The sequence below is a fragment of the Lampetra fluviatilis genome, chromosome 25 (genome assembly GCF_964198595.1).
Source record: "Lampetra fluviatilis chromosome 25, kcLamFluv1.1, whole genome shotgun sequence".
Classification (NCBI taxonomy): domain Eukaryota; kingdom Metazoa; phylum Chordata; class Hyperoartia; order Petromyzontiformes; family Petromyzontidae; genus Lampetra; species Lampetra fluviatilis.
Genome location: NC_136299.1, coordinates 2,370,142 through 2,645,485, shown reverse-complemented (window position 1 = coordinate 2,645,485; position 275,344 = coordinate 2,370,142). Strand labels below are relative to the sequence as shown.

The 275,344-nt window shown below is 49.3% G+C and overlaps 4 protein-coding genes across 6 annotated transcripts; 2 read left to right on the top strand and 2 right to left on the bottom strand.

Moving 5' to 3' along the window:
* The first annotated feature begins 55,450 nt into the window (after window positions 1–55,450).
* Window positions 55,451–89,817, top strand: LOC144941658 (phospholysine phosphohistidine inorganic pyrophosphate phosphatase-like). The gene is made up of 7 exons (XM_078868016.1): window positions 55,451–55,619; window positions 75,668–75,855; window positions 81,378–81,531; window positions 84,163–84,226; window positions 87,012–87,104; window positions 87,501–87,592; window positions 88,339–89,817. The coding sequence occupies exons 1-7, from the start codon at window positions 55,474–55,476 to the stop codon at window positions 88,436–88,438; spliced, it is 837 nt and encodes a 278-aa protein (XP_078724142.1). The 5' UTR covers window positions 55,451–55,473; the 3' UTR covers window positions 88,439–89,817.
* Window positions 89,818–131,628: 41,811 nt separating this feature from the next.
* Window positions 131,629–185,850, top strand: LOC144941860 (ATP-binding cassette sub-family C member 2-like). The gene is made up of 32 exons (XM_078868351.1): window positions 131,629–131,670; window positions 135,913–136,086; window positions 139,509–139,643; window positions 140,994–141,131; window positions 144,356–144,478; window positions 144,766–144,827; window positions 145,726–145,936; window positions 147,728–147,915; window positions 148,673–148,850; window positions 150,962–151,216; window positions 151,949–152,014; window positions 152,358–152,495; window positions 154,083–154,229; window positions 156,248–156,332; window positions 158,006–158,072; window positions 160,753–160,879; window positions 161,536–161,712; window positions 163,058–163,225; window positions 164,014–164,212; window positions 166,991–167,126; window positions 168,513–168,633; window positions 169,407–169,617; window positions 171,453–171,607; window positions 172,619–172,774; window positions 174,191–174,390; window positions 176,148–176,274; window positions 177,135–177,236; window positions 178,556–178,699; window positions 180,966–181,124; window positions 183,330–183,496; window positions 184,132–184,326; window positions 185,684–185,850. The coding sequence occupies exons 1-32, from the start codon at window positions 131,629–131,631 to the stop codon at window positions 185,811–185,813; spliced, it is 4,683 nt and encodes a 1,560-aa protein (XP_078724477.1). The 3' UTR covers window positions 185,814–185,850.
* A 7,289-nt stretch (window positions 185,851–193,139) lies between these two features.
* On the bottom strand, window positions 193,140–201,147 carry LOC144941656 (proton-coupled zinc antiporter SLC30A1-like). Its single transcript, XM_078868014.1, has 2 exons — window positions 200,700–201,147; window positions 193,140–194,680 (listed from the first exon to the last, which is right to left on the bottom strand). Exons 1-2 carry the CDS (start codon window positions 201,145–201,147, stop codon window positions 193,938–193,940), a joined length of 1,191 nt encoding a protein of 396 aa, XP_078724140.1. The 3' UTR covers window positions 193,140–193,937.
* SHTN1 (shootin 1) lies at window positions 194,571–260,082 on the bottom strand. Of its 3 annotated transcripts, XM_078868011.1 has the most exons (16): window positions 259,858–260,082; window positions 248,464–248,516; window positions 238,814–238,874; window positions 237,008–237,102; window positions 235,726–235,981; window positions 234,515–234,652; window positions 232,822–232,916; window positions 230,482–230,628; window positions 229,824–229,977; window positions 226,320–226,416; window positions 223,312–223,391; window positions 221,452–221,552; window positions 219,568–219,645; window positions 217,336–217,471; window positions 215,212–215,339; window positions 194,571–194,656 (listed from the first exon to the last, which is right to left on the bottom strand). In XM_078868011.1, the coding sequence occupies exons 1-15, from the start codon at window positions 259,919–259,921 to the stop codon at window positions 215,248–215,250; spliced, it is 1,647 nt and encodes a 548-aa protein (XP_078724137.1). In that variant the 5' UTR covers window positions 259,922–260,082; the 3' UTR covers window positions 194,571–194,656; window positions 215,212–215,247. The 3 variants fall into 3 exon arrangements, with proteins under 3 accessions (XP_078724137.1, XP_078724136.1, XP_078724138.1); XM_078868010.1 differs by lacking the exon at window positions 194,571–194,656 and having other exon boundaries at window positions 214,996–215,339; XM_078868012.1 differs by lacking the exon at window positions 194,571–194,656 and having other exon boundaries at window positions 214,996–215,339; window positions 217,342–217,471.
* Window positions 260,083–275,344: the final 15,262 nt, after the last annotated feature.

The window sequence follows — 275,344 nt, the reverse complement described above, 5'->3', positions numbered from 1 at the left end:
ACTATTACTGTACCCACTGATGAGACGTATGTTATGAAATGTTAACAATGAATGAATGAACGTGCGTTCATATTATGCTCTATCACGTTGAGCAGTGGTTCTCAACGGGGGGGGGGGGGGGGGGTGGTGGAGGGGGGGGGGGGTACGTAGACCCCTGGCAATGTCCCAGCGGGTACTCGAGGTGGTTTATAAATGTGTGAAATTAAATCATCCGTGAGAGCCATTGGTGAATAATCATGTCGTATGAATCTGCCAATATAAAACACCTACGATAACATTCAAATCCATATGGTAACCTGGAACAATACAGAACCATGTTGGGTTAGGCAGGGGGGGGGATTACTCGGTTGAAACGAGGGGTAAAGTAGCCAAAACAAGAGGATTGAGAACCACTGACAAACCTGTTAACCCCTTGTCAGTGCCCTACGTGATAACAGACTAATTCAGACCTTATTGGTCACTCTGCCCCTTATAAATCTCAACGTTCATCCTACAAAGTCCCATCACAAGGGAGAAACACAAACAAATAGACGTATTGTTTTGTACAAGAACACGGGGTAAACACGTATGGGTTTGACACGGTATGCACTGACGAAGGAAAATATCTCGGATCGTGGCGCTCTCCCACCCCACCCAGTGGGGAGCTGCCCCCGCACCGCACGCGGTGACTCGTTGCGCCTCGCTCGGCGATGGCCAATGCCAGTGGGTACAATTTCACCCAACTCACAGTTGTGGGGGACAGCACAACTCATTCTATATTTGAAGTTTTCGTGACTGCAACGGTCCATACTCTTTGTTTTTTTTTCGGTAAAGTCACGTAGGTAAAAAATAAAATTTAAATAAATTAAATCACGACGTTTCGGAGGCAACACAAGCTTCCGTCTTCAGGTGGCACCGTCACAGCAAAATTACCATATCAAGTTGAAGACGGAGGCTTGTGTTTTTTTACCTACGTGACTTTACCGGAAAAAAAACAAAGAGTACAGCACAACTCCTTCCCTGTGCGAGTTGGTGGAGAAGGTGGTAGTGGTGATGGTGGTGGGGGGGGAAGCTCTCTGAGATGGAGCGAGAAGATCTTCGCTCGACTCGTTGGCGTGCCATCTTTTGACGCGCGGACTGAGGGCAACCAGTTCATTTCAAAACGGGATCTTGCCAGGATAGTCTTGATCCGTGAGAACGACGCGTTGGGGGGGAGGAGTGCGTCACTACTCAGCCCTGGCGAAGAAAAGCTCTCGAGGCGGTTCACTGCAGAGAGTGGGCGAGCAAAAAAAAAATCTTCCAGCTCATCCAACACCTGGAGCAACAACAGCAACAGCATCGAGCTGAACAGTCCACCCAGCCTGGAAGTGCAGTTAACCTGCAAGTTCATTTAAAAAAAAATCTGAATATACAGATATCCCTCAACAACCGCGTTTTTTGCATCTGCGGTACTTACGTACCCACGGTTTTCCTTCAGCATACCAATCTTCTAACCCCGTGGGTATGGAGTTTTTTTTGTAACCGCGGATTAGCACGGCGATCGGCGCTTGTAATTTCAAATCGCCCGCATCTGACCGTTTTCGTGTGTAGACGTTGTCGTATTGCTACGCATTATTCGGCGTTTTCTTGACCTTCCATTATTGTTTATTGTGCACGCATTTTGACCTCAATCATGGCCCCTAAGTGCGCAACCAATTCGACCCCCCTCCCCCTTCCTTCTGTAGCGACCAATGTGGTTAGCAGTCGTGAATCCAAGCGACAGAAGATAGATCGGGGGTGGTGGTGCCGGGGTGAGAGTGAGCTCGACACAATTATTGCCGGTTTCCAAACAATGGCAACAGCAGGGAGGGGTAGGAGGCTTGGAGCTGGCTGGGGGGGGGGGGGTTATCGAGTACAAAAAGGGGGGTGCACAAGCAAAAGGACGAGGAGACGATGGGGGGGAACACAACCGGGACGGAGAGGGAGACGCGGCAGCGAGCGGACATCCAACGTCCCAGCTGTACAGCGAGCGCTCTTCAAGTCCGTGCTGTGTTCGGAGCTGCTCCCTGAAGAGATGCGCCCCGGGAAGAGACTGTAACAGGACCGTGCGCTGTTGGATACAGCTGCGCTTGAAGCGGACGTTGTTTCAGTGGTCGCACGTGGGACCAGTTCCTGGTGAAGGGGACTTTGTGGTGCTCTGGAGGGGAGGTTACGGGGCTCAAGAGCCCTTCGTATCCGTCTGGGGTCGCTGCACTTCTAACAAGGCTGAAGTTGCTTCCTCTTTGGAGACGGCCACGATCCTCAGGCGAGCTCTCGAGCCTCATCTACCCAGGATGGGTCAGCCAGGAAGCTCAGGAGGCATGGCAGAGCTTCCAATGGGGGAGGGGGCGAATCCTCCTCCCTTTGTCCACCTCCGTTGTTGGAGAGTGCTTCCCCCCCCCCCCTCCCACTGGGGAACTTAAGCCCCTGCGCAAAAGGATCATCGCGGTCTTGAAGCTGGTCGCCCCGCATCTCGTAGTTGTACCGGCGAAGGGCAAGTGAAGAAGGGCAACAGCAGGAATCCTTCCCCCTTTTCGTCTTTTGAGCCATCAGCCTCCGCCGAGCTGCCCCTTGACCAACGCGTGGTCGAGACGATTCACAGTGAGCGGGCCAAGCTGGCTAACGGGTTCACGGTCCCCAAGTCGGCGAGTCGGTGCAAAGCAACCCCCGAGATAAGACGGAGCATCTTCGAGCAGTGTACCAAACGGATTCGCTGATCGCACGGTGCATTATCCCCGATGAGCACTCCCCCCTCGAAGAGACAGTCCCTTGTCCACCGTCCGTTCCGTGCCACAAAAGCCACGGGCCTTCTTTCGCGCCAGGAGGGAGGGGTATCCCACGAGTACAACATTTGCCGAGCGGCAGTTTGGAGCTCCTCCGCACACGTGTTCACGTGTTCCCAAGCACTATAAGGCTCCGACACGCTTTCACAGAAGGGGCTTTTTGGGAAAGCGGTACTTTCGGCGGCTGTCCCACACGAGGGGTTGCTTCCCGTCCCCCCCCCCCCGACATCTTACTTTTTGTGTTTCCCTCTGCCTCGGTCAAGCTCTGTCATTGTGACTCCAGGCTTGGCGCGTGGCGGTAACCGCCAGATGAATAATAAGTATAACCCGTAAAAACAAAGTTTTTCACTATAAATCCTTTATATGCGTGGCAGCGAACTTAATATAAAGGATTTAAAAATATATTCGCCTGTGGAGGACGCGGGGATCGATCCAGCGACCTTTGGCATGGGAAGCGAGGGCGCTACCAACTGCGCTACTCCGCCACGGCCTGTGGAGGGGTTACGCTCTGGGCTCTTACACTCTGACGTTCAGCCAAAGCCATGAATGCGTTCTATTTGAATATATGTAAAATCAATTTTTTTTGCCTAAAAAGTGTAAAATTTTGGGAATTTTTTTTCACGAACAATAATTGTCTGGCACAACGAGTCTGTGTGGAAAATGTCAGCTCGATTGGATCACGGGAAGTGGGTTAAAAAACGACCGAAAGATTTGCACGGTCCTAAGCAAGCAAGCACGCAAGCAAGCAAGCAAACACGCGAACTTAATATAAAGGATTTAAAAACGGGGCTTTAGGAGACGTTGGTTTCAGAGTCGGTCACCGCTCCCCATCCCCAAAGACAAGGGTGGGGTGGGATGAGGTTCAGCCTCTTTATTTTACCCAGTGCCGGGAGAGTTGTGTTCCTCATCACTGGCTTACGAGTGGCTGGGGCACAAGTAATAAGTATAACCAGTAAAAACAAAGTTTTTCACTATAAATCCTTTATATGCGTGGTGGCTAGAGTCCTCTCGTCCTCTGGCTTGAGATGGCTGCCACCTATGGGTTAGATGATTGCATTGCACCATTAAGCAATTGGTAATTAAATATAATATTTTTGTCCTAAAAAGTGTAACATTTTGGGAAAAAAATTTCACGAACATTAATTGTCAAGCACAACGAGTCTGTGTGGAAAATGTCAGCTCGATTGGATCACGGGAAGTGGGTTAAAAAACGACCGAAAGATTTGCACGGTCCTAAGCAAGCAAGCGAACTTAATATAAAGGATTTAAAAAGGGATCCCCCCCACCCACCCATCCTCTCCCCCCCAGGGTCAGGGTACCACCAGCTGTCAAACACAAACGTGTAGACTTAAACTTCATGACGACGATGGACTTCGAACGTGGAAGGTGGCTGCCTCTGAAAACCGAGCTCAACAAATCTACTCAATCTCTGGACGAGGAGTTTATGGAGCACGGATTGAGTCTAAAAATAGCCATCGAGGCAATTGCAATTGGGGTCATACCCATGCTTGAACCCAAGCACCGTGCACAAACCCAAGCTGCTTAAACTCCAACCCACGCTCTAACCCTTGGAAGTCTGTGCCATCGCGTGCTACGGTTAAACACTTGAGATTATCCCGAGGAGTGACGCTTTCGCCTTTCGGCCGCTTCATGGAGTGCTGGTGCATCTTTGGGATATTGTTCTCACACTGGTTTCTTGCCAGGGGAACGCCGTGTACAGGTGTTTATATGCCCAGCATTGATACAATTCTGAGTCAACCTCGCCACCATTTGAACCTGTGACCTCACGGTTATACAATGCTAACACCTCGGGTCTCAACAAATGCTCGAAATCCTGGCCAAGGTATTCGGTCAGACTGACAACAATTTTAAGATGTTAATCCTTTTATTTACCCAGGAGGGATAAACTTCTAAGTCGACCCTCACCACCATTTGAACCTGTGACCTCACGCTTATACAATGCTGCACCTCGGGTCTCAACAAATGCTCTATATCCTGGCCAAGGTATTAGGCAAGGCTGACAAACATTTTACACGATTATACGTGAAAAAAGTCATTGTATATAGGCACATGCAATTTGCAATACGTTTAATGCATAGGCTGAAGGAGAACCGGCCATGTACAGATATATCATCACGGATATATCGTAACGGCTTGCATAAATGTTGTGTATTCTCAGAAATTGTTCCTTTAGCATTTAAACGTTGTTTGTGTTTGTTTGGAAACCACTTCATGATTAAGAATGATTGTTTATATTATACGTGGCTATATACCCTCATAAATATTACCTTATTTTTTGCTTTTTAAATACAGTTCAACAATGAATGAAATGTGCTTTATAAGTTTAAAGGGTCGCTGACAGGCGAGCCTGGTTTAATTCATTATATCCAACACCGCATACAGCACAAACTGGCAGCCTCAATGTTGCAACGGGTACGGTCATATCCTATTGGGTAGCTGTCAGGCCGGCACGTTCAAACTCGAGCATCGACTCTCATGATTGGCTGCTCCGCTCGCGCTCACTGGACTGGTGGGTTGCGAGCGGGAGGGCACAGATTGGCCAAACAAGTTCAATAAGTCGGTGTCAGTTAAAGACCCACTGAGGTAATAAGGTTGGATTGGCGTAAGGGGCTATCCATTTAGTACGTACGCAAAAATATGTCAAAACTTGACCCGCCCCCCCCTCCCTGTACGCACGCGTACTTTTTACACCCCCCCCCCCACCTGCGTATGTACGCTTGACGCACCCCCCCCCCCGATTCCTATAGAACGGCCGATATTTAATCCACGCAGAAACGATCAAGGATGAATAATATTGATGTGTTTAAGCAAACAGATAGTCCACCGCCGGTCTATCTAACTCATTTGAAGGCCAATGTAGACAAATTATTATTATCAGTAGACCCCCCATACGCAAGCGTACGCATTCGGGTTAACCCCCCTCCCCCCTCCATGCGTACGCACTAAATGGATGGCCCCTAACGACATGAAGCAGTAGAGATGGTTCCATGAAGGGGGAGTCATCTCCATATATAGTCCCAAGTCTCACCTTAGACTCTACTCCATACGCAGTGTGAATGGCAATAAACTGTTCCCAATTAACTACACGGTTCAAAGGTATGCATTTGGCTTCGAGAATGGGTTCGTGGGTTCAAGCATGTGTTGGGGCATGTGTTGGGGCGTGGGTTTGTCCACAGGTTCGAGCTTGAGGGTGGGTTGGAGCTGGTGTGTAGATATGGGTTTCGAGCACGGGTTTGGATGTGCAAAGCAGTTCTAGGCTGGGTTCCAGCATAGCTTCGAGCATGCATTCCAAGCGTTGTGATTATTTGTAATGGATACGATGATTGGCATGCGTAAATTTGTGGAGGCTTTAAACTTGCCGTTAATTTCCCACCATTGTTTGCCAATGGCGAGATTTCCCCCACATGTTTGCATGACACGTTCATAATTAGTCATCTTACATGATTGTGTCACAGCGTGCGAGTTGCAGAATTGAACCGAGGCTCTTCTCTCCGTGAGGCAGAGGTCGCAAACGGGTTTTGATTCCTTACCCGTACCCGGCCGCACGAGGGTCGCAAACGGGTACCCGTACCCGTAACCGGCCGTACCCGTACCCTACCCGTACCCGGGCGGGTACGGGTAGGGTACGGGTATCGGGTACCCGATTGCGACCTCTGGGATGAAGCCATGTTGCAGGCGCGGGTGGGTTGATTCTAGGAACTTGAATTGTGAGAAGAGACAAGACGTTGGGAAATGAGTGACAAACAGTTACTCACCAGTGACTCACGGTCTACCCGTACCCGTACCCGGCCGCACCAGGGTCGCAAACGGGTACCCGTACCCATACCCGGCCGGGTACGGGTAGCCGGTTATCGGGTAGGGTACGGGTATCGGGTACCCGGTTGCGACCTCTGCCGTGAGGCGCAAGTGTTACTCCTGAACCATAGCCCCATTGATGAGATATGTGTTACGTTGTTGTTGTTGGAACCAGCACCATCACCATTAATTAAGGTAAGAATTTGTCTGCTTTGCTCAAGGGGTAGTGTCAGAATACATAAAGGGGAAATTAATGTTTAACCCGTAGGAGGCTTTTGCAACCAATATTATCCATACGTTTTTTAAAATAAATGTGTCGTTAAACCCGCCGCCACCCGACATAGCCAATTAGTAAGGTTTGTCACGTAAACAATGCCAATTTGTTACTAGTTCAAAGCTAATTTGCTGTGTCGGGTGGTGGCGGGTTTAACGGCACATTTATATGTACGCGATCTAACCCAAAAAAACCTCTATTAGGGGAGATAAAATGCCAACATTCTAAGTTTAGACTTTGAAATAAGATATAAAAACATTTGATACTTCCTTGATGTATTCAGATTATTTCCAATATTCAGATTGTTTGTAAAATATACTCGCAATTTTTTCAAGTTAATTATTCACACTGCCCTGTCACGCTAGTCAACGTTCAGAACTCACGACTACACCAATCCCTGGCACTCAATGTTACCACGACTCGCGTCTTAACGACTGGAACTCACCACTGACATATTCGCCACTTGACGCCAACACCAAAACACCATCGGGCACAAATTACCGTCGCCACTACAGCACTCGCCACTTACACACACACCACACATGATCACGTGCATCTCAGCTGTGCAGCAGCCAGTGCAAGTCATCCCTACACATGCCACCGCCACCACCACCACCCTCCTGCCCTCCTATTCACTTGATGTCCCCCTCTTCCACTTTGCTAACACCTCTCTGGCGGATTGTAGGGACGTCCAGAGTTACTGGCGGCCGTTCAGCAATGTGTAATTCCAAATGTCACATTCTCATCTCCAGTTATCGGCCAAGAGAAGGAATTGCAGGGTATGCAATGACAAGTGATTTAATACATTAAAATGCATTGCCTGCCTTTTAAAACGTGGCTTGACCGTGCCTTAATATCCTATTTTAAATAGCATTTAACTTGAAGACAGGCTGGAGCCTATTTTTGATCGTGGGCCTCGAGTTTCTGGCCGAGCTATTTCTCAGAGTTCAGCTTCAACTCATGGCTGTTGTTATATGGCTCTGGAAGGTTGAGCAATGTACAGAAAAAGCTTGGATTGCGAGCATAATTCGTTCCGGAAACGTGTTTGTAATCCAAAGCACTTCGTATATCAAAGCACTCGTGTATCAGTTGTGATCACGTGACGCTCGGCAGACAAAGCGTATACACGTACTACTCGTATTGCAAGACTTCGCTCGTTAATCAAATTAATATTTACTTAAAATTTTTGCTCGTCTTGCAAAACACTCGCAGACCAAGTTATTCGCAATCCAAGCTTTTACTGTGTCGATGTTTAACGTGTGCGATGTGACACACACACGCACTTTGGCTCCTTTGTACCCTCTTTGATGATTATGTTGACACCGAGTGAGGTCTTTAGCCGACTTGATTTTTCTTTTCTTGCTCAGATGGCTTCTTAACCACGGACGGCAGAGACTGGGAATATTTCATGTTCCCATTTCCGCCATCTGCAAACGCACAATATGCTTGGTTTTAAGCATGGAAGGGGGAAGGCCGGGTAAATGTGTCGTGGAGAAAATAATAAAATAATCGAATTGCGCTTTTTAGCATGAGAGCAATTACCAGCATAAACAAACAAACACAATTTTGCAGGAGAGAAAACCAAAACAAAATAAAAACACGCGAACGTGATTTTGAAAAGCGGTGGCAGACGGAGAGACAACATTCGACGATTTTGATGATGCAGTGAAACTCTCGAATCGACGGCGATTCGGGAAAGGGGCGGGGGGCTGTTTGCGGACAATAGGATCGATTTGCCGTTGCTTCTGGGCGAGGTGGTCTTATCCACAAAGCGGTTGCAGGTTACTGGAATCAAGATGTAACCCGTGGGGACACCGTCTGAGTGCTGCCTAGCCACGGACAAAACAGTGGAAAATAGTCAGTTTGCTGCACAAGTGTGGTTGGTATGCCGAGTCGTGGACATCACCATCATCATCCAATTGTCTACCCACTGCCGGATGATGGTCTGCCCCACACCGTCAACATCCCTACTAACACTCCCACGATAACAAAACGACACCACTTCTCACGACTGTGCATGAATGGATCGAACGAGATCGTCGGAATCATCGAACGGTGCGGAGGAGGAGGGGAGGCGGTGCGGGCTGTGTGGACAATTCTTTCAATTATCGCTGCTCCATCGAGTTTTCTCAACGGGTGATTTGGATCGCCGAGGCAAGCAGTGAAAAAAATTCAACAACATAAAATACACTGGCCTAAAATGCCTGTTCACGATACTGATATATATGTCATGAGACCCAAATGAGTTTCCACATTTAACTGTAGCACAAAAATTATTTTGGCTACGACTGCATAAAATGATCAGTTATTTCATCGATATTTTTTTTCAACTTACTGCCACGTCGGTCGTGGGGGTTGTTTGACCATATTTCACCACGCTGGTGCAAGTTTCAAGTTTTCAAGTTTTCATTTATTAGGCATAGCCCTGTGAGCCATGCGGCTCTTGAGTCGGGTGCAACCGCAACAAACAAAATATGAACAGAGAACATCTTAACAAGCGACGACGCGCAACAGAAACATCCTGGTCAGCGTGCGTTGGCGAAGTGGACATCTGTGAAAAAGAGCTTTGAGGCTCATCAGATTCCTCCAGTGCAAATAAATATTCTGATACTGAAGTGGGTGGTGCGCCCACAACCACCGCAGGTATGACTCGCCACTCCGTTAGCCGTGGCCGAGAATCCACCTTGGGTGGCACGCAACAGGGGAGTGATTGTGTGTGGGTGTGGAGGGGGGTGATTGTGTGTGTGTGGAGGGGAGTGATTGTGTGTGTGTGTGGAGGGGAGATGATTGTGTGTGTGTGTGTGGAGGGGGGTGATTTTGTGTGTGTGTGGAGGAGGGTGATTGTGTGTGTGTGGAGGAGGGTGATTGTGTGTGTGTGTGGAGGGGGGTGATTGATTGTGTGTGTGTGGAGGAGGGTGATTGTGTGTGTGGAGGGGGGTGATTGTGTGTGTGTGTAGGGCGGGATTGTGTGTGTGTGGAGGGGGGTGATTGTGTGTGTGTGTAGGGCGGGATTGTGTGTGTGTGGAGGGGGGTGATTGTGTGTGTGTGTAGGGTGGTGATTGTGTGTATGTGGAGGGGGGTGATTGTGTGTGTGTGGAGGAGGGTGATTGTGTGTGTGTGTGGAGGGGGGTGATTGTGTGTGTGTGTAGGGGGGTGATTGTGTGTGTGTGTGAAGGGGGGTGATTGTGTGTGTGTGGAGGGGGGTGATTGTGTGTGTGTGGAGGGGGGTGATTGTGTGTGTGTGTGTGGAGGGGGGTGATTGTGTGTGTGTGTGGAGGGGGGTGATTGTGTGTGTGTGTGGAGGGGGGTGATTGTGTGTGTATGTGGAGGGGAGTGATTGTGTGTGTGTGGAGGGGGGTGATTGTGTGTGTGGATGGGGGTGATTGTGTGTGTGTGGAGGGGGTGATTGTGTGTGTGGAGGGGGGTGATTGTGTGTGTGTGTAGGAGGGTGATTGTGTGTGTGTGTAGGGGGGTGATTGTGTGTGTGGAGGGGGGTGATTGTGTGTGTGTGGAGGGGGGTGATTGTGTGTGTGTGGAGGGGAGTGATTGTGTGTGTGTGGAGGGGAGTGATTGTGTGTGTGTGGAGGGGGGTGATTGTGTGTGTGTGTGTGTAGGGGGGTGATTGTGTGTGTGTGTGGAGGGGGGTGATTGTGTGTGTGTGTAGGGGGGTGATTGTGTGTGTGTGGAGGGGAGTGATTGTGTGTGTGTGGAGGGGAGTGATTGTGTGTGTGTGTGTGGAGGAGAGTGATTGTGTGTGTAGGGGGGTGATTGTGTGTGTGTGGAGGGGAGTGATTGTGTGTGTGTGTGGAGGGGAGTGATTGTGTGTGTAGGGGGGTGATTGTGTGTGTGTGGAGGGGAGTGATTGTGTGTGTGTGTGGAGGGGAGTGATTGTGTGTGTGTGGAGGGGAGTGATTGTGTGTGTGTGTGTGGAGGGGGGTGATTGTGTGTGTGTGTGGAGGGGAGTGATTGTGTGTGTGTGTAGGGGGGTGATTGTGTGTGTGTGGAGGGGGGTGATTGTGTGTGTGTGTAGAGGGGGTGATTGTGTGTGTGTGGAGGGGGGTGATTGTATGTGTGTGTAGGGGGGTGATTGTGTGTGTGTGTAGGGGGGTGATTGTGTGTGTGTGTAGGGGGGTGATTGTGTGTGTGTGGAGGGGAGTGATTGTGTGTGTGTGTGGAGGGGAGTGATTGTGTGTGTGTGGAGGGGGGTGATTGTGTGTGTGTGGAGGGGGGTGATTGTGTGTGTGTGGAGGGGAGTGATTGTGTGTGTGTGTGGAGGGGAGATGATTGTGTGTGTGTGTTTAGGGGGGTGATTTTGTGTGTGTGTGGAGGAGGGTGATTGTGTGTGTGTGGAGGAGGGTGATTGTGTGTGTGTGTGGAGGGGGGTGATTGATTGTGTGTGTGTGGAGGAGGGTGATTGTGTGTGTGGAGGGGGGTGATTGTGTGTGTGTGTAGGGCGGGATTGTGTGTGTGTGGAGGGGGGTGATTGTGTGTGTGTGGAGGAGGGTGATTGTGTGTGTGTGGAGGGGGGTGATTGATTGTGTGTGTGTGGAGGAGGGGGATTGTGTGTGTGGAGGGGGGTGATTGTGTGTGTGTGTAGGGCGGGATTGTGTGTGTGTGGAGGGGGGTGATTGTGTGTGTGTGTAGGGCGGGATTGTGTGTGTGTGGAGGGGGGTGATTGTGTGTATGTGTGGAGGGGGGTGATTGTGCGTGTGTGTGGAGGGGGTGATTGTGTGTGTGTGTGTGGAGGGGGGTGATTGTGTGTGTGTGTAGGGGGGTGATTGTGTGTAGGGGGGGGGATTGTGTGTGTGTGGAGGGGGGTGATTGTGTGTAGGGGGGGGGATTGTGTGTGTATAAAGGGGGGTGATTGTGTGTGTGTGGAGGGGGGTGATTGTGTGTGTGTGTGGAGGCCTGGAGGGGGGTGATTGTGTGTGTGTGGAGGGGAGTGATTGTGTGTGGGTGTGGAGGGGGGTGATTGTGTGTGTGTGGAGGGGAGTGATTGTGTGTGTGTGTAGAGGGGAGATGATTGTGTGTGTGTGTGTGGAGGGGGGTGATTTTGTGTGTGTGTGGAGGAGGGTGATTGTGTGTGTGTGGAGGAGGGTGATTGTGTGTGTGTGTGGAGGGGGGTGATTGATTGTGTGTGTGTGGAGGAGGGTGATTGTGTGTGTGGAGGGGGGTGATTGTGTGTGTGTGTAGGGCGGGATTGTGTGTGTGTGGAGGGGGGTGATTGTGTGTGTGTGTAGGGCGGGATTGTGTGTGTGTGGAGGGGGGTGATTGTGTGTGTGTGTAGGGGGGTGATTGTGTGTATGTGGAGGGGGGTGATTGTGTGTGTGTGGAGGAGGGTGATTGTGTGTGTGTGTGGAGGGGGGTGATTGTGTGTGTGTGTGTGTGTGGAGGGGGGTGATTGTGTGTGTATGTGGAGGGGAGTGATTGTGTGTGAGTGTGGAGGGGGGTGATTGTGTGTGTGGATGGGGGTGATTGTGTGTGTGTGGAGGGGGTGATTGTGTGTGTGGAGGGGGGTGATTGTGTGTGTGTGTAGGAGGGTGATTGTGTGTGTGTGTAGGGGGGTGATTGTGTGTGTGGAGGGGGGTGATTGTGTGTGTGTGGAGGGGGGTGATTGTGTGTGTGTGGAGGGGAGTGATTGTGTGTGTGTGGAGGGGAGTGATTGTGTGTGTGTGGAGGGGAGTGATTGTGTGTGTGTGTGGAGGAGAGTGATTGTGTGTGTAGGGGGGTGATTGTGTGTGTGTGGAGGGGAGTGATTGTGTGTGTGTGTGGAGGGGAGTGATTGTGTGTGTAGGGGGGTGATTGTGTGTGTGTGGAGGGGAGTGATTGTGTGTGTGTGGAGGGGAGTGATTGTGTGTGTGTGGAGGGGAGTGATTGTGTGTGTGTGTGTGGAGGGGGGTGATTGTGTGTGTGTGCGGAGGGGAGTGATTGTGTGTGTGTGTAGGGGGGTGATTGTGTGTGTGTGGAGGGGGGTGATTGTGTGTGTGTGTAGGGGGGTGATTGTGTGTGTGTGGAGGGGGGTGATTGTGTGTGTGTGTAGGGGGGTGATTGTGTGTGTGTGCAGGGGGGTGATTGTGTGTGTGTGTAGGGGGGTGATTGTGTGTGTGTGGAGGGGAGTGATTGTGTGTGTGTGTGGAGGGGAGTGATTGTGTGTGTGTGGAGGGGGGTGATTGTGTGTGTGTGGAGGGGGGTGATTGTGTGTGTGTGGAGGGGAGTGATTGTGTGTGTGTGTGTGTGGAGGGGAGTGATTGTGTGTGTGTGTGTGGAGGGGAGTGATTGTGTGTGTGTGTGGAGGGGAGTGATTGTGTGTGTGTGTAGGGGGGTGATTGTGTGTGTGTGGAGGGGGGTGATTGTGTGTGTGTGGAGGGGGGTGATTGTGTGTGTGTGTGTGGAGGGGGGTGATTGTGTGTGTGTGGAGGGGGGTGATTGTGTGTGTGTGGAGGGGGTGATTGTGTGTGTGTGGAGGGGAGTGATTGTGTGTGTGTGTAGGGGGGTGATTATGTGTGTGGAGGGGGGTGATTGTGTGTGTGTAGGGGGGGGGATTGTGTGTGTGTGTAGGGGGGTGATTGTGTGTGTGTAGGGGGGTGATTGTGTGTGTGTAGGGGGGGGATTGTGTGTGTGTGTGTAGGGGGGTGATTGTGTGTGTGTGTAGGGGGGGGGGATTGTGTGTGTGAAGGGGGGTGATTGTGTGTGTGTGTGGAGGAGGGTGATTATGTGTGTGTGGAGGGGGGTGATTGTGTGTGTGTGGAGGGGGGGATTGTGTGTGTGTGTGGAGGGGGGTGATTGTGTGTGTGTGGAGGGGGGTGATTGTGTGTGTGTGTAGGGGGGTGATTGTGTGTGTGTGGAGGGGAGTGATTGTGTGTGTGTGTGGAGGGGAGTGATTGTGTGTGTGTGGAGGGGAGTGATTGTGTGTGTGTGTGGAGGGGGGTGATTGTGTGTGTGTGTGGAGGGGAGTGATTGTGTGTGTGTGTAGGGGGGTGATTGTGTGTGTGTGGAGGGGGGTGATTGTGTGTGTGTGTAGGGGGGTGATTGTGTGTGTGTGGAGGGGGGTGATTGTATGTGTGTGTAGGGGGGTGATTGTGTGTGTGTGTAGGGGGGTGATTGTGTGTGTGTGTAGGGGGGTGATTGTGTGTGTGTGGAGGGGAGTGATTGTGTGTGTGTGTGTGGAGGGGAGTGATTGTGTGTGTGTGGAGGGGGGTGATTGTGTGTGTGTGGAGGGGGGTGATTGTGTGTGTGTGGAGGGGAGTGATTGTGTGTGTGTGTGGAGGGGAGATGATTGTGTGTGTGTGTTTAGGGGGGTGATTTTGTGTGTGTGTGGAGGAGGGTGATTGTGTGTGTGTGGAGGAGGGTGATTGTGTGTGTGTGTGGAGGGGGGTGATTGATTGTGTGTGTGTGGAGGAGGGTGATTGTGTGTGTGGAGGGGGGTGATTGTGTGTGTGTGTAGGGCGGGATTGTGTGTGTGTGGAGGAGGGTGATTGTGTGTGTGTGTGGAGGGGGGTGATTGATTGTGTGTGTGTGGAGGAGGGGGATTGTGTGTGTGGAGGGGGGTGATTGTGTGTGTGTGTAGGGCGGGATTGTGTGTGTGTGGAGGGGGGTGATTGTGTGTGTGTGTAGGGCGGGATTGTGTGTGTGTGGAGGGGGGTGATTGTGTGTATGTGTGGAGGGGGGTGATTGTGCGTGTGTGTGGAGGGGGTGATTGTGTGTGTGTGTGTGGAGGGGGGTGATTGTGTGTGTGTGTAGGGGGGTGATTGTGTGTAGGGGGGGGGATTGTGTGTGTGTGGAGGGGGGTGATTGTGTGTAGGGGGGGGGATTGTGTGTGTATAAGAGGGGTGATTGTGTGTGTGTGGAGGGGGGTGATTGTGTGTGTGTGTGGAGGCCTGGAGGGGGGTGATTGTGTGTGTGTGGAGGGGAGTGATTGTGTGTGGGTGTGGAGGGGGGTGATTGTGTGTGTGTGGAGGGGAGTGATTGTGTGTGTGTGTAGAGGGGAGATGATTGTGTGTGTGTGTGTGGAGGGGGGTGATTTTGTGTGTGTGTGGAGGAGGGTGATTGTGTGTGTGTGGAGGAGGGTGATTGTGTGTGTGTGTGGAGGGGGGTGATTGATTGTGTGTGTGTGGAGGAGGGTGATTGTGTGTGTGGAGGGGGGTGATTGTGTGTGTGTGTAGGGCGGGATTGTGTGTGTGTGGAGGGGGGTGATTGTGTGTGTGTGTAGGGCGGGATTGTGTGTGTGTGGAGGAGGGTGATTGTGTGTGTGTGTGGAGGGGGGTGATTGATTGTGTGTGTGTGGAGGAGGGTGATTGTGTGTGTGGAGGGGGGTGATTGTGTGTGTGTGTAGGGCGGGATTGTGTGTGTGTGGAGGGGGGTGATTGTGTGTGTGTGTAGGGCGGGATTGTGTGTGTGTGGAGGGGGGTGATTGTGTGTGTAGGGGGGTGATTGTGTGTATGTGGAGGGGGGTGATTGTGTGTGTGTGGAGGAGGGTGATTGTGTGTGTGTGTGGAGGGGGGTGATTGTGTGTGTGTGTGTGTGTGGAGGGGGGTGATTGTGTGTGTATGTGGAGGGGAGTGATTGTGTGTGTGTGTGGAGGGGGGTGATTGTGTGTGTGGATGGGGGTGATTGTGTGTGTGTGGAGGGGGTGATTGTGTGTGTGGAGGGGGGTGATTGTGTGTGTGTGTAGGAGGGTGATTGTGTGTGTGTGTAGGGGGGTGATTGTGTGTGTGGAGGGGGGTGATTGTGTGTGTGTGGAGGGGGGTGATTGTGTGTGTGTGGAGGGGAGTGATTGTGTGTGTGTGGAGGGGAGTGATTGTGTGTGTGTGGAGGGGAGTGATTGTGTGTGTGTGTGGAGGAGAGTGATTGTGTGTGTAGGGGGGTGATTGTGTGTGTGTGGAGGGGAGTGATTGTGTGTGTGTGTGGAGGGGAGTGATTGTGTGTGTAGGGGGGTGATTGTGTGTGTGTGGAGGGGAGTGATTGTGTGTGTGTGGAGGGGAGTGATTGTGTGTGTGTGGAGGGGAGTGATTGTGTGTGTGTGTGTGGAGGGGGGTGATTGTGTGTGTGTGTGGAGGGGAGTGATTGTGTGTGTGTGTAGGGGGGTGATTGTGTGTGTGTGGAGGGGGGTGATTGTGTGTGTGTGTAGGGGGGTGAGTGTGTGTGTGTGGAGGGGGGGTGATTGTGTGTGTGTGTAGGGGGGTGATTGTGTGTGTGTGCAGGGGGGTGATTGTGTGTGTGTGTAGGGGGGTGATTGTGTGTGTGTGGAGGGGAGTGATTGTGTGTGTGTGTGTGGAGGGGAGTGATTGTGTGTGTGTGGAGGGGGGTGATTGTGTGTGTGTGGAGGGGGGTGATTGTGTGTGTGTGGAGGGGAGTGATTGTGTGTGTGTGTGTGTGGAGGGGAATGATTGTGTGTGTGTGTGTGGAGGGGAGTGATTGTGTGTGTGTGTGGAGGGGAGTGATTGTGTGTGTGTGTAGGGGGGTGATTGTGTGTGTGTGGAGGGGGGTGATTGTGTGTGTGTGGAGGGGGGTGATTGTGTGTGTGTGTGTGGAGGGGGGTGATTGTGTGTGTGTGGAGGGGGGTGATTGTGTGTGTGTGGAGGGGGTGATTGTGTGTGTGTGGAGGGGAGTGATTGTGTGTGTGTGTAGGGGGGTGATTATGTGTGTGGAGGGGGGTGATTGTGTGTGTGTAGGGGGGGGATTGTGTGTGTGTGTAGGGGGGTGATTGTGTGTGAGTAAGGGGGTGATTGTGTGTGTGTAGGGGGGGGATTGTGTGTGTGTGTGTAGGGGGGTGATTGTGTGTGTGTGTAGGGGGGGGGGATTGTGTGTGTGAAGGGGGGTGATTGTGTGTGTGTGTGGAGGAGGGTGATTATGTGTGTGTGGAGGGGGGTGATTGTGTGTGTGTGGAGGGGGGGATTGTGTGTGTGTGTGGAGGGGGGTGATTGTGTGTGTGTGGAGGGGGGTGATTGTGTGTGTGTGTAGGGGGGTGATTGTGTGTGTGTGGAGGGGAGTGATTGTGTGTGTGTGTGGAGGGGAGTGATTGTGTGTGTGTGGAGGGGAGTGATTGTGTGTGTGTGTGGAGGGGGGTGATTGTGTGTGTGTGTGGAGGGGAGTGATTGTGTGTGTGTGTAGGGGGGTGATTGTGTGTGTGTGGAGGGGGGTGATTGTGTGTGTGTGTAGGGGGGTGATTGTGTGTGTGTGGAGGGGGGTGATTGTATGTGTGTGTAGGGGGGTGATTGTGTGTGTGTGTAGGGGGGTGATTGTGTGTGTGTGTAGGGGGGTGATTGTGTGTGTGTGGAGGGGAGTGATTGTGTGTGTGTGTGTGGAGGGGAGTGATTGTGTGTGTGTGGAGGGGGGTGATTGTGTGTGTGTGGAGGGGGGTGATTGTGTGTGTGTGGAGGGGAGTGATTGTGTGTGTGTGTGGAGGGGAGATGATTGTGTGTGTGTGTTTAGGGGGGTGATTTTGTGTGTGTGTGGAGGAGGGTGATTGTGTGTGTGTGGAGGAGGGTGATTGTGTGTGTGTGTGGAGGGGGGTGATTGATTGTGTGTGTGTGGAGGAGGGTGATTGTGTGTGTGGAGGGGGGTGATTGTGTGTGTGTGTAGGGCGGGATTGTGTGTGTGTGGAGGAGGGTGATTGTGTGTGTGTGTGGAGGGGGGTGATTGATTGTGTGTGTGTGGAGGAGGGGGATTGTGTGTGTGGAGGGGGGTGATTGTGTGTGTGTGTAGGGCGGGATTGTGTGTGTGTGGAGGGGGGTGATTGTGTGTGTGTGTAGGGCGGGATTGTGTGTGTGTGGAGGGGGGTGATTGTGTGTATGTGTGGAGGGGGGTGATTGTGCGTGTGTGTGGAGGGGGTGATTGTGTGTGTGTGTGTGTGGAGGGGGGTGATTGTGTGTGTGTGTAGGGGGGTGATTGTGTGTAGGGGGGGGGATTGTGTGTGTGTGGAGGGGGGTGATTGTGTGTAGGGGGGGGGATTGTGTGTGTATAAAGGGGGGTGATTGTGTGTGTGTGGAGGGGGGTGATTGTGTGTGTGTGTGGAGGCCTGGAGGGGGGTGATTGTGTGTGTGTGGAGGGGAGTGATTGTGTGTGGGTGTGGAGGGGGGTGATTGTGTGTGTGTGGAGGGGAGTGATTGTGTGTGTGTGTAGAGGGGAGATGATTGTGTGTGTGTGTGTGGAGGGGGGTGATTTTGTGTGTGTGTGGAGGAGGGTGATTGTGTGTGTGTGGAGGAGGGTGATTGTGTGTGTGTGTGGAGGGGGGTGATTGATTGTGTGTGTGTGGAGGAGGGTGATTGTGTGTGTGGAGGGGGGTGATTGTGTGTGTGTGTAGGGCGGGATTGTGTGTGTGTGGAGGGGGGTGATTGTGTGTGTGTGTAGGGCGGGATTGTGTGTGTGTGGAGGGGGGTGATTGTGTGTGTGTGTAGGGGGGTGATTGTGTGTATGTGGAGGGGGGTGATTGTGTGTGTGTGGAGGAGGGTGATTGTGTGTGTGTGTGGAGGGGGGTGATTGTGTGTGTGTGTGTGGAGGGGGGTGATTGTGTGTGTATGTGGAGGGGAGTGATTGTGTGTGTGTGTGGAGGGGGGTGATTGTGTGTGTGGATGGGGGTGATTGTGTGTGTGTGGAGGGGGTGATTGTGTGTGTGGAGGGGGGTGATTGTGTGTGTGTGTAGGAGGGTGATTGTGTGTGTGTGTAGGGGGGTGATTGTGTGTGTGGAGGGGGGTGATTGTGTGTGTGTGGAGGGGGGTGATTGTGTGTGTGTGGAGGGGAGTGATTGTGTGTGTGTGGAGGGGAGTGATTGTGTGTGTGTGGAGGGGAGTGATTGTGTGTGTGTGTGGAGGAGAGTGATTGTGTGTGTAGGGGGGTGATTGTGTGTGTGTGGAGGGGAGTGATTGTGTGTGTGTGTGGAGGGGAGTGATTGTGTGTGTAGGGGGGTGATTGTGTGTGTGTGGAGGGGAGTGATTGTGTGTGTGTGGAGGGGAGTGATTGTGTGTGTGTGGAGGGGAGTGATTGTGTGTGTGTGTGTGGAGGGGGGTGATTGTGTGTGTGTGTGGAGGGGAGTGATTGTGTGTGTGTGTAGGGGGGTGATTGTGTGTGTGTGGAGGGGGGTGATTGTGTGTGTGTGTAGGGGGGTGATTGTGTGTGTGTGGAGGGGGGTGATTGTGTGTGTGTGTAGGGGGGTGATTGTGTGTGTGTGCAGGGGGGTGATTGTGTGTGTGTGTAGGGGGGTGATTGTGTGTGTGTGGAGGGGAGTGATTGTGTGTGTGTGTGTGGAGGGGAGTGATTGTGTGTGTGTGGAGGGGGGTGATTGTGTGTGTGTGGAGGGTGTGTGGAGGGGAGTGATTGTGTGTGTGTGTGTGTGGAGGGGAGTGATTGTGTGTGTGTGTGTGGAGGAGAGTGATTGTGTGTGTGTGTGGAGGGGAGTGATTGTGTGTGTGTGTAGGGGGGTGATTGTGTGTGTGTGGAGGGGGGTGATTGTGTGTGTGTGGAGGGGGGTGATTGTGTGTGTGTGTGTGGAGGGGGGTGATTGTGTGTGTGTGGAGGGGGGTGATTGTGTGTGTGTGGAGGGGGTGATTGTGTGTGTGTGGAGTGGAGTGATTGTGTGTGTGTGTAGGGGGGTGATTATGTGTGTGGAGGGGGGTGATTGTGTGTGTGTAGGGGGGGGGATTGTGTGTGTGTGTAGGGGGGTGATTGTGTGTGTGTAGGGGGGTGATTGTGTGTGTGTAGGGGGGGGATTGTGTGTGTGTGTGTAGGGGGGTGATTGTGTGTGTGTGTAGGGGGGGGGGGGATTGTGTGTGTGAAGGGGGGTGATTGTGTGTGGAGGAGGGTGATTATGTGTGTGTGGAGGGGGGTGATTGTGTGTGTGTGGAGGGGGGGATTGTGTGTGTGTGTGGAGGGGGGTGATTGTGTGTGTGTGTGGAGGGGGGTGATTGTGTGTGTGTGTGTGGAGGGGGGTGATTGTGTGTGTGTAGGGGGGTGATTGTGTGTGTGTGGAGGGGGGTGATTGTGTGTGTGTGTGTGGAGGGGGGTGATTGTGTGTGTGTGTGTGGAGGGGGGTGATTGTGTGTGTGTGTAGGGGGGTGATTGTGTGTGTGTGGAGGGGGGTGATTGTGTGTGTGTGGAGGGGGGTGATTGTGTGTGTGTGTGGCGAGGGGTGATTGTGTGTGTGTGTGGAGGGGGGGATTGTGTGTGTGTGTGGAGGGGGGTGATTGTGTGTGTGTGTGGAGGGGGGTGATTGTGTGTGTGTGTGGAGGGGGGTGATTGTGTGTGTGTGGAGGGGGGTGATTGTGTGTGTGTGTAGGGGGGTGATTGTGTGTGTGTAGGGGGGTGATTGTGTCTGTGTGGAGGGGGGTGATTGTGTGTGTGTGGAGGGGGGGTGATTGTGTGTGTGTGTAGGGGGGTGATTGTGTGTGTGTGGAGGGGGGTGATTGTGTGTGTGTGGAGGGGGGTGATTGTGTGTGTGTGTGTGTGGAGGGGGGTGATTGTGTGTATGTGGCGAGGGGTGATTGTGTGTGTGTGTGGAGGGGGGGTGATTGTGTGTGTGTGTGGAGGGGGGTGATTGTGTGTGTGTGGAGGGGGGTGATTGTGTGTGTGTGGAGGGGGGTGATTGTGTGTTTGTGGAGGGGGGTGATTGTGTGTGTGTGTGGAGGGGAGTGATTGTGTGTGTGTGTAGGGGGGTGATTGTGTGTGTGTGGAGGGGGGTGATTGTGTGTGTGTGTAGGGGGGTGATTGTGTGTGTGTGGAGGGGGGTGATTGTGTGTGTGTGTAGGGGGGGTGATTGTGTGTGTGTGCAGGGGGGTGATTGTGTGTGTGTGTAGGGGGGTGATTGTGTGTGTGTGGAGGGGTGTGATTGTGTGTGTGTGTGTGGAGGGGAGTGATTGTGTGTGTGTGGAGGGGGGTGATTGTGTGTGTGTGGAGGGGGGTGATTGTGTGTGTGTGGAGGGGAGTGATTGTGTGTGTGTGTGTGTGGAGGGGAGTGATTGTGTGTGTGTGTGTGGAGGGGAGTGATTGTGTGTGTGTGTGGAGGGGAGTGATTGTGTGTGTGTGTAGGGGGGTGATTGTGTGTGTGTGGAGGGGGGTGATTGTGTGTGTGTGGAGGGGGGTGATTGTGTGTGTGTGTGTGGAGGGGGGTGATTGTGTGTGTGTGGAGGGGGGGTGATTGTGTGTGTGTGGAGGGGGTGATTGTGTGTGTGTGGAGTGGAGTGATTGTGTGTGTGTGTAGGGGGGTGATTATGTGTGTGGAGGGGGGTGATTGTGTGTGTGTAGGGGGGGGGATTGTGTGTGTGTGTAGGGGGGTGATTGTGTGTGTGTAGGGGGGTGATTGTGTGTGTGTAGGGGGGGGATTGTGTGTGTGTGTGTAGGGGGGTGATTGTGTGTGTGTGTAGGGGGGGGGGGGATTGTGTGTGTGAAGGGGGGTGATTGTGTGTGGAGGAGGGTGATTATGTGTGTGTGGAGGGGGGTGATTGTGTGTGTGTGGAGGGGGGATTGTGTGTGTGTGTGGAGGGGGGTGATTGTGTGTGTGTGTGGAGGGGGGTGATTGTGTGTGTGTGTGTGGAGGGGGGTGATTGTGTGTGTGTGGAGGGGGGTGATTGTGTGTGTGTGTGTAGGGGGGTGATTGTGTGTGTGTAGGGGGGTGATTGTGTGTGTGTGGAGGGGGGTGATTGTGTGTGTGTGTGTGGAGTTGGGTGATTGTGTGTGTGTGTAGGGGGGTGATTGTGTGTGTGTGGAGGGGGGTGATTGTGTGTGTGTGGAGGGGGGTGATTGTGTGTGTGTGTGGAGGGGGGTGATTGTGTGTATGTGGCGAGGGGTGATTGTGTGTGTGTGTGGAGGGGGGGATTGTGTGTGTGTGTGGAGGGGGGTGATTGTGTGTGTGTGTGGAGGGGGGTGATTGTGTGTGTGTGTGGAAGGGGGTGATTGTGTGTGTGTGGAGGGGGGTGATTGTGTGTGTGTGTAGGGGGGTGATTGTGTGTGTGTAGGGGGGTGATTGTGTCTGTGTGGAGGGGGGTGATTGTGTGTGTGTGGAGGGGGGTGATTGTGTGTGTGTGTAGGGGGGTGATTGTGTGTGTGTGGAGGGGGGGTGATTGTGTGTGTGTGGAGGGGGGTGATTGTGTGTGTGTGTGTGTGGAGGGGGGTGATTGTGTGTATGTGGCGAGGGGTGATTGTGTGTGTGTGTGGAGGGGGGTGATTGTGTGTGTGTGTGGAGGGGGGTGATTGTGTGTGTGTGGAGGGGGGTGATTGTGTGTGTGTGGAGGGGGGTGATTGTGTGTTTGTGGAGGGGGGTGATTGTGTGTGTGTGTGGAGGGGGGTGATTGTGTGTGTGTGGAGGGGGGTGATTGTGTGTGTGTGTGTGGAGGGGGGTGATTTTGTGTGTGTGTGTGGAGGGGGGTGATTGTGTGTGTGTGTGTAGGGGGGTGATTGTGTGTGTGTGGAGGGGGGTGATTGTGTGTATGTGGAGGGGGGTGATTGTGTGTGTGTGTAGAGGGGGGTGATTTTGTGTGTGTGTGTGGAGGGGGGTGATTGTGTGTGTGTGGAGGGGGGTGATTATGTGTGTGGAGGGGGGTGATTGTGTGTGTAGGGGGGGGGGATTGTGTGTGTGTGTAGGGGGTGATTGTGTGTGTGTGGAGGGGGGTGATTGTGTGTGTGTGTAGGGGGGTGATTGTGTGTGTGTGGAGGGGGGTGATTGTGTGTGTGTGTCTGGAGGGGGGTGATTATGTGTGTGGAGGGGGGTGATTGTGTGTGTGTAGGGGGGTGATTGTGTGTGTGTGGAGGGGGGTGATTGTGTGTGTGTGTGTGGAGGGGGGTGATTATGTGTGTGGAGGGGGGTGATTGTGTGTGTGTAGGGGGGGGATTGTGTGTGTAGGGGGGTGATTGTGTGTGTGTGTAGGGGGTGATTGTGTGTGTGTGTAGGGGGGTGATTGTGTGTGTGGAGGGGGGTGATTGTGTGTTTGTGGAGGGCGGATTGTGTGTTTGTGGAGGGCGGATTGTGTGTGTGTGGAGGGGGATGTGTGGATGGTGGCAGTCGGTAATGCTGCCGTGGCTGAGCAATGTGCCATTGGGTGAAGGCCGACTCCAATCAGCTATTCCCCTCATGGCTCTCGTAGCCACGGCAGCGGCAAACGGGGGCTCTGGACGACCGAATATCAAACTAAGCTTTTGCTGGAGGCCCCGGGGGGGGGGTGGGGGGGGGGACAGGTGTCTTCATTAACTTACCTATTTTACCAGGTAAGGTCTACTGAGCCATATAGCTCTTTTTCATAAGCGACCTGGCCACAATTGATAGCTCAGTGAAGTAGCTTATCGTGTTGGAATTTATGAGTTTCGACGCATTTTTCTAAATGTGGAAGGAAAAACCAGTGGGCCCAGAGAAAAATCCATTCAACCGTGGGGAGAACATGCACATTCAAAATATACAGGCGTCAGGGTTGTGATCGAACCGACGACCCTCCAGGATACCAGGCGAGGTAGCGAACATCTCGCCACTCCATGACGAGTGGTCACGTGGAATGTTTGAATGCTCACTTCGGAGGAGAGGCTGCCACTTCGCTATCGGGAGGTGGACCGGTACTGAGTGGATTTCTGTGGTATTCAAGAGGTCTGGTGGACTGGTTCTGGCTCCAGTCACTATGAGGGGGTAGACAGTCCTCTCCTCGGGGCAGGAAACTTCCAAACAACAGGGAGTGGCTCTTCTTATGAACAAGATGAAGGGGGCGTGGGAGCGTGGTGGTCTTCTTCTGTCGTATAACTGTTGTGGATGCAGAGCAACAACTACAATTTCACATTCAGGTGGTCAAGCCAGACAATCGCGTCAAGAGCAGAGGATTGTATCCCTGTAACGTATACTTCGTCTTTGTGGATTGGGCATTGCGTCGTTTCTGTATTATGGCCTGTTCTGGGTGACCACAGGCGCACACTGGAGTTTTACATTTTCCATGTGTGCATCAGTCAGAGGTTCTGCTGGTTGGGACTCAGCAAAAACATTTCTGGTAGGAACAGGTGTGGCAATCGCAGACTCCAGGATTCAGTTTTTGACTCATCTAAAGAGCCTTGGCACCATATTCGACCAAAATACGTCGTTTAATCACCGCGTACAAAATATAGTCAGGTCCTGCAATTTTCATATCAGGACTCTACGATACATTCGACCACGACGGTGGTGTGTAGCCTAGTATCGAGAAGGCTCGATTATTGCAACTCACTACTCTTCGGGACGTCTGGCAAAAACATTAGCAAGCTGCAGCATGCATGGAATTATTTGGCACATGTTGTGATGGGTACTGCAAGAACCGACCTGCATTGGCTTCTGGTTGCTGAACGAATGCATGATAAGGTCACACTCATGATGAAAATAATACAAATTTAGAATGCGCATTCCATCCGAGGATCCCAATGCGCAAAAAGTCCAAAATACCTTGCTGATGTGGGTGATGATGGGCCAAGTTTGGGAGTATTTTTTGGGAGTATGCATGAAGTGTGCTCCCACTTTGATCCTTGAAAACGATGGCGAGATCCACGCTGTAGTCACTTTGCCAGCGAGAAAGAGTGGAAAGTTGCTTCTTGCTTGGCACCGAAAACCAGGTGCAGATCTTCAGCGGACATCCAGTCAGTGAGGTCTTCGAAGTCGGCCTGATTTGGGGGCCATCCATTTAGTACGTACGCATGGAGGGGGAAGGGAGGGGTTAACCCAAATGCGTATGCTTGCGTATGGGGGTTCTACTGACAATGTACGTACGCATAGGAAACGGGGGGGGGGGGGGTGAAGCCTCGATAATAATGTGTACATTGGCCTTCAAATGAATTAGATAGTTCGGTGGTGGACTATCTGTTTGCTTAAACACGTTATTATTATTAATCCTTAAATATATCGGCCATTATGATTCGTGGTGGGGGGGTGCGTCAAGCGTACGTATGCAGGTAGGGGGGGGGGTGTAAAAAGTACGCGTGCGTACAGGGAGGGGTCAGATTTTGACAGATTTTTGCGTACGTACTAAATGGATGGCCCCTTACTGTATAGCCCCACATAGTTGGTGGCTGTTACATGTAGGAACAACAGGTTCCACACTGCCCACCAGGGATTATTTGTCTGTCTGTCGTGCATATTTGTCTGTCGTGCACGAATGCGCTGTCCAACCAAGTTCCTACCTGCCCACTCCGAAGGAACGTGTTAAAGTTAACAACATATCGGGCTGGGATTGGTGCACTTGGGAGCGTTGGCTTTAGTAAATTAGAATTATGGGATTTGTACACGTTGGTGACGTGCAGTTTCCCTATCTCGATGCTGGTGGTGTAGGTAGCTTTTTTCGGTTGGTGGGAAGGTGTATAACTCTTGTGATGGTGTTCTTCACGTATATGGCCAAGCCATATTTCAGGTGGTATCGGCTCGTCGTGAGGGTGTATCCATGGATGTGGTAGCAACTGGCACGTAGGGCATCCAAGACCTGGGTTTCTTGGAGCGTCAGGACATCGATGTTACAAGATACCCGCAATTCGCCCGGGAGAGCCCCTCAATGTTGAGATGGAGGATCCTTGTCCCAAGGCCTATCTGGCATGTTCTTTGGCCCTAAAGAGGGCCATTGGCGTGGCTTGCTATGTTGCTCTGGAGACCGGGAGATCGATGATCAATGTTCGGTCGCTGCGCTGATAGCATTATTCATCGTGATTTCTCACTTAACAAAGTGGCCCGCGTGAAGGTTGCCATCTGTCCACGCCAGCGTGGCGGTGAGGTGTGGGAAGCTGTAAGTCTCACTGAAAATGAACATCAGTGGAGGGATGCAGGCAAGGCCGATGAGTCAGATGCCTTCTACGACCTCCCTTCACAGGTGCTAGCTAGTGAGCCCTCGCGATAAGTCATCCTGTTGGGTGACTTTAATGCCCGAGTGGGAATGACGCATTCACTTGGGCTGGAGCGATTGGAAGGTTTGGCCTAGATCAGCTTAATAACAACAGTAGGAGGCTGCTAGACTTCTGTGCATCCGATGGGCATGTAATTACCAAAACGCTTTTCCGGCATCTGCACATTCACACAACATCATCGATGCATACCCGGTCCAAGCAAGAACATCTGCTGGACTATATAGTGATGTTTCGATTTAAAGCTTTCGTGACTGCAGGGATTCATCTTCTTGGTTCTTTCGGTAAAGTCACGTAGAAGGGAAGTAATAAAATAATAAAAATAGTGATGGTTGTTGTGTATGGAGAGGGGTGATCGTGTGTGTGTGTGTGGAGGAGGTAATTGTGTGTGTAAAGGGGGGTAATTTTGTGTTAGTGCCAAGCACGTTGTACATGTACTATATTCTCTGAATGTGAATGGCACTGTGTATGTACTAATTGTGGACTAGCCACTGTACGTACTGTTGTCCAATCCCTGACCGTGTGTGTGCTCTTGAATGATACTGTGTGTATGTATTATGCTGCTTGATACAGTGAATGTATCCTAGTGTCTGACCCCTGGAGCTGTGTGTGGGCTTGTGAATGTCACCGTGTACGTGCTCGTGCTTTTGTAGTGGCCCACCCTGTGGTTCCCTGTGAACAACACTAAGTGCGCTACTGCCTCAGTATGTTTGGAACTCACTGTGTGTGCCTGACTGTGTGCAGTTGGGCCTGAGGGGAGCGGTGGCGCAGTGGTTAGCGCGCTACGCTACGAACCTGGATACCCGGGTCCGATTCCCGCTCACGGCCAACACCAAGTGACGATTATCTGAACCCGTCCTGGGCCTCCCCTAGGTCGATTCAGCCTCAAATGAGTACCTGGTGCGGTGTGTAAATATCGCCACTGGGGAGACAAAGGCGGCCGGGCCTGGTGTTGGCCACCCACCCACTCGTGTGCCGTGCCGGCCTTCATAGGTGCTCGCTAGCAGCACTTGCCCCTACAGTCTGTTAAGGCTATACGGGGGTTCTTCGTCTTTGTTTGGTTGGGCCTGACAACGTGAACGTGTGCTTGACACATGACGGTGTTTCTGTGCCGAGCACTGTGCCTCTGCGCTTGAATCCAACGTGTTCCTGCCAACGTGTGTGTGTGCCTGCCAGTGTGTGTGCCTGCCAGTGTGTGTGTGTGCCAACGTGTGTGTGTGTGTGTGCTAGTGCTCTACGTGCTGTGCTTGTAACAATACGGTACTGTGTGTGTGTGCCAGTGTGTGTGTGTGCCTGCCAGTGTGTGTGTGCCAGTGTGTGTGTGTGTGTGTGCCAGTGTGTGTGTGCCAGTGTGTGTGTGTGCCAGTGTGTGTGTGCCAGTGTGTGTGTGTGTGCCAGTGTGTGTGTGTGCCTGCCAGTGTGTGTGTGTGTGTCAGTGTGTGTGTGTGCCAGTGTGTGTGTGTGTGTGTGCCAGTGTGTGTGTGCTGGTGCTCTACATGCTGTGCTTGTGTAATAAACGACTGGACCACGATGTCTGGCTCAGTGTCCTTTATTATTCGGTTCGTGCTGTACACCCACACGGCTGTCTTTACTCTGTAGCTTCTCCACGGTGCTGACTCCAATGTCGGCCCGATCCACAACAGCAGCTCCGCTGCTGTTTCTCTCACACAGCCCCCCTTGGCTGTACTCGCTGCTGCTCTTCTCCCTCCGCAGCTCTCACAGCTTCTTGCTCTCTCTCTCTCTCTCCGCAGCTCCTCCTGGCAGCCACACCGCTGCCTCTAACAAGCAGCCCCCTCTCTCTCTCTCTCCGCAGCTCCTCCTGGCAGCCACACCGCTGCCCCTAACACGCAGCCCTCCTGGCTGTCTCCTCCCCAGCTGCACACCACTCCGCAGCTTCCTCTTATCTTCGGGGTTGGCTCCCGATGGCCGTCGGCGCCCCCCCCTCTCCACACTTGCCCGCGTGGCCTCACTCTTTTCCGCTCACACCCCGACTGCCTTCCCCTTCCGGTTTACCCGCTTAAGGCCCCCGAACCTTCCCCCCACGTCACATGACTCCACCCCCCGTGACGTCACCTCCGGAAGGTCGCTTACGCCCGCATTACACCACCCTCCCCCATAGAAAAATCCCAGCCGACCTCGGCTGACCAATAGCAAATCGTAATGCGGCGAACCGAGCTTCCCCCCCTAAAGGACACTAAGCATATAATGTAACAGCAAGAACAACAACAACGCAATTAACATCAACGAACGTACAAAAGCATGCAATAAATACAACTGTAAGAAAAAAAAAATAACAAGACAGCAACAATCAACGAAACGTAAGCGATTTGGAACGTGTGCGGGTCGCCGGCCCGTCCCGGACGGTCGGCGGCCCACTCGCAGAACGGGAACGCGATGAAAGTCGAGGAATGACAGGGGGTAATCCCCCCGTCGCATCTGGAAGTCCACCGACGTCCCGTGTCCCTAAAGAGTTAGTCTTGGGCTTGTCCTGTGACCGTGCCCGCAGCTGGGTCGGAAGGGCTGCAGGGCTCGAAGGTCCCGCAGACCTGGCAGGCGTCCTCCGAGCAGGGCCCCTCGTCCCCCGCAATGTCACGGCCGGCCTGTCTGGAACAGGTACGACAGGCGCTCTAGCGAGATCAATGGACGCAGGCAGGGGAGAGTCAGCAGCAACAGACCCCGGCAAGGCAACATTGGGGGATGACGCATCATGTAAGGGAGCAACATATGGTTTCAAGCGCGACGTATGCACAACCCAGCGACGAGACCCAATCTGGACGCGTGCTGACTGTGGGTTGGGAACCGCAATGAGGCGTACGGGACCATGCCAGGGTTTGTGCAATTTCGGCGAGGTCCCCGGACGTACCTGTGGACAATGAAGCCAGGCTAGGTCCCCAACCTTCCAAGGGCACTCCCCCTCAGACCGTCGCGCATATCGCTCGTTCCGGGCCTGGGCTTTGGCCGTAGCCACGCGGGCATTCTCCCGCGCCTCCGTGACTCGGCGAACCGTGTCCTGAATGTATTCAGGAAGTGGTTTACGAGGTCCCTTCACCCCAGTTCCCAATTGCACATCCACCGGCGGCACGTTTTCCCGACCATACATAAGGTAAAACGGCGAATATCCTGTAGCCGCATGAGGCGTCATCCTGTACGCCGAAAGCACCCCGGGGATGTGCAGATCCCAATCTGATTGTTGTTCACTCACGGTGTGGCAAAGCATGGCAGACAATGTCCTGTTCAGCCGTTCAACCATACCATCCGTCTGCGGATGGTATGGGGATGTCCGTACTTTCTTAGTCCCAAGGCCCGCGCACACTTCCGCCAATAATTTAGAAGAGAAATTCCTGCCCTGGTCCGTGAGGAGTCTCTCAGGCGCCCCCTTATCCATAATATACCCAAACAAAAAGGCGTCGGTAATGGCCGCGGCCGACTGATCGGGCAACGGCCAGGCCATCGGCCAACGGGAGAGGTACTCAACCCCTACCAGCAAATATTTATTACCCCTCGCCGATGGTGGAAAAGGTCCCAATATGTCCAGCGCCACCAATTCATTGACCCGAGACACCTGAATCGACTGGAGAGGCGGCACGTAAGGATGTTTCGGCGGCTTACGTTGTGCACACGCAGGGCACGCGCGCACGTGCCCTACGACATCTGTCGCCATGCCGTGCCAAAAATAATGACGTTGCAACGTCAACAAGGTCTTCTGCACCCCTAAATGTAAGAGAGTGTCACAATGGAGGGTTCTAATCAACTCGAACCGCAAGGACGTTGGTACCACCAGGCGCCAACGTTCCTGGAACCCCTCCCGCCACATAAGCAGACCATCTCGGAGAGCGGTTTGCGGCCCCACAGCCGTACTCGGACTCCCATTGTCCTTAGCAGACCGCTTCCGCAAGGACACCAATGACTCATCCATCATCTGTTCCCGGATCCAGACAGACCGCGGCAGATTCAAAACCCCGTCAGCCGGTCCCGGTTCCATCGGAGCGTCCGACTTCTCGACGGCCAACGTGAGCGGCTGAGGGGGGTTTGGAATCGGCGAACACCTATGCGTCCCCGACTCACATTTACAAGGGGCGCGCCGCGGTAATCTGGAAAGTGCGTCAGCGTTCGCATGGCGCACTCCCTTCCGATGTTGAATTTGGAAGGAAAATTCCTGTAGCGTGTCCAACCAACGTGCCAACTGTCCGGATGGCTGGTCAATTTTAAGGGCATATTGCAAGGCCGCATGATCCGTACGCACAATAAAAGAACGACCATAAAGGTATGGTCGAAATTGCCGTAGGAAAAAAACAACCGCCAATAGTTCTCTGCGAGTGACACAGTAGCGGGTTTCCGCAGGAGACAAGACTCGGCTACCATACGCCACGACACGCTCTACACCCCCTTTAGACTGTGATAACACCGCCCCAATACCTGTGTCACTCGCGTCCGTATCAAGAATGAATGGGTGATCGAAATCGGGATAATCCAATGTTGGGGCCGTGGCCAATAGATCACGCAGACTCCAAAAGGCCGCCTCCTCCGGCTGTCCCCAAACAAACTTCCGTCCTTTACCCGTAAGGAGATGCAAAGGCCTCGCAATCGTCGCAAAACCCGGCACGAATCTTCGGTAATACGAGGCAAATCCCAAAAACCGCCGAACATCCCCCACGGTGGCCGGAGTCGGCCAATCCCGGACGCACGCCGTCTTTTCCGGATCCGTGGACACTCCCTCAGCGCTCACAATGTGCCCCAAATAGCGGACGGACCGTTGCAGTAGGTGACATTTCTTTGGTTTGAATTTCAATTTGGCAGAACGCATCCTCGTGAACACTGTCTCCAGCCGCGTCAAATGCTCATCAAATGTGCGGCTGAAGACAATGATATCGTCCAAATATATAAGACATGTCTCCCACTGCAACCCCGTCAAAACGAGCTCCATCAATCTTTGAAATGTAGCAGGGGCCGCATTCAATCCCATCGGGAGACAGTTGAATTGAAATAACCCCTGCGGCGTACGGAATGCGGTTTTCTCCCGTGAGGACTCGTCAAGGGGAAGCTGCCAAAATCCCGAAGAGAGGTCCAGTGTGGAAAAGAACTTAGCCCCCGACAATGCGTCGAGGGAGTCATCCATACGCGGCAGGGGGTACGCATCTGCCACCGATATCTTATTCAATTTGCGGAAATCAACACAAAATCGCAATTTGCCATCCTTCTTCTTAACCAAGACGACTGGAGCGCCCCATGGGCTGTTAGATGGCGATATAATGTCCGCAGCCAACATGTCTTCCACTGCCCCCCGTACGTGTTCTCGCTCCGCAGGACTCATCCGATGCGAATTTAATCGAATAGGGGCAGCATCGCCCGTCTCAATGTGATGGTAAAGCAAGGAAGTGCGGCCCAAATCCAAATCATCGGAGCTGAACACATCGGAATATGTCAACAACAATTTACGCAGCGCACCACGTTGCTCCATGGACAGGGAAGAATTTTCGTCACATAAATGAGCAACCCAACGATCATCCGAACTCCTTGGCTCGGAAACCCCAGCAACAACTCCCCGGCTATGTGGACAATCATGGGTCGCAAACGCCGTAGTGGCATGTGCCACAACCGTACCGGCCGGGACACGGACGTTTTCCCCCCCCGCATTAAGCACCTGTAAAAATGGTAATTGATCCGGCCGGACGATGGTCTGTGCCCCCACTAACGCCAACCCGGTTGTTATCGTGGCGGACGGTGACAACAAGACCCCTACTGCTCCTAGCCGATCAGGCAGAGGCTTCCGATACCGCAAGGGTATAAGCATCTGTGTACCAGGTGGGATGTCCACAGATGCGACGGACAGCGCCTGCACTTGTACGGCCGAAGCAGGTCGCCCCCAGGGCGACGGCAGAAACGAGATTTGACGGCCCCCCGGCAGTTCAATACAATTCTCATTGATTTTGATCAAAATGGGCATCTTAGCCAAAAAATCGGTGCCTAACAAACAAGGAACCGCCAAAGATCTCGATATCAACACAACACCCGAGGCCGACACATCCCCAATAGATATCTTAGCATCCACCTGACCCACGATACCCATGCTACCCCCGTTCGCAGCGACGCACGACCCATAAACCGGACGCACAGCCCCCGACGGAATGCCCAACAGATGGAAAATGACATCCGATATAATAGTCGCAGACGCCCCCGAGTCAACCAAAATGCGCACGTCCACACCTTGTATGGACCCCGGTACAGTGGACGAACCCGTAGCGGCCGCGACAACTCTCCGTGCCAATTTGCGCCACTGCGTAACTGAATGAAAAGGCCCCGTCGATGGCCTTTCTTTAACAACAACAATAGGATCGCGCAACACAGGTGGTGGGTGAGGTGGAAAGCCTTGCCGAGTGTCTGGTGCGTGCCGACAAGCCTGTTTCGGAGGATCTTTAGCCGACTTGACCGGTGCCGAGGCCTCCTGCTGCGGCGGAGCCGGGAAGCGGGCCCAGCAGTCTCTGGCGTAGTGGCCCCTACGCCCGCAGCGGAAACATTCGGCCTCGTTGCGCCGAAGCGCAGGCCTCGCCTCCTGACGGCCCCGTTCTGGTAGCACCGCGCGCGGTCTCGGCCCGCCGCGTCCCGTCCATGGAGCGGAGGCGGCCGTCAGTTGTTGAGGGCCCCGGTCATCCGGAACATAGACGGCCTGCGCAGGGTTCCACCCCAGCGCCTCCCCTTCTTTGACGGGCCCCCCCGTCCACGCCGTCACTTGTTTCCAGCGACGGAGGTTGAATTGCGCATCGAGACACTTAGCAGCCATCCGGGAAGTTAGCTTCTCATGCCCACACACAGGCATGGGGATCCCTAGATCCCGAGACAGCTCCAACATTTTCCCTAATATGAGAGGCTCAAGCAGGTCCTGTGGCGTCTCAGGATAAGCTGCCATGGCCAGCTCCAGCACCGCACCCCTGAACGCCACGGGCGACTCCTCTGGTGCTCGTTGTCGTTGAGCGAATCGCCGATGCGCATCATCTGGTGGCTCATAAGCATCGGCCATTTCTTGAAAAACACCACATAAAGTTGCCTTCTTATCGGTCGCTATGGAACGGAAGAATCGGACAGATTCGTCGTCCAGGAGAGTCGGCAACACCTCCAAAGCCTCCGCATCGGTCCATCTCGCTGTGCGTACCGCCGCCAAGAAGCGGCAGGCGAACGCGCTCCAGTCCCCACCGACGGAAAATTCTTTAACCGTTGTAAGGTGGCGACTCCGACTCCTCTTCCCGCCGTCTTCCAATGGTGGTGGTTGTGATGGCAAATTCAAAATGGCGTCGGCCCGCGGCGTGGCCAAGATGGCGGTTTGGCGCCACGGAGCGCGCAAAATGGCGGCCTCTTGCCGCGTGGGCAATGGCGGCGGCAGGACAGGCAACGTGGCGGCCCGCGGAGCACCACTTGCATCATCCATCGTCCCTGGCGCGACGAGATGGCATAGATGCGCCAGGACGTCCTTAAGTGCCTCCAGTTGTACCGCCATCGCTTGCCATCGTTGATCCGCGTCTGATGATGTGGACGGACCCGCCACCGCGCCAACATCCTCCACTCCTGTTCCCGTGGTCGCCTCAGCCGGGCTCTCCTCCACCACCCCAACAGGATCCGTGGTTGGAGGGAGTTCGTCGTCGTCGGACGAAGAAGCCGATGCAGGCGCCGGAGTAACTTTCTTCCTCACTTGTTTCGACATGCCGTTGCACTTCCGACACCAGTGTAATAAACGACTGGACCACGATGTCTGGCTCAGTGTCCTTTATTATTCGGTTCGTGCTGTACACCCACACGGCTGTCTTTACTCTGTAGCTTCTCCACGGTGCTGACTCCAATGTCGGCCCGATCCACAACAGCAGCTCCGCTGCTGTTTCTCTCACACAGCCCCCCTTGGCTGTACTCGCTGCTGCTCTTCTCCCTCCGCAGCTCTCACAGCTTCTTGCTCTCTCTCTCTCTCTCCGCAGCTCCTCCTGGCAGCCACACCGCTGCCTCTAACAAGCAGCCCCCTCTCTCTCTCTCTCCGCAGCTCCTCCTGGCAGCCACACCGCTGCCCCTAACACGCAGCCCTCCTGGCTGTCTCCTCCCCAGCTGCACACCACTCCGCAGCTTCCTCTTATCTTCGGGGTTGGCTCCCGATGGCCGTCGGCGCCCCCCCCTCTCCACACTTGCCCGCGTGGCCTCACTCTTTTCCGCTCACACCCCGACTGCCTTCCCCTTCCGGTTTACCCGCTTAAGGCCCCCGAACCTTCCCCCCACGTCACATGACTCCACCCCCCGTGACGTCACCTCCGGAAGGTCGCTTACGCCCGCATTACACTTGTAACAATACGGAACTGTGTGTCTGTGTGCCAGTGTGTTTGTGCCTGCCAGTGTGTGTGTGCCAGTGTGTGTGTGTGCCTGCCAGTGTGTGTGTGTGCCTGCCAGTGTGTGTGTGTACCAACGTGTGTGTGTGTGCTCTACATGCTGTGCTTGTTACAATACGGAACGGTGTGTGTGTGCCAGTGTGTGTGTGTGCCAGTGTGTGTGTGTGTGCCAGTGTGTGTGTGTGCCAGTGTGTGTGTGTGCGTGTGCCAATGTGTGTGCCAGTGTGTGTGTGCCAGTGTGTGTGTGTGTGCCAGTGTGTGTGTGTGCGTGTGCCAGTGTGTGTGCCAGTGTGTGTGCCAGTGTGTGCCTGTGTGTGTGTGCCAGTGTGTGTGCCAGTGTGTGTGTGCCAGTGTGTGTGTGCGTGTGCCAGTGTGTGTGCCAGTGTGCGTGCCAGTGTGTGTGTGTGTGCCAGTGTGTGTGTATAGCGCGCCGCGCTTCGAACCTGGCGACCCGCGTTCGATTCCCGCTCACAGCCAACCCCAGTGACGATTATCTGAACCGGTCCTGGGCCTCTCCTAGGTTGACTCAGCCTCAAATGAGCACCTGGTGTAGTGCGTCAACATCGCCACTTGGGAGACAAAGGCTGCCGGTCGTGGTGCTGGCCACCCACCCCCTCCGGCGTTCACAGGTGCTCACTAACAGCACTTACCCCAACAGTCTGTTAAGGCTATACAGGGGGGGCCATTGTCTTTGTCTGTTCCTTCCAGTGTGTGTGTCTTTGCCTGCCAGTGTCTTTGTGCCCGTCACTGTGTGTGGTTGTAACCAATGCAATGCAGTGTGTGTGTGCCAGTGTGTGTGTGCCAGTGTGTGTGTGCGCATGCCACTAAAGGGCAACCCAATCTGAAGGACGCCTACTCCTCCTCCTCCCCCTCCTCTCAGCGTCATTCCTGAGTCCCAGTGAGAGGGGCAAGTCCCTCTCCAGCCTCCCGGGGGAGACTCCCGAGACAAGCAGAAGGAGGGAGGAGAGTGGGGGATGGACGAGGAGAAAAAGAGAGAGCTGAATCCACCCCGGACACACACAACAACAACAACCGCCATTCGCCACTAAGTGGCGACGCTTGTGCCAGGCCATGTGCACCTTGAGGCCACGTGAAGTGTCGAACGCCCGCTGGCAGGTCACGGGGCAGACCCAGATTCCACAGGTCGACTGACTGGCTGATGCACCACCTGTGCCCCCTGCTGTGTCAACTCTCTGTGCTTTAGCCACCCGGCACTCCGCTCGTTGTTATGAACGTCGCTCCTCCGCCCTCAGTTGTTGCTGGAGGACGACTGCCTCCAACTGCCCAGTAGCGTCCTTCACGAGCCTCCTCCACAAAAGCCGATCTTGACACCGCTGGTACCAGTCATTGGCAAGTTCACTCAGCTGCACATCCTCCTGTACCACATCACTCTATCGCTTCTCTAGCCCGTGCCGTGCCCATCTAGTCCCCTCGATCCGGCCGAACAAAAGCTGTTTAGGCATGCGGTGGCTGGGCATGCGGGCTATATGGCCCAGCCAACGCAACCTTGCCTGCCGGAGGAACTCACCGATGGGACTTTGTCCAGATCTTTCAAGGATTTGTGAGCTCCTCACACAATCCAGCCTGGTTAAACCCAGGATGGATCGTAGGCAGGACAGCCTAAATGTTTCTAACCAGCGAAGATGTTCCATTAGGGGAGTCCACGTTTCGCAAGCATAGAGAAAGGAGGGAATGACTGTGGCTGAGAAGACCTAAAGCTTCATGCGGAGCGACAGACCAGGTAGCTTCCACACAGCGTTACGCAACCGATGAAAAGATAATGCTGCTCGACTGATTCGGAGTGAGACCTCTGCTGTTAAACCGGAGCACGTCATGAGCACACTGCCCAGGTCTGGGAAACTCTCCACTCTCTCCACAACTGCCCCATCACCAATTGGGAGTTGTGGGGGTGGAGTGTCTGATGGTACAAAACACCCAGGCAGGTGCTTAGTTTTGGTGGGGCTGATGGTAATGCCCCACCTCTTAGTGGCAAGCTCCAGGTTAAGCAGCAGCGCCTCCAACTCCTCCTCTGAGTGAGCAGCAATTACCAGATCATCGGCATACATAACATGGTTGAGCAATAGGGAGCCATCCCTTGACCGCACCCGGGCATCGATCAGCCTCCCATTGTATCTGTACCAGATGGAAATTCCTCCGGTACAGCTATTGAAGGCTTCACGAACTACGTGGTCAAAATAGATGTTAAATAATGTGGGAGCAAGAGGACATCCCTGTCGCACCCCAAGGTGTACAGGGAAAGGCTCTGACTCCCGTCCACGTAGTTTTACCCAGGCCCGCTCACCATCATGAAGGTCCTTAATGATCATGAGCAGAGAGTTATGGACTCCGAAAGCACGAAGAACAACCCAGAGCCCAGGCCTACTGATGGTATCATAAGCCTTGACCAGGTCAATAAAGCAGAGATGTAGGTCTCGTTGGAATTACCTACACCTCGGCTGTAGCAGACGGACAGAAAATATAGCATCTGTGCACGACCGCCATTTCCTGAAAACGCATTGGGGCTCCGCAAGCCTCTCAGTGTGCCTAGCAAAGCGATGTTGAATAATCCTTGCCAGGACCTTTCCCGGCACACTGAGGAGTGAGATGCCCCTGTAGTTGTTACAGTCTGTGCGGTCCCCCTTCTTAAAGAGGGGGACCACCAGGGCATCCTTCCAGTCCTGCGGAACCCGTCCAGTGGTCCAGACTGTTGTTATGATGTGCACAAACGCCACCCTCCCTCAGCATTTCACTTGGGAGATCATCTCTGCCCGGTGCCTTTCCTGGTCTCAGAGTCTTGATTGCCTTCAGTACTTCCTCAACAGATGGCACCTCAGCCAGCCATTCACAGGGGGTGACTTCTTCTTCCAATATTTGAGGCACCGCAGCCTTGGCAGGATCATCCCCACTCTGTCCCACGTTGTTTTCCTGTCTGAGGGATTTCCCCTCCCCCAGGACCTCACATAAATGTTCAGCAAATCTGCAAACCTGTTCCTGGGGGGGTCGGAGATTGGATCACCGTTCTTTCCCCTAATGATGGTAATAGGTGTGGTGCTGCAGGTTACTTTTTTGATGGAATTAAAGAGTGATTTGTGATTGCGGGCCATTGAGGCAGACTTCCATCTCCTCAGCAACCCGCGACCACCACCCATCCTTGCAGCGCCTCACGGCTCTCCGAACCTCCGAGCGAAGGCTGCGGTAAGCCTCCTCATTCTCCGACATAGGATGCTGTAGCCGATGAGAGTGGGCTTGTCGCTTTTTCTCAGCCAGCTTGAACACCTCCTCTGTCAGCGAGGGTCTCTGGGGAGGTCTGGACCGCGTACCCAAAGCAGCCATTGCAGCTGCATGAGCCACAGTCCTAAACCTCGCCTATTTCCCCTCGACATCAGGAGCAGTGGGGAGCGATTCCAAACCAAGCCGCAAGCGATGATGAAAATCTCGCTTGCAACTTTCATCAGCTAGCTGAGACCATGAAACTAAGGGTTTGAATGGGGTCCTGGGTGTACACCCACCACCATAGTGGAAGAATGGCAGGCGCATCTTACAGATGACAAGTCCATGGTCAGTGGGCAGATCAGCTTCACGGTAGATCCTGATGTCAAGGACATGGGCCCGCATCCGCTGTTCTGTCACTATGTAGTCCAGCAGATGTTTTTGCTTGGACCCGGCATGCATCCATGATGTGGTGTGGATGCGCTGATGTCGGAACAGCGTGTTGGTAATTACAAGCTCATAGGCTGCACAAAAATCTAGCAGCCTCCTGCCGTTGATATTCAGCTGATCTGGCCCATGCCTTCCAATCACTCCAGACCAGGTGCCAGCATCATGACCAACTCGGGCATTGAAGTCACCCAACAAGATGACTCTATCCCGAGGGGCCACTTTAGCTAGCACCTGTGACAGGAGGTCATAGAAGGCATCTGACTCATCGGCCTTGCCTGCATCCCTCCACGGATGTTCATCTTCAGTGGGGGCATAAGTAACCACGACCACCACTTCTCGCCTCTGGTTGATGCGAAGGCGAGCCCAAAGTAGCCTGGGTCTTACAGCTTCCCACACCTCACTGCCACTCTCCCACGCCCCCTTCATTATTTTATTCAGAAGAAGAGCCACACCCTGTTGTTTGGCAGTCTCCTGCCCCGAGTAGAGGACTGCCAACCCCTCATGGTGGCAGGAGCCAGAGTCGGTCCACCGGACCTCCTGAATACCACAGAGATCCAGGCAGTACCGGTCCAGCTCCCGACAGAGGAGTGGCAGCCTCTGCTCCGCAGTGAGCATTCGAACATTCCATGTGGCCACACATAGTGTTTTTTGTTGTTTCTGGAGGAGCCCCGAGGGTAAGGATTCAGTCTCCTGGCTCTGCCAAATGGGGTTTGGCCAGGAGACGTCATAGACGCCTGTACCCCCGGGGCCTCCGGCACAAGCTTATTTATTAAAATGTATCGTCGTGGTTTAGTGGTAATTAATTGAAGGTGGAGGGGTTACCAGCCCCTTGCACCCGTCCAGAGCCCCCATTTGGCCACTGTGGTGGTTACAAACGCCATGAGGGGAAAGACCAGTCGGAATTGGCCCTCCCCCCACAGCACTGCCCACGACAGCGTTGCCCGTCCGGCACCACGAGGTAGGGGGTTGTTTTGCCGGACACACACACACGCGTTCACCGTGTATCCCCAAAGATACACATGCAGCCCCTATACCACAAGCTTCTGCACACACTCGTCACACTCGCTCGCTCACTCACTCTCACGAACCCGTGTGTCTATATTTACACCTCCACACTCAACACGGCAGTCTATAACACGGGCCACACACATCATGGCAGGCGTGAGGGGAGACGGGCAACTCGAGTATAATTAACATAACTAAAACAGACCAGAGTTTTGTTTGTATGGAAGGATAGCTCTGGTAAAAGGGGGTAGGCGTGTTTAATGTTTGCGCATTTATTTGTGTTAGATTTTCCACAGCGACGCCAAAATGATTCCTGTACTTTCGGGATATAATTCGTGGCATGCGAGGCGTCAGCTGGCACTGGGCACATGCGGGGTGGTAAGGGCGGAATTGTTTTAAAAGTTACACGAGGGTAGAACCCGTTTGCTCTGCAATGGAAGAAATAAAATCCAGCTGTCATTGTCATACTATTCTCACAACCCCGTACAAAGTAATCTGCTTTATTTTACGCAATAAAACGCAAAAGATAATACGTATTGTGAGGGTTTTTGATATTCTCTGAGATATAAAGAATATTCTGTTCATGATGACGACCGCTTGTGTTGCAATCGAAACGTCGTGATATTTTATTATATTTGTATTCACTTTATTTTCATTTTTATTATTTTATTGTTATTATGTTTCTATCTACGTGACTTTACCGAAAGACCCATTGAATATAATATTCTGGCAAAAGAAATTACATTCATCGGAGGACATTTAAAAGTTTGTGCGATTTTTTAAAATAACCTTGTCAGTCTTCTGTATGTTATCACTTTTTTCAAATGTTCTTGCTGTGGTTTTCACACCTGATGACGATTGTTTGTGTTGCAATTGAGACGTCGTGATAATTTTATTGTTTTATTTTCATTATTTTATTGTTTTATTTTTATTTTTTTAATTTTATTATTTTATTGTTTGTTTCCCTTCTACGTGACTTTACCGAAAGAACCAAGACTATGAATCCCTGAGGTCACGAAAGCTTTAAATCGAAACATCACTATATAGTCCAGCAGATGTTCTTGCTTGGACCGGGCATGCATCGATGATGTTGTGTGGATGTGCAGATGCCGGAAAAGGCTGGGTGGGTAGGGTGGGGAGGGGCTGGGTGGGGAGGGGAGGGTGGAGAGGGGCTGGGTGGGTAGGGTGGGGCTGGGTGGGGGGTGGGAGGGGTGGGGCTGGGTGGGGAGGGGCTGCTCACCCCGTGGTGCCCTTATAAAACTCAACGTTTAACCTACTCACGCCGGCTTGTGCCCGCCCTCATAGTCGGGCATGTTTGCGGAATACACCACGCCGCCGTTGACCCTGGCCATTGACCGAGCAACCCAACACGTTCCTACACCAGCTCCCTCCGCAGCAGGAATGTGTTTGTTGGGGTGGAAAGGCGCACAGCCAGCAGCCAGCCAGGGAATTTTACTACAATGTTGTATTTGTTCTCATCCAGGTAATAAAAAACTCCTCATTCAGCGTTCGACCTCTCGTTAATTATTTTTTTTAAATCCCGGATAAGAAAGGTTTAATTCATCCTATTTGCAAATATACCACGCGGGTCGGCGTGTTTTGGGTTTCGGGTGATTGACGATGGTGTTTTGTTTACATAACGCGGTGTTTTAGGAGTGTCTAACGGTATTATAGATGTCTGTCAAGAGTTTGGGTGTTCCCCGGTGTTTGCGGTGTTTAAACGGTGTTAATATCGGACCTAAATAGTAGCACACACGCGCACTGGAAGGCCGGCATCACACACACACACTGGCAGTAGCTAGTCAGGCTGACTGCACACACACACATAGTCACACACCACACACACACACACATAGTCACACACCACACACACACACAGTCACTCACCACACACCACACACACACAGTCACCACACACACTACACACCACACACACAGAGTCACACACCACACACACAGAGTCACACACCACACACACACACACAGTCACTCACCACACCACACACACAGTCACTCACCACACACCACACACACAGTCACTCACCACACACCACACATACACAGTAACCACACACACCACACACACACATAGTCACACACCACACACACACAGTCACTCACCACACACCACACACACACAGTCACTCACCACACACCACACACACACAGTCACCACACACACTACACACCACACACACAGAGTCACTCACCACACACCACACACACACAGTCACTCACCACACACACAGTCACTCACCACACACCACGCACACACAGTCACTCACCACACACCACACACACACACTGGTAGTAGCTAGTCAGGCTGACTGCACACACAGTCACACACCACACACCACACACACCACACAGTCACTCACCACACACCACACACAGTCACTCACCACACACCACACACATACAGTCACTCACCACACACCACACACAGTCACTCACCACACAGTCACTCACCACACACCACACACACACAGTCACTCACCACACACACACAGTCACTCACCACACACCACACACATACAATCACCACACACACCACACAGTCACTCACCACACACCACACACACACAGTCACCACACACACCACAGAGTCACTCACCACACACCACACACAGTCACTCACCACACACCACACACACACAGTCACTCACCACGCACCACACACACAGTCACACACCACACACACACACTCAGTCACTCACCACACACCACACAGTCACTCACCACACACCACACAGTCACTCACCACACACCACACACACACAGTCACTCACCACACACCACACAGTCACTCACCACACTCCACACACACACACAGTCACTCACCACACACACACACAGTCACTGACCACACACCACACACACCCAGTCACTCAACAACAACAACAACCGCCATTCGCCACTAAGTGGCGGTGACGTCACCACGACGCTTGTGCCAGGCCATGTGCACCTTGAGGCCACGTGAAGTGTCGAACGCCCGCTGGCAGGAGGTCACGGGGCAGACCCAGGTGCCACGGGTCGACTGACCGAGATGACCGAGATGACTGGCTGATGCACCACCTGTGCCCCCTACTGTACCAACTTGCTGTGCTTTAGCCACCCGGCGCTCCGCTCGTTGTTGTGAGCGTCGCTCCTCCGCTCTCCGTTGTTGTTGGAGGGCGACTGCCTCCAACTGCCCAGTAGCGTCCTTCACGAGCCTCCTCCACTGAGGCCGATCTTGACACCGCTGGTACCAGTCATCGGCAAGTCCACTCAGCTCCACGTCCTCCTGTACCACATCACTCCATCTCTTCTCTAGCCCGTGCCGCGCCCGTTTAGCCCCCTCGATCCGGCCGAACAAAAGCTGTTTAGGCATGCGGTGGCTGGGCATGCGGGCTACATGACCCAGCCAACGCAGCCTTGCCTGCCGGAGGAGCTCACTGATGGGACTTTGCCCAGATCTTTCAAGGACTTGTGAGCTCCTCACACAATCCAGCCTGGTTAAACCCAGGATGGATCGTAGGCAGGCCAGCCTAAATGTTTCCAACCGGCGAAGATGCTCCACTAGGGGGGTCCACGTTTCGCAAGCGTAGAGAAGGGAGGGAATGACCGTGGCCGAGAAGACCTGAAGCTTCGTGCGGAGCGACAGACCAGGTAGCTTCCACACAGCGTTACGCAACCGATGAAAAGATATTGCCGCTCGACTGATTCGGAGTGAGACCTCTGCTGATAAACTGGAGCCGGTCATAAGCACACTGCCCAGGTATGGGAAACTCTCCACTCTCTCCACAACTGCCCCATCACCAATTGGGAGTTGTGGGGGTGGAGTGTCCGATGGTACAAAATACCCAGGCAGGTGCTTAGTTTTGGTGGGGCTGATGGTAAGGCCCCACCTCTTAGTGGCACGCTCCAGTCTCAGCAGCAGCGTCTCCAACTCCTCTTCCGAATGAGCAGCTATTACCAAATCATCGGCATACATAACGTGGTTGACCAATAGGGAGCCATCCCTTGATCGCACCCGGGCGTCGATCAGCCTCCCATTATATCTGTACCAAATGGAAATTCCCCCGGTACAGCTATTGAAGGCTTCACGAACTACGCAGTCGAAATAGATGTTAAATATTGTGGGAGCCAGAGGACATCCCTGTCGCACCCCAAGGTGTACAGGGAAAGGCTCCGACTCCCGGCCACGTAGTTTTACCCGGGCCCGCTCACCATCATGAAGGTCCTTAATGATCGTGAGCAGAGGGTCAGGGACTCCGAAAGCACGAAGAACAACCCAGAGCCCAGTCCTACTGATGGTATCATAGGCCTTGACCAGGTCAATAAAGCAGAGATGTAGGTCTTTTTGGAATTCCCTACACCTCTGCTGTAGCAGACGGACAGAAAATATGGCATCCGTGCAGGACCGCCCTTTCCTGAAACCGCATTGGGGCTCCGCAAGCCTCTCCTCAGCGTGCCTAGCAAGGCGATGTTGAATAATCCTTGCCAGGACCTTACCCGGCACACTGAGGAGTGAGATGCCCCTGTAGTTGTTACAATCGGTACGGTCCCCCTTCTTAAAGAGGGGGACCACCAGGGCATCCTTCCAGTCCTGCGGAACCCGTCCAGTGGTCCAGACTGTTGTTATGATGTCATATAGGGCAGTCTGTGCACAAACGCCACCCTCCCTCAGCATTTCGCTTGGGAGATCATCTCTGCCCGGTGCCTTCCCTGGTCTCAGACTCCGGATCGCCCTCAGTACTTCCTCAACAGCTGGCACCTCAGCCAGCCACTCACAGGGGGTGACCTCTTCCAATATTTGAGGCATCGCAGCCTCAGCAGGGTTATCCCCACTTTGTGCCATGATGTTTTCCTGGCTGAGAGATTTTCCCTCCCCCAGGACCTCACAGAAATGCTCAGCAAATCTGCAAACCTGTTCCTGGGGGTCGGAGATTGGATCACCGTTTTTTCCTCTAATGATGGTAATAGGTGTGGCGCTGCAGGTTACTTTTTTGATGGAGTTAAATAGTGATTTGTGATCGCGGGCCACTGAGGCAGACTCCATCTCCTCAGCAACCCGCGACCACCACCCATCCTTACAGCGCCTTACGGCTCTCCGAACCTCCGAGCGAAGGCTGCGGTAAACCTCCTCATTCTCTGACGTGGGATGCTGTAGGCGATGAGAGTGGGCCTGTCGCTTTTTCTCAATTAACCTGAACACCTCCTCTGTCAGCCAGGGTTTCTGGGGAGGTCTGGACCGCGTACCCAAAGCAGCCATTGCAGCTGCATGAGTCACAGTCTTAAACCTCGCCCATTTACCCTCGACATCAGGTGGAGTGGGGGACGATGCCAACCCCAGCTGCAAGCGATGATGAAATTCTCGCTTGCAACTTTCATCAGCTAACTGAGACCAGGCCACTTTTGGTTGGAATGGGATCCTGGGTGTACACCCACCACCGGAGTGGAAGAATGGCAGGCGCATCTTACAGATGACTAGTCGATGGTCAGAGGGCAGATCAGCTCCACGGTAGGTCCTGGTGTCAAGGACATGGGCTCGCATCCGCTGGTCCGTCACTATGTAGTCCAGCAGATGTTCTTGCTTGGACCCGGCATGTATCCATGATGTTGTGTGGATGCGCCGATGCCGGAAGAGCGTGTTGGTAATTACAAGCCCATGGGCTGCACAAAAATCTAGCAGCCTCCTACCGTTATTATTGAGCTGATCTGGCCCATGCCTTCCAATAACTCCAGATTAGGTACCAGCATCATGACCAACTCGGGCATTGAAGTCACCCAACAAGATGACTCTGTCCCGAGTGGCCACTTTAGCCAGCACCTGTGACAGGAGGTCATAGAAAGCGTCTGACTCATCGGCTTTGCCTGCATCCCTCCACGGATGTTCGTCTTCGGTGGGGGCATAAGTAACCACGACCACCACTCCTCGCCTCTGATTGATGGGAAGGCGAGCCCAAAGTATCCTGGGGCTTACAGCTTCCCACACCTCACCGCCACGCTCCCACGCCCCCTTCATTCTTTTGTTCAGAAGAAGAGCCACACCCTGTTGTTTGGCAGTCTCCTGCCCCGAGTAGAGGACTGTCCACCCCTCATGGTGGCAGGATCCAGAACCGGTCCACCGGACCTCCTGAATGCCACAGAGATCCAGGCGGTACCGGTCCAGCTCCCGACAGAGGAGTGGCAGCCTCTCCTCCGCAGTGAGCGTTCGAACATTCCACGTAGCCATCCGCAATGGTTTTTCGTTGTTTCTGGAGGAGCCCCGAGGGTGAAAATTCAATCTCCTGGCTCCGCCAAATGGGGTTTGGCCAGGAGACGTCATAAAAGCCTGACCCCCCGGGGCCTCCGGCACAAGCTTATTAGTTACAGGTTTAATTCGTAGTTTAGTGGTGGTTAATTGAAGGTGGAGGGGTTACCAGCCCCTCGCACCCGTCCAGAGCCCCCGTTTAGCCACTGTGGTGGTCACAGACGCCATGAGGGGAGAGGCCAATGGGCATTGGCCCTCCCCCCACAGCACTGCCCACGACAGTGTTGCCCGTCCGGCACCGCGAGGAGGTAGGAGGTTGTTTTGCCGGACACCCAGTCACTCACCACGCACCACACACACACAGTCACTCACCACACACCACACACACACACAGTCACTCACCACACACACACAGTCACTCACCACACACACACACAGTCACTCACCACACACACACACACACAGTCACTCACCACACACACACCACGCACACACCCCCCACACACACACAGTCACTCACCACACACCACACACACACAGTCACTCACCACACACCACACACCACACACACACAGTCACTCACCACACACCACACACACACACACAGTCACTAACCACACACCACACACACACACAGTCACTCACCACACACAACACACACACAGTCACTCACCACACACCACACACAGTCACTCACCACACACACACAGTCACTCACCACACACACACACAGTCACTCACCACACACAGTCACTCACCACACACACAGTCACTCACCACACACCACACACACACAGTCACTCACCACACACCACACACACACAGTCACTCACCACACACCACGCACACACACACAGTCACTCACCACACACCACACAGTCACTCACCACACACCACACACACACAGTCACTCACCACACACACACACAGTCACTGACCACACACCACACACACCCAGTCACTCACCACACACCACACACACACAGTCACTCACCACACACCACACACACACACAGTCACTCACCACACACACACACAGTCACTCACCACACACACACACAGTCACTCACCACACACACACACACACAGTCACTCACCACACACCACACACACACAGTCACTCACCACACACCACACACCACACACACACAGTCACTCACCACACACCACACACACACACACAGTCACTCACCACACACCACACACACACACAGTCACTCACCACACACAACACACACACAGTCACTCACCACACACCACACACAGTCACTCACCACACACACACAGTCACTCACCACACACACACACAGTCACTCACCACACACACAGTCACTCACCACACACACAGTCACTCACCACACACCACACAAACACACACAGTCACTCACCACACACCACACAGTCACTCACCACACACCACACACACACAGTCACTCACCACACACCACACACACACACACAGTCACTCACCACACACACACACAGTCACTCACCACACACACACACAGTCACTCACCACACACACACACACAGTCACTCACCACACACCACACACACACAGTCACTCACCACACACCACACACACACAGTCACTCACCACACACCACACACACACACACAGTCACTCACCACACACCACACACACACACAGTCACTCACCACACACAACACACACAGTCACTCACCACACACCACACACAGTCACTCACCACACACACACAGTCACTCACCACACACACACACAGTCACTCACCACACACACAGTCACTCACCACACACACAGTCACTCACCACACACCACGCACACACACACAGTCACTCACCACACACCACACACACACAGTCACTCACCACACAAACACACACAGTCACTCACCACACACCACACAGTCACTCACCACACACCACACACACAGTCACTCACCACACACCACACACACACACATTTACTCACCACACACCACACACACAGTCACTCTTCACACACACACACAGTCACTCACCACACACACACACAGTCACTCACCACACACACACACCACGCACACACCCCACACACACAGTCACTCACCACACACCACACACACACAGTCACTCACCACACACCACACACACAGTCACTCACCACACACCACACACACACACAGTCACTCACCACACACCACACACACACACAGTCACTCCCCACACACCACACACACACAGTCACTCACCACACACCACACACACAGTCACTCACCACACACCACACACACATATTTACTCACCACACACTACACACACAGTCACACAACACACACCACACACACAGTCACTCACCACACACACACAGTCACTCACCACACACCACACACACAGTCACTCACCAGGCACCACGCACGCCTCCATCGCGATGTCCCGTGCCCGGTGTACGTGCCGAGCGAAGCTGCTGCTCCTGCTGCTGCTCCTCACTGCTGCTCCTGCTGCTGCTGCTTCTACTGCTGCATGTCCTCACGTCTTTTGTGCTTCTTCGCTGGGCCCGTTGCCGCAGGCGCGCGTCTCACGCTGCACACACACGCGGCACTGCGCCCGGCCCTGGCGATGACCCCACGCGGTGTCCCGCGACCCACAGCCATCTGTGGGGGGCACCCCCCCCCCCTGCACACACCCCCTGCACACACCCCCCTGCACCCCCCCTGCACCCACCCCCCTACATCCCCCCTGCACCCACCCATACACCTCCCCCCTGCACCCCCCACTGCACCCCCCCTTGCACCCCCCCCCCCTACATCCCCCCCCTGCACCCCCCCCCCTGCACCCCCCCTTGCACTCTCCCCCCTTGCACCCCCCCTGCACCCCCCCCCTTGCACCCCCCCTGCACCCCCCCCGCACACCCACCCATACACCCCCCCTGCACCCCCCACCCTTGCACCCCCCCTTCCACCCCCCCTTGCACCCCCACTGCACCCCCCCTGCACCCACCCATACACCCCCCCCTGCACCCCCCCTACACTCCCCCCTGCACCCCCCCTGCACCCCCCCTTGCACCCCCCCTACACCCCCCCCTGCACCCCCCCTGCAACCACCCATACACCCCCCCCTGCACCCCCCCTTGCACCCCCCCCTGCACCCCCCCTGCACCCCCCCCTGCACTCCCCACTGCACCCCCTCCTGCACCCCTCCCCCCTGCACCCCCCCCTACACCCCCCCTGCACCCCCCCCCCTGCACCCCCCCCTGCACTCCCCCCTGCACCCCCCTTGCACCCCCCCCTGCACCCCACCTGCACCTCCCCCTGCACCCCCACCTGCAACCCCCCTGCACCCCCCCCTGCACCTTCCCCTACACACCCCCCTGCACCTTCCCCTACACCCCCCCCTGCACCCCCCCCTGCACCCCCCCCCCCCCAGGGGGAAGCCGAGGAATTCCCCTCCGATCGTGCCGCGTGCGAGATGTCCCTCCGCCAGGGGGAGCGGTGCCGCAGCGGTTAGCGCCACTGCGCTCGATGAAAGCCGGCGGCGGTGGCAGTGGGTGGTGGTGGTGAGGTTGTTGGTGTGAGCCGAGTTCAGTCCCAGCAGCTCACGAGCGAATAAAACAGTGGCGGGGCGGGAGGCGCGAATTCGTTCGACTTGGTCGTGCGCCCAGGGTCATTTCGGCGTCCAAATGAGTAGCCTTGGGGCGTTGTGTAAACGTCAACACCGGGGATACAAAGACGGCCGACGGGCGTTGCATCCTCATCCTCTCTTGCCGCCCTGCCGGCCTTAATGTCGGTGTTGTACCAACAGCGGCCAAAAGCTGCAGATATGGGGGGGTCTCTGTGTTTAATCTTTGCTCTGCCACTGGGGGGCGCTGCCGAGCTGCTGAGCTGCTGAGCCTGGCAGCTTGGAGTCGATCGATGCGCGTTGATTCCAAATGCAGGATAGAGGGAGAGAGAACACCCACAAACACACAAATACAACAACAACAACCGCCATTCGCCACTAAGAGGCGGTGACGTCACCACGACGCTTGTGCCAGGCCAAGTGCACCTTGAGGCCACGTCAAGTGTCGAACGCCCGCTGGTAGGTCACGGGGCAGACCCAGGTGCCACGGGTCGACTGACCGAGATGACCAAGATGACTGGCTGATGCACCACCTGTGCCCCCTACTGTACCAACTTGCTGTGCTTTAGCCACCCGGCGCTCCGCTCGTTGTTGTGAGCGTCGCTCCTCCGCCCTCCGTTGTTGTTGGAGGGCGACTGCCTCCAACTGCCCAGTAGCGTCCTTCACGAGCCTCCTCCACAGATGCCGATCTTGACACCGCTGGTACCAGTCATCGGCAAGTCCACTCAGCTCCACGTTCTCCTGTACCACATCACTCCATCTCTTCTCTAGCCCGTGCCGCGCCCGTTTAGCCCCCTCAATCCGGCCGAACAAAAGCTGTTTAGGGATGCGGTGGCTGGGCATGCGGGCTACGTGACCCAGCCAACGCAGCCTTGCCTGCCGGAGGAGCTCACCGATGGGACTTTGCCCAGATCTTTCAAGAATTTGTAAGCTCCTCACACAATCCAGCCTGGTTCAACCGAGGATGGATCGTAGGCTGGCCAGCCTAAATGTTTCCAATCGGCGAAGATGCTCCCTTAGGGGGGTCCACGTTTCGCAAGCGTAGAGAAGGGATGGAATGACTGTGGCCGAGAAGACCTGAAGCTTCGTGTGGAGCGACAGACCAGGTAGCTTCCACACAGCGTTACGCAACCGATGAAAAGATATTGCCGCTCTACTGATTCGGAGTGAGACCTCTGCTGTTAAACTGGAGCCGGTCATAAGCACACTGCCCAGGTATGGGAAACTCTCCACTCTCTCCACTACTGCCCCATCACCGATTGGGAGTTGTGGGGGTGGAATGTCCGATGGTACAAAATACCCAGGCAGGTGCTTAGTTTTGGTGGGGCTGATGGTAAGGCCCCACCTCTTAGTGGCACGCTCCAGTCTCAGCAGCAGCGTCTCCAACTCCTCCTCTGAATGAGCAGCTATTACCAAATCATCGGCATACATAACGTGGTTGACCAATAGGGAGCCATCCCTTGATCGCACCCCGGCATCGATCAGCCTCCCATTATATCTGTACCAAATGGAAATTCCCCCGGTACAGCTATTGAAGGCTTCATGAACTACGCGGTCAAAATAGATGTTAAATAATGTGGGAGCCAGAGCACATCCCTGCCGCACCCCAAGGTGTAGAGGGAAAGGCTCTGACTCCCGCCCACGTAGTTTTACCCGGGCCCGCTCACCATCATGAAGGTCCTTAATGATCGTGAGCAGAGGGTCAGGGACTCCCAAAGCACGAAGAACAACCCAGAGCCCAGGCCTACTGATGGTATCATAGGCCTTGACCAGGTTAATAAAGCAGAGATATAGGTCTTGTTGGAATTCCCTACATCTCTACCTCCTCGCGGTGCCGGACGGGCAACACTGTCGTGGACAGTGCTGTGGGAGGAGAGCCAATGCCTCATTGGCCTCTCCCCTCATGGCGTCTGTGACCACCACAGTGGCTAAACGGGGGCTCTGGACGGGTGCGAGGGGCTGGTAACCCCTCCACCTTCAATTAATTACCACGAAACCACGACTTAAACATAAATACACAAACACACACACAAATATACACACACAAATACAACAACAACAACAACAACCGCCATTCGCCACTAAGTGGCGGTGACGTCACCACGACGCTTGTGCCAGGCCATGTGCACCTTGAGGCCACGTGAAGTGTCGAACGCCCACTGGCAGGAGGTCACGGGGCAGACCCAGGTGCCACGGGTCGACTGACCGAGATGACCGAGATGACTGGCTGATGCACCACCTGTGCCCCCTACTGTACCAACTTGCTGTGCTTTAGCCACCCGGCGCTCCGCTCGTTGTTGTGAGCGTCGCTCCTCCGCCCTCCGTTGTTGTTGGAGGGCGACTGCCTCCAACTGCCCAGTAGCGTCCTTCACGAGCCTCCTCCACTGAGGCCGATCTTGACACCGCTGGTACCAGTCATCGGCAAGTCCACTCAGCTCCACGTCCTCCTGTACCACATCACTCCATCTCTTCTCTAGCCCGTGCCGCGCCCGTTTAGCCCCCTCGATCCGGCCGAACAAAAGCTGTTTAGGCATGCGGTGGCTGGGCATGCGGGCTACATGACCCAGCCAACGCAGCCTTGCCTGCCGGAGGAGCTCACTGATGGGACTTTGCCCAGATCTTTCAAAGAGTTGTGAGCTCCTCACACAATCCAACCTGGTTAAACCCAGGATGGATCGTAGGCAGGCCAGCCTAAATGTTTCCAACCGGCGAAGATGCTCCACTAGGGGGGTCCACGTTTCGCAAGCGTAGAGAAGGGAGGGAATGACCGTGGCCGAGAAAACCTGAAGCTTCGTGCGGAGCGACAGACCAGGTAGCTTCCACACAGCGTTACGCAACCGATGAAAAGATATTGCCGCTCGACTGATTCGGAGTGAGACCTCTGCTGATAAACTGGAGCCGGTCATAAGCACACTGCCCAGGTATGGGAAACTCTCCACTCTCTCCACAACTGCTCCATCACCAATTGGGAGTTGTGGGGGTGGAGTGTCCGATGGTACAAAATACCCAGGCAGGTGCTTAGTTTTGGTGGGGCTGATGGTAAGGCCCCACCTCTTAGTGGCACGCTCCAGTCTCAGCAGCAGCGTCTCCAACTCCTCTTCTGAATGAGCAGCTATTACCAAATCATCGGCATACATAACGTGGTTGACCAATAGGGAGCCATCCCTTGATCGCACCCGGGCGTCGATCAGCCTCCCATTATATCTGTACCAAATGGAAATTCCCCCGGTACAGCTATTGAAGGCTTCACGAACTACGCAGTCGAAATAGATGTTAAATAATGTGGGAGCCAGAGGACATCCCTGTCGCACCCCAAGGTGTACAGGGAAAGGCTCCGACTCCCGGCCACGTAGTTTTACCCGGGCCCGCTCACCATCATGAAGGTCCTTAATGATCGTGAGCAGAGGGTCAGGGACTCCGAAAGCACGAAGAACAACCCAGAGCCCAGTCCTACTGATGGTATCATAGGCCTTGACCAGGTCAATAAAGCAGAGATGTAGGTTTTTTTGGAATTCCCTACACCTCTGCTGTAGCAGACGGACAGAAAATATGGCATCTGTGCAGGACCGCCCTTTCCTGAAACCGCATTGGGGCTCCGCAAGCCTCTCCTCAGCGTGCCTAGCAAGGCGATGTTGAATAATCCTTGCCAGGACCTTACCCGGAACACTGAGGAGTGAGATGCCCCTGTAGTTATTACAGTCGGTACGGTCCCCCTTCTTAAAGAGGGGGACCACCAGGGCATCCTTCCAGTCCTGCGGAACCCGTCCAGTGGTCCAGACTGTTGTTATGATGTCATATAGGGCAGTCTGTGCACAAACGCCACCCTCCCTCAGCATTTCGCTTGGGAGATCATCTCTGCCCGGTGCCTTCCCTGGTCTCAGACTCCGGATCGCCCTCAGTACTTCCTCAACAGCTGGCACCTCAGCCAGCCACTCACAGGGGGTGACCTCTTCCAATATTTGAGGCACCGCAGCCTCAGCAGGGTTATCCCCACTTTGTGCCATGATGTTTTCCTGGCTGAGAGATTTTCCCTCCCCCAGGACATCACAGAAATGCTCAGCAAATCTGCAAACCTGTTCCTGGGGGTCGGAGATTGGATCACCGTTTTTTCCTCTAATGATGGTAATAGGTGTGGCGCTGCAGGTTACTTTTTTGATGGAGTTAAATAGTGATTTGTGATCGCGGGCCACTGAGGCAGACTCCATCTCCTCAGCAACCCGCGACCACCACCCATCCTTACAGCACCTTACGGCTCTCCGAACCTCAGAGCGAAGGCTGCGGTAAACCTCCTCATTCTCTGACGTGGGATGCTGTAGGCGATGAGAGTGGGCCTGTCGCTTTTTCTCAATTAACCTGAACACCTCCTCTGTCAGCCAGGGTTTCTGGGGAGGTCTGGACCGCGTACCCAAAGCAGCCATTGCAGCTGCATGAGTCACAGTTTTAAACCTCGCCCATTTACCCTCGACATCAGGTGGAGTGGGGGACGATGCCAACCCCAGCTGCAAGCGATGATGAAATTCTCGCTTGCAACTTTCATCAGCTAACTGAGACCAGGCCACTTTTGGTTGGAATGGGATCCTGGGTGTACACCCACCACCGGAGTGGAAGAATGGCAGGCGCATCTTACAGATGACTAGTCGATGGTCAGAGGGCAGATCAGCTCCACGGTAGGTCCTGGTGTCAAGGACATGGGCTCGCATCCGCTGGTCCGTCACTATGTAGTCCAGCAGATGTTCTTGCTTGGACCCGGCATGTATCCATGATGTTGTGTGGATGCGCCGATGCCGGAAGAGCGTGTTGGTAATTACAAGCCCATGGGCTGCACAAAAATCTAGCAGCCTCCTACCGTTATTATTGAGCTGATCTGGCCCATGCCTTCCAATCACTCCAGACCAGGTGTCAGCATCATGACCAACTCGGGCATTGAAGTTACCCAACAAGATGACTCTGTCCCGAGTGGCCACTTTAGCCAGCACCTGTGACAGGAGGTCATAGAAAGCGTCTGACTCATCGGCTTTGCCTGCATCCCTCCACGGATGTTCGTCTTCGGTGGGGGCATAAGTAACCACGACCACCATTCCTCGCCTCTGATTGATGGGAAGGCGAGCCCAAAGTATCCTGGGGCTTACAGCTTCCCACACCTCACCGCCACGCTCCCACGCCCCCTTCATTCTTTTGTTCAGAAGAAGAGCCACACCCTGTTGTTTGGCAGTCTCCTGCCCCGAGTAGAGGACTGTCCACCCCTCATGGTGGCAGGATCCAGAACCAGTCCACCGGACCTCCTGAATGCCACAGAGATCCAGACGGTACCGGTCTAGCTCCCGACAGAGGAGTGGCAGCCTCTCCTCCGCAGTGAGCGTTCGAACATTCCACGTGGCCATCCGCAATGGTTTTTCGTTGTTTCTGGAGGAGCCCCGAGGGTGAAAATTCAATCTCCTGGCTCCGCCAAATGGGGTTTGGCCAGGAGACGTCATAAAAGCCTGACCCCCCGGAGCCTCCGGCACAAGCTTATTAGTTACAGGTCTATGTTTACTTCGTAGTTTAGTGGTGGTTAATTGAAGGTGGAGGGGTTACCAGCCCCTCGCACCCGTCCAGAGCCCCCGTTTAGCCACTGTGGTGGCCACAGACGCCATGAGGGGAGAGGCCAATGGGCATTGGACCTCCCCCCACAGCACTGCCCACGACAGTGTTGCCCGTCCGGCACCTCGAGGAGGTAGGAGGTTGTTTTGCCGGACACACAAATACACACACAAATACACACACACAAATACACACACAAACACACCCACACAAACACACACAAATACACACACACACACAAATAAACACACACACAAATACACACACAAATACACACACACACAAACACACAAATACACACACACAAACACACACAGACACACACAAACACACAACAACCGTCATTCGCCACTGAGTGGCAGTGACGTCACCACGACGCTTGTGCCAGGCCATGTGCACCTTGAGGCCACGTGAAGTGTCGAACGCCCGCTGGCAGGAGGTCATGAGGCAGACCCAGCAGGTGCCACAGGTCGACTGACCGAGATGAACACAAACACACACACAACTCCAGAGGTGACACACACACAATGACGTCACGCACCTAGGGGGGCAGGGGTCAGACATTTGTGACGAGGGGGAGGGGGGTTTGAGAAATGTGACGTCACATTACAATGCGGAACTTTAAATAAATATAGACAACACGTTCTACTTAATTAAATAGACTTTTAAATAAATGTTTTCCCCTACAACATCAAAGTGCAGCGGCACATTAAATACGCACTACAATGACAATAGTTTAAAGCGATTTGAAGCATGTTTTATTTGGGGGGGGCAGAGCTTTGTGACGTCATATTTGAGGGGGGGTCTGACTTTTTGTGACGCCGTGTGACGAAGGGAGGGGGGGGTCAAAAATCGTCCAAAATCGCGTGACGTCATTTATGGACGGCCCCAGCGAGACACAGAGAGATGAAATAGAGACAGAGCTGAGATAGCCAGAGAGATGAGAGAGACTAAAAGATGACAAAGACGAGAGAGACAGATAGAGACAGAGAGAGATGAGAGATCACAACATCCCAAATCCACAGGTGGCCTCTAAGAGAGCGAGGATTTCCCTCTGTGATCTGGCAAGCAGTGCCCGCTTCTCGGTGTTCACACCCTCTTTACCCCTACCCCTCCTACCCCCATTTACCCCTCCCCCTACCCCTCCTACCCCCCTTTACCCCTACCCCCACCCCCGCTACCCCCCTCCTACCCCCCTTTACCCCTCCCCTCCTACCCTCACCCCCCTACCCCCTCCCCCTCCTACCCCCCTTTACCCCTCCCCCTACCCTCCTACTCCCCTTTACCCCTCCCCCTCCTACCCCCACCCACCCCCCGCTACCCCCCTTTACCCCTCCCCCCACCCCCCGCTACCCCCACCCCCCGCCACCAATGGCGGTCCCCGCGCCTCTGTGGGCTCGCGGCGCGCCGCCTGCGGGGCTGCTGCTCGACATCAACGGGGTCCTCTACGACGGCGGCGGCGGCGCGGGAGGAGGAGGAGGCACGGCCATCGCCGGCTCCGTGGACGCCGTCTCCAGGTGGAGAGGGAAGGGGGTCACTGTGGTGGAGAGAGAAGGGGGGCACTGTGGTGGAGAGAGAAGGGGGGCACTGTGGTGGTGGAGAAGGGGGGCACTGTGGTGGAGAGAGAAGGGGGGCACTGTGGTGGAGAGAGAAGGGGGGCACTGTGGTGCAGAGAGAAGGGGGGCACTGCGGTGGAGAAGGGGGGCACTGTGGTGGTGGAGAAGGGGGGCACTGTGGTGGAGAGAGAAGGGGGGCACTGGTGGAGAGAGAAGGGGGGCACTGTGGTGGAGAGAGAAGGAGGGCACTGGTGGAGAGAGAAGGGGGGCACTGTGGTGCAGAGAGAAGGGGGGCACTGCGGTGGAGATGGGGGGCACTGTGGTGGAGAGAGAATGGGGGCACTGTGGTGGAGAGAGAAGGGGGGCACTGTGGTGGAGAGAGAAGGGGGGCACTGCGGTGGAGAAGGGGGCACTGTGGTGGAGAGAGAAGGGGGGCACTGTGGTGCAGAGAGAATGGGGGCACTGTGGTGGAGAGAGAAGGGGGGCACTGTGGTGGAGAGAGAAGGGGGGCACTGTGGTGGAGAGAGAAGGGGGGCACTGTGGTGCAGAGAGAAGGGGGGCACTGCGGTGGAGAAGGGGGGCACTGTGGTGGAGAGAGAAGGGGGGCACTGTGGTGGAGAGAGAAGGGGGGCACTGTGGTGCAGAGAGAAGGGGGGCACTGCGGTGGAGAAGGGGGGCACTGCGGTGGAGAAGGTGGGCACTGTGGTGGTGGAGAAGGGGGGCACTGTGGTGGAGAGAGAAGGGGGGCACTGGTGGAGAAGGGGGGCACTGTGGTGGAGAGAGAAGGGGGGCACTGTGGTGGAGAGAGAAGGGGGGCACTGTGGTGGAGAGAGAAGGGGGGCACTGTGGTGGAGAGAGAAGGGGGGCACTGTGGTGGAGAGAGAAGGGGGGCACTGTGGTGGAGAGAGAAGGGGGGCACTGTGGTGCAGAGCGAAGGGGGGCACTGCGGTGGAGAAGGGGGGCACTGTGGTGGAGAGAGAAGGGGGGCACTGTGGTGGAGAGAGAAGGGGGGCACTGTGGTGCAGAGAGAAGGGGGGCACTGCGGTGGAGAAGGGGGCACTGCGGTGGAGAAGGGGGGCACTGTGGTGGAGAAGGGGGGCACTGCAGTGGAGAAGGGGGGCACTGTGGTGGTGGAGAAGGGGGGCACTGTGGTGGAGAGAGAAGGGGGGCACTGTGGTGGAGAGAGAAGGGGGGCACTGTGGTGGAGAGAGAAGGGGGGCACTGTGGTGGAGAGAGAAGGGGGGCACTGTGGTGGAGAGAGAAGGGGGGCACTGTGGTGGAGAGAGAAGGAGGGCACTGGTGGAGAGAGAAGGGGGGCACTGTGGTGCAGAGAGAAGGGGGGCACTGCGGTGGAGATGGGGGGCACTGTGGTGGAGAGAGAATGGGGGCACTGTGGTGGAGAGAGAAGGGGGGCACTGCGGTGGAGAAGGGGGGCACTGTGGTGGAGAGAGAAGGGGGGCACTGTGGTGCAGAGAGAATGGGGGCACTGTGGTGGAGAGAGAAGGGGGGCACTGTGGTGGAGAGAGAAGGGGGGCACTGTGGTGGAGAGAGAAGGGGGGCACTGTGGTGGAGAGAGAAGGGGGGCACTGTGGTGCAGAGAGAAGGGGGGCACTGCGGTGGAGAAGGGGGGCACTGTGGTGGAGAGAGAAGGGGGGCACTGTGGTGGAGAGAGAAGGGGGGCACTGTGGTGCAGAGAGAAGGGGGGCACTGCGGTGGAGAAGGGGGGCACTGCGGTGGAGAAGGTGGGCACTGTGGTGGTGGAGAAGGGGGGCACTGTGGTGGAGAGAGAAGGGGGGCACTGGTGGAGAAGGGGGGCACTGTGGTGGAGAGAGAAGGGGGGCACTGTGGTGGAGAGAGAAGGGGGGCACTGTGGTGGAGAGAGAAGGAGGGCACTGGTGGAGAGAGAAGGGGGGCACTGTGGTGCAGAGAGAAGGGGGGCACTGCGGTGGAGATGGGGGGCACTGTGGTGGAGAGAGAATGGGGGCACTGTGGTGGAGAGAGAAGGGGGGCACTGCGGTGGAGAAAGGGGCACTGTGGTGGAGAGAGAAGGGGGGCACTGTGGTGCAGAGAGAATGGGGGCACTGTGGTGGAGAGAGAAGGGGGGCACTGTGGTGGAGAGAGAAGGGGGGCACTGTGGTGGAGAGAGAAGGGGGGCACTGTGGTGGAGAGAGAAGGGGGGCACTGTGGTGCAGAGAGAAGGGGGGCACTGCGGTGGAGAAGGGGGGCACTGTGGTGGAGAGAGAAGGGGGGCACTGTGGTGGAGAGAGAAGGGGGGCACTGTGGTGCAGAGAGAAGGGGGGCACTGCGGTGGAGAAGGGGGGCACTGCGGTGGAGAAGGTGGGCACTGTGGTGGTGGAGAAGGGGGGCACTGTGGTGGAGAGAGAAGGGGGGCACTGGTGGAGAAGGGGGGCACTGTGGTGGAGAGAGAAGGGGGGCACTGTGGTGGAGAGAGAAGGGGGGCACTGTGGTGGAGAGAGAAGGGGGGCACTGTGGTGGAGAGAGAAGGGGGGCACTGTGGTGGAGAGAGAAGGGGGGCACTGTGGTGGAGAGAGAAGGGGGGCACTGTGGTGCAGAGCGAAGGGGGGCACTGCGGTGGAGAAGGGGGGCACTGTGGTGGAGAGAGAAGGGGGGCACTGTGGTGGAGAGAGAAGGGGGGCACTGTGGTGCAGAGAGAAGGGGGGCACTGCGGTGGAGAAGGGGGCACTGCGGTGGAGAAGGGGGGCACTGTGGTGGAGAAGGGGGGCACTGCAGTGGAGAAGGGGGGCACTGTGGTGGTGGAGAAGGGGGGCACTGTGGTGGAGAGAGAAGGGGGGCACTGTGGTGGAGAGAGAAGGGGGGCACTGTGGTGGAGAGAGAAGGGGGGCACTGTGGTGGAGAGAGAAGGGGGGCACTGTGGTGGAGAGAGAAGGGGGGCACTGTGGTGGAGAGAGAAGGAGGGCACTGGTGGAGAGAGAAGGGGGGCACTGTGGTGCAGAGAGAAGGGGGGCACTGCGGTGGAGATGGGGGGCACTGTGGTGGAGAGAGAATGGGGGCACTGTGGTGGAGAGAGAAGGGGGGCACTGCGGTGGAGAAGGGGGGCACTGTGGTGGAGAGAGAAGGGGGGCACTGTGGTGCAGAGAGAATGGGGGCACTGTGGTGGAGAGAGAAGGGGGGCACTGTGGTGGAGAGAGAAGGGGGGCACTGTGGTGGAGAGAGAAGGGGGGCACTGTGGTGGAGAGAGAAGGGGGGCACTGTGGTGCAGAGAGAAGGGGGGCACTGCGGTGGAGAAGGGGGGCACTGTGGTGGAGAGAGAAGGGGGGCACTGTGGTGGAGAGAGAAGGGGGGCACTGTGGTGCAGAGAGAAGGGGGGCACTGCGGTGGAGAAGGGGGGCACTGCGGTGGAGAAGGTGGGCACTGTGGTGGTGGAGAAGGGGGGCACTGTGGTGGAGAGAGAAGGGGGGCACTGGTGGAGAAGGGGGGCACTGTGGTGGAGAGAGAAGGGGGGCACTGTGGTGGAGAGAGAAGGGGGGCACTGTGGTGGAGAGAGAAGGGGGGCACTGTGGTGGAGAGAGAAGGGGGGCACTGTGGTGGAGAGAGAAGGGGGGCACTGTGGTGCAGAGCGAAGGGGGGCACTGCGGTGGAGAAGGGGGGCACTGTGGTGGAGAGAGAAGGGGGGCACTGTGGTGCAGAGAGAAGGGGGGCACTGCGGTGGAGAAGGGGGCACTGCGGTGGAGAAGGGGGGCACTGTGGTGGAGAAGGGGGGCATTGTGGTGGAGAGAGAAGGGGGGCACTGTGGTGGAGAGAGAAGGGGGGCACTGTGGTGGAGAAGGGGGGCACTGTGGTGGAGAGAGAAGGGGGGCACTGTGGTGGAGAGAGAAGGGGGGCACTGTGGTGGAGAGAGAAGGGGGGCACTTTGGTGGAGAGAGAAGGGGGGCACTGTGGTGGAGAGAGAAGGGGGGCACTGGTGGAGAGAGAAGGGGGGCACTGTGGTGGAGAGAGAAGGGGGGCACTGTGGTGGTGGAGAAGGGGGGCACTGTGGTGGAGAGAGAAGGGGGGCACTGTGGTGGAGAGAGAAGGGGGGCACTGTGGTGCAGAGAGAAGGGGGGCACTGCGGTGGAGAAGGGGGGCACTGTGGTGGTGGAGAAGGGGGGCACTGTGGTGGAGAGAGAAGGGGGGCACTGGTGGAGAGAGAAGGGGGGCACTGTGGTGGAGAGAGAAGGAGGGCACTGGTGGAGAGAGAAGGGGGGCACTGTGGTGCAGAGAGAAGGGGGGCACTGCGGTGGAGATGGGGGGCACTGTGGTGGAGAGAGAATGGGGGCACTGTGGTGGAGAGAGAAGGGGGGCACTGCGGTGGAGAAGGGGGCACTGTGGTGGAGAGAGAAGGGGGGCACTGTGGTGCAGAGAGAATGGGGGCACTGTGGTGGAGAGAGAAGGGGGGCACTGTGGTGGAGAGAGAAGGGGGGCACTGTGGTGGAGAGAGAAGGGGGGCACTGTGGTGCAGAGAGAAGGGGGGCACTGCGGTGGAGAAGGGGGGCACTGTGGTGGAGAGAGAAGGGGGGCACTGGTGGAGAGAGAAGGGGGGCACTGTGGTGCAGAGAGAAGGGGGGCACTGCGGTGGAGAAGGGGGGCACTGTGGTGGAGAGAGAAGGGGGGCACTGTGGTGGAGAGAGAAGGGGGGCACTGTGGTGCAGAGAGAAGGGGGGCACTGCGGTGGAGAAGGGGGGCACTGCGGTGGAGAAGGTGGGCACTGTGGTGGTGGAGAAGGGGGGCACTGTGGTGGAGAGAGAAGGGGGGCACTGGTGGAGAAGGGGGGCACTGTGGTGGAGAGAGAAGGGGGGCACTGTGGTGGAGAGAGAAGGGGGGCACTGTGGTGGAGAGAGAAGTGGGGCACTGTGGTGGAGAGAGAAGGGGGGCACTGTGGTGGAGAGAGAAGGGGGGCACTGTGGTGCAGAGCGAAGGGGGGCACTGCGGTGGAGAAGGGGGGCACTGTGGTGGAGAGAGAAGGGGGGCACTGTGGTGCAGAGAGAAGGGGGGCACTGCGGTGGAGAAGGGGGCACTGCGGTGGAGAAGGGGGGCACTGTGGTGGAGAAGGGGGGCATTGTGGTGGAGAGAGAAGGGGGGCACTGTGGTGGAGAGAGAAGGGGGGCACTGTGGTGGAGAAGGGGGGCACTGTGGTGGAGAGAGAAGGGGGGCACTGTGGTGGAGAGAGAAGGGGGGCACTGTGGTGGAGAGAGAAGGGGGGCACTTTGGTGGAGAGAGAAGGGGGGCACTGTGGTGGAGAGAGAAGGGGGGCACTGGTGGAGAGAGAAGGGGGGCACTGTGGTGGAGAGAGAAGGGGGGCACTGTGGTGGAGAGAGAAGGGGGGCACTGTGGTGCAGAGAGAAGAGGAGCACTGTGGTGGAGAGAGAAGGGGGGCACTGTGGTGGTGGAGAAGGGGGGCACTGTGGTGGAGAAGGGGGGCACTGGTGGAGAGAGAAGGGGGGCACTGTGGTGGAGAGAGAAGGGGGGCACTGTGGTGGTGCAGAAGGGGGCACTGTGGTGGAGAGAGAAGGGGGGCACTGTGGTGGAGAGAGAAGGGGGGCACTGTGGTGGTGCAGAAGGGGGCACTGTGGTGGAGAGAGAAGGGGGGCACTGTGGTGGAGAGAGAAGGGGGTGGGGCACTGTGATGGAGAGGGAAGGGGGGCACTGTGGTGGAGAGAGAAGGGGGGCACTGTGGTGGTGGAGAAGGAAGGGGGGCACTGTGGTGGAGAGAGAAGGGGGGCGCTGTGGTGGAGAGGGAAGGGGGGCACTGTGGTGGAGAGAGAAGGGGGGCACTGTGGTGGAGAGGGAAGGGGGGGGGGGCACTGTGGTGGAGAGAGAAGGGGGACACTGTGGTGGAGAGAGAAGGGGGGGGGGCACTGTGGTGCAGGTGACCGCAATACAACTCCACGCAACAATGCCGACAACTGCAGCAGATCCTGAGCGACTGCACTAAATCAACTCCTGCCAACCCCGACACACACAAATACTGATTTCACTATGTAACACGACTTTTTGTTCATGGGTAGTAAGTGTTATTTTGTAATTGCTTATACCTTAGAAGTATAGAAAATGGATTTTATTCCCCCAAAAACGTTGCTTTTGTGACCAGGCACTTTATGTGAATGACACAAATGCACACCACATTTTAAATTTCAAAATATCACGGTCCTGGTCACAAAAGCCAAGTTTTTGGGTGAATAACAGCCGTTTTCTGTACCTTTGAGGCATAAGCAATTAGCAAACAACACTTACTACCCAGGAACAAGTAAAATATATTTATTGTTACACTGTTTCCTTCCGGCTGTACCGGGTCAAATCCTACGTGACTTTACCGAAAGAACCTAAGAGTATGAATCCTTGCAGTCACGAACGCTTGCGTATGCGGGGGGGGGGGGGGGTCTACTGACAATGTACGTACGCATAGGAAACGTAGGAGGGGGGGGGTGGTGAAGCCTCAATAATAATTTGTCTACATTGGCCTTCAAATGAGCCACAGTTCAGTGTCTCCAGCTGTCAGACCAAGTACTATGGGAGAAGTGGGACTGTGGGAGAGGTGTCACTTCGTGTGCCACCGTGCCCCTGACTGGAGCTATCACGCAGCTCAGCAAAATAAGTGGCCAAGGTACGCAACGTAATTCTTTAATGCAGCCGTCGGTGGACTACCTGTTTGCTTAAATACGTTACTATTATTAATCCTTGATCATTTCTGCGTGGATTAAATATCGGCCGTTTTATGGGTTTCGGGGGGGGTCAAGTTTAGATAGGTTTTTGCGTACTTACTAAATGGATGGCCTCTTATCCTTGCAACCAAGTTGCGTGCGAGCAGTTGCGGGCAACCCCTGTCAAAAGTGTCGACAGTTGGGGGGACAGCGCAATCGATGGGGGTTTGTGGCTACACTTTCCCTCTGCTATTGAGACACGAGTCTCGTCTGGAAGTTCAGCATTACTGGTTCGTGTCAGCCTCGCCACTGCCGATGAAACCCTGAATGTCAAAACCCGCCAAAAGTGTCGCTTGCATTGAAGCAATGGCTCAGATAACCCTAACCGCTCATGAGACAGTGAATGTGAAAACCGGGCCAAAGTTTCTCTTGTATTGAGGCAATGGTTCAGGTAGACCTGACTGCTGTTGAGACGCGGAATGTCGAAACCGGACCAAACAATGTTGCTGGAGTTATCTATTTACAGAAGGGCGTGTGGCTTGCAGGATGTGCAGAAGTACTTCAATTTTTTATGGAAAGGGCCAGATATGTGGAGGAAACATTGTTTATTCTTTGGGTCTTTCGGTAAAGTCACGTAGATAGGTTCAAAATGAATACAAATATACAAAAAAAACATGACGTTTCGATCACAACACAAGCGATCGTCTTCAGGTGGAAAAAAGGGGGGAAAAGCTTCCAAAGGAAAGCTGTTTTTAAAGGTTTAAGATGGGCGTAGCCAAGTGTCAACTTACAGTGTGCCCAACGACGTGGGCGGGGCACAAGGGCCCTGGGGCCAGCACAAGTGGAGATGGTTATGTTAATGTGGGAAATTAACAACTTTTTGTACTTGTAGTATGCCCAACTTCAAGCGGAGATGGTTATTTTAAATATGAAATCGGAGAATCAAGAGAAGGGTAAGCGCATGAGCCCTGGAGAAATTGGTGAAATAAAATAAAACTAACATCGAAAGGTGACGAGATGAAAACATCACAGCCAGTTATGACTTAAACTGGTTGATGACATCCTTCAAATGATTGCTGAGTTTGTACCCATCCTCATGGTGGAAATTGTGTCTGTGTCTACATATATGGATGGCTTCATGAATGAATCTTTGTTGATAGCCAGTGGGCTTGCAAAGTACCTTCGTCTTAGAGAAATCAATTTCGTGTGAGCCAACCGCATTCAGACAATGATCAGCCACGGCTGAAGTGTTGCTCCTCCTGTGTTTCAAATCTACCTTATGCTCACGAACACGGGCAGAGACATGCCGCTTAGTTTCCCCAATGTAACTACTGCCACAGACACAGATTAGTTTGTAGACGCCGGGGTATTGCATGTCAGGGATCCTATGCTTCACAGATGGGATTAGATCACAAATTTTATGCACTGTGTTAAATCGAACCTGGATCTTGTGTTTGCTCATGATATTGGAAATCTTTTTGGTGACAACTGCTATGTATGGCAAGATGATGGTTTTGATTGGGTCCTCAGATGGTTCTTTCCCAACGGTTGGGGTGATAGCTTTAGGGATTGTGTAGTCAGAATATTCAATCGTCTTGAGAGCTTGGTGCACGTGTTTCACTTCACTGGCTAGGTGATGATGGACGGAGATACATCGAGCTCTATGGTGTAGAGTTTTGATGAGGGAATTCTTCTGGGATGGATGGTGGTGGAAGTCCGGTTTTAGGTAGGCATCAGTATGGGTTGCTTTCCTGTAGACAGAGTGGCCCATTGAGCCATCTGGTCTCATTTCGATGAGAACATCCAATAATGGTAGCTTTCCATCCTTTTCCACCTCCATGGTGAATTTGATGGCTGGGTATATGGAATTCATGCGGTTGAGGAATTGGTTCAGAGCTGGTCGGCCATGTGGCCAGATGACGAACGTGTCATCAACGTATCTCTTCCACAAGGACGGGCGTAGAGTGGATGCCTGGATGTCGTCTGTCTCAAAAATGTTCATGAAAACATTGGCTACAACCGGACATAAGGGAGAACCCATTGGAGTACCTTCAACTTGTTTGTAGAATGTTCCATTCCAGGTGAAGTATGTGTTGGTGAGGCAATGTCTCACCAGGGCCGGTACATAAACATTCAATCCTTGTTGGACCAATCTTCAATGATAGCAATGGTTCATATTCTTAGGTTTTTTTTCGGTAAAGTCACGTAGGTAAAACATCAAAATTAATGAAAATAAAATAAAATAAAACAAAAATCACGACGTTTCGGAGGCAACACAAGTCTCCGTCATCAGGTGGGACCGTCACAGCCGAATTAGCTGCATCAAGTGATGCAGCTAATTCGGCTCTGATGACGGAGACTTGTGTTGCCTCCGAAACGTCGTGATTTTTGTTTTATTTTATTTTATTTTCATTAATTTTGATGTTTTACCTACGTTACTTTACCGAAAAAACCTAAGAATATGAATCCTTGCAGTCACGAAAGCTTCAAATCTAAAGATAGCAATGGTGTTGGGCACAGTAACTTTGGTGAACAAAGAAACTACATCGAAATAACGAGCAAATCACCTAAAAATAGTGATATGTCCTTAATTAACGATACCAAGTGATCTAAGTTAAGTACAGATTAGGTGGTCTTACCAGTGAATGGTTGCAAGGTCCCAGACAGAAATCGGGCCAGTTTGTAGGTGGGTAAGTCAATGGTGGAGACGATGGGACGAAGGGGTGTACCTTACAGCTTGCCTTTGGGAGCTTTTCCCCTCTTTTTCAACGGTTTATTTAACTTCACTTGTGTTTGTCGTGGTCAAATCTTGTAATCAAAAGTTAGTCTACTTCCTGTTGTCCAATCAATTAAAAAATTTGTACACGCACTCATATCCGAAAACAATGCATGCCTGTATCAAAATCGGCATCAAATCATCAATTAATTTCCTCCTTTCAAGCAATTAAAATTTTTGTATGGACGGCTTATTAATTATATATTTTTGCGTAGGTCAAAAACACCACGGTCCCTTCACACTGGCCATAGTCCTTTCAGAAGAGGTGGAAGTTACCCCACACTTTACCCCACAAGATGTGACCTGCCAATTGACCAACTGTGGTGTACCCATTTATGCTGCTCGGTGGACAGAGGTGGGGGTGGGGTTAAAAAAAGAAGCACCTTTAAAACTAAACTTACACTTTTAATTTGACAAGGTAAGGCCCACTGAGCGATATAGCTCTTTTTTGAGAAACGATGGGCCACAAATGATAGCTCAAAAAAGTGGCTTATCACGTGGAAATTTATAGCAGCCGATTTTATAGCAGCACCGTTGTTTCAGCTGCCACGCCTGGAGATCGAACCGGAAACCTCTTGGATTGCCTTCTAATCCTGCGTTGTAATTGTTACATCACGACAGCATCATACTCGAGGATCATCTCATTGTGTGATTTGATTGAGAAATTTTATGTTTTAAAGTACAATTGCAGTCGTTTGTAAGAGATCTCAAAATGGGGGGCTTCCTTACCTGTGAAGATGGAGAGACGAAATGAATCTCAAATTGTACTGAACATCCTGTCAATAAAAACTAGGACCCTTAAAGAATGGAAAATTTCTAATTGGATCTTAATTGTTGTTTGAATCTCGATGGTAAACGGAGCATGACAAAAGCCACGGTATTTTCTCCGAAATGTGATTAACAGTCCTTGGCACAGCCACCCCGTGTCTTCGTTTGCAAAAGGCACCATGTAAATGCCTTGTATTTGAACATTAACTAAATTAAATATAGCTCAAGATCTCTCTCTCGCTCTGTGCCATGTCCCTTGTCAAAGATGTCGGCGATCATGAATTTCCTTTTAGTTATTTCTGTTCATGATTATTTCACTAGAAATGTGCACGAGATACTTCCTGCCAGTTGCATCCAATTGTTCAATTTGCTCATGGTGTAACTGTAATTGTACGAGTCAAAGCATTATTTTCAGTCTCCTGGTATTTCCTCATTACATGTCCAAGAAATCTAACATTGCCTTTCTGTAATTATTATTATTATTCATGTTCTTGTTGTGTACCCTGATGCTATCCCTAAATACATTTGTTCTCATGTCTGTCCGTGAAAAGTTTCACATCCTTCATCTTAACAAAACACATTTCTGTTGATATTCGTTGGGTGTTTCGGTAAAGTCACGTAGATAGGTTCAAACAAAATAACAAAAAACTATTAACGTTTCGAACGCAACACAAGCGGTCGTTTTTTTTCTTCCTGATGACGACCGCTTGTGTTGCGATCGAAATGTAGTTTTTTGTTATTTTGTTATTTTCTTTGAACCTATCTACGTGACTTTACTGAAAGACCTAACGAATATGAATTCCTGCAGTCACGAAAGCTTGAAGTTAAGACATTTCTGTTGCTTAGCTTGCAGCAATGTTTTCCATTTCAGACCCGTTAGTAGGACTGTAATAAGGAAAGTAATATTTTCAGACTTACCGGTATTAACCCTTTCCCATTCCGATGATGTACACGTACGTCATCGAAATTGGACGTAAAAGGCCTTGCGTGAGGGCGCGTGGCACAGTTTGGCGCCGGCTATCATAGAGTGCGGGTGTGTCGCAGCAGTTCTCTGCTGTGAGTACAATGTCTTTAAAAACAGCGGTACTACGCCTCTAAATAAAATTAGCGCTAACCGCTTGCACGCTCGGAGATTCAGTGGTGAATGGGACCCCCACCATGCAACTTGCGGACGTCTCGGAACAGGAAAGGGTTAAGTGTAGCATACTGCATAAAACACTGTTGGTGAAAAAGTAGGAGGCATTTTGTACGAGAAAAATGTGTACTGCCTTAAGTTCGCCTGCTCATTGTCCCTCTGAGAGCTGCTCTGAATAATGTATTGTGTGGCTCAAAGAAATGCACGCATGCGAGTGGGAAATTCTCTATCCCATACACACAGCACGGGTGGAATCCACATTTTTTTCTTTACTGGTTTCTCCTGGCAAGCCAGGGTATGGCACCTCTTCAATGCCCACGGGAAGGGAGTTTCGCAACATTTATACGATCAACGAAGCACCAACCCTCGCTGACTCGACAGTGCTGGATTCGAGTTTTGCGCCACCACCAACCCGGCTAAACTATGCCTGTTTAAAGATACAATTGTCGGCATTGGTCACGACGAAATGGACGTTTGGATTTGTTGCGTCTTATTCTGGTTGTGTCCGCCACAGAGCAGAGCTGGTAATATTCCCGAAGAGTACAAGGAGCCCATTTATTTAGACACAATACTTGCCCTTTGAAACTGGCATTCCACACTTGTTTTCTTGACTCTATCCATCGCCATAAAGGAAAGAACGATTGCAAGAAGACACTAGCCCACTGTTGAACAAGAAACTTGTGAGGATAATTGAGTGATACGTGAGATTTGCCGTGCCATGGCATGTGCACGTGGGTGTTTGTGTGGCTCCGCGTGCACATTTGCGCGTTGGATGTTTTCTGTGCGTACGTGCGTTTGTTTACGAGTGTGTGCAATTGTGCATGCCGTCGACGCACCCGCGCCTACCACTGCACCACCTGAGTTCAGTTTCCCGCCACGGTTAACATCGGTGGCACCTGCTCCGAGCCTCCACCAGGTAAATTCGGCATGAAATGGGTGTCTGGTGCAGTCGGTCGCCAAAAGAAAGGGGGGCTTAGTGGAAGTGTGGGGGTCGGTGGCTTATCACCATCATGAGCTGCAGTAACAGCGTCATAATTAGCATTATAATCATCAACATTTCGTTTTATTTAGCCCTAAACCGTCATCATTGGTATTTTTAGAAGTAAACTGGTGTTTATCTAATATGCTAATTCATATGTTGGAGACCAGCCATATGAATGATTGCACTTTGTCAGAAATGTGTGTGCTGTAGACCTTGTTAATGCACAATTGACATGTTACCATTCCCTGCCTCGGTGCAACTTTGAGAAGCCCATAGCTTGGCTGTAATCTCCTTGTCTTGGGCTTGAATTTCGGGTCTGTGGCTCATCACTGTACTGCCCCATGTTTTTCCTTTGAGGCCTGTCGACCAAAGGGTCGAACTCGATTGGCGACTAAATATATTCCAGTCTGGTCTTGAATTCCTGTCCGTGTGTGACCCGGCCAATCAGCTCTCCACAGTCGATATCATAGCGAGCACTTTGTGGGAAATCAACAGTGGCAGTTCTGTGGAGGGCCTGGATCTCACTTTCAGTGTGGCCAATGCATATTTGAGCATGGAAACACTGACCTTGATAAAATACGTAAAAACATGTCAATATTGTAATAAAGGACTCGACCGCTTGTATCTGTCTCCGTGTCCTTTATTTGGGTTCGTATACTTTTCCCACACGGCTCTCCCCTTGAGACTCTCCGCTTGGCAGCCCCAGGCTGCTGTCGCTCTCGTAGCCTCCTTCTATCTCGTAGCAGTCCCGCTGCTGAACCCTTCGTGCAGACTCCCGCTGCCGATCTTCCCTTGCAGACCCCTGGCTGCTCTCTGCAGCCTCCTCGCTGCTCCCGCTTCCCCGGGGTCGGTCACCGCTGGCCGACGGTGCCCAACCTTTCTCTATGTATGTGGCGATCTCGCCACTCTCTCACCCTCCGCCCTACGTGGCCTTTCTCTATCCCAGTCCCCGACAACTCCCCTTCCTCTTCCGGTTTCTCCCCTTTTAGACTTGAACCCTCTCCCCCACGTGACGTAACTCCTCCCCCCATGACGTCACATCCGGAAGGTCGTTTAAAGCTTGCATTACACCACCCTCCCGCGTAGAGAAAATCCAGCCGACCTCGGCTGAACAACAACTCCAACAAGTAATGCGAGCGAACACGACCGAACACGTTAAAGGACACGAAGCATACAATAATATAACAGTAAGAACAAGAACACAACACAACAGTCAACGAAATGTGAGGGATTTTGAGCGGGTGCAGGTCGCCGGCCCGTCCCGGACGGTCGGCGGCCCTCCCGCCGAGCGGGAACGTGACAGGGTTTTAGGAGCGACAGGATAAAGTTCATCTGTCGCTATTGGAGGCCCGCCAACGTCCCGGTCCCGTATTCCCGAAGGCCCAGCGTCAGAGGTGTCCCGCAATCGCGTCTGCGGCGGGGTCGGAAGGGCTGCGGGTCTCAGAGTTTTCGCAGCCGTAGTAGGCACACCCCGAGCAGAGCCTCCTCTCTCCTGCGGCGTCACGGCCGGCTTGTTTGTAAAAGGCACGACAGGCGCTCTTGCAAGGTCAACAGGCACAGGCAAGGGCGAGTCGGCAGCAACAGACCCCGGCAAGGCAACATCAGGAGATGACGCATCAGGTCGAGGGGCCACGTATGGTTTCAAGCGAGATGTGTGAACGAATCAACGCCGAGATCCAAACCGAACACGCGCCGACTGTGGGTTGGGAACCTCGATGAGGCGAACCGGCCCTTGCCATGGTTTATGTAATTTAGGAGAGGTACCTGGCCGCACTTGTGGGCAATGGAGCCAGGCCAGGCCCCCCACTTTCCAGGGGCACTCCCCCTTAGAGCGTCGAGCACACCGCTCGTTCCGGGCCTGGGCTTTGGCCGTAGCCATGCGGGCCCCTTACCGCGCCACAGTAACACGGCGAACGGTGTCCTGAATATAATCAGGAAGAGGCTTAACAGGTCCCCTCACTCCAGTTCCCAACTGTACATTAATCGGCAGCACGTTTTCACGACCGTACATAAGAAAAAACGGCGAATATCCTGTAGCCGCATGCGGCGTCATCCGGTACGCTGAAAGTACCCCAGGGATATGCAAATCCCAATTTGATTGTTTTTCACTCACCGTGTGACACAACATGGCGGACAAGGTCCGATTTAGCCGTTCAACTATACCATCCGTTTGTGGGTGGTAGGGAGATGTCCGTATTTTCTTAGTTCCGAGAGCCGCACACACTTCCCCCAGCAATTTAGAAGAAAAATTTTGGCCCTGATCCGTGAGGAGCCTCTCCGGCGTCCCCTTGTCCATAACGTACCCAAATAGAAAGGCGTCTGTAATGGACGCCGCTGACTGGTCGGGCAAGGGCCAGGCCATCGGCCAGCGGGAGAGGTACTCCACGCCAACTAGCAAGTATTTATTTCCTTTAGCGGATGGCGGAAAGGGTCCCAAAATATCTAACGCCACCAATTCATTAACTCGAGACACCTGAATAGACTGTATCGGCGGCACATATGGATGTTTAGGTGGCTTCCGGCGGGCACAATCGGGACATGCGCGTACGTGACCGACGACGTCTGTCGTCATGCCGTACCAATAGTAATCTCGCTGCAGCGTCAATAGGGTCTTCTGCACCCCCAGATGTAAAAGCGTGTCGCAATGCAGAGTCCTAATCAATTTGTACCGCAAAGATGCCGGTACAACCAGACGCCAGCGTTCCTGTATCCCTTCCCTCCACATCAGCAGACCATCACGGAGAGCGGTTTCCGGCACACCCCCCGTACCCGGTCCCCCACCCTCCTTCACAGGCCGCTTACGTAACGTCACCAATGAATTGTCCAACATTTGTTCCCGAATCCACACAGACCTCGGGAGATGCAAAATCCCATCAGCCGGTCCCCCATCAGCCGGCCCCGGCTCATTCGGAGCTTCAGGCACTTCGACCGCCAGCGCGACAGGCTGAGGGGGGTGCTGAATCGGGCCACATCTGTGCGTTCCAGACGCGCATGCGCAAGGGGTTCGCTGTGGCAACCTGGAAAGCGCGTCCGCATTGGCGTGACGCACCCCCTTCCGATGGTGAATTTGGAAGGAAAATTCTTGCAGCGTGTCCAACCACCGCGCCAGCTGGCCGGATGGCTGGTCCATCTTAAGAGCATACTGCAAGGCCGCATGATCCGTGCGTACAATAAACGAACGACCATACAGATACGGTCGAAATTGGCGGAGAAAAAAAACAATAGCCAACAGTTCCCTGCGAGTGACGCAGTAGCGGGTTTCCGCGGGAGACAAAACCCGGCTACCGTACGCCACCACGCGTTCCACACCACCTTTGGACTGAGACAACACCGCCCCAATGCCCGTGTCGCTCGCGTCCGTATCCAGAATGAAAGGATGTTCAAAATCTGGATAATCCAACGTCGGCGCCGTAGCCAATAGATCGCGCAGGCCCAGAAATGCCGCCTCTTCTGGCGGTCCCCAAGCAAATTTGCGTCCTTTACCCGTAAGGAGGTGCAAGGGCCTCGCGATCGTCGCAAAATTCGGAACAAACCTCCGATAATATGAGGCAAACCCCAAAAACCGACGCACATCCCCCACCGTGGCCGGGGTTGGCCAGTCACGGACGCACACTGTTTTTTCCGGATCCGTGGCCACCCCGTCCGCACTAACGATGTGCCCCAAGTAACGCACGGAGTGTTGCAGTAGGTGACATTTCTTAGGCTTAAATTTCAAATTAGCGGAACGCATCCTGGTGAACACAGCCTCCAACCGCAGTAAATGCTCGTCAAATGTGCGGCTGAAGACGATAATATCGTCTAAATATATCAGACATGTCTCCCACTGCAACCCCGTTAATACCAACTCCATCAACCTTTGAAAAGTGGCAGGGGCCGCATTCAACCCCATCGGAAGACAGTTAAATTGGAATAACCCCTGCGGCGTATGGAAAGCAGTCTTCTCCCGCGAGGACTCGTCAAGGGGAAGCTGCCAGAAGCCCGAAGAGAGATCCAGCGTTGAAAAGAACTTTGCCCCCGACAAGGCATCGAGAGAGTCGTCCATACGCGGCAGGGGGTACGCATCTGCCACCGACACTTTATTTAATTTGCGGAAATCTACACAAAATCGCAATTTGCCGTCCTTCTTAACCAAAACAACAGGCGCGCCCCATGGGCTGTTAGATGGAGATATTATGTCCGCAGCCAACATGTCATCCACTGCCCCTCCAACGTGCTCTCACTCAGCCGGACTCATCCGATGCGAGTTTAACCGAATAGGGGCATCGTCCCCTGTGTCAATATGATGGTAAAGCAACGAGGTGCGTCCCAAGTCCAAATCGTCGGAGCTAAACACATCAGAATAACTCAATAATAATTTACGAATCGCACAACGTTGTTCCCCGGAAAGGGCAGAATTCTCCCCACACAATTCGGCAATCCAGCGATTATCTGCAGCCTCAGGGCCTGAAACACCACCAACCATAACCTGGCTGGCCAGATAATCATGAGCCGTAAACGCAGTAGTGGCATGTGCCACAACCGTACCAGCCGGTACACACACACTTTCGGTACTTGCGTTAAGCACCTGCAAAAATGGCTGCTGGTCCGGCCGGACAATAGTTTGCGCCCCAACGAGCGCCGATCCGCCCGTGATGGTGGCGGACGGCGACAACAAAACCCCAATAGCTCCTTGACGACCAGGCACAGGCTTCCGATATCGCAAGGGAATGAGCATCTGTGAGCCTGGTGGAATATCAACAGATACTTCGGACAGCGCCTGCACCTGGGCGACAGGAGCAGGTCGCCCCCAGGGCGACGGCAGAAATGTAATTTTACGCCCCTCCGGTAATTCAATGCAGTTTTCATTAATTCTAATTAGAATGGGCATCTTGGCCAGAAAATCAGTTCCCAACAAACAAGGAACCGCAAGGGACCTCGAAATTAACACGATTCCCGAGGCCGACACTCCCCCGATAGATATTTTAGCGTCCACCTGGCCCACAATGCCCATGCTACCCCCGTTTGCAGCGACGCAGGAAGCGTAAGCCGGACTCACGGCCTCTGGTGGGATGTTCAACAGATGGAATATTACATCTGATATAATGGTCGCGGACGCTCCGGAATCCACCAAAATACGTACGTCCACCCCTTGTATTGACCCAGGTACAGTGGACGAACCGGTAGCGGCCGCGACAACCCGCCGAGCCAACTTACGCCACTGCGTTACCGAGCGACATGGCCCAGTCAATGGCCTCCCATTATTAACAACACCCGGATCGCATGACAACGGTGATGAGTGAGGTGTCAAGCCTTGCCGGGTGTCTGGTGCGCACCGACTTGCCTGTGCTGGAGGATCCTTCCGTGGTGCGTCCGCTGTCGAGGCCTCCTGCTGGGGCGGACCTGGGACGCGGGCCCAGCAGTCCCTGGCGTAATGGCCCTTACGCCCGCAGCGGAAGCAGTCGACGTCGTTGCGCCGCGCCGCGGGCACCCCGTCCCGACGCGGCCGCGTCGGCGGCGCAGCCTGCGGCCCCGGCCCACTGCGGACCGGCCACGGAGCAGAGGCGGCTGACAGCTCCTGCGGGCCCCTCTCGTCAGGCACATACACCGCCTTTGTGGGATCCCAACCCACGGCTCCTCCTGCGACGATGGGCCCCCCCGTCCACGCCGTGACTTGTTTCCACCGGCGCACGTTAAACTGGGCACCCAGACATTTAGCCGCAGCCCGGGATGTCAGCTTTTCATGGCCACACACCGGCATAGGAATGCCCAGATCCCGGGACAGCTCGAGCATCTTACCCAAGATGAGAGGTTCCAGCAGGTCAGGCTCCGTCTCCGGGTATGCGGCCATAGCCAGCTCCAGTACCGCACCCCTATATGCCACCGGCGACTCCTCGGGTGCTCGCTGTCGTTGAACAAACCGGCGATGAGCATCATCCGGCGGCTCGTAAGCATCTGCCATTTCGTCGAACACTCCTCTCAATGTTTTCTTCTTCGCGGCCTTTATAGAGCGAAAGAATCTGACCGACTCGTCATCGAGAAGAGTCGGCAGAACTTCCAATGCCTCAGCGTCAGTCCACCTTGCAGAGCGTACCGCCGCCAAAAATCTGCAGGCAAAAGCACTCCAATCGCCCCCGATGGAGAATTCTTTAACAGTTGTAAGATGCCGACTGCGACTCCTTGGCGCGCCGTCTTCAGCCGATGAATCATCTGGTGGCATGTTCAACATGGCGTCGCATCGTGGCGTGGTCAAGATGGCGGCCTCTCGCCACGGAGAGCGCAAAATGGCGGCTTCCCGCCTTTCTTCGCCTGCCACGCCCAAGATGGCGTCTTCGTGCCGCGTGGCCGATAGCGTCGACAGCGAAGGCAGAGCGGCGACCTGCGGACCACCATCGGCTCTCCCCGACGCCGTCCTCGGCGTGACGAGCTCACACAACTGCGCCAGTACGTTTTTCAGTGTCTCAAGCTGCTCCGCCATCTGTCCCCATCGTAAATCCGCGGCATTTGGTGCAGACGGGTCCGCCGACGCGGCGACATCTTGGACCCCCGGCTCTGCGCTCGTTCCAGCACGGATCTCCTCCTCCATCGTAGTCAGGTCCCCCGCTGGAGGAAGGTCGTCGTTGTCGGATGATGAAGCAGATGCTGGCGACGGAATATTCTTTTTTCTTAGTTGTTTTGCCATGCCGTTACACTTCAGACACCAGTGTAATAAAGGACTCGACCGCTTGTATCTGTCTCCGTGTCCTTTATTTGGGTTCGTATACTTTTCCCACACGGCTCTCCCCTTGAGACTCTCCGCTTGGCAGCCCAAGGCTGCTGTCGCTCTCGTAGCCTCCTTCTATCTCGTAGCAGTCCCGCTGCTGAACCCTTCGTGCAGATTCCCGCTGCCGATCTTCCCTTGCAGACCCCCGGCTGCTCTCTGCAGCCTCCTCGCTGCTCCCGCTTCCCCGGGGTCGGTCACCGCTGGCCGACGGTGCCCAACCTTTCTCTATGTATGTGGCGATCTCGCCACTCTCTCACCCTCCGCCCTACGTGGCCTTTCTCTATCCCAGTCCCCGACAACTCCCCTTCCTCTTCCGGTTTCTCCCCTTTTAGACTTGAACCCTCTTCCCCACGTGACGTAACTCCTCCCCCCATGACGTCACATCCGTAAGGTCGTTTACGCCCGCATTACAATATGTAAAGACTTAGTTGAACCAACAACTGGGTTCGGGTACATTTTTGTGTGCAGTATATCGTGCTCATCTTAAAATTAGCATTTGCCTATTATCATCATGGTGTTGAGATGTTAACTCCCTCGCCTGGCATGCAGGAGGTCATGGGTTTGATCCCGACCCTGACGCCTGCTGTATATTTGGAGTTTGCATGTTCTGCCTGTGGTCGCTTGGGTTTTTCTGCAGATCCAGTATTTCCCTCAACATTTAGAAACATGCATTTAAAATATTTGGCTGCTATAAATTTACACGTGATAAGCCACTTCATTGAGCTTTCATTTGTGGCCAGTCCGCTTCTGAAAAAGAGCTGTATAGCTCAGTGGGCCTTACCTGGTAAAATAAAATCGAATAGTTGAATATAGTGTAAAAAAAAAACCCCACGATTGTGTTGTATCTCTTGAGATGAAAACCTTGTTAAATATCACGCACAAGTGCATAATGTGGCCTGGCTGGCTTACCAAGACCCCCCCCTCCCCCCGGCGGCTCGGCTGTCTCACAGGATTAAGCAGTCGGGTTTGAAGCTGCGCTTCTGCACCAACGAGACGCAGGCGACGCGGGAGGGGCTGGCGCTCAAGCTGCAACGCCTGGGCTTCGCCGTGGACGCCGGCGAGATCGTGGCGCCCGCTCCCGCCGCCCGCCAGTTGCTCCAGCAGAGGGGCCTGCGTCCGCACCTGCTGCTGCATCGTGGTACGGGGAGTGGGAGGGTGGGGGGCCCGCGTGGTTCACGTGGGTCACAGCTCACGTCCATCGCAAAGTCCCAAAAAAAGTGTTTGCGCGTTGCGTTCAGGTTTGGGCCCGGCTGGAACCGCGGTGGATAAATTCCCCGATTCCTACTGCGCAGTGTGTGATGAGGGTAAATTGTGATTTTTGGTGATGCATTGCGGCATTGTTCCTTCCAGCAGCAGGCTGTAATGATGGCATTCTGTTATATTTGCGCGTATTGCGGCAATATCATCGGTAGATAAATGCCAATGCCGAGGTCTGGCCTGCCACGAGAGGGCTTTAAAAGAGAGGTCTTGTATGCTTGGTTCTTTCGGCAAAGTGACGTAGAAGGGAAATAATGATAAAATCCCTTCTACGTGACTTTACCGAAAGAACCAAGAATATGAATCCCTGCAGTCACGAAAGCTTTAAATCGAGAGTTCTCTTGTAGTTATTATATTCTTCCATTGAAGGAGAATAGATTGCAGTGGTTTAATGTAAGGTCCGTAGTTTGGGTTGAATGGCCACAATCACACGACTGTGGCCTGTCTTTCAATTGTCATTTATAAAGGAGATGTGCGCATCGGCCTGTGGATGTTGTGATGCAGAATCAGAATATTTATTTATACCGGAGGAATCCGATGAGCTCTAAAGCTATTTTTCACGGACGTCCAGTAGGGGCATGGGCAGAGGCGTAGCTAGGGGGAGGGGGGGTAGGGGGGTACACGTGTCCCCGGGCGCCAAGGTAAAGGGGCGCCAAAATTAGGCTTACAACGTTACATTATAACTTATTGCGGCGGGCGCGGCAGCCTGAAACTACTGCACAAATCTACACCTCAACCTAAAAGTTTATATATCCCGCCACACACAGCCTACATGTCACGTAATTACATTTTGGTATGTGATTAAACGGGGGGGGGCGCCAATTTTATAGTTCGTCCCCGGGCGCAAAATATCCTAGCTACGCCACTGGGCACGGGGTAGGAACGGCAAAACAACAAACAGTACAAAACACGATAGGAGTGCAAAGTACAAGAAAGGTAAACAAATCAGCCAAAAGCATACATATAATAAATAACCATCCCCATCGCACCAGTGTCTACGACCAAATGAAGTAATTATTGATTTGAGGCTTTCGTGACTGCAGGCATCCATACTCTTTGGTGCTTTCGGTAAAGTCACGTGGGTATATTTTATTTTGTACCTACGTGACTTTAACGAAAGATCCAAAGAGTATGACGGAATTATGTTTGCGAGATGGGTGTAACCTGCCAGTAGGTGGGAGGGTGGAAATGTTGCTGTGATGTTTTACCCAATTTAGGTGATCTGTGAATATTGTTTTGAATTTGTAACTGTCACACACGGCCTGCATTCTGTACGTGGGAAGAGCAGGCTCTTAATGGTGAACAGAATATAGCTGCAGACCTATGTGTTTCACACGCCGTGGAACGTGTTGCTATATGAGAAGCAGGGAATGTACCTGCTACTAATGTAGTTGTCATTTCACAACTCGGCAGTGTAATTGCGTGTTTGCCATGCCATGAGTTGTACCCGTTGTCTTGCTTTTTCAATATAAACCTTGTGACGAACATATTTTAAATTGGTTATGCAACACGTGTATGAATTTCAATAAGCTAAGCATCTCCAATTAGCACGGTTGGCTATGCAAGAAGTTCAACATACATTCATACAAAGAGCCATAGCTTGTCAAAAAAGAGACATCACATGGAATACAACAGGATAGGGTACACAGTAATAAGTATAACCCGTAAAAACAAAGTTTTTCGCTATAAATCCTTTATATGCGTGGCAGCGAACTTAATATAAAGGATTTAAAAATATATTCGCCTGTGGAGGACGCGGGGATCGATCCCGCGACCTTTGGCATGGGAAGCGAGGGCGCTACCAACTGCGCTACTCCGCAACGGCCTGTGGAGGGGTTACGCTCTGGGCTCTTACACTCTGACGTTCAGCCAAAGCCATGAATGCGTTCTATTTGAATATATGTAAAATAAATTTTTTTTGCCTAAAAAGTGTAAAATTTTGGGAATTTTTTTTCACGAACAATAATTGTCTGGCACAACGAGTCTGTGTGGAAAATGTCAGCTCGATTGGATCACGGGAAGTGGGTTAAACAACGACCGAAAGATTTGCACGGTCCTAAGCAAGCAAGCACGCAAGCAAGCAAGCACGCAAACTTAATATAAAGGATTTAAAAAGGGAAGGCTTTAACTATGATCAGCAAGAAGAAATCCATTTCAATTTTAAAGAGCAGCAGTGGAGTGACTTCCACTTGTTCACAGATTTATTATCAGTACTACTGTGCAGGAGCAAGTAGATATTTATTTGGAGTTGTGTAGACGTTTGCGGTACCCGTAGAATAATTCTGCTGTGCATAGTACAGGTTTGGTCCAATCAGAAGCCATTATCATTCCTCGAACTATGTTGCCGTAAGCATTGATAATTTCTGCCGGATATGGATGCTAGCTCCTCCCTCCTGCCTGTCCCTCTTCATTCAGTGATAAGTCTTCCATGCGACAGCAACGCTAATCACTGTGATGGAAAGAAGAAAACATATCTCAACACATTCCTCAATTACGATCCTATGTTATATTTATGTAGTGCCTTTATCCAACGCGATGAGGGTAGCTGAAGGTGATGCGGTGAATCGGGATGGGGTATGGGGAGGGAGGTTTAGAGGGTACCGGAATTATGGTGGGTGCCTAGGGATGGAGCGAAGGATGGGCGAGGGAGAAGAGGTGAGGGTCTTGAAGGAGGAGCGGAAACGAGACGGGGGGAGTGTGCTGCTTGCTTCATGTAGAGGAGAAGTTTGTTTTGGTGCAAGGGGGCGAGTAGAGAAAAGGAGCGGAAACTAGTCCGGGAGGGTGATTGCAGCCTTAAGAGATAACGAAAATAAGAGACTACGTTTTGAGCAGTGCCCCTTCATCATAGCATATACATACAGAAGCCAGAGTGATACCGTGGATATTAAAAGTTGTAAACTGCACTTTATAGTGTGAAATAATGCCTTTTGATGACCAGTTTTTAAATTGTTGCTTCATGAGGACCGTGAGATTATTCAAATGGATTTAAGAGGTGATCAGTCCAAAACATTTTGACAACCAATGCTCTCGTTTATTAGTGAGTGGAACGGATTGGCTGAAATTTTACCGTATTCTCCACATTATATGATGAACGGAACTTTGTTACCCAGTGTAAATAAAGTTAAAACAGATCTCGATTTAAAGCTTTCGTGACTGCAGCGATTCATATTCTTGGTTCTTTCGGTAACGTCACGTAGAAGGGAAATAATAAAAATAAAACATAATATTACGTTTTATTTTTAAAGAAGGGAAATACATTTTTATAGAAGGGAAATAATAAAATAAGTCAAACATATTATGTTTTATTTTAAACGTAAGATTATGTTTTCTTTTTATAATAAAACACAATAGTATGTTTTATTTTTTTTATTTTAAAATTTCCCTTCTACGTGACTTTACCGAAAGAACCAATAAAGTTAAACAGATCTGGCCACAAAGACGAAGACACGTGCACTTGTCAGATTACAAGATGCACCCCCAACCTTTTCTTTAACATCTCATGGACAAAAAGTCCATCTTATAATTCTGAGAATACATTAAGTCTGGACCATAGCAATGTGACATTCTGGGTACACTGATGATGGTGGGATATACTCGGCTTGTCAACAAAAGTTGACGGGAGATTCCCTTACACTCACATCGTAGCATTGCATTATTTAAATGATGGTTCAAAGCAGCCTTGACTTCAAAGCAACTTTGACTTCAAAGCTCAATTTTAGATACACGAGCGGAAACTGTTTTTTAGTGTAGTTGTAATATACCAATTAATGATTGAGCCATACTTACGGATGTTCATATATGAGGTAAATGTGGCTTATTTAATGTTTTAATGACGTGAAAACAAGAAGTGGTGACCATCGATTACTGTACTGATGTGCCCCACGAAGAACGAAACCGGCCTACAGTTGTATCTTTGTTTTCATTGCTGCCTGTCGGTTGATTACATATTCTCAACTTATTGATGGTGAGCGAAGACAAATTGACTACGATGCAGTTCTTCTGCACTAGTGGTTTCCTGTTTAAGGCTGAGAGCGCTGTTTGCACACACGGTGCATGTTTTTGTGTCATCAAAACTCGATTGACTATAAAGGTGAACACACATTCACGTTGAGAATTAACACGATCCTTCGGAGTGGGCAGGTAGGAACTTGGTTGGACAGCACGGCGTTCAGGGGGGGGGGTGCATGGGTGAGTGGGCATGTTTCGCGGCGTAGCTCGGTGTTCGGTGGGGAGGTGCATGGGTGGGCGGAATTCCGGATATGCACGACAGAGACAGACACATAATCCCTGTGAGCAGTGTGGAACCTATTGTTCCTACCTGTATTATTTCAGTTAATAATCATAATTATATATATATTTTTTTATTTTGTGCAATGTTGACACTTGGTAAACTGAGTTATTATTAATAGAGGTGACTGGATGGTCCAGGGTATTGAGGCCTTTGTCAGAGGCTTGAACCAACATTGTTGAGAGCTTGGTTTTAGGTAAAACTGTTAAGTTTATTTTAATTTTATTGCAAGAGTTTCAGTACTGCCATTACATATAATAATTCGCGCTGCTGTGGAGAATATAAGTAGCAATAAACAAAGAGATGATGAATGCCTCCTTCCAGAGGTGTGGACTCGAGTCATGTGACTTGGACTCGAGTCAGACTCGAGTCATGAATTTGATGACTTGCGACTCGACTTGGACTTGCATAACAATGACTTTGTCCCACCTATGAGATGTGGACTCGAGTCATGTGACTTGGACTCGAGTCAGACTCGAGTCATGAATTTGATGACTTGCGACTCGACTTGGACTTGCATAACAATGACTTTGTCCCACCTCTGCCTCCTTCACATATCCATCTCTCCACGTAAAGAAAAGTATTTCTAACACAACCCCATCAGCCGCACAGCCTTCTGGGAGTGCATAATTCCAGCAGCATTGATTTCAAGATGTGCAAACTTTGGATTGGTTTCAACAGCAGAGCCAGACTTGCCTGAATCGATGCTGGTGAACTGTAGCTATTTTTATTTTACCAAGTAAGGCCCACTGGGCTATGTTGCTCTTTTTCAAAAGCGACCAAGCCACAAATGATTGCTCAACAAAGTGGCTTATCCCGTTTAAATTTGTAGCAGCCCAATACTCTGAACGCATGTTTCTAAATATGGAGAAAAATCATCCACGCGACCACGAGGAGAACAGGAAAACTCCAAATATACAAGCGTCAGGGTCGGGATCAAACCCACGATCTCCTGTATACCCAGTGGGGCAGTTAACATCTCACCACCGTGACGCCCACTGCCGATCTTACAGTCAAGATCCCCTCTGCTATCTCATGTCGGGTCCATAAAAAGACTTTGGCGCGTGAAGTAAAAAAAGTGGCGTTCGGGTCTCCCCCTCCGAATGTGCTCGCAGACGTGTTGCCGGAGTTTGACGGCCTGGACGTGAGCAATCCGAACTGTGTGGTGCTGGGCGATGCGGCCGAGTTCTTCACGTACGACCGCCTCAACGAGGCGTTCCGCGTCCTCATAGGCCTCGAAACGCCCGTGCTGCTCTCCCTGGGCAGGGGGTCAGTGTTGCACACGATTGCCTCTCCAGGCAATGCTCTCCTCAAACTGTCTGCGAGGCTTTCCATAACTTTTGTTTACTCGGGTGAAATTATAATTTTTCAAAAGGGTGGAATTTGTATTTGGACGTATTGGCGGTATACCCGGCGCAGCATGACACACCGGTCCTCATAAAGCAGTCGAAAATTTAAATTTGAATAAGCACATTTGTTTTTATCAATCTTGAATTGACCCTGTCACCAAGTTTGACGCGATTCAGACGTTTATTCAGCCGTTTATTCAGCCTACTGAGATTTGATTTAAAAAAGGTCAACATTGACCGTTGATTTGGTTCCATTGAATCCAGGAACCGTCCGACCAAGTCTCGGGCACGAGAAGTCAAATCTGCCTTTGGAACACGGAGCAGCCAATCGTCACCAGGCTGGGTGCTGCTATACGGCAACGGACTGTGAAGCTTCGTGTTCAGTCGCTCGTGATGTTCGTCTTCCGTCTGAATCGACGTCACGAGAACTGATTTTGACGCACCCTGCAAGATTTTCTGAGCGGGGTTACGAATAAATTATTATTGGGGAATTTTTTTAAATCTATATACTGCGCGCCACCGGTGTACCGCCAATACGTTAATTTGAAAGGACGCTTAAATACCGCAGCATGTCAAAGTGTGCCCTGTATGTGTGTATGTAGGTTGGACTTATTTCGCACTGTATGTAGCCAACCGTGCTAATCTGATCTCAATCACTCCAATGTCCAGCTGCAGTTATTTCTATGTTTTAGCCTGCGGAACACAGTGGCGCAGCGGCCAGCCTGCAAGTGGCATTGGTCTCTCAAGAGGGGGTGGGTGATGTTGACCTCGATACATTTTTCAAATTTGTCCAAAATTGGCACCCTGACTCCGGCACGCATGGCCTGCTCGATTTGACGACGTCACAGGATCTTGAATGCCCACTCTGATGCGGGTGGCGTGTTCATTTGTGTGTGGCTGCAGTATTACCCAGGGCAGCTGGGGGGCATGAACTGCGAACCTCTGTCTACAAGAAGTGGCAATCGCACTACCGCACGGCCGTGTCTTGAACGTAATTTGACAGAGCTAAACTATAATACTCGACAGTTGATTTGATGTAGTATTGATGTGTATTTGTTGCATTCTTTTTTTATTGTTTCATCCCCTGAAACGCAGTTGCTGTTCTGCTTCGATTTAGTTTTATTTTCCTCGAGGTATTACTACGTTTGATTGATTTGTCATTCGGGTTATTTCAGGTCACTTTTGCAAACGGCACACTATATCCTGGTCTCTTTGAGTTTGCAGCCAGTTAAAGACAACAAAAACGAATTAAGGTAAACTAAGGCCATGGGGACATCTGCAGCAAATGAGGTTTCTATATCTTGAGCTGATGTGAGATCTGGAGCTATGTTCACCTGCCATTTTAACTGTGCTCCCGATCACAAACGTACATGCAGCAGTGGCCATGCAAGTACGTTTTTTTTTTATCAATCCTTAACCGCTTCACATTCTCGTGCGCTTGTCAATTAATGCATTGATGAAATGCCTCTGGTCTTTTTGAATCGGTTAAGTTAGGGGTACTTTTATCAGGGAAAGAGCCTATTTTACACGTTTTGTTTTAAGCAGTTGGCGATTTTAAAATTCAGAATTTTGGATGATGACTGGCTCGCAGCAGTAAACTCTTGAAAATCGCATCAAAGGTTATCCTTTATGCTTTTTTATCATCTCTGCGTGTCACGCTTCATAAAAATTGTTAATTATATTGTCGGTTCGCAACGCAGTAACCTGATGTACATCGACGAGTGAAGCCAGTTGGCACACTGCTTGTTGGCATTCGTTTGAGTTTAAGAAACAAAAATTGGAATCCTGGGCTTGGTACGCCACTTAGTCATGGAACAGAATAATAGAAGTACATCCGCTGCTCGCCCAGTGACACGGAACGTTTTCCCGCCCCTGTGCTGCACCCTAAGTTACACACGAGGGAGTGAAAGGGAATAGTTTCATGTCATCAACACACACTGGCTTGCCATTATTATTTGCGACGCAGAGACCCTGTCTTGCCCGCCGTAAATGCCACTGTTTTGTTAGTGCAGCGTTGCTACTCCTTCGTTCCACCAGTTTATCATAGTTTGCGATTCCTTTGGCAGTTCAGGAATCGGGAGTCTGTCAGTACTTTTAAATCCAGCTTGACAATTGATTTTTATTCATTGACTTTTCCTGTAGTTTGATTGGATTTACCGATACTGCAAGTCAAATGTTTTTATATTATTGCCTTTCATTGTATTTCTTCATGCTATATATGTCGTGCACAACATTGTGCGTCCACAACCGACGTTAAGGCCTAGTTTGTCGTGTAATACTGCTTAAGGACCCTGTATTTGCTCGTCGTATTATTGATGTGTTTGTCTTTTGTTGTTACTGTGCTCGCGCAACCACGGATATCCATTGTTAAATAGCCAGAAAACTGGCTGAACGGGATTATCCGTGTAACATGAACTCAAATTGTGATTCATATTTAAACGTAATAGTGGCGGCAACAACAATCCCAACTGATATTGCAGTCATAAACAAAGGGAAATGCTGTTATGTAATATTAAATGGAGATATTGTGTGCCTTGTAATTAAACCACAGGAGATACTACAAGGAGACCGATGGGCTCAAGTTGGATGTTGGGGCTTACATGAAAGCATTAGAGGTGAGTTTTTTTGCTTATTGCAAATAACATTCCTGTGGAGGGAGTTGGTAGGAACGTTGGGTTGCTCGGTCAATGGCCATGGTCAACGGCGGCATGGTGTATTCCGCAAATATGGCCGACTGTGAGGGCGGGCACAAGCCGTCGTGAGTAGGTTAAACGTTGAGTTGTATAAGGGCACCACGGGGTGACCAGCCCCTCCCCACCCAGCAACACCCCTCACACCCCCCCATCCAGCCCCACCCTCCCCACCCAGCCCCTCCCCACCCAGCCCCTCCCCACCCTCCCCACCCAGCCCCTCCCCACCCTCCCCTCTCCACCCAGCCCCACCCCTCCCATTTTTGGATGCAGGACGGACGGACACAATAATCCCCTGTGGGTTGGTGTAACCAGGAGGTTCCTACCAGTATAAATACGTTGTATAGGCTGCGACGAAATGACATATTGGTAAAAGTCCAAAACTCTAAATTTTTACTTAAAACTTTCGTGACTGCAGGAATTCATATTCTTGGTTCTGTCGGTAAAGTCACGTAGATAGAAAATAAAAATAAATTAAAAGTAAATAAAAATTAAAGCAAAAAACGCTAATTTTCATTTATTTTTAATTTTAGTGTCTATCTGTGTGACTTTACCGAAAGAACCAAGAATATCCAAAACTCTATTTTTGTGATGAAAGTAGAATTGGATTTCGATTTGTTTGCACTGGGTTGGATTACATCACGGCAAACCAGAGGATTTCAGTCGATCGTAGACTTGCTGCGTGACGGATGAAGGATGTCGTCAGAAAATGGGAATTATTATAAAAGATCAAGCTCTGTATCTTTATTAGGGGTGGAGCGGTGGCGCAGGGGTTAGTGGACCGCGGCGCGAACCCAGTAACAACATGAGTTCGATCTCCAGCTACGACGAACATCCAATGCGAGTGAAATCTGAACCTGTCCTGAGTTCTGTCCTTCACCGACCCACACTGACTAGCATGGTGAAGTATGGTCAAACAACCTCCGTGACCGACATGCAGGAGTGGACGGACACAAGACGGCAATTGATTTCATCGGCAAAGTTTATATCACTAATACAGCGTCCAAATGTGACAGCACCTCACATTTGTGGTGAACGTGTGCACTGGGCTATTATGAAGAACAAGATTTTATTTATTTTGACTTGTTTTTGCATAGGGGAGGTATTGAGGGTCGACTGCGATAAGGGCAGAAAGGGAAGTGAGAAAGAGCATGAGGAAGGTACAGTGAGGACACTTGATGGAGAAGAAGGTCGCGTGCACAGGAGTAGGGGTGGGAGTTGGGTATGAAATGGTTAGGCAATGAATCGCGATAAATTTTGCTTTGAGCAAACTGGCTTGTGGTTATCACTTGTACTGTAAACATCTTCAGCACAAACTACTTCAGTCGCTCAATCGAAGACTGGTGTGCGGCCTTGCCTCCGAGATCAAAGCCGTATAACCCTTCACTGCCCCCAAACACAAAGGCGGATGAAGTCACCCACATCTCACAGTGGTGAGACGGTTCCTGCAGATCTTAGGCACCCCCTGCCGACCCCGTCCGTGCATCCTACGCAAATGCGTGGGCAGTGCTGGTTTAGATTAAAACAAACAAATGTATGATTCTCAAAAGACTAATCAACCCATGACATACTATGTACATTCGATGAGCGTTAAGAAGTTAAAGTTGGTGTTTGGAATGTCCTCCGTTGAATTCTTAGACATTGCTTGCCTGTACAGATCACCATACATCGATGGTGATTAACTGTGAGAGGCCCATTTTTGAAACTATTTTTTAGGGCCAAAAACGGCAGAGGCCCACCTTTGAGACTGTTTTTGGGCCCAAGGGTCAGTAATGTACATATATAATGTACGTTGTGTTTGTTCAATGGCGGAGCCAGGATTTTCAGGTAGGGGGGGCAACCCATCCAGCAATTCAAAATGATAGAAGTTGTTACTAAGGACTTGTCCCTTGCTTTTTATTCGACGCGTGTGCGGCGATGGCGCAGCCATCGATCGAGGGTCGAATTCGAACCGTGTGTGATCGGCATCGCGCTCGCTGCCTTCAGGGAAGTCGTGTACTGTATGCGCAACTGCGCACATTTCTATGAGTCACTTATAACTGCTTTGCCGTTACTTATTGCCAATTATGGACTCAGACTATTGTTTTACCATCTCAGAGTCCCTGGCACGTAATAATAATTTGCTACACAGTGGCAGTGGGGGTCGCAAAATGCCGATTTATTACTAATAAACCCCAATGATCCGATCGAAATTAGGGACTTCGATCAGATCATTGGGGGGGCATGTGCCACCCCACCCCCCACTGGCTCTGCCAGTGTGTGTGTTGATTAACTGTGAATAATCCAACTAATAATAGAGATCCATTGTAATTGATATGACTACATTGACCCCCCGCCTCCTCTGGGCTTCACATCTGATTGGCTCACAGTGATGACATCACATCTATCCCTCTATTTAAGACCGAAACAGGAGGATTTCTTCACAACTCTTACTGTCCGCCTGATGATGCTGGCTGTAATTACCGGCGAAACGTCATAGTGAAATTGTAAATGTTGTGGGTTTACTCTCCAACACACCGGTGTGCTGAAAAAGTAACTAATTGGCACGTTCTGTTTACGTGACAAACATTACTAATTGGCTGTGTCGAGTGCTGGCAGGTTTAACGACACATTTATATTTATGGGATCTGAACGTGGAGGCATGCGTGCTGTGGCCACGTGTGTTCACGTGGTGCGTCTGTGTGTGCGTGGTGTGCATCCTGTCTTCTAGTACGCGTGTGACGTAGAGGCGGAGGTGGTTGGAAAGCCCTCAAAAGCCTTCTTCATGGCAGCTGTGAATGACATGGGACTCACTCCCAGCCAGGTAAGGAAATCGGTTCCTTAGCACTTAGGCTTTCGCGACCAATATTACGATTCACAATTGATTTTCGGGGCAGATCGTGGAGGTAAAATGCGTGTCGTACGCCCTCCAGCTGCCTGATGATGCTGGTTGTGACTACCGGCGAAACGTTCGTGCCCAGTTTTTTTAACGTATGCGGATCGCTGTGGTGCTGAAGCAGTAATACATTGACACGTTTGTTCACGCGACAGCTTTACTAATTGGCTTTGTCGAGTGGAGGAGGGTGTACGAAACACACGTTTTACTTACGCGATCAATCACAAAACCGAAATGCTCCGATGGCAATGGCGCCCAGTTATTCGGATGCTGTGCGCGCCTATGCGGGCTTTGAGTATTGCATTCCTGCGTGCTCTGGTGCAGGTGCTGATGATTGGCGATGACATTGTGAATGATGTCGGAGGCGCTCAGCTGTGTGGCATCTCCGCTCTGCAGGTCCGCACGGGAAAGTTCATGTAAGTAACTGAAGGATGTGAGAGATTTAAAAAATAGCTTACTGCTTCGGGGAGTTCCAGCAGTCTTCATTCAGTAATATCCTAAAGGTCGTGACTGACTGATGTGTACTTTTCCTTGGATTTAATGGATGGTAATGCTTAGGTGACCAATGGCCCTCTGGGCCCATGGTTTTCTTGCTTCACTGCAATGGATGTTATCAAACTAAAATTGCTTCTCTGCTAATGTGTGCATGACTCATTTGAATAGATTTTTCTTTCAGTTGGTAGAACACAATGTTACCTGATTTAAAATGTGATTATAATGGCTCATTTGTATTTAATTAAGCCCTTTAGGGCACTGCAAAATTTGATGGATGAATCTGCAGTGGAACACTCGAGCACAATTTCATTTGTGGATTAAATACTTTGCAGCTGCGGCAGCCAACATTTCGGAGCTGTGCCATACTTGGCAGCACTCGTGTGCAATACTGAGTGTCACGTGACAGTCCTGCTAATGGGGGGCACCCGTACATATTATCCCAAAAGGTACAAACTTAAAAAAAATAATTCTTACATCACAAGTCCAAGGCAGCTGAAGTGATTACTGCTGGAATGAGTCTCCAGGGTCAGTAAGACGAGCCCCCCCCCCTCCCCCCTGGTGAATTTGTATCCGTGGAGTGAAATTCACCATTGGTTGGCCTGTGAAGGAGATGTGACTGTATATCGTTGCTGTGAGTTACATTTGTTTTTCACGCGTGTCCGTGCAGGCCTTCGGATGAGCATCATCCCAGCGTGAAGGCCAATGGCGTGGTGGACGACCTGGCGAACGCGGTGGACCTACTGCTGAGCGAGTGGAAGAAGTCATGAAGCCGATATGAGGATAATAAATATGAGGACAGAGAGAGGACACGCACCGTAGAAAAGAAAATAATAGGAGTGTGGCAAGCTACGATTAAGCGGGTGAACTGGGTTCACACGAGATAACGAGGGGTGGCCCGCAGATAATTTGAAATGATTCGCGAGCCGTGTTTGTGTCGCCGTGTCGCGTCGCCTGGGGCCACCCAACGAAACGTAGCTTTGAGTATTCGTGACAATTTAACGATCGCCACGGGCTCACCTCAATCCTCACCATCGGTAGTGATGAGGTGAGCATTGCCACGGCCCGTTCCCGCGAGGCCCGTGTGTCATCGCACAGTGTGGTATTACTGGGGTTTTGGTCTTTTTTTTTCTATTGAACATGAGCCGATTGCAATGCACGGGCGATAGGAAGACAACCACTAGGCCAGCTGCTCACGGGGTGAGGGGAGGCAAGAGCGATTGGGTTTACTGCCCACCTACTCGTGAAGAGGAAGCGATGGGGAACGTGGTATTTTTAGGCGTAGTGCGGTATTGCTGTTATTGCGACACCACTCCACGAACGCACCTTCCCTACCCGGCCCATGAGAAGCCACGGTCAGTCAGATGGGATGTCCGTGGATCAAGGGAAAAGTGGTCTGTGTTGGGGCGTGCTCGTTGTTGTGGTTTGAGCGTTAGCAGCACCACGCTTGGCCATGTGGCCAGAGTTTATATGACAAGTACGACTGTTTTTTGTTGGTCTGCCTCCGCACCTCCGATTAGCATGGTTGGCTATGTTTGATGCGAAAGAAGTTCAGCATACAGGGACTCCTCCATTTACCAACGAGTTCGGTTCCAGAGATATGTTCGTATGTCAAACTTTACTCCTGTCGATTCCAAACATGTTAAGTTGTATAATATTCTTTAGATGTAGATGCCACTGGTTCTGCAGATGTAGATGCCACCACCGCCATGTATTGCGCGGAGGTTGAACTTACGACTCTTGGTTCGAACAGCCAATTGGACATACGGACCAGGGTTGTTCGTATCTCTGAAAGTGCGCAAGTCGAATGTTGTAGGTAGAGGAGTCCCTGTAAGCACAAATCTACGTGAGGTGTTCTCTCATTTGTCTGGAACTTCATTTTATTCTCACTATATAAGGAATTATCCTATAGTTGGGACTTTTCTGTAAAAAAAATGGTCTTGATAGCAAAAGGAGGTTTTTCTGGGGTAATTTAAATGGGTAAGAATTACATTAATTGTGGCTGTGTCGTGTGTGGAGGTGTTCATTCAGCTGTGGATTGAAAACGGTGAATTATCGTAATTACAGAATGTATGATACCTGAAAGTGAATATTGGATACTCTGGTTTTTTCAGTAAAGTCACGTAGGTAAAAAATAAAACAAATAATTAAATCACGACGTTTTGGAAGCAACACAAGCAACCGTCATCAGGTGTTGACTGTTCCAGCAAAATCACTGAGCCGTCTCTGCTGGAGCAGTCAACACCTGATGACGGTTGCTTGTGTTGCTTCCGAAACGTCGTGATTTAATTTATTTGTTTTATTTTTCACCTACGTGACTTTACCGAAAAAACCAAAGAGTATGGATCCTTGCAGTCACAAAAACTTCAAATCTAGAATGAATATTGGATCTCACATCTTGCATTTTTTTTCTCCTTTCAAAACAACGCACGTATCGAATACATCTGATGAAGAAGGAATGTGCATCATACTTGAATTAATATGTAGAATTAACATATTGAAAATTGCACAGTAATACATTATATATATAACTAATGTAAGCATTTTTGACATTACATGTAAGATGTTTTAACCTAAATGAATTGTGCGAATGCCGTTGGCAGGGATATTGATTGAATTGCTCGCTCTTAAGTGCAGTTCTATTTACTTTGATGAATTACATGCACTAACTTGGTTAAATAAAAATGCTGGTATCTCCAGTATCCAAGATGCTCAGTGGGGTTTGAGTTTATTTCTCAGTGCTCCGACTGCATACGATTCACGAACAATCAGGCAAATTATTCCAACCCAAACAAAACTCGTCTTTGACTTTTCCCCATGAAGATCGTGTATGTGTTCAACCGTGCATGCTTTCCACAGGAGCATGTCTTTGAACGGGTTTTCCTGTGATGTTTGAGTTATTTTCTGAAAAAACAAACCACTGCCATGTTTACGTTTCAGACTTCATCAGAGCCTGTGCACTTTGTTAACTATCCGACTTTAAAAGAACCAACTTTCGACAAATGGTAATCACAACTTGATGAGCTCTAATATTGTCACCAGTAGACCCAGTCCGAACAGATGTAATTCGCTCTGGTCGCATATATCTGCGTGATCAAAGATGTCGCTCTGCTCAAATAAGCATGGAGTCGAGCTCTTGACTTGGCAACCCTGAGTCGGCAATTGGATATTCACAATTTCTAAATATATTCGCATCCACGCACCCGACGCTGCAGGCACACAGAGAGATACAGGGAGACGGAGTCAGAGACGGAGACACAGACACACAGGGAGTCCGAGACACAGGGAGACAGACACGGGGAGATACCCAGGGACACAAGGAGACAGGGAGTCAGAGATACGGGGAGACACAGACACACGGAGTAAGAGACACATGGAGACAGAAACACAGGGGAACACACAAACACAGGGAACACACATACACAGATCTGGGCCAAAACGTTTCTCAAGTTGGTGAACCAACTCCGCCCAATTTCCCTGCATGGGTGCAGATAAAATGTTGATACTGTTAGAAACATCCTGGTCACACCAGCCCACAGGGGATTATTGTGTCCGTCGTGCAGGGAGGGGCTGGGTGGGGCTGGGTGGGAGGGGTGGGGCTGGTCACCCCGTGGTGCCCTTATAAAACTCAACGTTTCACCTACTCACGCCGGCTTGTGCCCGCCCTCACAGTCGGCCATATTTGCGGAATACACCACGCCGCCGTTGACCCTGGCCATTGACCGAGCAACCCAACGTTCCTACCAGCTCCCTCCGCAGGAATGTGTTTGAATTGGACGCTGTTCCATGCGCATGCAGCAAACAGCTGTTCCCGGGCCTTCGCCATAGTCCTTCCATTCATTCTTGGTAGGCCAGGGTGACATTCTTGGTAGGCCAGGGTGACATTCCTAGAGAAGGGCTGACACGGTTGGGATCCCTTGTCCCGTAAAACAAAAAAACTGCCCCTAATTTTTGCACGGCTCATTGCTCCCCCACCCCCCAGTTGCGTTGGGATCAATCCCACTTCTGACACCCAATTGTCACGGCTCACACTTGCAGACCCCGTTGGGGGCCTTCACCAAATGGTATGGTCCAGGAGCAGTGGTTCTCACCCGGGGGCTCTGCTGTGGCAATGTCCCAGGGGGGTCCATGAGGTCATTTTATGTCATACCTGGCAAAATTGTTTGAATTTGCCAATGTAAAATAACTACGATAACATTTAAAATCTCGAACGATATAAAAGGCATTTCTAAACTCACTGATCGTAAACTGCATGGCTTCGCAAGGGGCCGTCCATAAATGACATCTCGCACCTGGGGGGGGTCAGACATTTGTGACGAGGGGGGGGGGGTGAGAAATGTGACGTCACATCAAAATGCGCAATTTTAAATAAATATAGACAACACGTTCTACTTAATTAAATAGACTTTTTAATAAATGTTTTCTCCTACAACATCAGAGTGCAGCGCCACATTAAATACGCACTACAATGACAATAGTTTAAAGCGATTTGAAGCACTTTATTTTGTTTAGGGGGGGGGGTGGCAGAGTTTTGTGACGTCATATTTGAGGGGGGTCTGACTTTTTGTGACGATGGGGGGGGGGTCAAAAAATCGTCAAAAATCGCGTGACGTCATTTATGGACGGCCCCCAAGAGTACCGTACCCAGCGAGCGCGATTGAATTACGTGACGCACGCAGAGCGTCCGTTGAATTTTGTTTTCATTCGCTTGCAGTAACGACGCCTCACAAAATTGACCATTGGTTAGATATATCGATGTTCATGCATTCGTACATTTATTTCCCAGAACCACTCGGGCAAGGCAAGGGGGTTTTACTCGGTTGACACTAAATTCAACATGGGGTAGCCTAGAAAGGTTGAGAACCACTGGTCCCAGAGAGTATGCTTCCGACACGCTGCTAAGCAATGTCTTTTATAGTTGAAAATTTGTTGATTTCCCGCCTTAATTTTTAAGTTAAATATTTACTCTTGTTGGTTATACCGTACACGCAACGGAGACGATCAGGGAGGCTGACTAAGACAAAACACAGCCCACACACAGAGACAGACAACACAGATGGGGTTACACTCCATGGAGACCAACGAACAGGTAACGCGTGAGGGCCATTAGCGTTATGTTTTAAGCTCATGCAGTGTGCAATGGCGTACAGAGAATTCCACAATGGGAAAGGTGGCTGACTTCTCTGCAGAAAGAAAGTGCACCGAAAGAAAAGGGGGCCGTCCATAAATGACGTCACGTGATTTTGGACCCCCCCCCCCCCCGTTCGTCACACGGCGTCACAAAAAGTCAGACCCCCCCCCCTCAAATATGACGTCACAAAGCTCTGCCCCCCCCCCTCCAAAAAAAACACATGCTTCAAATCGCTTTAAACTATTGTCATTGTAGTGCGTATTTAATGTGGCGCTGCATTATGTTGTAGGAGAAAACATTTATTAAGAAGTAAATTTAATTAAGTAGAACGTGTTGTCTATATTTATTTTAAGTTGCGCATTTTTACGTGACGTCACATTTCTCAACCCCCTCCCCCCCATCGTCACACATCGTCACAAATGTCTGACCCCCCCCCCCCCTTAGGTGCGTGGCATCATATCACGGCAGAAGAGGTTAAAAACTGGATAACATCATAACAAATAAGGGACTACAGTTGTAAATTTGTTTCATTGGTGTGTGTGCCGATGGGGCTCTAGCCATGACCAGCAAATTAGGAGGGGTTCTGGCAAAAGTAAGAGAAGTTTCACCTACTGCCAAGTTCACGCACTGCAGTAGACAATATACATCGTGAGGCATTTGCAGCCAGAACAATGTTGGCCTGCCGACCTTAATGTCGTTCATCTTCTTGGTTCTTTCGGTAAAGTCACCGAAAGAACCAAGAAGATGAATCCCTGCAGTCACGAAAGCTTTAAATCGAAACTTAATGTCGTTGTAGATCGGGCAGTAAAAGGGTGGCCGATTTAACAAAAAAAGCACGGCCGCTCGATTCACGATCGTTTTCTTCTTCTGTGCAACGAATTGGGGAGCAGCGATGAAAAGCTTCTGCGTACGGCGGTGAGATGGAAAGGTGTTGACCCCCCCGTTAGTTGCAGAGGCGTAGCTAGGGGGGGGCAGGGGGGTACATATGTCCCCGGGCGCCAAGGTAAAGGGGCGCCAAAATGAGGCTTACAACGTTACATTATAACTTATTGCGGCGGGCGCGGCAGCCTGAAACTACTGCACAAATCTACACCTCAACCTAAAAGTTTATATAATGCGCTACACACAGCCTACATTTCATGTAATTACATTTTGGTACACGCGCCTATTAAGAACTTACATGGAAGAACGTCCCAAACAACAGACAGGCGCAGTCTTTCAGCCTTAGTCACTGGCCTGTTTTTTGGTGGCAGAAACTACGACGGCCTATTTTTAGTTCTTATTAGTGACACCACGCTCCAGGCGGCTGCAGCAGCCGGAGCAGCCCACGCACGTTCAATTACATCATCATGGTTTAAACGCCGACTAGCGAACGGAGAGGAAGTGAATCGTTCGTGGCTATTATATTCACCAATCAATAAAGCTGCTTACTGTTTTTGTTGTCTATTATTTACATCATTGAGTTCAAACTCACGAGCTTCGTTTGAGTTAACAAACGGTTTCAACAAGTGGAGAAAGCCAGAAAAACTAAATTCTCATGAAAACAATCCTAGCCACCGCACAGCTTTCACTGCATGGAAGGAAGCCGAACGAAGGATAATTGATGGTACTGGAATTGACGCAGTGGTTCAAGCTCAGATTCATTTGGAAAAACAACGTTGGCGAGATATATTGCAAAGAATACTCACCTGTATTAAGTTTCTGGTTTCACAAAATTAGGCACTACGTGGCCATGAGGAAAATTTGAATGCGGATGAGGATAAAAATGTTGGAAAAATAATCGCGCTGATCAAACTCGTTGCGCAGTATGACCCATTGTTAGCAAAACACGTACAGCACGCAGGAGAAAATCCGGGATCAGTTTCTTATTTGTCACCGGAAATCCAGAATGAATTTATCCACATACTTGCGTCGACTGTAAAGAACCAATTGTTGAGTGATATCAGGAAAAACAAGTACTACAGTATCTTACTTGACTCAACTCCTGATCTAGGACATCGGGAACAGCTTTCTCAGGTCATAAGATTTGTGGATGTAGATTTTCAAACTAAAAAAGTAACTATCAAATATTTTTTTTAGGTTATATCGATATACATGCAGAAGATGCAGCAAGCCTAGAAAGAGTCATCGTCGAAAGACTGAAATCTGACAATATACCTCTAGCCGACTGTCGGGCACAATGTTATGACAATGCTGCTGTGATGACTGGGCATATGTGACAAAAATCACAGAGCATTGTTTGTCAACTGTGACAACCACAGCTTAAACTTAGCAGGAGTACACTCAGCCAAACAGGATCCACATTTCGTCACATTTTTTGGAACAGTTGAAAGTATATATTTGTTTTTCTCTCGTTCAACAATTCGTTGGGAAGAGTTAAAAAAAGCTGTGCCCATCACAGTAAAGCGGGAGTCTGAAACATGCTGGAGTGCATGATCAGAAGCTGTTAAAGCTATCTATGAAGGACTGGATGAACTAGTAGGGCTGCTAGACAAATTATCGGAGGATGTAACTAGACGCCTGAAACCAGAAGCGATGCAAAACAGTTACAGGCATGCGTATTAAATTTTAACTTCATAATTTTATTACATTTCTAGAATGTCATTCTTGGAAAAATGTATCGTGTTCAGAAGCGCTTACAGGAATTTTTGGAAAACGGGGCATAGATACAACAGGATCCTACTATGAACTTCAAAGAAGCAGCAACTGATCTTGAATCTTTGGAGCATGAATTTGTCAAGCTTCGTGATGATTTGAGCCAAGTTGCTGTAGAAAACGCCAAAACAAGATGCACAGCCTGGGGGATAGATGTGTGGTGGTCAAGGTTGACACCAAGGTTGACACAGGTCACACAGGTCACACAAGCTAGGGGAGAGGTACGTACCGGTCTGGTCCGGTCCGGACCGGCAGGGACGAGAGGTGGTTGGAACCGCTCTGAGGGGAGGGGGCTGGCGAGAGCCAAGGCCCCGAGACACCCCCGCCCCTCAGAGAGAGGGGATATATAAGACGGCTCCCAGAGAGCGGAGGGGGTCCATCTCAGGAGAAGCTGAAGGAGGTGCGGCCGGAGATCCTGGACCCCAAGCCTCGAAGATGCCGCCCCGCTGGGAGTGAGTGGGCTGAGTAGCTGTAGGCTAGGGAAGGAGAGTAATTGAGTAGCTGTAGGCTAGGGAAGGAGAGTAATGAGAATAGAGCCGGAGGCTGTACCTCCCTAGGTTGTGTGGTTGGGCTGTTCCCCCCAGTGAGTCCGGAGGACTAGTGTTATTGGAATAAAAGCGTGTGGCCTCTACGACGTCTCTGTCTCATTCAAGAATACTACAGATGTGGACAGAAGAAGATGCCATGAAAACTGGCAAGAGATGCAGGACTTTCAGCAGAAGAAGAAATTGTGCGCGTTATGAAGAGCGTATTTTATCGACTTCAACAGGAGATGTCAACACGGTTTTAACGACTAAAAGACCTGAACACAAAATATGGATTTCTGCTGGACGTCAAAACTCTTCTATCCGACACAGATGTCGATGCAATTCGCCGAAATTGCAGATTTTGGAAATTTCTATGACACCGACATCAATGGCCACGAACTTTTCACAGAAATTGGAGATTGCACAATGCTGCTCAGTAACCGGAATGAAGTTCTACCAGAAACTTCTTTGGATCTTCTTAGTTTTATTGTGTTTTATGGAGACGACATTTCCGAATTTGCGAATTTCACTGCAAATTTTATTAACAATAGAAGTTTCAATTGCAAGCTGTGAGCGGTCGTTCAGCAAATTGAAACTTATTTGGTCGTATTTGCGTGCTTCAATGGGACAAGATCGTCTCAGCGATCTTGCTCTTCTTAGCGTTGAAAGAGAAACATTGGAAAAAACAGATTTTGATTACGTGATTGACCAATTTGCGACAGTGAAATCAAGAAAAATGTATCTTTTGTAGACTATGTCAACCAGTCTACGACAGTGACTGAGTGAGCCATGTAATATAATTTCTATAAATTTGCTTCTTTAAATACAATGTTTCATTAAAATTTAAATTGTTATTCCTTATTCGATGTAATAGGAAAATGTGATTAAACGGGGGGGGGGGGGGGGGGGCGCCAATTTTATAGTTCGTCCCCGGGCGCAAAATATCCTAGCTACGCCTCTGGTTAGTTGAAACTTCATTCAGATTGTTTTGGTTTCTTGGTGACTTTTGAGTTTTAGTTTTTCTGATTGTTTTCAACGGCTGCAGCTGCGGGTCGGCAATGCTTGCCTATTTGACAGACGTATTTACACGTATTAATTAAGTGAATGAGAGTCTGCAAGGCCTGAAAAACAATCCCTTTTTAGCGTTTATAACAAAACAAGACCATTTGTTTAAAAACAACAATAACAACAAATAGCTGCAGTTTATTTTGCTGGGAGTAGTGATGTTAAAGGGCACTGTCCTGGTCTGTTCTGAAATTCCAGTAATTATTAGAGACCCATTTTTACTGGAAAAATAATGTTTGCCACATAGGAAAGGGAGCAGAGAAGTGCCATATAACGGAGAGATCAGCTGGCGTTCAGGAGAAGACATCTCGGTGATTTTCGGCTCAGAAGAGACTGTCCCCAGATTTCGGAGAGGGCATTGACACTTTTGATTCAATTCTGCATCAACTTATTTGTGTGAAACTCGAAATTCATTCATGATTGTCGTAACAACAAAAAAAACAAATACAGGACAAAGCGAATCGTCGAACCAGGCCTCCTACTGAAATTAACCAAAATGTCAGCAGATATCCGACGTCTGTCAAGCCAGTTCACGCCCCCCATTAAAACACCCCCAAAATACTAAAATGTTCTCTGGAGGAGGTAAATATGTAACGTCCTTTTCCAGTTTACAGCAGTTTTTTTTCCACCACAACTGATACAACAACGTTTTATACATACTTCAGGTTTTGATGTTGTTTTAATACACAGTCTGTTATCTATGTGGATGTATCGTTTTCGATTGGTGGTACTATCTATCAGAGTTTGGCAGCCGCTACTTCCAGATGTCCTCACTTGATCCTTACACGAGTGAAAGAAGCCTCTGCTGGGACTCCCTTTGCCCACGAGGTTAGTCTTCGTTTCACGTCGCTCGCTTCCTCCCACAATTCCCCGAGCTCCGCCTTAAGCTCCCTCTTTTAACCTCACACTCCGTCTCCGCCAATCCTCACCTCTTTCTCCTCTCCTGATCTAACCCCCCCTCCCCCGTCACTCACTCGACTTTCCCCTTTGAACGTCCCAGCCAATTTCTCTTGCACCCGTGCCCTAACCCATCAGAGCGTGCAGTGTTGGCTCCACCCTTCTTGATTTAAAGCCCCACCCTCCCCAACCAGCCCCTCCCCACCCAGCCCTTCCCCACCCTCCCCTCCCCACCCAGCCCCTCCCCACCCTCCCCACCCAGCCCCTCCCCACCCTCCCCTCTCCACCCAGCCCCACCCCTCCCATTTTTGGATGTACGAGGGACGGACACAATAATCCCCTGTGGGCTGGTGTAACCAGGAGGTTCCTACCAGTATAAGTTCATACCTCGGTGGGCTTTGCCTGGTAGGATGAGGATGGTTTAGTGTTGTGTCTGTATGTGTGTGGGTAATTTGTTTACCTTTCTTGTACTTTGCGCTACTATCGTGTTTTGTACTGTTTGTTGGTGAAACGTTCTTACCCGCCTGACTGGACATCTCTGAAAAAGAGTTTTATAGCTCATCGGATTCCTCCAGTAGAAATAAATATTCTGATTGTAAAGTTTACACTCATTTGTGAACATACATTTATAGACACTCCTTGAGCAATGCGGTTTGACTAATTTCTTCAGACTAGTTCGAGAAATAAGGAACTTCTGCACCCAAAAAATTGTTCATTATTAATTTTCAAACGCACTATACAAATTCATGTTAAAAACAGACGGAATACAGAGAAATCTGGAAAAGGAGGGCAATTATGTGAAGAGAAACATCAGAGGGCACCACACAGAAGTTACAGAAGATACAATAAAAAAATGGCAGCATACAAGCATGACAAAAGAATATCGATTATTGGCTTTTTAAGTTTATTATGATCTGAATTCGAGCCGATGTTTGGTGCATCTTTAGATTATTTGATACATTTTAGAGGCCCCTTGAGCTGCTTTGTCTCCCTAAGCATTTTGCTTAGTTTGCTCCGCCTTTAGCACCAGAACTGGACAAAAGTATTGCATTAGATTTTTACTTTTAAACATACTAACATAAATCAGGATTGTCTTATGTTACTTTTGGAACCTCACTCGCAATAAATATACCAAAAAGTGCCCCACCCCCAAACGCTGCCAAAATTCATTTTAAATTCAAGATCAGAGATATGTTTTTGGAGCAGAACGAAAAGCAATGGAAGCATTCGAGTTTGTTATTCAGTTTCACACCTGGCAGTAGCAGTAGTAGGAGGAGGCTTTTGCGACCAATGTCATCCATAATAGAGGTTTTTCTGGGCGAGATCGCGTAAATATAAATGTGTCGTTTAATCCGCCACCACCACCAACACAGCCAATTAGTATGGGTTGTCACGTAAACAGAACGTGCCAATTAGTTAGTAGTTCAGCACACCGGTTGTGTGTTGGAGACTGAACCCACGACAACATTTACAATTCGAGTACTGTGACGTTTCGCCGGCAATTGCAACAACCAGCCTCATCAGGCGAGAGCCAGATATTGGCTGTCACTCTCCAACACACAACCAGTGTTGCTGTACTAGTGTAGTGGTGATACGCGCTGGGTGTATATGTCGTGTGCCAGCGCGTATGTACGGGTGTGTGTGTGGTGACGCGCGCTGACGGGGAGGAGCAGGCGTCAGTGCGCGGGTGGGGGTAGTGCTGCTGATTGGCTGTGTGCCGGTGACGCGCCCAGAGGGAGTGATCGGGTAGCAGCGCGGTGTGATTGGTCGGGGAGTGGAAACACGCGCTGAGCGGAACCGGATCGTAGGGATAGCGCGTGGGGATTGGGTAACTGAGGAGCGGTGCCGACGTTGAGGTCCGCATCCGCTCCGTCTCCCGGGAAGAAGGGGTATATAAGGTGATGCACAGAGGAGCAGGGGCAGAAGTGGAACCATCTAAGAATGAAGACGAAGGTGCAGAGATAGAGCCCGGAGAGGAGAGTAAGGGAGAGTAGAGGAGAGTAAGGTATAAGTGTGTAGCCAGCGAGAGAGAACGGTCTACACGACCTGAGTAATGTATAGTGTGTAGCCAGCGAGAGAGAATGGTCTACACGAGCTGAGTAATGTATAGTGTGTAGCCAGCGAGAGAGAACGGTCTACACGAGCTGAGTAATGTATAGTGTGTAGCCAGCGAGAGAGAACGGTCTACACGAGCTGAGTAATGTATAGTGTGTAGCCAGCGAGAGAGAACGGTCTACACGAGCTGAGTAATGTATAGTGTGTAGCCAGCGAGAGAGAACGGTCTACACGAGCCGAGTATGCATACGGTGTAGCCAGAGAGAGAGGAAGGTCTACACGAGCCGAGTATGCATACGGTGTAGCCAGAGAGAGAGATGCAACGTCTACACGAGGAGAGTGGAGAGTGTAGCAGAGGCGCAGAGTCTACACGAGGCGAGAGAGGAGTGTAGCCGAGGCGCGGAGTCTACACGAGGCACAGAGAGCCAGCAGCACAGAATCCAGAGTCAAGAGAAGCGCATTGTGAAGAAGAGAGGCCACGCGTTGTATTGTTACAAGTCAAGATTTAATAAAAGAAGTGTGTTCCCGTCAAGGAGTTTCCTGCCGTCATTTTCCAATACTTCATCTGGCGTCAGAAGTGAAACGGGCTTCCAAGTATGGAGACGAGGAAGACCCGTAGGACCCACGGGATTGACCGCGAGGAAGACCTGGACGACTCGGGGCCGCTGGTGGCGGGGGGTGAGGAAGAGGACTTGCCCACGCTGCAGGGTCCGTCGACGGCGCCGGCCGAGTGACCGGGGACAGACGCCGGGCTTCGTGAGGCGCACTCCCGACTGGCGGAGCTGCTGCTCGCCGCCGCGTCCATCTTGGCGGAGATCAGCTCGTCGGGAGGAGCGGGGACGGTGGAGGACATTTTACAAGGTCGCCCCGCAGATTCCCGCCAAAACGAATGGGGGATTCCCGCCATTGCGCCTGGGCCTACTTTTGGCGGGAACGGCGAGCGCCACGTGGTGGTGGGTTCCCAAGCGCGCGCATCGATGTCATCAGCGCGCGAGGGGGTCCGCCATCTTACGTCTGCTGCTGGAGCCGCCATTTTAGACACCGACGGACAGGCGGAGAGGAACCACGAGGCGGATGACTTCATTTTTCAGCAGCGCCTGCCCACGTTGTCAGCCTTCAAGGCGGAAGGCGGAGACTGGGGCCAATTTCAGCGAAGGTTTTTGGCACATCAAGAGATGTCAGCGTGGTCCGATGCTACGGCGCTGCGGGCATTGCCCGCCATGCTGGACGACGATGCGCTCGCGGCCTTCAGGGCTGCACGGAAGTCGGACCGCTCCACGCTGAAGGATGCGCTGGGTTTGTTGGCCAGGGTCTACGGGCCTCCCTCTACGTGCCGCCATCAGTTCTACGCAAGACGGAAAGCGGCCACGGAGACCGCGCTGGCCTATCGCACGGCGTTGCTGGCTCTTGCTGATGCTGCGTTCCCTCGGATGGACGAGGAGGGCCAAGACGCGATGGTTTTGGAGCAGCTGCTCAAGTTGGCGCAGGACCTGGGGGTCCCTATCAACACAGCTGACGAGATTGATATTTCTTCTTTGAGAGTCGCCACGAGTATTCAAGCGCACGAGGCCCTACAACGGAAGCAAGGCGTTGGTTGCAACGCTGCTGTCGTCGCAGCCCCGGGTTTGGTGGTCGCCGAACCCCAGGTCGTCAGCCCACGAGAGGAGGCGTTCGCCACGGGACGACCAGGGGACTGGAGGCCGGGGGCCCGGTCGCCTCTGCGATCGGGCCGAAAGTCGGAGCAACCAAGATCTACTCCGACCCTCGTCACGTGCTATAACTGCGGCCTCCGGGGCCACGTGGCATCCGGGTGCCGCGCTCCGCGGCAGCGCGCCATGGGAGCTCGGCTGGACGACGACCGAGAGCCCAAGTCATCTCTACAATCCCCGGCAAGTCGCGGCACCTCACACGCTCGGCCTGTTTATTCGGCACACATGGGACGCCGCGTTGCGGCGGAGGAGGGCCGGTTAAGGTTCGGGGATTCGGTTCGGCGAGGGGGGTTCGGCCGGGACCAGGGAGACATAGAATGGGCGGAATTGGAGCATAGAATTGTGGCTGCTTCGGCGGGTTCGTCCGTTGTTACGGGATCTATTGATGGGGTTGAGATTAGGGTGTTAGTGGACACGGGGGCATCGGCAACTATTATATCGGACCTCATTTATAATATTCTTCCGGTCCAATGTCGTCCGCTGCTTCCAGTGGATGTGCCATTTTACGCCGCTAACGGGGGATCGTTGGGCATTATCGGTCAGGTTAGGGCGTCCATTTGCATTGGAGATATCAAATTGTCGGGACCCGTTTTCGTTTCGTCTTCTTTGGCAGTTCCGTGTCTTTTGGGCACTGACTTTTTGGCTAAAATGCCCATTAAAATTCTTATCGATCAACGATGCATTGAACTGCCATCGGGTCGCCGGATTTCATTTTTGACGGGCCCTACTGACATTCGGACGGCGTGCGCTACGATACAAGCGGTGGCGACGCAGACAGTGCAAGTGCCCCCGGGTTCACAGATGTTGATTCCCCTCCGGTTGCGGAAACCATGGGTGAGGGAGGCTTCGGGACAGAGTATGCTTTTGGGTCCTTCTAACAAGGCTGTCGGGGGTCTTGATTTATCGGTGGCTCACACTTTGGTGCGGGCTGACAGGGATCCGTTTGTGATGGTTTTGAACGCGGGGTCGCGACCAGCTGTCATTCCGCAGGGCACCGTGCTGGCTCACGCGGCGCAGGTCCCTGGGGATGATGGGTTGGTTGCGCAGGTGGGCTCGAGCCCCGCGCGGAACGTTGAGCCAAGGGAAGACCTTGAGTGGGTCCATTCGTTATGTGCCGCCTCGGACGATTTGTCGGCGGCGCAGTTGGGTGCGCTGCGCGAGTTGCTCATTGAATTCTCTGATGTATTCAGTAAACATAAGTATGACATTGGGTGCACGGATTTGTTGCACCATCACATTGAAACGGGCGATGCGGCGCCGGTCAGGCTAAATCCCTTCCGACTGAGTCCCGTGGAGAAGGAACATGTTCAGTCGGCTGTTAACGATATGCTAGAAGCCGATATTATTTCGCCCTCCTCTAGCCCGTGGGGAGCGCCTATTGTGCTGGTTAAGAAGCAGGACGGGTCCCTGCGATTCTGCGTTGATTTCCGTCGCCTGAATAAGATCTCTGTGGCTGACGCGTATCCGCTCCCCAGGATGGATGAGTCCCTCGATGCATTGTCTGGTGCGCGATATTTTTCGACTCTTGATTTGTTATCGGGGTTTTGGCAGTTGCCGCTCGACGAAGAGTCGAAACCTAAGACAGCATTTCGGACTCCAGGGGGGCTGTTCCAGTTTAACCAGTTACCCATGGGACTTCACTCCTCTCCAGCGACGTTTCAGCGACTTATGGAGCTGGTTTTGTCGGGCTTGCAGTGGGATACATGCTTGATTTATATGGACGATGTCATTGTTTTCAGTAAAACGTTTGAGGAACACCTCCGCCGATTGAGAGGGGTGTTCTTGCGAATGCGATCGGCTAAGTTGAAATTTAAACCGGCCAAATGTCACCTCCTTCGTAGGTCCGTTAGATACTTGGGTCACATTGTCGATTCTTCGGGGATCTCCACCGATCCCGCGAAGACGGATTGTGTCGGTTCGTGGCCGACACCTACGTCCGTTTCCGACGTGCGTAGTTTCATCGGGTTTGCTTCTTATTATCGGCGGTTCGTTGAGCACTTCGCCACTATTGCAAAACCCTTGCACGCTCTAACGGCGAAGGGAGTGAAGTTCAAATGGGGACCGGAGGAGGAGGCCGCGTTTCGCTCCCTCCGGGACGCCTTGGTGGGTGCCCCACCCTTGTGTTATCCCGATTTTGCCAGTCCCTTTTTGCTGGACACGGATGCTAGCAACACGGGCATTGGGGGGGTGCTATCCCAAGTCGTTGGGGGTGTCGAAAGAGTTGTCGCCTACGGTAGTAGGGTGTTGTCTCCGGCGGAGCAGCGCTACTGTGTCACCCGTCGCGAGCTGCTTGCCATTGTTTTTTTTGTGCAGCAGTTTAGGCCATATCTTTATGGTCGTCACTTTACAGTCCGAACGGACCACGCGGCGCTACAGTATTCATTGAGGGTCGCCCAGCCCTCGGGCCAGTTGTCGCGTTGGTTGGAAGTCCTCCAGGACTATCAGTTTACGACTACGTACCGTAAGGGGTTGCGACACACGAATGCCGATTGCTTGTCGCGGTTGTTGCCTTGTGATGAATGCGCGTGTTTGTCGGGATCGGCGCGCTGTAAACCGACGCTTGCGGGGGAGATGGGGGCACTGGCTGCGACAGCGGGCGCACCGATCGGGGATGATTCCACTGCCTCTCAGGGTCGGGACTCGCTGCTCTCGCTGTCGCTCAGCGAATGGGGCCGCCTCCAGATGGCGGACAGCTCGCTGCTAGCATTGCGCCGCAAGGTTGGGGGTCCCGAGGGGGACCAGGAGCGTACCGGCTCCTATGTACTTGAGCAGGGCGTGTTATTGAAATGGGACAGTTTGTCCCGGCGGAACGCACTCGTGGTGCCTTCCGCTGTGAGGGGGAGGGTTGTCTTGGCGGCACACGAACGCCTCTTGCACTTGGGAGTTAACAAGACGCTTGCCCTGCTTCAGCGTGACTATTACTGGCCGGGAATGGGAAGTGATGTGGTGCATATTCTGAAGGGGTGCGTTGAGTGCGCCAGGCGTAAACCACCGGCCGTGGCAGCTAATCCACCGCTGCAATCTATTCAGGTCTCGCGTACCAACGAGCTCGTTGCACTCGATATTTTGGGGCCCTTCCCAGTCACGCCGAGAGGGAATAAATATTTGTTAGTGGGGGTCGAATACTTTACCCGATGGCCTATGGCGTGGCCTCTCGCTAACCAGTCGGCAGCGGCTGTGACGGATGCCTTCGTCCAGGGCTATGTCCTGGACAAGGGGGCTCCCGAACGCCTGCTGACCGACCAAGGTAAAAAATTTTCGAGTAAATTGTTGCAAGAGGTGTGCGATCTGTTGGGTACCAAGAAGGTGCGTACCTCCCCGTACCACCCGCAGACTGACGGGATGGTGGAGAGACTCCACAAAACCTTGACTTCCATGCTGTGCCAGCAGGTGTGCGAGGCACATGTAGATTGGGACCTGCAGGTCCCGGGTGTCCTTGCCGCGTATAGAATGGCCCCCCATGCAGCTACGGGGTTTTCCCCATTCTATTTGATGTACGGTCGGGAAGCTGACCCGCCAATAGAAACGCAACTTGGCCTGTCCGCTCCACGAACTAATTCTAATTTGGCAGAACATATTAAGTTTAATATTCACAAGCTGACAGAGGCGAGGGAGGCCGCACGGCTTAATTCGCGGGCTCGCCAAATTGCTAATGAACGGTTGCGGGCACGGAAGGTGTCCATGCACGAATGGAAACCAGGTGACAGGGCCTGGCTGCATTGCCCTCAGGCACCCTTGGCTACGTCGCCTAAATTGTTGAGACCGTGGAGGGGACCCGTGGAGGTCGTGCGCGTTGCACGGCCCCAGTGCGTTCAGATAAAGTGGGGAAAGCGCCGTTGGTACGTTCACCCCTCCCGACTGAAACCGTTCTCGCCTCCATATGGCCTCCCCTTGTGTCGTGATGGCCGGGCGTGTGACGTGACCGGCGACCCAGAGGGGGAAATGTCTCTGCCTGATCCACACGTATTTTCGCCTGATCTGCTCCCAGGTGTCTCGGAACTGACAGCTGCCGATCACCGGCGGCCGGATCTCCGCGGCGGGGCCGGCCCTTTCAGGCCCGTTCCGCGCCGTCTGGAGCAGCCGGAACCGCCGGACGGTCGTCAGTGTCCCGCCCCATACGATGGACCAGCCAGACGGACTCGCGCCAGGTCGTGCTACTTTGCATGACCTGCCTCGTGAGGAGTCGGGGCAGTTGGAGCGCCTCGTCACTGCGTATAGTCGCAGGGACGTGGGGCGCGTTCGTTTCGAATTTGCTCGTATCGTGTTATTGTTGACTTTTCGGGTTCATTGTCAATCTGTACATAGTTATTCTTGTTGTTGTTGTTGTGTTATGTTACGGGGCACACTCGGGGGGTTACGGGTTTTTTTTTTGTTGGTTGTCGTTTTATCGTCGCGGTTGGTTGTTGTTAGCAGCCGGGCCGGCTGCGAGCTATGTGGGAGGGGGTGATGTAGTGGTGATACGCGCTGGGTGTATATGTCGTGTGCCAGCGCGTATGTACGGGTGTGTGTGTGGTGACGCGCGCTGACGGGGAGGAGCAGGCGTCAGTGCGCGGGTGGGGGTAGTGCTGCTGATTGGCTGTGTGCCGGTGACGCGCCCAGAGGGAGTGATCGGGTAGCAGCGCGGTGTGATTGGTCGGGGAGTGGAAACACGCGCTGAGCGGAACCGGATCGTAGGGATAGCGCGTGGGGATTGGGTAACTGAGGAGCGGTGCCGACGTTGAGGTCCGCATCTGCTCCGTCTCCCGGGAAGAAGGGGTATATAAGGTGATGCACAGAGGAGCAGGGGCAGAAGTGGAACCATCTAAGAATGAAGACGAAGGTGCAGAGATAGAGCCCGGAGAGGAGAGTAAGGGAGAGTAGAGGAGAGTAAGGTATAAGTGTGTAGCCAGCGAGAGAGAACGGTCTACACGAGCTGAGTAATGTATAGTGTGTAGCCAGCGAGAGAGAACGGTCTACACGAGCTGAGTAATGTATAGTGTGTAGCCAGCGAGAGAGAACGGTCTACACGAGCTGAGTAATGTATAGTGTGTAGCCAGCGAGAGAGAACGGTCTACACGAGCTGAGTAATGTATAGTGTGTAGCCAGCGAGAGAGAACGGTCTACACGAGCTGAGTAATGTATAGTGTGTAGCCAGCGAGAGAGAACGGTCTACACGAGCCGAGTATGCATACGGTGTAGCCAGAGAGAGATGCAACGTCTACACGAGGAGAGTGGAGAGTGTAGCAGAGGCGCAGAGTCTACACGAGGCGAGAGAGGAGTGTAGCCGAGGCGCGGAGTCTACACGAGGCACAGAGAGCCAGCAGCACAGAATCCAGAGTCAAGAGAAGCGCATTGTGAAGAAGAGAGGCCACGCGTTGTATTGTTACAAGTCAAGATTTAATAAAAGAAGTGTGTTCCCGTCAAGGAGTTTCCTGCCGTCATTTTCCAATACTTCACTAGTAACGAATTGGCACGGTCTGATAACGTGACAAACCTTACTAATTGGCTGTGTTGGGCGGTGGCGGGTTTAACGACACATTTATATTTACGCGATCTGACCACCCAAAAACCCCTCTATAATGGACAAGTTGTTATTGTTCACAAAATGTGAGAGCCTCCTTGCTGCTTTCGGAAAAGAGACTGCCAACCCCAATTTTTTTTTTTACCAAAACCCACTTCCTCAAATCGGAGGGATTTTACTTTTGCATAATCTGACGGTGCCCATGTGTTTCCTCGTGTGATAAATTCCGAGAGGGGGACTGAGTAAGCTTTGGTAAACGCAGTCCCACCACCGCTTATGGCAAGGTAGGTTCGTTATTTTACATTGGGTTTGATATAAACTACAGCAGCAATATGCACCAACCTCTTGCTCGCTTACCAAGCTTACCGTTCGCATTTTGGCGTCCTCTGGTCTGACACTGGTGGTGAGACGAGGCCATCAAGAAAAAATGTGTCTGTTGTAGGCAAATCAGTTTCAAAGGCAATCCGTATATTATTATCAGAGTATCAATCTTGATTTGAAGCTTTCGTGACTGCAGGAATCCATACTCTTTGGTTCTTTCTGCTGATGCAGTAGGCCATGCTTTCCCACCTGATGACGGACGCTTGTGTTGCGCCCGAAACGTCGTTATTTATTTTATTTTATACCCTACGTGACTTCACCGAAAGAACCAGAGAGTACGATCAGAGGACGTTTGTTTGCATGTTCAGCACAAGTACGTGTGGTTAACGCACGCTTGATTCCTTGCAAAAGGTTTATACTTGGTGTTTCTTAACATCTTAACACCTGATTTAAAGCTTTCGTGACTGCAGGGATTCATATTATTGGTTGTTTCGGTAAAGTCACGTAGAAGGGAAATAATAAAATAATACAAATATAAAACTATACAAATTATCACGACGTTTCGACTGCAACACAAGCAATCATCATCTTGCTGTGGATTTCAGACCTGATGACGATTGCTTGTGTTGCATTCGAAACGTCGTGAGAATTTTTTATTGTTTTATTTTATTATCTCCCTTCTACGTGACTTTACCGAATAAACCAAGAATATATTAACACCTGTTTTATTGCCACGAAGGGTAAAACCTATTCTTATATTACATCTTACATGGCAAAAAGGTTCCATGATATAAATGTACATGTTGTTAGTCGGGAGAAAGCACGGTTTTGTATGCGCCTATGCTATAAACTATTTATGATAATTGTTTAACTAAATATATGTTTCTCACCTCCGATTAGCACGGTTGGCTTCGTAACAGTGCGAAAGAAGTTCAACGTACATACTCACATGCGTGTTGTAGAAGATGTTCTACAAGCATTTGCCTTACGTTGCTCATAAAACTCTGTCCGCTGCAGTGATGTAAACCGTCAGTTAATATTGTTACCTGAAGCAAATACCTTTTGCTGGGGGGAAAAATAAAATCTTCAAAATTGTCGTTTATAAGGTCGCCGGTTCGTTTTCCCGGCGCGGCAGTTAAAACAATGGGTGGAAAGTCTCTTAAATCTTCTCTGCCTCCCACCACCTCTGTCCACCCAGCAGTAATTAATGGGGGTAAAGTGTGGGTACTCACCTTTTACAAGGCGTCTGGCCCAGTGCCGCATAAAGCCAGTGCGGGGCCTGTAGCATCTGTTATAAAGGGGCCCTAAAAAAAAAACATGTAAATATTAAAACACAAACATTTGTAACTTTTATAGGAAGGTTATTTTTTTATTTGCTATACAGACAGATAATACGAAAAATCGCTAACATTAAACACCCAGTCGTTCATAAAAGTTGAAGGCGGCATAGTACTATAGTAATAGGGCAAGTGCAGAATCACTTTAACCGGAATTGATATCTTGAAAGCGTTTAGCGCGGGGGGCCCGTAGCATGTGTAGCAACTTTTGCTACGAGGATAATAATCCGGCACTGGTCTGGCCGGCATGGAAGAGTAGGCCAAAAATTCGAGAGCAGCGGTCGCAAACCTGCCGTTCTGGAGCAAGCACGCGATCGCTCTTTGGCTGCCCCCTCGCGGGCAGCCGTTTAAAAACCAAACTAACATCTTCGACACAATTACACGTAAAGACAGTCGATTCAATAATAGCAGGGAATAGGGGGCACTATGGGGCCGTCCATAAATGACGTCACGCACCTGGGGGGGGGGGGTCAGACATTTGTGACGATGTGTGACGAGGGGGGGGGGGTTGAGAAATGTGATGTCACATCAAAATGCGCAACTTTAAATAAATATAGACAACACGTTCTACTGAATTAAATGTACTTTTTTATAAATGTTTTTTACTGCAACATCAGAGTGCAGCGCCACATTAAATACGCACTACAATGACAATAGTTTAAAGCGATTTGAAGCATGGTTTATTTTTTGGGAGGGGGGCAGAGCTTTGTGACGTCATATTTGGCTTTTTGTGACGCCGTGTGACGAAGGGGGGTGGTCAAAAGTCGTCCAAAATCTCGTGACGTCATTTATGGACGGCCCCTATGGAATGTTTTTGGTGGTGACGACAACATGTACAACAGTCAAACTGTACTGTTAGGAAATAACTAAGGGTGCCGGGAAAACAAATGTAAACCGGCGCATTTGATTCCATCACCTATTATGTTCATCTCAGTCAGAATTAGTTTTTCATCTGCCGTATACCTGCCGCTGTGTTTGTGTACAAGTGGCCCTGCGTGTGATGCGGCTCTCGAACTATTGTTGGTCAAAGACAAAAACGGCTCTTCTCCTCTTTCTGTCAAAGGCTGCCAAACACCCCAGCTCAGTAATCTAAGTTGTCTTGTGGTTGTTGTGGTTTGACTTGCACCCCACTGGGATTTTTGCACACAGCGTTGGTGTACGGTGCTTTTTCTGGAAGACTTTGCAGTTTTTTCCTGGATTTTTCTGTTTGCGCATAGTCACTTTAAGATGTTTTCTTGTTCATGTTTTTTGTTTTGTTGCGGTTGCACCCGATTCAAGAGCCGAATGGCTCACAGGGCGATACCAAATAAACTGGAAACTGAAACTAAGAAGGGCCTCTCTGGGGGTCTCCCTCTAGTGGAGGAATCTAGCAGCAGAAGCGGGAGCAAGGGATTGCAGGGTGTTGAATCTCTGAACTTTTTATACTGTTATTATAGTCGGTGGCGAGATGTCCGAGCACGCCGCCAGTAAGTGGCGTGAACGGAGAGAGAAAGAGAGAGGCGTGCCGCGGATGGAAGCGGATCGTCAAGGCAGCGGGGGAAGCCAGGGAACTACCCAGAGAGAGGGAGAGAGCGCGGAGCTGTGCAGACATTCTGTTGAATTAAAGACACCAGTCAAGAGTCGTCGTGGCAGTCGTTTATTACACCTTATCAAAATCGGCATCAATTAATCAATTATTTGACTCGTTTAAAGCAATTCATATTTTGTATGGAAGCCTTATTGGACGAGTGGTTTGCGAACAGGTTTTGTGACAATTTTTTTAATACCAACGTAGGAGTCGAGAGTTCGAAACTCGCCCGGAACATTTTTCTTTTACTATTTTTTTGTACTTTTCCATTTTTAAGGTAAAGAGTCAAATGAAATGCTTCGGTGTCTTTACAAAAGTTTATTATGATGTAGTGCGTCGAATGGGACAATGCATGGATAGGGTCGGTGACGTCAGTTTTGCATTAACCCCATTTAAAGTGAACTTGTAACATTTATGTAGATATTTTATCCGTTAAATTTGTAAAAATAAGTTGGTTGTGGTGGACAAATCGGTTGAGTGTTGGCCTTTCGATCTAAAAGTCAAAAATGCAATTCTCGGGTATGATTTTTTTTGTACCTTATATAGAGGTTTCAACTGTACCATATTTAAGAGTGAGTTGGTTGTGGTTAATAAGTTGGTTGAGGTTTGGAAATTTGAGTTTTATACTTAAAAAATTCATCTCTCAGGTCATGAGTTCAAGCCCCAACTTATCAAAAATTGCCAGCCACTCGTTCACCCCACGTCAAGATGAGTACGTGCCGAGGACTGAATGGCATGAGGATGGTTAAAAATAACAGGTCCCTGCGGGGTGGGCTGGTAGGAACGAACAAATGAATGGCTATAATAAAATGAAATGGCGGGGGTACGATACGAAGGAAGAGTTTGAGGCCTAGTTCTAGGCTTTAGGCCTAGCTGTAGGCTTTAGGCCGCTGTGAGTTAATTTTGAATTGAAATGTTTTAATTAAAAACTATCTCAGGGAATTATAAGGGAATGTTACACTTGTTTAGCCAGGAAAGCCTCACTGAGTCTAAAGGTTTTTGTAGGGTCCTGCCAAGTGTTCGCAGTAGGGGGCGATGTTGCTACACCTAATCGGACATCGGACGGACGGACGATATAATCTATTGTAGGCTGGTTCACTTCGTTCCTACCAGTATCATGTCGCTAACGTACACTACCCAACGTCACGGTGAGTATGTGCCGAGGACTGAATGGCATGGGGGGTAGTAAAAAATGCCATGTCGCTAACGTAGCAGCCTCGGGTCACCGGGCACACCACGTTGTATAAGAGCCTACTTCTCTACAAGGACATCTTGGGGGGCGGACCGTTATTTGTCCTATACTCGTGGGAACAAAAATGGAAAACAACAAATCAAACAAAAATCAAGGAACTACGGTAACGACAAATGCTAAACAAACAACGGATCACGGGAACGGAAATCGAACAGAAACTGCAACGCAACGAAAGCAACGGTTAGAAAAGGCTCCGCAAAAGTACCAAGAAAAGCGTTCCAGACTTGAGAAACGACGTGATTGTTTGAATGATGAAACACCAGAAGCTCGTGATGCTCGATTGCAACGAGATCGTGAACACCACTCACAATCAAGAGATGGAGAAACACCAGCAGCACGAACGTCCTATTGCAACGAGACCGTGAACATCACGTACAATCAATAAATCAAGAAACACCAGAAGCTCGTGATGCTCGATTGCAATCTGTGCGTGAACACATGTCACAAGTAAGAGTTGCAGAAACACCTGAAGCACGTGATGTCATATTAAAGCGAAATCGTGAATATCAATCGCAACGTCTTCAAGCACTCAATGCTGACATGACAACATTTGACAATGCAATCAATACATTCTGCGATCGAATCTGTGAAGTCTGCACCAAACGTTGCTTTCCAAATCAGATTTACAGAGTACGACGTAATGAAAATGCATTGCACTATCTACCAACCGAATTGTCATTAAAGCAAACATTGCAAGTGAGTTCACGTTGCAAGACACACATCACCAGTAACAAAAGAGCTGCACCGCCAAAGGCTCGCTGGAATCATTTGGATCCTGGTGAAATTCCAGATGTCATTCGAGTCTTAACACAGCCAAAACCATGGGTGGAAAAAATAGATTTTTCCAGCGGCAGGCATCGGGTTTTTTCTTTCATACAATTAAACCCGATTTCGGGGAATTAAAACCTGGTTTGATGAATACGAAACTCTGATCCAAGGCTTAGGCTGCTTCCTCGTCGGTGCTGCTATCGTACTCGGGGCCATCGGGCACGGGGTAGTCGTAGAATGCGGCGGGCAGGTTGGTCTTGATGAACACGAGCTTCTCCACAATCGTGGGCGCCAGTGAAGTTCCTTAGTTTGGAATGGATGAAGGTCATCGTTGAGAAGTGCGGTTCTGCAATTAGAACCCATTAAACCTGATTTCTCCCAATCTCAGATGATCGGGTTTAATATAAAAAGACAATTAAACCCGATTGTAAAAAACCCGACTGTGCCACCCTTGGCCAGAACAACGTCTATTATCAAAAGTGATACCATTTGTGGAGATTATCAAATTCAGTGGAGTCTTCGGTCAATATGGCTTCCGTGGATAGGTAGTTGCTCTTTGCTATGGACATCTTTGAAGTTAGTGACACACTTCGACAAGCAATGGATAATATTGGAATGGTTGTCATCACAGAACATCTTGAGAATCTCAACATCACACGTGAATTCTCTATAAATCGTGAACGAGTTTACAATTCACTCAACTGGCTAATTCGAAACAAGCCACTTTATCGGGATGTAACAATCAATGAAGAAGCAAACATCACTGATGTACATTCAGTTGCTATTCCTGCGCAACAATCAGTGGAGCAAAATCAGCCGCAAGAACATGCAAATGCATACATGCCAATCAATGGAAAATGTAGAATTGTTCGCGCTGCATGGCATCAAGCAAATGAAGATGTGTTTACATGGGGCAATGCAGGTGTTCAATGTTGTGCAATGGTGTTGGCAAATATTCTAAGAGCTGCTCTACTGCCACCAAGCATATGGACCACAAACACGTTGAACGTGAACTTGATTGCGGGTGGTTAAATGTATGAAACCAATCGATTGGCCAAACTTGAGAATGTAGGATATCCAATGACAGAAAATGGATATCTGGAAGTCAAACATTTCGATGTCATAAGAAATGACTTCATTATGTTCAACAACTCAATCTCAATAGCCTATGATGAGCAAACATTACTAGTTGGAAGTCTACAAGACTCAGTCAATGAAGGCGATTCACAAGGAATGACTTTGGGCAATGCATTAAATGAATTGTTCACAAATCATCAGGCTGGCGTACTAATAACAAGATTAAAATAACTAGGAATTATGCATTACGATGACAAATACTACTTCACTGATTCACATTCATGTGGTCAGAAAGGTGCACCGGCAGGCAATGGCAGAGCATGCATAATTGAGTGTGACACAATTGAAGAACTTGAACGAATCTGCAGACAATCAACAGGATCAAGAAATGTTCAATTCACCATCAACTTCATTGATGGTCATCCGAAAAATGACATCGTCGATCCAGGAATGTGAGAAGAAGATTTATCACCACATCTGCGAGAGCCAATGCAAGAAAATATGGCAGCACAAGTTGAATCGATGCCTGTACAAACATCATTCATGGCTTCGACCGATTGTGATCAGCCAAATGTGGAGGATGAACACGAAGTCTTTGATAATACTCACGAAATAAGGCGTAAAACAACCAACAACATTGTGAATGAAGCACATGAATTGAAAGCTGAAGAGTTTGCATGGTTCTACCTCTTCCCAAAAGGAATCAATGGACTCAATGAAGTAAGACCTGTGAGAATCACTGCATTGGACTACTTCCAATTCAGAATGATGGGTAGTGATACACGATTTCAATGAAACGACTACCTCTTCTACGCATTATCAATGTTCGAGTATTGTCGCATCCAATCTAACATCTCAGCTTGTGGAAAGAAGGTTCAATGACAAGATGGTAGAGTAGAAGATCTTCACCTCTACCTTAAGAACATTCAAGGATCAGCTGCATCTTGGCAAACAGCGCTGAATGAATTGATCGGACAAATACGTTCAATAGGACCACCAATATACTTCGTGACATTCAGTTGGAATGATTTTAATTGGCTTGATATGCGTAAGGCACTCTTAATAGCTGATGGAAGACCCGATGAAGATCCAAATGAACTCAACGTATATGCCACGTATATGCCATATATTGATCAAACAGTATCCTGTCATAGTCACTCGACACTACATGATTCGATTGAACGCACTTATGAAATTCTTGAGAAATAATCATGAAGTGCTTGGTGGTCGATTGAAGGATTGCGAATCGAGTTCCAGAATCGTGGAAGTCCACATCTACACATGCTGGTGTGGATAGAAGATCATCCCTCATTCAATACACCTGAGGGAATCAATCATTTATGGACGGCCCCTTACTTGATACAGCAATCGTGCTGTGACGGTTCCACCTGAAGACGGAGGCTTGTGTTGCCTCCGAAACGTCGTGATTTTTATTTTATTTTTATTAATTTGAATTTTTTACCTACGTGACTTTACCGAAAAAACCTAAGAATATGAATCCTTGCAGTCACGAAAGCTTCAAATCTAGAACGGTATGGAACCTGTTGAACAAGGCGCGCAACCCGCGCGGTCACTCGAAGCCGGGGAAGACGAACCGATGGGACGGGCGACGAGGAAGCGGTTCTCACTGCGTCGGGTGGGACCGTTCGTCACGCCGAGCCTTCCCGATGACGAGCGGGCTCGTTGAGGGTCCTAGATTTGAAGCTTTAGTGACTGCAGGATTCATATTCTTACGTTTTTCGGTAAAGTCACGTAGATAAAAAAAAAATCAAATTAATAAAAGTAAAATAAAATAAAAATCACAACGTTTCGGAGGCAACACAAGCTTCCGTCTTTAGGTGGAACCGTCACAGCACGATAACTGTATCAAATAAGAGAAATTCCAAGAAAACAGTCCTTGTATATATACTGGTTGAGGGTGGGAGGAGCCAAGGTGGGCCCTGAATATTATTTTTGTGAGGTTCGGTGCGGCTGAAGCACGCTGTTAGGAATGAGCCTTTGTTGTGTAAACTAGGTGCGGCTGATGTAAAGGTGTGTGTAAATGGGACTGAGCCTTTTGTTATGTAGAGGTGGTGCGGCTGAAAACGCTGCTCGTTGAGGGTCGCCCGTGTCCAGCTGCAGATGGGGACTCGCTGTATTGGCCGTTGCCCGTCCCCACGACGAAAGCGAGGGTGGTGGTGGTGGGGGAGCGATATTGCTCAGCGCCAGCAGCCAAGGTGGTGGGGTGGCTCGCAGCGTATAGGACCCGTGACGGTGTGCGCGGTTGAATGCAGTTGGACCTCAACCAGCTTCGTGTGCAACGACCGACACCGCACCGGTGCTTGCGCCGCGATACTCAGCGGTTGAATAGCAGAGGGCGGTAGCAGCTGCTGTGCCAAGTATTTGTGAGCCTAGCACGCCGTGCAGGATGAGCTGCCCCAGTTTGCTGAGAAGGTTGTTTGTTCTTCGACCCGACTTTGGCTGCCGTCTTCTTCGAGTGGCTGTGGAACATCAGAGGCCTGTCCAATGTCGCGTAAAACCCAATGGTTTCAAATTGGCCAAATAAACTGCATGAGATGACGCCTGCAACGGAGCTTGATGAAAGCGGCGTCGAGTGGTGGCGAGATGTTAACTATCTCGCCTGGAATGCAGGAGGTTGTGGGTTCGACCCTGACACCTGTATATTTTGAGTTTTAGTTTTTTTCCCCCTTGGCCGCGTGGATTTCTTTCTCCGGGTCCTCCGGGTTTTCCCTCCACATTTAGAATCATCGCGCGTTTAGACTATTTGTCTGCTATAAATTTCCACATCATAAGCCCACTTTGTTGGGCTACCATTTGTGGCCAGTTCGCTTCTGAAAAAGAGCTATGCAGCTGAGTGGGCCTAACCTGGTAGACTGAAAATAGTTTAGAGTTTAGTTTCAGTGCATAGACATTCCTCGAAGTTACCAGTGTATCATCAACCGCATCCGAGCATCAACAGGCCAATGCGCAACATCTCCTTCATAATTGGAAAAGTAAAGACGAGCCACAGTAACAGTGTGGCCACGCAACACAAACTATGGACCATTTGGTAAACCGCTGTCGCTTGTGCTATTTCAATGTAAGAAAAGCGAAACTACACGAAACTCCCTCCTGAAGCCCTCCTGTGGCTAGGCAGACCTCAACATTGGCATTTCGCTGCTGAGCATATTGCCATGCGCAAAGAGTAGAATATAATTGTGGGTGTTCATGAAGGAGGTGGGTGTGGGGCAGTAGGTGTCAGGAAAAGTTTACGTGTCGCAACCGATTTGAGCCACGACGTGGCTGGGGAGGCAGCAAAGGGCTTGCGCGTGTAACCTGCTTGCCCAGACACTGTTTCTCTGCCGCTTCTTCTGTTGGGCCACGGTGGCGAGATGTTAACTGCCTCGCTGGGTATACAGGAGGTCGTGGGTTTCGATCCCGACCCTGACGTCTATTGTATATTTCGAGTTTGTGTGTTCTATCTCCCCATGGTCGCGGGTTTTCCATCCACATTTATAATCAACGTGCGTTTAGAGTATTTGGCTGATTTTAATGTCCACGCGATAAGCCACTTCGTTGAGCTATCATTTGTGGCCAGGTCGCTTCTGAAAAAGATCTGTATAGCTCAGTGGGCCTTACCTTGTCAAATGAAATTAATTTGTTCAGTTTATAGTTAAAGGCTGATTCATGACTTATAAATGAGAACAGGAAGTCGAATCTCGAGCTTCTCGACTTGTTAACTGGGGGTAGCGCATAGTAAGTTGGCTGTGTCGGAAACGCCGAAGATAGTCACCCCGGTCCGATAATCCATCACACATAAATGTGGTCTGTGTGACCTCATGCCGTTGGGCCGTCACCACTCCAGGGCCTGTCAAGGTTCTGCGGAATGTGAACGCGTGACACCATTTGGGGGTCGCCAACGATGCCAATAACTGGCAAAGCCTTTCACACTAATTGTTCATCCAGAGGAGACCCGGGAGGGGGGTGGTTTTGTTGCAGATTTGTGGACTTATTTGCGCAAAATTTCTGCCAATTTGGCTGGGTTTTGCGTACACTATTTGCGTCCCTCGTGTGTGTGTGTGATGCTAATGGGAGTGACGGGAGTGGGATGGGGTGGGGTTAGGGGTGGAAGGGAGTACAGGGAGGTGTCTCCGTGCCAGTTTAGAGCTCGTGCCCTAATTGTGTGTGAGCAAGTGCTCATGTAAACTCGACGATCCACGTGCCCTCCAAATGCACCTCGTTAGGCACAAAGCAAGATCCCAGTAAACGTGGCAACGTTGAGTCAAAGTCAATCAACGTTGGGCCAACGTTTTCTTGTTTACTGGCATGGGTGGCACCACGGGTCCCGTGGTGGTGGTGGTGGTGAATTGCGACGACTGTTAGTGGGGTGCTTTGCGTGTGGGAATTGTCGTCATGATGATGGAGATAATTATGTCGTCATGGCACACTCGCATAACGTTTTATCTGCACTTGGCTTGGACCTCAGCTCGGCTGATTCATCATAAAACAAATACCTGGTATAGTTGATAAAAAACCCACTGCCAGATAGGAATAGGCCAGGAATATTGGCTCCACCAGACCCTCATTTCCATGCTGTCCATAGTAAGTGCTCCATAACAGTCCCTGTCCGAGAACAAAAACATTGCTAAATATTCATCGTCATCAGACATGAAAAATCGACTGCTGGATGAAGGCCTCTCCAAGCTATCGCCATTCATCAAGGTTCTGGCTGAAATAAGGGGCTGTCCATAAATGACGTCACACGATTTTAGACGATTTTTGACGCCCCCCCCCCCTCGTCACACGGCGTCACAAAAAGTCAGACCCCCCCCCTCAAATATGACGTCACAAAGCTCTGCCCCCCCCCCAAAAATCGCTTTAAACTATTGTCATTGTAGTGCGTATTTAATGTGGCGCTGCACTCTGATGTTGTAGGAGAAAACATTTCATTAAAAGTCTATTTAATTAAGTAGAACGTGTTGTCTATATTTATTTCAAGTTGCGCATTTTTATGTGACGTCACATTTCTCAACCCCCCCCCTCCCCCTTGTCACAAATGTCTAGGTGCGTGACGTCATTTATGGACGGCCCCTAAAGTTTTGATCTGTGCCATTATTGTGTGTATCACGTGACAGCAGACCAATAAACATGTGGCTGGAACCGTCGGACCAACTTTGGCCCAACGTTCTATGTTTGCTGGGATCTTCCAGAGGTGTGGATAGCTTCAGTAGTTGCTTCGTTGAATTAACATGTGATTCGGGCAAGTGCGGATATGTGTGTATGTTGAACTTCTTTCGCACAGTACGTAGCCGACCGTGCTAATCGGAGGTGCAGGTGAGCAATGTGTCCATGACCCATCAACAGGGTGGGCTGTTTCAGTACAATGCAGAGGCTCTTCATCTTTTAAAAACTGCCACATCATCAGGAGCTGCATGGGGAGGAGCTGCTGTCTTCTATGCCTCTCAGCACTGTGTATACTAAAAACTATACAACTTGACAACTTTTTCTATTTTTCCCAGGTAAGGCCCCACTGAGCTATGTAGCTCTTTTTTCAGAAGCGACCTGGCCACAAATGATAGCGCAACGAAGTTGGCTCATCACGTGGGAATTTATAGCAGCCAAATACTCTGAACGCACGTTGATTATTATAAATGTGGATGGAAAAACCGGAGGATCCGGAGAAAAATCCACGCGACCACGGGGAGAGAGACACGCAAACTCGGAATATAAAGAAGGCGTCAGGGTCGGGATCTAACCCACGACCTTCTGTATACCAGGCGAGGTAGTTAACCATACATCTATCACATGACTCAGCATGACTTGACGCGTTCATATACTATCACTCTTACAAAACAGAGCAAAGTTCATCTCATGTAACCATTCAACAACTCACATGAGACCCTCCTATTTCCTATTCTTACCTCACGAGCATAGTCAAAACCATCTCCGGCAATACCATAAACATCATAACAAGCACAACAGCATCTGAATACATCAACGTTAACAAATCAGCAGTGATTCATTGTTTTTGCGTGGCAAGTGTCGGAAATATTTTAAGGGAAATGTGGATGAGCTCGCTAACAAACGTGAGGAAGCTTCTGCGCATTTCTTTTTAACCTTGTCCCATGAGTCACGGCGTTTAAGTTCAAAGTTAAACCTGATAACCAGTCAGTCTGCATAAAGCTCAGACTCAGTGCGCGTTGTTGAACATTCGAGTTTGTACCTTAACGGGACTCGACGTTTCCGACGATTTTAGATTGTTCGCTGGAGATAATCACGTTACATCAAGAAACGACTTTGTGCATCTTTACCGAAGCCTATATTCACGGTATGTATGAATGTACGTGTGTATAGCGGTGGTGTAGCGGTTAGCGCGCTGCGCTACGAACCTGGCGACCCGGGTTCTATTCCTGCTCATGGCCAACACCGGTGACGATTATCTGAAACGATATTGGGCCTCCCCTAGGTCGACTCAGCCTCAACTGAGTACCTGGTGCGACGTGTAAACATCGCCACTCGGGAGACAAAGGCGGCCGGGCGTGGTGTTGGCCACCCACCCTCTTGTGTGCCGTGCCGACCTTAATAGGTGCTCGCTAACAGCACTTGCTCCTACAGTCTGTTAATGCTATACGGTGGGTCTTTGTACATATTTTGTCAGGACTCGTACCTTTCTGAATGTGTGCACTCTGTTACACGTTATGTTAATTATTAGTGTGCAAGTTACTCTAGCGGTTATGTTGTGAAAGAGTTTTTGCAGCCAGCCTTTTAACATATTTTCAAGTATATTATTTCCAGTTTTTTAATTCAATACATGGCAAGTTGAAATATGTATTTGACCTGGTGTCCTAAACTTTTCATGAAAACATTGTTTTCACCATTTTCGAGTTGTCCATTTGTCACGACAGACTGTTTGACGGTACAATATACCGTAGTCCATTTTACAAAACTGGTTAACGATTATCGCAATTTTTATTTAAAGCTTTCGTGACTGCAGGGATTCATATTATTGGTTCTTTCGGTAAAGTCACGTAGAAGGGAAATAATAAAATAACAAAGAATATAAATTAATAGTTGTATATTTATTTTATTTTATTATTTCCCTTCTACGTGACTTTACCGAAAGAACCAAGAATATGATTATCGCAATATTCGTTTCCCGTAATTTTGTAATTGTATTTCGCAGGCTATTTTAATAGCATTGTTTTTGGTTGTGCTTCGCTGCACTTCCAGTAAAATTAAGCTCGTGGGAACACACCCTTCAACTGCGTTTCGCTCTCTCAGCGCGAGCCTGCCGTGATTATTGTCGTCATCGCAATTTTTGTCATCTCCAAATCTTGGCATGCACGCAGCTGTTGATGAGGTGGTAAATGACAAGTAAATAATTAACGTCCGAAAATGAACTTCATGGTGAGACCCGGGGTCCCGAATAAACGGAAGTCAAAATCGTAATTAATTAATGCGTTTTTGGCGACTCCGTCCCACCGCGCACATAAACGCCGCGACCCACCTGGCACGGATCATTCTGTTGTCATAACACAGTGAAACTGCTCTCTTATCTTCATCATTATTTGTGACTATTATTTGTGACCTACCAATGTCTGCAGCCAGGATCAATCGATGGCAATCCTATTACCTGCAGATATTTAACAGATGAGATGCGTTGCACCTAATTCCTCCTGTTTGATAATACTTCTCTTGTCCGTATTCATCTGTGCAGATAGGTTATTTTCGTTAAACCATCGTCCCTACATACCACTCGTATCAATGCGGATAAGAGGAGAGTAACATTGGTATAAACGCGTGTTACAATATGAACAGCGCATTGAAAACGCGAACTATTTTATGTACCGTTTACAAAGTGTGTTCACAAAGCCACAACTGAGAAACACAATAATTGACAGAGGAGTGTAAATAATTTTTTCGATAGTGTATTTAAATAGAGGTACTGCAGGTAAGTAGTTTTCAGTTTTAAAGGCATAGTTTAACATGACAACACTTGCCACCATCTTTCAAATCCAATGGTGAAAAAAGCTAAGTTTTTGTTTACATTAAAATGTATAATGTTTATGTGAGAGCCGGGGGCTTATGGGACCCTGGGGTCCCGCTATGAGGTTCAATTGATGAACTCTCAGAACACGCACTGCAGTCAGTTACCACGGAAAAAGAGTACATTATTTTGCTGTTTGTTTGCAACTTAATTTACTGTGCTTTGGTTATTTCATTAATACCATAATTTGTCAGAAAATACAATTTTTTAACATATTAGAACGTGCCAGGATGATCATTATAAAATAATATTATTGCTCATCTGACTCTGCAATTATGGTGGACCTCAAATTGCGAAATATCGTAGAATTATATTATTTGGGTCTTTCGGTAAAGTCACGTAGATAGGTTCAAAGAAAATAACAAAAAACTACGACGTTTCGATCGCAACACAATCGGTCGTCTTTAGGAAAAGGGGGGTTGGCTTCCAAAGGGTTTGCAATTGTCGTAGCCCAAATGTCAGCAGCCAATGTTCATGCAAGTGGTGGGCAGCCAACCCGTGGTTGGTTGTCCACCAATCAAAGGGCTGCCAGGTGAAAATGTGCATGTTAATGAGAGATGAGCATGTTAATTGAAAATCGCAGAGCCGCAACCGAGGGGTAGTCGGCGCGCGAAGTGGCTGTGTTGGTGTGAAGCCTGTGAAATTGGCGTAAAGCACAACTAACATCGGAAGGTGGTAGGATGGGAACATCACAGCCAGTTATGACTTAAACTGGTTAATAACGTCATTCCGATGATTGCTCAGTTTGTACCCATCTTCTCGGTTGAAATTGTGTATGTGTCTATATATATGGATGGCTTCATGAACGAATCTTTATTGATATCCAGTGGGCTTGCAAAGTTTAAATATCGTAGAATTGTATCTCCATATCATGACAACCCACATAACCCACTCCAGAACCTCCAAAGCCTCAGCCATTGGTAATGAACCTTAAGAATCTTGATTTGAAGCTTTCGTGACTGCAGGAATCCATACTCTTTGGTTCTTTCAGTAAAGTCCTATGGGTGTCTTAGTTTGGCCCGATGTGCCCTGGGCATTGATACTACATTCTAATAATTCTAAACGACACGCATTGTTTGGTGATATTGAATGTTCTTTCCGTGGTCACGTGTATTTTTCTCCGGGTCCTCCAATTTTTCCCTCCACATTAAGAAACACGCGTTTAGAGTATATGGCTGCAATACATTTCTACACGATAAGCCACTTTGTTGAGCTATAATTTCTTGTCAGGTCACTTCTGAAAAGGAGATAGTTAACTTAGTGGGCCTTACCTGGTAAAATAAAAAAAAGTTTACGTTTTAGTTTAGCATTGGCAGTGGTGCAAACACGCAATGAAACAACTCAACCAACCCGTGAAAAAACAATAAACTGAATAACCGCGTGACGTTATTAAAACATACAGACTAAGCAACGTTTTGAAAAATGGCCCTTATTTATAGCAGAAAGATAGGGTGGATAAGAGATGGAGACTGCTCTATACACCATGGGCCATGATTAGAATTACAGTTTAATTTATTTCCTGATGAATAACAGATATTGAGGAAGAGACAACCCCTTCAATAATCATATGGATTACTGAATAAGCCCAATTATATTAAAAGTAAAATTATAAACTGTTGCTCGCGAATTGCATTATGGGTAACCCTCTCACAGTGGGTTACCCATAATCAACTTTAGAAGTTATCGTTTCATTAGAGTCACAGAGGTCTAGAGCAGCGCGGTGGCCCTTCTACAGGGGAGTAGCGGAAAAGAAGAAGAACATTATACTGGTAGGAACCTCCTGGTTACACCAGCCCACAGGGGATTATTGTGTCCGTCCGTCGTGCATCCAAAAATGGAAGGGGTGGGGCTGGATGGAGAGGGGAGGGTGGGGAGGGTGGGGCTGGGTGGGGAGGGTGGGGCTGGGTGGGGGGGTGGGAGGGGTGGGGCTGGGTGGGGAGGAGCTGGTCACCCCGTGGTGCCCTTATAAAACTCAACGTTTAACCTACTCACGACGGCTTGTGCCCGCCCTCACAGTCGGCCATATTTGCGGAATACACCACGTCGCCGTTGACCCTGGCCATTGACCGATCAACCCAACGTTCCTACCAGCTCCCTCCGCAGAAATGTGTTTATATCCTCACAAAGGAAATGTTCAAATTAAAATATTTCGTAGCACGTGGCAGTCGGCGAAACAAGGTTGGGAGCCGCTGCTCTAAAGAAACTGATCAAATGGACTTTGCAAGTCAAAGGGACTTTCAAATGTTTGAAATTCCTGAAACTTACAAGAGGGGGGTAGATAAATGTCGTGGAGTTAATCTAAAACGTGTTTTTATTTTACTGTGTGCATGTGCGTGTTTTTTTGTCCTTGCTGTGTATTTTAATGGAGAAATCAAATGCCTTACGTAAACACACCTGTGCTCCGAAAGGACACCACGCGTGGATCTACAAAGAGATACGTTTATTTTAAGTGAAGGAGAGGCATTCATTCAGTGCTCTCAGCTGAATAGTATTCAGGTGAGATAAGAGGTGACCTTCTAAATAAGTGGTGGCCTGCAGAAACCAAGGGAAAATCAACGCTCTGGCTTGCCAGCACTCTCGCAAGTGACGCGTTGTTTACTCGGCGGCGTACAAGAGGAGTCAAAACGCAGAAAAACCTTGCGGATTATAGGATCCAATGTATGGGACCCCCCCCCCCCACATTACCACAGTAAAGAGGAGTTAATGCTGTATTGCCGTAACCCTATAGAAATGTAGCCCGTAATAAACATGAATATTACAATGCCTTTCTTTGGCAATTACAGTGCACTATCAAATCACCGCATGCTTGTAACCCTTTTTACCCACACCCACACACGCACAGAGATTCCAAAGCGGCATTCGTATTTGACATCTTTTCGTTTGTTTCCACGAAGCCCAAAGTGATTTTGTACTCTGGACTTAGTGATAACATTGCCAAGCACGCGGTTAAACAGCCATACAACTTTACAGTCACTAGGTGACAGTCATAAAACTGAATGTTTCTGTCAAGCTGCTTTGGCCATCGGTGCTGGTAGAAATATGTTTTAATGTTTTCCCACCCACCCCGTCTTCCTCCACTTTTTAAAGTATTCCCCCCCTCACCTTCCCCCTTCCCCATCTAAAAGTACAAACACCCCGCTCGCTGTCCCAAATCTCCCCCCCCCCCCGTCGCCCATCCACCCCTTCCTCGGAACTCAGGAGCACGTTGTGTGGGACTTCTGTCCGCCGGGTTTCTGTAATCCCCTCCCTCCGTCGCGGATTGTGATCCGTACCGGGCTCCTACTGAAATACCATAAAAACAATATTTTTTTACGTGAATGTAATGTTTGTTTTCGCGAATATTGGCGACTTTTACCACCAGGTGGCAGAGCCATGAAACTGACCATTTCCGTCAAGCTGTTTTGGTGATCGATGACAGTAGAAATATTTTTCAATGTCCCCCCCACGCCCCTGCTCCCTCCGGTTTCTTTCTTAAGTTTTTATTGTCCCCCCTTTCCCCACCCGTTGGGGCAGCAGCGAGCCCAATCTCCCCCCAACGCCTTCGTCTCAACTCAGGCAGTGCCGGATTATCCCAGTAGCAAAAGTAGCTGCATATGCTACTTTTGCTACTGGGGCCCCGCGCTAAATGCTTTCAAGCTATCAATTCCGGTTCAGTGATTCTGCACTTGCTCTATTACTATAGTACTATACCGCCTTCAACTTGTATGGACCACTGGGTGTTTAAGGTTAGCGATTTGTCGTATTATCTGGCTGTATAGCAAATTAAAAAATACAATTACTTTACTATGCAAGTTAAAAATGTATGTTTTTAATATTTATCTGTTTTTTATTTATTTAGGGCCCCTTTATAACATATGTTACAGGCCCCGCACTTAGCTTAATCCGGCACTGAACTCAGGAGCAAAGCGTTTGGGACTTCTGTCTGCGGAGTTTCTGTAACCCCCTTCACCCCGCTACATCGAGGATTGTGCTATATACAGGGGTCCTACTGAAATATATTTATATTTTATAAAGTGGATGTAATGTTTGTATTCACGAATATTAGCGACTTTATTCACCATTAGTGGGCACGTCTAACATTTGCCACTGCGCAAAACATTGTGACATGTCATCCGTGAATGAGATGGGTATTCAAGTAAAATTCTTGCAAGGTAGGTAGAACTCAAAATGGGAGGGTATGGTGACATGGTGTTGTTTAGCCATTCGATGAAGTGTTATTTAACAATGGTGTGGATTACTGCAGTTGTGTTACTTAAAAAAAAGTAGAATGGAATGTTGATATCAAAGCTTCAAAATTGGGCTACAACTTCTAAATGAAGTATAAATCAACGCTAAATATGCGACTCAAAACAACCGTGTGCATGGCTGTCCGTGGGACGCAAGTTGGAGAGTATCATAGCTGAGGCGTCATTTAGGTCTGAGTGCAAGGGGACTGAAGAAGAACTGCAGTCATGAGAAAACAAGCATTACAAGAAAAACCATCATAACGGAAACATGCATATGAACGTATTGGCGGTACACCGTTGCTGCTGCTGGTGCGTCAAAATCAGTTCTCGTGACGTCGATGCAGTCGGAAGACGAACATCACGAGCGGCTGAACACGAAGCTTCACAGTCCGTTGCCGTATAGCAGCACCCAGCCTGGTGACGATTGGCCACTCCGTGTTCCAAAGGCAGATTTGACTCCTCGTGACCGAGACTTGGTCAGACGGCTCCTGGATTCAACGGAACCAAATCAACGGTCAATGTTGACCTTTTTTATTATCAAGTCTCAGTAGACTGAATAAACCTTAGAATGGTGTAAAACTTGTCGACAAGGTCAATTAAAGTCCAAATGTGAATTATTGTTGTTTTTGGGCAAGCTAATGGGTCCCCATAGCATAACGGTGAGTCCTCTACATATGTGGGGCTCTTAGAGGCGAATGGCAGCAGTGAATAATAATGTAGTGTACTGATGGCTCCTAATGAAAACGAATCCGGTCTGCTTTTGTGTCTCAGTTACACCACAGCCTGTTGGGATGGCCACTTTTGTTTCAACTGTTTAAGTTGGTGGTCGAAATGACAAAATGGCCACACGTCCAGTTATTTCAACTTTACCGCATCGAAGAAGCAAACGAAACCTCCTCCTTTGCTTCGCCGCATCTGATGGCACAATCTGTGCCGACTAAGTCGACCTCAACCTTAGACATGTCATTGGCAGCAGCTGTTGAGTCAAAGTGGAGCAGATGCTGACTGGAAACCATTTAGTTGTGCTCCGGACTTGAAACTGACCACATTACGTATCGTCTCACCTTTAAAGCCGCCAACAAACTCATTGATACATAAACGAACGCATACACTCTTCATCCATAATAGAGTTTTTTTGGGGTTAGATCGCGTACAGATAAACGTCTCAATTTAACACGTAGACTTTCGCGACCAATATTATTCATAATATAGGTTTTTGGGTCAGATCGCGTTATTTATAAATGTGTCGTAACCCTTCACCACGCAACACGGCCAAACAGTAAAAATGTGTCACGTTTTCAAAGGACAAATTAATTGACTTCTTTAGCCCACCGGTGTGCTGAAGAGAGAATCAACAGCATTTAAAAATTTGAGTACGACGTTTCGCTGATAATTACAATCAGCTTCATCGGGCAAGAATGGTGAAGCTTAATACCAGAAGCAACAGGAGAGCTTCACCATTCTTGCCCGATGAAGCTCATAGTAATTACCAGCGACACGCCGTACTCAAATTTTAAAATGCTGTTGATGCTCTCTTCAGCACACCGGTGGGCTAAAGAAGTCAATTAATTCGTCCTTTGAAAACGTGACACATTTTTTACTGTTTGGCCGTGTCGGGTGGTGGAGGGTTACGACACATTTATAAATAACGCGATCTGACCCGAAAACCTATATTATGAATATAAACGTCTCGTTAAACCCGCCACCACCCGACACAGCCAATTCTTAAGGTTTGTCACGAAAGCAAAACGTGCCGATGTGTTAACAATACACTCTTGCTAACCACCTGCATCACTTCTGGCCCACACATGATGCCCTTCTCCATCACAAACTTCTAACGATTTGGTGCGATCACCTAGCCGACTGCTCGCTCATTAATTCCATCTTTTTTTTTATACGAGACATTTACCAGCATGGCCTCCGCCATGAGGATATCTCTCTCGGCTTGTCGTGATCAACCCCTCGACATTCTTTCTTTCGCTCCCCATTCGATACTCTCCTCCTCCCTTGCGACACCCCAAGATGTTCTCAATCTAATAGAAAACTCCACAACAAAAACCTCTTTGGTCGTTCACCTACCAGCCATGGCCTTCAAGGATTGAGTTCAAAAATTAACAATAATGGGGTCCCATACTGCTAATGTCTCTTCCTATTTTTGGTCTTTTCCCTCTGCCACTTACAGTAATACAAGTGGCACCTCGAGTCAAGAAACCTGGCTCTGACCCTTAAATACTAAGAACATTACTGACCTGTTATCTTATCTTTATTTATTTATCAAGCCCCTAAGCTCAAGGCGCATTGCACAATTAAGTGATATAGATGTCAAGGGTGTGAAAGGGCCGAGGAATGAGTGACCATAAGTGAGGGCATATACAAGTAAAAACGATCAACTATTTTTTGTTTATTTTACCAGGTAAGGCCCAACTGAGCTATGTAGCTCTTTTTCAGAAGCGACCTGGCCACAAATGATAGCTCAACGAAGTGGCTTATCACGTGGAAATTTATAGCAGCCAAACACTCTAAACGCACGTTGATTCGGAGGACCCGGAGAAAAATCCACGCGACCACGGGGAGAATATGAAACCTCTACATATACCGGCATCGTGATCGAAACCCACGACCTTCTGTCGACCGGCGAGGTAGTTAACATCTCTCCACCGTGGCGAGATGTTCATATGGGGTGACGAAAGGGCGGGGGCGTGGGAAGGGGACGGGATGGAGTGGAGGGGCGAGGGAGAGGTAGACATGGGCAATGGGGAAGAGGCAGGGCCGGATTAAGGCACGGGGCTTTCGGGGCTGCAGCCCAGGGAACTCCGCCAGCTGGAGAACCTCCAGAGATTATTTCATTTGTGAATGCTGAATTTTATTTGTTGTTAGCCTTGTAAGAACACTTTTTCTTTAACTTTGTTTTCCTTTTGAAAATATTACTGGGGGCCTCACAGTACCTGTAGCCCAGGGGCCTACACAATCTTAATCCGGCCCTGGGAAGAGGTTATGTTTTCAGAGAGGAACAAAAGGAGGTTGACACCAGCGATGGTTGACATCAGCGTACCAAACGTATCAACATCTCCAAACTCCACGAATGCCAGAATCACGAATCGCATCACATCACACCCCGATCTCTCCGACCCCTTCAGTCTGTCTACCGCCCAGCTCGACTCTACCGAGGCTGCGCTAGTCAAGATCGTTGACGACATCCTCGCCCCTATCGCCTCTGCTTCTTCCACCGTTGCTCGACACATCTGCCGCCTGTTGACACGGTCAAGCCACAAGATTTTAATCGAATTTCCTAGAATCCGACCGATTTCTCTATCGTTGCCTCAGCTCTCCATTGGCTCAATTTGCATCACTCTGACAAAATGTCCTCCGTCAAGGTTGGCAGGCCCTCAACACTCAGTCGTCATATCCACTGCAGGTGTCCCCCTCAGGGAATCAGTCCTGGGCCCTTTTACTTTTTGTCGTCCACATCTCCCCACTTGGTCGCCTCATCGATAGTCATAGCTCAACTCTAACCTCCGATCATGCCCTGTCGATCTTAACTGATTGTACCTCAGCCTTACAGCACAAGGTTTTGGTTAAATCACCTCTTCATAATCAACGTTTTTGGGTTAGATCGCGTTATTTATAAATGTGTCGTAACCCTCCACCACCCGACACGGCCAATCAGCAAAACAGTGTCACGTTGACAAAAGACAAATAGTTCACTACTTTAGCCCACCGGTGTGTTGAAGCGTGAAACCACAACATTTACAAAAAAAAATAATTGAATAACATTGGTCGCGAAAGCCTACGCATTAAAATCACCTCTTGTTTCACCCTCAGAATATTCCCATCACAGGTTCCACTGTCAGTCTTTCAAATCTTCTGAAAATCTTTGGTATGACCTTCGGACTCACATTCTCACTGGACAACAACATCCCGCACCTTCGATTTTTCCTCCCCCCACCTCCCCGCACCTCCGATTAGCACGGTTCACGACGTGCGGTGCCAAAGACGTGTCGACACGCGTACAATGAAGTCACGCATTCCCCAATTCTCAAGGCCTCGTGGCACATCCGCCCAATGTTCACAGCAAATGTTCTGACTTGTAGCATTGCAGACACTCGCCTTGATTATTGCATCATCATCTTCATCATCATCCTTACTTGGGAATAAAAAAACCCACCTAACTACAGTGGCTCCAAAGTACGGCAGATCCAAAGCAGCCTGTCTTGTGCTGCCCTCGGCATTAGGCAGGGCCAGACGGCTTCCATGGCTGAGCTACAAACTTAGTATTGGCTCCCCATAAAATCACGGATAGGGGTACAAAACAGCTATCCGGTACCACAGAGCTTTCTTTCAGTGTCTCCTGCCAGACATCTCCACCCTTCTCACTCAACCGACCACGGCAAAGCGCCACGTCGTACGCAGCACGTCTAAAACAGGCCGCTCATCGTGCACAGATCCAGCGCCGTCCTGGCCGAGCGGCGCTTCTCCGTAGCTGCACCGATCATCTGCCGCTCTCTCCCGCTGCACACATGCGCAGCAGCAGCAGTCAAGCACCAACCAGCGTCAAGCAGCAGCTCAAGGCTCTCACCTGGTTCAGGCACTCACCTGTCCAGGATCTCACCTGTTTCACCTGCTCAAGATCTCACCTGGTGCAGGCTCTCATCTGATTGAGGCTCTCACCTAGTTCAGGCTATCACCTGGTTCAGGCTCTCACCTGTTCAAACTCTTACCTGGTCCAGGCTCTCACCTGGTTCAGGCGTTCACCTGGTTCAGCCTCTCACCTCTTCAACCTGGCATTTGAGGGACTTTGACCTCTGCCTCTGCGCCTCCAAGTTCTCTATCTAACAAATGCATTTGATTCATGAATTATGCGCGTGAATTGTTTATTTTTACATTATTATTTTGCGTTTGGTGGTATGGATAAGGTCCAGGGAATGTGTACACGCAGTGCACATCTTTGTGTGTGTAGTAATAGTATAGATGTAGTCAAAAGAGATCAAGGAAAATATAGCCGCACAAACACTCACAAAACGATTGCCGCATGTATCTCTTGGTTCTTTCGGTAAAGTCACGTAGATAGCAAATAAAAATAAAATAAAAAACCACGACGTTTCGATCGCAACACAAGTGGTCTTATTTTTATTGTCTATCCACGTGACTTTACTGAAAGAACCAGGACTATGAATTCCTGCAGTCACGAAAGTTTTAAGTCAAGATTGACGCATGTGTTGCACTATTGTCACGTTAGGTGTGAACGGCGACAACGTTGGTTACAGGTCAAGCACAAACGTGTGTCAGCGCGTTATTATTACTCTATCACCATAGCAAAGGGTAGTTACAATGAAATATGAATGGGTGAAAAGCTATGACATCTTCAATCACAGCCACAATAATCACACCAAGAATGAATTTTAGTTGCATAGGCTGAATGACATTTGATATTTATAATTAAATACTAACCAACAATGACCATCGTGGTAAAGTATGGTCAAGCATATTCTTTGGGTCTTTCGGTAAAGTCACGAAGATAGGGTCAAAAAAATATAACAAAAAACTACGACGTTTCGATCGCAACACTTCGTAGTTTTTTTGTTATATTTTGACGTAACTTTACCGGACGGCCCAAAGAATATTACAGTATTGCTCTTATTCTTATAGTGTCAGGACTAGCAATTTGAGTCAATGATCTTTACAGTCTACATTTTTTTATTTTATGATGTGAGACGTTAAACAATGTTTTATTTCATCCAGACGGCAATCATGACTGATCTAATGTGTCCTTGTGTTTGTGCGCTTGTGTGTGTGCAGGCGTTATTTATTTATTTTGTACTATAGCTTGAAACTTGAAGAATTACCAAGATGTCTGGTGTCCTCGACTCGTACTGTGGCTCAGAGTTTTGGGTAAGTACCGATGATAATATTACTACTTTTATTTTTGCGTTTAGCAATATGTTCAGGAGCTAAATAGAAAAGTTTTGAGGTCTGCTAGCCACGAGAGGGCTTTCGTAGGAAGTTCGTGTCGTTTTGCCATTTCTCCGTTGAAGGAGCGTAGACTGCAGTGGTTTTCTATATAGTCAATGTTATTAGAATTCAGTAAGGGTGCTAACAAAGTAATGTTTTAGATCAATACTGTACATTGCATTACAAGGGTGCTTAGCACCCATAGAAGACATTTTTTTCAATATAATCTACTGGAAAAACGTTCTGATTGTGGAATATTTATTTAAAGAAAAACGCTTGTTCACAGGTTGTACAACATAATCAAGTCTACCAAAATTAATTGAAAACTCTTGCAACCAGAAAGAATATTTGTGCAAAGACAAAATTGCCCTCAATATAGAGACAGCAGAAGGCTGCATGCAGAGATTTGTTACATGGTGGGGCCAATGCCCTTGTTTGTGGATAAAGTTAGATTTTAAATATTGGGCGTAATTTAATTTTCTTCCAATTTTCAACAGACGCTTTGGTTGTCATCATGAAGTTGCTCGTATTGCCTGGACTACCGGCAAACACTCAATATTTCCACCTTGATCACCATTTATATGTGTAGGAACCCACATTGGTTTTTGGGAGTCCGCAACGTCTGATCTCAAAATGCAGCTCAACAGCTGACAGCCGTAGCCGATTGTGTATTGCCATGTTAATAGACAGGTTATTTATCTATAAAATATCATGACACACCATTTTAATGGATAAAGTCTCATTTGAACGTCTGCCAGTGGCAAATAGACAATCCTGAAAATTACTCATTCACCATGATGTGTGACCGCTGTTACTTCCAACAGCATTTTTTTACAAAAAGGATGTGTAATCATAATCACTCAGTCTTTTAACAAGAATAACAACAACACCAACAATATTATACGATGGCCTTTATGTTGACAAGTTAGGAGAAACAATACTGCACAAGCTGCAGTTTAATGATTACCAAGACTAAGTGTCAGGGTCCAAATTTACTCACAAATTACCCAATCAGGATCACCTGCATAGCAATGATCGCTCTCTTCCTAAGCAGACAAATGTCCCAGGGTCACTCTTGCAAATGAAACTAAACTGGTCTTTTGAGTTTTTACTTGGTTAAACAATTATGAACTTAAGGTGCAGGCAATATAGACAATAAAAAAATGAAGAGCCTCATTCATAAGTTGGTAGAAATCCAAGATTTTCTGTTACAAAATTGACAAATCATCTGATAAGTATTGGCAGCAATCCGGCCTTTTATCAACACACACACATCATATCCTGAGTGTAGAATTAACAATACCAATTTTCACGAGTTCTCCATTGTCATCGCCCTTGTGGGTAATGAATTACAGAACAGGTGGCGATAGACGCTGGCATTGAAGAAGTGAGCGCCCCACAATTGGTAATGTGCGGTGGCGGCAGGTCTTTTTGGATCACGCATGGGCGTAAGCCACGTTGACTTTGTGAAACACAAGCCGCCCACGTGAAACAGTAAGAGCCCGCAGGAGACAGCAGCTGGAAGACCAAGTGGGTGGTCGGCAAACCTGCGGCTTGCGTCCTCTTTGAGGGACCGCTTTCCCGTGACGTTATTTATTAAGGACCACCGCCACCTCGTATCAGCCAGCGGCCATTGTGCGGCTCTTGAAATATTGGCATATCGAGGAGGGCCGTTTTTTTTCGAATTCGGCCAACAACAAAAACAAAACCTCAATAGGATGGAAATAATAAAAGAATAAAAATAAAACATGATTAAATAATTCTCACGACGTTTCGGCCACAACGCAAGCAGCCATCCTCAGGTGGAGAACAGGTCTGTCGAGAAGACACCTGACGACGGCTGCTTGCGTTGTGGCCGAAACGTCGTGAGAATTATTTTATTATGTTTTATTTTTATTATTTTATTATTTCCATTCTAAGTGACTTTACCGAAAAAACCAAGAAGATGAATCCCTGCAGTCACGAAAGCTTTAAATCGAAATTTAAAACCTCAATATTTCAAGAGCCTCCACACACGGTGAATACGAGACGGCGGTGAGTCCATAATGAACAACGGTCACGAAGCAGTTCCTTTAAGAGCCGCGTGCCACTCGGGAGCCTGCGGGTTGCCGACCCCTGCCCTCGATGCATTGGGCACTTGCTAAACAATGACACACCTCGTGTACACACTGTCAGCATATCTAATGCAATGTTGTCATGCTGTTATCGTGCTGATAAACATTGTAGCAAATTACCAAAAAAATGCTAACGGAGGTTGGATTTTAACCCACAGACCTCGTGACTGCCGATCGCTTTTGGCGAGGTTTGAGTATTGCATTCTGTGCTAATCGTGAGCCCTGGGGTGTCTTATCAAAGCACAGGATTCTTGTTATATTAAAAATATTAACTTACATTTCACAGTAGAGACGTGTACATGACACAGCATGTGATACTGTGTTGTGACGTGCCTGTGTCTGCGTTGCATATTAAAGCTTTGGCAGAGCGAGTAACGCTGAAACTAACATTGCTCCCAGTCACATTGAGCTATTGATGCAGTAAAATATATATTTTAATGTACAATAACACATGAGGTGTAAGTACTTTTAGCAGTTTTACATGGAATATTATCAGGCTGATAAACACTGCAAAAAATTACGAAGTTAAACAAATAATATTCTTAGGTTTTTTCGGTAAAGTCACGTAAGTAAAAAATAAATAAATTAATAAAAGTAAAATAAAACAAAATAAAAATCACGACGTTTCGGAAGCAACACAAGCCTCCGTCTTCAGGTGGAACCGTCACAGCCACGACAGCTGTATCAAGTAAATGAGAGATCACAAGAAATACCACCCCGTATATATAATGGTTGAGGGGGGAAGGGCCAGGAACGGCACACTTTTTATTAATATAGTAAGGTGAGGCTTAAGACTAAGAATAGACTGCATAACAAAGGACTGAGCCTTTGTTATGGAGAGGTGCAGTTTGTAACTAACAACTAGCATACATAACAAAAGTGTGAACAAAGAAAGAAAGTAAAAACTAAAACTGGTAAAACAACAAACTGGCTGTCTATCAATAACCTGTAATAGTTGTCTGTCACATAAGATGGTCCAAATAAGTGTAGTTACATCTTTTTTGCATGGTTAATCACATCTTTCCAATGATTACTCAGTTTGTAACCCTCATCACGGTTGAAATTATGTCTGTGTTTGTATATTTGTATGGCTTCGTGTACAAACCTTTGATGGTAGCCAGGAGGTTTGCAGAGCACCTTGGTCTCGGAAAAGACAATTTCATGAGAGCCCACAGAGTTGTAGCAATGATGTGGGCTCAACACAACCCTGACCATGTCGCACCGACGGCGTCGACCCAGACAGCCAACAACTGTCCAGCCGCACAATTATCGGGCGAAGGCGGCAGCGACGACGAGAACCGGCAGCCTGGAGCTCTTGCTCTCCGCTGCTTTTATTCTTCTCGGCGCGGCCTGGCTCCGCCCTGGACGCGCCTCCCTTCTAGAACCCACTAGCGGGTTCGAGGGGCCTCCCGATGAGGTCTTCCGTGACCCTTGCCCCAGTTCCTCCGCCCTGCCGGCACACAGCCGTGTATATGCTGGACGGCAGCGTGTGCGCTAACTATCCTCTGCAGTTGCTACTGTTGGACAGCAGTCGGCGCTGTGTCAATACAGATGTATGAATAATGAACATCAATATTTTAACCAATTGTCCATTTTGTGAGATTATGTCCTAACTAGCTGGTAACTGCAAGCGAATACAAACAAACAACAACGGACACTCTGTATGCGTGATGTAAATTGTTTGAGCTCGCTGGTTGCTCTTGGAAACCGCATTTTTTTAAGATCAATGAGTTTAGAAATGTCTTTTATATTGTTTTAGATTGTCATATTGTATCGTAGTTATTTTATCTTGGGAGATTTATACGAAATTATTATTCACCAATGATTCTCACGTATGTTATAATATCACACATTCATAAATCACCTCGCGTACCCCTGGGACATTGCCACGAACCCCCCAGAGGTCTGTTTACCCACCCTCCGCTGGTTGAGAGCCACCACTCTTTGTTATAGGCGTTCTGCGTCAGTACCAGATGTTATAAAGCGCATCATCTTTAGTCACGATCATGGTCTACCCCTGTATATTGTATGAATAAGTTTTTATTTTATTTCACCAATGCTTTCGCAGAACGACTCTTACCTGGAGCGGTCGCAGCCCGACCTGCCGGTGTGCTTCGAGCAGACGGTGCTCGTCTGGGTGCCGCTGGGGTTCCTGTGGATCTGCGCCCCCTTCCTGTTGAGCCACCTCTTCCGGCACCCGTCCAAACGTTTGCCCGTTTCGGGAAAGTACGCTGCCAAGCAGGTGAGCCAAGCGGGCGTTCGCTCGATCGTTCGGTCCGTTCTGTTATCACGCCGCGTGTTTTCACAACGCGAATGGGATATCACGCGATGATGAACGTATCAGGGAACGCATTTTTGTTATAACGAGCATGCAAATTGGATATAACGCGAGCGAGTGAACGGAGCTACGTTGTGCGAGTAGGAATAAGTGGTCGTGCGGATGCCTCGGCGTAGCATCGCACAAGGCGGGATGCTGCTGGATGCTCTAAGATGCTATGCACGTGCCTCAGTCTTTGTTTGGCCAGCATACAAATATTATGTGTTATCGCAGACTGTGCTTTTACCCAATAATATATTGTTTATTATAACGTGATTTTCCCATAGCGCGATGTTCTTCAGGAACGCAACTACCGCGTTATAGGAGAACAAACTGGATTAAAATTTACGACTCTCCGTTTCGCTCAGATGACTGCATTACATGTGTTCCAGGTGGTGCAAAGGCACGTACTATACTAAACAATTTTTTTTATCTAACCAAATAAGGTCCACTGAACTATATAGCTCTTTTTCAGAAGCGACCTTGCCAAAAATGATAGCCCAACAAAGTGGCTTATCATGTGGAAATTAATAGCAGTAAAATCCTCTAAACGCACGTTTCTAAATATGGAGGGAAAACCCGCCTGGCATGCAGGAGGTCGTGGGTTCGACCCCCACCCTGACGCCTGCTGTATATTTGGAGTTTGCATGTTCTCCCCGTGGTCGCGTGGATTTTTCTCCAGGTCCTCCGGTTTTTCCCTCCACATTGATAATCATGTGCTTCGAGTATTTGGCTGCTATACATTTCTACATGCTAATAAGCTACTTCGTTGCGCTATCATTACATGTAGCCAGGTCGATTCTGAATAAGAACTTACATATTCTTGGTTCTTTCGGTAAAGTTACGTAGAAGGGAAATAATAAAATAATAATACAACTATTATTTCCCTTCTACGTGACTTTACCGAAAGAACCAATAATATGAATCCCTGCAGTCACGAAAGCTTTAAATCAAGAGCTATATAGCTCAGTGTGCCTTACCTGGTAAAATACAAATTAGTTTATAGTTTTAACCACATCAGAACATCAACAGGCAGCTGCGTGCATCTCCTTCATGAATGGAAAATTAAAGACACGGGCCACAGTGCGATTGTGGGCGTGCAACCAAACTACGGACCATATCGTAAACCGCGTGTAGACTGCGCTCCTTCAACGGAGGAAGAGCAATGCTCTGCAAACTCTCTTTTGAAGCCCTCTTGTGTCTAGCTGACCTCGACACTGCCATTTTGGCTCCTAACATGCTGCCATACACAATGGGAGAACAGAAACATACATTTGCTGAGCCAGATTTATCAATCCGCCCTAGTTGTTTTTCTTTCTCAATCTCTGGTCCTCGCCGTCGTTATATATCATTCGATATTGCGCCTCGCACAAGGCGCCGTGCAATGGCAGTAGACAATGTGCGCACGCAGAATATATATCCATAATGCGAGAACCTTCACAGTTCATTCATGCAAGAGTCTACGGGCCCAGCTGCTCGCTTGCGCTGATCGACCAGCTGCCCCACGAATGCATGAAGGATTGCATCCATGTTAAATAGGTCCCCCCGTGATGTTTGTGTTGAGCAACCTACAATTGCGTAATGGCGTATGGCTTACTTATGAGTGCCAACAGGCACAAAACACGGGGTTGTGTTGTTTTGTGTCGAAAAGGATGGTGATGTCAGGGGTTGTTGTCCTTCCCCCGCACCTCTGATTAGCACGGTTCGCTACGAACGGTGCGAAAAAAGTTCAACATACATACGTGCATATGTTGGCCAAAATGTTTACAAACAATAACTTTAATGGCTATGCTGTTCACAGCGACGTTATTAGTTAATAATTTCGTGTAATGTACTTCATGAGGGATGCGCTGTTCGGATCAATTGAGATCCCATCACATTGTGCTTTGAACCCAATTCGGAGTTGGTGTGATTCGACGCAGCGATTGCACAGGTCTGATTGCTCAATCCGGATTAGCAATTGGTTGATACTTAGTTTATTTTGGATTTGATCGTCATGTAGGTACTATGTGAATTGTTGAACTATAACCCTCGACCATCTGACAGAGCCGATTAAATCGAGTTGTCACGTAGCCAAATACGCCAATTCATTTGGTTTGTCAGCGCAGCTGGAGGAATGCTGAGCGATATTGTCAAAAGTATTTGCTCGCTTTTAACATTCTGCCGGTTGTGCTGTAAAATCCAAGTAAATTGCCATGTTTACCCCACGTGACAATATGATTTGATGAGCTCGAGAGGATTGTGGAGGGTTTTAGTAAAAAAGAAAACTGACATTATACACAAAACGACGATTGAACCGAAAATAAATCGTAATCATATTGGTCGTGAAAGCCGGCACATTATATCAGGTTGACCCATCATGGAGAGCAAATGTATTCAGTAACCATTTTAGTGCTGACTCATTTCCAGTTATCTCCAACCCACGATGACCTCGACCTGGCTAATCATGGCCCCACATGGCGTCGTTTGTTTAGCAGTGGGGCCACCTTCGTAATTTCGTGAATGAAATAAAATAAAACCAAAACCAATCAGGCAATTATATTTCATAATTTAAACACAAGGTGACATGTTACGGTACAATAATTGTATCAAATACAATTAAATAAAAAAATACAAATGCCATCTGTTAGCGATCGTTTTTTATTAAGTTTTCACCAATTGTTTCCAAAATGTCTAAACTTGTGGCGGTGGTGGCGAGCGGTGGCACAGCGGTTAGCGCGCTGCGCTATGAACGCAACGAGTCGAGTTCGATTCCCTCTCACGGCCAATGCCAGTGACGATTATCTGAAGCGGTCATGGGCCTCCCCTCGGTCAACTCAGCCTCAAATGAGTACCTGTTGAGGCGTGTAAACATCGCCGGCAGGGAGACAAAAGCGGTCGGGCGTGGTGTTGGCCACCCACCCCCACGTGTGCCGTGCCGGCCTTCGTAGGCGCTACTCGCTAACAGCACTTGCCCCAACAGTCTGGTTATGCTATACGGGGGATCTTTGTCTTTTGCGTGCGTGTAGTCGGCGATGTCGTGGTGAGCACACCGCATTGCGAACTCAGACACCCGAGTTCGATTACCGCTCCCGACCGACGGCAGTGGCGAATACTTTTAACCGGTCTTGGGCCTCCCCTATCGTTGACTCAGCCTTAAATGAAAACCTGGTGCTGTGTGTAAACATCAATAATTGTGGGGAGACAAAGGCAGCCGGGCGTGGGGAGGTGGCCACCCCGCTCCCTCGTGTGCCGTGCCGGTCTTCACGGCTGCTTTCCAGGAGCGCCTGCCCCGAGGTTTCTGGTCGAGGCTGCGACGGGAGGTGGTGACCTTTGTGTTCTCTGTCTTTCGTGCGTGGCGCGAGCAGGCGTTCACAGCGCTGCTGTTGGCCACGGCAGTGGCCAGGTTGGCTGTCACGATCGCTGAAGACTCCGGATCGACAGCCGCGGCCACCAACCCCGTCGTCCTCTATGTCAACCCCTCGTTGTATATTGCCACATGGGTAAGGATGTCGCGATACGAAGCATTCGCCCCCGTCCCTCCCCGCCCTAGTGAATCCCAAGGCCAAGGGCTTGCGATAATAAATCACCTTTCGTCAGCAGTCTCAAACATGGGTCTCGATGTGAATATTTAAGATTTGCTATGATCACATCCTGCCAATCTACTATTGGCTACTTCCATCGTGGGAATCGCCAGGGGCGGTGGTGGCTATTCTGCACGTGGCTGCCAGAAAATCCAGCACCATGGAGGCAGCAGCGAGTGTTGGTGGACCGCACAAATGTTGTGAAACTTCCTTCCTGTGGGCGTTGAGGAGGGGGCCTACCATGGCTGATTTGCCAGGAGAATGCGTTACGGCAAAATGTTGGACTCTGCCCGTTCCATCTGTATGGGATAGAGTGTTTCCCCCTCGCACGCGTGGGTTTACCCCGGGTGCTCCGGTTTCCTCCCACATGTCAACACTAATTTATTAGCTGATAAGACCTTCATAAATAGAGGACTGCAGAGCTTGAGAAATTGTTGGCGCTGGCTCATTGCATTGAGAACGAGCAAATACTGTGTGCATTATGAGTTTCAATTATATATTTATATCTAAACGGGAGGATCTGATTGTAAATGTATTTGAAACTGGGAACCCTGTTCCTTTAAGCAACGTGCCTTTCAATCTCCCCTTTTTTTTCACCGGGTCTTAAATCCTATCAGGATACCGTGGGTTAGTTGTCAAACAACAGGTGACGCATTCGGCCGCAAGGGATGTATAGCTTGTACCGTGCCGCCTTCATAGGTGCTACTCGCTCACAGCACTTGCCCCAAAACTCTGTCTCTTGGAGGGCTTTGTGAAGCTGGGGTGCTATTTAATAATTCTCACGACGTTTCGGCTACAACGCAAGCAGACGGCTGCTTGCGTTGTAGCCGAGACGTCGTGAGAATTATTTTATTTTATTATGTTTTCTTTTTATTATTTTATTACTTCCCTTCTACGTGACATTACCGAAAGAACCAAGAAGATGAATCCCTGCAGTCACGAAAGCTTTAAATCGAAATTTAAGGCAGTGGTCCTTAACCTGGGGTGCACCCACCCCCTGGGGGTGCCATATGTCCCTTTCTGAGAACCAAAGGGGTTGCAGGCTGCAGTGACCCACTGATCGAGGGTTTAGCGAGTCCCCTGCACACACGGCGGGGTGGGAGAGGGGGACTTCAACCGTGCTCGCGAACAGCACTTGCCGCAACAGTCTGTCGAGGTTGTGCTTGTGTACGTTGAACTTCTTTCGCACCGTACATCGCCAACCGTGCTAATCGGAGGTGCGGCGGCAATGTGGGGGTGGTTGTGGTATCGTTGTCTTTGTATCCACAGCTGCTGGTGTTGCTGATCAACGAGAGCGGACGGCGAGCCGGGTTGAAGACGTCCGGCGTGCTCTTCCTCTTCTGGCTCTTCTCCGTGCTGTGCGAGATCCTTCCCTTCCAGACGCTCATCCGCAAAGCGATCGACGGCGTGAGTAGCGGCGGTGCCGTCGTCGTCTTCGTCAGCGAGCGTCGCGGTCTCCACGTCTTTTAGAGGCCGACCGAAACTGAATTTCTGGTTTCGGCCGAAACCAAAACCAGACCGAAAGTTAAAAAGATTACTTTTGGCCGAAACCGAAGCTGAAACCGAAAGTTTAACTACACTTTCGGCCGAAACCGAAAGTTTAACTATACTTTCAGCCGAAACCGAAGCCGAAACCAAAAGTTTAACTATACTTTCAGCCGAAACCGAAAGTTTAACTACAGAAAGGTATATAACCGAAGTTACCGAAGAGGCCATTTGCCAACTTTCGGCGCCGAAACCGAAACCGAATTTCGGTTGGCCTCTAGCGCCTTTACAGAGTCGACATCGCGGCGAATAAAAGGAGCTGTCCAACGCGTTGAGGACTAGGCGCCGTCCACGTGTCAATCGCATAGCCGTCAACCCGTACGGTTCACCCCGTGTTCTTGTACAGGGAAATTGAGTTTTCAGGTCCATACGGCGCACAGACGTTTCAATGGTTGTTGTGTTTTTCTCTTGCGATGGCACTTTGTAGGATGAACGTTGAGGTTTATAAGGGCATGGGGCGACGAATACGTTTTGAATTGGTCTGTAATAAGGTAGGCACTGATCAGAGGTTGACAAGTATGTAATTCTCTTTTAAAGTGTAACTGATCAACTATGATGATTATTTTTCTGTTGTAATTATTATGTCACCGTAGCATCTGCGACCGGTCTCCTAGCGATCGTTGTGTACGTCCTCGCCTCGTCTTGATGCGCCAACTCCTGCAGCAAATTGCGCTCTCACTTCGGTTTGGCGGTCGACGTTCAGAGTGAGGACTGCGACCCCCCCCCCCTCAATGGAACAGCGCCAATCCCCGTGGTCACCCCCCTCCGCCACCCCCCCCTCTTCCCCGGTATCCGTGGTCCAAACAAATCACTGGAGACGCCAGTGTACGGCAGCCAAGAGCGGTTGATGAGAACGCTGTCACAGCAAGGGGTCACGCGCGCGATGAATGAATGAACATTGATTACTATTCACAGAGCTGGGCTCAAGATTCATAAAAACAAAACCCAAAATCGCGTACAACAAGTTGACTCATAATTATAATAATCACTGGTCAACAACAAAAAATGTATTTTTTTCTGGCCTGGACTTTTGCAGCTGTTTTAGACTAATTTCAGGGTGCTGATTCCAAATCTGATCTCAGATTTGCTCTATCACATCTCATTTTTATGCTATCGGCATACCCCATTTTCATTGATTTTACCTGAAATTAACTCTGTCACTTATGATTGCAAGTTGTTGCGAGTCAGTGAATGCTTTCGTGTTAAAATATGGTGCTGTATTTTTAGGATAGTGTGTTTATAACATAATTGTATGTAGATATCCACATTTATTTATTTATTATTTTTCTTCTGCAGTTTTTATTGAAAATGCAATATTTGATATCTCAAAAACCTGATGTGATAGACAAAAACTGATGCCAGATTTGGAATCAGCACCCCAAAATTACCTTAAATCCGTTGGAATATCTTATGCCAGAAAAAGTGTTGACCAGTGTTATACAACGTGTAAAGCACCTGTCATCGAAGATCTCAAAGCACCGTACAAGACACAACACACACTCAGCATGACGCTGACTCAGGAAACTAAAACTAAGAATTGGTATATTAATGAAATTAAATACCACAAACTCATTTGCTCAATACATTGAAGGTTGAACAAAGGGCACTGCACGAATACAATGTAACACGGGCCATGCAAAATGTGCACGGGCTCGGGGAAATCGTGAGATCTCGTGGAAGAGATTTCCAGAGTCTGTGGGCCACATCGACCAACGCCTCTGTGCCCTGGGAACGCAGAGGAGATCTGCATGAGGCCTTGAGGGAACTCATGGGTGCAGCATGTCTCCGATGTAGGCTGGGGCAAGGTGGTTCAGAGCTTTGTTGGTTAGCAATAGGAATTCAATCCTGTGCAAAACTGGAAGCCAGTGCTGCGAGACTAATACATTGTTGGAGAGTTACAACTGTAGAAAAACACACATCACAGTGCATGCGCCTAGGGAGGTTGTTGAAGGTGAGCTGGGATACTTTTTGTTTGACTTTAACTGGTAACTTGAACAAGTAAAGCAAAATATATTGAATTCTTTTTTTTGCATTTCTGAAAACATTTTACCTATTCTTTTTTTTTATGTTTTCTATGAGAACATGGATGTTGTGACAATGTTCTTTTTGCTAATTTGGCGGGTCTGTTTCTCTGATGAGATTGCAACGAACCCAGTGACATGACACAGTGGCTCAATGTCAAACGCATTCATTACCCAGTAATCAAGCTGTCGTGGTTCATTACATCGTCATCATCATCATCATCATTACCGTTGTCAATGTGTGATGTTCATTCGTACTGACAGCCCTGGCTGTCTTGATCCTTCTCTGGAAACCACTCTGTAAATATATTCGACACCGAATTAATGTCCACTGCGCATGTTGTAGCATAAAGGTTGTATACACAACATTACGTGCTTGCTATTTGTGTGTGTTTGCGCGTCACTTGACACCCTGGACACCCCTGCACACGAGATGTTCCATCTCAAGGGATTAATCCAGGTCAAATATTTAAAACGTTTAAAAGACATGTGAATCAAGCCCGAATTGTCCGTCACGCGAGTGGTGACCTCAGTAGAGGCCTGATGTGAGCGTTGGTTGTCCACGCGCAATTGTGTGAACATTTCTCAGCTTGGGAAACTAATGTCCAGTATGAAAAAATAAGAATTGGTTTTACCCTTCCTGGCAATAAAACAATTGTTAAGATGTTCAAACACCAAATAAAAACCTTTTGCAAGGAATCCAGTCTGCATTAACCACACGTACTTGTGGTGAACATGCAATCAAGCATGCGCTGATAACATTTGTACTGTCTTTGAAACTGATTGGTCTACCACATAAACAACCTTCTTTAGGGCCTAGTCTCACCAGTGTCAGACCAGAGAACGCCAAAAGGCCACGTGCTGAGTCAACCTTCTGCCGCACATGGACCGCTACCAATGCGGGTGGCCTTTCAAATGTGAGATGCCGACGCGAGTTATGGTGTAAAGCATACGGGCATTCTACCAAAACGAATCATTATCATCGTTATTGTGGATATGAGCATGTTTATTATTATTTGTATGTTATTATTATTGACATGAGCATGTTTACCATCGTCTCCCCAGCACGGGGACGTAGCTCGCTTGAGCCTCTTCTACATCTCGTTCGGACTGCAGCTCAGCTGTCTCGTGATGTCTGGTTTCGCTGACCTGCCCAAGGACCACGGAGCGATCGACGATTCTGGCATGGTGAGTCACTCTCGCGAGTGTTACGAAGATCCCCACGGTTCATTCCATCGGTGTTGATGAGACATCCTTGAGCGAAAAAGAGGGCAACCGTCTGATGGAACGTGCATTCAGCATAGATTATAATTCCAAGCATTGTGAAATTTGCATAGAATTGTTAACGATATTTGTATAAATCACTGCCCTAATGTTGTTTCTAAAGTCACGTCGCATTAATAGTTGATGTTATTTAATGAAAACAAAAGTGAATGCCTTAAATGTCAATCAAAGCGATTGATTGTACCTTGCAGAAACCGAGTCCAGAAGAAAACGCCTCTTTCCTTAACCAGATCACGTTCACCTGGTTTGACAGGTGAGCAATTGGTTGTGCGCTCATCGCAATGCTCACCCGGCCTCTGCACCTCTTCCTCAGAAATTGATGGGGGACATTGAGGGAACAATGCTAAAAATAAGAATTTTGTTCATCAAAGACCTCAAAGCACCATACAAGACACAGTAGACGGTTTAAGACGTAATATGCTTTCGCGACCAATATCCATAATAAGTTTTTTTCGGGTTAGATCTCGTAAATATAAATGTGTTACTGAACCCGCCACCACCCAACACGATCGATTAGTAAGGTTTGTCACGTAAACACAACGTGGCGATTAGTTGCTACGTCTGTATGGGATAGTGTGTTGCCCCCTCGCCTGATTGCATTTTATCTGGGTGCTGCTCCGGTTTCCTCCCACATGTAAGAACTCGTTAAATGGCGATAACACCTGGGGCGACACGGTGGTGAGATGTTAACTATCTCGCCCGGTACGCAGGAGGCCGTGGATTCCACCCCGACCCTGACGCCTGTACATTTGGAGTTTGAATTATCTCCCCGTGGTCACATTTGAAAAAAATTAATTAAAATCTCTTACCGTGGATTTCACACCTGATGATGATTGCTTGTGTTGCATTCGAAACGTCATGAGAATTTTGTTTTGTTTTATATTTATATTATTTTATTATTTCCCTTCTACGTGACTTTACCGAAAGAACCAAGAATATAGTGGGCAAGCTTTTAAGAATCCTCCCGTCTCGGTCCGGAATCCTCAGCAGTTTAAATGGGTTCACTGCAGTTAGTCGATCGGCAGGTCGCGTGTGGTGGGGTAAAGTGTGGGTAACTCCCACCTCTTCAAAGACATCTGGCCCGCCGCGTGGAGTAGACCAACATGCCCTTTACCCTTTGTTTTGTGTAACCGAGTCCACCTGTGGCCTAGCATGGTGTACCGTGGGTACAAGAAGCCGCTGGAGGTGGAAGACCTCTGGGGGCTCAATGAGGAGGACACAGCCGAGCGGATATTCTCCGACTTCGACCGCAACTGGGAGCTGGAGCTGGAGCGGGCACGGAAGAAACAGCAGCGGGAGCTCGCCGCGTCGCCCTCCCTCGCCGCCAACGGCATGGGCAAGAGCACCGAGGCGCTGGCCATGGTGAGGAGGGGACTTGAGCAGGAGGCGCGTGCGTCGCAAGCTTCATCGATAACCAGCGGGGCCATCCGTCGATGACCCCGCAGGGCAGTGGCGTAGTAACAACATTATTGGGGACCCCCCCCCCCCCAATATTTGATTTGTCTCGCACGGTTGCACATAGGAGATTATATATCGCGGCTGCTCTTGCCCGAATCACGTCATCGTCGTTACGCTCACGGTCTTGAGCATTTATCGCTGTCGGGGCACTCCGGCTTCGCAAAATTCAGCCACGACAGCTCTAATAGCAGTACCTCTTTTCAAAAACACGTTCCTTTAGAGTGGGCAGGTAGGAACTTGGTTGGACAGCGCATTCGTGCACGACAGAAAGCTCGCGGTCACATGACGCACTTCAACCAATCCGGGAGCATACTACATGTTTGGGAGGGGCTATGCACGACAGACAAATAATCCCTGGTGGGCAGTGTGGCACTGTTGTTCCTACCTGTATTACGTCCCTGCTCTAATTAAATTTAAAATAAAATAATTTGAAATCGCATTTACATTTTTATAGTCCTTTTTACACTACTGTTAAAACCATATCTCGTGGTGGTTGTCAAGAGGACCACCAACTTGTAGCTTTGGTGCTGCTCCTCCTGTCGAGGATGCACGTTTATACAGTGCGTTCTCCTAAAACGCTGCATGTTATTTTCATGACGCGAATTGGATATAACGCGATGAATGTGTAGTGACTCAGATCGGAGACAGAAATAACTGGAGGCACTTTTATTTACCAATCACCATCGGGGTAACACACACGATGATCTTGAGCAGCACGACAGGGATTCCACTTCCAGCAAAAGCCCCGAGCTCCCGCTCAGGGTCCCCTCTTATACTCCCAGCGTGGCTCCGCCTTGGCCACGCCCCCCTTCTGGAACCATCTCGCAGGTTCCCGATGGGCTCCTCTATGACCTATCCCCTTTAGATGTCCCCTCTCGTGTCTATCGTGGCCTGCTGACGCGAGTACTGCCGTACACTGCAGTTACCCTTTTACGCCAGCAGCCAGCACTATACCACTACAAATTAATGAGGGAACACATTTTCATAACCCGGATGTCAATTGGATATAACGCGATAAACGTATGAGGGAACACATTTTTATAACGTGGATGTGAATTGGCTATAACACGATGAATTTATGAGGGAACACATTTTTTATAATGCAGATGTCAATTGGATATAACGTGATAAACGTATGAGGGAACACATTTTTGTAATGCAGATATGAATTGAATATAACGCGATGAATATATGAGTGAACATATTTTCTATAACGTGGATGGGAATTGGATATAACCCAATGGACGTATGAGGGAAGACATCTTTTATAATGCGGATGTGAAATGAATTTAACGCAATTAATGTATGAGGGAACACATTTTTTATAACACGGATGCTAATTGGATAGAACGCGATGGAGTGACCAGAACTACATTGCGCGAGGAGGAATAAGCGGTTGTACGGCTGCCTCGGCGTAGCATCACACAAGGCGGGATGCTGCTGGATGCTTCTAGACGCTACCCACGCGTCTCTGTATTTGTTCAGCCTGCGTTACGCATCTCACGTGTTATCGCAGACTGTGCTTTACCCCTCTATATCCAATAAAATGTATCATAACGCGATTTTTCCATTACGCTGTGTTCTTCAGGAATGCAACTACTACCACGTTATAGGAGAACAGACTGTATGTTGAACTTCTTTCGCACCGCACGTGGCTAACCGTACTCATCGGATGTGCCCTGAATGCTGCCACAGGAGCCTATCCAAAAGGACGGCGACAAGAAGAAGAGCGACAAGAAGAAAAAGAAGAGCGACAAGCGAGGAAAGTTGGACCCGTCCCTCCTGCGCGCCCTGTTTTTCACGTACGGCTGGGTCCTGCTCGAGTCGGGAATCTTTAAGCTCATCTACGACCTGCTGACCTTCGTGAGCCCGCAGATCCTCAAGTACGTTGGCTTCCGTGAGGAGTCGTTTTGCATCGGTGATTGCGCATTGTTAGTACGTGCGTGTGTGCGTACATCAGAGGTCGCAACCGGGTACCCGATACCCGTACCCTACCCGATAACTGGCTACCCGTACTCGGCCGGGTGCGGGTACGGGTAGCCGTTTGCGACCCTGGTGCGGTCGGGTACGGGTAAAGAATCAAAACTCGTTTGCGACCTCTGGCGTACATTGAACTTCTTTCACACCGTGCGTAGCCAACCGTGCTCTTCGGAAAAGCAGGAAATGAAAAAAAGCTACAACAAATGGTTAATACCGGTTTGCCACATGTATAGAAATGCCAAGAGTAATAAATGAAACACGTGCGCTCAGACTGAGCTGAGCTGCCCATTCTGATCGTGGGAAGTAACAACTGTGTCCAGATCTTAGATGCACAACGCAGGTTGTCAACCCACAGAGTGTGATTGCATTGTTGCACGTGATTGCAAATATTCGTTTAGTCTTCATGAAAGAACAAAACTGACAATTGCCGAATTGCGCAATGCAATTAAGTGTTCTTCTAATTCGCTGGTTTGCATTTAATCCGCACCTCCGATTAGCATGGTTGGCTACGAACGGCACGAAATAAGTTCAACATACACACATACAAGGCATTTTTATTACTATCAATGATAGACGACATTATTTTTGAACGCTTGTGAACTGCGAGAGAAAAGGGCATCTCCGTTGACTGCCTTGGCTGTGCTGTGCTCGACGTTGCAGGTTGCTGATCGGGTTCACGGAGGACCAGAACGTGATGGAGTGGAAAGGATACTTCTACGCCATCCTGCTGTTCGTCACGGCACTCGTGCAGTCGCTGCTGCTGCAGCAGTACTTCCAGCGCTGCTTCCTGTTCGGGATGCGGGTGCGCACCGCCGTCATCGGCGCCGTCTACAAAAAGGTGCTGCACGCGCTCCAGTTTCGTTTCACGCGTCATTTATGTACATGTCTGTGTTTGTGTAATAAACGACTCTGTCAGGCTTTCTTGGTCTCCGCTGTGTCGTTTATTTAGGTTCTTCGTATCGCACCCCGCTGGTCCTCGGCCGGACCTGCGCAGACTCCGCGCGCGCCCCGCGCACGCTCCGTGTGGCAGCTCCGCTCTCTCCGTGTGCCCCGCACACGCCGCCAGCCACACCGCTCGCTCTGTGTGCCCCACACACTCTGCTAGTCACTCACTAGCCACGTGTCCCCCGCACACTCGGCTAGTCACTCACTAACCACGTGTGCCCCGCACACTCTGCTAGTCACTCACTAGCCACGTGTGCCCCGCACACCCTGCTAGCCCTCACACTCTGCTAGCCCATCTACCCCACGCACCACCACGTGGCAGATGGCGCCATCTCCCCCACTGCCCAGCGTGGCTTCCCCTATTCTCGCTCCGTTCCAACTCCCGATCTCTTCCGGCTCTCTCCCTATATCCTTCCCATCACGTGACCCTAACTCCTCCTTCCCGTACTGCCCCCGTCTCCACCCCCCGTTCACCTCGTTTCCCATTGGAGCCGAGTTGAGCAGTGGCTCCTCCCACACGCTCCGTGTGATTGGCGCAGGGGCCAGTAACCACCCTGTTTATGCTCGCATTACATTTGTATGTATGTTGAACTTCTTTCGCACGGTACGTAGCCAACTGTGCTGGTCGCACGTGCGGAGGAAGGACAACAAACTAAATACACAAAAGCAGTTCTAAAGAAATTCGTTTTCTTTCTAGATTTAACAGTGCATAGTTCCACAGTGGTAAAACCAATTCTTATACTTTGATACTGGCAGGAAAGGTCCGATATTATTGACTTCTACATTAAACATTTTTTGCCTGTTTCAGCGGTGCATTAAAAAAGCTATTTTTTTTTATATTTGCTATGCATATTCGCAGAATTGTTACGCAATTGTATGTATGTTCTCCCAGGTATCGTTTTGAAGATCCAGAGGGTGACTGACATACACTTGCGATTTACATATATAGATATATGGACTACTCCGCCACAACGACACTTGTTATTGTTTCCTTCGGGAACGCAGTCAGGTTCAGATTTTCACTTCCACCACGGCGTTCCGGTTCGTTCCGGCCAATGGGAGCCACGATGGCGAGATTTTAACTGCCTCGCCTGGTGTACGGGTGGTCGTGGGTTCGATCCCGAGCCTGACGCCTTCATATTTGGAGTTTGTATGTTTCTCTCCCCGTGGTCGCGTGGATTTTTCTCCGTATCCTCCGGGTTTTCACTCCACACTTAGAAACGTGCATTTGGAGTATTTGGCTGCTCTAAATCTCCACGTGATAAGCCACTTCGCTGCGCAATCATTAGTGGCCAGGTCAATTCTGAATAAGAGCTATATAGCTCAGTGGGCCTTACTTGGTAAAATAAAAAATACAAATTTTAGTTTGAATAGTTTCACTTCCACCCTCGGATGCATTTGACCAAGTTGAGTAGGTCGAGGTGATAAAGTTGCATTGAAATATTATAATACTCCGATTGATGCTCCTACTGTTGTGGAGTGACTCATGCATGCAGCCAGCTATGGCTGCAGGGTTTTGGTAGTACATGTTGTTTATGCCATTTATTGTGAAAATTCCGTCACAGTTCCTATGATCACTGTTTCATTGGTTTCATGGCTTTATTTTGGTGATTTCGAAAAGTGTATTGGTTTAGCCACATTTGTTTGTTGTAGTACAGAGTTAGACTGATGGCCTTAATCTAAGTTGTCTTGTGGTTGTTGTTGTTTGACTTGCATCCCACTGGGATATTTGCACAGGGTTGGTGTACGGTGATTTTTTCTGCAATATTTTGCAGTCTTTTCTTGGATTTTCTGTTTGCACATAGTCAAATATTCACTTTAAGATGTTTTTTGTTCATGTTTTTGTTTTTTGATTGTTGCGGTTGCACCCGTTTCAAGATCCGAATGGCTCACAGGGCTATACCTAATAAATGAACTTGAACTTGAACGTGCGCGCGTGTCTGTGCGTGTGCGCCACTAACAACGATCGCCTTGGTCTCTGCCGCTCGTCTGCCGCTTGCGCAGTCCCTCATCATGTCCAACGCGGCGCGCAAGGACTCCACGATCGGCGAGACCGTCAACCTGATGTCGGCCGACGCGCAGCGCTTCATGGACGTGGCCTCGTTCATGCACCTGCTGTGGTCGGCGCCGCTGCAGATCGTCATCTCGCTCGTGTTCCTGTGGATCGAGCTTGGCCCCTCCGTCATGGCCGGCTTCGCGGTCATGGTGCTGCTCATTCCGTTCAACGCCGTGCTCGCCACGCGCTCACGCGCCCTACAGGTCCGGGACGCACCGGCGGCTGAGCAGTCGACGTTCCGTAACGATCAGTTTAACGCCCAAACAAACGTACTTTATGATGTTTATACAATGGACATGACTATATTACGATACTAACGACATTATACACACATCATGTTAAAAGAAACATGGTTGATAAATGCATTAATTAATATTTACTGTACAGAGGAATGTTCGGTAAGCAAACACATTGGGCTCTATGGAGGCACTACATTACTATACACTACACTATACACTACACTACTATACACTACACTATACACTACACTATACACTAGACTACTATACACTACACTACTATACACTATACACTACTATACACTATACACTACTATACACTACACTACTATACACTACACTATACACTACACTATACACTACACTATACACTACACTATACACTACACTACTATACACTACACTACTATACATTGCACATTGGGCTCTATGGAGGCTCGTCGAAAACAGGGGTGGTCGTAATGAGAGGTTCTACTCTACGCACTGCACATGTGTGCGTGTGTATGGTGTGGCTGTTCCTCACAAATCGCAGTCATTCAGCAACCAAACGGTTGCTGAACGATGGCCAAAAAAACCACGTCATGAAATTGGGCCGAGTGTCTCCGCAGTCGAACACCAGTTGCTATCTCAGTAGTTGCTATTTGTTGAAACGGTGAACTATTTATTAATTTTTTTTTATTGTTGTTTCTGTTTCAGGTGAAAAACATGAACGAAAAAGACAAGCGCATTAAACTTATGAACGAGATCTTGAACGGAATCAAGGTGGGTACCAAGAAAAGGCGTTCAAGTGCAGGCATGTCTTGAGACGCGTGGATTTAAACAGAGAGACTCGACGGATCTTCTTGGTTCTTGCGTTGTGGCCGAAACGTCGTGAGAATTGTATTTTATTATGTTTTATTTTTATTATTTTATTATTTCCCTTCTACGTGACTTTACCGAAAGAACCAAGAAGATGAATCCCTGCAGTCACGAAAGCTTTAAATCGAAATTTAGACTCGACGGACTGAAGAGATCAGTCTGCGAAGCCACCACGTGCACCCATCCGCCGCGCACGACGTTACCGCCGCTCGTGTCGCCGACATGGTGCTTGTGCGTCCCATCTCAGATCCTCAAGTACTTCGCGTGGGAGACGTCGTTTGAGCAGAAGATTGGCGACATCCGCAACAGGGAACTGAAAGTGATGCGCAGCTTCTCCTACCTGAACGCCGTGTCGATCTTCTCGTACACCTGTACGCCCTTCTTCGTGAGTTCTCCCCTTCCCAGCTGTTAACCCTTGACCTGCGGCAATATCCCCACAGCGCGTGCAGCCTTAACGCCGTAGTCGTATCCCACCTGCAGTCGTTACCATTTACTTCAAGGGTTAACCCGTAATCATAGCTTTTACCCTTATAGCCATAACCATAGTCATATCCCTGCAGTCGCTTGCTCGCGCTGCTGCTGGTAAAAGGGACATCCACTAGAGCAGTGGTTCTTAACCTGGGGTGCACGCTGTACCCCCTGGGGATGCGAGATGCCCTTTCTGGGGGTGCGAGACATGTCCAGATTTTTTTAGAAGGTAAATAATCGAAAACACAAATTAAGCACGGCACATAAGTACAAATACTTTGTTTCACCAAACCTATGTATTTATTAACATTAAAAAAATGTTTACCGATTGAGAACCAAAGGGGTGCAAGGCTGCAGTAAAGATTAAGACCCACTGCACGAGATGGAGCTCTGTAGAGCCCCTCTAGAGGATATTTTATTTTATCCACCTCTTCCACGCTGGCCAGAACGTCTTGGAAGAGGAGGGACATACACCACACTCTACCCCATCGTACGCGGCCTGCAGATCGGCTCACGGCGGGGCACCGGTCTACACCGTCTGGGGTGGACAAAAAGCCACACGGGCGATGTAAAGAAACTTGCCGATTGTTTCAACTGGGAGGTCTCGAGTCCCAATGGGCCAATCGTCACACCGCCACAGTGGCGGCAGCGCCATCCATAACAGTGGGATTGTAGCCCTTAGTTTTCTGCTCGTAATCTCAAGACTCGTCCGTAATACAGGTTTTTTGGGTTAGATTGCGTAAATATAAAAATGTGTCATTAAACCCACCACCACCCAACACAGCCAATGAGTAAGGTTTGTCAAGTAAACAGAACGTGCCAATTCGTCACTAGTACAGCACACCGGTGTGTTGGAGAGCCAAGCCACAACATTTACATTCTGAGTACGACGTTTCGCCAGTGATTACAACTAGCATCATGAGGCGGCAGCCATATTTGTGGAGAAATCCTCCTGTTTCATTCCTTTATATATTAACGCGATCTAACCCCAAACAAAAGTGCATTATATATGACATTGGCCGTGAAAGCCCACTCAAGACTCGTGTTCGTTATTCTAAACCTCGAACAAAATCCAGAGACCCGTGGCCACCCTCTCTCCTCACGACAACTCCGTCAATAATTGTTTTTTTTTACCCTTCTATCTGGCAACAAAACTGACACCTTTTTTACAAGGAGTCATGTTTGCATAGACCACAATACCTGCAGCCATAATGCAAACAAAAAACATAACTCTGATAATATATGCACTGTCCTTGAAGTTGATTGGTCCACACCCGAGACAGCTTTCCTCAGAGCCTAGTCTCACATGGTGTTGGACCAGATGACGCCAAAAGGCGCACAACTCAAGGACAATGCACCATCAGAGTATGAGAGCTCGGGGTAAGCATTTACACCATTGGAACCTCATTTGCCACTAAAAAATATGATAATTGTTTTTTTTACCCTTCTATCTGGCAACAAAGCTGACACCGTCAATGCTCTCCCACTGCGCTGGCACATGCAGGTGTCGCTGGCCAGCTTCGGTGTGTTCGTGGCCGTGAGCAAGGACAACGTCCTGGACGCCCAGAAGGTCTTCACCTCCATCTCCCTGTTCAACGTACTGCGCTTCCCCCTTGTCATGCTGCCCATGCTCATCTCTTACATCGTGCAGGTAAATAACAACAACAACAACCACCGCTGGCCACTAAGTGGCGGTGATGTCACCACGGCACTTGTGCCACGCTAGTTGCACCTTGACGCCACGTGAAGTGTTACAGGAGGTCACGGAACAGACTCAGCTGTCGTGGGGTTGACTGGATGAGATGACTGGCAGATGCACCGGCTGTGCTCTCCACTGTGCCAACTCGCTGCGTTGTATCTGCCCGGTTCTCCGCTCATTGTTGTGAGCATCGCTCCTCTGCCCTCCTTTGTTCTTTGGAGGGTGACTGCCCTCCAACTGCCCAATAGCGTCCTTCGCGAGCCTGCTCCAGGTATACGAATCGTTATTAAAACAGGTAAAGGTGCAGCCCTAAAATTGCTTGCTCACATCACCGCTAGCAAGAGAGGCCTCCATGAGAGGTAGCTCGAAAGGGCCTTTCTCCCGAGTATTTGGCCGACTTGTCTACACCGGCCAGACGTCTTGGAAGAGGTGGCGACACTTTACCGCACCACGCACGACCTGCTGCTCGAACAACAGTGGTTGTACCCATTCATACTTGTGGGTGGACGAGTTGGGGGGGATTTAAGAAACGTGCATCATTGTTTCACTGCTGATGTAAGTTACAAAATTGGTCAAATTTCCTTTTTAATGTTTCTTCTCACGTTTCCATATTTTCCCGTTAAAAAAAATCGCCAGAAAAAGAAAAATAGGTTTACCCTGATTGGAAATAAAATAGGCGTTAAGGGGCCGTCCATAAATGACGTCACGCACCTAGGGGGGGGGGGGGGGGTGGTCAGACATTTGTGACGATGTGTGACGAGGGGGGGGGGGGGGATGATAAATGTGACGTCACATCAAAATGCGCAACTTTAATTAAATATAGACAACACGTTCCACTTAATTAAATAGACTTTATAATAAATGTTTTCTTCTACAACATCAGAGTGCAGCGCCACATTAAATACACACTACAATGACAATAGTTTAAAGCGATTTGAAGAATGTTTTATTTTGGGGGGGGGCAGAGCTTTGTGACCTCATATTTGAGGGGGTCTGACTTTTTGTGACGCCGTGTGACGAGGGGGGGGGGGGGGGGGTCAAAAATTGTCCAAAATCACGTGACGTCATTTATGGACGGCCCATAAGATGTTCAAACACCACATAGATACATTTTGAAAGGAATAAAGTCAGAAAGGGTAACAAAAGCTAAAACTATTCTTCTTTTTCATACTTTGATACTGGCAAAAAAAGGTTCCATAAATTTCCAGAAAGGCGCGCTCCACCAACGTTTTCGTGAGGCCTTCTTTTTTCCCGTGCAGCGGAATATTTCATCGCTGTCTAAATCGACTCTCCTCCTTTCTCACCAGCCAATCTCTCCACTGCTGTGTGCTACACCTGCCACGCTCCCCTCCCACAGTTTCCACTTTATTCAATTAACCCTTCTTGCTCTAACTATTGCACAATGATCGGTGAAGATAATCACACTTTCAGCTCATCGCTGATAGTCAAAGCTATTCTCAACATCGATGTTCTCACGTTGGTACATTGTTTAATGCTTCGTCTTTCGTGACAAATGTTTTCATTGATAGAGGTTTGTTGTGGTTGATTAACTGTGAATAACCCAATCAATAATGGATATCCATTGTAATTTATATGACTACATTAACCTCACCCTCTGGTCCTCGCATCTGATTGGCTCACAAGTGATGACATCACATTTATCCTCCGTCTATTTAAGACTGAAACAGGAGGATTTCTCCACAATTCTGGCTGTTACCTGATGAGGCTGGTTGTAATTACTCGTGAAACGCAGTGCAGTCCTCGAAATGTACATTTTGTGGGTTTACTCTCCAACACACAACCGGTGTCCTGAACTCGTAACTAGTTGGCACATTGTGTTTACGTGACAAACCATACTAATTGGCCGTGTTGGGTGATGATGGGTATAAAAAAAACTCTATTTTGGTGCATTGTGTTAAAAACAACAACAACAACAACAATAATCCCAATTCTGTCTCACAACCGTGCAGGCGAGCGTGTCAACCAAACGTGTGAAGAAGTTCCTGAGCAACGATGAACTGGACACATCGGCCGTTACCTACGACAGCAATCTGAGTGAGTTGGGGCCTCTGCCAACTCCACCCTCTGAACACCCAACTTGGGAGGCTGACAGTGACTGGGGGCAGTGGTGCACACGAGAAGGTGTGGGACACACGCACACACGCGGACCACCAGCAACGGAGAACTTGTTGGCTTGTTTACAATCGGAGCACACGGATGGGCGTTCCGCAGACAATGTGCACGCAAAGATGAGGATACACAGGACCCGACACCTACATAAAAGACAACAAAAAGACAAAGATCCCCCAAAATTCCAAGATACAAGCTCTTAAATACAAGTTAAGGGGGGAGGAGGGGGGAGGGACTTATCTGAATGTGGTAGCCAATGAATGGAACGTGTTGGGGGGCGGGGCTAAAAGAAAACAATAGGTGCACATGTTGTTGTTTTTACCCGGTGTCGTGATTTATAATCTTATTTCTATTATTTCTATTATTTTTATTTTATTATTTATTTTTACCTACGTGATTTTACCGAAAAAACCTAAGAGTATGAATCCTTGCAGTCACGAAAGCTTCACATCTAGAACCGTTTTTTCTGATTCTGGTTATAATGTGATAATGGCTCCGTCACTAACGGGCAAATCACCAAGGCTCTTGGGTAAGGATGTAATTAGTTACATTTATACGGTGCTTGCTTAAATTCCTCGCCAACTCAAATCGTCTTATATTACATTGTATTTCAATAGTTTCAATGTCTTGCTGCAATCTAACCTCGGGGACCCCCCTGGTGGCAGCTGTCTCTGTGCGACACATGGTCCATGCAGCACTGGCCTGCAAGTTGGAATTAGTCTACCATTAGTCTACCAGTATTGGCCAATGTTGCCTCTATGGGGATTTTGTTAGTAATTTGTAATTGATTACGTTTGGACCATTACACCGGCAGACATGGCCTGCTCTTTGTTGACTCATGCCACAGGATCTTTAATGTTCACTTTGATGTAGGTGGTGCAGAGTATTTATGGTCAATAAACTAACAGTATTAATTAGGGGTGGCTGCTGGGCTTGAACCACACATCTGTGCAGCAAGTGTCAAAACGCGCGACACACGCTGAGTTTATACGGTAAAAGTAGTACAAAATAATTACACAGCCCTTGGTCAATCCACTGCTGGATTAAGGCCTCCCCACGTTGTTGGACATGGGTGGTCATTTGACCATACTTCACCACGCTTAGTGCCAGTTGCTGACGGCTAGCCGAAAATATAATAGTTCTCACGTACGACAGGAATTAAGCTTGAAACCGAGTCGCAAGAGTTATTTTTCAGGAAAGTCCATTGGGATGTTCACCAAACGCTTCTTGGGAGTTTTTTTTAAAAATCTCATCTGCTAGGTACTTAAACCCAAGAGTTGAGCCACTGTCGCGAAGTTGTGGGCCACGACAACGAAACTGGCAATTCCTGGGAGTGTTTGGCAATATTAGAAAGCCACTGGAGCTATGCACTATGAAATCATCTCGAATGACAACGCATTTCTTTAGAACAATTTTTTTGTGTTTGGTCTGTTGTGCTTCCCCCACCCCTCCGATTAGCAAAGTTGGCATACGTACAATACTTCAGTGTGCTGGGTTGGAGAAGTATTATCTTTCAAAGAAAAACATTTTTTAAAAATTGAAAAAAAATTGAATAAATATTGCATTGTTTAGTATGTTACGGTTACGTGTGTCCACAGAGTCTGCCATTCTGATAGAAAATGCCTCATTTACCTGGGACAAGGGAGAAGAAGCGACCCTGAATGAGTAAGTTTGGTAATTCTCACGCGCTGCTTGCTGATTACGCTTGTACACTCTTCACTGGCTGTAGCAAGTGGATTTGCGTGTCTGAAATCAAAATAATCCACAGCTAATTGTCAGTCCACTGCTGCATTGTTTGACCATACTTAATCATTCTAAAATAATCATGAGTTGTCCTTTTGGACAATATACATTACAAAATAATTAAGCAGACAATTCATGTCTCTTCTTGGTTCTTTCGGTAAAGTCACATAGAATGGAAATAATAAAATAATAATAAAATAAAACATAATAAAATAATTATCATTATTTTATTAAGAACAGGTCTGTCGAGAAGACAGAGTCTCGACAGACCTGTTCATCACCTGAGGACGGCTGCTTGCGTTGTGTTTTATTATAAAGAAAAGTAATTTTGCACAACCCATTAGCCCCACGTGGACCTGCTGAGTGCATTATTTCAGCTGCATTGCTTCAAGACAAAGCAACACTCTGGACCAGTTTCACCACGCAGTGCCTCATCATTCTGCTCGAGTGTGCTCGATAAAGTTGAGGTTCCAGGACCGGTTTGGATGTCGCCCAATCTTACATTTGAAGTCTCGTCGTTGGGAGCTGTTGAGCGCAGGGCACTCACCGCCTGTGGCCACAACTCCCACCGTTTACCAAAGTGTGAACCCAGGTCGGAGTGTCCCTTTGTACAAGGGGGCATTGGGCAGCGCTCATCTTCACGAGTGACTCTATCGCAATAGGTATCTCTTTGGTGTTTGGAATATCTTAACCCAACTCTTGTTTTATTTCCAGGAAGGGTTAAGCCTATTCTTCTCTTTTCTTATTTTTTTTCCTGGCAAAAACGGTCCAATAGATATAACTGCTCAACTTGCATTGCCTTTGTCCTGTTCGCCTTTTAGCGTTCTCTGGTCTAACACTGGCGAGACTAGGCCATAAAGAAGGCTGTCTCTGGTGTGGGCCATTCAGTTTCAAAGACAATGCAAATATTATCAGAACATGTTTGTTTGCATGTTTTGCCACAGGTATGTGTGGCTAATGCAGACTTGATGCTTTGCAATAGGTATCTATTGGTTGTTTGAGCATCTTAACACCTCCTGTTTTATTTCCAGGAAGAGTAAAGCCTCTTCTTATGTTTTGGCAAAAAGGTTCAATAGATATAACTGATTTACACCATTGGAACCTCATTTGCCAGTAGCAAAATATGATTAAATTTTTTTTTACCCTTTTATCTTGCAACAAAACTGACACCTTTTTTTTACAAGGAGTCATATTTTGCATTGACCACAATACCTGCAGTTGGAATGCAAACAAAAAACATAGCTCTGATAATGATATGCACTGTCCTTGAAATTGATTTGTCCACACCCGAGACAGCTTTCTTTAGAGCCTAGTCTCTCATGGTGTTGGACCAGATGACGCCAAAAGGCGCACAACTCAAAGACAATGCACCATCAGAGTATGAGAGCTCGGGGTAAGCATTTATACCATTGGAACCTCATTTGCCAGTAGCAAAATATGATAATTGGTTGTTTACCCTTTTATCTGGCAATAAAACTGACACCTTTTTTACAAGGAGTCATGTTTTGGCGTCATCTGGTCCAACACCATGAGAGACTAGGCTCTAAAGAAAGTTGTCTCGGGTGTGGACCAATCAATTTCAAGGACAGTGCATACATTATCAGAGTTATGTTTTTTGTTTGCATTCCGACTGCAGGTATTGTGGTCAATGCAAACATGACTCCTTGTAAAAAAGGTGTCAGTTTTGTTGCCAGATGAAAGGGTAAAAAACCAATTATCATAGATATAACTGCTCAACCCGATCTATCAGTGCTTTGATACTTGTATTGTCTTTGTACTGTTCGCCTTTTGGTGTTCTCTTGTCTAACACGGGTGTTTGATTGCCAGAAAGAGTAAAGCCTATTATATTTATTTTCACCACGGCTCTGTTACACATTCCATAATTCTGCAGTGCGCAAATTATACACAGACTTGTACTTGGAGGCAACACCTTTATTTAACACAACGGGTAACTCCTAAACAGGATTGTAACATAGGGTGGTGACCACCACGGCTAACTACTCTAATACTTGCGGGCTATTGTATCACCGGACCCGTACAGCCAATGGGCTGCCTGGTCCACACGTGGAGACCGAGGATCGAGGATGGCGACTTCATACCCCGGGCCTTCCCTCCCGGGACCCCGCTTATATCTCCCCTGGCCTGGCTGGCTCCACCCCTGGCCACCCTTCCTTTCCAGAACCCTCGTGGGGACTCTTGATCTCCATCACGTGATCCTCTCACCCCCGACTGGGACCCCCCTGCCCCCTCTTGTCCGGTCACGTGTCCCCTCGGGTTCACCTCCCGGTCACGTCCTGGTGCGACCCCCTTCACGGCGACACCCGTGCTCCACCCCTACAGTACCACCCCACACACGCCACTGTCTCTGCACCGTCGTGGCCCCCTTGAGGCCACCACAATTCCATGATGGGGAGCAGTCTCTCCAGAGCCCCATAGGATAACCCCTGATGACGTCCCCTTAAAGTGGTACCTTACTTTATTGACCCAGAAGGGGATGGTGTGCCAAATCAATTCCTGATCTTTGTGCTTGTGCACCAGCACCACAAGTGCTGAGTGTAATCTCGAGATGTTGTGCTCTCCGTGTGTGCTGTGGAATGGGCAGCGTGTCGGTGGAGGTGCCGGTGGGCAGCCTCGTCGCCGTGGTGGGACAGGTGGGCGCGGGAAAGTCTTCGCTCATTGCAGCCACGCTCGGAGAGATGGAAAAGCTGCAGGGCACCGTCGCAATGAAGGTGCGGTCGACCGGCACGGGCGCACCGCGTCGACAGGACGCCGTGCCGTGTGAGCGGCACTGGGTGACTTTACAACGATTTGCTTCGAATCTATACGTGCTGTGGCAGTGTTACGCATCGTTACGAGGGTGAAGTTGAAATAAGCAGAAATTAATATGTGTGTACGGTAAAATGAGAAGTGAGGAGAGAGATAAGGTCGATTTAGGAAGTTCTTGAGCTGGTTCAGGAGGACAAAGTCTTAATTTTAATGATCCAGATAAGGCAACAGATGTAAATTCATCATGCACGCGTTCTCTTTGTATCTTGATTCACACATTAAAATGCAGATACTGTACGCTTGTGTATGGGAGTGTTGGCACAGTGGTTAGTGCAGTGCGCTACAAACCTAGGTAACCCAAGTTCGATTCCCACTCAAGGACAAGATCGGTGACGAATATCTGAATTTGTCCTGGGCCTCCTCTAGGTCGACTCACCCTTAAATCAGTACCTGGTGCGGTGTGTAAACATCAGCACTGGTGAGTCAAAGGCAGCAGCCGTGATGCTGGCTACCCACTCACCTCGTGTGGCGGGTGGCCGCCCTTCACAGGTGCTACTCGCTAGCAGCACTTTGCCCAAAAGTCCGTCAAAGGCTACACGGGGGGGTGTCGTTGTTGCAGGGCTCGGTGGCGTACGTGCCGCAGCAGGCATGGATCCAGAACTGCACGCTGCAGCAGAACGTGCTGTTCGGCTTGCCGCTCGAGCCGGAGCGCTACGCGCGAGTCATCGACGCCTGTGCCCTCAGTGCCGACCTGAAGGCTCTGCCGGCCGGGGACCAGACGGAGATCGGGGAGAAGGTGAGACACTCGCTTGCTCACTTGCGCGCTCACTCGCCCGCCCGCTCGCTCACTCACTTCTCACTTTCTCGCCCACTCATTCACTCGCTCATTCACTCACTCACTTGTTCGCCCACTCGTTCGCTCATTCGCTCATTCACTCACTCACTTGCTCGCCCACTCGTTCGCTCATTCGCTCGCTCATTCACTCACCCACTCGTTTGCTCATTCACTCGCTCATTCACTCACTCACTTTATCGCTCACTCGTTCGCTCATTTGCTCATTCACTCACTCACTTGCTCGCTCACTCGTTTGCTCATTTGCTCACTCATTCACTCACCCACTCACTCGCTCATTCACTCGCTCATTCACTCACTCACTTGCTCATTCACTCACTCACTTGCTCGCCCACTCGTTCGCCCACTCGTTTGCTCATTCACCCGCTCCCTCGCTCACTGCCTCACAGTTTCTTGGCCACATTCACAGTGGCTCGGAGCGACCAAACGATGCTCACGGTTGTCATCGCCGATCCGCCGAACAACAAAAATTCTTATTCTGTGATTGTGCCTGTTAGTTTTCTCGGTTTCTGTATCTGCATGTGTGACTGAAGATGCTTTGGCGTATTTCGGAAGCATGAGACTCCGACATGAAACTCTAATGGCCTAATTCAACTAGTCCTGGCATCTCGGCTTTTAATATTATTATCATCAGAGGCATAAACGTTCCATCTGCTGCTACTAGTTTCCCCATAACCCAACAATTATATCTGGTGGTGCATCCTTTTCAGGATTCACATGATCAACTGCATTGACAAGTAACAAATAGGGCATTAAGCACGACCAGCAGTCATAGGTACAACTATTATGTGAACTAAACAATGTTTAATTTTACCAGGTAAGGCCAACTGAGCTATATAGCTCTTTTTCAGAAGCAACCTGGCCACGAATGATAGCTCCACGAAGTGGCTTATCGCATGGAAATTGACAGCAGCCAAATACTCTAAACGCATTTTGATTCTACATGTAGAGGGAAAAACCGGAAGACCGGGAGAGAAATCCACACGACCACAGGGAGAACATGTAAACTCCAAATATACAGCAGGCACCAGGGTTGGGATTGAACCCACGCCCTCCTGTATACCATGCGAGGTAGTTAACATCTCGGCACTGTGGCAGCCCAATTCATCAACGCTATAGCCAACTAGAGCTCTCCCAACCGCTTGCGCGACCCCACACACGTTGAGAAACCAACGGCGTCGGACGTTACCCGACTGACGGTCACTGCCGTCTCTTGCGTCCGTCTCGCCGTCATTTCAAAAGCGATGAAAAGGAACTGACCAACGCCTCTGCTCCACGGCTCCCGCAGGGGATCAACCTGTCCGGGGGGCAGAAGCAGCGCGTGTCGCTGGCGCGCGCCGTCTACAGCGACGCCGACGTCTTCCTGCTGGACGACCCGCTGTCCGCCGTGGACGCGCACGTGGGGAAGCACATCTTCACGCACGTCATCGGGCCCACCGGGATTCTCAAGGACAAGGTGGGGGAGCGCTCTCTCTCTCTCTCTCTGGGAGGGCGGCCGTGGCGAGCTGCGCTTTCAGGGATCGTAAAGACGCTCTTCCCCACCCACCCATCCACCCCTGGCCTCCCGTATTTTAAGGAGAAAAGTTGGGGGTGCGTCTTCTGGGCCGGTTGTTGTGTGTGTGTGTTCGTGTGAGGATGCAGGTTCGATTCCCGCTCACGGCCGAGACCGGTGACGATTATCTGAACCGGTCCTTGTCCTCCCCTAGGTCGACTCAGCATCAAATGAGTACCTAGTGCGGTGTGTAAACATCACTGCTGGGGAGAGTAAACTGGCCAGGCCGTGGTGCTGGCCGCCCACCCCCTCGTGTGCCGTGCCGGCCTTCATAGGTGCTCGCTAACTGCATTTGCCCCAACGGTATGTTAAGGCTACACAGGGGATCATTGTCTTTGTTGTTCGTGTGTAAAGGGAATCTTTGTGTATATGTGGGGAGGCGGCCACCCACCCACTCGTGTGCCGTGCCGGCCTTAAGAGAGGCACTTGCTCCCAACAGTCTGTACAAGACTACACGGGGGGGGGGATCATTGTTTTTTCTTGTGTGACCAGATTTGTCTAACTTCATTAGGACCGGGCACAGGTTTACGGTGCGCCTTACTCTCTTTGCAAGTGCGAACGCGACAATCTGAGCATCTCATTACTCTGGGATGACAAGAAAAAATCACGGTAAGCTTCAAGTGGCTGCTGTGCGCTTTGCGACTAAAGTCGGCGGTTGCCACCCGCCGCTCCGCGCCCGCCTCTTCCCGCAGACGCGCCTGCTGGTCACCCACTCGGTGAGCTTCTTGTCCATGGTGGATCAGATCGTGGTGCTGCAGGCCGGCCGGGTCTCCGAAATGGGCACCTACAAGCAACTTGTCATAAATGGCGAAGCTTTCGCCGAATTCCTGCGCATTTACGACTCCCAGGAGAAGGACGGGGACAAGAAAAACGCCACCGACCTGGACAGCGGTGAGTAAAAGCATGTTTTTTGGTAGTTTTTTCGCATTCCTGTCAACCACTTATCAGTGCCTACCTTATTCATGACCAGTTTAGACCGTATTGGTCACCTCGTGCCCATATAAATATCAACGTTCATCCTATAAAGTCCCATCACATAGGAGAAACACAAATAGACCAAATTATAATTTTTTGCCCGTATTGAAAAGGCTGTACGCCGTATGGACCTGCAAACTAAATTTCCCTGTACAATAATACGGGTAAACCGTAAGGGTTTACAGGTATGGCATTGTTTGTCTTTTCAACATTGTGACGAGATGTTAACAACCTCGCTAGGTATACATGAGGTCGTGGGTTCGATCCCAAACCCGATGCTTGTATATTTTGGAGTTTTCACGTCTCTCTCTCTCTCATTGTTGCAGCGTGGATTATTCTCCGGGTTTTTCCCTCCACATTTAGAATCAACATCACGTGTTTAGAGTATTTGGCTCCTATATCACATTCGACCTTAACGTCCTTGATATTTTGTTGATAAAGTGTGCAATGCCCTGCAATCTTCATCTAATCAATTCACTGCTGGATGAAGGTCTCCCCAAAGCTGTCACCATCTCTCCATAGTCCCCGCACCTGAGCTGTTTTTCATCGCTCCATCTCCACAGTGGCGAGTCTCTTGTGTTCCCTCCTTTCTTGGCTGCAGTCGCATCCTAAGTCTCAACCGCCGGCCATCACCTGTTCTCGGGATGTGTCCTCACCCAAAACTTGCCTTCTTTCTTTCAGCGGCAATCCATACGACGATGCACCTACTTGCGTACGTTCTCTGATCCGTGCATTCCTCTCTGTCTCTCACTGTTTCATTGCTTTCATGTCTTTATTTTGGTGATTTTCGAAAAGTTTTCTGGTTTGGCCATGTTTGTTTGTTGTAGTACAGAGTTAGACTGATGGTCTTAATCTAAGTTGTCTTGTGGTTGTTGTTGTTTGACTTGCATCCCACTGGGATTTTTGCACACAGTGTTGGTGTACGGTGCTTTTTCTGAAATATTTTGCTGTATTTTCTTGGATTTTCTGTTTGCACATAGTCACATAGTCACTTTAAGATGTTTTCTTGTTCATGCTTTAGTGTTTTGTTTGTTGCGGTTGCACCCGATTCAAGAGCCGAATGGCTCACAGGGCTATACCTAATAAATGAACTTGAACTTGAACTGTCTCTAACGATGCGGATGGTCACTTTCAGACACGCTTCTCTGGCCGCCTGGAACGCCCTTCCGATATTAGGAAGCCACTGGAGCTGTGCACTTTTACATCATCTAGTTTGAAAACTAATTTCTTCAGAACTGTTTATTGTGTTTAGTTTGTTGTACTTCCCCCGCACCTCCGATTAGCATGGCTAGCTACATACGGTGTGAAAGAAGTTCAACATATATGCCCACACCTGAATTCCCATGCATGTGTAGTGAGTCCAACTGAGTCACAGACGTTGTCTTGGGAGCAACACTATTTATTTAGTAACTCAACATAACACAACACAACCTACACTTGGGTGTTGAATGCTCATCTAACCCACGCTACGGCAGAACTAGACACGATTCGCTATCCTGGCCTAGACCACGAGCTGGGTCCCGGACCGCGTGGCTAGAGGCTTCTTCAACCCGACGTGGATCTTCATCACCAGCAACACGAAGAACCCCGAGCCCTTCATGGGGCCCCCGTTATATCGGCCTGGGCTGGGGCTGGCTCCGCCTCTCGCCCGCCCACCTTCCAGACCTCTCGAGCTCTTTCCCGAAGGCTCCCGAGAGCTCCTTTATACCACGTGACCGCCCAGCGGCCCCCGTCCACCGGTGGCCCCTCTCCAATATCATCCGGTCACGTGTCGGCAGGTCAACCAGCGTATCATGCCCCAACATAACCGTGTCTGGCTGACACTCTGTCTCGCTCCCTCACCGGGAGCCCGCACCGCACACTGTATGTGGTGCCTCTGCGCTGACCAGCGCTCACCCAAGCCCCGCTAGGACTGGTACTATGCCCAGTAAGCAGGCTACACATAACGCCAACACATTATCCGCTGTGGCTTCGTAAGCCCGGCACCACACAGTGACAATCACAGTCACTACACGTGGATGTGCAACTCCACGCTTCTTTTTGCACTTGTCAGCTTTTATTCCATTTCAAAGGGAGTCAGGGCTTTATTTTAAATCCCTCACTCTCTTCAAGAGTGCCAGGCACACGTTATACGCCCTTTGCATTCCTTCTCGACAGATCTTTCTGGAACCTTCCAGAAGGTTTTTCTAAACTCCTCCGTCTCCTCCTTCCCACCAATCCCTGCCCCCCTGGCCCCTCTGCCTCTCGCTCTCCTCTCTCCTAGCTATCTTCCACCAAATCTCTCCTCAAACTCCTCAGCCTATTCCCTGCTTTCTTTTTCCCAGCTGCTTCCCACTGCCTTCTCTTTCTTACTTAATTGATTTAGGGTGTAACTCTGGACCCTCGTATAACCCCAATGTCCTCATGTTATTGACCTACCCCAGTGGTTCTTCATTGCAAGGCCTTTAGTGCGGCCTCTGTCGTGCGCCCCCCCCCCCCCCGTGACAAAACACAAATATTGAAAACACCCACTGCCCCCCCCCATCATCATCATGCTGCCAATCCCCCAATGGTTTAAAATGTGGCGGCCCCTGACACTCATGATGTCCTATCAGTGAAAGTGCCCCCCTCTCCGCCGCCCCACCCCTTCTGAAAATGAGTGAAGAACAAACTGGTCTACCCCGTCCGCCCCCCTCCCGCTCCCTCTCATCTCAGTGATCACGACAACGTTGGACATCGCGGACGAGCCGGACCCGGAGCCCCAGGGCGACGACGCGTATGAGGACAGTGTGAGCAGCACCTTCCGGCGAGAGCGCAGCATGCGCCTGCGGGTCAGCACCAGCAGCAAAAGGTGACGGACCCCTCCCCTCTCGCAACTTTTTATCTCTCATCACTTTATCTCTCATCACATTCTCATCACTTTATTTCATAATTTTCTCGCATCACGTTCTCTCTCATCACTATAGCTCATCACTTTCTTTCTCTCTCCCATTCGATGCGGTCGCTCCTTGGTAGGCGCCGCCACTATTTCATTACGAACACCACCACTTTTATTACGAGTATTGCCACTATTCTATTACGAGCATTCCCACGATTTTATTATGAACATTGCCACTATTTTATTACGAGCATCGCCACTATTTTATAGCTGTTTAGCTCAACAGGTCATTTCCAGCTGAAATAATAAAGTCTTGAGTCTGAGCGATGCTCCTTCCATCTGGAACTCTATTCCAAGTGGTGTCCAGTAAAGCTTCTGGCATACAATTGTTTTAATAAATGATAAAATGTAATTTGTTTGAGTTATTTTAATTTGAGCTGGATTTATTGTGCAATGGCTTTTTGAGCACCTTCCTATTGTGAAGCACCCTGAGATGTAAATGCAAATTGTATCGCTACGGTCGGTATGAATGTTGAACTTCTTCCGCACCGTACGTAGCCAACCGTGTTTAGCGGAGGTGCGGGGTACCTCTGTGACCATATCCAGCATGTACTGACATTTCGCAAATACTCTTCAGTATTTTCCGAGGCTTGTTTTCCACATTTAATTTCCACCGAGGTTGTAAAATAATTTTGGGTGGAATGGCGTAGTCCTGTGGGGTAGCGCATTGCACTTCAGAACTCGGCACTCCTGAGTTCATTCCTCCCGCTGTGGTTCACGTGATAGTTCTATCTTAACCGGTCCGTGGCTGTCCAATTAACCAGCGCGGTGAAGTATGGTCAAACAACTCCCATGACCAACACGCGGAAAGGGGAGGTCTTCTTCTTGGTTCTTTCGGTAAAGTCACGTAGAATGGAAATAATAAAATAATAAAAATAAACATAATAAAATAATTCTCACGACGTTTCGGCCACAACGCGTAGACAGAGTCTGAAGACTCTGTCTACTCGACAGACCTGCTCTCCACCTGAGGACGGCTGCTTGCGTTGTGGCCGAAACGTCGTGAGAATTTTTTTATTATGTTTTAGTTTTATTATTTTATTATTTCCATTCTACGTGACTTTACCGAAAGAACCAAGAAGATGAATCCCTGCAGTCACGAAAGCTTTAAATCGAAATTTAAGGGAGGTCTTCATCCAGTAGTGGCTTGATGAACGGGTGTAAATGATTATAACTGACATCAGCTTAGATCCGAGAGCTTTTGCACACCGTGCACCTGCATCTTAACGTGTTTATGTAGAATGTGTTTGCCTTATTATCGTTGTTCCTTTGCATTGTGTTTTTCTGACGTGAATCTAGACGGAGCCACAAGAAACACTCTGCGAGGAACTCGACGAGCGGAGAGACAGCACTGCTTGGGAAGGAGCAGGATGATAAAGCGCAGAAGCTGATCGAAAAGGAAGGCGTGGAGACTGGAAATGTACGTTCGCCTTACGAGGATGAGCTTGTACTTTACATTCAGGAGCCAATTCAATCTCGTGCCCCCTTCATCATGGCTTGTAAGATCTGCCGACGGTGCCCTTCTATGTATTCCTCGATCTCGGCTGCGTTCTTGGGCTGATCGAGAGCATATTGTGGTGGCCCCCGGTTGTGGAACTCCCTACCGGTGCCCCCCCCCACCCCCCGATTGTACAAATAATCTGTTTACATTATTATTGTAATGCCTTGTATAAAGGTGTCAGTTTTGTACCAGTTGAAAGGGTAAAAACATATTGCTATATTTTGCCACTGGTAAAGGAGGTCTCATAGTATAAATGCTTACCCCGAGCTCTCAATACTCTGATAGTGCGCTGTTTTTGAGTTGTACGCCTTTTGGCGTCATCTGGTCCAACACCAATGGAGACTAGGCTCTAAGAAAAGCTGTCTCGGGTGTGGACCAATCAACTTCAAGGACAGTGCATTTCATTATCATTATCAGAGTTGTTTCTTTTTGTTTGCATTTTGACTGCTTGTCTTGTGGTTATTGCAAATATGATGCCTTGTATAAAGGTGTCAGTTTTGTACCAGTTGAAAGGGTAAAAACAAATTACTATATTTTGCCACTGGTAAAGGAGGTCTCATAGTGTACATTATTATTTATCTTGTTTACTCGGGGAACACCTCGTGTGTTCCCATGTTGGCGTGCAGGTCATGTGGTCCGTGTACATGCAGTACATACATGTGGTGTGTGTGTGTCCCCGTGTTGGCGTGCAGGTCAAGTGGTCCGTGTACATGCAGTACATGCGCTCCACAGGCCTCTTCTTATCGTTCCTCATCTTCATGGGAAACCTCCTGCAGAACGCGGCCGTCATCGGCCAGAACTTCTGGCTCAGCGACTGGACCTTCGATGCGGCCAGCTACCCCAACGTCACCTACGGCAACGATATGCGCCTGGGCGTCTACGGAGCGCTGGGGGTGGCTCAAGGTAAAGGCTTTAAACCCGAGCGAGCATCGTAGCATCGCCGCTAACGCCAGGGGTGTGCGCCACGCATCCTCTGAGACTTGTAATTTTTGGCAAAATGTATCCGTGGCTTTATCAACGGATGAAGGAAGGAGCGTCCGAGAAGTAGTGGCTGGGCAACCGGTAGTGGCTTTGCTACACGTGGCCTGTCACCCAGCACTGCGGGAGGCAGCGGTGATGGTTGGTGAATGTGCACGAGCGTTGCCAATCTTCCTTCTCGTCGTTGTCGAGGTGCCGTAACCCTGGCTCTCCAGGAGAAGGCAGTTACCAAAGATGTGGACTCCACCTTGTTTCCGTCTGAATGGGATAGAGTGTTCCCCCTCGAATGCGTGGGTTTCCCCGGGTGCTTCGGTTTCTTCCCGCATGTAAACTGATTAATTGGCCGATAACACCTTCATATATAGAGGACCATAGAGCTTGGGCAATTGCAGGTGCTGGCTTACCATGTGACTGCTGCCTTCCCGCTCGTCTGTGGTTCTTCCGTGCGCCTCTGAGTTGTTCTCTCTTTTCTTCGAGAGCAAACGAATACTGCGTGCGTTACAAGGTGAAATCATTGTTATTATTATTGTGATTTTATTCATGTTCATACGTTTATTATTCTTGCTTTGAATACTTTAACTAAACAGGACAGATTTGCTCCCTCACACCAAAATTTGAAAGACATGCCACTGTGGAAGCATGTGTTCAATAACACGGAATATTCACCTTTTTGATAATTCTTGACACTTACATGCATTTTATATTTAGTATCAATAATATCGTGCAACTCGAATGAGGATAATATCGACAAAATGCATAAAATCCTGGGGGGGAAATCACAAAATAATGCAGATAAATCTTGGAATTCACATTCCACACCCGACTTGACGACCTGGGGCTACTTTTAATTTTGGTTTTGAAACAATAATCTGCGAGGGAAAGCGAATTCCAAGTGACACTGAAGCGGTGTGCTACGAGTGAGTGGCTTGAACAGCGAGGGAGATTGAGTGATGTCGAGCAGAGATTGAAAGCCTTGGAAATGCATTCAACTTCAATGTAAATACGTAAAAAAATTATACGCGTTGTTATCAAGCTTTGTCATTGCTTTTCCATGCCAGGCCGCAAAACTTAGCAATGGATAATTATTGCGTTAAATGTGTTCACCGAATTATTTTACACAGTTAGAGCACCACACACACAATACAAATCAATAAATAGAGGCACGTGACAGCCTCCTCCTCCAGCACGTGCAGGGCAGCAACCAGTCACGCCTGGCATGCCCTGACGCACCTCACAGCCGGAGACGATAGGGCGCCATCGTCTGCTACTCCTCGCATTCACACAGTGGGGCTGTCGTGTAGTAGTAGTCGTAAGATGCCCCATCGATGTTCGGAAGCGGCCCAATACCCCTTGGGAGGTCGACGGATCACTGATGAGGTCGTTGTTGGGCACATCCACGCATCTCCATTCCTCGCCCCAGGCAGTGCGGCTATCCCGCATTGCGTTCGATGAAATGCACACTTTCCCGAGTTCAATTCCTGGCCACGGCAAACACCAGCCGGTGAGTGATATATGAGGCATGTCTGGGGCCAACCCCTTCACGCACCGACAGTGACTCCTGTGTGGTGAAGTATGGCCAAACAACCCTGATGACCTACAAAGCTCGGGGAGACCAGCAGATACGTGGATTGATTGATTGTTGCAGGGCTTCACATTATAACGCACGACATCCAAACGGAACGGGCTGCTGCTGTTATTTGTATTCTTTTTTCCCAACATAACAAACAAATCCCCCGCCAACTCGCCATTTGCCTCCCAAGGCCTCTTCGTCTTCCTGGCCGCGTTCATCACTGCCAAGGGCACGATCGAGGCTTCACGAGTGCTCCACCGCGACCTGCTGGGCAACATGCTGCACGCCCCCATGGCGTTCTACGACACCACTCCCATCGGCCGCATCGTCAACCGCTTCGCCAAGGTGCTCGCCGCCATCATCCTTACCCGCCCCTTGCTGGACATCTCTGGGAAAATAGAGCTTCACTGCTCATCAGATTCCTCCGGCGTGAATAAAATATTCCGATACTGTCCCATGTGCTCTCCACGATGCCAAATAAACCAGCCGACGTCTATAGAGTCAGGGTGTGATGAGAGATAAAGTGATGGGAGATAAAGTGATGAGATATAAAGACTCTCCTTACGTTCGTTCACCTTCCGCAAGATCCGCTCATCTCACTTCCCCGGTGAGGATGTTGCCGTGATGTTTGTCGTGGGCTAGCGCACCGGACTTGCCCTCATGGTGTTTGTACGGAGACACGTGAGTGGCATCGTAGGCTGGACAATTTGCTGGAGACGCTCGAGCGCTAGGGTACGCTGCCCTGGTGTAACGGTTGGCACACCGGACTAATAATCAGGGAATCGCCGGTTCAATTCCACCTCCCGGCACGGCAGTTGAAACAGGAGTAGTGCAAGCTTCTCAAATCCCACCACCCCAGTTGCTTCTTTCTCCACAACAGCATTAACAACAGTGAGTACACCACAGTTAGTTGATCCGCAGGTTGCGTGTTGTGGGGTAAAGACGTCTGGCATTGCGTGGACAACTCATCCAGATAACCCTCTTGGAGGCCCCTTCCTCTAGACTTTTTTATTTTACCAGGTAACGCCCACTGAGCTATGCAGCTCTTTTTCAGAAGCGACCTGGCCGCAACTACAGCTCAACGAAGTGGCTTATCATCGTGTGGAAATTTACAGCAATCAAATACTCTAAACACACGTTGATTCTAAATGTGGAGGGGAAAACACACGACCACGGGGAGAGAGACATGCAAACTCCGAATATACAGCAGCAGGCGTCAGGGTCGTGATCGAACCCACGACCTCCTGCATACCAAACGAAGGAGTTAACATCTCGCGGCGAGATGATAACTCTGCTGGCAAGCAGGGCTGCACCTTTGCCTTTTTCCTTCACCTTTTCTCGTGACTCCCCAAACAGGACATCAACACGATCGACGACACCTTGCCCATGTCGTTCCGCTCGTGGATCTCGTGCGCGTTCGGCGTCCTCAGCACCGTCCTCGTCATCTGCATCGCGACGCCCCTCTTCGCCGCCGTCATCGTGCCCATCGCCATCTTCTACTTCTTCGTGCAGGTGCCGACTCGCTTGACACGTTCCCGTCGGTGCGGGGAGCGGCACAGCGCGGCGAGCGAGCGAGTGAGCGCGGCGTCAACGCGCTCTGCAACGGGAGGAGTCGGGGGATGGTTCTATTCTGTGATCTGTGGTTTTATTCTATGATCACATCTGTATTCAGATCAACGACGTCCATTTCGCCTATGCAGTCTGTTCTCCTATAACGCGGTGGTAGTTTGGTTCCTGAAGAACGCCGCATTATGATAAAGTCACGTTATAATAAATAAGGTAGCGAAGAGCACAGTCCACGATAACACGGTGAGATGCGTACGCAGACTGAACAAAAACTGAGGCGCGTGGGTAGCATCTAGAAGCATCCAGCAGCATCCCACTTCCTTGTGCGATGCTACGCCGAGGCAGCCGTACAACCGCTTATTCCTCCTCGCGCGACGTCACTAAGTTCACGCGATAGCGTTATATCCAATTCGCATCCGCGTTATAGAAATGTGTTCCCTAAAGAACAGACTGCAGATGAGGATATTAGTCGTGTTTAAGGTGACACGAAAACACCCGAGAAGTGGGCTACTGTCTGCCACCCTTGGCGGTGGTTATGCTCGCGCTTGTGACTTATCGACGAGTTCCGAGGAAGCTTCGTACCATACTAACACCGGTACAGCAGTGCAGTCTTCCCTCGTTATTCACGGACTTGCTATCTGCGGTTTTGGCTATCCACGATTCGCCTCTGGAACTCTACACGACTGCATGGATAAAGTAATGAGATAAAGTGATGAGATATGAAGTGATGCGAGATAAAATTACGAGATATAAAGCGATGAGATATAAAGTTACGAGAGATACAGTGATGAAATTTAAAGTGATGAGAGATAAAGTTTATTTACGTAATTAAATAAGGCAATTCATGAAAAAAGATAGCTTTTCATCGGCCAATATCATTACCCGCGAAATTTGGTTTTCACGAGCATCACTGGAACGTGTCGCTCGCGCATAATGAGGTAACACTCTACGTCAATGCTTTCATTGAATAAATGCTCAGCGTTGGGAGAGTTTCAACACGCGAGTACGTGCGTGTGTGTGTGCGTGCGTGCTCGAAATCTAAAGGCTTTTGCCTGCCGCGTGTCCCCTCCGTGCGGCCCCCCTTCAACGTGCACATGGCCTGGCACAAGCGTCGTGGTGACGTCACCGCCACTTAGTGGCGAATGGCGGTTGTTGTTGTGACACGTGCCGTTCCACCTCGGCACGTGATTTTTCTGTTTGCGCATAGTCACTTTAAGATGTTTTCTTGTTCATCATGTTTTTTGTTGTTGTTGCGGTTGCACCCGATTCAAGAGCCGAATGGCTCACAGGGCTATACCAAATAAATGAACTTGAACTGTCTCTAACTGAAAATGAAACTCTCCCCTCCTCCTCCACCGGCAGCGCTTTTACGTGAGCACGTCGCGCCAGCTCCGTCGCCTGGACTCGGTGACGCGCTCGCCCATCTACTCTCACTTCGGGGAGACGGTGCAGGGCCTGAGCGTGATCCGGGCCTACAGGCATCTTCCTCGCTTCCTCGCGCACAACGTCAAGATCGTGGACGTCAACCAAGTGTGCGTCTTCCCCTGGATCGTGTCCAATCGGTGAGTGGCCTGGCCCGTCTTCCTTGGGTCCTGCGTTGCCTTTGGTCACGAGTTCTACACGTGCCGCCCGCGGAGTGACCTGTCGAGCACATTTGCCGACGGGAAGAAACTGGAGAAAAAAATAATGCCGATGAGAGGAAAGTTGACTGATCCGTAGAGAGATATTGCAAATCAGCGGCTTACCTGCTACGCTGCCTACTGAGGGGGAACCTCACCACGCCTGCAAGTGGATCTCAAGCGCATGACTCCTGCCTCCAAAGTGATGAATTAGAGATGTGCACATTGTTACAAAATGATCTTATGTGGAGGTGAGGTAAATTAACGATTACTCTCATGAGGTTTTTAGTCTTTCCAAATATCTAAATTGGGTTCAAAATCAGTTTTTGATATATACAACATATCGAAACAAAAAAAACAGTGTTAATGTATGAAAGTGTCTCAAGACAGAAACATCCCAAGTTGCTCAACAGGATTGGGGGGGGGGTGTACAGTGAGGGAAAAAAGTATTTGATCCCCTGCTGATTTTGTACGTTTGCCCACTGACAAAAAAATGATCAGTCTATAATTTTAATGGTAGGTTTATTTGAACAGTGAGAGACAGAATAACAACAAATCCAGAAAAACGCATGTCAAATATGTTATAAATTCATTTGCATTTTAATGAGGGAAATAAGTATCAAATACTTTTTTCCCTCACTGTAAATGGTGACGCAACAGAGAATTGCGATGTTGAAAAAGATAGGCTGTAGTGCATTGTGGGTAGCTTAGATGACATTAGATTGGAGGGGGGGGGGCAATAATTAGCAGAATAGACAAAGAGTTTGAATAAAGACTTCGACAGGTGCATGGAATCGGAATTGCAGAGAAGGCGTGGTTTCTGGAACAGATGGGGATGGGAAGAGTGGTAGAGCACAATGGGAGGAGAGAGGTAGGCGCACGATACAGTTTACACTATGAGCAATGCATTAATATTTTTACTATACACTTTCGATGGCGGGTATTTATCCACAGGGAGCAGAAAAGTGAAATGTCAGAATGATAATCTTTCAGAATTTTTTATCCTGAAAAAATCCGATGAGCCATCAAGCTCTTTTTCACCGACGTTCAGGAGGAATGTCTTGTCACGTGCCCTGGCGGCTCTTGCTGAACGCCAGCAAAAGCATTGTCTTGTTATAGCGTGTGGTGGTGGCTATGCACGTGGTCTATAATCCAGCACTGTGGAGGTGAGGGTTGGTGGATCGCGCACATTTTGCGAAACTCCTTTCCCATGGGTGTCGAGGAGGTGCCACGCGCCGGCTCGCCACGAGGTGGTACAGCAAAAATGTGGAGTCCGCTTGTTCCATCTGCATGGGATGGAGTGTTTCCCCCCTCGCACGCGTGGGGTTTGTTTGGTTGCTCTGGTTTCGTGCCACATGTGAACACTCATTAATTGGCCAAATAACACCTTAGTTTATAGGGGATCGCAGAGCTTGGGATATTATTGTTGCCGCCGAATCGCCGTATGGCTGCCTTGTATGTATGTTGAACTTCTTTCGCATTGTATGCAGGCAACCGTGCTAATTGGAGATGCGGGGAAGGACAACAAACTAAACACAAAAAGCAGTTCTAAGGGGATGAGTTCCTGCTCATCAGCAGTTCCTCGTGCCGACGAGTCGTTCTCTTATCAATGAGAGTGCAGCGTGCTTCATGTTGAAGTCATTGAATTCGTATTCCATACGCTGTGATCACATGACTCAACGCCTCGTCGTGTGCTGCAGGTGGCTGGCTATCCGCCTCGAGTTAACTGGAAACCTGGTCGTCTTCTTCGCCGCACTCTTCGCCGTCCTGGCGCGGGGGACAACAGCCGGCGGTGTTGTGGGCCTGTCAATCTCCTACGCCCTCAACGTGAGCAACACCCGCCACCGCTTGGCTCATTAAAGACACCCTGGCGTGTTTCCCACGAGTCTTTACCTTCCCGCTGCCGGACACTTCGTACCTTTCCCTTGCCGCGAGGCGCAGACGAGCCAGTGAGCTGCAGGCACGGAAGGAAGCAGCCCTCGGCGCGAGAGGTTTTTCAGCAGCGGTTTAACAGAGTGCTTGGTGTTTGCAACGTGAGGGAGTGTGATCGGGGCTTCTAATGTGGGCGGCGAAGGGTTATTGTGCCGATGCTCTGGGCACAAACAGGTTTAACTGGCCTCGTGGTACGTACGATATATCGGGTCCTCTCACCCCAGGTGAATTATATATCAGTGTGTGCCTCAGAGTGGGATTGATGAACTCACTTTTGTTCAGCTCTCGTTCTCATTGGGCCTGTGTCTGATTACATCACCAGCCACCCGCCTAGTCACAGTTTGATTGTGGCCATGCAATACAAACTATGGACCATATAGCAAACTACTGTAGTCTGCGCTCCTTCAGTGGAGGAGTGGTAAAACTACAAATATTATCTGAAGTCCTCTCGCTGTGGTGAGCAGACCTCAACATTGACATTTAGCTGCTGAACGTATCGCTGCCGGAGGCAAGAATAGAACAAGGCACCCATGAGCTTGCTCCCTGGCTGTGAATTTTCAAGCTCAGACTCTTGTTTGTCACGTGACAATTTCATCAATTGGCCGTGTCGGGTGGAGGAGGGTGTACGACACACATTTTACTTACGTGAATAATAATTTAAATCGCTAAAGGCGCAAATATCACGGGGGGGATCCTGACAAGACGACATTTTTGTGACGGGCGTTCCGGGCGCGTGGCTTTGACGTGGAGCGCAGGTGACGCAGACTCTCAACTGGCTCGTGCGGCAGACGTGCGAGCTGGAGACCAACGTGGTGGCGGTGGAGCGAGTGAGCGAGTACACGGAGATCGACCGCGAGGTGAGGGCTGCTCCTGCACAAGGGCAGTGTAGCCGCTCACTTATCCACACAAAGATCCCACGTTATCGCCTGAACAGACTGTTGGGGCATTTGAGGCTGAGTCGACCTCGGGGAGGCCCATGATCGGCTCAGATAATCATCACTGTTGTTTGTCGTGAGTGGGAATCGAACTCGAGTCGCCGGGTTCGTAGCGCAATCGCGCCGACCACTACACTGCCGCTCCCCGCTATTCACACACGCACGCAGCATGGACGTGCGCACACAGTCTGACGATGCACATGCGACTCGCCGTGGACCGGGGTACAGGCGGAGATGTGGAAAGGTCAGATAAGTGAACATTAATGGAAAATGACAGTCTCACACCGTGCACAAACACTGCACTGGGTGTGAGTGGCTAATTGGTCAGGGCAGTCAGATTATGCGACTTACTGTGATTGGTACTGCGAATTGAATGCAAGATAATCTTAGGTTACCTTCGACCGAAGCACCTTCATCACGTGTACCATTTTTGTAATTGCTGTACAGCACCTCGGATGAAGGCGCTGTACACATCTAGATGAGAGAAGGGAAGTGAAGAGGGGGAGTGAAGTGAGGAAAGCGAGCAGTAGCTGAGCAGCAAGAGGACTAGAGCAACGTGGAGCAACAACGCAGATTTTTTTTTTAACAACGTTGTAGCAAATTGAATTTTTAGTCAGAATAAGGAGGTGCTTCTGAGGCTACGGGAGGAAGAAAGTGGCCCTTTAGGTCATTGGCAGATTTGTTTAACCTTTAGGATGAGGACCTTGAGGGTGAAGACATCCCAGTGGTGGTCTCTGCGGATATCCGGTGGGGGACAGAATTGAGTTGAGATCCAGGTTACCACGATGAGTTCTAGAGAGGGGGCGTCAGAGGGCAAAGCGGAGAGCGGAGTGGTTCAGTGGAATTAGACTTTTCAAGGTGGATTCAGAAGCTAGGCTGTAGATGGTGTCGTAATAATCAAATATGAGCAGAGTGGTGGCTTTTAACTATATTCAGACGGGGAGTCGAGGGGGAATGCAACGCTTGTTCCTGTATCGGAATCCAATATTGGTTTTTATCTCGTTGTGTCACGTGGTCAACGTGGGTATTGGAACACAGTTTTAAGTCCAGGTCAACGTCTAGATATTTAAGGTTGTCAACCTCCCCAATATGCATGGTGTGGCGAGACAGGTTTGGGCTAGCCGGAGAATAACTTTTCGTGAGCATTGAGGACCAGCTTGGCCACAATGCAGTTCAACCACTAGACGTCGTGAAGCCTGCACCGGTCTCTCCTCAACCGCTGTTGTGCTGGGAGCGCGCAGGCGGCGTGGGAGACGGAGACACGGCCCCCGAGCGAGTGGCCGGACCGCGGGCAGGTGGAGTTCGTGGACTACAGCACGCGCTACCGCCCCGAGCTGGAGCTCGTGCTCAAGGGTATCAGCTTCAGCATCCAGCCTGGGGAGAAGGTGCCCTGCACACAAAGATGGAAACAAAGACAAAGATCCACGCACCACCCCCCCCCCCGTGTAGCCTTAACAGACTGTTGTGGCAAGTGCCGTTAGCGATACACCTACAAAGGCCGGCATGGTACGCGAGGGGGTGAGTGGTCAGCATTACACCCGGCCACCTTTGTCTGTCCCCCCCCACCCCATCGTGATTGTGATGGCTGACAGATGCACCACCTGTACCCCCACTCTGCCAATTTGCTGCATTCTAGCCGCCCGGTGATCCACTCGTTGTTGTGATTGTGGCTCCTCATCCCTCTGTTGTTGTTGGAGGGCGACTTCCTCAAACTGCCCAGTAGCGTCCTTCATGAGCCTCCTCCATAGAGGCCAAACTTAACATTGCTGGTGCAAGTCATTGGCAATTTCACCCAGAGCCACATCCTCTTTTCTCGCCCATGCCACGCCCGTTCATCCCCTTCTGCCTGGCCAAACAAAAGCTGCTGAGGCATGTGGGCTACAGGATTCAGCCAACACAGCCTTGCCTGCTGGAGGAGATCACTAATGGAAGTGTCCAGATCTGTCAAAGATCTTTGAGCTCCTCATACAAACTAGCCTGGTTAAACCCAGGATGGATCGTAGGCAGGCCAGCGTGAATGTTTCAAACCAGTGCAGATGTTCCTTCAGTGGGACCAATTTTTGGAAGCATAGTGAAGGAAGGGCATGATTGTGGCCATGAACACCTGGAGCTTCGTATTGAGCGACAGGCCAAGCAGCTTTCCTACAGAGTTACACACCTGATGGAAATATAATACTGCTCACCTGAATCGGAGTGAGACATCTGCTGGCAAACCGAAACTGGTCATAAGCACACTGCCTAGTATGGAAACTTCTCCAATCTCTCCACAACCGCCGAAACACACTCATCTCACATAACAGCAACCAACTATGATTTGCCACTAAGTGGCAGTGATGCCACCACGGCCCTTGTACCAGGCTCCGTGCACTTTGAAGCCACGTGAAGTGTGGAAAGCTTGCTGACAGGAGATCATGGGACAGACCCAGGCGTTACGGGTTGACCAAGACTTGACAGCTGACACTCACGCTCAAAGCTGGAGCACTTCACTCTGTGAAGGTTCATCTGACTTTGAATGTTTCCTTTAAATTTTCTTTGCTCTTTTTGTCCCATGCCACGTGCACTGAGCCACGTACGGCACGCGCACGGTGCACAATGTCAATCAATCTTCAATCAATCAAAGCATAGCGCAGGTGACTGCCCAAAACACCACACATATCCTGGTGGCGTATTGGGCATACCACAGATAACAAGCAGCCTCCACTCAGCTACCATCCCAGATGCAGTGGAATATCTTATAAAATAAAATATACAATTGTACCCTGCTGCTTTTTTCAAACACCATACAAAAGAAGAATTGGTGGTACCCTTTATCTATCCAATAGATTAAATAAAGTCATTGAGATACGTGAAACGATGTTGCCTCTCTTGCGAGGATCTTTCATATGGCTGATGTAGATGCAGAGCAGCAACTACAATTTCACATTGAGGTGGTTAAGCCAGACAACCGCGTCAGGAGCAGTGGAGTGTTATCGCTGTGATGTCTCCTTCGTATATTTGTGGATCGGGCAGTGCGTCGTTATATGTTGTACGGTCTGTTCTGAATGACCACAGTCGCACACTGGAGAGTTTATTTTTCCATGTGTGCATCAGATATTCGCATCTGCCATGGTTTGTGCAGTGGATACGATTTAGGGTGGACCATGAGCTTCGTGGACGATCAAATCCAATGGATCTTCTGCATTGGGTCTTTCACAAGGTGTTTGTGAGTTCTTTTGAACTCCATTCAGCTTTCCAAGCTTAATGGGGGTTGAGCACATGGGTCCAGAAGGGCTCATGCGACTTCAAGCGATGACGAGGGACGTTATTGAGGTCCTGGTGAATGGGAAGGCGACAGTTTTCCTTGATTCGAGGGACTTCCCAAAGGGTTGCAGCGTCGCGGCGGATGGGTGGCGGGGGGGGAGATTTTTTGACAGCACGGGAAGCCAGGGTGTTGGGCAGAGGTCGCAACCGGGTACCCGATACCCGTACCCTATCCGATACCTGGCTACCCGTACCCAGCCTGGTACGGGTATCCGTTTGCGACCCTGGTGCGGCTGGGTATGGGTACAGGTAAGGAATCAAAACCCGTTTGCGACCTCTGGTGTTGGGGTCGCCTTGCCTGGGTGGCCTGGGTTAACGCGTCGACGTGCCGGCGTGCGCTGCGTATCACAGGTGGGAATCGTGGGGCGCACGGGCGCGGGGAAGTCGTCTCTCACCAGCTGCCTCTTCCGCATGATGGAGGCGGCCGGCGGCTCTATCCGCATCGACGGCATCGACATCGCCCCCATCGGCCTGCACGACCTGCGCTCCAAGCTCACCATCATCCCGCAGGTGATCGACGGGAGGGGGGGGCGCGGACACTTGACAGCCGTGGGTTGTCAGGACATCGCCCAACATCTTTAGATTACTTACTTTTTGGTTCACTCGCTCCACCACCACGTTGGTCTCCAGCTCGCACGTCTGCCGCACGAGCCAGTTGACGGTCTGCGTCACCTGCGCTCCACGTCAGAGCCACGCGCCCGGAACGCCCGTCAGTCACGTAGGTAGAAAAAATAATAGATCACGACGTTTCGATCGCAACACAAGCAACCGTCATCGGGTGTGAAACGAACACAGCAGGAGGACTGCTGTGGTAGGAAACGTCGTGATCTATTATTATTTTTTCTACCTTCGTGACTTTACCGAAAGAACCAAAGAGGATGGATTCCTGCAGTCACGAAAGCTTCAAATCAAGATCTTTAGATTACACCCACAAAATCTTGTGCCCCTGGTCAGCACAACACACACACACATTGACAGAGTCAAAATAAGACAAAGATCCCCCCGGTGTAGCCTCTTAACAGACCGTTTGGGCAAGTGCTGTGAGCAAGAGCACCTTTGAAGGCAAGCACGGCACACGAGTCGGTCGGTGGGTGGCCAGCACCATGCCTGGCCACATTGCACCAAGTACTTATTTCAGACTGCATATACCAAGGTGAGGCCCAGGACTGCTTCAGATATCCTTTGTGACCGCTGTTGGTCATGAACAGGAATCAAACTCGGGTCGCTAGGTTCGTAGATAAACGCACGAACCATAATATTGACCATATTCTTAGGTTTTTCGGTAAAGTCACGTAGGAAAAAAAGAAATAATTCATAAAAGAAAAATCAAATAAAAATCACGACGTTTCGGAGGCAACACAAGCCTCCGTCTTCAGGTTGCCTCCGAAACGTCGTGATTTTTATTTTATTTTTTATTTTACTTTTATTAATTTACATTTTTTACCTACGTGACTTTACCGAAAAAACCTAAGAATATGAATCCTTGCAGTCACGAAAGCTTGAAATCTAGAAATAATATTGACCATTACACTACCGCTCCCCACAGCACACACACACTCGGGCAATTTTCTTAAATCCCCATGTCCACCAAATAATAGAAATGGGTACACCAGAGTTGGTGGACCATCAGATCGCGTGTGGTGCGGTAAAGTGGGGGGGGGGGGGAATCCAACGATTTGCAAGACTTTGGACCAGTGTGGAAGAGTAGGCCAAATATCCCCCTGAAAGGGCTCTCTTGTTTACTAAACTAAACAATTTTTATTTTACCAGGTAAGTCCCACTGAGCTATGTAGTGGAAACGTATAGCAGCCCAATAATCTAAAAGCATGTTTATAAACGTGGAGGGAAAAACCAGTGGACTGGGAGAAAAATCCACGCGACGACAGGGAGAAGATAAAAACTCCAAATATACAGCAGCAGGTATCAGGGTCGGGAACGAACCCACGACCTCCTGCATAGCAGGCGAGGTAGACATGCACAAATTGTTATTTTGTTACTCTTAGTTTTTTTCCGGTAAAGTCGCATAGGTTGAAAGAAGAAAACATAAATAAAATCACGACGTTTCGGAGGCAACACAAGCCTCCGTCTTCAGGTGGAACCGTCACAGCAAAATGACTGTATCAAGTGAAGAGAGTTCTAAGAGACACGGCCTTATACTGGTAGGAACGAAGTGGACCAGACCACCAATAGATTATATCGTTCGTCCGTCCGTCCGTCCGTGTATCAACATCGCCCCCTACTGCAAACACTTGGCAGGACCCTACAAAAACCTTTTGACTCAGTGGGGCTTTCCTGGCTTAACAAGTGTAATAATACATTATGTTTATATTCTTTGGTTATTCGTTCCTACCAGCCCACCCCGCAGGGTCCTGTTATATACTGGTTAAGGGGAGGGGGGAGGAGCCAGGGTGCGCCGTGGGGGTGGGGGGGTATAAGCTGGTGAGGTCACGACCAGTGCTGCAACTGCGGCTACACCTGGAGCTGCAGCCGAGGCCTTGTGATGTAGATGGCGTAAGTAGATAAGAGAGCAAGGATTACGCCGCCTTTTGTTATGCACGCCGGTGGGTTGCAGGCAAGCAGTGTGTGAAAAGCTAAAAAAACTACTATGGCTGTACAATTATAAGGCAGCTAGAGTTTGGCTTGGTTGATGACATCTTTTGTTATTCTCACCAAACCGCGTCTTCTTCCTTCTCTTTCTGACCCGACCCCACCCAGGACCCCGTGCTCTTTTCAGGGCCTCTGCGCATGAACCTGGACCCGTTTGGGCACCACAGTGACGAGGAGCTGTGGAGCGCTCTGGAGATGGCACACCTGAAGGCTCACGTGCGGTCCTTGGAAGCAGGCCTTGATCACCCCATCTCTGAGGGAGGGGAGAATCTCAGGTAGGTTTTTTTTGGTGCTTTTTTGGAATCTCGCGAAAGAGAAAATTCATTCGGTGTGTACATGTAACCATTTCATGTATAGGGCAATGCGTAGAGTATATTGTATGTCAATAAGCATGACAGAGGGAGATGTCTTGAAATCTAAACAGACAGGCTTTCAGTGGAAACCTAAACCACATTTTATCATGGCAAGGGAAGGGCTGTTCAAACAATGCAATCGGCAAAACATACGCAATCGTGTTGGATGATAGTATCAATCTTCATATGGCTGATGTCGATGTAGAGCAACAATTGTAATATTACATTGAGGCGGTAAATGAGCCAGTTAATAGCACCAGGAGTCGCAGAGCAAATCGCTTTGATACCTCCTTATATAGGAATGAAGCGTCGAGTTGTCAAATGTGCCTTTGTCTGTTCTGCGTGACCAGTCGCCGCACACTGCTGCAGCGTTTTTTAAATTTGCATTTGTGCATCAAGTAACCGCGTTTGCTACACCGGTGTATCAGTGCGCTGGCATCGATTCGACGAATGTACATCCCTCCTCGTGTTGTCGAGCGTACACTGCGGTAGGGATTGCACCTCCGTTGGGTGATGGGCGGACACGCCGTTGCTACTTCCCGTGCGCTCTCCCGCAGCGTTGGGCAGAGGCAGCTCGTGTGCCTGGCGCGCGCGCTGCTCCGCAAGAGCCGCATCCTCATCCTGGACGAGGCCACGGCGGCCGTGGACCTGGAGACGGACGACCTCATCCAAGCGACGATCCGGCGCGAGTGCCAGAACCGCACCGTGCTCACCATCGCGCACCGCCTCAACACCGTCATCGACTACACGCGGTGAGCCCACGTGCAGCCGGCACCCCGTCGTGCACAGCACCGCATTTGGGGTCGCGACCTCTTGGGTCTCGCCAGAACATGGGCCCTCGGGAGCGGGAGATGCCCTTGCATGCCGAGCAAGGGACGGGGGACGATCGTCGGATCAAGGGGGCGGCATTAGCTGGCTAATATTCCTGGGTAATGCTATTACTCAGGGGGCAAAACCCAGACCAGACATTGTCTTATGTATGGAACCTTTTTGGCAGTATTAAGATTTTAAAAAAGAAGAAAACTCAACACATGTCATAATAACAATGTTTGTCCAGGTTGCTTAATTCCTACAACCTAGGCAGTCGTCAGTTTGCACAACTACCCAAGTTTGGCCTAGTTAAGGTCGCAATCTTAATCATAACGTGTGCAATTTGATAATTAAAACACCGCATGAGAGTTAATTGCAGGTAGAAATATGCTGCGTAGGCAGCTGTTCTATATTTTTGTTATTTAATAAAATCTTCGTGTTGTATTACAGGCTCAGTCACTGATTGGCCTGGCAGCCTGTGTAATCACAGTATCATGTGCATTTGATCTCCATCTCAATGTCCTCTTCATGTAATGCTTTCTCACAGAGGCCTACGTATACAGTATTGTACATGATACATGACAGTCTGAGAATGCCTACATATTGTCAATCGTGTAATGTTTTGAAAAATAATGCATTACAACTTCTTCCTCACTGCAGCTTGCTTTTGGCACGGTTTTCCCCTTTGATACCAAACCTTTTGCTGATGTTTAAATATTGGGGAGGCCTTCATCCAGCAGTGGATTGGCAATTGGCTTAAATTGTACTCTTAGGTTTTTTTGGTAAAGTTACGTAGGTAAGAATAAATAATAAAAATAATAGAAATAATAATAGAAATAAAGTGATAAATCACGACGTTTCGGAGGCAACACAAGTCTCCGTCATCAGGTGGGTGGGACCGTCACAGCTAGATTTACTGTATCAAGTATTATTTCTATTATTTTTATTATTTATTCTTACCTACGTGACTTTACCGAAAAAACCTAAGAGTATGAATCCTTGCAGTCACGAAAGCTTCAAATCTAGAATTGGCTTAAATTGGATGCTATTCCCACCTTTGCAGGTAGACACCATTTCCAGCCGCTCTTTTCGCAAGAACGCATGGCTAATGGCCACTTTTGCTGGCAATTCACACAAGGCACTAACAACCCTCGAGATTGTCGACTGGCTGGGAAGGACCGGTGGCCATTTGTTACTGGCACAGGTGCTGATGTGGGCATGGCCAGGGGGGAATTTGCGGGGCTCGTTTTTGACGAAACATAAACATTGTAATTATTTCACTCTTTGTGTCGCTTTCAGAGTCATGGTGCTCGACGGCGGATGTCTCGCCGAGTTTGATTCGCCGGCTGCTCTCCTGAAGAAGAGGGGCATCTTCTATACTATGGCGAAGGATGCTGGGCTGGCCGAAGAAAAGGCCACACATCTGTGAAATAATGTTTTGAACATTTTCAGATGAAAGTTAGTTAATTCCCAAAATAGTACATGCTGTATTAACATTCGCAATCGTTTGCTGTAAGCTTCAGTTGTTTTGATCACTTACGGGATAAAAACAACAACCTTTTGTCGACAAACAGAAGCCTGCGTGAATTGACAGCAGAATAGAGGCTGTGTACACGAGCCAGTTGAAAAGGGTTTTACTGGCACAGAACAATTATTACTCTTCAAAGGTCGAGTTTGCATGAGAAAAAAACGATCACGCACGTGCGGTTAAGGAGAGGTCACGTGACCCTTGGGGTCTGTTTAGGTGCGTTCATAAGGTGTTCCACAGTATGTGGTTTTCGTTTATTTTGAGTGCAAGGTTTTAAAAATATTTTCATTGCTAAATCTCTGTCAGGTTTTTCTGTTCTTACATCATTTTAGCAGTTTTTATTTTATTTGAAGACCACGTTTTTGTACGGTAGTTCATTGCAACATTGCAGTAAAATAGTGCAAGGCTCCAGTTTATGCATCTCCCCCATAGGCTATCATTAAAGATTGTCGGCCATTTATCAAAATAACTCATGACTTCAATACAATATTGCATTCAACCTGTTGAGAGTACATTTTACTCATATAAGTATCAAACGAGGCGTGTAAATTAACATCCCACCTCCACCAGACATGCAGAATATCATCAAAGAATGCCATCTTCCATGAAGAGGATGTTACATTGTTTGCTATATTTAGACAATCGCGAGCCTTATCAGTGCCTTAATGCCAAGATTATAAACTCTCTGGCACAACGGAATTGGGTGATTGACCATTCTATGGTCGCAGGTCTCTCTCCGAGAAAAAAATACTCCACAATAGATTTATGTTCTGCACATCCAAACTTTTGAAGCACTTACAAAATATTTTTCATCATACATTCCAATGAAAAGTGTAAATAAGATTAGGTGGCTGGGGAGAGAGAGGGATTCTCACTTGGCTGTCACCATTGGGATCTGGGTTCAAATCCAGATTTCAACTGCATGTGATTACACTGGGTTTCAAGTGAAGCGAAACTGTAAACTATTTTCATTTTACCAGGTCAGGCCCACTGAGCTATACAGATTTTTTTTTAGAAGCGTCCAGGCCACAAATGATAGCTCAACGAAGTGGCTTATCACGTGGAAATGTATCGCAAGACTAGACGCACGTTTCTAAACGTGGACGAAAAAACTGGAGGACCCAGAGAAAAATCCATGCGACCACGGAAAGAGAGAGACTCCAAATATACAGGCTTCGGGCTCTGGATCGAACCCAAAACCTCCTGGGTGAGTTTATGGTCTCAGCCCAGTCACTATTCCCCACACCTCCAATTAGCACGGTTGGCTACGTACGATGCGAAAGAAGTTCAACACATTGAGCTCACAATGAGCTATGCTCATTCATCTGCATTGGTGGCACTGAGACAATTGTGAAAATTCGACATTCCCATGGTGTTGGACGAGCCTCATCAAGTAAAAATCACCGTTCATAACTCGTATTTTAAAAGTTTGTTCCATTAATTGACAGCTGGTTAAAGAAAAGGTTAATTTTAATGGAAATTAAAATGACACCAAGGGGAAATGACCAGCTGTGTATCGACTGTCTTTGTAACTCTGACTTGCACCGGAATAAATTTGCATTTTCATCAATGTCTTGTCATCATTGTCAATACATCTGCGAAGTTAGTTTAATTGAAACAGATGTTCCACTTACATGTGAAATGTTACAAGCACTGTACGTACATTGGCTAGGAGGCACGAAATGCTGGTTATGCTCACAATACGTGCGTTCAATGAGCGTGAGAATGGATCATTTTATTGTACGTGTGGTGGTTCGCTTATTTAAACTTCGCAGCCACAAGAGGTTCTAAATCCAACACAGCGGCAATCCCTCTCTCCCAAACAGGGCTCGTTTATTCTTCAGACAAATCACAACCGAAATCGTGGCAATTTATCATATGGCAAGGGGGGGGAGGAAATGTTTACTTACCAATTGGCTAGTGAGCTTCATCACCAGCTGAAGCTCTAAAGAGGTATTATCACACAAAGCGCTTCTCCAACCGGTTCGGTGAGTGTGTCGTCGTACACGAAAAGCATTTTTTTTTAGCAAGTAGGAAGATTGTAAAGTATGTGCTCTTGCCTTCAGTTATCGTATTCTTAGTTCTTTCGGTAAAGTCACGTAGAAGGGAAACAATACATTAATTGTATTATTTTATTGTTTATTATTTTATTGTTTCCCTTCTACGTGACGTTACCGAAAGAATCAAGAATATGAATCCCTGCAGTCACGAAAGCTTTAAATAAAAAAATTGTTATCGTATCAAAGTCAAGTGGATTCATATGCGTGCATGATCAAATAGCCGAAGAGATAACATGCCCCACCTTTGTACATGGGGCCAGATTGCATTCAAGTGCAATGTGATCATTGCACATTGCACGCTCTTCCACGCCGTGTCTCCTGCCAAACCTGTACGGGTCTTTCCACACAGGCCCACCGCGTCTGCTGTTGGCAGTGCCACGTCTTGAGGAGCCAGCATCGTAGTTGCTGCAGGGCATCTCAGGAGACGATCCACGTGGTTTGCGTTTCCTGACAAGCACACATTGGTCGGTTGTTGTGTAGAAGCTCGTGATTTCACGAGGGTGTTGCATCTTGCCGAAACTCACTCTCTTCAGTCTGTTTAGGCTCCGCCACGTGAGCCACTTGGAATTGGAGCCAGATTCGAGCTCCTCACTTGGGGGTGATTTCCTCGCCGGCTCCATTCGCCAGCTGTGTTGCACGATTGTTTTGCATGGTGCTAATCTCTCATGGTGCTAATCTCCCATTAACACTGCTGTTGTGCGCATATGCGGGCATGATACTCTTATGCGGCGACGGAAGTTCATTTCATGCTAATCTCCCTCCCTTATCCCTCTCTCCCTAAATCTCCCCCATTAACACAACTGACGTGCTTGCGTCCGGGTATGGAATTCCTTTCCAGCTCAGACCCCGCTTGCTTGCCCATCGCCACATATATAGACTGATTGTAACAGCTCTCTCGCTGGTTCAGCAGTTCCACTGCTGGATTATATATTTTTTTACGCCTGAGGACGACCACTTGTGTTGCGATCGAAACGTCGTGATTTATTGGATTTTTCTACCTACGTGACGTTACTGAAAGAACCAAAGAGTATTGATTCCTGCAGTCACGAAACCTTCAAATCAATACTTTTAATGACTTCGTCATTTATTGCAATGATTATCAGCATGGTTACATACAATAAAAAAAGCTAAAACTGTTCGTACAAGATGGGTTATTTCATTGGACCTCCTTTGCCAGTACCAAAATATAATAATAGGGGTTTTCCCCTTTTTTCTGGCAATAAAACTGAAACCTTTTTACAAGGATTCATGTGTGCATTAACCACAATACCTGCAGTCAAATGCAAACAAAAAACACACTATGATAATATATGCATTGTCCTTGAAACTGATTGGTCCACAATCAGTTTGGTCCACAATCAGTTTCAAGTACAATGCATATATATCATAGTGTGTTTTTGTTTGCATTTGACTGCAGGTATTATGGTTAATGCAGACATGAACCCTTGTAAAAAGGTTTCAGTTTTGCTGCCAGAAAAAAGGGGGAAAACCCTATTATTATAAGATCGGTTATTGTATAAAAAAAATAATTTTACTGCATCAACGGGTTCATGGTACTGGGAGCAATGTTAGTTTCAGCGTTACTCGCTCTGTTACAATACAGTATCACATGCTGTGTCATGTATAAGTCTCCACTATAAAATGTAAGTTAATAATTTCAATACTGTACTCATACAAGGCAGCAGTAAGAGACGACGGTTGAGCTCATGCACTCCCAATCTGGGTCTACGTGATGTCCTCAGTCCACAATTCTGTGATGGGGATTCTTTTAAGTGGAGCCCGAGACTCTATCCTGGTCTCGTGAGTTTTCACTTGGGTAAACCACGAATCGTGACAATTGAATGGTGGGGAGGTGGATTTTGGTTGGCTCGGTGTACGTGGCTCTCGTTGGCTGAGCGAATGATGGGGGCGGCTACGTTTCCTTGGCCTCGTTCGTCAGCGCTCCGTATTTATTTATTTTCCCCTAAAAAAGTTTCACCAGGACAAAGAGCGCTATAACTAATCAGAGTTCCTCAAGGTCACGCTAAACGAGGTCTGCCTGTAATTAAATTAATAAATGAATACAGGCAGTCATCCACTTACGAACACCTGACTTACGAACGCATGTACTTACGATCCGGCTTCCATGAAATATATTTAAAAATACATTGACTTAAAATGCAAACTGAACTGTGGAACTAATTTGTTCAAAGGAACGATTCTTGGCGAGATGTAAATGAGTTGGCTTTGCGCTGAGAGTGAGTGTTTGCGTGTTTGTGCGCGCACATGTGTGTGACGTGTGAGTGCGTGGGGAGCGGTAGTGTAGCGGTTCGCGCGCTGCGCTATGAACCCAGCGACCCGGGATCGATTCCCACTCACGGCCTACAACAAAAGTGACGATTATCTGAACCGGTCCTGGGTCTCCCCTAGGTCGACTCGGCCTCAAATGAGTACCTGGTGCGGTGTGTAAACATCGCCACTGGGAAGACAAAGGCGGTCGGGCGTGGTGCTGGCCAACCACCCCCTCGTGTACCATTCTGACCTTCACAAGCGCTCGCTAACAGTACTTGCCCCTACAGTCTTTTAAGGCTATACGGGGGATCTTCTCTTTGTATGTGGAAGCGTGAGTGTGGGGAGCTCCGGTTTGACGGCAGAGGTCTCGCTCTGAATCAGTCGGGCGGCATTATCTTTTCATCGGCTGTGCAATGTTGGTGGAAGCTACCTGGTTTGTAGCTCCACACGAAGCTCTGGGTCATCTCTACCACAGTCATGCCCTCCCTTCTCTACGCTTGTGAAACGTGGACCCCTCTAATGGACATCTGCGCCGGTTATAAACTTTCAGGCTGGGCTTAACCAGGCTGGATTGTGTGAGGAGCTCACAAATCCTCGAAAGATCTGGACAAATTCCCATCGGTGAGCTCCTCCGGCAGGCAAGGCTGGGTTGGCTGGGCCATGTAGCCCGCATGCCCAATCACTGCATGCCCAAACAGCTTTGTTCGGCCGGATCGAGGGGGCTAAACGGGCGCAGCACGGGCTAGAGAAGAGATGGAGTGATGTGGTACAGGAGGATGTGGAGCTGAGTGGACTTGCCGATGACTGGTACCAGCGGTGTCAAGATCGGCCTCTGTGGAGGAGGCTCGTGAAGGACGCTACTGGGCAGTTGGAGGAAGTCGCCCTCCAACAACAACAGAGGGCGGAAAATCGACGCTCACAACAACGAGCGGAGTGCCGGGTTGGCTAAAGCACAGCAAGTTGGCACAGTAGGGAGTACAGGTGGTACATCAGCCAGTCATCTCAGTCATCTCAGTCATCTTCTTGGTTCTTTCGTAAAGTCACGTAGAAAGAACCAAGAAGATGAATCCCCGCAGTCACGAAAGCTTTAAATTGAAATTTCATCTCAGTCAGTCGACCTGTGGCACCTGGGTCTGCCCCGTGACCTCCTGGCAGCGGGTGTTCGACACTTCACGTGGCCTCAAGGTGCACATAGCCTGGCACAAGCGTCGTGGTGATGTCACCGCCACTTAGTGGCGAATGGTGGTTGTTGTTGTGTGTCTTTGTGTGTGTGCGTGCTCCCGTGTGTGTGTATTTGTGTGTGTGTGTCGTGTGTGTGTGCAATTTTGGCAACGTATTGCCCACTTTCCGACTACAAGCTCGCATCATGATTCAAGACAAGTGAAAATAAAAGTATCTATTCATGTTACTTTATTTTATGTTTATTTACGATACGTTTTTTTTATAGTGTTACATGCAAATGTACAACATTTTTGTTGAACCATAACACTTAATCGTAACGATGACCATATCGCATTTAAATACAGTACATTACAGCAAGTGTTGCGACTTACAAACCATTTTACTTACGAACGGGTCTCAGGAACGAATTAGGTTTGTAATCCAAGGACTGCACGTAAGGCAAATAATACAGTACTAATCATACATGCATACATTTTTTCCTTCTGAATCAACCATTATAGTAATGTTTACCAAAACATTAATAAAAAATGGCCACGCCAAAACGTAATGCTAAATCGGAAGCTGCAGTGCAGACATTTTGTGCGTTTTAAGCATTTACACTGAAAACGTTAAACAACATGAAATTGAAAAAAATTAATAATGGACTCTATTTTGTAAAATTTATAACGCATTAATCACCTTCCAATTGCCATATGTGCATTTATTTACCCACAATTTTTCAAATAACGTATAAACGATAGTAACTCCGTGTTCTACGATGCCACTTTGTTTTTATACTTGAGTGCTTAGTTTGTAGACGCCGGGGTATTGTATGTCAGGGATCACATCCTTCACAGATGGCATCAGATCACGAATTTTACATACTAAGCTGTGTCTGCGGCAGTAGTTACATTGGGGAAATTAAATTACATGTCTCGGACCGTGTTCGTGAACACAAGGCAGATCTGAAACACGGTAGGACCAATACCTCGGCCGTGGCTGATCAATGTTTTAATGTGGTGAGCTCACACGATATTGCTTTCTCTAAGACGAAGGTACTTTGCAAACCCAATGGCTATCAACAAAGATTCGTTCATGAAGTCATCCATAAAAACAGACACAGACACAATTTCAACCGAGAAGATGGGTACAAACTTAGCAATCATTGGAAGGACGTTATCAACCAGTTTAAGTCATAACTGGCTGTGATGTTCCCAACCTGTTAGTTGATATTTTCGGCTCTCCGATTTGACATTAACAGGTTACATTTCTCACACCAACACAGCTACCTTCGCGCGCCGTACCTCGACGTGGCGGTGGCTATGCGATCTCATTAACATGCTAATCTCTCACATTAACATGCTAATCTCTCACATTAACATAGCCACCTCAGCTCGCTCGCCGTGGAGGCCACTCACCGATCTTACATTAACATGCTAATTTTGACCTGGCACCCCTTTAATTGGCCACCACTTACATTAACATTAGCTGCCCCGCCCATGCTGCTGACATTTGGGGTACGCCCATTTAAACTTTTATAAACAGTTTTCCTTTAGAAGCTAAACCCCTTTTCCTGATGACGACCGCTTGTGTTGTGATCGAAACGTCGTAGTTTTTTGTTATTTTCTTTGAACCTATCTACGTGACTTTACCGAAAGACCCAGAGAAGATGAATTCCTGCAGTCACGAAAGCTTTAAGTCAAGATAAAACTGGAGCAAAAATGACGTTGCTTCATATTTATGAATCATCGTGCTTAACATTGATACTATATAATGGTAGGTTTTTACCCTTTTAACTGGTACAAAACTGACACCTTTATTCAAGGCATCATGTTTGCAATTGATACTATACTCATTTCACATGCCATATTCTCCTGATCATAAGACACTCCAGAAAGCAAGATGCACCCCACACCTTTGTGTTACATTACAGCGGGGGGGGGAAGCGAAAGTGCATTGCAATCTGGAGAAGGCTGCTGTAGTTATAGACAAATGTCAACTTGTAAACCCGCCGCTATGCAGTATTCTTTCACTCGACTCTGAGACCGAATTACTCAGAGGCACGAGGATGACAGGCCGCTGACGAGTGGGAAGGCAGCGGCCAAGCGTTGAGCCGGCGTCAACAATTGCGCAAGCTCTGCGATCCCCTATATATTAAGTGGCGAGATGTTAACTCCCTCGCCTGATAGGCAGGAGGTCGTGGGGTCGATCGTGACCCTGATGGCTGTATAATTGGAGTTTGCACGTCTCTCTCCCTGCGGTCATGTGGAATTTTCTCTGGGTCCTCTCGTTTTCCCCTCAACATTTAGAAACATGGGTTTAGAGCATTTGACCACTGTTGTACATTTCCACATGTGAAAACTCACCTCAGTTTAGAGTTTAGTTTATCGTCGGCCAATTAATGAGCGTTGCAATTGTTCAACTTTGAGAATTAGGCTTTAAATTAAGTAGTTATAGAGGTGGCGCTTGAGCATTCTTCCTCACCACCCCCTCCCCCCCCACGCTTGGGACCAAACACAAACAGCTCGTGTCTCTAACTGCATCGGCGGGCCACAGCCAGCGGGTGGTCGTGGCCGACAAACTCCGTCTGAACGGTCGCGTGTCCGATGCCGGCCTGACGGAAGTACCTACGGACCCCGCGGACGACGCTGCGGCCGTCGGCGGGCTCCGCGCAGGCCACGCGGGCCGTGCCCACCAGGCGGCTGCCCGCCAGCTGCCACACGCGCATGTCCTGCACGGCGACGACGCCGTCGAGACGCGCCAGGCCCTCGCGCAACCGCCGCAGGTCCACGTGCCCCGGCGCCGCCTGCATGAGTATGAGCGCCGAGTCGCGCAGCAGCGGCACCGCCGTGCTCAGGAGGATGGCCACGATCAGCAGGCACAGGCTCGGGTCCAGGTAGTGGACCCAGCAGCGGCGGTGGTGGCGGCGGCGGCGCGCGGGCCCCTCGCCGTCATCGCGAGCCTCCTCCGACACGCACGAGCCCTCGAAGTGGGAGTAGACGAGGGCGTTGACCACCACCGCCACGGAGCCCAGCGCGTCGCCGAGCACGTGCAGGAACACGCCGTGCATGTTCATCTGCGAGCCCGTCGCCTCCACCGCCTCTTCCCCCTCCTCCTCCTCCTCCTCCATCGCCTCCTCCTCCATCGCCTCCGCTGCCGCGCACCCTCCTGAGCCGCACGACGGCCGGATCCTGGCAAGGTCCTCCATCTCAACAGACGGTGGTCCCGCGTGGTCGCCATCCGTTCCCGCACCTGGGCCTGGGCGACATGCAGACGCTTACTCTGACACTGCTGCACCATGCAGCGTGGCACGTACCCACCGCAGTCGTTGCCGTAACAGGCAAAGGTGCAGGCCTGCGCTTGCTCACTTTGTTCTACTTCTGGCTGAAGGGTCTCCACTTGAGGCAACCGCTATAGAGCCCCCCATAGAGAGGGTACTGGAAGCGGTGAGTGTACTCACACTTTAACCTGCCGATCGACTAACTGTAATGAACCCATTTACACTGCTGTGTCGACAGATCCAGCAGGCCGTCGCACCCGAGGAGCTCACAAGTGACATCATCACATTTATCCCTCTATTCAAGAACGAAATGAGGATTTCTCCACAAATCTGGCTGAAGCCTGATGAAGCTAGTTGTCATTACTGGCGAAACGTCGTTACTCAAATTGTAAATGTTGTGGATTTACCCTCCAACACACAACCGGTGTGCTGTACTAGTAACGAATTGCCATGTTCTGTTTACGTGACAAACCTTACGAATTGGCTGTCGGGTGGTGGCGGGTTTAATGACACATTTATATTTATGCGACCTAACCCAAAAAACCCTCTATTATAGATGCAGGAGATTTAAGAAACAATTGCACCATTATTTCCACTGCCACGCCGAGGAAGACAAACTGACGAGCTCTGGATAACGAGTTCAGTCTGCCAACAATGGCAGCACGGGCATCACTGGCGGAGCCAGGGGGGGGGCATATGCCCCCCCAATGATCCGATCGAAATCCCTAATTTCGATCGGATCATTGGGGTTTATTAGTAACTAGCTTTACTACCCGGCTTCGCCTGGGATTATTGTCTTGGATTAATACACGGCCTACGCGGAGGGTGAGGGGGATGCGTGACGTCAGCAGGCACACTGCGTGACGTTGCCGCATGCGGGTGACATCACAGATGTGACGTCACTGCTCACTTGCCGTGCAAAATATATCCATTATTGTGCCCCCCCCCCATAATAAAAAAGTAAAATTTTCTACTTTTTGCATTGTGGACAGTCGGGAAGCTACCCACATGCCAAATTTCATGTTTGTTGCATGCCACTGTGTAGCTTATTATTACGTACCAGGGACTCTATGAGATGATAGGACTATAGTCTGAGTCCATAATTGGCAATAAGTAACGGCAAAGCAGTTATAAGTGACTTACATAATTGTTCGCAGTTGCGTACACAGTACACGACTTCCCTGAAGGCAAACACCTTCAGCGAGCGCGATGGCGATAACACAACGCGGTTCGAATTCGACCCTCGATCGATGGCTGCGCCATCGCCGCACACGCTTGGAATAAAAAGCAAGGGACAAGTCCTTACTAAGAACTATCATTTTTAATTGCTGGAGGGGTTGCCCCTCCTACCTGAAAATCCTGGCTCCGCCATTGATGGGCATCATTCCTGCGTTGCTGTGTTTCATAAAAGCCTCTCTGTCCTGGTCCGCCACAACTGAACAACTGGCCACGCGTTTCTCTTGAATGCTAGAACACGACCTTTGAACCTTCCCAAGCAATCCAACAAACAACCACGCCCACGCTGTCGCCAGCCCACGACCCTTACCAGGTGATGGCTGCGTTCTTGATTCCAGGGGTGTGTGCGGGAGCCAGGGTTAGAAATGAGTCAACTGACGGTGAAAACCCAATAAAAACTGACAAGGGCATTACAATTATGGTGCATACTCTATGTGGCGTTGTTTAAATGTCAGAGTTATTTTTCTTTAAAGGCCCTTCAGCACCAATGAAAGCAGCGGCACACTGACACAGTCTTTCATTGCCAGGTAAACTCAAGGTTACACTGCATAACGGATGTATGCATGCATACGCATATGCATGCATGTGTGCGTGTGTCAGGACTCTTGCCAGCAGAGGTAATGCCCAATTTGTGGGTTCACCACGCACTGCGCCATGTTCTTACCGCATTCCTGCGGCTCATGCGGAGTTTATTCTGAATGGCCCCTGCGTGCCAGGGCTGGCGCTGGGGGTGGCTGGGGTGGCTGGGGTGGGCCCTCCACCACTGAATGTCTCTTTGGCTCCCCACCCAGGGGCAGTCTCCTGAGTGGTGCATCGCTGCTCTGGTGGCACCCCGCACTGCGGCTCGACTGGCGCTCTCATCCGAGAGGAGCTGGGGCGGGCACCTGGTGCATTGCCCTGAGATGTGCACAAAGGACCCCCTTGTATAACCTACACCACCAGGGGGGTCGGTAAACCTTTGACAGAATCGGAATCTTTATTTAGACTGGAAGACTCCGATGAGCTACAACGCTCTGATTCACAGATGTCCAGTAGGGGGTGGCGGCTAGAAAGTTGCAACAACAAACGATACAAACACCGATAGGAGTGCAGAGTTAAGCGAGTTGCGAAATAAAAATGTAAGTAAATAAAGTATATCAGCACAAATTGCATAAGGACATCAATGCCTGCCGAAGCTTGAACACCAAATGAAATAGACTAGCCGTAGTCTCAAGCCACACCTTACCATAATAATAAAAAGTGGGCCGTTCCTGGCCCATCCCCCCCCCCCTCAACCAGTATATATACGGGGTAGTATCTCTTGGAATCTCTCATTTACTTGATACAGCAAGCGTGCTGTGACGGTTCCACCTGAAGACGGAAGCTTATGTTGCCTCCGAAACGTGATTTTTTATTTTATTTTTTATTTTTTATTAATTTTAATTTTATACCTACGTGACTTTACCGAAAAAACCTAAGAATATGAATACTTGCAGTCACGAAAGCTTCAAATCTAGAACCAAATGCAACCCTGGCGGCTCCGGATCCGCACGCGGCGGCTCTCCGAGCACCGCTTCCTCGTGACGTCCTTTACCAAGGACCAGTGCCGTCTCATATTCATCATCGCAGGCTCTTGAAATATCGAGTTGTTTTTTTTTACCGAATTCGTACAAAAAAAACCGTCTCGGTTTCGGTTGCCGACTCCCTGGCCTACACACAGACTGTTGGGGCAAGGCGCCGTTGTTGGACACCTACGGAAGGCAGACGACTGCGCGCGCGCAAGTGGGCCAGCCAGCACCCACGCCCGGCCACCTTAGTCTCCCAATTGCCGATTGCGCACCACATGGGGCACTCGCGTTTCAGGCCGAGTCGATGGAGGCGAGGCCCCTCGAAGCGGCTCGGGTATTCATCACCGATGTTGGGCCATGGGCGGGAAGAGAAATCGGTTCGCTGAAGTTCATAGCACAGATTCTTTGGGTCTTTCGGTAAAGCCACATAGATATAAAAACACAAGCAATCGTCATCAGGTGAACAATATAGCTGAAATATAGTTCATAGCACAGCACGCGCTAACACGGCGGCATTGTGGTTTCAATTCGTGCCGTCAGGCAGCCTGTGCCTCATGTTTTCTTCAAATATATGACACATTTGACGTTCACATTTTAAATATATGTATTATGTAACATTTCAAAGTGATATGGTAAATGTAAAAAATATCACTCATCCAATTAAAATGTCACGTTTCACTTTTAATTATAGTTACGTGAGATACATTATTGTGCGTATGTCATCACGTGTTCTCTTAAAAGTAATAATACTGCCTCTGAGAGGATTGTAATTTTTTAAAGTGGCGGATTTTATGCTGAAATAAAGCAATTAAATATGGGAAAATGTGTACATTTTCGGCTAATTCGCGTGATTACCTGTCAAAAATTAACAAAAAACTGTCTTAACAGAAAAAAAACGTATGTGCACCTAAGGACCACGTTACCAACTATATTTGTTTTCTTATAAGGCAGTGTTGTTGAGGAGTGTGTTGCGGTTATTTGTTGTTGTTCGTTAAATGTGCTCGTGGACAACTGCCAATGCAGCAGCGTCACCGAATAACACGTGGTCACCTGCAATGCCATGACACAGCCGCTCACGCCGACCTATAAATGCTCTGATGCGTGTGGCATTGTCCGTGTGCTGTTCGCCTTCTGGCGTTGTTCTCTGGTCTGCCACTGGTGAGACACGGCCATAAAGAAGGCTGATGCCTCTCGTGTAGGCCAAACAGTTTCAAAGACAATGCAAATATAACCAAAGTTTGTTTTCACGTTCGTCACAAGTACCCTGTGTGGTTAATGCAGACTTGATTCTTTGCAAAAGGGATCTATTTGGAGTTTGAACATCTTAGCACCTGTTTTATTGCCAGAAAGGGTAAAAGCTGTTCTTATTTTTCATACTTTGATACTGGCAAAAAAGGTACCGTGATATGTAACGTCACTGTGTATGTGTGTTGACAGTTGCAGTTACGGTGCCAGTACACCGGATTTGTTCTCGGCAAATAACAACATGATTGAAATAGGATTGTACCGGATTTTAACGTGAATATCCGACAAGGTTTTCCACAGCACGTGTGAAGACTGTCGTGCATTCTCACAGTTCTGGCAATTGCCTGACGAATGCTGCTTGTAACTACCAGTGACATGTCGTACCCAATTGTGGGAGCCACGGTGGCGAGATGTTAACTACCTCGCCTGGTATGCAGGAGGTCATGGGTTCGATATCAACCCTGACGCCTGCTGCTGTATATTTGGAGTTTTCATGTTCTACCTGTGGTCGCGTGGATTTTTCTCCAGGTCCCCCGGTTTTACCCTCTACATTTAGAGACATGCGTTGATCGACTATTTGGCTGCTATACATTTCTACGTGACAAGCCACTTCATTGGGCTATCACTTGTGGCCAGGTCGCTTCTGAAAAAGAGCTGTATAGCTCAGTGGGCCTTGCCTGATAAAATAAAACATAGTTTGGCTTACTCACGCGATCTGAACCAAAACTCAATTATGAGTCGTATTGGTCGGGAAAACCTACGTGTCAAATTACTAATGCGTTGTGTTCATATAGTCTGTTTTCTTGTGGCCATTTCTTAACTTCCATAAGGCTGCAGCATTGTCAGTGATTTGGAGGTGTTCTTTTATATTACCGTTTGTTAATATTTGGATTAATACTCTTAGTTTTTTTGGGTAAAGTCACGTAGGTAAAAATAAAAATAAATAATAAAAATAAATAATACAATGATAGAAATTATAATAGAAATAAAATAATAAATCACGACGTTTCGGGCGCAACACAAGCGTCCGTCATCAGGTGGGACAACCACAGCAAGAAACAATTGCTGAAGTGGGCAGCTTCAAATCTAGAATAAATATTTGGATTGACTGAGAGATCGACCATGATTCAGGATCAGAAGCACGCACGTTTTTTTACACTGAATAATTCTACAGTAAATTCCAAAAATCATCGGTTCTATAATCATACAACAATCTGCTGCCAAAGATTAAGGGGTAGCCTTGAAATGACCAACTCAAGGCAAAACGACTTCAAGACGGCTTCAACTCGAGGGAGCCTCTCAAGAGACAAATCTCCAGGGGAACTTCACCTACTCTTCCACGCTGTTCAGACAACTTGTAAGAAGTCCGAGTAACCCACACTTTGTCCCATCACACGCGACCAGACGCTCGACTGTAGGGTTACCAAATGTAGAACAGTACTGCTGGTTTGGGACCTGAGCGACTGCTTACGAAATATTCCCATTTTGCGGTATTTAAAATTCCGCGCTGGGAAATCAAATCGGCAGACCTGTGGATTGTTAAATCCAGCTTCGCTAACCATTTACCCCACGGACAGTAATGATCTTAAACTCAGTGAGCCAATTGAAACAAGCTGCTAATTTATATAAAATAAATAAGCCAATTCTTCTCATACAGGGTACTTCAAAATTTTTTTAACACTTCAGATAATTTGCAACAATACCACGAGAAATGTGCCTCTGGGCTCTGGAGACCACCTGGAGAAGATTCCAGGCATGCGTTGACAATGATAGCAACAAGTGGATACCCTTTGACTTTTTGAAGCTATTAACATTACATTTGTTATCATGTTACAGAGTGTCATCCATTCTTTTTCCATTAAAAACGATAGTCCCATGTAAGTGTTAGCATATTTTCGAAGCACCCTCTATAATAGCCATTCTGTCTCTGCGTGCGGGCACCGCTGCTGCTGCTGGCCACGGCGTTACCGTTCTTACGCACCGCCACGCACGGAGCGGGGGCCGCCCTCCGCAGCGGCCTCCCCGTGGCTGTGCCCGTGGCCCTGGAAGAGGCACAGCCCCACCAGGTTGACGAGGAGGCCCACGGCGCCGACGACGACCACGAGCAGGGGCCGCTCGACGGTCCGCGGCGCCGCGAACCGTCCGAGGGCCTCCAGGACGATGGTGACGCAGAGCGCCACGAGGAAGACCGAGTTGACGAGGGCCCCCGCCACCTCGGCGCGCGCCCAGCCAAACGAGTTGCGGCGCGTGGGACGCGTGCGGCCGGCCAGGCGCACGGCGAGCAGCGCCACGCCGAGGGCGATCACGTCCGAGAGCATGTGCAGCGAGTCGGAGAGCATGGCGAGCGACTCGCTCACGCGGCTCACCACCACCTCCACGACGAAGAAGGCGAGCGTGAGGCACAGCATGCAGAGGAGGCGCGTCTGGCTCCTCATGCCTCCTTCCTTCCTTCCCTGCTCCTCTTTCCTGCTCCTCCTCCTCCTGGCTTCTACGCAGTCGCAGATTTTTCTTTTTGGCGCGGATCGAACCGCTTGGCTAGCCGACGATGTTGCTGTTGTTGTAAATCTCACCTGGGATTTATTTACGTTGGGGTGTTTTGACACACTCGTGACTGTTCGGAAAGCGAATTTTACGATACACAACCTAGCTTTATTGGTTTAGATAATTCGATTACACGAGTCGAATTATTCTCGGTACGGTCACTTTGTAGAGTAAAAAAAATATATATTGGCGGTTTTTTTCTATTCTTCTTCTGTCCGGACAGCAAAGTGATGCGAGATTTTGTTTTGTGCACAATATAATCTTTTCACGGTTGGGTAGTGCAAACTGCTGCATAATTGGGCCAATTTCATAGGTGTGGCCCGTGCATCTAATCGGGAGGATATCAAATGGCAGGTTGGGTGTTGGTCACAACTGCAATTTTAATGTTCGCTTTCACCTTGCGTCGCTTCACTGATGGAAGTCACATTTGCTATCTTGTCCTTAAAATACCTTAACATGAACCTCAGGAAAAATAAACTTTGTTGACAGGAATATTCTTCATATGACCCGAATATGATATTGTTACCACATTGATGCTGTACTTCATTGTCAGCTTGCTGCTTGTTTATTAGAATTTAAAGTGTGTGGGTGCATTTAATATTGTCACTTGAAGTCGCAATTTTGCCACTTACGAGCAAAAACCAACGGTTACCAATTTTACAATTTTCTTCAACAAACTACCAGACTGTGTTATACCCAGGCAGCTTCATCCGAAACACACTTGGCGTGAAAATTGCGTACTGGTGCCTTGGTGCTCGGTGATAACCTCAGAGTCCTCCAATACACAGGCTCAATGATCAAGTAACCTATATTGGTAAGATATTGGTAAGCAAATGAAAGTACAATGAGTGGGGTGCGACTCAAGTACAGTCTCTTCTCCTATAATGCAGCGGTTGTCACGTCCCTGAAGAACACGAGGTTACGGAAAAATCGCGTTATTATCAATAATATGCAATATAGGGTAAAGCACAGTCCGCGATAACACGGTGAGATGCGTACGCAGGCTGAACGTAGACTGAGGCACGTGGGTAGCATCTAGAAGCATCCAGCAGCATCCCACTGCCTTGTGCGATGCTACGCCGAGGCAGCCGCACAACCGCTGATTCCTCCTCGCGCGACGTCGCTAAGTTCACTCGATCACATTATGTACAATTCGCATCCGCGTTATAACAAAAATGTGATCCCTCCTACATTTATCATCGCATTATATCCAATTGGCGTTGTGAAAACAACACGCGTTATCGGAGAACAGACTATTTAGTTCTCTCCAGACTTTGCTGGTGTATGGCAGATGTATCATGTGATCGAAGACGACGGCTGCCCTTGCACAACTGCACATCGGAAGAAGCAGCAGCAATTTTTCGTGTCCGCCGCGTGTAAAGACGAGCGAAATGTATTGCAGAAAGAAGTCGTAACAGGGTGACAACGGTACAAATCGTGCCAATACTTACAACCGGGGTGGAACAGCTGCAACGAAGGCGTCAGCATCAGGGCAACTTTCTAGCCAACGATGCTCGTGTTGAGCAATAGACTTTGAATACCAGGCAAGTACTAAGAGTTAATCGACATATCATCGGCCCATATGGAGAATTTGTGGTAGCAGTTATTTCCATTTAACCTTCGCAAGTTGAATATCTGAGAAGTGTGTGTGTCCGTTTAGGTGCTAAAACTGTATTCCGTAAATCAAACAGGTCCGACATGTATGTTGAACTTCTCTCGCACCGTACGTAACCAACCGTGCTAATCAAAAGTGGACAAAGGCAACGAAGGCAGTCTGTGGTCTCGCGTCATCCCTGCCAATAAACCTCGGCCCTCGCCCTGCTCACCCTATGACTGCAGCAAACCCCATTGTCCGAAATGTTGTTTGGAGTGCCTTCCATAGTGCGCAGATAAAAAAAACAGGTCACTTGAAGGGATCTCAGAAGTAGGGTGGGCTCAGAGCGACGTGGAGTAAAAATGCCTTGTCCAGGTAGGAACAACAGTTCCACACTGCCCACCAGGGATTATTTGTCTGTCGTGCATAGCCCCTCCCAAACATGTAGTACGCTCCCGGATTGGTTGAAGTGCGTCACGTGACCGCGAGCTTTCTGTCGTGCACGAATGCGCTGTCCAACCAAGTTCCTACCTGCCCACTCCGAAGGAACGTGTTTTTTGCCCTGGTGCTGACAGAAGTGATGTCATCAGCCACGGTCAGGTTGAGGTTCAGATGAGAGCCCAACTCTCCAGGCCCTGCTGCTGCTACTATCTGCGGCTCAACAGATGAGCCACGTGGACATGAGAATGTCTCTTTACTCTACCAGACGAAATGTGTTATAATACTTAGAACTGGTTGTTTCTCTGGCATAGGATGATGCACCTGCTCGCTCTACGATTGTTCCAAATTGGTGTGTAATCTACACGAGTTACTCAATATAAAAAAAAAATCTGACCACGAAATAAAGGGGATCCCTCCGACAAACCTTTTCACCAACAGCCGAATGTACACATTGTACATTGAACGTATTTTACACGTACTAATGGGCGTTCTGTAATAACAGCACGCCCATCAGTATACTACTTGGTATGCGTTTAATTTTAATACCATGAGTGCCTTCCAAGCAGGTCAGACTGCACGCTAATAGGCTAATTCGTGCTGTTTGTGGTGGCGTGGTAATTGGCGTGCTGTTTTTCACGCCGATTTTTTTGTGTCTCTTCTGTGTCGGCGTGGGTTATATTTTTAGGAGGTTTGTGAAGGAGGCTACTCGGCATTTGGAGGCAGTCGCCCTCCAGCAACAAAGAAGGGCTGAGGAAGGACGCTCAAAACGAGCGGAGCGGCGCACGGATAACACGCAGCGAGGTGGCAGTGGGGAGCACCGGTGGTGCATCTGCCAGTCATCTGGCAGTCAACCCACGGCACTTGGGTCTGTCACATGACCTCCCGCCAGCAGCAAGCCTTCCACATCTCACAAAACCTCAAGGTACACCTAGCCTGGCACAAGCGCCGTGGTTATGTCCCGCGACTAATTCACACGACTGCCTGTCTATTGCATAAGCTCTGAATGCGAGATTTAAAAACAATCTATGGAATAATAAACTTCTCAAACCAATGGGGATAACAACAACACAGACAATGTACAATTCGATCAAATTTTGACTTTAACTTTGCATTTAGCAGTCACCTGTGATCCTCTATAAACTAAACTTATTTTTACTTGCTGGGTAAGGCCTCACTGAGCTATGCAGGCCTTTTTCATAATCGACATGGCCACAAATGTTAGCCCAGTAAAGTGGTTTAGCATGTAGAAATTTACAGCAGCAAAATACTCTTAAACGCACGTTCATTAAAAAATTTGGAGACAAACACCGACGCACCAGGAAAAAAATCCACGTGTCCACGAGGAGACACGCAAACTCCAAATATACACGCGTCGGGGCGGTTTGCGATCGAACCCAGGCGAGGTAGTTAACAGGCGTGGTGTCCTCTCCGATGAGCGGACATCAACCACCGCTCTGCGCCACCTCGCAGCACCGTTACCCGGGACCACGTTCCTGGGTAACAAGACGACTCCATTCCTTGTCAACACGTGCTGTTGAGAGACTGTGTACATTTCACAGAACGAGGAACTGCCTTTTACCTTTGCACAGCTTCTACTGCCATATTATTCGCGTGGATCTTTGGAAAGTGGGGTTGTAACGCATGCGTCCAATGGTAAATCTACGTGCTAAGTTTCATTAAGATCAGGTGTGTGTGCTGGGGGCTCGCTCGGGTGAGGCATTCACTCACCGGATGATTACGATGCGCTTCCTTTAAAGGCTTCCTCAATAGTCCATAGAGCTCGGAAGAAAGTTTAAAGCGGAGTGTCTTACGATTCTTCTTCTTCTTCTTGTTCGTCCATCAAAGTTGATGATGACCATGGCACGTTTGTCATTTTGTTGGGTTTTGATGAGTGCGCAGGTGGCTGAAGACGCTAATCCGAGCCCGGAATTCTCTGTGGCACACTGGACAGGTCAGGGAGGATGTAGAGCTCTGAGGTGCAGCCACACGTCCTTCCTTGGTAGATTTGCGCTGCTGCCTCTTCAAGATAGCACAGGAGCTTCTCCTACTCTCACAGAGGACTGCACCGTCCTGTACTTTTCTTCTCCAGGCAGGTCGGTCCTGTGCTAGGGATTAATCTCGTGCTGTATTCCAGCACTTTCCCCAAGGACAAAGCTTGCACATTATGTGCCAGTCACATTGGTGATGTATGTCCCACACGAAGCTGGAGTGTTGAAGAAAAATCTCCACTCTGGCGCTATCAACGACGCCGGCTATAACGGAACAATTCCGGCGTCGTGGATGTGATACTCGCCACACGCAAGAATGTCACTTTGTAACGCTACTCTAACGTGACTCCTTCAATCAATGAAGCAAACGTTGCAGATTAAATGTCTCCATGTATACGTCCTTCCGCATAACCAAAATACGCATGAAAGTAAAGAAGTAAATGTCATTTACATTCTCCGCACGACGCTAATGGATGTTTTTGGCGTTGCCGACCGACCCGCTTTCTCAAAGCGCGTCCTCTCAAAGTCCACGGTGGTTCAATGGCGAGGATGTCCACCACAGGGGTGGAGCAATGGGATCGGCTCGTGCGGAGGTGCTGGCCGGATCGTTGCATCGCGGAGACCTCGAGGGGTGGCGGCGGCTCGGTGAGGCCGTCATCCAGCAGTGGAACGACCATGGCTGTGATGCACGAATGTTGGACTTCTTTTGCACCGCTACGTAGCCAACTGCGCTCATCGGAGGCGTGGGGTGGCGATGATGAAAGCATGACTCCGAGTCATTCTCTCCATTCGAGAGTTGGGGAATACTCTGCACGTTACAAGTTGAAATAGTTATTCTTACCACGGTATTATGCAGATTGTATAGTGGCTGCAGGGGTTATCCTTCAATGAACCAGCTGGTTATTTGTTGTTTATAACAGTGATGTGTGTGTAGAATCTATAAAGACATTTCACGATTAAACTATAACCACGTGAGTTCAATTAGACCAACTGGTATCATGCAACACCAAAATAAATAACAAAAACAACATTAAACTATTGCACTTCATGACAAGCAATTCATGTTTATTTAATCTTTTCTTCAAACATTCAGAAACACCAATAGCTTAAATCTTGTACATATTCCATTCACTTTGATATAATTTACCATTTAAAAAAACCGATTCAGTCATGATAATTTTTAAAAAAAGATTCTCTCATACAATTACAAACTGAGTTCAGTTTATGCATACTGTTTACAAAAAACTAGCAGATTGTTAACTGCAGTACCTACAATATCACAGCAATTGTTGACGACATACTGTATTTGAAAACACAAAAACTAAAAAAATAGCAAAACAACGAAGTTTAAGGTACACGGCGTGTGTAGGTTTGTTGTTGTTGTTGATAGGGCATAGTACGCACATTGTCTGCACATGACAGTAGTTTGGCCTCAAACACGACACCAACAGCCTAAAGCTAAACCACGACCTCACAGCACCACATGCAGCACACTCAATGCATTTGTCCATCACCTGAAAACGCACAAACATCACTAAGCACAGAACAATTCAGAAAATAATAATCCGTAGCTTAGAACTCAATTAATCTAATCAAGATATGATGATGTTCTAAATCATGTCAACCTGTCAGAGACAGGCTGACCTGAGGAACGAATCATTAAGTCTGTCGTTAAACAGTTAAACATGCTAAGCGTTTAAAACTTAATCGCCGTCGATTTGAAAATCAATATTTTGGCATTCGAATAAAATTATATTACCAAATATATCACTGATCGTTGTAAGGATCAGACATACAGCATCAACAGCACACAATGCTGAAAAAACACAGCTCATAGGCACCTCGAATAACAGCGTTGTTATTTAAAGTCTATTTTGCTTTTAATTGCCGATGTCACCACTGTTTAAAGTTTCTTAACTGAATTAGCAGTGCAAACGTAGCTAGGCATTTGGGCTTAAGGCTCGCTCATCAAGGTATGGCCTGAAAGCAAACAAGTTCATTCCTCACATATTCCAATTCCATGACTTCACGTTACATGGAAGAGACAAACAGAGAGAGATGGGGCAAGGTGTTTGATTTGAGTCGTGACTATTACTGTACCCACTGATGAGACGTATGTTATGAGATGTTAACAATGAATGAATGAACGTGCGTTCATATTATGCTCTATCACGTTGAGCAGTGGTTCTCAACGGGGGGGGTGGTGGAGGGGGGGGTACGTAGACCCCTGGCAATGTCCCAGCGGGTACTCGAGGTGGTTTATAAATGTGTGAAATTAAATCATCCGTGAGAACCATTGGTGAATAATCATGTCGTATGAATCTGCCAATATAAAACACCTACGATAACATTAAAATCCATATGGTAACCTGGAACAATACAGAACCATGTTGGGTTAGGCAGGGGGGGGGGGGATTACTCGGTTGAAACGAGGGGTAAAGTAGCCAAAACAAGAGGATTGAGAACCACTGACAATTCTAGATTTGAAGCTTTCGTGACTGCAAGGAATCATATTCTTAGGTTTTTTCGGTAAAGTCACGTAGGTAAAACATCAAAATTAATGAAAATAAAATAAAATAAAAACAAAAATCACCACTGACAAACCTGTTAACCCCTTGTCAGTGCCCTACGTGATAACAGACCAATTCAGACCTTATTGGTCACTCTGCCCCTTAAAAATCTCAACGTTCATCCTACAAAGTCCCATCACGAGGGAGAAACACAAACAAATAGACGTATTGTTTTGAAACGGCTGTACGCCATATGGAACTGAAAACGACATTTCCCTGTACAAGAACACGGAGTAAACCCGTATGGGTTTGACACGGTATGCACTGACGAAGGAAAATATCTCGGATCGTGGCGCTCTCCCACCCCACCCAGTGGGGAGCTGCCCCCGCACCGCACGCGGTGACTCGTTGCGCCTCGCTCGGCGATGGCCAATGCCAGTGGGTACAATTTCACCCAACTCACAGTTGTGGGGGACAGCACAACTCATTCTAGATTTGAAGTTTTCGTGACTGCAACGGTCCATACTCTTTGTTTTTTTTTTCGGTAAAGTCACGTAGGTAAAAAAAAATTTTATCACGACGTTTCGGAGGCAACACAAGCTTCCGTCTTCAGGTGGCACCGTCACAGCAAAATTACCATATCAAGTTGAAGACGGAGGCTTGTGTTGTTTTACCTACGTGACTTTACCGAAAAAAAACAAAGAGTACAGCACAACTCCTTCCCTGTGCGAGTTGGTGGAGAAGGTGGTGGTGGTGATGGTGGTGGGGGGGGAAGCTATCTGAGATGGAGCGAGAAGATCTTCACTCGACTCGTTGGCGCGCCATCCTTTGACGTGCGGACTGAGGGCAACCAGTTTATTTCAAAACGGGATCTTGCCAGGATAGTCTTGATCCGTGAGAACGACGAGTTGGGGGGGAGGAGTGCGGCACTACTCAGCCCTGGCGAAGAAAAGCTCTCGAGGCGGTTCACTGCACAGAGCGGGCGAGCAAAAAAAAAATCTTCCAGCTCATCCAACACCCGGAGCAACAACAGCAACAGCATCGAGCTGAACAGTCCACCCAGCCTGGAAGTGCAGTTAACCTGCAAGTTCATTTTGAAAAAAATCTGAATATACAGATATCCCTCAACAACCGCGTTTTTTGCATCTGCGGTACTTACGTACCCACGGTTTTCCTTCAGCATACCAATCTTCTAACCCCGTGGGTATGGAGTTTTTTTTGTAACCGCGGATTAGCACGGCGATCGGCGCTTGTAATTTCAAATCGCCCGCATCTGACCGTTTTCGTGTGTGGACGTTGTCGTATTGCTACGCATTATTCGGCGTTTTCTTGACCTTCCATTATTGTTTATTGTGCACGCATTTTGACCTCAATCATGGCCCCTAAGTGCGCAACCAATTCGACCCCCCTCCCCCTTCCTTCTGTAGCGACCAATGTGGTTAGCAGTCGTGAATCCAAGCGACTGAAGATAGATCGGGGGTGGTGGTGCCGGGGTGAGAGTGAGCTCGACACAATTATTGCCGGTTTCCAAACAATGGCAACAGCAGGGAAGGGTAGGAGGCTTGGAGCTGGCTAGGGGGGGGGGTTATCGAGTACAAAAAGGGGGGTGCACGAGCAAGAGGACGAGGAGACGATGGGGGGGAAACACAACCGGGACGGAGAGAGGGAGACGCGGCGGTGAGCGGACATCCAACATCCCAGCTGTACAGCGAGCGCTCTACAAGTCCGTGCTGTGTTCGGAGCTGCTCCCCGAAGAGATGCGTCCCGGGAAGAGACTGTAACAGGACCGTGCGCCGTTGGATACAGCTGCGCTTGAAGCGGACGTTGTATCAGTGGTCGCACGTGGGACCAGTTCCTGGTGAAGGGGACTTTGTGGTGCTCTGGAGGGGAGGTTACGGGGCTCAAGAGCCCTTCGTATCCGTCTGAGGTCGCTGCACTTCTGACAAGGCTGAAGTTGCTTCCTCTTTGGAGACGGCCACGATCCTCAGGTGAGCTCTCGAGCCTCATCTACCCAGGATGGGTCAGCCAGGAAGCTCAGGAGGCATGGCGGAGCTTCCAATGGCGGAGGGGGCGAATCCTCCTCCTCCCTTTGTCCACCTCCGTTGTTGGAGAGTGCTTCCCCCCCCCCCCCCCCCACTGGGGAACTTAAGCCCCTGCGCAAAAGGATCATCGCGGTCTGGAAGCTGGTCGCCCCGCATCTCGTAGTTGTACCGGCGAAGGGCAAGTGAAGAAGGGCAACAGCAGGAATCCTTCCCCCTTTTCGTCTTTTGAGCCATCAGCCTCCGCCGAGCTGCCCCTTGACCAACGCGTGGTCGAGACGATTCACAGTGAGCGGGCCAAGCCGGCTAACGGGTTCACGGTCCCCAAGTCGGCGAGTCGGTGCAAAGCAACCCCCAAGATAAGACGGAGCATCTTCGAGCAGTGTACCAAACGGATTCGCTGATCGCACGGTGCATTATCCCCGATGAGCACTCCCCCCTCGAAGAGACAGTCCCTTGTCCACCGTCCGTTCCGTGCCACAAAAGCCACGGGCCTTCTTTCGCGCCAGGAGGGAGGGGTATCCCACGAGTACAACATTTGCCGAGCGGCAGTTTGGAGCTCCTCCGCACACGTGTTCACGTGTTCCCAAGCACTATAAGGCTCCGACACGCTTTCACAGAAGGGGCTTTTTGGGAAAGCGGTACTTTCGGCGGCTGTCCCACACAAGGGGTTGCTTCCCGTCCCCCCCCCCCCCCCCCCGATATCTTACTTTTTGTGTTTCCCTCTGCCTCGGTCAAGCTCTGTCATTGTGACTCCAGGCTTGGCGCGTGGCGGTAACCGCCAGATGAATAAAAACGGGGCTTTAGGAGAAGTTGGTTTCGGAGTCGGTCACCGCTCCCCATCCCCAAAGACAAGGGTGGGGTGGGATGAGGTTCAGCCTCTTTATTTTACTCAGTGCCGGGAGAGTTGTGTTCCTCATCACTGGCTTACGAGTGGCTGGGGCACAAGTAATAAGTATAACCAGTAAAAACTAAGTTTTTCACTATAAATCCTTTATATGCGTGGTGGCTAGAGTCCTCTCGTCCTCTGGCTTGAGATGGCTGCCACCTATGGGTCAGATGATTGCATTGCACCATTAAGCAATTGGTAATTAAATATAATATTTTTGTCCTAAAAAGTGTAACATTTTGGGAAAAAAATTTCACGAACATTAATTGTCAAGCACAACGAGTCTGTGTGGAAAATGTCAGCTCGATTGGATCACGGGAAGTGGGTTAAAAAACGACCGAAAGATTTGCACGGTCCTAAGCAAGCAAGCGAACTTAATATAAAGGATTTAAAAAGGGATCCCCCCCCACCCACCCATCCTCTCCCCCCCAGGGTCAGGGCACCACCAGCTGTCAAACACAAACGTGTAGACTTAAACTTCATGACGACGATAGACTTCGAACGTGGAAGGTGGCCACCTCTGAAAACCGAGCTAAACAAAAGTACTCAATCTCTGTACGAGGAGTTTATGGAGCAAGGATTGAGTCTAAAAAGAGCCATCGAGGCAATTGCAATTGGGGTCATACCCATGCTTGAACCCGTGCACCGTGCACAAACCCAAGCTGCTAAAACTCCAACCCACGCTCTAACCCTTGGAAGTCTGTGCCATCGCGTGCTACGGTTAAACACTTGAGATTATCCCGAGGAGTGATGCTTTCACCTTTCGGCCGCTTCACGGAGTGCTGGTGCATCTTTGGGATATTGTTCGCACACTGCTTTCTTGCCAGGGGAACGCCGTGTACAGGTGTTTATATGCCCAGCATTGATATAATTCTGAGTCAACCTCGCCACCATTTGAACCTGTGACCTCACGGTTATCCAATGCTAACACCTCGGGTCTCAACAAATGCTCGAAATCCTGGCCAAGGTATTCGGTCAGACTGACAACAATTTCGAGATGTTAATCCTTTTATTTACCCAGGAGGGATAAACTTCTAAGTCGACCCTCACCACCATTTGAACCTGTGACCTCACGCTTATACAATGCTGCACCTCGGGTCTCAACAAATGCTCTATATCCTGGCCAAGGTATTAGACAAGGCTGACAAACATTTTACACGATTATATGTGAAAAAAGTCATTGTATATAGGCACATGCAATTTGCAATACGTTTAATGCATAGGCTGAAGGAGAACCGGCCATGTACAGATATATCATCACGGATATATCGTAACGGCTTGCATAAATGTTGTGTATCCTCAGAAATTGTTCCTTTAGCATTTAAACGTTTTTTGTGTTTGTTTGGAAACCACTTCATGATTAAGAATGATTGTTTATATTATACGTGGCTATATGCCCTCATAAATATTACCTTATTTTTTGCTCTTTAAATACAGTTCAACAATGAATGAAATGTGCTTTATAAGTTTAAAGGGTCGCTGACAGGCGAGCCTGGTTTAATTCATTATATCCAACACCGCATACAGCACAAACTGGCAGCCCCAATGTTGCAACGGGTACGGTCATATCCTATTGGGTAGCTGTCAGGCCGGCACGTTCAAACTCGAGCATCGACTCTCATGATTGGCTGCTCCGCTCGCGCTCACTGGAATGGTGGGTTGCGAGCGGGAGGGCACGGATTGGCCAAACAAGTTCAATAATTCGGTGTCAGTTCAAGACCCACTGAGGTAATAAGGTTGGATTGGCATAAGGGGCTATCCATTTAGTACGTACGCAAAAATATGTCAAAACTTGACCCGCCCCCCCCCTCCCTGTACGCACGCGTACTTTTTACACCCCCCCCCCCCACCTGCGTATGTACGCTTGACGCACCCCCCCCCCCCCCCGATTCCTATAGAACGGCCGATATTTAATCCACGCAGAAACGATCAAGGATGAATAATATTGATGTGTTTAAGCAAACAGATAGTCCACCGCCGGACTATCTAACTCATTTGAAGGCCAATGTAGACAAATTATTATTATCAGTAGACCCCCCATACGCAAGCGTACGCATTCGGGTTAACCCCCCTCCCCCCTCCATGCGTACGCACTAAATGGATGGCCCCTAACGACATGAAGCAGTAGAGATGGTTCCATGAAGGGGGAGTCATCTCCATATATAGTCCCAAGTCTCACTTTAGACTCTACTCCATACGCAGTGTGAATGGCAATAAACTGTTCCCAATTAACTACACGGTTCAAAGGTATGCATTTGGCTTCGAGAATGGGTTCGTGGGTTCAAGCATGTGTTGGGGCATGTGTTGGAGCGTGGGTTTGTCCACAGGTTCGAGCTTGAGGGTGGGTTGGAGCTGGTGTGTAGATATGGGTTTCGAGCACGGGTTTGGATGTGCAAAGCAGTTCTAGGCTGGGTTCCAGCATAGCTTCGAGCATGCATTCCAAGCGTTGTGATTATTTGTAATGGATACGATGATTGGCATGCGTAAATTTGCCGTTAATTTCCCGCCATTGTTTGCCAATGGCGAGATTTCCCCCACATGTTTGCATGACACGTTCATAATTAGTCATCTTACATGATTGTGTCACAGCGTGCGAGTTGCAGAATTGAACCGAGGCTCTTCTCTCCGTGAGGCAGAGGTCGCAAACGGGTTTTGATTCCTTACCCGTACCCGGCCGCACGAGGGTCACAAACGGGTACCCGTACCCGTAACCGGCCGTACCCGTACCCTACCCGTACCCGGCCGGGTACGGGTAGGGTACGGGTATCGGGTACCCGATTGCGACCTCTGGGATGAAGCCATGTTGCAGGCGCGGGTGGGTTGATTCTAGGAACTTGAATTGTGAGAAGAGACAAGACGTTGGGAAATGAGTGACAAACAGTTACTCACCAGTGACTCACGGTCTACCCGTACCCGTACCCGGCCGCACCAGAGTCGCAAACGGGTACCCGTACCCGGCCGGGTACGGGTAGCCGGTTATCGGGTAGGGTATGGGTATCGGGTACCCGGTTGCGACCTCTGCCGTGAGGCGCAAGTGTTACTCCTGAACCATAGCCCCATTGATGAGATATGTGTTACGTTGTTGTTGTTGGAACCAGCACCATCACCATTAATAAAGGTAAGAATTTGTCTGCTTTGCTCAAGGGGTAGTGTCAGAATACAGAAAGGGGAAATGAATGTTTAACCCGTAGGAGGCTTTTGCAACCAATATTATCCATACGTTTTTTAAAATAAATGTGTCGTTAAACCCGCCGCCACCCGACATAGCCAATTAGTAAGGTTTGTCACGTAAACAATGCCAATTTGTTACTAGTTCAAAGCTAATTTGCTGTGTCGGGTGGTGGCGGGTTTAACGGCACATTTATATGTACGCGATCTAACCCAAAAAAACCTCTATTAGGGGAGATAAAATGCCAACATTCTAAGTTTAGACTTTGAAATAAGATATAAAAACATTTGATACTTCCTTGATGTATTCAGATTATTTCAAATATTCAGATTGTTTGTAAAATATACTCGCAATTTTTTTCAAGTTAATTATTCACACTGACCAGTCACGCTAGTCAACGTTCAGAACTCACGACTACACCAATCCCTGGCACTCAATGTTACCACGACTCGCGTCTTAACGACTGGAACTCACCACTGACATATTCGCCACTTGACGCCAACACCTAAACACCATCGGGCACAAATTACCGTCGCCACTACAGCACTCGCCACTTACACACACACCACACATGATCACGTGCATCTCAGCTGTGCAGCAGCCAGTGCAAGTCATCCCTACACATGCCGCCGCCACCACCACCACCCTCCTGCCCTCCTATTCACTTGATGTCCCCCTCTTCCACTTTGCTAACCCCTCTCTGGCGGATTGTAGGGACGTCCAGAGTTACTGGCGGCCGTTCAGCAATGTGTAATTCCAAATGTCACATTCTCATCTCCAGTTATCGGCCAAGAGAAGGAATTGCAGGGTATGCAATGACAAGTGATTTTATACATTAAAATGCATTGCCTGCCTTTTAAAACGTGGCTTGACCGTGCCTTAATATCCTATTTTAAATAGCATTTAACTTGAAGACAGGCTGGAGCCTATTTTTGATCGTGGGCCTCGAGTTTCTGGCCGAGCTATTTCTCAGAGTTCAGCTTCAACTCATGGCTGTTGTTGTATGGCTCTGGAAGGTTGAGCAATGTACAGAAAAAGCTTGGATTGCGAGCATAATTCGTTCCGGAAACGTGTTTGTAATCCAAAGCACTTCGTATATCAAAGCACTCGTGTATCAGTTGTGATCACGTGACGTTCGGCAGACAAAGCGTATACACGTACTACTCGTATTGCAAGACTTCGCTCGTTAATCAAATTAATATTTACTTAAAATGTTTGCTCGTCTTGCAAAACACTCGCAGACCAAGTTATTCGCAATCCAAGCTTTTACTGTGTCGATGTTTAACGTGTGCAATGTGACACACACACGCACTTTGGCTCCTTTGTACCCTCTTTGATGATTATGTTGACGCCGAGTGAGGTCTTTAGCCGACTTTATTTTTCTTTTCTTGCTCAGATGGCTTCTTAACCACGGACGGCAGAGACTGGGAATATTTCATGTTCCCATTTCCGCCATCTGCAAACACACAATATGCTTGGTTTTAAGCATGGAAGGGGGAAGGCCGGGTAAATGTGTCGTGGAGAAAATAATAAAATAATCGAATTGCGCTTTTTAGCATGAGAGCAATTACCAGCATAAACAAACAAACACAATTTTGCAGGAGAGAAAACCAAAACAAAATAAAAACACGCGAACGTGATTTTGAAAAGCGGTGGCAGACGGACAGACGACATTCGACGATTTTGATGATGCAGTGAAACTCTCGAATCGACGGCGATTCGGGAAAGGGGCGGGGGGCTGTTTGCGGACAATAGGATCGATTTGCCGTTGCTTCTGGGCGAGGTGGTCTTATCCACAAAGCGTTTGCAGGTTACTGGAATCAAGATGTAACCCGTGGGGACACCGTCTGAGTGCTGCCTAGCCACGGACAAAACAGTGGAAAATAGTCAGTTTGCTGCGCAAGTGTGGTTGGTATGCCGAGTCGTGGACATCACCATCATCATCCAATTGTCTACCCACTGCCGGATGATGGTCTGCCCCACACCGTCAACATCCCTACTAACACTCCCACGATAACAAAACGACACCACTTCTCACGACTGCGTATGAATGGATCGAACGAGATCGTCGGAATCATCGAACGGTGCGGAGGAGGAGGGGAGGCGGTGCGGGCTGTGTGGACAATTCTTTCAATTATCGCTGCTCCATCGAGTTTTCTCAACGGGTGATTTGGATCGCCGAGGCAAGCAGTGAAAAAAATTCAACAACATAAAATACACTGGCCTAAAATGCCTGTTCACGATACTGATATATATGTCATGAGACCCAAATGAGTTTCCACATTTAACTGTAGCACAAAAATTATTTTGGATACGACTGCATAAAATGATCAGTTATTTCATCGATATTTTTTTTCAACTTACTGCCACGTCGGTCGTGGGGGTTGTTTGACCATATTTCACCACGCTGGTGCAAGTTTCAAGTTTTAAAGTTTTCATTTATTAGGCATAGCCCTGTGAGCCATGCGGCTCTTGAGTCGGGTGTAACCGCAACAAACAAAATATGAACAGAGAACATCTTAACAAGCGACGACGCGCAACAGAAACATCCTGGTCAGCGTGCGTTGGCGAAGTGGACATCTGTGAAAAAGAGCTTTGAGGCTCATCAGATTCCTCCAGTGCAAATAAATATTCGGATACTGAAGTGGGTGGTGCGCCCACAACCACCGCAGGAATGACTCGCCACTCCGTTAGCCGTGGCCGAGAATCCACCTTGGGTGGCACGCAGCAGCGACGCCAAGCTCAGTGCGACTGCTGCATCCCAATTAAGTCTTGCCGTCATGGCCATCGGCCATTCCCGGTAGGATAAAGGTCTCCCCAGAACGCCACCACCACCATCACCACCCTCACGGGGAATTAACGTTTCCCTACCACCACCCCCCGCCCCCCCAGAGCATTTGTCAAATGTAGTAGTAGGTTTTTACCCTGTAAACTGGTACAAAACTGACACCTTTATACAAGGCATCATGTTTGCAATAACCACAACACAAGCAGTCAAAATGCAAACAAAAAGAAACAACTCTGATAATGATATGCACTGTCCTTGAAGTTGATTGGTCCACACCTGAGACAGCTTTTCTTAGAGCCTAGTCTCCATTGGTGTTGGACCAGAAGACGCCTAAAGGCGTACAACTCAAAAACAGCGCACTATCAGAGTATTGGTGTCAGTTTTGTACCAGTTGAAAGGGTAAAAACCTATTACTATATTTTTCCAATGGTAAAGGAGATGTCTCATAGTGTAAATGCTTACCCCGAGCTCTCAATACTCTGATAGTGCGCTGTTTTTGAGTTGTACGCTTTTTGGCGTCATCTGGTCCAACACCAATGGAGACTAGGCTCTAAGAAAAGCTGTTTCGGGTGTGGACCAATCAACTTCAAGGACAGTGCATATCATTAAGTTGCCGTCAGATCTTTTGTGCGGCGAGGGCTTGCGTGCGCAGCGTGCGGCGCACCGTTACCGTCGACGAGCAGGTCGTCCGTGGTCTCCTTCCTGCGCCGCAGGATCCGCTCCAACTCCGTCTCGCCCGCTTCGCTCAGCGCCGTGGTGGACTGCGTCTTGTCTACGTTCGACGACTTCTTCATCACGTTCTGTGGATCGCAAAACTCCCGCGTCTGTTTAGCATGTAGTGGTGGTGGTGGTCGCGGGCTTTCGCGACCAAAGATTATCCATAAGGTGTTTTTTTTTTAGGGAGGTTAGATCGCGTGAAAGTAAATGTGCTGTTAAACCCGCCACCACCCGACATGGCCAATTAGTGAGGTTTGTCACGTAATTCGTTACTAGCTCAGCACACCGGTCGTGCGTTGGACAGTAAATAAGTGGCACGTTTCGTTTGCGTGACAAACCTTACTAAGTGGCTGTGTTGGGCGGTGGCGGGTTTAACGACACATTCATTTTTAAGCGATCTAACCCAAAAAACACCTCTGTTACGGACTCACATTATGTATATTGTCTTGAAGTACGGGCACTTGGCTATTAATTCGTAAACAAGTGCTTAGTTACACTGCATTGATGTATTATATGGCTTGGAAAAAAGCCATTTGATATGAAAACACGGCATTTGCAGAACCCATACCACTGAGCACGGTGAGTCATTGCATTGACAAAGGGCTGTCATTTTCTATTATTATTTTATTTACTCAGAAGCCATACAAAGCTGCCCAATGCGCACCCCCTGGTGAGCTCCATGCAGTTGCTGAGCTCGGAATGCAGCCACGAGCGAAGGGTTTGTGGAGGGGGTGAAGCGGCCCACACTGGCCAGCATCGGTTTTACCCTTTCTGGCAATAAAACACAAACCTGTCAACCCCTTATCAGTGTCCTACCTTGTTACAGACCGGTCAACCCCTTATCAGTGTCCTACCTTGTTACAGACAAATTCACTTACCGGTCAACCCCTTATCAGTGTCCTACCTTGTTACAGACAAATTCACTTACCGGTCAAACCCTTATCAGTGCCCTTCCTTATTACACACACATTCACAAACCTGTCAACCCCTTATCAGTGTCCTACCTTGTTACAGACAAATTCACTTACCTGTCAACCCCTTATCAGTGGCCTACCTTATTACAGACAAATTCACCTACCTGTCAACCCCTTATCAGTGTCCTACCTTGTTACAGACAAATTCACTTACCTGTCAACCCCTTATCAGTGTCCTACCTTGTTACAGACAAATTCACTTACCTGTCAACCCCTTATCAGTGTCCTACCTTGTTACAGACAAATTCACTTACCTGTCAACCCCTTATCAGTGTCCTACCTTGTTACAGACAAATTCACTTACCTGTCAACCCCTTATCAGTGTCCTACCTTATTACAGACAAATTCACCTACCTGTCAACCCCTTATCAGTATCCTACCTTGTTACAGACAAATTCACCTACCTGTCAACCTCTTATCAGTGCCCTACCTTATTAGAGACTAATTCACCTACCTGTCAACCCCTTATCAGTGCCCTACCTTATTAGAGACTAATTCACCTACCTGTCAACCCCCTTATTATTACAGACAAATTCAAACCTCATTGGTCACCCCTTGCCCTTATAAATCTCAAAGTGCATCCTACAAAATCCCATCACAAGGGAGAAACACAAACAGATTTAAAAAAAGTTGCCCGTACTGAAATGGTTGTACGCCGTATGGACGTGAAAACTTAATTTCCCTGTACAAGAATACGGGTTAACCGTGTGGGTTGACAGGTACTTGTGGCAAAACATGCAAACAAACATACTCTGATAACAGCTTTCGTGACTGCAGGAATCCATACTCTTTGGTTCTTTCGGTAAAGTCACGTAGGTAAAAAAAAAAAAAATCACGTTTCATCAGGCGGAAGCGTCATCAGGCGGTACCGATCCAACAGGACAACTGCTGATTGAAATCACAACCGCTGATTTATCTCGTCAACTGCTGCGGTCGCTTGTGTTGCGATCGAAACGTCGTGATTTATTTTATTTCATTTTTACCTACGTGACTTTACCGAAAGAACCAAAGAGTATACTCTGATGACATATGCGTTGTCTTTCAAACTGATTGGCCTACACCAGAGACAACATTTCTTTTATGGCCTAGTGTCACCAGTGTCAGTAGACCAGAGAACGCCAAAAGGTGAACGGTACAAAGACAATGCTCGGGTCAAGCAGCTATATCATTTTTGATACTGGCAGAAAAGCACCATAGATACTCACCAGGATCCCTTTGAGTTCCACGATGGCACTGTTCGGTTTGTCGCAGCTCTCCACCTTCGGCTGCACCTTCACTCGAGCCTGCGACGAGCAAAACACGCGGCACGGCGGGGCTCACGACCATTCCACGCTGGGAAGAAATTACATTTTTTAACATTTTCAAAAGTGTAAAAAAAAGGCAAAAGTGCAGCCCTGCATTTTGCTTGCTCACGCCACTGCTCGCAGAAGGGCCCTCCATGAGATAAACTTGTGAAAACATCCAGAGGGTATTTGGCCTACTCTTCCCCGTCTGTCGGATGTCTTGGAAAAAGCGGGATTACCCACTATTTACCCCACCACACGTGAGCTGCCAATTGACTCACATTTGGTGTACCCATTGATATTGCTGTGAACAATCAGTAGACAGCTTATAGCCTTAGAGACTCCATTTGGAAGGCTAATTTTCCGTCAATGTCCATCGTCTTATTCTGGTGCCACGTGGTGGCATAAGATTAAACCTTTCCCGTTACGATGACGTACAAGTACGTCATCGGAATGGAATCGGAAGAAAAACTAGAATAAAATTACTTTATCGGTACCGAGGCTCCCACAAGGCCATACGGGGGGGAGTGTGGCACAGTTTGGCGCCAGCTATCGTAGAATGCGGTCGTGTCGCTACAGTTCTCTGCGGTGAGTAACAATGTCTTTAAAAAGAACGGCGCTGCGCCTCTCTAAATTATAATAAACGCCGAGCCCCTCGCGCGTTCCGAGATTCAGCGGTGAACAGGACCCCCACCCTGCAACTTGCAGTTGTCTTGAAAACGGGAAAGGGTTAAGTGTGGAAGCGTTCGCCCCTCAAGAGGTCAGGCAGGAGCTGAATTCGGAACGGTGGAAGGCCGGTGTTAAGAGCTCATTAGACAGAGCACGTATGTTATCTGATTTTTAGGGTTTTTCTTGGTTACCCCATCTTCCCCTTTTCTTTCCCTCTGCTCCCCCTTCCCCTCCACCCTCGGGTCTTCGCTTACCATGTTGGTTATATCCCCACCCCCCCCAACCCCCGTTATTCCCTCCCCATTTAAATCTTTCTCTCCCCCCCCCCCACGTGAGGTTTCCCACTTGGTTGGAGGCAGCGGGGCCCCCATCACTCCCCTCATTCTCGTCTTTCCACCCCCCCCCCCTTTCATGTGGTAGCCGTTGTGCCGAGGGACAGCTAGTCGTGGATTTTCGTGGTTGTAAAAACGAAACGAATAAATACGTATGAAAAATAAAATTACATAATGTAAGTATATAAAACATAAAAGTAAATCACCTACAATAAAAACAATTATGCGAGCATCTCTGGACACCTGTTGTGGCTTTCTGTGTGTGTGGCTGAGAGGCACCAGGGTGCACGATGTGGGTTTCCGTGCGTGCGGGTTTCCGTGCGTGCGGGTTTCCGTGCGTGCGGGTTTCCGTGCGTGTGAGTTTCCGTGCGTGCAGGTTTCCGTGCGTGTGGGTTTCCGTGCGTGTGGGTTTCCGTGCGTGTGGGTTTCCGTGCGTGCGGGTTTCCGTGCGTGCGGGTTTCCGTGCGTGCGGGTTTCCGTGCGTGCGGGTTTCCGTGCGTGCGGGTTTCCGTGCGTGCGGGTTTCCGTGCGTGCGGGTTTCCGTGCGTGCGGGTTTCCGTGCGTGCGGGTTTCCGTGCGTGCGGGTTTCCGTGCGTGCGGGTTTCCGTGCGTGCGGGTTTCCGTGCGTGTGGGTTTCCGTGCGTGCGGGTTTCCGTGCGTGCGGGTTTCCGTGCTTGCGGGTTTCCGTGCGTGCGGGTTTCCGTGCGTGCGGGTTTCCGTGCGTGCGGGTTTCCGTGCGTGCGGGTTTCCGTGCGTGCGGGTTTCCGTGCGTGCGGGTTTCCGTGCGTGTGGGCGAGAGAGGCACCAGGGTCCCGCCGACAGGCTTGAGGGGCACGCCCCTCCGGATTCGCTCCATCATCTCGTCCACCGCCTTCTTGCGCACCTCCTCCAGGCACTCCGGCTTGCCTGCACGGACGCAGGCCAAGCGTGAGTCGCAGCTCCGTACGTATGTATCATCTTCTTGGTTCTTTCGGTAAAGTCACGTAGAAGGGAAATAATAAAATAATAAAAATAAAACATAATAAAATAATTCTCACGACGTTTCGGCCACAATGCAAGCAGCCATCCTCAGGTGAAGAACAGGTCTGTCCGGGAGACAGACCTGGTCTTCACCTGAGGACGGCTGCTTGCGTTGTGACCTGAGGACGGCTGCTTGCTTTGTGGCCGAAACGTTGTGAGAATTATTTTATTATGTTTTATTTTTATTCTTTTATTATTTCCCTTCTACGTGACTTTACCGAAAGAACCAAGAAGATGAATCCCTGCAGTCACGAAAGCTTTAAATCGAAATGTATGTATCATGTTGAACTTCTTTCACACCATACGTGGCCAACTGTGCCAACTGTATTCGCGTCATTCCTATAACGGCGCAAATCCGGCCAAGGTATCGGGCCCCGAGTTAGAGTGGTGAGCGGCCCGCAGTGTGAATGTTACGAATTCAGCTCCTGGTTAGGGATTGACTCAGCCCATCATGCCTCTTGGGGTTGATAAAATGAGCAACACCTTGTGTGGAGAAGCCTACAGTGGTTTGTCCTACGCAAAAAGACTTGCCACTGCCATAGAAATGTGGAATTTCCCCCACTGGCCGAGAGCAACAAATAAGAGATGAGCACCGCCTCAATGCGCGTTGGAGCAAAGATTCTGACGCTTTGACGACAGCGCAAGGCTAGAGCGAAGGCGCTAGCCGTGTTTCACAGACAGCTATAGTCTGCCAACATGGGGTGACCTTGCTCTGTGGTTTTACCCAACTACGTGGGGCGCCGTGGTGGTGAGATGGTCACTCCCTCGCCTGAAATACAGGTCGTGGGTTAGATCCCAACCCCTGACGCCTGCTGCTGTATATTTGGAGTGTGCGTGTCTCTCTCAACGTGGTTTTTTTTATCTGGGTCCTCTGGGTTTTCCCTCCGCATTTAGAGTCATCGTGCGTTTAGAGTATTTGGCTGCTATAACTTTCCACGTGACGAGCCACTTCATTGAGCTGTCATTTGTGGCCAGGTCGCTTCTGAAAAAGAGCTACATAGCTCTGTGGGCCTTACCTTTATTAAAAGTTTAGCTTTAGTTTATAACTACATAGGTTCCAGGTACGCATGTCACGTTTCACAAATTTGGATCGCGACGCACGCCCAACACTTTTTCGGTTTTTAGGAACATGCAAATGATTCCATAGTACAGGGAAGTGGCATTAAATAACATCAGATGTCGAATTAAAGGATAATTGTGAAAAGCTGCTCGTTTTTTGTGAAAGCTTTGAATTCTCTATCACAGACGTACGGTCTTTTGCAAAGCGCTCCCCAAAATTTAATTTCATAATTCAACGCTCATCCCGGTATGCTAGTACACAAAAAGGGCAGTTAATGGTCGACTGGCTGAAGATCACCAAGGGTTTTTCCTTGACAGAGGCTTGCTGCCGTGTGCACCCGCCCATAACATTCATCGGGGACACATTTCCATCCCTGCCTCATGAGGCGACGGTCATTGCACGGCCGCACAGCCTTACAGCCTCGGCTGCGTCAGCAAATGGCACAAACCACGATCGCCTACAGATGCCCGTGCATCACCCACACGAAACAAAGCAACAAACTGTAATCGATGAGCGCGACATTTCTCCAGCCGAGAGAAACTCGAGCAGCTCACGTCGCTGTGCAAGTGCGCGAGCCGGCCGTACCGTTTGTGGCCGAGCCCTCGGGTACGTCCCCCTTTGAAGGCAGGCCGGCGTCTTTCTTCTTCAGCAGCGCGATGAGCGTCCTGCGACAACGATTCGTGTCAACGACGGAACGTGGAGGAGGGAAGTTTTGAAATGGAGAACGGCAAAGGGGAGCGGCGCACGCCGCCCACCCCACGCGACACCGACTGCTTCCATCGAAAGCTGCCGACGCGTAAAGCGCAGCAGATAGCATCGTGAAAGTGCGGCCAAACTCATTACTTCTAGATTTGAAGCTTTCGTGACTGCAAGGAATCATATTCTTAGGTTTTTTCGGTAAAGTCACGTAGGTAAAACATCAAAATTAATAAAAATAAAATAACAAAATCACGACGTTTCGGAGGCAACACAAGTCTCCGTCATCAGGTGGGATCGTCACAGCCGGATCAGCTGCATCAAGTGAGGCAATGATTCAAGATGTAATCCCTTAAAAGCAAGTTGAGAGGGGGAGGAGAGGGGGGGGGGAGCTCATCAGAATGTGGTAGCCAATGAATGGAACGTATCGGGAGGGAGGGGGGCGGGGCTCAAAGACGGCACGGAGTGCCAACGTACAACGCATCGGGAGGGGGGCGGGGCCAAAAGGATGGACGACGGTTTGGACGCGGTTTCTGCTGCACACGCCAACGCATTGGACAGAGAGGGGGAGGGGAGGCCTGATACACATGATAGAAAAAGAACGAAAATGCCCATGTTTATACCAATGAAGAGAGTACTGTTAAACACTGGGGATGTTAACACTCGGTAAAGTAAAGTAAAATAGTGCCTGTCAGATAAGATAGTCCAAAAAAGTATAATTAAGTATTTTTTGCGTGGTTGATAACATCTTTCCAATGATTACTAAGTTTGTACCCATCATCACGGTTGAAATTATGTCTGTGTTTGTATATTTGTATGGCTTCGTGTACAAACCTTTGATGGTAGCCGGGAGGTTTACAGGGAACCTTCGTCTCGGAAAAGACAATTAAGACATGTACATCGGGCCCTCAGGATGAACGGATACTCTGACCGTACTATCCGCCAAGCTGTCTCTCCCACCACACAGAAACAGCCACATGAAACTCCGACCAAAACTATCACGTTACCATACATAGCTGGCGTGACCAAAAAGATCTCCAAAATTCTAAACAAACATAAGATCCAAGTCCGATTCAGTACAGTGCATAAAATCCGTGATCTGATTCCATCTGTGAAGGATGTCGTTCCTGACTTACAGTATCCTGGAGTCTACAAATTGAGTTGCATTTGTGGTGATTGCTACATTGGAGAAACGAAACGTCATGTTTCTGATCGTGTCCGCGATCACAAGTCAGATCTGAAACACGGCAGAACTGATTCTTCGGCCGTTGCCGATCATTGCTACAACTCGGTGGGCTCTCATGAAATTGTCAACAAATTCCGGTTTCACGATGCATGAAATTGTCAACAAATTCCGGTTTCACGATGCAAACGCTGGCTCAAACGTTACGGAATAAACATTTAAATGCAGACCATTCCACTGCCGCATTGCAGTTGTAAATTTGGCAAGAGCCTCCTGACAAAAAGAGCTATGGAACTGAGCGAGACTTCCCAGGTAAACAGGTGGAGTAAGTTGTTAAACGTGTCGTCTAATTTTTCTTCCCTCCAAAGCACCTCACTCATTAAGCAGTTTGAGGCGATTACACCCAGGATGGTCTCGTGACTATAAATATCCGCGCATCAGTGACGTGCGGCGAGGTGAATGGCTGGGGAGGCACTGGCTCGTGTCAGAGCCAGTCACACGCTGAGGGGGGCGTGTCCTTACTGAGGGGGCGTGTCCTCACTGAGGGGGGCGTGGCCTCACTGAGGGAGAGCGTGTTAGACACGTCCCCCTCAGTGAGGCAGCTGTGATAGCTGCCTCCCCTGGTGATTTTTCATTGCAGTTTCATGACGAGACCAGCGAGCCTAAATATCTTTACACACATATGTGAAATAAGTTACCTGGAGTATGGAAGGCGAGGACATGAAACGAAGGGGTCTACAAACATTACATTGGTGACACTGAGATAGTAACAGGCACGCGCTTATTGCCCGCGCTCCATCCAGTTACTGAGGGGTTGCGCAATCAGAGGGGAGGCTGAGCTCGTCGCTGCCTCACCTCTCGGCTCTTCCTGTATTTGCAGCGGAGCGCCGCAAATTTGGCGATTTTTACTATGAAAATGATTGGAATCGTACAGAAATGACATTTATAACACAGATCAGTGGGAAAATCTTAATATTTACGTTATTTTATTATTCTTTTTTTTTACTTTTAGTAACAGCTATTTTCATTGGAGTAGAACAGGCGAGGCTCTGCCTCCCCCTGCCTCCCCTGACCGCACGCCCCTGCCACACATGCGGATGCGGTTTAGTGTGAACCATGAGCTTTTGAGCCTCCACAATGCTCACGGTCTACCCCAAACCGCATCCGCACAAACCATGGCAGCAGATGCAGATATCCTGATGCACAAATGTAAAACTCTCCAGTAGTGGTGGGTCATCCAGAGCAGACCGCATAACGACGCAATGCCCGAAGAATGAAGCTGTCTTAAACAACCTGGGGAACAGCAAGAATCACTACCTTTCAGTAACCATAACCGTATCTTTCCCTACATGCTTACTCCGAGGTGGTGTTTGTAGTTGTAGTTCCCCGAGTTGTCGTTCCCAGAGTTGTTTAACAAAGCCTCATTTATTTATCGTCACGAGACCATGCCGAGTGCAATCACCTCGAACTACTTAACTAGTGAGGTATGTACGTATGTGGGTATATTGATCTTCTTTCGCACCGTACGTAGCCAACCGTGCTAATCGGAGGTGCGGCGGGAACGAATAAAAACGGACATCACCGAAAGTAAATGGAGAGACCGGGGGGGGGGGGTATTCCGTTGTTTAACGCATCTTGGGATAAGAACAGTTCGTCCACCAGCAAACGTGCGGACATCGTGCCGCGAGGGACCCCGCCACGCTCTCCGCCTCACCGTAGGGGGTTCGCGGGGGGCAGAGCGGGCATGGGTGGGAGCGGCGGCGGGGTCGGGGGCTCGGTGGCTTTCTTCAGGCGCTTGTGAAGCTCATCCACTGCGGGGACGGACGACGGAAGGGGGCGACGGGCGCAGGTTAAACGTACGCGATCACGACAGCCTCCGTCGTTGGCTTCTCTGGGGGTCAGGTTGCACGAGTAGAAAATGAGTCTGCGTCGTCGTCGTCAGACACCCTCCTCCACGCGGCACGGCCAATTAACAAAGTCGTTGACACGTGAATAAACGTGGCCAATGTATTAACTCTCCAGCAGCGCCACCGTTAATGCTGGGGCAGCGATCCACACACACGTTTAACAATTGCGGAGTGACGTTTCGCTGGTAGTTGCAACCAGCAATATCAGGCAGGTGCCAGTAATCAGGCAACTGGCGTCCGCCTGATAACATTTGTTGGTCGCGAAAGCCTCCGTATGAAATATGGGTTTTACACTTGCAACGTTGAGCTTAATAATGTCGGTATAATTTCCATATCATAAAATTTACTTTACCCAGGATAGCCTCACTGAGTCTGAAGATTATTTTCTCAGGAGGGTCCTGCCAAGTTTCACAGTAGAGGGCACAACAACAATGCACGAAACGCCTTCACAGCTGAGGAATTCGCGAGTCATTTAAAACAGTTTTGACAAAACCATGGCACCAACGCACGTGGCCTACTTTAAAAAAAACAAAAAGGTCAAGGGATCTTTAGGGTTAATACAAGCCCGCAGTATTAACCAGGGCGGCCGTGGGACTCGAACCACGTGCCTCTGCAATAAGCGGCAAACGTTCTGCCAATCGCGCGGTCATGTCGCTGCCCAAACTTAAGATTTCAAAGTAACGGGTGTTTCTTTAACCTTAAAGATGAACGTATATCACTTAAGTCCCCTTAATTGACTTTGCGCCTGACAATTCGGTGACTGTTCACGACCAGGAATGTAATCGATTATTTATTATCTTGCTGCTCTAAGAGGGATTGTAGTGGTCCTCGTTGTGAAGTTGCCCCAACGCCTGCAGTCCCCAGCCCACCACTGCCCCTGCTGTGTCCACACTCCCCACCCTCCCACCATCCACAACCACTACCCAAACCATCCCAAACCCTGTGTTCTATTGGGCGGGGCTTCGACAGAAAAAGGCGGGGCCTAGATAGAAAGGGGCGAGGCCCTCAACAGAAGGAGGCCACAGGCCAACCATTAGCGTTCATTTGCAGCTAATGTAATAATTGTTTAATTTTACACAGCGTCATTCATGCAATTGCATCCCACAATGCTGCACATCAATTATCCAGTTTCCGTACACAGATAATACAAAAACCAAACCCCACTACTTAGCAAATAAAAAAGAAAATTATACATAAATAACGGGAGAAAAAAATAAGCACACAACAATAAAAAAAATAATCGCAGAGAAAATAAATTAAAATAAATACATCCATTCGGTCTCCATACCCCAGACCACAAAAATCCCAACATTTCGCAAGATTTTGGAGAACCTTCACTGGAGGGATAGTGGAGTGGCCAAAAAGTTACGAGACAAATTGGACAATCATGTAAATGCATATTTTCCAGCGTATGCTAGGACAGATAAAATCGGCCTTGAGTTCAGATTAGAATTGGTTAATTGATTTGATTTGTGTGATGTGTAGCGGGAGATTGTTCCGGACAGTGGGGGCTGCACATGTGAATGCTCGTCCACCAATTGATTTGTGTTGAATTGTTGTCAATTCATGTAGATGCCACTTGGAGCACATAGTCGGAGGCAACTCATCATATTTAACGACGACTGTTGACATTTGCTATCGCTTCAGCTGCAATTTGTATTATTTCTCGCATTACAACTTGTGGTGGCACAGTGGAACGCACGTTGCACTATGAACCTGGCGAACCGATTTGGATTCCTCGCCATGGCCATGATCCATTCGTGTTCGGTGATAACTTAACAGGCACTGGGCACCTTGCCACCATTCACCAAACCTAATTGACCAGGTTAGTGAAGTATGGTCAAACCACCCCAGAACCAACACAGTGTGGGAGAGCCTCTCTCTAACAAGGGCTAAACATTGCAATACATTTCATCATTAAGTTGTTGTTATTACAATTGTGCTAGCCTACCTGTTGATTAATGTGTTATATCCGTGCCTGTCAGTTCAGTAATCCCATAGAACCGGGGGAAAGCCAAGCTGAGCATTGGAAGAGGCGATGCTGACCGCGTGTTTTTGCACGCAGTCGTTTGAGCCAATAGACACGGACGACGTCACTACACTAGGCAGCCACTTCATCTTAGGTACAGGTTTGCCTGGATACACGAACCCTTCCTCTCAAAGGCAGCGATGTGTCCTGCCGCTTCGCACACCGACTGACAGGTAAAAGCGTGCCGACTACCAAACACACTTCCACGACGTCTGATGAGCGTGGAAGAGTAGGCCAAACACCCCCTTCTAGAGGGGCTCTCATTTTGTTGTCCTTCCCGCGCACCTCCGATTCGCACGGTTGGCTATGTACGGTGCGAAAATGTACAAAGAGTAGGCTAAAATACCCTCTCGAGGGCTCTCTGCAGCTCCATGTAGTAGAGGCCCTTCCACCAGCGGTGGAGTTAGCAAGCAATTGCAGGGCTGCCCCTTTAGGTGTTGCACGGTATTTAATACTAACCCACACGAAAGCAACATCCTCGATTAAGGCAGTGGTTTATATTATTCCACAGCTTCAAATGACAACCTTAGAGTAAGGAAACAAAACAAGATGCTAAAAAGTTTTTGCTGACAAAACTCAAGTACCGATTTACAACCTGCAGTAGCGAGCATGGTCAAGTGTAGTCAAACAAATCCCCCCCAAGACTTGGAATGAAGATGCCTTCATCCGGCAGTTGTACGACAAAGGGCTATACGTTGTTGTTATTTTTTTTATTGTTACAGAGAATGTAACAATTTAGATAAGAACCCTTTCCCATTCGGTCACCCAATAGCCATCTGCACACCAATCTGGCCGATCGCCTCAAGAGCACGGAGCCTCAAAAAACCGCCGGACCCCTACTCAGAACCTCATCCCTCGACTCCCTGACCATCTCCCCCTGAACCAAGCCTGGCACAGCGCCGCGTCTCCGTGGGGCTGCTCCGATCGTTGTGGAATAGCATCGCCGCTACAACGAAGGTCCCCCATGTTGCCTGTAACAGGCTGCTGGGGCAAGCGCCGTTAGCGAGCGCCGACGAAGGCTGGCAACGGCAACGACGTGGGGGCGGGTGGCCAAACACCCTCCCCCTCAGAGGGGCTCTGTAGAGCTCCCTCCAGTGGAGCTCCCTTCGTCCAGCAGTGGCGTGAGCGAGCGAGCGATCGTAGGCGCTGCGCCTTTAACCGTCACCGTCATAAACTCTGCCTTCGAAGCGCCGCCACCCCCCCCACCCCCCTTGCACGACGGCAGCGTGGCCGAGGAGCGTGGTGAGCGTGGTGAGCGTGGTGAGCGCGGTGGCCACCGCACCCTCGTGCTTGAGGTCTCGGGCGGACGCCTCCGCCCGCTCCGTGCGCGCGTCCTTCTCCCTCATGTCCTCCTCGGCCAGCTCCAGCCGCCGCTGCAGAGACTCCAGCTCCTTGCGCAGCTCCAGGCTTTCCAACTTCTCCTGCAGCTCCTTCACCTGCAGCGCAAGGGAACAAGCCTGAGCGACGGGTGCGTGTGCGTGGGGAGCGGTGTGTCGCCGGTTAGCGCGACGCTGCGCTACGAACTTGGAGACCCGAGTTCGATTCCCGCTCACGGCCAATACGAGTAACGATTATATTTATCCCAACCGGTCATGGGCCTCCCCTAGGTCTACTCAGCCTCAAATGAGTACCTGGTGCAATGTGTAAACATCGCCACTGGGTAGACAAAGGCGGCCGGGCGTGGTGCTGGCTACCCACCCCCCCTCGTCTGCCGTTCCGGCCTTCATCGGTACTCGCTAACAGCACTTGTCCCAACAGTCTGTTAAGCTACACGGGGGATCTTCGTCTTTTGTTTGTGTGTTTGTGCTGCACCACAGACAACGGGGGTGCTCGAGCCCCCCCCCTGTGGGGAGTGGGGGGGGGGAGTGGGGGGGGGGTGGGGGGTGGGGGGCGGGGGGCGGGGGGTGAGACAAACAGCCGAGCCCAGGAGCGAGCGCCACCTGCAGCTGGTGCTGGCGCCGCTCCGCCTCCAGCTGGCTGGTGAGCGCCGCGTTCTCCTCCAGCGCCTCCATCAGCTGCCGCTCGGCCACGTGACTCTGCAGCAGAATCTGGCTCTGTCGCTGTAGCTTCTTCTGCTCCACCAGCATCTGCGCGAGGGGGGGGGGAGGGGGGGTCACGCACAAACGTGAGGGAGGGCGGTGGGAGGGCGAGTACGCCGGAGATCTCCGCACGCCGTAAGCGACCGACCGTACAGATTCTGCGGTAACACGGACAACGTCCGTAATGGTAACGCGTCGTTTGATCTATTGAAATTATTAAACGATGAACTATTTTTTTTATTTTACCATGTGAGGCCCACTGAACTATGTAGCTCTTTTTCAGAAGTGACTTGGCCACGAACGATATCGCAACGAAGTGGTTTATCACGTGCAAATTTACAGCAGCCAAACAGTCCCAGCGTACGTTGATTTTTTGAAATGTGGACGGAAAAACCGGAGGACCCGGGAAAAATAAACGACGCCACCACTAGGTGACCGAACACGCAAACTTCAAATATACAGCAGGCGTCACGGTCGGAACCCACAACCCTCCTCTACACCAGGCATGGCAGACAACTTCCCGCCACCGTAGCACCCCTATATATATGTACAGCGATGTTGTTTACGCAGACTGCATCTCACAATCGGTGAGGAATCACAGACAAGCTGGAAGGCAGCAGTAGCAGTCAGTCGGTGAGCCGGCACTACCAACAATTGCCCAAGCTTCGAAATATTAAGATGTTTTCAGCCAATTAATGAGCGTTTATATACACATGGCAGGAAATGGGAGCACCTGGAGAAGAAAAAAAAACCCCAACTCTATCCCATTCAGAATATATTATCCTGCCCTTTGCTCTACTGCCTTCTGCTGGCGAGCCAAGCGAAGGGAGTTTCACAACATTTGTGCGACCATAAGAGGTTTTTTTTGGGGATTAGATCGCGTGAATATAAATGTGTCGCTAAACCCGCCACCACCCGACACAGCCGATGAGTAAGGTTTGTCACGTTAACAGAGCGTGCCAATTAGTTACGAGTTTAGATTTAAGCAATCTAACCCAAAAAACCTTTATTACTGAAAATATTGGTTGCGAAAGCCCACTACGTGTTAAACTCAAGTTTGTGCGGCCCACCAACCCTCGCTGGATTACTACAGATCACGTGCATAGCCTCCACCACCCGGCTGACAGACACCTTGTGGCGCTGACCACATCCCACCCCCTGATCACCGTCCGTAGTGATGACCCTTTTAGGGCCCGGGACTGGAGGACGTTTTTATATTTCTGGTAATTGCCCGATGATGATGATGATGCTGGTTGTTGTAGTTACAAGCGAAACGTCTAAATGTGCCCGTATCGCTCCCCAACAACACCACCGGTGATGCTGATGCAGCATCGTTAGGCAGGAGATCGCTGGCTTCGATCTTCCACGAAGTTCAAGAGCCACAACCCTAAACCGCATCCCACTGCACAAACCATAGCAGCAGATGTGGACACTTTATGCGCAGATGGAAAATTAAAAACTCTCCGGCAGTGTGCGACTGTGGTCACCCAGAACAGACCGTGGAACGTATAACGACGACTCAGTGCCCGATTCACAGTTACGGAGGAGGAGGCATCATCACACCGCGATGATTCACCACTCCGTCATTCCTATCGCAATCATCCGGCTCGACCACTTTCAATGTACAATTACAGTTTGTGCTCTACACCTACATCAGCCATGCGAAGATAAAGAAAACTCAATTAAGATAAAGACCCCCCCCCCCACGCCGCATACAGTCTATTAGAGCAAGTGATGTTAGCGAGCACGTATGAAGGCCATCACGACGCAAGAGGGGGTTAGGTGACCAGCACCACACCCGGCCGCTTTTGTCTTCCCCAGTGCCGATGTTAATACACCGCACCGGGTCATCAATAAAGGCTGAGTCGACCTAGGGGAGGCCTAGGACCAGGTCAAGTTTTCTCTGCTGATCTCAGCCATGGCCAGGATTCCAACTCATTTCGCCGGGTTCGTAGCGCAGCGACGTCAACAAGTGCACCACCACCGCTCCATCCCATCGATGTATTTACATACACACGAGTCCACACGCACGCGCGCCGAGGGAACTGCTATGTATGTGTCTCCATTTCTGCTGCAGGCACGTTCATGTACACGCGCGGGACTTCTGCCGCATGCTGGTGTGAACAGGTGCTGGAACCCACGTACACCGCGCAGACTTCTGAGAAACCCATACCACGCACGGCTGCAGAAAACGGGACGCTACGAGAGGAAGAGAAGTGAGAAAGAGAGGCAAGTGGATACCTTGTGTGCGTACTCCTCTGCCTTCTGTCTCAGTTCTTTCTCAAGCTCCAGCTGTTTCTGCACTTCCGCAAATTCCTCCAACGCCAGAACAGAAACTGTCGACACACACATCAACACATTGGCATCGCTGACACACACAAACACACCGACATCGATCACACACATACACAAACACACTGACATCGATCACACACACACATCAACACACTGGCATTGCTGACAACAACAACCGCCATTCGCCACTAAGTGGCGGTGACGTCACCACGACGCTTGTGCCAAGCTATGTGCACGTTGAGGCCACGTGAAGTGTCGAACGCCCGCTGGCAGGTCACGGGGCAGACCCAGGTGCCATGGGTCGACTGACTGAGATGACTGGCTGATGCACCACCTGTGCCCCCTACTGTGCCAACTTGCTGTGCTTTAGCCACTCGGCGCTCCGCTCGTTGTTGTGAGCGTCGCTCCTCTGCCCTCCGTTGTTGCTGGAGGGCGACTGCCTCCAACTGCCCAGTAGCGTCCTTCACGAGCCTCGTCCACAGAGGCCGATCTTGACACCGCTGGTACCAGTCATCGGCAAGTCCACTCAGCTCCACATCCTCCTGTACCACATCACTCCATCTCTTCTCTAGCCTGTGCCGCGCTCGTTTAACCCCCTCTATCCGGCCGAACAAAAGCTGTTTAGGCATGCGGTGGCTGGGCATGTGGGTTACATGACCCAGTCAACGCAGCCTTGCCTGCCGGAGGAGCTCACCGATGGGACTTGTCCAGATTTTTCAAGGATTTGTGAACTCCTCACACAATCCAGCCTGGTTAAACCCAGGATGGATTGTAGGCAGGCCAGCCTAAATGTTTCTAACCAGCGAAGATGTTTCATGAGGGGGGGTCCACGTTTCGCAGACACACACACGTTTCGCTGACACACACACACTGACATCGATCACACACACACACACATCAACACACTGGCATCGTTGACGCACAGACGCACACCAACATCGATCGCACACACAAACACACTGACATAGATCACACACACATCAACCCACTGACATCGATCACACACACACACATCAACACCCTGACATCGATCACACACACAAACATCAACACACTGGCATCGCTGACACACACAAACACACTGACATAGATCACACACACACACAAACATCAACACCCTGACATCGATCACACACACAAACATCAACACACTGGCATCGCTGACACACACACCAACACACGGGCATCGCTGACACACACACACTAACATCGATCGCACACACACACATCAACACACTGAGATTGCTAACATACACACAAACACATAAACACACTGAGATTGCTAACACACACACACACACTGACATCGCTCACACACAAACAGACTGGCATTGCAGATACACACCAACACGCTGAAATCGCTGACATAAAAACAGAGGCATCGCCCAAAAATATAAATAGCCTATGGTGACAAATCAAATGTGTGTCAAGATACGCATTGGAGACCTTGGTGACGTGCCGTGCAACAACAAACCGACTGCTTGATACAAACTACAAACTACAAACCCACCACGACGGTTCGGCGTAGAAAATGGAGCAGTTTAAACGTAACACGGAGGCTGGATTGTGAAGCGCCGCTCAGAGAGGGTGTCCAATCCGACACGGGAGGGCGAAGGCCCGTGGCTCTTCTCTCTCTCACCTTGATTGTAATTGGTAAAGGTCTGCTCCTGGTGAAAGATGACCTCCCCCAGTTGCGTCTTTTCCTTCTCCGCAGCCTTCAGCTCCTCCGTCAGCCGGGTCCGCTCCTCTGTGAGCTCCGTCACGCGCATCTCCAGGTCTGCGAAATCCACAGCCGCTCATATGTCGGGAGGGGGCCAGACACCTTGGCAACTTCTTTTGGGGGAAAAAAAATATAAAAGCATCCATAGGCTATGAAGAGGACCAACGATGGAGTCAGTTGTGAGTGATTAAATCAAACGATTGCTTTGTCTGAGAGTTGATGAAGTACAGATACACCCACCCTCCCACTCATCCGCACCTCCGATTAGCACAGTTGGCTCGTGCGGTGTGAACACAGTTCAACATACATAGGTACGCGACACCCACCCACCACCTTAAAATGTATATTTGGGGCAGTGCGAAGTTACGAGTTACAAGGGTTTAGAGTTCGTAGCCCACAGTCGGACACAGGAAGACAGAGAGACTTTGATTTTCCCACTTGTGCATGAGGCATCTTCCGTGGTTTGTGTGCGGATCCCACTTAAGCGCTGCCCATTGTTTCCTCGGAAGATCGAAACACCTAGGACCAAATCACCCGAGGATTGCACCCGAGATTCAAATGCAAAAAAGTGCATCGTTTAATCCAGAGAAGACGGTCATAGCAACAACAACATTTACCAGTTGTGAACATGTGACTAAACTAAAGTAAGCTTCTGAACTATTTTTTATTTTATCAGGTAAGGCCCTCTTTATCAGACGCGACCTGGCTATCACAAATTATAGCTCAACCAAGTGGCTTATCACGTGGCAATTTATAGCAGTAGCCAAATACTCGAAACGCGTGGTGTTGATTAGAAATGTGGAGGGAAACACTGGAGGACCCGGAGAAAAATCCACGCGACCACGGTGAGAGAAACATGCAAACTCCAAATATACAGCAGCAGGCGTCAGGGTTGGGATCGAACCCACGTCCTCTTGGTTACCAGGCGAGGCTGTTAACATATCGCCATTGCGGCACCACGACGACTACTGACCAGCCTCAAAGCGAACCGTACCGACATTTCAAAGCCACTTTCATAGCGGAAGTCCTGTGACATTGATCACCCCGAAAGTGATGAGTGGGGACCGAACCCCCGTTGCCGTGCGATCGTCTCCAGGGTCGCGTTGCGGCCGTGCACGAACCAAGCTCACCTTTCACCGCCTGCTGCTGCTGCTGCTGCTGCTGCTGGAGGAGGAGCTCTGCGTCGGCGGGCGCTGGGGCTTCCGCGGCGGGGACGGTGGCGGCGGCGGTGGAAGACGCCGCCGCAGCCGACGCCGATGCGCCTTCACTGGACGGCTCCAGCTCCTTGGAGACTTCATCCAGCAGGTCATCTGGAAACTCGTGGATGCCCACCTTGGCCATGATGGCCATGCTCATCCGCTTCAGTTTCTTGTTCTCCTTGTTCAGCTGTTCGGGGGGACAGCCGCGGTGTGACTTGGCTGCTATAGGTCGTCAGAGCGTGGGGGCGTTTATTTATTTTTATTTTTTCTAAATTTGAAGCTTTCGTGACTGCAAGGATTCATATTCTTAGGTTTTTTCGGTAAAGTCACATAGGTAAAAAATTACAATTAATAAAAGTAAAATAAATAAATAAAAATCACGACGTTTCGGAGGCAACACAAGCTTCCGTCTATTTTATTTTTTACCTATGTGACTTTACCGAAAAAACCTAAGAATACGTTTCTTTTTTGTTTGGGTGGACTGTTAGTTTTGAGCGCTCGCTAAAAACAAAAAAAGTTTAGGGACTGCAATCTGAACCGATGAATCATTCCTCCTCGAAGACACCAGTGGAACCATCAACCCGCAGCAAGACATCAACAGGCCCGATGTGCCCATCTCGAATCATAAATGGACAATTAAAGAACACGAGCCACAGCAGTAGTGCGTCTGTGGCCCCGCAACCCAAACTATGGGCCGTGTAGTAAAGCCACGGTAGTCTGTGCTCCTTCAATGGAAAAGGAGGAACAGCAAAACTGCCCATTGTTTGGTGTTGTAACGTTCTGACCGGTTCCTACTGGACATAGTGAAAAAGAGCTTTATAGCTCATAGGATTCCTTCTGTATGAATACATACTTTGATTCTGAAGTCCAATGTCAAGATTAAAAGCCGCAAAAAGGCCAAGTTTTGGGGGTCTTTTGAGGTGTAGGCCGGTGATTTGACCGGTGCCTCAAAGCCAAACCTCAGGTCAAGGCCACACTCCCCCAGAACCAAGGTCCTGGAGATGATGGCCTTCAGACCCAGGACCAAGTGTCGAAGGCCCAACACTGGTTCGAGCACGGCCATGTGCTCACATGCGTGTGTTGCTAGGGGCACACGTTGCTAGGCACGTGTGCGTGTGTGTTGCTAGGTGCGCACACACACGTGCGTTGCTAGGTGCTTACACACACGTGCGTTGCTAGGTGTGCACACGTGTCACCAGAGTGAGGCTCGTACCGTTGTCGCGAAGCTCTCTGCACGCTGCCTGCACGACTTCTGCACTTCCAGCTGCGTCTGCATGGCATTCACTTCCTCCAGCACCAAGTGGGACACTGACGCACGCGCCACATGCATGGGTTAGAGCAGGGGTGGGGAACCTTTTTTCTGCCAATGGCCATTTGGATATTTATAACATCATTCGCGGGCCATACAAAATCATCAACTTAAAAATGTGCCGTTATATTTGGTCAAACATTTAATCAACTCACCCCTAATGTGATGGCTGGAACTGCTTCTCTTTGGCGAAGCGTGTGATGTTAGCTGGTGTTGATGATGTTGTTACTCGCAACTGCTTTTCCAGGTTTGCTCCAAGATTTATTGAATTTCGAGTCCTGACTGCGGTTGCCTTGGCAGGGCCAGACCAAATGATTTCCCGGGCCTCATACGGCCCGCGGGCCGGACGTTCCCCACCCCTGGGTTAGAGCAAAGCGGTACTTGCAGTTGTTAAAATACAGCAATGATGGGGAAGCTAATAAATTAACAATGATATATTAACTAACGGTGGGGCACAGCAGCCCCTGATGAAGTAAACTCGTATGTGTTAAATATCTTATCTTATATTTATATAGCGCTTTTATCCAAGGCGCTTTGCAAGGGTTATGAGTGGTACAATGAGGGTAGATAAAGGTGATGCAGTGAATCGGGATTGGGTATGGGGAGGGTGGTTAGTGGGTACCGGAATTACGGTGGGTGCCTTGGGATGGAGCGAAGAATGGGCGAGAGAGAAGAGGTGGGGGTCATGAAGGAACGAGTGGAAATGAGACGGGGGGAGGGTGCTACTTGCTTCACGTGGATAGGGAAGTTTTGTTCCGGAGCAAGGGGGCGAGTAGGGAAAAGGAGCAGAGACGGTGATTGTGCCCAAGGAAAGGGGGTGGGGAAAGGTGAGGAGAGATTGCGAGCGGGAGGGGACATGAAACCAGACGAGGGAAGCGAGCTAAGGTGGGGTGAGGCCTTGAAATAAAAACTGAGAGGAAAATTGACCAAGTTGAGTCTTTCATGAAAGCAGAACACTTGGCCCCACCGGCCATGTTGAAGGTTGTCATCGCCCACCGAGCGGTTAGTAGTGCGTGCAGAGCTGAGATTATAACAATAGGGTTTCCCCCTTTTGTCTGGCAACAAAACTGAAACATTTTTACAAGGAATCATGTCTTGCATTAACCACAATACTTGTGGTCAAAATGCAAAAAAAAACACTCTGATAATATATGCATTGTCCTTGAAGCTTATTGGTCCACACCAGAGACGGCTTTCTTTTGAGCCTCGTCTCAATTGGTGCTAGACCAGAGGACGCCAAAAGGCGTCCACAGCTCAAAGACAATGCACTATTAAAGTAATGAGGGCTCGGGGTAAGCATCTACATCATTAGACCTCCTTTGCCATGACCAAAATATAATAATATTATTATATATAGGTCTAATGATGTAGAACTGAGATTGTTCGCCGGAGATCTTCATCACCAGGAACAGCGATGTGAGCTCCCATTAAATGGCATGAGGAATGTCAATTGTGCTAAATATGGCAGGGAACCTCTCGCCACGGCAACCCCTCGCCACGGCAACCCCTCGCCGCGGCAACCCCTCGCCACGGCAACCCCTCGCCACGGCAACTCCTCGCCGCGGAGACCCATCGCCATGGGTGATGTGCATGTGGTGATTGCCTGTGCGTGGTCATTGTCTGTGCGTGGTCATTGCCTGTGCGTGGTCATTGCCTGTGCGTGGTCATTGCCTGTGTGTGGTGATTGCCTGTGGTCATCTGTGCGCTCACCTTGTTGGAGCTTCATGAGTTCTTGCATGGCCGCGTCGCGCTCCTGGGCCAGCAGCGCACACTGCACGCGACACACCCACACACAAAAGACAAAGACCCCCCCATATAGCTTTAACAGACTGTTGGGGCAAGTGCTGTTAGCGAGCACCTATGAAGGCCGGCACGGCACACAAGGGGGTGGGTGGCCAGCACCACGCCTGGCCGCCTTCGTCTCCCCAGTGACGATGTCTACACACCGCGCCAGGTACTAACTTGAGGCTGAGTCGACCTAGGGGAGGCCCAGGACCGGCTCAAATAATCGTCACCGGTGTTGGTCGTGAGCGGGAATCGAATCCAGGTGACCAGGTCCGTAGCGCAGCGCAGCGCTAACTGCTACGCCACCGCTCCCCACACAATAGACAAAGGCAACAATCGCTATTCGCCACTAAGTCACCACGACGCTTGTGCCAGGCTATGTGCATCTTGAGGCCACACACACCCACACACACAAGCACACCGCCGATTCAACATCTCCACGAACCCTCGTACAGATGAAAATGAAGCCACTCGCCGTACTGCTACCATGCCCTGGCACGCAAGGAGATTGCGACCTCGAAGCCCACAGGTTGTTTGTGTGGTGATCCACCAACCCTCATTGCCTCCACAGGTTACAGGCCCCATGTTACAGCTATACAGCTCTTTTTCAGAAGCGACCTGGCCACAAATGATATCTCAATGAAGTGGCTTATCACGTGGAAATTAATAGCAGCCAAATACTCTCAAGAGGAAAAATCCACGGGGAGAACGCGCAAACTCCAAATATGCAGCAGGCGTCAGGGTCAGGATCGAACCCACGACCTGCTGCATACCAGGCGAGGGAGTTAAGATCTCGCCACCGCGGCACCACAGCCACCAGTGCCCGGCTGAACATCAGGTCTCATTTTACAGTTCGGGTGAATTGTACTGCCCCATCCACTGTGTCAGCCCCGATTTGGCATCCTCACGTTCCAACTGTTCGACCCTTTTGCAGAAGATGGGACTTTGTGGAGGCAACATGTTTAAGAAGATGACTCCTGCTGCCCCTATACAGGGGCGGCTGTAGCTCCACAGATGCGACGACAACGATGAATCGTTTCATGGTGAATAACGCCGGCCCCTGGTTCAATGTTGGCAGATGCCACCGAAACAACGCCAAATGTTTATGACATTTTCACGGATGAATGCCTTAACGTTTTGTAAGATTTCGTGAAAAGGTTATGGGGGGGGAAGAGGAATTACTTTTGGAGCATCCCGATATAAAAAGTGCTTCAGCGTGAACTAGACTCAAGCATGCAGACAGGCATACTTAATCAACACGCTCACCAACAATACTGTGGCCTTAAAAATAAACATAGAATGGGCGACATTTTGGGCAATGGCACTCCTTCGTGGCACATTTTTATTCCACGCTCTTAAGAGATCAACATACTCACGTGAAATATAGAAGAATAATAGACTCATGCAGAGAGTATGCACTTGATCAGCAATCTGTGACTAGTGACAGAACTACGTGAGTGTTTACATTTGATCTGTGACCTTATTGCAATATAAGTACACCGTCACACACCTTCACAAAGTGTACAGAAATTAATTTAATTTTTATTAAGGCGCACATTATGTACAGTAGATAAAAAGTGAAGAATGGTGGTGGTGGTTCGTGGACCATGCTTCGCTATGATCCCATGGAACTAAGTTCGATTCCTGGCCAGGGCTAAACACCAGTGATATCCGAATTTTTCATGTTCTCGAATTAATATTTTTTTATTAATTAATTTCATGCAAAAAGTTGACTTGTTTTGCCCCCCCACCCCCATTGCACCACCCCTAATCATCCACGTGGCCGCATTAGGCAGCTATGTTTAGATCGCTTAGCAAATTATGTCCATCCATCCTCAACCACCTAATTAATAATTTACACCGGGTCGAAAGTGTGTAGTGGAACGACTCCCACAGTGGCACTGCATTGCAAGCAATGCTTGCTACCTTACAGGGCGAGCAGTTCGGGCACACTACTAATTGCTGAGTGGGCTGAGTGGGTCAGTGCACTAATCATCACTGCAGAGACAATTTCCACACAAAGGGTCCATTCGTCTCTCCCTGCTCCCTCGAGTGAGATTCGTGCTATCAGTCAATCGTTTAATCCTACACCGTTTTGGTTTAATCATCACAATAATCCACACACGGACATTTGCAGTGGCGTTCAAATCACGTGTAAGAAAAAAACCGCGTATGCATTCTCAAATATTCCACCTTTCACAACGTGTCAAATGTTCGTCACGTTGAATCCTGAACGGTAACGACTGTGATCTGCCTTCTTCTTAAGGGCTCTGCCAAGGGGCAGTTCTTGGCCTCAAACTCCAATCAGCACGGTTGGCTACGTACGGTGCGAAAAAAGTTAAACGTGCAAAAGATACCAGCTCCTCGATCAGGGGCCGGTCTTGGCCTCAAACTCCCCGATCTTGAGCGATCGTCTTCACGACACTGTATGCCTCCACCCTCACCCTCCACGTCGTCAAGCAGCATTTTTCTGCATCTCGGCAGCATCGTCCGCATCGTCCTGATGAAACTGCTCTCCCACCGAACTCTGTTCTAGAACTAGCTCATGCCACTTTCTGTCCACCAAACGGATTTTCCCCGTTTGATACCACAAGCCACGTCGATGCGCACCTCACGAGTCCATACAAAACAGTATTATTCCTTTATAGAATAAATACCTTGCCTCGTGCTAATCCAGGTCGCATGAGCACCCATAAGCCTCTATTCATACACCAATTCTAAACTCCCCAAACTGAAAGGATCGGTAAATTTGCCCATTATTAAATCTTGATTTAAAGCTTTCGTGACTGCAGGGATTCATCTTCTTGGTTCTTTCGGTAGAGTCACGTAGAAGGGAAGTAATAAAAAACATAATAAAACATAATTTTATTATGTTTTATTTTCATTATTTTATTACTTCCCTTCTACGTGACTTTACCGAAAGAACCAAGAAGATTGCCCATTATTATTTTTTTCAAAAAAATGTAACTTCTCTATTGAAGTATACTGCCCTTTGTAGTCATGCATTTAAATCATGTATTATTTGATGATTCGCTTCTACGCAGCACTAAGAGGGTAGCTATCCAAACGGTTAAAGTTTTTTTTATTTCTTTAAATTTTCTATAGATTCGTTCGGATAGCTACCGTCTTAGAGCTGCGTGGAAGCGAATAATCAAATAATACATTATTTAAATAGATGCCTACAAAGGGCAGCGTTCTTCAGTAGGATTTGGTAGGAATATTTTAATCAACACAATAGACGGGAAGGACAAGTTCAAGGGGCTCGCGTAATGCACATGCATCATGTACGTTGCCTCAGTAATCCCCCCCCACCACATTGTTGCAAGAGCGCAGAAGCGTGGTCAACACATCTACGCCTCTATATAAGGAACGACACAGGTAGACTTCTCCACAAATCTGGCTGGCGCCTGATGAAGCTGGTTGTAATCACTGGCGAAACGTCGTACTCAGATTGTAAATGTTGTAGCTTGGCTCTCCAACACACCGGTGTGCTGTACGAGTGACGAATTGGCCACGTTCTGTTTACGTGACAACCCTTACTAGTTGGCTGTGTCGGGTGGTGGCGGGTTTTAACGACACATTTTTATATTCACGCCATCTAACCCCAAAAACCTCTATTATGAAAAAAAAATCGTTATGTATATTTAGCGACACAATACAGTTCTGCTGATATTCATGAACAAAAAATGTAGATGGTTCTCCGATATGCACCTTCACTTTGCAGAGGCAGGCAGCTCCGATTACCAGATATATAATTGCTTTTCTAAGAAAAACGATTTCACAATGGAATTTCATTTCTACATTTTTTTAAAAAGTAAATTGAGCATGACTGAAAGGAAATGGTGAAAAAAACACATGTAAGCTTGGACAGACAAGACGAGTAATGTAAATATATGACCGAAACTAAACTTTCTTAAATGTTATTGTGATAAGAGATAAATTATGTTGCTGGGATCTCCACATTAAGTGCGTAAACATTGGATGGTTTTGGTATGGCCATAGAGGGGACTATGATTCGGTCTTCCTCTGAGGTCAGAAACTTGAGTCTTATCCTAGACCCACGTATTAGAAAAATCTAGTTTTTCCACTTAGGCAAAATATCTCGACTGAGAACCCACGCTGGCGCATGCCTCTATTTCCTCAAGTTTGGGTAACTGCAATGCTGGTGTGTCTAAAATTGTTTTAAATAGACTACAATACATTCAAACCTCAGCTGCCTCGGTTTTAACCAGCTCTAAATCGTGTGCCCGTTCTTTCCTCCCTGCACTGGCTCCCTGTAAAGTACAGAATCGACTTCAAGAGTCTTCTTCTCACCACTTTGAAGGCCTTGAATGAGTTTGCTCCTTAAAATATGCCACCGATCTACTTACATTTTATATTCCACTGCAAAAAACTTGGATCTGCTGAGTCTGGTCTAAACTCACGATAATTCCAAAGGTCAGACTTTGTTGTTCTTAAGGGGGAGACGAAGTTTTTTCCAGCGAGGCTCCACGATTGTGGAATAACCCTTCCTTGATCCAAATGGCAATCTAAGTCCGTTACACTTTTTAAAATCGCATCTTAAAACTTACAGACTTTCACCGTAACTCATGCTTTATTTAAAGCATTTTGAGGCCTTGTGAAAATTCCGCAAAAAAAACGAGTTTAGTATTATTACCGATAGTGGGTACCCAAATAATATTAATAACAATACTTATGGAAAGGCAAGTTAGATTTATCGGACCTGTAATGAGAAAACAAGAGACTGGATATTGTAAACGTGCTTTAACCAGGATAATTAATAGGTACAAAAAGCTGGGGGAAGACAGCGAATTAAGTTACATCAGCACATTTGAAATAAGTGACTGCAACTGGCAGTATCCCGTGCACATTTCTTGAGTAAACATCGGGGGACAGCGCTGAATCGAGAGTAGGCCAGGCCGTGACCACACGACGTCTTTGAGAAAGGGCACGGCTCAAGTAGAGAGAAAGAGAGAGAGAGACCATTCTAAAAATAAATGAGATCTAATCTCTCAAGTCAAAATACAATGTCCAGAAAACTATGCATTCGAGTGTTGCGTTTTACTCGAGTAGTTACTGTGCCACAACCCGGACGAATTGAACTAGACACACTGCGCATCAGCTGATTTGCATGGCTCGCGTTACACCGCACGCTACACGAAATGGTTTCACAATGCTCAACGATTTAACATTCCGAAGAGAGATCAACAGAGAATATGCCGGTCATTTGAAAGGGGGTTCTCGGCAGCAGTTCTCTAATATCTCCCCTTCCGCAAGCCGTTCTAGAACACACGCTGATATATGCGCCGTTCTGCAAGAATACCACAATTTGAAAACATGGGGAAAAGTATTCTTTTTTTCCTTTGTTTCAGTGCAGAACATAATTTGATGCCGCAAGATGCTAGTAAAGATGGCATGAACCATCATCACGCGAACTCCGGTCATCCTCGCAGATGGTCCACCACATCACGCTCTGCCTTCCGATATTACACATTTTAGAATCATCTAGATTGACAACTAATTTCTTTAGAAATGCTTTTTGTGTTAAGTTTGTTGTCCTTCCCCCGCACTTACGATCAGCATTGTTGGCTACACAAGCAATCGAAATGTCGTGAGAATTTTATTGTTCAATTTTTATTATTTCCCTTCTACGTAACTTTACCGAAAGAACCAAGAATAATTCAAATGACAACCTTAGGATAAGCAAGCAAAAGAAGATGCTTGGGATGAAGATGCCTTCTTGAGGCAGTTGTACGACAAAGGGCAAAACGTTGCTGATATTATTGCTGTAGTTTCAAATTGTTACAGAGAATGGGACAATTTAGATACAAACCCTTTCCCATTCGGACACCCAATGGCCATCTGCAAATCAACCTGGCCGATTGCCTCATGAGAACGGGACCTCAAAAACGGCGGACCCCTACTCAGGACCTCATCCCTCGACTCCCTGACCATCTCCCCCTGAACCAAGCCTGGCATAGCGCCGTGTCTCCGTGGGGCTGCTCCGATCGTTGTGGAATCGCATCGCCGCTACAACAAAAGGTCCCCCGTGTTGCCTGTAACAGGCTGCTGGGGAAAGTGCCGTTAGCGAGCGCCGACGAAGGCCGGCAACGGCACACGACGTGAGGGCGGGTGGCCGGCACCACGCCCGGCCGCCTTTGTCTCCCCAGTGGCGATGTTTACACATCGCACCAGGTACTCAATTTAGGCCGAGTCGACCTAGGGGTGGGCCCAGGACCGGTTGAGATAATCATCACTGGTGTTGGTCGTGAGCGGAAATCGAAACCGGGTCGTCAGGTACGTAGCGCAGCGTGGCGCTAACCGCTACACTACTGCTCCCCACAACATACACAGCAGCAGCAGTAGCAGCATCAAATCCACCACCACTTCTAAGAGGCGGTTGTGAAAGCCGGGGTCGTCCGTTTTCGTGGGCGCATGAGGAGGAGGAACCCCGGCTCCGCTGAGCCTCCAGAGTCACTGCTGGGAATTGTCTTCTTGACTTTCGTGAAAATGTGCGCGTTTTAAATGGTTCCATTATTAAATTATTATGATTGCAATTGCTTGAAGGGTAATCCCCGAGGTCTTCATTTGACACTGATATACATAATAATTATTTTCAAACTGAGGAGAATATGCAGAATGTAAAATGATTGTTAAAATAGCGTCAAAAGCAAATCGAATTCTGTGTTGAACACGTAGGCTTTCGCGACCAATATCATCCATAATACAGGTTTTTTGGGTTAGATCGCGTAAATATTTAAGGTAAATAATATTTACACGATCTAACCCAAAAAGATCCAAAGCGTGTTGTCGTTCAACCAGCCGTGCGTCTGTGGAACGCGTTGTTACGTCGTGCGCACGCCAATCGACGGCTAGGATCCTCTTGCAGACGAGACGGTTCCACATGACGGGGTTTCTCCAAGGTGATTTTTAAGTATACACACATCTTCTTGGTTCTTTCGGTAAAGTCACGTAGAAGGAAAATAATAAAATAATACAAATAAAACATAATAAAATACAATTCTCACGACGTTTCGGCCACAACGCAAGCAGCCGTCTTCAGGTGGAGAACAGGTCTGTCGGAGTCTGCCTTCTCGAAAGACCTGTTCTCCACCTGAAGACGGCTGCTTGCGTTGTGGCCGAAACGTCGTGAGAATTATTTAATAATGTTTTATTATTATTTTATTATTTTCCTTCTACGTGACTTTACCGAAAGAACCAAGAAGATGAATCCCTGCAGTCACGAAAGCTTTAAATTGAAATATATATACACACACACACACATTACTTGTACAATTTCACAAGTACAACAAATGACGATTTCACCTCGTGACCAGCACGGTTAGCACCGGTTGGTTATGGACGGTGCGAAAGATGTTTAACGTACGTGCATATACAGTATAAATGGGCTGCCGGATAGGGCTGGCTTGGCTCAGGTGCGAGGCGAAAAGTGATTTGGTTCAAGACGTGACCACAGTTTTTCGGCAAAAATGACCAGAGTCATCTCGTGAAGAACGATTCCAATATGCCACGCTTGCTGTGGTCTAAGTAAACGTTATATTTCCATAAAAGCTTTTTTGGTTTATTTGTTGTAAGCCACCTCAAGCCGACATTGCCCAATTCCTCACCTCTGTGCCATGATGACACTACATTACCACTCAAAGCTGGACAAGCAATGGCATAACCACTACCCTCCGGTGGCGAGATGTTAACTACCTCGCCTGGTATACAGGAGGTCATGGGTTCAATCCCGACCCTGACGTCTGCTGTATATCTGGAGTTTGTGTGTTTTAACCCCATGGTCGCATTAATTTTTCTCCGGGTCCTCCGGTTTTTCCCTCCACATTTAGAATCAACGTCACGCGTTTAGAGTATTTGCCCGTTCTAAATTTCCACGCGATAAGCCACCTGGTTGAGCTACAATTTGTGGCCAGGTCGCTTCTAAAAAATAGCTACATAGCTCAGTGGGCCTTACTTGGTAAAATAAAATAATTTTTTTTAAAATTAGTTTGTCACTATCTGAGAGAAGTTTCGCACATCCTTGCAGTAGTCGGAAATTCCCTTAACAACACGACTCGATATTAGAACAATAGCTGCACGTTTAATAACAGCGCCACCCCGATAATTGTCAATGCCCCTTGTGATAGGTGAGGTAAGGATGACAACTAGTAAATCACTAAACGAGATTGCCATTCGCAAAACGATAGATTTTTTGCAACGTGCAATCAATAATGTATGTTAATAAGGTATGGAAACGGCCGATATTAAATGACAAAAAACACACCGGGATTTCAAATTCTTATTTGGCCAATGCCAGCTATTCCGCGGGGATTCAATCGGCAATTGGAACAATAAAATACAAATCTCTGTTCACTAAAAAATATTCGCATTACGGTACTTTGGGCCCAGCAAGTACTCCCTGTATTAAGTGTAGATTTATATATATATATTTTTAACCGAGTGTCATGCAGAAGAGCGGGCACAAACTATGAACACAAAAGCACTGAGCGTGACAGGACTTGCATGGTACCAACAGTGCATTAGATCCATAATACAGGTTTTTTTTTATCTATCCCTCTATTAAAGGTACGACACAGGAGGATTTCTCCACAAATCTGGCTGCCGCCTGATGATGCCGGTTGTAATTACTGGCGAAACGTCGTACTCAGATTGTAAATGTTGTATATTTGCTCTCCAACACACCGGTGTGCTGTACTAATGACGAATTGGCACATTCTGTTAACGTGACAACCCTTACTAGTTGGCCGTGTCGGGTGGTGGGGGGTTTAACGACACATTGATATATTTACGCGATCTAACCCCCAAAAAACCCGATATTATGGATGACATTGGCCGCGAAATCCTCCTACACGTTAAACAGTGCTAGAGATCCAGGCGGAATTTCACACCTTACATACAACATAAATGGCATTTTTTACGACACAAGGGACAAACAAAGGCTTTGTACACCGTATGCAGACCGCATATTAAAGCCGCATTTTACTCCAACGGTAACACCCCTCCAAAGACGAAAGGCACCCCCCGAACAGTCTTTGAAGGCTGGCACAGCACATGTGGAGATTGCCTACGACCACACCCGGCCGCCTTTGTCTCCCGAGTGGCGATGTTTACACACCGCACCAGGTCGACCTAGGTAGGGGTGGGCCTAGGACCGGTTCAGATAATCGTCACTTGGTGTTGGCCGTGAGCGGGAATCGAACCCGGGTCGTCAGGTTCATAGCGCAACGCGCTAACCACTACTCCATCGCTCCCCACACGAACACACCACAACACAGGAACACACACACACACAGGAACACACACACACGCACACACACAGGAACACAGGTACACACACACGCACACACACAGGAACACACGAACACGCACACACAGGAACACACATGCACACACACGTACACACACAGGTACACACACACGTACACACACACATACACACACGTACACACACACGTACCCATCGTCACTCCGCACCCACCACAGACACACAGCCGGCGACCCGCTGGCAGGGGGAGGAGAAATGCAGCGGGCACGGCTCTGGGGAAGCTCCTCACCTTGGCATTGGCCTTGTCATTCTCGGCGTGCAGGACGTTGTATTCCTGGGCAGCTGTGGGCACACGCACGGCGGACACGATTCCGTTCATCTTTACCAGGCAGCAGCACCGCAGCAGTAGCAGCAGCAACACCGCAACACCACAGCAGCAGCAGTAACAGCACAGCACCACAGCAGCAGCAACGCCGCAACACCACAGCAGCAGCACCACAGCAGCAGTAGCAGCACCAACAGCACCACAGCAACAGCAGGAGTAGCAGCACCGCCGCCTTCCGCGGAATGGGGGGTTGAGATGTTGCGGGGTGCCGCCAGCACGAGCTGGGCACACGCGGGGGGAGGGCGGGGCCTGGTGGAGCGGGCGGGGTCAGTGTGAGATTTGGGGGATCGTGGGATAACGTGGTGTGGGGAGGGGGGAGCGGGGGGGGGGGCGTGGTGGGGGGGCGTGGTGGGGAGGGGGGGAGCGTGGGGGGGGGGCGTGGGGAGGGGGCGTGGTGGGGGGGGAGCGTGGTGGGGAGGGGGGAGCGTGGTGGGGAGGGGGGAGCGTGGTGGGGGGGGGGAGCGTGGTGGGGGGGGGGCGTGGTGTGTGGAGGGGGGCGTGGGGGGGGCTTGGTGGGGTAACTTGGGGTGGGGGGGGGTAACTTGGGGTGGGGGGGGTAACTTGGGGTGGGGGGGGTAACTTGGGCGTGGGGGGTAACTTGGGGGTGGGGGAGGGTAACTTGGGGGTGGGTAACTTGGGGTGGGGGGGGGTAACTTGGGCGTGGGGGGTAAATTGGTGGTGGGTAACTTGGGGTGGGGGGGGTAACTTGGGCGTGGGGGGGGGGTGCACGCTCTTCCAGACGGACTCCCACCACCACCACCGGCACCCCAGGGGGGGTTTCAACCTAAAGAGAAATGAAATGTACACACAGAAGACAAAGATCCCCCGCGTAGCCTTTAACAGACTGTTAAGGCAAGTGCTGTTCAGCTAAAAACAGGAGCAGCAGCAGCTATTAAGGCCCGGCACGGCACGGCACGCGAAAGGGTTGGTCCATGACCAACGCCACGCCCGGCCGCCTTTGTCTCCCCAGTGCTATTGTTTATGACACAAGGCGCCAGCTACTCATCTAAAGGGGGTGTTCGTGCGTGTGTGTGAGATGCGCACGCGAGCAGCAGCGCGCTCACGCAACGCGCACCTTCCAACGCGCACAAAGACCCCGAACAGTGGCTCGTGAGGCATGCATGATGACCACGTTACAATGCACGGCGGAGGGGGTTGGAGCGGGTGGGGAGAGCGGTGGAGAGAAGATTACACATTGGAAGCCAGAGGGGGAAGGAGGGAGTGGCAGGCCAGGGAGGGGAGAGGGAAAATGAGGGGAGATAATGTGCGTGGCGGTGTGGGCAGGGAGTGGTGTGCAAGCTATCAATTATAATTCATAGTTTAATGCATTTCCTATGAGTGCCATCATTCTTATAGTGCGGGGCCATCGTGAAGGAAGGCGCTGTTTTGATACGTTTCACAGATTCATAGCAGGTGGGGGCGGTGTCGCTGCTGCGTGGTCTAGCCTAGGGCCCCCCCAGTGGCAGCTGTCTCTCTGCATCCGTCTGCCTGGGTGATGTTGTGGCGTTTAATCGAAATTTGAGTAATTCGCCGTGTCGTTTTTCCAATGGACCGTGAACGATGTCACAGTATATTTAACGTCTACTCTGAAGCAGATGGAGAAATATATTTTTAATACACCCGCAATATTAATCAGGACGGCCATATTAATCAGGACGGCTTAGATGCGTTCCTGGAAAAGCGTGGGTATCTCAAAATCGCGTATGTCCAAAGCAATTTTCCCATAAGAAATAACGGTGACGGAGGGGGTTAGGGGATTTCACTCACACTCGCAGACATAATCGCCTATATTATACGAGCCGACATGAATACAATATATGTACAGACAATATACCGCTTCAAATAAAAAAAAAATCACGTAAGCTCTAATGTAGTTCCTATAAAATAAAGAAATACATTATTACTTTCTTGTATCTACGCCGGAGTTTGCGTTGTGTAGAGGATGGATGGAGACGAGGAAGAGGAGGCAGACGGAAGGGACAAAGGGAAGAGTGCCGCTGTACACGCGCGGCGAGATGCTGCACGGTGGAGCACACTTGTGTTATCCTAACGCACCGGCTGCTGGCAACGCCATTGGGTTGCGGTGCCAGGCTAGGGGGGTGGCATACGTCGCATTGCTGGATGGTGTTATTCCGAAAATGGCCTCGCGTACGTCAAACACATTCCTGCGGAGGGAGCTGGTAGGAACGTTGGGTTGCTTGGTCAACGGTCAGGGTCAACGGCGGCGTGGTGTACAGTATTCCGCAAATATGGCCGACTGTGAGGGCGGGCACACGCCGGCGTGAGTAGGTTAAACGTTGAGTTTTATAAGGGCACTACGGGGTGACCAGCCCCTCCCCATCCAGCCCCACCCCACCCTCCCAACCCAGCCCCTCCCCACCCTCCCCAGCCAGCCCCTCCCCACCCTCCCCTTCCCACCCAGCCCCACCCTCCCCACCCAGCCCCTCCCCACCCTCCCCTCCCCACCCAGCCTCTCCCCACCCTCCCCAGCCAGCCCCTCCCCACCCAGCCCCTCCCCACCCAGCCCCTCCCTGCACGACAGACGGACGGACACAATAATCCCCTGTGGGCTGGTGTAACCAGGAGGTTCCTACCAGTAAGAGGTCTGCATACAAAGCGCGCGTTAATCAAAAATGGCTTGCCACGAAAGAGCGTAAACCGAGGACTGCCCGTGTTGATTTATTTATAGGTACGCAAATGCCGTTATCTACACCGGTTGCAGTTATAATTAGTAAAAAGAAATAAGCAGATTATGGCCGTACAAGCTGCAGCAGGGATACCGTACTGTGGACCCAAAGACATTTGCTTTGTTACATTCCTGCATTTATAAAATAACAAATCGGCGTTTCTGTACCCTTCACAAAACATCAGTTTCCTTGTGCGATGTACGAACACCCCAAACACTTTCTTTGTTACGTAATTCCCTCCAAATAGCGAACAAAGTGCAGTGGTAAAAGTAAGCGTTTCCTCACTGTTTGCAGTTGCTCTTACATAAATACTTCATTACTTCACAATGTAAATATTGTGCAATAAAAAGAGCAATGCTTAAGCCCACATAACTATCACCAAAGATTAGTCGAGTCTGACGATTTTGACTTCGACACAATTTGCAGTAATGTGTCTATGTCCACCGTGACAATGTTACGCGTGCTTCTCAGTTAAGATGGCAGAGAACACGTGGCTACATTTGACAAAAAAAAGGAATGGCTATGATTAAAATCGAATTTTTAACACTCACAGGACATGCGTCTGTAAGAATCGATCGCGTGTGTAAGAATTGTTTTTCAGTTGTGTACCATAGTTGAAATTAGTTCACGTGACATGGAATGGCGAGATGTTAACTACCTCGCCCAGTATACAGCAGTTTGTGGGTTCGATCCCGACCCTGACGCCTGAATATTTGGAGTTTGCGTGTTGTCTCTCTCCCCGTGGTCTCGTGGATTTTTCTTCGGGTCCTCCGTTTTTTCCCCTCCACATTTAGAACCAACAAACACGCGTTTGGAGTATTCGGCTGTTGTAAATTTCCACGTGATGCCAAGCCACTTTGTTGAGCTATCATTTGTGTTGGCCAGGTCGCTTCTGAAAACTAGCTCTATAGATCAGTCGGGGCCCTAACTGGTCAAAAAAATAAAAAATATATTTAATAGTTTATAGTCTAATTCGAGGCGATTACTTTTCACCACAATGGCAAAGACAGGTCGGTGGACCTGATTCCTGAACGCGGCAGGATTCGCAATCCGGGATCGTGACACATCACGTATGTACGTACGTATGTTGAACTTCTTTCGTACCTTACGTGCTAATCGGAGGTGCGGGGGAGGACAACAAAATAAACGCCCAAAAAGCGGTGCTGGAAAAATGAGTTTTCGATCAAGATTTGCGGGGGAGTAAGCCGAGTCATGAGAAAAGTTTGGATTTTGGAAAATCCTGTGCAGATCACGTGTACATACCAAGTGATATTATGTAAAGCAGTTCTTCTGGGAAGGAAATGCTAACACCCGATCTCAGAGACAAGGATTATGGCCTCTGACATAGAAACCCTGCGTGACGTTACACGCAGCAGGTTTTGTTTTCTTTTCCGAAATTCTCCGGGGGATAACCTGGTTCACCGGCATGTGTGATTGCACGAGACCGTTTCAATGAGCCTGACTCTGGCTACTGATGAGAACCACAGGGTCGAAACCAGTCAAGAGTTTTCCACGCTTCCTGCAAATGCTGCTGGAATGCATTGGTCTGACAGCAGATATTCCAATTGAAGAAAGAAAAAAACGCAGATTTATTCATGTTTGGTATCAGCATGATGATGCCGGAAAGGACGAAGCTAATTATTTTTTCATCAGCTTGATACCGGCAAAAAGAGTCCCATGGATATAACTGCTCAACTCGAGCTTTGAACGCTTTTATATTTGCAATGTCTTTGTGATGTTCGTACTTTTTCCATTGTTCTCTGGTCTAACGTGGGTGAGGACAAGGCCATGAAGGAAACTGTCTCTGTTGTAGGCCAATAAGTTCCAAAGACAATGCATATATTATTATCAGAGCATTCTAAGTAAAGTTTTATGGGCTAGATCGTGTAAGAATAAATGTGTCGTACCCCTCCACCACCCGACACAGCCAGCAAGGTTCATCACTTCAGCCCACCTTTGTGTTGGAGAGCAAATCCACAACATTTACAAATCCACAACACACGGGTGGGCTGGAGTAGTAAACTAATTGGCGCGTTGTTTACGTGACAAACCTTCCTGGCTGTGTCGGGTGGTGGAGGGGAACGATACATTTATACTTACGCGAGCTAACCCAAAAACCTTTATGATGAATATTGGTCGTGAAAGCCTACGTGTTAAATTATTAGAGCATGTTTGCTTTGCACGTTTAACCACAAGCACGTGTGATAATTATTTCAGACTTTGATGCCTTGCAATAGGCGTGTCCATTTGGTATTTTTATATATTAATGCTTAAAACCTGTTTTATTGCCGGAAAGGAGTTGAAGCTTTGTAAATTTCCATAATCTTGATACCGGCATAACAAGGGACCATCCCATAGGCATGGGAGAAGTTGTCGTGCGCGTAATTTCCCGTGTGTATGAGGAAGACGATCGTCACATCACAGTCACGCACAGGAAGAAGCCCATGGGGCACCGTTTCCTTGATGCCCACCTGCCCGCATCGTCGTGCCGACGCTCTCCCTCGCCGCAATGCCATCAGCCCTCCACCGAGAATGCGTTTTTCCTTGCTGGTTTATACTCGCGTGCGCTACGCAGCTTCAAAACGCGTTTTACGTGCGAGATGTTGGCCACGGTTATCATCGGGCGGTGTCCGGCGGCGTAGGTTGACGTCTCTTGTAATATTAAGTGTTGTGGGCCTGGGCAGGGCGAGCTATTGCCTTCCAATCGTCTTTTGATTTTCTCCTCCTTTAGAGTGTTTCTCAGTGTTTCGGAATTATTTGTGTTTGGGTTATATCGTCACGGAGGCATAATGTAAATGTTTTTATAGTATTAAAACAAATGTAAATTTGTTTTAATACTATAACCCTCCATCACCTGACAGGCAAATGAATAAAGTTGTCACGTGGGCAAGTATGCCCCCAATTAAGTTGGTTTATGAGCAAAACCAGAGGATTGTTGAAAAGAAAGCCAAATTGTGGACGATAATTATTCCTCGTTTTGCTGATGATTTCGCCCAATTATAAAACTCAGTTCCAGCGTGAAATAACTTCCCGATTCGGGTCCTTAAATAGGTGCCATGACGACATCAGGACAGTCATGCAGATGAGCCAGTTGAATAATGAGAGTTGATTGTCAGCACCCCATGCTTTTCAGAGACGATTTCCCCACGTGTAAATCAACTGATATATTAAAACAAAACAATGTAACTTAAATCCTCTGAGCTGAAATTCCTCTAAATTAAATGAAAATACAAATGCCATACTTTTTATGCACCAATTAGTTATTGACCATGATTTCAAAGACGGTCACCGCATCACGCGCGTTTAGATACGATTCTGCGGCCGTCTGGAATGTTCTTCCTTCTGATATTCGCAGGCCACTGGAGCGATGCACTTTTAAATCGTCTAGGTTGACAAACTCATTTCTTGAGAACTGCTCTGTGTGTTCGGTTTGTTGTTCTTCCCCCGCACCTCAGATGAGCACGATTGGCGACAAGCCTTGCTAGTCAATTTAACACGTCGTAGGCTTAAGCGAACCAAAATCATCCATAATATAGGTTTTTTTGGTTGTCGTTAAATCCGCCACCACCGACACAGCCAATTAGTAAAGTTTGTCACGTAAACAGAGTATGCCAATTCGTTATTAGTACTGCACAGTGTACTAGTAACGGTGTGTTGGAAAGCAAATCCAAAACATTTACAATTGTGAGTGGAAGCGGATTGTTTTTCTGGGATGCAATGGTTCACACACCGGAAATGGAATTCAGGGGGGTCTCCAATTCTAGTTTTAGAAATGGATAAATCACCTCTCTCACTCCACCACCTCTGTCCACTCAGCAACATACAGCGGTACAAAATTAGTACACCGGTTAGTCGATCAGCAGTTCGGTATGGTGGCCTATCGTGCGGGTAATGCCCACCTCTTCAAAGACGTCCGACTAAATGGTACCCCGATGGCAAAATGTTAACTACCTCGCCTGGTATGCAGGAGGTCGTCGTGGGTTCCAATCCCGACCTTGACGCCTTCTGTATATTTGGAGTGTGGATTTTTCTCTGGGTCCTCCGGTTTTTCCCCCCAAGTTTAGAATCAATGTGCGTTTAGGAGTATTTGACTGCCATAACACATTCCTGCGGAGGGAGCTGGTAGGAACGTTGGGTTGCTCGGTCAATGGCCAGGATCAACGGCGGCGTGGTGTATTCCGCAAATATGCCCGACTGTGAGGGCGGGCACAAGCCGGCGTGAGTAGGTTAAACGTTGAGTTATATAAGGGCACCACGGGGTGACCAGCCCCTCCCCACCCAGCCCCACCCAGCCCCACCCTCCCCACCCAGCCCCTCCCCACCCAGCCCCTCCCTCCCCACCCAGCCCCTCCCTGCACGACGAACGGACACAATAATCCCCTGTGGGCTGGTGGAACCAGTGGGTTTCTACCAGTACATTTCCACGTGATGACAAGCCACTTCGTTGAGCTATCATTTGTGGCCAGGTCACTTCTGAAAAACGAGCTATATCATAGCTCCGTGAGCCTTGGTCAAATACAAAACAGATTATAGTTAAAAAAATATATATCATCGAGTCTAGGGGCTCTCTCTCGAGGTCCTTTCGCCAACAGTGGGGAGAAAAAAATAATTGGTCAGCCGATTTATGGAGTTGCTGCAGTTTGTTGGCGCGTGGACTCTGACCGGGTCCACGAGGCGCAGCGAGAACAGGAGTGCATCGAATCTTGAGGCTCCCGCTGTTACGTGTGCAACAGGCGTGTGCTCACCAACGCAAATGAACGAGGTCTCCTTCACATATCCGTCTCTCCACATATATTGTCTGAGAGTATTTTTCCCACACAACCCGTCAGCCGCATGGCCTTTTGGTGGCAAGTGCACGCTTTCATCAGCATGTATTCAGACAAGAAAAACTCTGGAATGTTTCAACATATATCAATAGACAATGATTAACCACAAATGGGAGAAAGTAGAAGCCTTGTTTAACATATAGGCTTTCGCGACCAATACCATCCATAATACAGGTTTTTTTAGGTTAGATCGCGTAAATATAGTAGTAGCCTTTTTAGCGGCCCATTTGTTATATATTTCAGTGCTACCTTAAACACACCTAATACCATTATCCGGGCAAAATAGGCTACGTGAATTTGAATCCAGATACGATCAGCAGAGCAGAATGCCAAAATAGGCCAATTTAAGAGCCATACTTCGATCAGATGAGGTCTCAGAGTGGACCAACAAAACATTTTAAGGACTCTGTCAACACCTAAATGCGACTTCCATGGCCAGAGACCACGCGGGGAAACAACACGGACATCATAATTGGTTTTTTACCCTTTTTATCTGGCAACAACCCTGACACCTTTTTTACAAGGAGTCATGTTTGCATAGACCACAATACCTGCAGTCATAATGCAAACAAAAAACATAACTCTGATAATGTATGCACTGTCCTTGAAGTTGATTGGTCCACACCCGAGACAGCTTTCCTTAGAGCCTAGTCTCACATGGTGTTGGACCAGATGACGCCAAAAGGCGCACAACTCAAAGACAATGCACCATCAGAGTATGAGCTCGGGGTAAGCATTTCAACCATTGGAACCTCATTTGGCAGTAAAAAATATGATAATTGGTTTTTTTACCCTTCTATCTGGCAACAAAACTGACACCTATTTTACAAGGAGTCATGTTTGCATAGACCACAATACCTGCAGTCATAATGCAAACAAAAAACACAACTTTGATAATGTATGCACTGTCCTTGAAGTTGATTGGTCCACACCTGAGACAGCTTTCCTTAGAGCCGAGTCTCACATGGTGTTGGACCAGACGACGCCAAAAGGCGCACATCGTCACCTTGCGAGGGGCGCACGTTGAGGACAGCACGTGGATGGTAACATTACAAAACAAACGGTTCACACCCTTGTCGCTGCCAACCCACCAACCTACACGTGGCTTTGCCCACCTTCGTCACCACCACCACCTTCAGGCATGAGAGACACGTTTCCCCATCATGTACGATCCCTAAACAGCTGGGAACAATTCACCGAGCTCGATGGAAAGAGGGGCCTCATAACCCTGAATTGTGCTTCGTCTACAAAAGGCAAGAACGAACAGCCACTGCTACATCTGCGCCTCTACATAAGGAACGAAACAGGTGGAGTTCTCCACAAATCTGGCTGTCGCCTGATGAAGCTGGTTGTAATTACTGGCGAAACGTCGTACTCAGATTGTAAATGTTGTGGCTTGGCTCTCCAACACACCGGTTAGTGCTGTACTAGTGACGAATTGGCCACGTTCTGTTTACGTGACAACCCTTACTAGTTGGCTGTGTCGGGTGGTGGCGGGTTTAACGACACATTTATATATTTACACGATCTAACCCAAAAATACCTCTATTATGGATATTGGTCGCGAAAGCCTACGTGTTAAACTGGCCACTGCTTTTCTTTGGGTCTTTCGGTAAAGTCACGTAGATAGGTTCAAATAAAAAAATAAAAAACTACGACGTTTCGATCACAACACAAGCGATCGTCATCCTGATGACGACCCCAAAAATATGAATTCTCGCAGTCACAAAAGCTCTAAGTCAAGATTTGGCCACTGCTAGTTACTGCGGACAAATTTTTTTTACCGACAACAAAAACATTAATTGGGAATTTTCCAAAGATCCAACAACACACAGAGCCCGCAGTCACAATACAGCGGATTACCGACACCGATTACAACCTCGAAACCACGGGCGCGTTATTATAACTCTCAGAAGGAACAACCTGCACGACTTATACCCGAGTCAACCCCTTATCAATGCCTATTCTATTACACACCAATCCAGACCTTACTGGGCACCCCGTGCCCTTATACATCTCAACGTTCATCCTACACAGTCCCATCACAAGGGAGAAACGCACACAAATAGACAAAAATATGTTACCGAACAAAAACCCATTTATGTATTAATTTTGATAATTGGCATCAACAATGCTACTTATCATGCTATTGTCTGTAATCTTGCATGCTGATGCTGCTCCTTGCTTGACATGATGCACACACCCACGTACATGTCAATCCCTTATAAGTGCCCTACCTTATTTACAGACCAATTCAGACCTTATTGGTCCTACAAAGTCCCATCACAAGGGAGAAACACAAACAAATAGACAAAAAAAGTTTTGCCCGTATTGAAACGGCTGTACGCCGTATGGACCTTAAAACAACCTATATTTTTCTGTACAAGAATACGGGTAAACCGTATGGGTTGACAGGTATGTGGCTACTACGAAAAAATAACCGAAACCCATTGAAGAACCTGGAGCCAAACCCTAAGAACAAACTTCGATAAATCATTAAAAAAAATGTCTAACATCTACTACGGGTGTATCAGGAGGGTATATTGGAAAAGCTATAGGTCATGGTGGCAACGATAAACATGACAACTCCTTGGAAGAGTTCATCAGAACTGGCGACAAAGATCAGGGACAGTCCCTGAAACTCTGCACGAAGAGCGTTACGGGAAGATTTCACCGCAAACTTGATGGAGATGACGGAGCCTAAACAACCAACACAGAGAGCCGAGACCACCAACAACCAGAGCTGTCCGGAAACAACTACTAGAAGCCGAGATGGAAGACGCTCACTCAGGAGGTCACAGAGTCCAACAAGGCACGTAGGTGTTGGTGACCCTTGCCCCGAGTTCCTCAACAACCTGGGACCCTGTGGGACAACAGCGGCTTACAAAATCCTTCTTCGCCGTCCTCACACACAAACACTCACACTGGCTCCCGGCCGCATTGTCGCGAAACGTCGGACAATCGTGCCGAACAACACGCGGGGAACAACCCCGAAAGCACATTTGGAGAACGGTGGAAACGTGACGTTGTGAAGAATATATAAGTAGCAAGGCAGACAAGTCTTTACACATCCCATCAGCACCTCGGCCGACTCGCAGTGCATCATTTCAGCAGGAGTGCTTCAGCACAAGGTTGAGAACTCTGGACCGGCAACGCCACTCAAGCGTCTGGTCCTCATCAGTGGTGGAGTTGATCAAGGCGGCCCCAGTGGGTGACATCATTGTTCATCCTTCAATCTTCTCTCTGTACCCTACTACTGCCATTCGTGTGCGTTAGGTGGGGAGCGGTGGCGCAGCGGTTAGCGCAACTCCGCTGCGAAACCGGCCAAAATCACCCGAGTTCGTTCACCGCTCACAGCCAATAATAACAGTGGCAGCGAATTATCCGAACCGGTCCCTGAGCCTCCCCTAGATCGACTCGGCCTTAAATGAGCAAGTACCTCGCGCGGTGCGTAAACATCAGAGCTGGGGAGACAAAGGCGGCTGCGCGTGGTACTGGCCACACTGCCCCGTCCCGTGAAGTGACGCCCTTAATAGGTGCTCGCTAACAATCAGCTTGAAGGCGACAACCGTCTTTGCGTTTATCCCTATTGAAGTGTGGTTGGCCTGTGTATAGGAGCCATGCATGGTGGTCACATCTCATCCCTTCTCCCTAATCGCCTTCGGCTGAGAGCATTGGGGAAAGTGGTGGGGGGCAAAATCCCCGTGGTGTGGCCGGGCAGTCCACCCGGCACCGCGACCCCGTGTCCCCACGTCTCAGCTGCACCTCGCCCCCACGTGTTTCACCTTCCTGGAGGAGCTGCTTCAGGTCGCCTCTCTGGTTCCCCGAGGTGTTCGGCGCCGCTTCCATGGCGATCGGCTGTCGCTGGGTGGTTGTGGTTGTTGTTGTGGTGGTTGTTGTTGTTGTAGCGGTTGTTGTGGTTGTTGTTGTGATGACTTTACACTGCTACTGCTAAGGAGCGCTGTGGGTTCAGAGGACGCGGAGCGGAGCCGAAACGTCGCGTCCCTGCAGGAAGTGCGGGGAGGGGGTGACGGGGAGGAGCCAATGGGGTGGTCGATGCAGTGACCCCCACCCCCGTGTGAAGGGGGGGTGGGGAGGGAGGGAGGAGTGGGGGGTGATGGAGGAGAGGTGCAGGAGGGGTGGTGAGGGGTGGAGGGTGGGGGGTGAGGGATGGAGGGTGGGGGGCGAGGGATGGAGGGTGGGGGGCGAGGGATGGAGGGTGGGGGGCGAGGGATGGAGGGTGGGGGTGAGGATAGAGGGTGGGGGGCGAGGGATGGAGGGTGGGGGTGAGGATAGAGGGTGGGGGGTGAGGGATGGAGGGTGGGGGGTGAGGGATGGAGGGTGGGGGGCGAGGGATGGAGGGTGGGGGGCGAGGGATGGAGGGTGGGGGTGAGGATAGAGGGTGGGGGGCGAGGGATGGAGGGTGGGGGTGAGGATGGAGGGTGGGGGGTGAGGGATGGAGGGTAGGTGGCGAGGGATGGAGGGTGGGGGGCGAGGGATGGAGGGTGGGGGTGAGGATAGAGGGTGGGGGGTGAGGGATGGAGGGTGGGAGGTGAGGGATGGAGGGTGGGGGGTGAGGGATGGAGGGTGGGGGGCGAGGGATGGAGGGTGGGGGGCGAGGGATGGAGGGTGGGGGTGAGGGATGGAGGGTGGGGGGCGAGGGATGGAGGGTGGGGGTGAGGATGGAGGGTGGGGGGTGAGGGATGGAGGGTGGGGGGTGAGGGATGGAGGGTGGGGGGCGAGGGATGGAGGGTGGGGGGCGAGGGATGGAGGGTGGGGGTGAGGGATGGAGGGTGGGGGGCGAGGGATGGAGGGTGGGGGTGAGGATGGAGGGTGGGGGGGGAGGGATGGAGGGTGGGGGGTGAGGGATGGAGGGTGGGGGTGAGGGATGGAGGGTGGGGGTGAGGGATGGAGGGTGGGGGATTCCAGTGGCTGAATGAGGGATGAAGAATCGATGCAGGGATTATGCTGGAGTGATGGGGGGGGGGTGATAGGGGGGGGGGTGATAGATGGGGGGGTAGAGGGATGGTGGCGGGATGATGGAGGAGGGATGACAAATGATCTTCAAAACAACTGTTTTGTGTCTTGTTCTAAAGTGGGGAGGTTGTGATCAGGCCCTTCGCTGAACAGATCGGCGTTGAGATTAGGTTCAACAGACACATGATTCACCAACACTGTCCCCACGGTGTAAAGTAGGGTATCTAACTCTCATCACCCAGGCCTGTATATTTAAGTCATATTAATAAGGGTGATTGCCCGAAACGTTGCTAATTATATACTTTTAGTTTAAGGCCACACACTTATTGACGAATGTGTTGAGTTTTTATTTTGTTTCTTGTCCCTGTGCCCCACTGCCAGAGCAAAAGCAGCATCACCGCATATAGGAATTCCTCGATATACGAAGCAGATGCGTTCCTGGAGCTTCGTTCCCACATCGAAGCTTCGTATATTGAATAACGTATAATATTGGTACGATGAGGATGCGTTCCCAGCCTTCGGAATCTGCCATTGCATACTATAAACGCGTCACAACTTACCATTCACATTGTAAACAAAGACAATGTATTTTAACACGCAGGCTTTCGCGACCAATATTATCCATAAGAGGTTTGGTCTTTATCTATTGTGGATAAATACAATTTATATTGAAAATAATACATTTTATACTGTACAATATTAAAATAAAAAACTGCCACTAAGTGACGGTGACGTCACCACGGTGCATGTGCCAGGCTTGGTGCACTTTGAGACCACGTGGGGTGTCGAAGGCTCGCTGACAGGAGGTCTCGGGACAGACCCAGGTGCCATGGGTTGGCTGACTGAAATGACCGGTAGATGCATCAGCTGTACCCCCCACTGTGCCAACTTGCTGCATTTTATCCGCCCCGGCGCTCCGCTCGTTGTTGTGAGCGTCGCTCCTCTGCCCTCCATTGCTGTTGCTGGAGGGCGACTGCCTCCAACTGCCCAGTAGCAGCGTCCTTCACGAGCCTCCTCCACAGAGGCCGATCTTGACACCGCTGGTGCCAGTCGTCGGCAAGTCCACTCAGCCCATGGGTGGAAAAACCCCGATTTTTCCAGCGGCAGGCATCGGGTTTTTTCTTTAATACAATTAAACCCGATTTCGGGGAATTAAAACCTGGTTTAATGAATACGAAACTCTGATCCAAGGCTTAGGCTGCTTCCTCGTCGGTGCTGCTATCGTACTCGGGGGGCCGTCGGGCACGGGGTAGTCGTAGAATGCGGCGGGCAGGTTGGTCTTGATGAACACGAGCTTCTCCACAATCGTGGGCGCCAGTGAAGTTCCTTAGCTTGGAATGGATGAAGCCCATCGTTGAGAAGTGCGGTTCTGCAATGAGAACCAATTAAACCGGATTTCTCCCAATCTCAGATGATCGGGTTTAATATAAAAAGACAATTAAACCCGATTGTAAAAAACCCGACTGTGCCACCCTTGACTCAGCCCCACATCCTCCCGTACCGCATCAGCTCCATCGCTTCTCCAGCCCGTGTCCACGTGACACTGCCCACCAAACGCCACACCTCGGCAGCGTGGTGCGTCGCTGCGCGCTGATTGGCCGAGATGAATGTAAACAAACGTCCTGTGACCAAAAGCCATGCGCACCTCTCAAGGAACCCGTGTGTTATTGTAACTTGATGCTAATTTACATAGTACTGTAGATAGATAATTGTATTATCTATGCGTTCATTTCATTACGTAGATTTATTGTTTCACATTATTTTCATTAAATTAATATAATGGTATAGCACCATTCATGTAACGGTAATACACCTCCAATTAGCACGGTTGGCTACGTACGGTGCGAAAGAAGTTCAACATACATCCAAAGATCGTTATGCGGAAACTTCGTATACTCTTATATAAGCGCATAACTTTATCTATCTGTGATGAACGCTGTACTTTCTATCATTTTCATGTAGGGGGCGCTGCAAACCTACGCACCCCCTGCATGAACGACGGAGGCGCAGGGACAGACGTTCGATTACGTTGGAATCGATCTGCAGATGGCGGTCTTCTCGCACGGCCAGCAGCTCTGTGTCGCCTTATCTCGATCCCGCAATCCCAAACAGGTGAAAGTCCACATCGAACCGAACCCCCAGCAAGGCCATCTACTTAACGACCAGAGAAAATTCACACGAAATGTCCTTTTCAATTAAGTCTTCCAGATGTAAAATTATCTAAGCTTTTAATGAAGAAATACAATTATCTAATTTAAAACATAATACAATTCAAAGATGATTCATTTTAAAACTTCAAAACGGAGCATCGGGTGCTTGCGTGAAAGCGTCGTTCGTATGCAATTCCTTTCGTGACTTTCCTGGGCGAAGGCCGTAATTTTTTTATGATTCAGACAACCCAACAACCAACACTCACATGGCCAACTCGGTTTATCTGCACGGCCTCAGGACTGAGACTACGACAGCGACTAGATTGACACTGATCGTCACCCACACAGATGTATTGCTGTGAAGGTCTTAACGCGACTGTTAAGCTCCCAGTCTCCCAGGTTTCTACTCTATTCTTGTGTACGGCAGGCAATATGGTCAGTAGATGAATACCAATGTCAGAGCTTGCTGGCCACGACAAGAGGGGTTCAGGAGAGTGTTCGTGTCGTTTCGCTGTTCCTCCTCCATTGAAAGATCACAAACTACAGTGGGTTTACTACGTGGTCCATAGCTTGGCTTGCATGGCCACAATCGCACTGTGGCTTGTCTTTGATGCATTTATATTAGCCTATATGCATCTCTGGGTTTCTGTATATCTATGAGTCGCTATGTATCTTTATGGGTCTATGTGAGTGGCTGGCTGAAGTACCATCTGTTGAGGAAGTACAGAAGTCGATCTAGAGTCTTAGACCAGGAAAAGCACCAGGCAGAGATGATCTCCCAAGCAAAATGCTGAGGGAGGGTGGTGTTTGTGCGCAAACTGTCCTATATGACATCATAATAGTCTGGACCACTGGACGGGTTCCGCAGGATTGTAAAGATGCCCTGGTGGTCCCCCTCGTTAAGAAGAGGGACCACACAGTGTGTCAGGAAAGGTTGTGGCCAGGATTAGTCAACATTGTCTTGCCAGGCACGCTGAGGAGAGGCTTGCGGAGCCCAAATGTGGTTTCAGGCCTGGGCGGTCCTGCACAAATGCCATATTTTCTGTCCATCTGCTGCAGCAGAGGTCTATGGAATTCCAACAGGACCTACACCTCTGCTTCATTGGCCTGGTCAAGGCCTATGATACCATCAGTAGGCCTAGGCTCTGGTTTGTTCTTCATGCTTTCGGAGTCCCTGACTCTCTGCTCACAATCCTTATTTATCATTTATTTTGACCACGTAGTTCGTGAAACATTTGATGGCTGTACCGGAGGAATTTCAACCTGCTAATCGATTCCCGAGTGCGGTCAAGGGATGGCTCCCTATTGGTCAACCATGTATGTATGCCGATGATCTGGTGATTGCTGCTCACTCAGAGGAGGAGTTGGAGGCGCTGCTGCTGAACCTGGAGCATGCCACTAAGAGATGGGATCTTACTGTCAGCCCCACAAAAATTAAGCACCTGCCTGGGTATGTTGTGCCATCAACACTCCACTACCACAACGCCCAATTGGTGATGGGGCAGTTGTGGAGAGAGTGGAGAGTTTTCCATACCTGGGCAGTGTGCTCATGACTGGCTCCGGTTTGACAGCAGAGGTCTCACTCCGAATCAACCGAGCAGCATTATCTTTTCATCGGCTGTGTAACGCTGTGTGGAAGCTACCTGGTTTGTCGCTCCGCACGAAGCTTCAGGTCTTCTCGGCCACGGTCATTCCCTCCCTTCTCAATGCTTACAAAACGTATACCCCCATTATGGAACATCTTCGCTGGTTAGAAACATTTAGGCTGGCCTGCCTACGATCCATCATGGGTTCAACCAGGCTGGATTGTGTGAGGAGCTCACAAATCCTTGAAAGATCTGGACGAAGTCCCATCGGTGAGCTCCTCCGGCAGACAAGGTTGCATTGGCTAGGTAACGTCGCCCGCATGCCCAGCCACCGCATGACTATACAGATTTTGTTCGGTTGGATAGAGGGGGATAAACGGATGCGGAATGGGCTAGATAAGAAATTTAGTGATGTGGTACAGGAGGATATGGAGCTGAGTGGACTTGCCGGCGACTGGTACGAGCGGTGTCAAGATCGACCTCTTTGGAGGAGGCTCGTAAATGATGCTACTGGACAGTTGGAGGCAGTTGCTCTCCAGCAACAATGAAGGGCAGAAAAGCAATGCTCACAACAAGGAGCGGAGGGCCGGGTGGCTAAAGCACAGCAAGTTGGCACAGTAGGGGGCATAGGTGGTGCATCAGCCAGTAATCTCAGTCAGGCAACCCATGGCACCTGGGTTTGTCCCTTGACCTCCTGCCAGCATGCGTTCGACACTTCACGTGGCATTCACGTGCACATCGCCTGGCACAAGCACCGTGGTGATGTCACCGCCACTTAGTGGTGAATGGCGGTTGTTGTTGTATATCCATGCGTCTCAATGTATATCTATGTATATCTATGGGTCTGTATATCCATGCGTCTCTATGTATCTCTGTATATCTATGAGTCTTTATGTATCTCTATAGATAACTGTATATCTGTAGTGACACAGCGCCGACTGCTGTCCAGCAGCGGCAACTGCGGTGGACAGTGCACACGCTGCCGTCCAGCATTAACACGGTGAGTGTGCCGGCAGGGCGGATGAACTGGGGCAAGGGTCACGGAAGACTTCATCGGGAGGCCCCTGGAACTCTCTGGTGGGTTCTAGAAGGGAGGCGCGGCCAGGGAGGAGCCAGGCCGCGCCGAGTAGAATAAAAGCAGAGGAGAGCGAGAGCTAAGGGCTGCCAGTTCTGGGAGTGGACTCGCCTTGTCTTTGCCGCCTTCGTCGCTGCTGTCTTCATAGATCATTGCGCGGCCTGGGTAATTGTTGGCTGTCTCGGTCGACACCGTCAGTGTAACACGGTTCGGGTCGTGTCGAGGCTAGGCTAGACGACTCGGGAGTGCATGAGGGCGAACCTGTTGAAGTTGGAAGCTGTGTGTAGATCTAAATAAAGAAGGTGCCTCCTGCAACTACCTCGTCTCCGACTTGTGCTACACTACATATCTATGAATCTCCATGTTTCTCTATGGGTATCTGTATATCTATGAGTTTCTATGTATCTCTATGGGTCTCTGTATATCTATGAGCCTCAATGTATCTGTATGGATCTCTGTATCTATGAGTTTATCTGTGTTCCTTTGTGTCTCTACAATACGGTTCACAGTTTGGGTGGCATAGCCACAATTGCACTCCACCGCCCTGCGTCTTGAATTTTCCATTCAAGAAGGAGACGCACGCATCGTCCTGTTGTTGATGTCCTGATGGGGGCACGGGTTACAACCACGGGTGGCCTTGAGGAGGAGGAGGGACCTCAAAGCCAGGTGGAGCGATGTTTCTCTGTCTACCAGGCAGAGGTCGCAACCGGGTACCCGATACCCGTACCCTACTTGATACCCGGCTACCCGTACCCGGCCGGGTATGGGTACGGGTACCCGTTTGCGACCCTGGTGCGGCCGGGTACAGGTACGGGTAAGGAATCAAAACCCGTTTGCGACCTCTGCTACCAGGCGAGCAAGAAGCCTTGGCTGCCCTTCATCTGGCACCTCCTGCACTTTGCTGCCACTCCACCGTGTGCGTGCGGTACAACGTGGAGCAGCAACAGGAACGCAACAAGCGCGGGTCAGGCAGGGGGGGGGGGTCTTGACCCTCTCGCTCCCCCTATTGGCCAAAGCTACGAATTAGAGCTCCCTTGACAACCACCATGGGATATTTTTTCAACAAGTGTTAAAAAAACTGATTTTAAACGAGGTTTAAATGTATTTTTTACGAAAATGCTTTCATTTATGTTCCACGTTTCATTTTAATTTGATTAGAGCAATAACTTAATATTTCGAAGAGGTACTCGCACGGAGCTGGAGTGGCTGCATTTTGCGAAGACGGAGTGCTCCTTACAGCGTGAAATGTTCGAGATCGACGGCGTAATGATGATGCGATTAGGGCAAGCGGAGCCGCGACATACAGGGTGCTTCAAAAAATATAAAACACTTCTGAGAATTTGCAACAAAACCACAAGAAATGTGCATCCGGGCACTGGAGACCACCTGGAGAAAATTCCAGGCACGCGTTGACAATGGTTTGAAAGCTATTAACACACATTTGATATCATGTTACAGTGTAATATCCGTTATTTTCCCATTAAAAACGATAGTGCCATATAAGTGTTCACATGTTTTGAAGCACACTGTACAATAGCCTGATTGCGACCGTGCGAGACAAATCAAATATTGGGGCCCCACCTGAATTAATGTCCGTGCACCCCGAGCTGATAATGTCGCTACTCCGCCACTGTGTAGCATACACAACACGTACATACGTGGGGGCTGGAGAACCCCGACACAAACATTCTATTCTGGCAACGCATTTTATTATCTGTGTTACAGAACAGTGTTGATGCACATCCGCGCAGTAAAACAAGATTGTCATCCTTGATGTGTGTCGTTCCGCGAACACCACGACCCGATATCCATATACAACACCAATGTTTATTGGTGTCCATAGGGGGCTGTCCATAAATGACGTCACGCACCTAGGGGGGGGGGGGTGGAGAAATGTGACGTCACATCAAAATGAGAAACTTTAAATAAATATAGACAACACGTTCTACTTAATTAAATAGACTTTTTAATACATGTTTTCTCCTACAACATCAGAGTGCAGCGCCACATTAAATACGCACTACAATGACAATAGTTTTAAGCGATTTGAAGCATGTTTTATTTGGGGGGGGGGACAGAGCTTTGTGACGTCATATTTGAGGGGGGTTTGACTTTTTGTGACGCCGTATGACGAAGGGGGGGGGGGGGGTCAAAAATCGTCCAAAATCGTGTAACGTCGTTTATGGACGGCCCCATACCACAATGAATTAAGGACATTGCTCTGCAAAGTTCAGACCGCGTCTCAGCGTTGCAAGATCTGAAAGAAACGTGATCAATAGTTGATGATTTTAAGCTGAACTATGAACCCGGCCACCCGAGTTCGATTTCGGTGCCACAGCTCATATCAGTGTCGAGAGATGTTTCGACGGTTCAGTGGCACCCCCTATCAACCAACTCGCGCACTGACCGAACGTGGTGAAGTATGGTCAATTAAAAGCAAAACTCAACCTTCATCACCGACACGGCGTGGGGGAAAGGCTTTCAGCCAGGACCAAGATGACAGTGGACTATGGATACCTATACTGTACCGTCGATATTTAACTAATCATTTGGTGAAGCTGCTGCTCCTTGCGTTGGCAGTGCTGCACATTCGTTAATAACGCTGTGGCTTTAAAATAAAAAAATATATAATCGGCGACGGTTCAGGCAATGGCTCTTCTTGATAGTACGTAAAATAAACCAGTTATTTTTTAAAATCAGGTCCACAACACGCCGATAATCGATGTTTTATGCATGGTCACAATGAACCTCTTACTTTATAATTCCCAGCCGGTGATACAATCTTGTGAAAAAAGAGATGGCTCCATATCGTTACAGTGTTCAAATAATTATTACGCGTGTTGAGATTGGTGGAAGACCGTGTCAGATGTCTTCAAATAAAACGTTTGGTCTGTAGGTTCAGCCCTCATATTTTAGTGGAGTATCTCTAATTGGATCACCCTGTACATTGGTCAGCTACGAATCGCTATGACCACTTGCAAGCATAACAAATCACAGCGCCAGCAGTGGTTACAACCAAAAGGCCACGCACGTTCGCAATGGTTACGTTGAGTCTCGTGGTGAGTGGGAACGCTGTTGCCTTCACCCTGGCGAGGTATCTTCTTGGTTCTTTCGGTAAAGTCACGTAGAAGGAAAATAATAAAATAATAAAAATAAAACATAATAAAATAATTCTCACGACGTTTCGGCCACAACGCAAGCAGCCGTCTTCAGGTGGAGAACAGGTCTGTCAAGTAGACAGAGTTGACAGACCTGTTCTCCACCTGAAGACGGCTGCTTGCGTTGTGGCCGAAACGTCGTGAGAATTATTTTATTGTTTTATTTTTATTATTGTATTACTTTCCTTCGACGTGACTTTACCGAAAGAACCAAGAAGATGAATCCCTGCAGTCACGAAAGCTTTAAATCGAAACCTGCCGAGGTAGTTAACGTCTTGCCACGGTGTCGACACGTGAATTACCTCGCCTGGTGTGCAGGAGGTCGTGGGTTCGACCCCGACGCCTGCTGCTGTATATTTAGAGTTTGCGTGTCTCTCTCCCCGTGGTCGCGTGGATTTTTCTCCGGGTCCTCTGGGGGTTTCCCTCCACATTTAGAATCAACACACGCGTTTAGAGTATTTGTCTGCTATACATGCCCACACGATAAGCCACTTCGTTGAGCTATAATTTGTGGCCAATTCGCTTCCGAAATAAAGCTGTTTGTTTAGCTCAGTGAAACTAACCTGGTAAAAAAAAAAGTTTTGTTTGTGGGACGCATAAACAGTGATGCAACTTTGTCGGCAGGTCGGCAGAGGGCAGACAATACAGCAGAATTCCATTGTTGTACCGTAGTATCCTCCGGTGAGGATGCTTCCTTTGCCTTCACCGGCCACGCGCTGGTCAGAGTGGTGAAGTATGGTCAAACAATCCACAAGACGTTGCACTCAAAGGCTGCAAACAGCAGCGGCGTCAACGAACGTGAGGCAGGCAGTGGGTGCCTTGCCACCCTACCGGTGACCAAAGCGACCACTTGGAGCTCCCCCTTGACAACCACCACGGGATGTGGTTTCAACAACAGTGTAAAAGAACAACAACAGCAGTTATTTTTTTTATGAGAACGCTTACTGATTAGGCGAGAGAAGCCGCGATATGTAATAGCCGAGGTGCGACCGTGCGAGACAAATCAAATTATTGGGGTCCCACTTGACAACATTAATTATCAGCACCCCCTGAGCTGATAATGTAGTTACTACGCCACCGACTGTAAGCTGTTATCACTACAATAATTAACTAATCACTATTATAACATTTTGAATGTGTATGTCAAATAACCTCCACGACCAGAAGTGCGTATTTTAAAACTATTTTTTTTTTACGAGATAAGCCTCCACTGAGCTTTGTAGCTATTTTTCAGAAGCGACCTGGCCACAAATGATAGCCCAACGAAGTGGCTTATCGTCATGTGGACATTTATAGCAGCCAAATACTCTAAACGCGTGTGTTGATTCTACCCGGTAAAAAAAATTATCCTACGCGACCACGGGGCGAGACACGCAAACTCCATACATACAGCAGCAGGCGCCGGGGTCGAAATCGAACCCACGACCTCCTGCATACCAGACGAGGTTGTTAATATCTCGTCACCGCAGCGGGGGGGGGGGCTCATCCAGCAGTGGATTTGTATATATATTTTTAAGCAGCCTGTTGCGTGCACAATTAAGCGACACAGTGAGTTGAGGCAGAGAGATGGCGAAAGATCAGCAGCGGTGCGGTTGTGATTGGTGATTGCCTCCTTTTCCTGCTTGCAGCGGCTTGATAAGAGTGCGAGCGCCCGGTTTTTTGGGGGGTGGGCTCCCGTTAACCACGTGGCGGCTAGCGGCTCTTGGGGTTTATCGGTGCTGTGAACATTGTTCATCGGTCACCGAGACAGATTACCATTGGCAGAGCACAGCACGCCACGCAAGCACTCTTTTTTAGTCGACGCAGTCCGTGCAACAAAAAAAAATCAACTTACCGGTGATCCACGCACATTGTCTGAAGCCTCCTACGGTTTATGTCACGTGGACGGCGTGACATCTGTCCACGGCAAGACCAATAAGGTAATTCACTTTTTGTTATTGTTTTTTTGTTGCTTAACGATTGAGCTTTAAAGATGCGGAGACCAATAGCGTACATCAAGGACGATCTGAGCATGGTAATGATTGATAATCGCTGGTTTCAAGCACCGTGATTAGTTTGGCAAAATATATAATAGGCAACGTTTTGGATAGACGTTCTATAAAGAAGGGCCATTGCCCGAAACATCGCCTACTGTATTCTTTGGTTCTTTCGGTAAAATAATAGATCACGACTTTTCGATCTCAACACAAGCAATCGTTATCAGGTGGGACAAGAAAACTTGCTGTGGTTGTCCCACATGATGACGATTGCTTGTGTTGCGATCGAAACGTCGTGATCTATTATTTTTCTACCCACGTGACTTTACCGATAGAACCAAAGAGTATGGATTCCTGCAGTCACGAAAGCTTCAAATCAAGATCGCCTACTGTGTATGTTTCCCTTTAAGGCCACACGGGAGTTATTTACGAATGTGCCGAGTATGGACACGCGTGGTAGGGCTTTGAAAATTGCCACGCAAAACGCACGTAACCTGCGAGGGATGTGTGCCTGTGTCCGTGTGCTCTACTTCGAATTCAATCAACCCAATGTTTGTTTGAATACACGGAAAGGCCCATTTAGCCAGCTGCCCAGCTGGTTCGGAAGGGAGATCCGAATTAGAACATTGACTACAAACAGTGTGATACAGACATCCGTATATTACCAGAGCATGTTTTTGTATGCATGTTGAGGATTGTATTAAAAAGGTACCGACATTAATTTTAGAATGGGAGTCGGGGAAGGATGAGGTACACGTTTGCCAAAGTTATTCACAGTGACATTAGAGGATTCATACTTGGTTTCCCTTGGGCGAGATCATGCAGGTATCATGTATCATGTGAATTGGTATATTTGGCCACGTGCTCCCCTTGCTTTGATTGGGTCTGTCAGTTGGTGGAGGGTTTTAGTTAAAATTGACATACGGACGGAATCTAACCCAAAATAAACTAATTATGAGTCCTAAATATTGGTCGTGAAAGCCTTGGCATTAACTTAACCAACATTGGAAGATACTTACATATGTTACAGTCCAGAAATAAAGGCAGTAACATTATTATTTGTTTCTTTCGGTTAAGTCACGTCTAAAGATAAAATAATAAATTAAATTAAATAATAGAATACGACGTTTCGATTGCAACACAAGCAATCATCATCAGGTATAATGAAATAGCGACATAAAATCTAACCAGAAAACTATAGACAGACATATTAGCAGACAGATATCACCAAGATGCATAGCGAGAGCAACACAGGTAACAGAGAGGGGTGATCGTCTCCTATGTGGTGGCCTTAAATAGACAGAGGGGGGGGGGGGGGCGGAGGCCACCACACAGAGACGATCACCCCTCTCTGTTACCTGTGTTGCTCTCGCTATGTATCTTGGTGATATCTGTCTGCTAATATGTCTGTCTATAGTTTTCTGGTTAGATTTTTGTCGCTATTTCATTATACCTGATGATGATTGCTTGTGTTGCAATCGAAACGTCGTATTCTATTATTTAATTTAATTTATTATTGTATCTTTAGACGTGACTTAACCGAAAGAAACAAATAATAATTCCTGCAGTCACGAAAGTTCTAAAATTAAGACAGTAACATTATATTGCAGAACACATGAACCAATTACAAACTTATGACATGCAGTCGTAATTATGATGAACAACAAAAAATGATTAGAGAACTTGAAAACAAGGTTGGATATTTGGACTGCATATAAATTCAAGCCAAAAAAACTCATCTTGGCTTGAAATGCATTTCGAAGCACAATTGTCTAATTATTGTATTGGCATAAGTACGTTAAGAATGGATAAATAGTTTGCTGATCAATTTAAAACATATTTCAGGGAGTTATCGAATCAAAACTATGAACAGGCTGGTCTGATTTTGGAAAACCAAACCTACTCATTCTTGTGTGAAAAGCAACGCACCAATGTGGCTCAACTGTAAAACTCATCTATAAATTGTAAACTAATTTCTCCAGCACCGCTTTATGTGTTTAGTTTGTTGTCCTTCCAGCGCACCTCCGATTATTAGCACGGTTGGGTACGTACGGTGCAAAAGAAGTTCAACGTACATACATAAACAAGACCTTTTCATACTCTTTGGTTCTTTCGGTAAAGTCACGTAGATGCGAGGTGACTTTACCGAAAGAACCAAAGAGTATGGATTCCTGAAGTCACGAAAGCTTCAAATCAAGATTAAGACCTTTTCAATTAGTTTACATCATCTGCTATCGACAAAGTGAAATGGAACAAATACTAAACATTGCAAAGGAGCACGTGGAAATGATGAGCAATATTGGAATTGCACCGCAAGGCAGGGTAAGACGGGCATCGAGGAACAGAAGGCACGCTACGGACATCACATCGACTTGAGAATTTGTAAGCGGTAATTGGGCAGGGACACGTCAAGTTTCAAGTTTCGTGTATTAGGTGTATAGCCCTGTGAGCCATTCGGCTCTTGAATCGGGTGCAACCGCAACAAACCAAAAAAACATGAGCAAGAAGACATCTTAAAGTGAATATGTGACTGAGTGCAAACAGAAAATCCAAGAAAAGACAGCAAAATATTGCAGAAAAAGCACCGTACACCAACACTGTGTGCACGTCGCTTGCACGGGGCAATGGCCCGGGTGGACGAGGAGTGGCGACGGAGTGGCAGCCAAAAGGAGTGGCAGGGGGGAGGTGGGGACCGTTCTTGAAAGGCAGTCGACCTCGCAGATGCGTCAGTCGACCCCGCAGATGAGACAAACGCGGTGGTCATCTCGCACGCAGGAGGGCTTCGGTTGGATCGTTTACGTCGCTGGATCGTCGGCTTGAGATGTGGCGACGGCTTGGGGGGGGAAGGCGTTCATCCAGCGGTGGATTGAACATGGTTGCTCATTGTGACGTTTAAGGTATAGACAATTTAATATGGCTTTAGGCCCATGGCTGCGAGCACATTTTACGTAAATAAAAGCCTCAGTTAAGATTGACTGGGAACATGATATCATGGGACATTTTTTTGCCAGTATCAAAATATGAAAAATAAGAATAGGTGTTGGGAGTCTAAGAATAGGTGTTACCCTTTCTGGCGAATACAACTGGTGTTAAGATGTTCATACACCAAGTAGACACATTTTGGGCACATCATCTCTGCGGCAGCGTATTAAAATTGAGTGGTAGGCCTTCTCGTCGCGGGCAGACGAAGTTACTGTCCATTATTTGAATATTACATCCTCATTCACTGCTTAATTTTGATGTGAATATACGGGGTTCAGTTACAAGCACGACAAAAAATATGTATTATTTATGTTTAATCCTTGTACATACACACACGTAAACTCTATTGTAAATCCAAACATTGTATACATTTAATGTGGGTGGTTTCATTGATGCATTCTGGGTGTTGAGCTATCGTTAACTGCTGACATTTACACATTTCGATTTATTTTGCCGTTTTGCGCAGTCTCCAACCCCCTCTATTTATGTGCTACGGAGAAGGCCCGTTGCCCGAAACGTCGCCAATTTTACTGTGTATATATATTTGCTATGAAGGCCACACGGGTATTATTGACACGCGTGGTGAGTTGCTTCTGTTGCCTGTCGATGGCGCAGCGGCTGCCAACGAATCGGCAAAATGCAGCAGCAGCAGCAGCATCACCAACATAGTTTGTGTAATTGTTCACGGCGTAATTGAACACATTTATAACGCTCGCAGATTTCAATACAAGTTCAACATTTATTTTTTCTTCCGCCCGGTCAGGAACAATTAAATATTTTGCGGGGTTGAAAAAAAAGTCTATTTCAAAGGGCGATTATCTCATTCTCTTATTGGGTTTCGTGTGCTGTGAAGAAGGCCCATTGGCCAAAAAGTAGCCGATTATATAATTTTTTACAAAAAACACAACAGCGTCATTGACGATTGTGTTTTTTCTGGCATTCGTTATTGGTGTTAGCGCGTTACTTCGCGGGGAAATAAATCAGCGGCACATTCCGCTTGGCTCATTCGGGGCCGTCGCGAGAGGCGAGAAACGCACAGTATTGCACGGCGTCGAAATCTACCCCATTGGCACGATTGTCTTCCTTCGACGTATAATTACCACAATGGATCTTATTACTGTTGCACTTTTCTTAACGACTTAATTACAGCTTATAGCGAACACACAACAACAAAAAAACAACCCTCAACACACACTCGTCAACCAACAACACTGCCTTCAAATTTGAATATGGACGCATAATAAAAACATGATGATTACCCTCAGTGATGTTTGTGACAATGGCCCTCAACGTGTTTGTTCTCTATTCAAGGCCACCGTGTTGTCGAGGAATGTGTCATTAATTGTGCTTGGGCACCACTTCCAATGC

Bases quoted from the DNA above. Each gene is read 5' to 3' on its own strand.
- LOC144941658 (XM_078868016.1), top strand. From the start codon at position 55,474: ATGGCGGTCCCCGCGCCTCTGTGGGCTCGCGGCGCGCCGCCTGCGGGG. The intron at 55,620-75,667 runs GTGGAGAGGGAA...GCTGTCTCACAG, and splicing joins TCCGTGGACGCCGTCTCCAG to GATTAAGCAGTCGGGTTTGA. The intron at 87,593-88,338 runs GTAAGTAACTGA...GTGTCCGTGCAG, and splicing joins GTCCGCACGGGAAAGTTCAT to GCCTTCGGATGAGCATCATC.
- LOC144941860 (XM_078868351.1), top strand. From the start codon at position 131,629: ATGTCTGGTGTCCTCGACTCGTACTGTGGCTCAGAGTTTTGG. The intron at 136,087-139,508 runs GTGAGCCAAGCG...TGGCGCGAGCAG, and splicing joins GAAAGTACGCTGCCAAGCAG to GCGTTCACAGCGCTGCTGTT. The intron at 172,775-174,190 runs GTGCCGACTCGC...CTCCACCGGCAG, and splicing joins TCTTCTACTTCTTCGTGCAG to CGCTTTTACGTGAGCACGTC.
- LOC144941656 (XM_078868014.1), bottom strand. From the start codon at position 201,147: ATGAGGAGCCAGACGCGCCTCCTCTGCATGCTGTGCCTCACGCTCGCC. The intron at 194,681-200,699 runs GTGGCGGTGCGT...TGTCAGAGTAAG, and splicing joins GGGCGGCCCCCGCTCCGTGC to CGTCTGCATGTCGCCCAGGC.
- SHTN1 (XM_078868011.1), bottom strand. From the start codon at position 259,921: ATGGAAGCGGCGCCGAACACCTCGGGGAACCAGAGAGGCGACCTGAAG. The intron at 238,875-248,463 runs GTGAGGAGCTTC...TGTCGCGTGCAG, and splicing joins ATGACAAGGCCAATGCCAAG to TGTGCGCTGCTGGCCCAGGA. The intron at 232,917-234,514 runs GTGAGAGAGAGA...GTGTGTCGACAG, and splicing joins CTTTACCAATTACAATCAAG to TTTCTGTTCTGGCGTTGGAG.